Source organism: Eptesicus fuscus, chromosome 10 (genome assembly GCF_027574615.1).
Source record: "Eptesicus fuscus isolate TK198812 chromosome 10, DD_ASM_mEF_20220401, whole genome shotgun sequence".
Lineage (NCBI taxonomy): Eukaryota > Metazoa > Chordata > Mammalia > Chiroptera > Vespertilionidae > Eptesicus > Eptesicus fuscus.
This window is the reverse complement of record NC_072482.1, coordinates 58663831-58952188: the sequence shown is the minus strand read 5'-3', so window position 1 is coordinate 58952188 and position 288358 is coordinate 58663831. Positions and strand designations below refer to the sequence as shown.

Sequence of the window (288358 nt, the reverse complement as noted above, 5' to 3'; positions counted from 1 at the left end):
ATTTGTATAATTTGTTTAAAGTTTATATTTTAAAGATACCAAGGAACCTTTCACCTTTCCATTTGTGTATGCTTTGCAAAGTATGATACCAAGGAACCTTTCACCTCTCCATTTGTGTATGCTTTGCAAAGTATTATGTATCTTAGAGTAGCTAAGCATCCAGCATTTTCTCTCCCCGTAATCTATTCTAGACTCTTGTTGAGGAGAAAAAACAGTTTCCTCTAAACTCTTAGGTTTAGTACTTGGATGCCTATGAATTAAATTGACAAAAGACAGATTAGCAAGAGAAAAATCAAAATTTAATCACACATCTTAAAATTAATGTATGTATAGGAGATCTGTACAGAAAAATGTGACTCAAAGGGACAAGTTAAAATTTGGGGCTTAGATGCCATCATTTAAAAAAAAAAATTGATTTCAGAGAGGAAGGGAGAAGAAGAGAGAAATAGAAAAATCAGTGATGAGAGAGAATCATGGATCAGCCGCCTCCTACTGGTGATCGAGCTGGCAACCTGGGCATGTGCCCTGAACAGAATTGAACCCAGGACATTCAGTCTGCAGGCCGACGCTCTATCCACTGAGCAAACCGGCTCTGGCCTTAGATACCATCTTAATAGGGAAAGGGGATGGAGAGAAGGGCACTTACAGCAAAATAAATGACTTCCTGCAAATATAAATGAGCCCATAGGAGAAGAGATGGGTGATATGATAGCTTTGAGACCATGTCTGTTTAGGTGAGTGGTGGAGACTTATCCAGTTGCTCCCTGAGAGGAGATTTATGACAATTGAATTTTTGGAAGTTCTTTGAGGAGTCTGTGCTTTTAGGCAGGTAAGACATTTCAGGAACTCAAATGTCTTCTGCTCAAAATAATTTCATGCCAGTTGTGTATTCTGCACCCCTTCCCCTCACCATGATGTGTAGTAATAAATAATAAATTGTTCACAAAATTGTCACAAAAATTTCTAAATGATCTCAATTCTTCTCTTTGCCATTAAAAAAGCATTTGTATTGATTTCAGAGAGGAAGGGGGAGGCATAGATAGAAATATCAATGATGAGAATCACTGATCAGCTGCCTCCTGCTCATCCCCACACTGGGGATCGAGACCGACTGGGAACTGAACTGTGACCTCCTGGTTCAAAGGTTGATGCTCAATCACCGAGCAATACCAGCCAGGCTCTTTGCCATTTTTTAAAATTTAATAAATCTTTATTGTTCAGATTATTACAATTGTTCCTCTTTTTTCCCCCATAGCTCCCTTCCACCTGGTTCCCACCCCACCCTCTGCCCTTACCCCCCCAACCCCCCACACTGTCCTCATCCATAGGTGTACAATTTTTGTCCAGTCTCTTCCCGTACCCCCCACACCCCTTTCCCCCTGAGAAATGTCAGTCCACTCCCTTTCTATGTCCTTGGTTCTATTATATTCACCAGTTTATTCTGTTCATCAGATTTTTTTATTCACTTGATTTTTAAAAATATATTTTATTGATTTTGTACAGAGAGGAAGGAAGAGGGACAGTGAGTTAGAAACATCGATGAGAGAGAAACATCGATCAGCTGCCTCCTGCACACCTCCTACTGGGGATGCGCCCGCAACCCAGGTACATGCCCTTAACCAGAATCGATCCCGGGACCCTTCAGTCCGCAGGCCGACGGTCTATCCACTGAGCCAAACCGGTCAGGGCTATTCACTTGATTTTTAGATTCACTTGTTGATAGATATGTATTTATTGTTCATAATTTTTATCTTTACCTTTTTCTTCTTCTTCCTTTTCTTAGAGAATACCCTTCAGCATTTCATATAATACTGGTTTGATGGTGATGAACTCCTTTAGCTTTTTCTTATCTGTGAAGCTCTTTATCTGCCCTTCAATTCTGAATGATAGCTTTGCTGGGTAGAGAAATCTTGGTTGTAGGTTCTTGCTATTCATCACTTTGAATATTTCTTGCCACTCGCGTCTGGCCTGCATAGTTTCTGTTGAGAAATCAGCTGACAGTCATATGAGTGCTCCCTTGTAGGTAACTAACTGTTTTTCTCTTGCTGCTTTGAATATTCTCTCTTTGTCTTTTGCTCTTGTCATTTTAATTATGATGTGTCTTGGTGTGGTCCTCTTTGAATTCCTTTTGTTTGGGGTTCTGTGTGCTTCCTGGACTTGTAAGTCTATTTCTTTCACCAGGTGGGGGAAGTTTTCAGTCATTATTTCTTCAAATAGGTTTTCAGCATCTTGCTCTCTCTCTTCTTCTGGCAACCCCATAATTCTGATGTTGGTACGCTTGAAGTTGTCCCAGAAGCTCCTTACACTATCTTCAAGTTTTTGGATTCTTTTTTCTTTTCCGGTTGAGTGTTTTTTGCTTCTTTGTATTTCAAATCTTTGACTTGATTCCTGCGATCCTCTAGTCTGCTGTTAGATCTCTGTATAATATTTTTTATTTCGATCAGTGTATGCTTAATTTTAGTTGGTCCTTTTCATATCCTCGAGGGTCTCGCTAAATTTATCTGCCTTTTCTAGAAAATTATTGAAAAACCTTATAACCGTGGTTTTGAACTCTATATCCAGTTGTTTGCTTTCCTCCATTTCTTTAGTTTGTGATCTGTTTCTTTGTCTCCGCATTTTGGCTGCTTCCCTGAGTTGATAGAGTGGCTTTGTGTGCTAGGTGTCCTATAGGGCCCTGTGGCTCAGCCTCCCCAGTTACCTGAGGTGGATACTCTTGGTGTACCCCTTTATGGGCTGTGTGCACAGTCTTGTTGTAGTTAAGCCTTGATTGTTGTTGGTATCACTGGGAGGAATTGACCTCCAGGCCAATTGGCTGTGAGAATCAGCTGTGTCTATGCTGGGAGAACTTCTGTGCTGGAGACACCCTTATTAGACAAGACCTACAAAACTGCAAAAGCCTCTGTGCTCAGCTTGGATGGGGCGGAGTCTCAGGGCAGAGACTTCCCATCAGCCCTGCTTTAATAGGCCCCTGTGTCTCAGTGTCCCATGGTAATCACTGCAAGCACCTCTGAGAGAGAGCCGCCCTTGAGTTTCGCCCACTGCTAGACAGTCCAGTTTCTCCCCGAATGAGTCTGGGTCCCCAGAGTCTCGCTCGGAACTGGAGTTCAGTGCAGTCGGGAGCTTTTGTCTCCCTCGCGCTTGAGAAAGCCAGCCGTGCACTCAGTTGCCAGTCCTCTCCATGTGCATCTCAGTACCTCTGCCTCCTGCAGCTCCTCTGAGTCTCAGTGTGCTTTTCTCTTTCCTTCTGGTTGTAGAATTTCCACTCAGCCAGCCTTCCTGTGGTTCTGGATGGTGTCCATTTTGTCTTTTAGTTGTAGTTTTGAAATTGTTGTGCAAGGCAGCAGTTTAGGTGTTTACCTATGCCTCCATCTTGGTTTCTCCTCTCTTTGCCATTTTTAACATGTGTGTTTGGTAAAGTATATGAAAACTCTTTTTTATTGAATTTATTGGGGTGACATTGGTTAATAAAATTATATAGGTTTCAGGTGTACAATTCTGTAATACATCTTCTGTATATTGTATTGTCTGTTCACCACCTCAAGTCAAGTCTCCTTCCATCACCATTTATCCCCTCTTTTTCCTCCCTCTTCCCCACAACCCTCTTTACCCTCTGGTAATCACCATACTGTTGTCTGTGTCTATGGAGAATGCTCTTTGTTATTTATAATTCAAAATAGCATTTTGACAGTCTTTTATATATCAGTGCTGAAGGAATTATTTCTGATATGTATGGCAACAATGGGGTGAACTGTCTGGAAGAACTTTTTAAGTCCTCTAGGCTCTTTCCCCACAAACCCTGTTACTCTAGGTTGGCCATCCTTAGGACCTTTGCCTAGGGAAAAGCCAGCCCCTTCCCAAGGCACCTCCCTTCCCAAGGAGAGACATCCATGTAACTCAGAGATTTGTTTTTAAAAGTCTTTATTGTTGAAAGTATTACATATGTCCCCTCCCCGAAACCTCCTCCCCATTGACCTCTTCTAGGTAGCTGGAGCCCCAGGCCTTTACCATGATTCAGAGATTTTTGATAAATGCTCGAAGGTGAGAGCTGGCTCTCTTCCCTTGGAGGGGCATTGGGGGATGGCAAGAGATAAGAAGTTTCTAGGAAGAAAAGAATGAAAGGGAATAGTGAGAACATAAAAGACTTCAGATAAGAGGCAACCCAGAGAAGTATTTTCTGCCAATACTGTGAGAAGGAGAAGAAATAAAAGTAATCTTGCTTTAAGGAAAGGACTAAAAACAACTGAAAAAAAAAGCGCTTACCTTCTGTGGTCGAGGTTTTGTAACAGTGAAGATTACCAAAGGTAATCCATGGTATTGGTCCAGGAATGCTCAGAGCAAGGTCTTCTGTACGTGGTGACACCTGGTGGTGTCAGAGGCACCAGGGAAGCTAGCTGACCCCCCAAAGCCTCAATTGTTCTTCATGCCCTGCATAAGGGCCTGAGGCTGAGGACAAGTTTTTCAACAGGAAGAAGGAGGAAATCTTTGCCAGGGGAGTTGTGTGTACCCAGGAGGGCATCTTTTTCTAATCCCTACAAAGCTCTTCCATTCCTAAAAGACAATCCATAAAGAAAGGGCCATCCCTCCCTGCAGGCACCTTTGTGCAAATCAGAAAATGGCTACTCTGCAGGCATCCTAGTGTGGCAGACACATTGGAGGTAATGGTGCAGCAGGTGAGGGGCCGTGGCTTGGTGGGCAGGAGTGTTCCAAGCTTTGTGTGGAACTTCCAGATTCTCTCCGTGTTGTTCAGGAGAGAGGTTTAACTGGAAGCTGCCAATCTTTTCTACTTCACTGTGAACCAGTTTTAGAATCTATCCTGTGCTTTGGATGAGGACTAGGGGCAGAACCAAGAGAGGTCACTGAAGGGGAGCAGTTTTGCCCAGGGCAGCCTGAGCCTGGAGCAGGGAAGTGAGGAGAGTGTAGGGAGTAGAAATCTGGAGGCTGAAAGGCCAGGTGGGGTCTGCCCGGACTGAGCTGAGGATGCTCATGGGTCGGCTTCCAACTGGGAGGGCGAGAAGACACAGCAAATGCAGAGGTCTGACTGAGGCTGACCGTGAATCACCATTGAGAATAAACCAGACTAAGCAAGCCCTGGGAAGGAGCCAGCTGTGGGCAGATGGGGCCAGTTCCTCCGAAGCCAGCCTGTCTGTACTTCTGGTTCTGTGTTTATTTCCCTTTTACTGTCTCTAACATTTAGTAAAAGTCTTCCCAAAGTCCTGCCCTGTTTCAGCTTATCCGAGTAATAAGGAATGGAGTGTTGGGCCATGGTGGAGGCAAGGGAACAGAGGGCGAATTGAGGCTCATTGGTGCTGCTGGCTTTCCCTGCCTGCAGCTGCTCCTCTGGCCCTATTTTTATAAGGGAGATGCTATTCCAGGTCGTTCCTCAACCTCAGGAATACCTCTCTCAGGGTGCTCTGCCACCCAGTACCAACCCAGGATAAAATTTATGTGATAGAATTCCAATTGTGTTTGTTTTTTTAAAATATATTTTATTGATTTTTTACAGAGAGGAAGGGAGAGGGATAGAGAGTTAGAAACATCAATGGGAGAGAAACATCGATCAGCTTCCTCCTGCACACCCACTACTGGGGATGTGCCCGCAACCAAAGTTACATGCCCTTGACCAGAATCAAACCTGGGACCCTTCAGTTCAAAGGCCGATGCTCTATCCACTGAGCCAAACCGGTTAGGGTAAATTCCAATTGTGTTTAAAACAAGATCACCCCCCCCTGCCCCACACACACACACATACACGCGCGGACCCAGCTCTCTTTCTTAAAAATATTGGCCAGAAACACCTGAAATATTAGCAGTTATTATATATCTAGGTTATTGAGTTGTTGGATACAGCCTAGTTTTAATTTTTTTATATACTTTTCCAAAATTGAAGATGTTTCCAATTCGTTTTTCCATCAGATAAAATCCTACACTCCGCCTTTGAATTTAATTCCTAGAACTGGTTCAGAACAGAAATGTAAGGTTAGCTTCAGGACCAGTGACTGGGGACTTCCTCTAGTCCGAGGCTGATCATGTGGAAGTGTGTGTGTCCCATTTCTCTTCTTTACATAAGATACCAGATTTTCATGGCGAGGAATTTTAGCCAAGATTTCTCCAATCTGTCCCCCCGCCCCCCATCCCTTTAATCTCATTGGTTCTTTGATAAGAACTTTTTCCTGAGGTCTTATGCAGACTTAATTCAAGGCACCGATATTTATCACACTTTTTAGGCTTCTGATTAAAAATAAAATATCTTACGTAATCCCCAAGGACAGTGGTTGGCAAACCGCGGCTTGAGAGCCACATGTGGCTCTTTGGCCCCTTGAGTGTGGCTCTTCCACAAAATACCTCGTGCGGGCGCGCACGTGCAGTGCAATTGAAGGAGTACCCTAATTAAGTTAATAACAATGTACCTACCTATATAGTTTAAGTTTTAAAAATTTGGCTCTCAAAAGGAATTTCAGTCATTGTACTGTTGATATTTGGCTCTGTTGACTAATGCGTTTGCCGACCACTGCCCAAGGAAAACCAGTTCTGTCCAATCTCATTGCTAATTCATAAAGGGCCTTTGACTGTTCAAATAGACGAGTGTGAAAATTCAATGGGTATTTCCAAAATTATTTCTTAAAGGAGTTTAACACCCCATCTTTGGCAACCTTGTGAATCTGAACCAGTTAAACTTAACCTAATGGAGATAAATTTGATTTTGCATGAATTAGGACAACATTTGCAAAGCTCTTGACAAACTGTTTCATTCATATTCAGTTCCAGGATCTTTTGCTTCCCTTTTGAAATTGGGAAGAAAAGGGTTTCAAAAGGGTTTTAGGCAAATGTGTTACATGCTTTAATGTGGAGGGAACATAAGTTGTTATTATGATAACATTAATAACACTTTTCATGTATTACAATTTAGTTGACATTTAGCCCTAATTGAGAAAAATCTAAAATTAATATTTGTAAGAAACAAGACCAGAGTGGCTAATCAGGTTTGGAAGTGGGACTAATTGTAACATCATCAGATTGATGGGCTGTTGAATATCTGATGTGAAAACCATGTCATGAAATGATAAGAAAGAATCTGTACAAAAGTCCCCTTCAATTTTCCCCTTGTCTTTTATTTTGCAGTTTATTCAAAAGGCGTATTTCTTCAGCTTTAAAGCACAGATCCAAGGTTTCTACCAGCTTGCTACTTTTATTTTTCAATCGGCCCAGCTTTCATGAGAGAGATGCAAATGGAGACCCCCCCCCCCCAATATCTTTCTTTATCACCTATAAGACACTATAGTGATGCTGGGTTGGGGATTGAAGACCTGGCTGATTCCGATGTTTTGGATTTACTTTTCGAATCCACTTATGTTTAAGTTGCTGCTTATATGGGGTATGGAGGGAGAGACACAGCGGATGTGGGACAGGAACTTGGCAGAATGGGACAGGTCTGAGCAGCAACAATTAGGCCTTTCACCAAAGTGAAACCCCTTCCAGCATCCCTCCCCTGGGAGTCTGCCTGGTCAGGGCACTGGTCCTTAGGATCCCCCAGCCCCATTAAGTTTCTGGGGGTGATGCCAGACATGAAACAGTTCAATTTTTGTCTTTTGCCTGTAAGAAGCAGACAAAGGTAGATGTTCCATGGAAGGACTCCAATGATCAATCAAACTCATGAAAAAGGATGGTCAAGGCCATCAATCTGATGATGCTGATGAAATCAACCGTCCCGTGCCTCCTGCTCCAGAGTCTGTTTCAGAACAGACTGTAGAAGTGGAAAGGTTGTAACTTCCAATTCAAATTTTAGAACAATATTGAGGATTTGGTATCGAGTTACAGAGCTATCTAAAGACCCAGACTCAGTCTTTGGGTACGGGATTTGAGGCTGAAGGGAGTGAAAGCAGTCGGAAGGGATCAGAGATGAACTTAGACAAGAAGTAGGGTTCTTGGGGCAGTAGAAACATAGGAAAGTCTAACTCAGAGGATAATTCTGTGTATTTGTACATGCAAAATATACATGCTGGAAACATCCAAAGGTGATATAGCTTTTATTTGGGATAGGAGAGAAAGGCACACATTAAGTATATGGGATTTACCCCACATAAATTCTATTCCTCTCTACCCTTCTTCCCCAGCAGGTAAAAAAATTACATAGAGGGCACATTTTAACCCAGAATTTTGAAGGAGACTTAAGGAACAACAACAAAAACCAACAACACCTGTTAGCTGGGCAGCAGGATCCCTGGGAATACTGCTGTCTAGACCTTCTCTTAGCAAGAAATCTGCTGCACCGTTGAGCGTCTCTGGCCTCCTGGCAGGGGAATCCCTCCCAGCTGATCCCCACTCTCTTCCCGGCACCCCTCTCAGCCCAATGGGTTCTCACTCACCTGGAGCCAGCTTCCATGGCTGCTCAGGACCTGCCTTGTTCTGCAGGCGGGGTTTCAGCCTTGAAAGTGCTTTACTTTCTAGGATCTAGGAGAAGACAGAGGTGGAGAGTCCCAGCAAAGGTGTGGTGTCTCTGACCTCGTTGGCCGGCCTTGGCTCTCTCAACCCTGGGCTCCCTGCCCAACCCCCCAGGACCTCTTTCCACACTGCCCTTCTGGCCTCCCACTCGTACCTCAATCCCAAGGGCAGGTCAGCAAAGGGACTTTATTTGCAAATCATCTCTGCAGAAGTGGGGGGAAGAACAGGTGACATAAATGCTCAGGGGTGGCTTCGGCAGACAGCAGAAGCTCTGGTTAGATAATTGAAGACAACTGATTCTGGCCAAACCCGGTTCCCCAAAGCATTGTCATGGCACTTGTTTCTTTCATGCAGTTGAATGACTCAATGAGGACTTTATTATTATTTTTTCAATCTTCAACCAAGGATATTTTTCCATTGATTTTAGAGAGAGTGGAAGAGAGAGGGAAAGACAGAGAATAATATCGATGTGAGAGAAACACATTAACTGGTTGCCTCCCTGCACGAGCCTGACCAGGGCCCCAGTTGGGGAGGAGCCTGCAACAGAAGTATGTGCCCTTGACTGGAATAGAACCCGGGACACTTTAGCCACAGGCCGAAGCTCTATCCACTGAGCCAAACTGGCTAGGGCTCAATGAGGATTTTTAAAAATGGTTTGAAAACATTTAAAGGGAATAAGTATCTGTTACACAAAATAAAGCACATGGAAGCAGATAAGTAAGAAATCAATGTTTCCTTTCCCCTTTTCCCCTCAGCCCCTCCTTCTCCACTGCTGGCATTTAAAATGAGTCCCCTCAGGCCTTATTCTGTGTAATATGAATGAATAGCAATTGGGTCTTTGAGTGCTGAACTTTATATCCACAGACGTGGAATCCAGCAACTTCTTGGACAACCAGAATATGCCACCGTGTTGTAACTACCAAGGCCTCTAGACACTGAAGGTGAAATGTTCAGAATAGGCCTCAGAAGGCAATGGAGACCCTGCGGGCTTAGGAGAAATGCTTACCTCTCCCTTAAAGAATCTAAATTGGGGCCTTGCTCATAATAAGAATTACCACCAGAAATAACTTTTTATGACTTAGCTATAGGGTAGGGCAAGCTTCTAATTACTGAACATGTGCTCTTCTTACCGTCCTTTGAATGACCTTCCTCCCCTCTGAAGCCCCACGATTCTTTCTTACCTCATTCCGTGGCTCAAGGTGCCATATGTATTTAATTTTCCCTTTCTGTCTCCCACTCTCTCATGTATGTGGGGTTCTCACATATTTGTATATAATTAACTTTGGTTATTTTCTCTCGTTAATCTGTCTCATGTCGATTTAATAATTAGACCAGCTGGAAGAGCCTAGAAGGGTGGAGGGAAATTTCCTCCTTTGCCACAAAGGCTCAATTCTTTGCATGTTTTCCCTTTCACTTCTCTATCCTATCTACAAATGTAAAGTCCTAATGAATATATCTAAAGAGAACCTTCACTTACTCTGAAACTCAAATACAGCAGAATTCAGGGTATTCAATGCTCTCCACGCCCCCTCTGCAATCTCATCTGTATCTGTGCAGCCCACTGGAGAACTGAACTCCTAGCTAGAGTTGTTCAAGAAGGGCTCTTGGCTTCTAATTTCAGGCCGGCCTTGTGTGAAATAATTCTAATTATTAAAAAAAAAAAAAAGGCAATAATTTTTCCCATGCTCCAAATTCCCAACACTGCTTTTGAAATAACTTCCTTGAGAACTTCCTGATTTGGTTGCTTCAGGGTAGAAACAACTGTAACCTGTATTCTGTGCCTTTTGCCCATTCTGCCTGTGCCTTTCGCTGGTCACACAGCCTGCATCGAAGCTTTCCCAGAAGTGGCCCCTCTTCACTATGTAGAGATGATTCATTATTTCCTTTTTTTAAGGGTCAAATGTTCTCCAGGGACCACATATTGCTGTCTCTCAGTTCTAGCATTTTGGCTGAAAAAAGAAGTTTGTGAAGGTTGGGGTGGCTACCCAAGCTTACTGTTTCTTTCAATGGGGAAGACCCAAGAAGGTGGGAGACGGCTAGTTTCACGAGACATTTTTGAAAAGGGTTTTGAAAAGAATGGCTACCCAAAGGAGGGGCTTCATTCCAGAGTCATGATCTGAGGCTTCCTGGGCAAAGCAGTCACGGGACCCCGCCGAGAACAACCGTAGTTTCCTGAGACTCTCACCAAGAATGCGATGGGAATTGAGAAAAAACCTTGGAAAGAGGCCCCAAGGAATCTCAAGTGTTACTGCTGAAGGAAACGCCGGCTTTTCTGGCACAATCTCCATATTTTATAGATGAGAAGAAGGCACAGAGGAGCGGAGACTTGTCAAAGCCCTGTGGCTTCTCACCGAGGGCATTTTATATTAGATTTGGCTGCCCTTCGTTTATGACACCTCCAAATTCCTTTTCCTTTAAGCTTTTGCTTCAAAATTGTAAATAAAGTTGTATTTATTGCCTTTCCTACTTTACTAACTGTGTTAATTGTTTTTTATTAATAACTAGAGGCCCGGTGCACGAAATTCGTGCACTGGGGAGGGTGTCCCTCAGCCCAGCTTGCACCCTCTCTAATATGGGACCCCTCGGGGGATGTCCAACTGCAGGATTAGGCCCGATTCCACAGGAATCGGGCCTAATCCTGCAGTTGGACATCCTTCTCACAATCCGGGACTGCTGGCTCCTAACCGCTCACCTACTTGCCTGATTGCCCCCTAACTGCTTCCTTGCTGGCCTGATTGACCCCTAACTGCTCCTCTGCAGGCCTGATTGCCCCCAAATACCCTCCCCTGCTGGCCTGATCACCCCCAAGGCTTTTATTAGTATAGATATGACCCTGCACAGAAAATTTTACTAACCCTGCTTTACAATAAGGGCTTGACGATTGAATCATTAGGACCAGACACCAAGATTTCCTTTCTTTAAATAGTGGAGGGAATACTTATCTTGTATTTAAGTTGCCCGGAAATTAAAATGAGATAATGACTTAGAAAAGCATAAAAGCACCACATAAAGACAACTGTCTTTTTAATGAAGTGGCAAAATGAAAAACACTTTTTATTCTCCCCTTCCTTCCTTTACAGCTTTTATTTAATCTTTGAAATTCATAAAAATTTCACTCCAATTTTCATTTCTTTACATTCAACATTATTTTGTATTGGTTTCAGGTTTTATATTAGTTACAGAATAGTGGTTAGACAATCATATACTTTACAAAGTGTTCCCCGATATTTCTAGTACCCACCTGGCATCATACCATCATTACAACACTACTGACTATATTCCCTATTTAAGTGACAATGGGTTTACAGGTTCCTTTCAATCTTTCTTTTGTGTTTTTTTGTCCTTCCTTTTCTTTCTCACTTCTTCCCTCATTTTCTTTATATAGTATCTCAATTGGCCATCAAAGATCAGTGAAGGCACTGGGACACGCTTCATCCATTTTACAGACCAGGAAACTGAGGCCAATTCCAGTTGGCTGTGGAACTTGACTCAGGAAGCCCTCAGAGCACACAGGAAGCCCTCAGAGCCATGCTCTTTGCACTTCCTAAGGGGCAGCGGCCCAGCAAACAGAACAAACCTTCCAGTCAGGCGTCCCAGCCTCTTCCTCAAGCACCTCTTCATTGCGGATGCTCCACATTCTTTCCTCTCCCCGCATTCTTTACTGCGCCCCTTCTCCGAAGCAGGTGGAAGGCTTCCCACTCACTGCCTAGGCATGCTCTGCTATGGGGCAGGGTGTAGCGAGCTTGCTTTTGGGTGAAGGCAGGAGCAGGAGTCACTGCCTCTGAAGTGTGAAGGCCACCTGAGCTAGGCCCATTAGCACTGGGAGCTTCTCTGAATCACGTCAGTCAGTCCAGTACCCTGCAGTGCAGCACCCCTCCACTGAGGTGGCTCCACCACTCAACCCCCGCCTCAGGGGTGAGGGTCCTTGCCCCTCTGCCAGGAGTCCTTCCATGCCCCTTGATCCCTGGCTGGGCCCACCCACGTCTTGGGGGCACTGCAGAACCTCTGTCTCTCTGCAGATAAAGCAGATCCCTGCCCTAGGTCTCTGCAAAGCTATGAATCTGTGGCCAGAGGCCTGGTCTGGGAATCAGCAACCACATGCCTGCAATGTTCCCAGGGACCCTGGGAGCGGCTGGGCAAGTCCTGCCACGCCCCCCCCCCCGGGTGGCAATCGCCACCTGGATCACCCGAGGAGTGCCCGGCTGTGCCCGGCCACGCCCCCCCGGTGGCGATAGCCGCCTGGATCATGGATCACCGGGGGAGCGCCATGCTGGGCCCGGCCACGCCCCCCCCGTGGCGATCGCCGCCAGGATCACCGCGGAGCGCCCGGCTGGGCCCGGGCACGCCCCCCCGGGTGGCGATCGCTGCCTGGATCACCCGCGGAGAGCCCGGCTGTGCCCGGGCACGCCCACCCGGGTGGCGATCGCTGCCTGGATCACCGGCGGAGAGCCCGGCTCTGCCCGGGCACGCCCACCCGGGTGGCAATCGCTGCCTGGATCACCGCGGGAGCGCCCGGCTGGGCCCGGCCACGCCCCCCCGGGTGGCGATCGCCGCCTGGATCACCCGTGGAGAGCCCGGCTGTGCCCGGCCACGCCCTCCCGGGTGGCGAGGATCACCCGCGGAGCGCCCGGCTGTGCCCGGGCACGCCCCCCCGGGTGGCGATCGCTGCCTGGATCACCCGCGGAGAGCCCGGCTGTGCCCGGGCACGCCCCCCCGGGTGGCGATCGCTGCCTGGATCACCCGCGGAGAGCCCGGCTGTGCCCGGGCATGCCCTCCCGGGTGGCGATCGCTGCCTGGATCACCGCGGGAGCGCCCGGCTGTGCCCGGGCACGCCCTCCCGGGTGGCGATCGCCGCCTGGATCACCCGCGGAGCGCCCGGCTGGGCCCGGGCACGCCCCCCCGGGTGGCGATCGCTGCCTGGATCACCCGCGGAGAGCCCGGCTGTGCCCGGCCATGCCCTCCCGGGTGGCGAGGATCACCCGCGGAGCGCCCGGCTGTGCCCGGGCACGCCCACCCGTGTGGCGATCGCTGCCTGGATCACCGCGGGAGCGCCCGGCTGGGCCCGGCCACGCCCCCCGGGGTGGCGATCGCCGCCTGGATCACCCGTGGAGAGCCCGGCTGTGCCCGGCCACGCCCTCCCGGGTGGCGAGGATCACCCGCGGAGAGCCCGGCTGTGCCCGGGCATGCCCTCCCGGGTGGCGATCGCTGCCTGGATCACCGCGGGAGCGCCCTGCTGGGCCCGGCCACGCCCCCCCTGTGGCGATCGCTGCCTGGATCACCGCGGGAGCGCCCGGCTGTGCCCGGGCACGCCCCCCCCGGTGGCGATCGCTGCCTGGATCACCCGCGGAGAGCCCGGCTGTGCCCGGGCACGCCCCCCCGGGTGGCGATCGCCGACTGGATCACCCACGGAGAGCCCGGCTGTGCCCGGGCACGCCCCCCCGGGTGGCGATCGCTGCCTGGATCACCCGCGGAGAGCCCGGCTGTGCCCGGGCACGCCCCCCCGGGTGGCGATCGCCGACTGGATCACCCGCGGAGAGCCCGGCTGTGCCCGGGCACGCCCCCCCGGGTGGCGATCGCTGCCTGGATCACCGCGGGAGCGCCCGCTGGGCCCGGCCACGCCCCCCCGGGTGGCGATCGCCGCCTGGATCACCAGCGGAGCGCCCGGCTGTGCCCGGGCACGCCCCCCCGGGTGGCGATCGCTGCCTGGATCACCCGCGGAGAGCCCGGCTGTGCCCGGGCACGCCCCCCCGGGTGGCGATCGCCGCCTGGATCACCCGCGGAGCGCCCGGCTGTGCCCGGCCACGCCCCCCGGGTGGCGATTGCTGCCTGGATCACCCGCGGAGAGCCCGGCTCTGCCCGGGCACGCCCCCCCGGGTGGCGATCGCTGCCTGAATCACCCGCGGAGCGCCCGGCTGTGCCCGGGCACGCCCCCCGGGTGGCGATCGCTGCCTGGATCACCCGCGGAGAGCCCGGCTGTGCCCGGGCACGCTCTCCCGGGTGGCGATTGCTGCCTGGATCACCCGCGGAGAGCCCTGCTGGGCCTGGGCACGCCCCCCGGGTGGCGATCGCTGCCTGGATCACCCGCGGAGCGCCCGGCTGTGCCCGGGCACGCCCCCCGGGTGGCGATCGCTGCCTGGATCACCCGCGGAGAGCCCGGCTGTGCCCGGGCATGCCCTTCCGGGTGGCGATCGCCGCCTGGATCACCCGCGGAGAGCCCGGCTCTGCCCGGGCACGCCCACCCGGGTGGCGATCGCCGCCTGGATCACCGCGGGAGCGCCCGGCTGTGCCCGGCCACGCCCCCCGGGGGGCGATCGCCGCCTGGATCACCCGCGGAGAGCCCGGCTCTGCCCGGGCACGCCCACCCGGGTGGCGATCGCCGCCTGGATCACCGCGGGAGCGCCCGGCTGTGCCCGGCCACGCCCCCCGGGTGGCGATCGCCGCCTAGATCACCGCGGGAGCGCCATGCTGTGCCTGGCCACGCCCCCCCGGGTGGCGATCGCCACCTGGATCACCGCGGAGCGCCCGGCTGTGCCCGGGCACGCTCCCCCGGGTGGCGATCGCTGCCTGGATCACCGCGGAGCGCCCGGATGTGCCCGGGCACGCCCTCCCGGGTGGCGATCGCCGCCTGGATCACCGCGGGAGCGCCATGCTGTGCCCGGCCACGCCCCCCCGGGTGGCGATCGCCGCCTGGATCACCCGCGGAGCGCCCGGCTGTGCCCGGGCACGCCCTCCCTGGTGGCGATCGCCGCCTGGATCACCGCGGAGCGCCCGGCTGTTCCTGGGCACGCCCCCCGGGTTGCGATTGCTGCCTGGATCACCCGCGGAGCGCCCGGCTGTGCCCGGGCACGCCCCCCCGGGGGGCGATCGCCGCCTGGATCACCCGCGGAGCGCCCGGCTCTGCCCGGGCATGCCCTCCCGGGTGGCGATCGCCGCCTGGATCACCCGCGGAGCGCCCGGCTGTGCCCGGCCACGCCCCCCCGGGTGGCGATTGCTGCCTGGATCACCCGCGGAGAGCCCGGCTCTGCCCGGGCACGCCCCCCCGGGTGGCGATCGCTGCCTGGATCACCCGCGGAGAGCCCGGCTGTGCCCGGGCACGCCCCCCGGGTGGCGATCGCCGCCTGGATCACCCGCGGAGCGCCCGGCTGTGCCCGGGCACGCCCCCCCGGGTGGCGATCGCTGCCTGGATCACCCGCGGAGAGCCCGGCTGTGCCCGGGCACGCCCTCCCGGGTGGCGATCGCCGCCTGGATCACCCGCGGAGAGCCCGGCTGTGCCCGGGCATGCCCCCCCGGGTGGCGATCGCCGCCTGGATCACCCGCGGAGCGCCCGGCTGTGCCCGGGCACGCCCTCCCGGGTGGCGATCGCTGCCTGGATCACCCGCGGAGAGCCCGGCTGTGCCCGGGCATGCCCTTTGGGTGGCGATCGCCGCCTGGATCACCCGCGGAGCGCCCGGCTGTGCCCGGGCACGCCCCCCCGGGTGGCGATCGCCGCCTGGATCACCCGCGGAGAGCCCGGCTCTGCCCGGGCACGCCCACCCGGGTGGCGATCGCCGCCTGGATCACCGCGGGAGCGCCCGGCTGTGCCCGGCCACGCCCCCCGGGTGGCGATCGCCGCCTGGATCACCGCGGGAGCGCCATGCTGTGCCCGGCCACGCCCCCCCGGGTGGCGATCGCCGCCTGGATCACCGCGGAGCGCCCGGCTGTGCCCGGGCACGCTCCCCCGGGTGGCGATCGCTGCCTGGATCACCTGCGGAGAGCCCGGCTGTGCCCGGGCATGCCCTCCCGGGTGGCGATCGCCGCCTGGATCACCGCGGGAGCGCCATGCTGTGCCCGGCCACGCCCCCCCGGGTGGCGATCGCCGCCTGGATCACCCGCGGAGCGCCCGGCTGTGCCCGGCCACGCCCCCCCGGGTGGCGATCGCCGCCTGGATCACCGCGGAGCGCCCGGCTGTGCCTAGGCACGCCCCCCGGGTTGCGATTGCTGCCTGGATCACCCGCGGAGCGCCCGGCTGTGCCCGGGCACGCCCCCCCGGGTGGCGATCGCTGCCTGGATCACCTGCGGAGAGCCCGGCTGTGTCCGGGCACGCCCCCCCGGGTGGCGATCGCCGCCTGGATCACCCGCGGAGAGCCCGGCTGTGCCCGGGCACGCCCCCCCGGGTGGCGATCGCCGCCTGGATCACCCGCGGAGCGCCCGGCTCTGCCCGGGCATGCCCTCCCGGGTGGCGATGGCCGCCTGGATCACCCGCGGAGCGCCCGGCTGTGCCCGGCCACGTCCCCCCGGGTGGCGATCGCTGCCTGGATCACCCGCGGAGCGCCCGGCTGTGCCCGGCCACGTCCCCCCGGGTGGCGATCGCTGCCTGGATCACCGGCGGAGCGCCCGGCTGTGCCCGGCCACGTCCCCCGGGTGGCGATCGTGCGGAGGACCCCCGGAACTAAGAGAATTGGGCGCCGCCATCTTGGTCTTCTCAACAGCCGGAAAGGCCACCTGGAGTCCCGCCCCCAGCCTCTCGCAGGCCCAATCATGGGCATAGCGGAGGTGCGGTCAATTTGCATATTTCTCTATTATAAGGTAGGATTATAAGGTAGGATCCTCACCTGAAGATACGTTTTTACTGATTTTAGAGAGAGAGAGAGGGGAAGGAAGAGGGAGAGGGAGAGGGAGAGGGAGAGGGGGAGGGGAAAGGAGAGGGAGAGGGAGAGGGAGAGGGAGAGGGAGAGGGAGAGGGAGAGGGAGAGGGAGAAACATAGATGTGAGAGAGAAACATTGATTGGTTGCTTCTGTACGCACCCTGTTAGGAGATCAAACCTGAAACCTGGTGTGTGCCCCGATGGGGAATTGAACCTGAGACCTTGCGGTATATGGGACAATGCACCAACAAATTGAGCCACATTGGCCAGGGCCACTGTGTTAATTTTTGTTAAATTTATTGTTATCAGTATTACAGATGTCCCCCATTTTTCCTGCCTTTGCTCCTCTCCACCCAGTCCTCACCCCACCAAGTCCTTCTTCACACAATTGTCTGTGTTCATAGGTTATGCATATATGCATATATGTTCTTTGGTTAATTTCTTTCTGTCCCCTCCCTCCCCCTCCCTCCTGAGATCTGTCATTCTGTTCCATGCATACATGTCTCTGGACCTATTTTGTTTGTCAGTTTATTTTGTTCATTAGATTCCACATATAAATCAGATCATGTGATATTTGTCTTTCTCTGACTGGCTTATTTCGCTTAATAATCTCTAGGGTCATCCATGCTCTCTAAAAGGGAGAGAACTCCTTTATAAAAAATTATTTATTTATTTATTTATTTATTTATTTATTTATTTTTTATTTATTTATTTATTTATTTATAGCTGTGTAGTATTCCATGATATAAATGTACCACAGCTTTTTTATCCATTCATCTACTGTTGGGCACTTGGGCTGTTTCCAGATCTTGGTTACAGCTATGAACATAGGGGGTGCATATATTCTTTCTGATTGGTGTTTCAGGATTCTTAGGATATATTTCCAGAAGTGAGGTTGCTGGATCAACTGGCAGTTCTATTTTTAAGAAAACTCCACACTGTTTTCCACAGTGGCTGCACCAGTCTGCATTTCCACCAGCAGTGCACTAAGATTCCCTTTTCTCCACATCCTCGCCAGCACTTGTTGTTTGTTAATTTATTGATAGTAGCCATTATGGCAGATTTGAGGTGATACCTCATTGTGGTTTTAACTTTCACCTCTCTGATGATTAGTGATGTTGAGCATTTTTTTACATATCTATTGGCCATCTGTATGTCCTCTTTGGAGAAGTGTCTATTCAGGTCCTTTGCCCATGTTTTAATTGGATTGTTTGTCTTCCTGGTGTTGAGTTGTATGAGTTCTTTGTATATTTTAGAAATTAACTCCTTATCAGATATATTATTGATGAATATGTTCTCCCATACAGTGGGTTCCCTTTTCATTTTGTTGGTGGTTTCTTTTGCTATGCAGAAGCTTTTTAGTTTCATGTTGTCCCAATTGTTGTTTTTTCTTTGTTTCTCTTGCTAGAAGATGCATTGGTGAAAATACTGCTACGTGAGATCTCTAAAATTACACTGCCTATATTTTCTTCTAGGCTTTTTATGGTTTCGTGACTTACATTTAAGTCTTTTATCCATTTTGAGTTTATTCTTGTGTATGATGTAAATTGGTGGTGTTTACTCCATTGTATGCTCTTGCCTCCTTTGTCAAATATTAATTGACCATAATGGTGTGGGTTGATTTCTGGGGTCTCTATTCTGTTCCATTGATCGATATGCCTGTTCTTGTGCCAGTGCCAGGCTGTTTTGAGTACCAGTGGCTTTGTAGTATAACTTTATATCTGGAATTGTGACCCTTCCAGTTTTGTTCTTCTTACTCAAGATTATTGAGACTACTCGGGGTCTTTTTTGGTTCCATTTAAATTTTTGGAATAGTTGTTCTAGACCTGTGAAATATGCTGTCAGTATTTTAATAGGGATTTTGTTGAATCTGTAGATTGCTTTAGGTGGTATGGACATTATAATGATGTTAACTCTACCACTTCATGAACATGGTATATGCTTTCACTTCTTTGTATCTTCCTCTATTTCCCTTTTCAATGTCCTATAGTTTTCTGAATACAGATCTTTTATCTCCTTGGTTAAGTTTATTCCCAGGTATTTTATTTTTTTTTGTAATGGTAAATGGAATATATATATATATATATATATATATATATATACACACACACACACACACACACACACATATATATATATATATACATATATATATATATATATATATATATATATATATATATATATATATATATATGTATATATATGGTTTCTCTTTCTGAGAGTTCATTAATGGGGTATAAAAGTGCCATCAATTTCTGGATTTAATTTTGTATCCTGCTACACTCCCAAATTCATTTATTAAATCTAGCAGTTTTTTGGTGGAGTCTTTAGGGTTGTCTATGTATAATATCATGTCATCTATGAATAATGGCAGTTTTACTTACTCCTTTCCAATTTGGATACCTTTTATTTCTTCTTTTTTGATTGCTATGGCTAGGACTTCCAGTATTGTGTTAAATAAGAGCGGTGAAAATGAACATCCCTGTCTTGTTCCTGATCTTAAGGAAAACATTTTTCGTTTTTGCCCATCGAGTATGATGTTGGCTGTCAGTTTGTCATATATGACCTTTATTATGTTGAGGTATGATCCCTCTATTCCCACTTTGCTGAGAGGTTTTATAAAAAATGGGTGTTGGATTTTGTCTAATGCTTTTTCTGATATGTTCATGTGAACTTTGTCCTTCATTTTGTTTATGAGATGTATCATGTTTATTGCTTTGTGAATATTGTACCAGTCTTGCATCCCTGGAATAAATCCCACTTGGTCATGGTGTATGACCTTTTTAATGTATTGCTGGATTCAATTTGCTAATATTTTTTGAGGATTTTAGCATCTGTGTTCATCAGGGATATTGGCCTATAATTTTCTTTCTTTGTAGTGTCTTTAACTGGTTTTGGAATTAGGATAATGCTGACTTTGTAAAAAGAACTTGGAAGTCTTCCCTCCTGTTGAATTGTTTGGAAGAGTTTGAGGAGGCACTCTGTTCACTTTTGAAGTGATGTTTTCATGAAGAATCTTATTTGTAGCTGCCAAATAGTACCTGGAGCCACCTTAGGTTGCTGGTGTAAAGCCCCAGAGAGGAGGGCGTGGGGCACCCCAGAGATGCTGCTCCTTCAGAAGCGGAGCGCTAATCACCAGACACTCCGTGGAGGAAGGTGCTTCCTGTCCAGAGCCATGCCCGTGGCTGCCATGTGTGCTGCTCCTCAAGTTCTAGGCCCTCACGTGGATGCTGCTTTGGATCTGTGGCAGCTCCTATCAAAGCTTGTTTCCTATCAGTAGGGAAAAGATAGATTAATCAATAGTCTGTGTAGGACACAGAAGCTAGAAGCCATAAAAGAAAAGACTAGTAAGTTTAACTTCCAAAAAAAAAAATAAATTTAAATATCTGCAGAGCAAAGAATGGTGTACTATAAAGTAATTCAAAATAAAAATAAAAATTTAGAAAAATATTTTAGATTATATATATAGAGAGAAGGCAAAGAGCTGGTTTACTGTTTGTATTTTTTTTTAAATTTCTTTATTGTTAAGGTGTCACATATTTGTCCTCATCCCCCCATTCCCATCCCACACCCCTCTCCACGGATGCCCCAACCCCCTGTTGAACTTAACCATTGGTTAGGCTCATATGCATGCACACAAGTCCTTTGGTTGATCTCTCCCCCCTCCCCCCACCCTCCCCTACCTTCCCTCTGAGGCCCGATAGTCCGATCGATGCCTCCTTGTTTCTGGTTCTGTTCTTGTTCATCAGTCTATGTTGTTCATAATTTCCCCTAGATGAGCGAGATCATGTGTCACTAGAGATATACTTATAAGAACTGAATGTGAGATGAGCAATAATAGTTATGCTGACAGGCAAATGAATCAGTCTGTAGTGAGTTTCTTTCTGGACCAACAGTTCTTTTGAGACCCAATATCAATGTCCACCAGTTCCTTATGTGTACATGTCGGCACTGACCCCTCAGCTCTGGATGGTGGACAAATGGTGGTAATGCAGGTCCGACTCCCTCTGGTTTGGTCTCGGCCGGACCCAGGGGCACGGCTTCACCGGACCCAGGTGCGCGCAGCCTCACCCGGACCCGGGACCCAGCCTCACCCGGATCCAGGGGCACATGGCCTCACCCAGACCCGGGATCCAGCTTCACCCGGACCCAGGGGCGCGTGGCCTCACCCGGACCCGGGATCCAGCTTCACCTGGACCCAGGGGTGTGAGGCCTCACCTGGACCCAGGGGCGCGTGGCCTCACCCAGACCCAGGTGCGCGCGGCCTCACCCGGACCCGGGACCCAGCCTCACCCGGATCCAGGGGCGCATGGCCTCACCCAGACCCAGGGGCGCGCGGCCTCACCCGACTGAATGTGTTTTTAAAGTTTTACAATAAGAAAAGGACCTACAACTCAATAGAAAAATGGGCAAAGGACATTTAGAGGCAGACAAAAGAAATACAAATGATTTATAAATATAAAGGTAAATGGCCAACCACATGAATAATTAAATAAATGCTAAGTGAAACAATTTTCACCTATTGGACTGTCAAAGATCAAAGAGCTTTTACACCAAACAGCTTAGGCGAGGCTGCAGGGAAAATGAGTTTGGGAGTCGCGGAGGTTGGTGCAAACTTTTGGAGGAAAAATTGACAATATTGACCAAAATTTAAAATTCAAATACATTTTTGACCTAGCAATCTCTTTGCAAGGAATTATCCTAACAGATTTATGTACAGGGATTTTCATACAAAAAGTATATATATATATATATATATATATATATATATATATATTGCTGTACATGTGAAATGGCATTTATACAGACATAGTCATCACAACATTGTTTGTAAGCTGCACAAGATGGAAGGGACAACCAGGCATTCTTCAATAGGGCTCAGGTCGAGTAGACTGTGGTTCAGACCTGCAGTGATAGGAAGCCATTGCCAGGGTGACTTGGGAGACAGATGTACAGGCCCATGCTATGAGTGTGGCAATCACAGGGACACATACACATGGGTATGTGCTTTGACCACTTCAGGAGAAAATCAGAGGAAGGTTGTGATGTGCCTGCCTCAGGGGAGAGGACCATGGTGTCTGGGGAACAGGGTAGAAAGGGAAGACTTGCTTTTCATTATCTACTCGTTTGCACTCGGTACCTGCATATAATGATCTTAAAAATTATTGCTCATCCCAAAGAGCTTTAGTTTATATGGCTTCACTTTATTAATATTTACCATGATAACGGAAGCTAGAAATTTTGAAAACACAGACATTCCATCATCCATTAGAGCACTGATGATGTCAGAGCATCGTGCAGACTCTGGAAAACGCCACTTGTATACTAGTGAGAGATTAAGAGGGAAAAGAACAGTGATATCTTAGTATTCTTAGGAAAATAGTTCTGATGTCATGACCACCTCCCCCCCCTCCCCTCTTCCCACTCTAGGGACTCCCTGGATCACACTTTGAAAAACACTGTTACAGCCGAAACTGGTTTGGCTCAGTGGATAGAGAGTCGGACTGAAAGGTCCCAGGTTCGATTCCGGTCAAGGGCATGTACCTTGGTTGCAGGCACATCTCTAGTAGGAGGTGCGCAGGAGGCAGCTGATAGATGTTTCTCTCTCATCGATGTTTCTAACTCTCTATCTCTCTCCCTTCCTCTCTGTAAAAAAATCAATAAAATATATATTAAAAAAAAAGAAAAAAGAAAACCACTGTTACATATAATGATGTAACATAGATGGTGACAATGATGTTACTAGATGGTAACAAAATCAAGTAGACAAGGTCTCCCGACACCAGTGTCCCAATTAAATGTTATAGGTTGGTGTCATCAATAATTTTTAAGACCATTATATGCAGGTCCCTAGTACAAATGAGTAGATAATGAAAAGCAAGTCTCCCCTCCCCGTCACTGATGACAGAGAACAGCGGGCACTCTCAGTCCCCTCCTGTCACCTTCCTCCTCCCTTGGCTGAGTGCGTGCATGTGACTGTGAACAGCAGTCTAGGAATGTGGCTTCACCCAGGTGTCTTGTTCCCTGGCCTTGGGGGCAAGCATGTGACCATCTGGCCTTGCAGCCCAACCTCAGCCTCCTCCTCGGGTGATGCTGACAGGATTCATGGGAGCTGGCTTCAGAGCAGAGCTTATTTGGAAATGGGATTTGGGGCCTGAGACTTTTGAGAGGTTCTACTCAGCAGCCTGGATGGTAGCAGAGCTTAGGGAAAGCATCCTGCTCCGTTAACAGACTGTCATGAGGGCTCCTAGGCATTGGGGTTAGTTCGAGCCCAGCAAGGCCCCTTCTGCCTCTTGCCTCTTACCTTCAGCATCACAGTTTCTGCCTCCAGTTGGCAGCATTACTATAGGGGAGGAGGAGCCATCCCTAAAGGTCTGGACCAAGGCTTGGAGGAATGAGACCCTGAAGAGGTGGGATGGAAAGAAGTCTTATCCTTGACCAAATCTTACTCTGGGTACTTTGCACACATTCCCTGACTTAAACCTCACAAGCACACTGTGGGATGGCTATTATCATCTCCACTGTACAGATGAGGTCACTGAGGCTCAGAGAGGTTAGTTAGTTCACCTGCCCAGGGTCACACAGCTAGTAAGTTGTTGAGCCACACTCTATTCCAGGGGTCCTCAAACTTTTTTTTTTATTTCTTTATTGATTAAGGTGTCACATATTTGTCCTCATCCCCCCATTCCCATCCCACACCCCTCCCCACGGATACCCCCACCCCACTGTTGTCCTTAACCATTGGTTAGGCTCGTATGCATGCACACAAGTCCTTTGGTTGATCTCTCCGCCCTACCCCCACCCTTCCCTCCCTCCCTCTGAGTCCGATCGATGCCTCCTTGTTTCTGGGTCTGTTCTTGTTCATCAGTCTATGTTGTTCATCCTTTCCCCTAGATGAGTGAGATCATGTGTTACTAGAAATATAAGAACTGAATGTGAGACGAGCAGTAATAGTTATGCTGACAGGCAAATGAATCAGTCTGTAGTGAGTTTCTTTCTGGACCAACAGTTCTTTTGAGACCCAATTTCAATGTCCACCAGTTCCTTATGTGTACATGTCAGCACTGACTTTTCAGTTCTGGATAGTGGACAAATGGTGGTAATGCAGGTCCGACTCCCTCTGGTTTGGTCTTGCCCGGACCCAGGGGCGCGGCCTCACCCGGACTCAGGGGCGCGGCCTCACCCAGACCCGGGATCCAGCCTCACCCGGACCCAGGGGCGCATGGCCTCACCTGGACCCAGGGGTGCGTGGCCTCACCTGGATCCAGGGGTGCGCAGCCTCACCTGGACCCAGGGGCGTGCGGCCTCACCCGGGCCCGAGTTCCAGCAGGTCCTCAAACTTTTTAAACAGGGGACCAGTTCACTGTCCCTCAGACCTTTGGAGGACCAGACTATAGTTTAAAAAAAAACTATGAACAAATTCCTATGCACACTGCACATATCTTATTTTGAAGTAAGAAAACAAAACGGCAAAAACACCCGCATGTGGCCCGCGGGCCGTAGTTTGAGGACGCCTGCTCTATTCTGTCTGACTTGATGCCCAGGGTCTTAACCAATCAGCAATTCTGCCCAGGAGCCCTCACCTAGAAGATTCTCTTTTAAGTTTCACTTTCTTGCCCCACCCATTTTGGAAGAAAGCATCCAGAAACACCTTAAAAATGTGGTGAGGCAGGAGCTAGGACCTGCGCCTTTCTTTGAGTTCTTAATGAAGTTTTACTTGCAGGTAATTCTATACAAAATGAATCAGACCTAGTCTCACCACTCTCATTATCATCCCTGGGGAAGTAAGGAATTCAGTGCTCTAGGAGATGTGGGTCTGACATTCAGCTCAGAGACATGAATGAGAGACATGACAGTTAAATTGACTGATCCTCAGAGTCTCTGGACTATGTCTTGTCTGTAGTTTGCTGTGTGACCTCAGGAGATCACTGCCTCTCTCTGTGACCTTTAGTTCATGTATAAAAAGGTTTGGATGAAGAGTTTTTCTCCTTAAACCAACATAAAAAATTCCCCCAGTTAATTCCACACTCCATATTATTAAATTCCAAATTTAATATGAGTGATGAGATGGAGTTTGATTTTGAACAGAATTACCTACAACTAATCTTATAAAGAATTCAACATTGACTAGTGGAGTGTTGGTTATTATTATTTTTTTGTTGATGATTATTTTTCTGGGTGTCATTGTTTTTTTGACGAACTTGTGCAGGGAGTTGGCACAAGCCTTGCACTCTGTATTTGGTTTTCACAGTATGTGTATAAACAAGGCCATTTTTTAATTTTTATTTTTGCACAAATATTCCAAGGCTTTGTCAGTTTTCCCAAAAGCTTCAGCTCAATTCTTTGATATTCAAATGATCTCTTTTGAAGCACCTATCATGTCATCACCTTGGATTTTTCTCTTCATTTGTTAGCGGCTGTAGCTTTCCCAGATGTTCATTTATTAATGGCTTCACGTGTCTGATTGGAGCGGTTTGCCGATAACACTTTCATCCACTTCACAAAAACTTTTGCCATCTCTTAGCATTTTTGCATGTACACTGCGAAAACAGTCGACAAAGAGCATAACGTTTTTAGCTCAGGGGAACTGCCTCGTGTAGAAAGGGAAGTGGTGGCTGAAAAAGGCAAGAGGTATGGAAAAGGAAAGGTGGTCAGTTCCTTTGGTGAATACTTTCGTGTAATGATGACGCTCCTTTCTCTCTGCAGCCTCGAAACTGAAACTTGGGGAGTGAATGCCCACGAAGCAAGGACCATGGGAAAACACTCAGCCAAGTATTTAGACGGAGAAAAGCAAATAGGTCTCACCCAGTGTGTCAGCTCTGATTGATTGCTAGTAATTGTCGGAAACATTGTGTTAAGAAGGATCCTGAGGCTCTTTTCAGCCTTACTAGGGAAGAGTACACAACTGATCAGCGAGGTCTGATGAGGTGTGTGCATGTGAGTGTGTGTATGTGTGGGGGGGGAGAGGGGGGTATTCAAGTGGCAGTCCGTGTGCTGACATACTCCGCACTAAGTACTCAGCAATTGCCATTTTTTCTTACAATGTGGCAATGCTGGGAGGGATATAAAAATAAAAAATTATGATCATTCAGAAGTAGTTCACAGTCTGAGAAAAGATAGAACAAAAACAGCATTGGTTGATTATTTCTTCTGGTGACACCTGCTTGGCTGCGTGGGCAGCTAGGGGGTAAAAAAGGAGCCTAGTGGTTATTGGGAACCAACAGGACATTTTTGTTGTGACTATTTTTGTTCCTCTCTGCTCTCATGCAATTGTGGAATGTAAAACAAGGAAGTGGGATATGGCAGAAATGTTACCTCTTGTTGTAGCTCAGGGTCTGTAGTTAGAAAGATTTGGACTTAATTCCAGCTCCAATATTTATTGAATGATAGTGGAAAAGTAAACCTTTCTAGATAGACCTCAGTTTCCTTATCTGTAAAAATGGGAATAATAATAGTATGTGCCACATTGGATAGCGATGAGCACTGTGTGTGTGCTCACAGCAATTTCCCCCGTCCTGAAATGGGGTCAGCAAGTTTATCTCCCAGGAAAGTGTATGATGCATAATCAAGGGTAATGATGCCAAGTGTTAGGAGCTTGAGTGCCACCTAACCCATACATCAAAGTCCTGCCCCTAAGGTCACTCAGAGGTCACCCAGCCAGAGAGGGAATGTACAAAAGAAGTCAATGAGTCAGTGGGGTTGCATCTCAGGATTCTCAGCTCTCTCTTTCCTGCTTCTCTCCAGGAATGTGGTCCTTGCTCAAATAATACTCCCATTCCCACTAACTATCTTAAAAGTGAATCAGAAGATACCAGGAAATACAGCATTCTCAGCATGCCTAACCTTTGCTGAACTCTCTTAAATGCTTTTGTTTGAGGCAAAGTTGTTTCAATTCAAATCTATTCTATTTTTCAGTTTCAACCTTCTCTATTTCACTCAAGCTAAGGGTGTATTTATTCTCCAGCCTGGGAGAGAGACTCAAGCTCTCTTGGTTTCATTTGCACTGAGAAAACCCAACAACAACACAAAAAAGCAGGGAGGGTGGGGAGAGAGAGGGAGAAGATTAGTTATTTTATAGCCTGAGAGTCAATGGGATGTTTGATTTACCATTTCATTTTGAGATTTTTCTTGTTGACATGAAAAGTTAGATTTTTCAGGGGTGAAAAATGAAATGACTCAGAAGCAAAGGAGAGTGAAGATTAAACCGGTCACAATTAAAAAATATCAATAATGACTTTTGCAGTCAAAAGGGTAGTAAGATAAATGACATGAGCATTGATTACTCCCCTAACATAAACTGTCGGTGAGCACTCTTGGTAAATCTGGCATATCTGGTTCACTTGTAATTCCATCTTCAAGTGTGGGAGCATTAATTACAGGGCAGAGTAGAAGGAACTGGGGGAGGGGGAAGAGGGCATCTTCGGTGCATGAAGGCGATGATATCAGGTTTAAGCATCTTCTGGGCTCTTGAGAGACAGACCTGGCATCTACCAGTCCAGGCTCTGTCACTTTCTAGTAGGACATTGAGCCGTGACTCTCAACACCTTAATCTTCTCAACTGCAACACACAGATCACAGTGGTGCTGTTATTAGGCAGGCCAGGCTGCTAACGCCTCCACTCAATAATGAGAAATTAATTATAGCTAACACTCAGCATCCTGTAGTTCACGATCCCCATTTCATTGCCTATGGTCACCTGGTAACCAGAACAGCCAAGATTCCAGCACAGCTTTGAATGAACAAAATGCCTTTCTTGGTTCGGTTCATCTCACTGATCTTAGGGGTTGGGGCTGTAGGTACCATGAGGAGTTGCTGCTCAACCAGGCTGAAAGCAGTCATTCTCGGGTAGTCCTGGTGCAGCCTCTTTGGAAAAGTAAGCAAAAGGAAAACCACTTAGGTGGCATATACTACCCATCGCAATTTTTAGAAGGTGCCATTACCCTTTGTTAATTGGAAAAATAAATATTCTTTCCCTTTTACATTGCGTAGGCTTCTTGTGAATGATCTATATCCATACGGGCCTTGGCCTTCTATGCACATGAGCACGTAGACGGGGAGGCACCTCTTGGTCTTTGAGTCCTGGAGCTGAAGCTGGCCTGGTCCTCGGCCTCTCCATGACCACATACACTAGCTCGCTGTGGCCCGGGGGCTGTGGTTAGTTCCGCTGCCCAGTGAGTGGAAGTGAGCACTGGCTGTAACATTACTCCTAGCTTAAAGCCAGCCAGTGCTCAGCTACCCAACCCTCTCAGCTCTTTTTGCCTAACTTGCTTTGAAGCAGTGCTTTTAAAATTTTAATGTGCATAAAGCTTCCAGGGATCCTGTTCTCAGGCAGATTCTCATTCAGTAGCTCAGGGTTGGGTTCTGAGATTCTCAGATTGGATCAGGCTCCAGAGGGGCGTTAATGCAGCTGATCCTCAGACCACACTTGGATCACAATAACAACTTGCCAGCTTTTCTGGCCAGGCCAACATGGAGCAACTTGAAGCCATATAGTTTTAAAAGAGAGTTTAAAAAATAGTAAAATAATAGACTGTAACCATGCACAAAATAGTTTACTGAATAGCTTGCTCTTTAAAAATATTGCCCCCCCAGCCTCTGAGAACGCGAGCGTCAGCTGCCATGCCAAGATTTTTTTTTGCTGGATTCGCAGGTGTGTTTTATGTTCTCATGTGCTTATGTTAGCTTTTACCTGGTGCTTCATACCTGGGTTTCTCAGAGAGCAGTGCCTCTAATTTGATCTCCATGTTAACCATCGACTGCTGATGGATGGCAAATGAGGCTGACATTCTCCTGTGTGTCTCACAGTGAGCTCTGGCCTTGGCAGCTGTCTGCAGTGGTGAAGTTTGGCTCATGGAACCATGGTTTCCTGACCGGGGGCTTGGCGTCCCCTCTCCTTCACACGGGTGAAAGGCTCCATCAGCCTCGACCGCCCAGGCTCTCCTTACTGACAGCTTTCTCTTTCCCATTGTTTCTGCAAGTCAACGAGCTCTGGCTATCAGCAGGCACTCTGGCACATTAGCCCCAGTGTTTTCCATATTTTCGTTTCCTTCCCAGCAGATCTAAGCAGCTACCATGAACGTCCCTTCTGGGGGAGGTATGGGAAGTTCAGTTACTTCAGTCATTTCTTTTAATGGCACTCTCTTCCCTCCCGCCCTGCCTGCAAACAGCTGAAAACACAGCAAAAAGTTGGAAGACCCTCAGAGAGAAATCACTGGCCACACTGTTTTTCCAGGTCTTACTTTCTTACTGAGGCTCAAAGCCATAACCCAATGCTTTCCTGCCACCATTCTGATGATACCTGTTTCGTGGATTCGAGAAGCTTTGTGGGTCTCCTTAGTGCATAATGCGGGGATGAAGAACGAAGGTGTGAGGTGAACTTTCCATTTGTTGGCACAAAGCTGGGTACCATGGCAACCACTTGACCTTGGAGATGGGTCTACAAAGGGCTTTACTGTAAGTTAGCAGCATCACTGACGGACTTCTACAGGGATAAGAAAATTGAAAAAGAGTTTCCTGTCAATCACCAAGACCTGTCACTTCTTCAAAATGCTTTCTGTGTGCAGGCTCTACCCTCCATTGCACTGACAATGCCCACCCCACCGCGGTTCTGCCCTCCTCCCCATCCCCACCCCTCTGTGCCTTGCAGCCTGCAACCTCTGAGCACACATTTGCAAGAAAAACCTCCCCAACACACTGCTCCCCTGTGCTGTTCCTCCACTTAGAAACTGAAAATAGCTCTGCATTGCCTTGGAGATGGAGCACGAGTTCTTCCCATTACAAGGAGCTCCGCAGTCTGAGTTCCCGGCTGTCAGCCTCACTCCCACCACTCCACAGTGGGCTCAGGTCAGCCTCGCCATGCTCTCTGCCCCTCAGAGCTGGTCTTTGGGCCTCACTGTGCTCCCTCTGCCCAATTTTCACTCTTTGGGAGCTTGAAAATCCTTTCTCCTTGGCTCGCAGATGGCCTCCTAGCTGTGGCCTCGCATGGCTGTCCCTCTGTGCGGCACATGCCTCTCTGGTGTCTCCTGGTGTGTCCAGCTTTCCTCTTCCTTATAAGGACACCAGTCAGATGGGTTTAGGCCCCACCCCAATGCAATCACCGCCAAAGGCCCTATCTCCAAACAGAGGCATATTCTGAGGTACTAGGGGTCTGGGCTTTAACATATGAATTTGGGGGGACCCAACTCAGTCCTTAAGAGGCACTATCTTTCTCCCTCACTTGTATCCCCAGCACCTAGTCCCATGTCCGGCTCATGGAAAGCAGGACTTCAGGTTTGTTGCTGGAATGCCTGTCCCTGAATGTCCTGACCCTCATCCCTCATTATTTGAGGCCTGGTCTAGCCCTGCCCAACCTGAGAGGACTTTTCAAGCCCTGGCTGACTTTTTCCTATGACCATCTCTAGCCTATACTTTTGCACAGGCCCATGGTGCCCACTCATTCAGGGGTTCAACCTTGACCCCTTAACTAGAGTGGATGATTATAAATATTTCTCTCTTTTCCGCATCCAGCGCGGCTAGAGAGTGGTCCAGTTCCTGAGTAGGGGCGGCTGGGGATTGAAAAAAATGAAAGAAAAAGACAAGACACAGAGATAGAAGGAAAAATCTGGGGCCGGGTGGGACCATTGCCCTCTTCAGATGGAGAGACAGTGACCCAGAGCCGATGCAGCGTGTTTATTTTATACCCCCAAATACCAGGAAGTTTTCCTATTCGTTCCTGGTGCTTGGCTGGATGTACATAATAAAACCCACCCCCTGGCACCTGGGCAGAAATGAAGGTCAAGCTGATAACACTTCTGCCTTTTGGCAGAATGTGTTTCCAGGGCGTGGCTTTGCCGACCGCCCTGGATTCAGCTGACAATTTAAAGAAATGCCCATGTGCCTTCCCAGGCGCTCTCTACTGATGATGGGGCTGGGACTCCCTGGGATCGGGCACAACGAAGCTGCTCTAAATGACTCCCTTCCCCCAAACGCACGTGTGGGTGACTTCCCCTTAGGAACGATCTGGATCCACCACAATGAAAAGTTCTGCTGATGAGTTCCTCGTGGGAGCTCCAGCCGGGTCCAGGGAACCGGCACACGCAAGCCCACCGGCCCCGCAGAGCAGAAGCTGGGAGTGTGGCTGCTTTAACTAGTAAACCTCCTTTATCCAGGAGAGTATCGCGGACCACGATGGGAAACACCATCTGCTGCTCATCAGCTTTTCCCACACAACGATGGACACATTTACTACCTCGAAGCCGTTCAGATCTGTGTGGATTTTGTTTTGTTTCCAACCATTGTTTTCTTGCCAGCCCTGGGAACACGTCTTCTGAAACGTAAAGAGTTAAGGCTGGTTATGTAGTGTGTACACATTCCCCGGTAACTTAATTATTGACCCGGCTTGTAAATCATTCATAGCTTTCCAGAGGTATCCATATACTTCTGCCGGCTGGAAACGGTACCCTGGGCTATTTGTGGGATGGAGGTTGGGGTCAGAGAGAGTGTGAAAAATTAAGAATAACAACACTTCCTTTCCTCCCTGAACTTTAATTGCCCTTTTAAATAAAGCCAATGCTTTCTTCCTTTCCTGCCGGCGCAGAGAACCTCGGTGAACTGCCAAAGCAGCTTTAGTTTCACTCACCGTTCTCCCCGCCATGCCACCCCAAGGAAAGCAGGTGACTTCTATTTCACCTGGGAGTGAAGGAGCGGGGACCAGCCCTCTGGCCCAGCGTCCCTCTGAATTACAGCCAGGGCTTTGGGGAGGTAACATTTTAACAGTTAAAGTCACTCGTCTAATCCGATCCCTTCGGGACTGGGTGAGAAGCAACGGCCTTCAGCTGGCCTGCCAGTGAGGCGTTGGGGCGGATTTGTGGTTAACCGAGGCCACACACCCAGAAAGCAGCGAGAGGGGGTTTATCCCGGCGGTGTCTCGGGGGGCGGCACCTCTGTGGTGTCTCTGTGGTGTCTCGTATCAGCTAGGCCTGCTTACTCTCAAGTGAGGGGAGAGGTCCAGTCAGGTCTCTAGGCTGGCGGCAGGGCTCAGCTTCAATGCCTGTGAAAACAGACACCAAAATAATCAAAGCACTGCATTCCTGCGTCTAAATGGCAGCTAATCCCCACTCCTTTGAAGGAGCAGAAACCACAGGTGAGAGTGAAGCCCTGAGTAGAATCAGCCCCTGGTTCCTTGGTGCCTAAGTCAGGAATGAGGGCACGGGGGAGACAAATATTGGTTCCATTACACACACACACACACACACACACACACACACACAGACACACACACACACACACACACACACACACACACACACACAATTCCTAAGAAGGAATCCCGAAGATGTCCTAGTCCACCCTGCAGACGAGGGAATGGAGGCTGCGACGCGCTCACACGTTGCTTTTGGGGGACACTGATGAGGAACTGGAACTTGGTTCTCCCGTCTGCCAGTCCAGTGCTTTTTTCCCCACCAAACCAAGAGCTATTTTTCTGAAATGGGTCTTATAAGGCTTTTTTACCCAGGAGTTTAAATGAATGCAAGGTGGAAATAGGCCCATTTTATTCAACCTACAAATGAATGGCATTTTTAAGGTAAACAGTTGAATATGTAAACTGCCAAAAGATGATGTCATCATTCCCCAAAGCTAGAGACAAATCATTCTCAACCTGTTCAGTGAGCACAGCCCAGTTCCCAGTCAGCTCCAGCCAAGCATGTCCGAGGCACGTTGCCCTCCCTGGGGAAAACTACTGGGAGGGCCGGGCAGCGCCTTTGTGCTTTAGAATTGCTTCTTTGTTTCCCTTGCACGAGCAGGGGCTCATTGGTGTGGGGCGGGGAAGACTCCAGGAGAAGAGATCTGTTGGGAATGTTTAATAAGCTTTGAGTGTTTTACAAGCATCCTTGCCGGCTGCACTACAAGATGTGGCATTGTGACTATTTGTCCCCTCATAGAAGTTTCGAAGAGCCGAGATTGCAAAATCAAACTGCGCAGGCAGGCGGCCCTCAAAGCCTCGTGCCATCCAGCCACAGCCTTGCTCGACAACCTCATTGGTCACCTTTAGGAACATCTGTTAGAGCCAAGCAAATCCCCTTTCTAAATTCCATTCTTGCTTGTTACCACTTCTGGCCAGTTGCTATTGACACATTAATTTATTCATTTACTATTGATAAAAATCCTGCAAGGTGGGGTTATCATGCCAAATTTTCGGATGAGAAAACTGAGCAGATAAGAGACTTCCTCAAGTTTACATTAAGTAGTAGTATCGCTTGGGCTGTCTTCATTCCACAAGGCCTCTTTAGCAAATCACAGCATCCTAAAATTAAAAAATAAACACCCTCTTGACCTTAGTTTAGAACTCTGCTTAGATAAGTACATGACCAGAGAATGTTGCTGAGCGTCAAGAGAGTTCACACTGTGTGATTTTAGTTTAGTGTCTGCAAATTCTGTGTGTGTGTGTGTGTGTGTGTGTGTGTGTGTGTGTGTGTGTAATGGACCCAATATTTGTCTCCCCCCTACCCCCAGTCCATATGTTATAATCCAAACACCAATGTGATAGTATTAGGAGGTGGGGCTTCCTAGTAATTAGGTCAGGAGGGTGGAACCCTCACTAATGGAATTAGTGCCCTTATAAGAAGATGCATGAGAGAGCTTACTTCTTTCTCTCACCTTGTCATGTGAGGACACAGGGAGAAAGAGTGCATAAACCACCAGGAGGGTTCTCACCAGAACCCAACCATGCTGGCACCTTGACCTTGAACTTCCAGCCTCCAGAACTGTGAGAAAGAAATGCTTCTATTGTTTAAGACAAATGAATGACCTAGTCATGGTCATTTGTTATAGTACCTTGAAGAGCTTAAAACTACATGCATATCTCATCACTGCTTTCCTGCCAGGATGAAGCCTTGGTTGGCTTGAGGGTGAAGCAAGTGACTGCGGCTGCAGGGCTGTGTCCGAGCTGTGGGCTCTTGAAGCACGCTGCTTGCTAACTTGTTTTGGGGGACAGGCCAGGGGGAGATCTTGTTTGCTCCCAGAGTTTGGGTGCCTTTCCCTGGCTTAGCTGGTTCACAGAGGATGTATGAACTCTGAAGTAAGGGAAGACTTTTCCGGAAACAGATGAAAAACGCTGCCTGAATGCACAGCAGAAATGCCACTTCAGGCTCTTGGGCTCCCACAGGCCTCTCTCTCCACACCTTTGTGGCTTTGAGCAATTTGTGGAGGCTCCAACCCCAGGCCCTTCTCAGGCCTCTCTGCCAGTTTTGACGCTTTTGCCAAGCCAAGCAGAGGAGCTCAGCAGCCCTCACTCCTCAAGGCTGGCCTGCCTGGAAGTGAAAACCTGCTCCAGAGTACATGTATTATAAAATTTTATTTAAAAAATTTCTTCAAAAATTATAGACCTGGCTTCACAGATATTAGAAAACTGTTGTGGCCCTAAGAGCTGGCACAATACCTGGGGTTTATGAGGAACGAATTACACGATGTTTTCCCATACTGGAGTTAGGGTGTAACCTTTATATGAGGGAGGTCATTGTTTTACCCCCTCTGCCCCCCCACAAATTATCTAACATTAAGTCTGTATTACTCAGACCATTAAAAGATATAATTGAATACATAGCAGCATTTATAATTTGTTATTGTTACCTGTTGCATTTATTCAATCAAGTTTTACATTGCCTCATCTTAATTTTCAAAGCATGTGCTATTTAATATCGTATACTAGTATTTACTCTCTTAAAATAAATAATACATTAAAAAATCCAACAAAAGATGGTTGAAAGATATCTTTTTTTTATGAATGTGTGGCCCTGGATTCATTTCTGTCTCTGAATTGGGTTTCTGATGCTGGTCTCAGGATAAATTAAGTTATCTTGCCTATCTGTCAGGGAGGGTGCTCAATGGACTAGACATTGTTCTGTGGAATGTCTGCAGCTTTCCTCCATTTCCCAGACAACCAACAAGAATGCTGCAATGGCCTGCCCAATGTCCTCTCTTCTTTCCCCTCCTAAAAAGGAACTGGCTTATTTCTTTTTTAAATCACTGGGATAAGCTTGTATCATTATACACAATCGAGAGCTAGAAAGAAGAGAGGAAAGGGAAGGAAGACACAAGTGTGGGACTCGGTTTGGAAAAAGGCCTGGGGAGTTGTGGCGAGAGATGCATGAGAACAAATGCAATGGATGTGAGTGAAATGGGGCGGGAAGGGGCGGGCGGGGAAGAAAGATTTCATAAGTGTTGCAATAGACTTGCCATCTCTTTATGCTTTCCAAGAACCTCAAATAAAGAATGTGAGTCTTTGCAAATATCACATGATCTCACCTATAAGTGGAATCTAATGAACATAATAAGCTGATGAACAAAATAGGTCCAGAGGCATGGAGGCATGGAACAGAATGACAGATCTCATAGGGAAGCGGGGTGGGTGGAGACGGGAGGAGCTTAACCCAAGAACTTATACACATATATGCAAAAACAATGGACACAGACAATAGTGTGGTGTAGGCCTGGGGTGGGGCAGGGGCTGGGAGGAGGTGGGTAAAGCTGGGGCGGGGGGTGGGTTTGGGGGGCATCTGTAATACTGTCAGTAATAAACATTTTAAAAAATCTTGTCTTAAAAAAAAAGAGAGAATATGAGTCTTTGAAATTCCTTTGTGTGTTGGACTGTACTTCTATCACGGTCCTTTGGATGGGGCTTCCAAATGAGTCTAGACATAACTCATTCTTACTTTAATTAATCTGACGAATCTGAGAAAAAGCTGTTTCATTACCATGAGTGAGAAACGTCCTTATGTAAGTAGTGAGGATATATGGTACTTACTTCAAGTATATTGACTGGAATCGTATTTTTTATTATTTATTTATTAAAAAAATTTTTTTTAATTTAATAAATCTTTTAAAAAAATATTTATTGATTTTTTACAGAGAAGAAGAGAGAGGGATAGAGAGTTAGAAACATCGATGAGAGAGAAACATTGATCAGCTGCCTCTTGCACACCCCCTACTGGGGATGTGCCCACAACCAAGGTACATGCCCCTGACCGGAATCGAACCTGGGACCCTTGAGTCCGCAGGCCGACGCTCTATCCACTGAGCCAAACCAGTTTCGGCAAATTTAATAAATCTTTATTGTTCAGATTATTACAATTGTTTCTCCTTTTACCCCCCTTAGCTCCCCTCCACCCGGTTCCCACCCCACCCTCTGCCCTTACCTCCCCTGCGCTGTCCTCATCGATAGGTGTACAATTTTTGTCCAGTCTTTTCCCACACCCCCCCACACGCCTTTCCCCCTGAGAATTATCAGTCCACTCCCTTTCTATGCCCTTGACTCTATTATATTCACCAGTTTATTCTGTTCATCAGATTTTTAATTCACTTGATTTTTAGATTCACTTGTTGATAGATATGTATTTGTTGTTCATAATTTTTATCTTTACCTTTTTCTTCTTCTTCCTCTTCTTAAAGAATACCTTTCAGCATTTCATATAATACTGGTTTTGTTGTGGAGCGAATGCGAGTAAATGACCACTGGAGCCCAAACCAAATTAAAATTTAGGGAGCCTTTATTAGCCGGCCAGCAACTGCTCTGCCTCTCTCCACACAGGGAGACCAGAGAGCAGCAGCGACCCTTTGTGTAGGACCACTTTTAAGCACATTAACCACATCCTGTTTTTGCAGAACAAGTAACCCAAGACAAAACAATTTTTCCTAAGTAACGTCAGGATTATGCCATTGATGACCATGTTATTCACAGGGTCATTCTGTTCTTCAGAAAGCTGACAGTGTTCTGTGAAAGAGGCCTACATGCTGGAAAGGGCCCATGAGACCGTATCTCAAGGCCTGGCCTGGTGTCAGCACTGACAACTCTATCTGGGGCATAGTCCATGGTCTCTCTGGAAGCATGCTCAAAAATTCCCACTCTCTAACAGTCTGATGGTGATGAACTCCTTTAGTCTTTTCTTATCTGTGAAGTTCTTTATCTGACCTTCAATTCTGAATGATAACTTTGCTTGGTAGAGTAATCTTGGTTGTAGGTTCTTGCTATTCATCACTTTGAATATTTCTTGCCACTCCCGTCTGGCCTGCATAGTTTCTGTTGAGAAATCAGCTGACAATTGTATGGGTGCTCCTTTGTAGGTAACTAACTGTTTTTCTCTTGCTGTTTTTAATATTCTCTCTTTGTCTTTTGCTCTTGTCATTTTAATTTTGATGTGTCTTGGTGTGGTCCTCTTTGAATTCCTTTTGTTTGGGGTTCTGTGTGCTTCCTGGACTTGTAAGTCTATTTCTTTCACCAGGTGGGGGAAGTTTTCAGTCATTATTTCTTCAAATAGGTTTTCAGTATCTTCTCTCTCTCTTCTTCTGGAACCCCCATAATTCTGATGTTGGTACGCTTGAAGTTGTCCCAGAGGCTCCTTACACTATCTTCAAATTTTTGGATTCTTTTTTCTTTTTTCTTTTCCAGTTGAGTGTTTTTTGCTTCTTTGTATTTCAAATCTTTGACTTGATTCTTGCGTTCCTCTAGTCTGCTGTTGGGTCTCTGTATAATATTTTTTATTTCAGTCAGTGTATGTTTAATTTCTAGTTGGTCCTTTTTCATATCCTCAAGGGTCTCGCTAAATTTATCTGCCTTTTCTAGGAAATTCTTGAAAAACCTTATAACCGTGGTTTTGAACTCTATATCCAGTCATTTGCTTTCCTCCATTCCTTTCGTTTGTGACCTGTTTCTTTGTCTCCACATTTTTGCTGCTTCCCTGAGTTGGTAGGGTAGCTTTGTGTGCTAGGTTTCCTATATGGCCCAGTGGGTAGGCCTCCCCAGTTACCTGAGGTGGACTCTCTTGGTGCACCCCTTTGTGGGCTGTGTGCACAGTCTTGTTGTAGTTAAGTCTTGATTGTTGTTGGTATCACTGGGAGGAATTGACCTCCAGGCCAGTTGGCTGTGAGGATCAGCTGTGTCTATGCTGGGAGAACTTCTGTGCTGGAGACAGCCTTATGAGACTAGACTTGCAAAATTGCAAAAGCCTCTGTGCTCAGCTTGGATGGGGTGGAGTCTCAGGGATTAGCAGACAGCCTTGGCTTCCCATCAGCCCTGCCCTAATAGGCCCCTGTGTCTCAGTGTCCCATGGTAATCGCTGCAAGCACCTCTGAGAGAAAGCCACCCTTGAGTTTCACCCGCTGCCAGACAGTCCAGTTTCTCCCCGAATGAGTCTGGGTCCCCAGAGTCTCGCTTGGAACTGGAGTTCAGCACAGTCAGGAGCTTCCGGTTCCCTCCAGCTAGAGAAAGCCAGCAGCACACTCAGCAGTCAGTCCTCCTTGCGCGCACTTGCGTGTGTGTCTCCATACCTCTGCCTTTCGCGGCTCCCCTGAGTTTCCACCTGACAGTCCAGATCCCCCCTGTAAGAGCCTGGGTCCCCAGGGGCTCGCTCGGAACTGGGGTTCAGTGCAGTCAGAACTGGGGTTCAGTGCAGTTGGGAGCTTCTGACTCCCTCCCGCTAGGGAAAGCCAGCGGCAACCTCAGCAGTCAGTCCTCTCTGCGCGCATTCGCGCATGCACCTCCAGACCCCTGCCCTCCACGGCTGCCCCTAGTCTCCGTGTGCCTTTCTCTCTACCTGACAGTCCAGACTCCCCCTGTATGAGCCTGGGTCCACAGGGTCTCACCCAGAACTGGGGTTCAGTGCAGTCAGAACTGGGGTTCGGTGCAGTCGGGAGCTTTCTTCTCCCTCCCACCAGAGAAAGCCAGCCAGGCACTCAGCTGCCCTTCCCCTCTGCGCGCGTGTCTCCGTACCTCAGCCCTTTGCAGCTCCTCTGATTCTCTATGAGTTTTTCTCTTTCCTTCTAGTTGTAGAATTTCCACTCAGCCAGCTTTCCTGTGGTTCTGGATGATGTCTGTTCTGTCTTTTAGTTGTAGTTTTGAAATTGTTGTGAGAGGCAGCAGTTTAGATGCTTACCTATGCCACCATCTTGGTTTCTCCCATCTGGAATCATATTTTTTAAATAAGCTTCAAAATATTTCAGGTTTGCTCTATCCTCCTGTCTGGAGAATCTCATGAGGACCACACACCTGTCTTGTAGAAAGTAATCAAACAATTTTTTGGAGGGAATGGTGATTTGTGGATGTCTTTTCAAATTGTGCCTTTTTAAAAAAAATTAGAGAATTCCCACTGCCATAAACTATCTAAAAGATGTGGTGCTATTTTTATCTATAACAGAAATATCTTCACAATTTTTCCCTGTGAATTTTATTAGAGATGTTGTTTATGGTATTTATCAGGTTCAAAAATGCATCTTAGGCCAAGTTCACCATCCCAGCCTTCAGGAGTGCTCAGAGTCCAGCAGATATGCGGTGCCCCCTCACCTGCCGGGAGCTCAGAGCTGGCTTCCTTCTCATCCTGATGGAAATGGTGCACTCTTAATTTGAAGGCAACTGAGTCACATTTTATGTTGATCTGGTTTTTCTTCTTTTTCACTGCTCAGGTATTTCTGACCTCATCAAGAAGTTTGTGAAAGACAAGTTTCAAGTGATTAGTGGACTGGAGGCTTAGTTTTGCTATTTATTGTTTCCCTAGTTCTTTTTAGAACGGAACACCGAAACTTACCTGTAGTTCCCAACTTTCTCTTCTCCCCCTTTTTAATCATTTGCTAGTAACCGAGTTTTGTCTATGCAAGACCTCATGCTCCGATTCTCTGGCTTTCTCCATTACCCGAAGCATTGTTCCCTCCTATCTTCCCAGCACATCTCCTGGACTTTGAACTATAGCTGGGGTCATGCTAAAATTTTCCTGGTCCTACCAAGGTCACTTAATCCAGGAGGACTTCCTGATTACCTTGGTTTGGATGGAAGGGAGTGTGTGCTCTCCTCAGAACTTCTTAGATGCTTACTTTGTTTTGTGTATATGGCTACATTCCCCTCTAAGTTGTTGGCTCCCTAATATGGTGTCTGGATATCAATTATTTCCTTCCCACTGGGAAGCACCGTCCAGGTAATCAAAGGCAGAAGTTGACTTTGGTAGGAGATGCACTGTGAGCTTTTGCCAAGGTCATTGGAGGTGGCAGGGCACGAGGACCAAGTTAAGCCAGAGTCCATAGGAAGTCTGGGGTCCAGACCAGGGTACACATGAATGCATGTGAAATCTAAGGGGTCCTAATCTGAATCAGGGCCTCAGAACCCAGAGTTTGGAGTTTGGGAGACAAAATTAAAGTGAAAGAAGATTGGTATCAAGGCTAGGGTGGGAGGAAGAAAAATGTCTAAGCAATTTTTTGGAACCATAGGTAATTTTTATTTCCTCTTTTATACCTTTTATTTTAGCTACCTTGTGCTTGAATCTAGTTGGGGCATAGTGTGTGTGTGGCAAACATACCTGAGAGGTAAGCAATACATAATTTGTCAAATAAATGAATGAGTAAGCATTTGTAAAGATGCTTCCTGTTCCAAGAATGTCCTGGTTGAATGTCCGAGTAGAAGTGCCCAATGTTGCCTAGGCTTTGTTGTTCTGGGTAGAGAATATACATTTCCATGTGTCTCCACAGGGCATTTTAACTTCGCTCCTCTTCTACCACTCCAATCAATACACAGTTAAACTTGATATTCTGTTCAATCAACAAATTCCAAGTTCAGTCAGGTATAGTTTCTCTGAGAGGTAATCAGTACATACTTCTCTATTAGTCAGGGTCCAATCAAAGATGCAGAACCACTGTGAGTGACATACATAAGTGGTACAGGGGTCCTGCCTTTGCACTTGTATGAGTTGGGGAAGGTGGTCTATGGTCGCCGTGGGCCCTGCATCTCGTTTTGAGCCTGAAGTCACGATGGGTCAGCCAGATGGACTGCTGAGAAGGGAGCTGGGAGTGGATAAGAACAAGGACAGACAGACCCTGGAAAGAAACACTGGAACCTGTATCTCTAGCCTTGCCTCCGCATGACCTGCAGGACAAACTGCTGCTCTTTGCCATGGAGCTACACTTGCACCTGGCCCAGGACTCAAAGAAACTGATGGAAGAGATCTGGCAGGAGCTGGAGGAACTGTGATCTGGGTGTTGCCTCAGGATAACAAGCCAAGCCGGCAGGTCAGCAACAACATTCACCAATTGCCACAGCACCTGATGCCCCGTGAGTACTTTCAGGAAGTAAAAATATGGCTACTCCTTCACATCCATTTTCCAAATCTGATGCAACACATCTCTTGAGGCCAAGGCTAATCTGGAACTCTTCAGGGAAGGGCATTCTCAGAAACGTAGTTAAAATTTAACTCAGTTCTCATGGTACAAAGTCACCGCAGTCTATCCCTTGTCATCTTGGCAATCATACACCCTTCTTTTACTTATGTTTAACTTCCAAATAAAGACAATAGCAACATTGTGCTTTTGCTTAACACGATGCAATTATTCTTGTACTACCTAAAACATGCTACCCTCTTCTGCTAAGAAGTTCTAGAGTTCTGTGTCTATCTTTGGGTGGTGTTAATTCCTCTCTCATCTAAGTCAGACGTCCCCTCCCCCCACCACTATTCTGCAACTTAAATACTGAGGTATAAATGTAATTACTATGAACACACCTCGTGTTAGATGGGAGGGGAATAAGAGAGGTGATTATCTTCTTTAGACAATCAAGCAATTCTGACCAAGCTAGACTCAGTAAAACCTTTATTTTGAATGGGTGTGAATGTGCTACACTTATGACTTAGTCCCTGGGCTTAAATTGGCTACTGCATCTTTTTTCACGCTGTCAAATTTATCCTGAGAGGAGTGGGGCTTCCAGCCAAGCCTAAACTATGCTTCTGCAGTTTTGCCCAGACACATCTGATGAACATGTGAAGGCAGCATTTTACTTAGAGGAATGGAAAACTGTGATGAAGAAGCTTTGATTAGAGGCCCCTGGGGCTGAGGTTGAGCATAATGGAGAAAGGGCAGTGTGCTCAGCCCAGCTCCAGGGCTTAGCTCTGACTCCAAAGATAAGGGACCTGCAGTCAGAACCGGTAGGGGTAAGGGCTGCAGAGGTGTATGAGGGCAAATGCAATGCTGCTTTGGGACCCAACGGGCAAAGTGTGACAGAGCTGGAGAGTAGGCAGTGTCTCCATTTCTTAGAGATTATCTGGGCAACTGACACACATCACAGTCCCACTTGGCATATATAAGGGTTGTCAGCTTTGGAGGACCCCGGAGGCAGCATTGTAGGCAATAGGGCATGGGCTTGGGGACAGCGATGGCAGAGGGGCAGCACCGGGCCTTACACAGGAGGCCGATAGGAAGCCACAGCATCAAGCAGCTGGAGTGGGAAATCATGTCCGAGATTTCTCTCTGAGACACCTCCTGCAAACTGAAAAATAAGTAGAAGACTTGGGATGGGGATGATGTAGGAAGGAAGGTGGGATAGCAGAGGAGTCTCTATGATGATGGAACAGAAGATCTATTTCTTGATTGTGGTGTTGCTTATATTCATTTACACATGTGATAAAATCTACACGCGTGCACACACCGCCCCCCCCTCCCCACACAAGTGCATTTAAAGCTAGTGAAATCTGTGGATTGTACCCAATGTCAATGTCCTAGTTTTGGTCAAGATGTTAATAGTGAAAAAAACTAAAGGTACAACAGGCCCTTACTGCACCATTATTGCAATTTCCAATGAATCTGTAATTATATTATCTAATAAAGAGGGAATATGCAAATTGACCATCACACCATCACAAAGATGGAGCCCATAGCCACAAAATGGCGGCATCCAATCCCCTCAGCCCCGCAGGAGTCCCCCAGTCCTTTCAGCCCTGCTGGGGGGGTGGCAGGCGTGCAGTGTCGGGGCTGGACCCATCTCAGCCCCCCAGCTGCTCAGGGCCGGCCCGAGGTGCAGGCAAGCCTCGGATGGTAGCTGCCCAGGCGACGTCCAAAGTGCAGGCAAGCTTCAGATGGTGGCTTCCCAGCCACCCAGGGCCACCCAAGGCTCAGGTAACCAGGGCTGGCTGAGGCTTGCGCTGCCCGAAGTGGCAGCAACAGAGGTGTGATGGGGGTGTCACCTTCCCCTGATAGCTGGGTTGCCTCCCGCCCCCGAGGGCTCCCTACTGTGAGAGGGGGCAGGCTGGGCTGAGGGACCTCCCCCTCCAGTGCATGAATTTTCATGCACTGGGCCTCTAGTTCTCATATAATCAGTAAAAAAGGGTTTATTTTGATAAAATTATTTTTAAAAAGATGTTAATAAATCAAATCAAAGTATGAATAGTGAGTATCTCTAGGTGATAGAGTAAAGGTAATTTTTATTTCCTCTTTTATACCTTTTATTTTAAAATATTCTACAATAATTAGGTTGGCTTTTACCATTAGAAATAAAATAAATGTTATTAATTTAATAATATGCTAAGAAATGGTACATATTTAATATGTATCTAGCTAAATTATAGTTGGTGATTTTCTTAAGTTAGGCCTTGTGGCTATCAAACTATTTAATTAATAGGTTTATAAAAGTATCTGGGAACATTACTGAAGAGTGTAAATCTATAACCAAATGAAAGCAATAGAGAAAATTACCTATTAGAATTTATTAGTTTTTCCAAAATCCATATAGTTTTCCTTTGATGATTTTAATTTTATCTATGTGGTGCACAGTACAACTTTATTTGAAGTTTTCCTTCTATGTTTCTAGAATTTAAGGAAAATAATCTGTGTCTATTAAGTAAGATAATGCCATAATAGTATCTACTTAATTTTTATTGCAAGCTGGCTATATGCTAGGTACTTTCCTTTTTCCATTTTTCATTTAATCTCCATATCAGCCCTATGAAATAGTTGTCATAGTTATCCATCCTTTTACAGATAATGAAACTGTCCCAGTGAAGTTAAGGTCACACAACTGGGCTGTCTGACTTCAGAGTCAGATCCGGACTTCTAGCTCCACAGTCCTCCAGGAAGGCAGTGTAGATGCACTGGTATGGGAAACGGAACAGAGGTGGCATTCTGCATGAGGAGCTTCCAGCAGAGGCCTGTGCAGGGCTGGCTGGAGCTGGACTGTGGGCTGAGGCTCCCTGAGTGAGAGCAGCTCTCGGAGCAGAGCTGGGCAGACACTGCCTGCATCAGGGCCCTGGCTTTTGGTTCCCAATGAGTTCCAGCTCTTAAATGCCCGGGGCAGATTATCTACACAAAGGAAAAATGAGCTATTTAGATCCTTGGGTGGTTGTTAGAATTGCATGTGGCACAACAGAAGGTTTCCAAATCGTTCAGTCTTCTCTTTCATATGCTATCAAGCAGCTAGAGCAGTGGTTCTCAACCTTTCAACCCTTTAATACAGTTCCTCATGTTGTGGTGACCCCCAGCCATAATATTATTTTCGTTGCTACTTCATAACTGTAAATTTGCTACTGTTATGAATCGTAATGTAAATATCTGTGTTTTCTGATGGTCTTAGGCTCTACTGCAGCGGTTCTCAACCTGTGGGAACCTGTGGGTCGTGACTGCTAGCAGGGTCGCCTAAGACCGTGGTCGGCAAACTGCGGCTCGCGAGCCACATGCAGCTCTTTGGCCCCTTGAGTGTGGCTCTTCAAAAAAATACTTCAGCCTGGGCAAGTCTATTTTGAAGAAGTGGCATTAGAAGAAGTTTAAGTTTAAAAAATTTGGCTCTCAAAAGAAATTTCAATCATTGTACTGTTGATATTTGGCTCTGTTGACTAATGAGTTTGCCGACCACTGGCCTAATACCATTGGAAAACACAGATATTTACATTACGATTCATAACAGTAGCAAAATTACAGTTATGAAGTAGCAACGAAAATAGTTTTATGGTTGGGGGTCACCACAACATGAGGAACTGTATTAAAGGGTCGCGGCATTAGAAAGGTTGAGAACCACTGAGCTAAAGCCTTCATCCCAAATTACACAGGGAATCTCGCTTCCTCCCAGCATTGCAAAGATTCCCAGGGTATTGACAATCCATGGCTGCCCTCTTACTCCAGCTGACACTCAGGGGAAAATTCTTGAATGGGAAAGTTCAGCAGCCTTGTTCAGACAACGCCAGGCACGTGCACAAGAGGCAGGGCAAAGGGCAGTGGAAACGCAGAGTTCTTCCAACTCCACTTGGAGTCTGGCAAAGTCCTGGTGCCCTGCTGACCCCTCCCCTGATGCTGGCAGTAAGCCCCTATCCTCCCAGGACAGGGTGCTGGCTGGGTCCAGCTGGGTCCTGTCCTTCTGCTCTGCAGGAGACTGTGCTCCTGGGAGTTGGTTATCTGTGTCCAGCAAGTATTTTGCAGCGTGCCCGGCACAGAGGGCCTGCCTGTGTTCCAGAGTGGGAGAAAAGGGCCGCCGGGGCACCTCTGGACCAGGAGAACACAGAACAGCCTTATCTCAAACACATGGTCATCTGCGTCCTGGGAGGAATGGGGTACCAGGTGTGGAGGTCCCAGGTGGGAATGGACCCTGGAAACCTGGCTGGGAACAGAAACGGAACTGCCCTGTTGGGCAGGGGACGTGGGCAGGAGAGGGAAGAGAGCTCCTTTTTATGGGGGATCTGGGCACTCCAGGAGGCCCGTGGAAGAAGGGAAGATGCTGCAGAGAGGATAAAGCCCCCCTTCCTCCACGGGACCAGACACAGCACCCTCAGGTCCTACCTGACTCAGAGAAGGGAGGAGGGAGAAGAAAAAAGGAAGAAGAGGGGGAAGGATCCCTTTGACCACCTGCTCTGGGCCGGTCACCATGCTGAGCTTTAAGAAAATGTATGAAACATGGCATAGCCCCTCACACACAGAAGTTCCTTGGTCACTAAGTCATTTATCATTACAGTGGACATCATGGCCTCGTCCACAAGACAATGCCATAGGTAGGCATTATTATCATCTCTGTTTTATAAGAAACTTGAGGTTCAGAAAAGAAGTGATTGGTATAGGTGGAGTCAAAACTTAAACACAGCTGTTGGACTCCAAACCCTGTGGTGGGAAAGGTGCCTGGTAGGTTCAGAGCTGGTGTGGGTAGAGGGCCAGCACAGCACGGAGGAGGAGGGGGATTGGAGAAGAGCGGTGGAGGGAAAGGAACCCCCTCCCTCAAAAAGAACCCCAGGGCTGGGCTGCCTCATGAAGTGCCCATTCAAGGGGCAGGGGACCAAGGCAGGCCAGAGGCAGGGCTCTTCCTCCACTCTCAGCCACCCCACAGGCTTAGTGCTGGGAGCCAGGCCTGGGGCAGCTCCACCCGAGAGGGCATCAGCGGGAGCATCGGGCACCACAAGAGAGAAGCAGCCTTGGCACCTGGTGGGGCCCTGCCTGGTGTGGACCAAGGCAGGCACAGCCTCAGCCATCTGTAAGCCAATCCTGGATGTTGCAGGGGGTGAGGGGGCACTTGGCTCTCAGGAATGACACTAGCCGGTGCTAAGCCAGAGACCACATGTATATTTATTTGTCATGTTGACCAGTATTATGGGGGATCACATTCTCTGACTTTTATGTCTTTACACAAAGGAACTTCAAAATAAAAGTTGATTCATCTTTCTAGGCCAAAGAGATACAAAACTGTCAAAACTCTCGGGTCAAGTGGCATCATGACCACATGCCTCTGTTGAAACTCCTCTTTGCAAGGCAAGTGAGATGCTTTATTTTTTTCCAGCAGTGGAAATACAAATGATTCACTCTGGCAACCTTGGCTGTCGAACTGATAACTAATTTGTTTGCTGATAAATGATTACCCAGCAGCTGGAGTGGGGACCCAGAAACCAAATTGCAAAACTAACATATTAAGCTCCTCCTGTGTGCAGACTATTGTGCTAAGTGGTTGGGGTGCTACAAAGGATGTGGGGTACAGACCCTGTGCCATAGATTGTATAGGTTAATGCAAAAAAGAATCTAGGAAGAGCAACATGAACCCTTTAACTGTGACAGTCAAGATCTCTGCTGCTCACACTGGCCCTGGTGCGACTGGAATAGGGTCAGCGACACGGACGAAGACTTCTTGCAGGCTCAAGCCATGGTTTGGAAAAGAGAACCCAGAGTCTGCGGGTAGAAAGGAGGAGAGCAGGCCAATACTGAAACTACTCTCATGGCATTTTTAATGTTGCGCTTGTTCTTATTGGTTGATTTAGAGCAGTTATGGTGCAAGAGGGCTGAGGGTATTTAAGAAATGAAACAGGATCTTGCAGCATTAGGTCAGAAGTTTTGCTCAAGTAGAGGTCAAAGCTGGCTTTTGGAAATGCTTGGAAAATGGTTAGTTTTAGTCCCAGGACCTGATGTTTTCATGGTTGGATATTCCACTTGAATGTTTGCTTTCTCTGCTCATACAAATAGTAGATCTCCCAGACAAATAGCTCAGTGATCCCAGGACCTCACTTCTCTGATTGGAGAGGATCTTATACTGCCGCTGTGGGCAAGTGGAACCACTGCAGGATTTGAGGCAGAGCAGTTAGGTAATCATGTTTGTATTTTAGATGATAACTCTATCCACGGGCTATAGGAGAACAGTTAAAACTCTTTTAGTATTATGGTGGGTATTACTATTGAAATATTATATAGTCTTTCTCTTCCTAATACCTATTTCTTAACCCTCTCACCCACTTCTCATCTCCTTGCTACTTTGAGCAAGGTTAGTCTGTGCTCATTACCCCAGCCAAGGATGCTCAACAGAGAACAGGGATACAGAAGGTCCATTTTGCTGGCTTTTGATTTTTTTTTTAAGTCTAAGCTGTGGAGGTGAAGGAAGGACCCGGACATATACTAGAGATTTGGGAGTGCATGATGTTCCATTTGAAGGTCCCTGTCCCTAGTTCCTGGGACTATGGAGGAGGAAGTGGCTCAGAGAGAAAGTAAGAACGTACAGTCATGAAGGGATTCCTGAAAGCGGGATTGTGTCTATGGGAATGGAACCCAATGACAGAACTAACAAAACAAACAAAAATCAAAAATCAAGTTCATACATACAGAGAAGAGATTGGTGGTTGCCAGAGGTAGGTAATGAGGGTGGACAAAATGGGTGAAAATGGTCTAAAGGCACAAACTTGAAGTTATAAATCAATCATGGGCCTGTAATGTACAGCACAGTGACTATAGTTAATAACACTGTATTATATACTTGAAAGTTGCTAAGAGAGTAGATCTTAAAAGTTCTTTTCACACACAAAAAAAACCCTGTAACCATGTGTGGTTGCAGATATTAACTAGCTTTATTGTGGTGATCATGTCACAATCATTACGTTGTACCCATAAAACTAATATAATGTTGTTTGTCAATTATAGTTCTATTAAAAAAGAGAGAAGAGAGAAAAAAAAGACTAGAGGCCCTTAAACACACACACACACACACACACACACACACACACACACACACACATCCTTAATGCCCTAGACAAAGATATAACCCTGAATTAATTGAGATAAACTTTTGACTGCTCTGGTGAAATGAAGGCTAATTTAGAAGGTAAGTTGTTCTATAGAAAAGTAAATAAAAATGTACCTATCTGTAGACTAAGATTTGTACCTGCTTCTGTCTGTTGCTAAATGATAAAGATTTTCTCCCAGCTAACTTACCTGGGGTTCTAATGGACTGCCTAGGGGATTTTGGATAGAAAGCTGGGATTTTTAATGTCACAGGTTTTAGTTCTGATCCTGCTTTTTGGGCTTACTGTTGCATTCCCATAACTCCCGAGAATGTTGAAACACAATTATTAGAATTTCCCAAGTTTATGTGAAGAGCAACCACAGCAAAGAGTTGGAAAGTCAGCTTGTGGTGGATTGTGGCCAGGGCTGCCCAAGGAAAGCCCCTAAGTAGATGTAAATACAAAACTCTCAGGTCCCGTAGCATAAGTGCAGAAAAAGTTGCTTAACATGTACCACTGGCACAGAAAAGAAAGAAAGAGAGATTGTGTAAATCCTGTGCAGAAAGTACTTTTGAACCCCAAATCTAGATATAGGCTTGTGAGATGTGGCTTGTTGAGTAGAAAAATTATTTCCTGACACAGTGATGTAAACGGCTTCGGGGGCTGATCTGGCCCTTCCAGTGGGGACAGGATAAAAGCCAGGAGCCCCTTTGCTCTGGGCCCTGGGCCAGGTTGGTTGTTCACCCCAAGGGGCTGCTGTCCCTAATGCCTTCTTAGGCGTGTCCCGTTGAGGAACAAAAGGGTCGGGGACCCTGAAAGGCTGGCTGTTATGCTGTATTTGCGACCACTTATTTATTTATTTTTTTAAATTTCTTTATTGATTAAGGTGTCACATATTTGTCCTCATCCCCCCATTCCCATCCCACACCCCTCCCCACAGATGCCCCAACCCCCCGTTGAACTTAACCGTTGGATAGGCTCATATGCATGCACACAAGTCCTTTGGTTGATCTCTCCCCCCTCCCCCCACCCTCCCCTATCCTCCCTCTGAGGCCCGATAGTCCGATCGATGCCTCCTTGTTTCTGGCGACCACTTATTTATAAATATTCCAGCATGAATAACGTGATTTTGTGTGTCAATGAGTTCATCTGCTCTAACTTTTTTGGGGTGGGTTAATTACTAGATAAAACCAACAAGTCAGTTCTAGTCTCTGTCAAAAATGTAGTTTGCTTTATTTGTATCAAAAGTGTTAGAAGTAATTCTTGATTTAGTAGAACCTGATTTCTTGATCAGTGTGTGGTTAGGAGTAATATAATAGGACGAATTGCCTTGTATGAATAAGGGATAAAAATCAGCAAGCCCGACCATTATGGCATCACTGGAGGGCTGGTGTGTCTCCCCAGATAAGACCTCTCTCCCTCCTCCCCTCTTCCTACCATCTAACCATAGGAATCCAGTATTTGGGTTTGTTTCAAAAACACTGCTTCCTTTTTGAAGACTGGACAAGAGTACAAATGGAGACCCACATACCATGTGTCTAAATATTTTAAAACTGAAAATCTAGCCTAGAAACTATACTATAGAACAGCAATTTTCAACCTTTTTTATCTCATGGCACAAATAAATTAATTACTAAAATTCTGCGGCACACCAAAATATATCATATTTTTTGCCAATCTGACAAAAAAATAGGCATAATTTTGATTTATTCACACCAGACAACTATTGTTGTGTTGGCTGTTGTCATTTTTTTTATTTGACAATCTAAGGGAAAAGAGGTCAGTGCCCCTGACCAAATAGTCAGGTATTGCATCTTTTAAAAATTATTGTGGCACACCAGTGTGCCATGGTACACTAGTTGAAAATCTCTGCTATAGAATATATTCTAACCTCTTGCCTTGAAAAATATGTCTTCAGAAAGACCCATAATGCCATGCCTCAATATAGAATTCTTGGACCCCTCAGAGTTTCACCTGCTTCCCCCAAACCCCTCTCCTCTGCCCACCGCTCAGCTCTACCAAACTCATTAAAGCTTGAGTGTCCAGCTCTCCATGAACCCGGTGCCCTAGCCACTCCTCAGGCCTCGGGGTGAGCACAGCCACGGCCAGTCCATCCTCAGGACTCAGATCCGAGGAGAGGCCTATGCAGATTCTGGAGATGGGTTCAGGACCTTGGGCAGGGAATTCTGGGGTCTCGGTACCAAACGGTGGCCTAGAAAGTGAGGTGTGGGCTTTGAATGGATGAGTTCCTCATCAACCTGTGGAGAGAGGGTGCATGAGGACACCCAGAGGCAACAAAACTGTTAAGGACAGGGCCCAGGACAACAAAACTTCTTGCCTGGGTGTTTGTGCTGTTTTTTGTTTTTGTGTGTGTGTGTTTGTTTGCGGTAGGTGGGGTGGGGGTGGGGGGGAGGAGGGTTGAAGGCAGGAGAGAGAGAGAAATATCTTCTGAACCATAAATAAATATTTCTTTAGATTAATTTTGTCTGCTATCTGAAAAAGGTCCCTCAATTTGATGAAATTTGGTGTGAGCTAAGACTTGCTTTTATGTCAATAGCTCCACTTGGCAGCGAGTTTGTGGGCCCCATTTGTGTCTAATTGTAGGAGGCTACTGATATATTCTATGGGGGATCATAATTTCCAGATGTAGAACCAACCATGGTTCGAGAGTTCCTTTCTCACCTACTCATGCCTGTGCTGGAACTAGCGTGTGCTAAATTAGTTGGGTCCGATAAGAGCTTCTTTTCTCCCCCTAAATGTGAAAATGGAGTCTTCAAGGGGGTGGTATAAATTCATAAACCTAAGGCCCCCCTCTTCCAGCCTCCCAGGGACCTTCAGCAAAGACCCCCGTCCCGCTGGTCTTCGAACCTCAGGGGGCAGAGTGAATGATAGACTTGTCCAGCTTCAGTTAGGAGACTAGGAGATAAGGGCAGGTGAAGGTCAGCTCGGGTAATTCTAGGGTTTTTGGAAAACTGCAACTAGACCGGACAGCCGCCAGGTTCTCTGGGGAGGCAGCAGTGCAAGGGCGCTGGGAGCTGGGAGCAGGGCTGGGTCTAGGGGGCACCTGGATTCTACACGCAACTCCACCCAGAACTTACCAGTGAATTTGTACAAGTCTCTTTCTCTTTTTAAACCCCAGTTTCCCTGTCTATGAAATGATGCGTGTGAATTAAATGCTCTAAAGTCCCTTCTAGTGCCAAGCTTCTTAGGTCGCGTTGCTCTCATTGGTTGAAGGGAGCCACGTCCATTTGCTCTGAGCCGCAGGGACCAGAGAGACCTTCCACCCACCTCTGTCACAGGCCTGGACTGCCCCGCTCAGCCAGGCTGCACTGCGGCCGGCTTCAACGGAACAGAACGATTTCCTGTCCCGTCATTAGTTTAATTGAGCATTCATTCACGGTGTGTCTGCCTGTCAGTTGGTACTCAGTGAATCGTGTGGTTTATAGAGGTATAGATATAATTTGAATCTGGAACTCCTTTCCTCTGGCCTCAATAGCCCAGATGGTCTGTACACCTGTCTTTAGCCCCTCTCCTCATGCCCCCCCCCCCTTTCAGGAAAAGTGATTCCTGGGTAAAAGAAAATACATAGAGGGGGAAATTGCTAGAGCAAGCTCTTCCAGGCTTTAATGTCCTATCAGGCACCCAGTTTGTTCCCTGCTTTTATTTATTTTAAAATATATTTTATTGATTTTTTTACAGAGAGGAAGGGAGAGGGATAGAGAATTAGAAACATCGATGAGAGAGAAACATCGATCAGCCGCCTCCTGCACACCCGATACTGGGTATGTGCCTGCAACCAAGGTACATGCCCTATGATTGGAATTGAACCTGGGACCCTTGAGTCCGAAGGCCAACACTCTATCCACTGAGCCAAACCAGTTAGGGCTGTTCCTTGCTTTTAAACGTTGTTTCAGATCTTAGATACTCAGCCACTATGCCCATAACATAAGCAAGTTAAGCCTGAGCAGCAACCTCTGAAAAGGTCTCGGGCTGCCTTCTGCTCCTTGAGCATGGTGTCACAAGGCTCAGCGTTTGTGCGGGAGACTGCGTGTCTTAATTGCTGGAAGAAAGATACGTTCCCTCAGCCTGTTGACGACCTGTCTCAACCTGGCAGTAATGACCTTGAAGGGAGTTACAGGGGATGAGGAAGAGGTTGTGTTGCCAAGAGGTTGAGCCTAAGCAGCTGTTCAATGGCGGAGACAAGCCTTCGCTTCCCAGTACACCCCGCCTCCTTCTTCTTCATCATCTTATTTTTTTAGTGTCTGCTGCCAGTTCTCCTGCCCAACCCTCAGGCCCCAGATCCTTCTCCTCCCTGGGACCCCAGTGAGTATTTTAGGGAGCTGTTTGCAGAGAAACTGCAGGAGGACGATGCCCAAGGGCCTCTCTCCTGGACACAGGAAGTGAGCAGTCAAAGGAATTGGGGGGGATGACTGTTTTAGTCAATAGTGGCAGCCTCCTTTGGACAGAATTATGAAGAAGGTCAAGTGTACTTCAGTCCCTGGCTTCCCTTCCTGAAACATCTTTCTTATTCTCTGCTCCACCCATCCCCCCAAACCCAACTGTTTCCTATGGAAATCTCTTCCCAGGAAAATCTCCCCCATTATTTCTTTATTCTGCTGCAAGTCAGTGCTTAACCTTCCTCAGCGATTTTGTATTTTAAGCCTCACCACTAATTATGGAGCGAGTGAAAAACTCCGTCCTCTGTAAGAGGAATGTCAGGCATACGCCAGCCCACGGGGAGCACTCAGAAATGGAGGGTGTCCTCGTGACGTTCAGATCACACCGAGCATTGAGCCTCCTGTGGCGTAAAAGGTCACTTCAAAGTCAGCTGATAGGTAAAAATTTTTTCTGGTCTCAGGATTTTTTTTTTTTTTTTTTCTGCAAATGTATTCCTTTTTTTTTTTTTTTTTTTTAATTTCTTTATTGATTAAGGTGTCACATATTTGTCCTCATCCCCCCATTCCCATCCCACCCCTCTCCCCACGCATGCCCCAATCCCCTGTTGAACTTAACCGTTGGATAGGCTTATATGCATGCATACAGGTCCTTTGGTTGAACTCTCCCCCTCCCCCCACCCTCCCCCTACCCTCTTCTATCCTCCCTCTGAGGCCCGATAGTCCGATCGATGCCTCCTTGCTTCTGGTTCTGTTCTTGTTCCTCAGTCTATGTTGTTCATCATTTCCTCTAGATGAACGAGATCATATGTCACTAGATATATACTAATAAGAACTGAATGTGAGACGAGCAATAATATTTATGCTGACAGGCAAATAAATCAATCTGTAGCGAGCTTCCCCCTGGACCAACAGTTCTTTTGAGACCCAATTTCGATGTCCAGTAGTTCCTTATGTGTACATGTCAGCACTGACCCCTCAGCTCTGGATGGTGGACAAATGGTGGTAACGGAGGTCCGACTCCCTCTGGTTTGGTCTCGGCCGAACCCAGGGGCACGGCGTCACCCGGACTAAGGGGCACGTGGCCTCACCCATACCCAAGGGGCACGTGGACTCACCCGAGCCTGGGACCCAGCCTCACCCGGATGGATCCAGGGGCGCACGGCCTCACCCGGACCCAGGATCTGGCTTCACCCGTACCCAGGGACGCTTGGCCTCTCCCAGACCCAGGGGCACGTGGCCTCACCCGGGCTTAGTTGCACAAGGCCTCACCTGGATCCAGGGACACATGGTCTCTCCCGGACCCAGGGATGCTTGGCCTCTCCCAGACCCAGGGCCACTTGGGCTCACCCGGGCCTAGGTGCACGAGGCCTCATCCGGATCCAGGGACGCATGGTCTCACCCGGACCCAGGGACGCTTGGCCTCTCCCAGACCCAGGGGCACGTGGCCTCACCCGGGCCTAGGTTCACGAGGCCTCACCCGGATCCAGGGACACATGGTCTCACCCAGACCCAGGAACGTTTGGCCACTCCCAGACCCAGGGCCACTTGGGCTCACCCGGGCCTAGGTGCACGAGGCTTCATCCGGATCCAGGGACACATGGTCTCACCCGGACCCAGGGACGCTTGGCCTCTCCCAGACCCAGGGCCACTTGGGCTCACCCGGGCCTAGGTGCACGAGGCCTCATCCGGATCCAGGGACGCATGGTCTCACCCGGACCCAGGGACGCTTGGCCACTCCCAGACCCAGGGCCACTTGGGCTCACCCGGGCCTAGGTGCACGAGGCCTCACCCGGATCCTGGGACACATGGTCTCACCCGGACCCAGGGATGCTTGGCCTCTCCCAGACCCAGGGCCACTTGGGCTCACCCGGGCCTAGGTGCACGAGGCCTCACCCGGATCCAGGGACACACGGTCTCACCCAGACCCAGGAACGTTTGGACACTCCCAGACCCAGGGCCACTTGGGCTCACCCGGGTCTAGGTGCACGAGGCCTCACCCAGATCCAGGGACACTTGGTCTCACCCGGACCCAGGGACGCTTAGCCTCTCCCAGACCCAGGGGCACGTGGCCTCACCCGGGCCTAGGTGCACGAGGCCTCATCCGGATCCAGGGACACATGGTCTCACCCGGACCCAGGGACGCTTGGCCTCTCCCAGACCCAGGGCCACTTGGGCTCACCCGGGCCTAGGTGCACGAGGCCTCATCCGGATCCAGGGACGCATGGTCTCACCCGGACCCAGGGATGCTTGGCCTCTCCCAGACCCAGGGCCACTTGGGCTCACCCGGGCCTAGGTGCACGAGGCCTCACCCGGATCCAGGGACGCATGGTCTCACCCGGACCCAGGGACGCTTGGCCACTCCCAGACCCAGGGCCACTTGGGCTCACCCGGGCCTAGGTGCACGAGGCCTCACCCGGATCCTGGGACACATGGTCTCACCCGGACCCAGGGATGCTTGGCCTCTCCCAGACCCAGGGCCACTTGGGCTCACCCGGGCCTAGGTGCACGAGGCCTCACCCGGATCCAGGGACACACGGTCTCACCCAGACCCAGGAACGTTTGGCCACTCCCAGACCCAGGGCCACTTGGGCTCACCCGGGTCTAGGTGCACGAGGCCTCACCCAGATCCAGGGACACATGGTCTCACCCGGACCCAGGGACGCTTAGCCTCTCCCAGACCCAGGGGCACGTGGCCTCACCCGGGCCTAGGTGCACGAGGCCTCATCCGGATCCAGGGACACATGGTCTCACCCGGACCCAGGGACGCTTGGCCTCTCCCAGACCCAGGGCCACTTGGGCTCACCCGGGCCTAGGTGCACGAGGCCTCATCCGGATCCAGGGACGCATGGTCTCACCCGGACCCAGGGACGCTTGGCCTCTCCCCGACCCAGGGCCACTTGGGCTCACCCGGGCCTAGGTGCACGAGGCCTCACCCGGATCCTGGGACACATGGTCTCACCCGGACCCAGGGAAGCTTGGCCTCTCCCAGACCCAGGGCCACTTGGGCTCACCCGGGCCTAGGTGCACGAGGCCTCACCCGGATCCAGGGACGCATGGTCTCACCCGGACCCAGGGACGCTTGGCCTCTCCCCGACCCAGGGCCACTTGGGCTCACCCGGGCCTAGGTGCACGAGGCCTCACCCGGATCCAGGGACACACGGTCTCACCCGGACCCAGGAACGTTTGGCCACTCCCAGACCCAGGGCCACTTGGGCTCACCCCGGCCTAGGTGCACGAGGCCTCACCCAGATCCAGGGACACATGGTCTCACCCGGACCCAGGGACGCTTGGCCTTTCCCAGACCCAGGGCCACTTGGGCTCACCCGGGCCTAGGTGCACGAGGCCTCATCCGGATCCAGGGACGCATGGTCTCACCCGGACCCAGGGGCGCTTGGCCTCCCCCAGACCCAGGGCCACTTGGGCTCACCCGGGCCTAGGTGCACGAGGCCTCACCCGGATCCAGGGACACATGGTCTCACCTGGACCCAGGGACGCTTGGCCTCTCCCAGACCCAGGGCCACTTGGGCTCACCCGGGCCTAGGTGCACGAGGCCTCACCCGGATCCAGGGACACATGGTCTCACCCGGACCCAGGGACGCTTGGCCTCTCCCCGACCCAGGGCCACTTGGGCTCACCCGGGCCTAGGTGCACGAGGCCTCACCCGGATCCAGGGACACATGGTCTCACCCGGACTCAGGGATGCTTGGCCTCTCCCAGACCCAGGGCCACTTGGGCTCACCCGGGCCTAGGTGCACGAGGCCTCACCCGGATCCTGGGACACATGGTCTCACCCGGACCCAGGGACGCTTGGCCTCTCCCAGACCCAGGGCCACTTGGGCTCACCCGGGCCTAGGTGCACGAGGCCTCATCCGGATCCAGGGACGCATGGTCTCGCCCGGACCCAGGGACGCTTGGCCTCTCCCAGTCCCAGGGGTACGTGGCCTCACCCGGGCCTAGGTGCACGAGGCCTCACCCGGATCCAGGGATACATGGTCTCACCCGGACCCAGGGACGCTTGGCCTCTCCCAGACCCAGGGCCACTTGGGCTCACCCGGGCCTAGGTGCACGCGGCCTCACCCGGATCCAGGGACACATGGTCTCGCCTGGACCCAGGGGTGTGTGGGCTCTCCCAGACCCAGGGGTGCTTGGCCTCGCCCGGGCACGGGATCCAGCGTCATCCGGGTCCAGGGGCACTTGGCCTCACCCGGACCCGGAGTCCGGCCTCACCTGGACCCAGGGGCATGTGGCCTCACCTAGACCCAGGGACTTGAGGCCTCACTTATACCCAGAGGCGTGTGACCACACCCGAGCCCAGAGGCGCGCAACCCTGCCCGCACCCGGGTCTCAGCGGGGCCCCGTCTTCCCGATCCCAATTCCTGCCGGTCAATCCCCCCTCAGCAATTCCCCTGGCCATCCTTCCAGAGCTCCAGTATGGCTGCTGCAGAACTCGTCGGGCGGCGGCTCGGCGAAGCTCCGGTGCACCCGGTGCATGGCGGTGGGCCAGTCTGGCGTCGCTGCGTCGGCCCTTGGGTCTGCATCGGTGGCCGGTCGCCGAGCATGCGCACCTGGCCGCTTCCGGGGCGTTGAGATTCTTGACGGACTCAGAGGTCAGCAAGCGCGGAGTCTCCCACCCCATGTCTCATAGGGGTTCGTCTGTCCGTGCTTGGCTGCCAGTGGAGCCGTCCCCTCAGCCGGAGACCGCCGGGGGAACTGCGCCGAGCCCGTTCCAGGCCGCTGTTGTATCGCCTGAGCCATAGTTCTTTTGTGTCGCCTGAGCCGTAGTTCTTAAAGTGTGGTCTTTGGGTCACCGGCATCAGCATCATCCCACATACCCCTCTTTTATTCTAGTTGTAGAGCATCTACTCAGCCAGCCCTATGGTGGTCTTGGATGGTGTCTGCTCTGCTCTCTTGTCGTAGTCTCAAAGTTGTTGTGGTAGGCAACAATCAGGCTTCCGCCCTATGCCTCCATCTTGGTCCTCCTTTTTATAGTTAAGTCTTGATTGTTGTTGGTGTCACTGGGGGGGCTCTCTTTGTCTATAAAGGAAGAGTTGCTGTGCAGGAGACACGTTTATGGGCCGGGTCTTGGTGCAGCAAAGCTTTGGCACTCACTGAATATTCCCGTTGAATGTGTCCCTTATGCACGTGGTTGAAAACTGGTGTCATCTCCCACAGATCACTAGATGCCCTCGTTTCTGGGTCTCCAATGGGGTGTAGATCAGCTACTGCCTTAGGCACTCAGCAAGGATTACAGCAAAAACTGTAGTTTCTTCCTCCTGTCTGAGTGGCCCTGGAGCAGTCCGACTAGAACAGCAGATCATCTGGTCCGCTGCCAGAGGGCAGGCCACCCACATGCATAAGCCGTTGCTTGGGGCGCAGGTGTGCCTGCGAGACTTTCGGGGCAGGTCTTCAAAACGTGCGGGGCGGGTCCCAGGGCGGGGCGGGGTCTCAGGGCGCCCACAGGCCATGGTGCGGCGAGCCGAGATGGCTGTGAGTCTGGTCCTTCTGCCTTCCACGTATCTAAGTCCCCTCGTTCCGCACTCCAGCGCAGCAAACACTGATTGCTGGGCGCACCTCCGCAAGAGTCCCGCCTCTCCCCGCAGGCATCTGGGTCTCCCGGGGTTCGCCAGAAGATGGGTTTCAGGGTGATGGAGAGCCAATCTCCCCTAGGTTTGGAACAAAAGCCCCTCTCCCCCGCCACCAGCCAGACCCACGCACCTCCACACCTCATCCCCTCCGATTTCGCTGGGTGCGAGGCAACAGAACAGCCCCTAACCTCCGCCGCCATCTTTTTCAAACTTCTCAATCCGTACCTCTTAATCCCTTCATTTCAGTCAACTCTACTGAAGTCTAGCGCCGCCGGGAGGTGCACGGAAAGGGCGCCCGGGCCTCCGTCCAGTGCGCGGTGCGCGCGTCCCGCGGAACCAGGCGCGAGGGCCGCGCGGCTGGGACGGGCGCTGGGCGGCCGCCGAGCTCCAGGCACCGCCATCGCCGCGTTCCGGACGTCGCTGCCACGGCGTCCCCCCAATTTATACTTCTTAATCCCTTGAATTCAGTCAACTCTACTGAAGTCTAGCGCCGCCGGGAGGTGCACGTAGAGGGCGCCCGGGCCTCCGTCCGGTGTGCGGGGCGCACGGCCCGCGGCACCAGGCGCGCGGGGGCTGCGCGGCGGGGACGGGTGCTGGGAGGCCGCCAGGCTCCGGGCGCCGCCGCTGCGGCGGCGTCCCCAGCGTCCCGGGCCGGGCGGCCTGCGGGGGGCGGCGGAGTTGCGAAAGTGAGTGAGTTTCCCAGGGTTTCGCCCGGAATGGGGTTCAGTGCAATCGGAGCCGGTGCTCAGCGCACTCCGGAGCCTTTATCTCCTTCCTGCCAGTGAACTCCGGCCAGGTCATCAGCCGCCCCCTCCTCTCCGGTTCCATCCTCCCCGCAGGCGCGTGTGCTCGTGTCTCCGCCCGTTTCTCCATACCTCAGGCTTTTACGGCTTCCCCGACTGTCCCCGTGGCCTTCTCCTTCCCCCCAGCTGTGGGTATTTCAGTCCGCCAGCTCTCCTGTGGTTCTGGACGATGTCCGTTCTGACCTCTAGTTGTATTTTTGAAATTGTTGTGCCCGGCTGCAGGTTAGGTGTTTAACCTATGCCGCCATCTTGGTTTTTTCTTTTTTTTTTTTTTTTTTTTTTTTTTTTTTATTTTATTTATTTTATTTTTTTTAATTTTTTTATATTTTATTGATTTTTTACAGACAGGAAGAGAGAGGGATAGAGAGTTAGAAACATCTATGAGAGAGAAACATCGATCAGCTGCCTCTTGCACACCCCCGACTGGGGATGTGCCCGCAACCAAGGTACATGCCCTTGACCGGAATCGAACCTGGGACCTTTCAGTCCGCAGGCCGACACTCTATCCACTGAGCCAGACCGGTTTTGGCCCAAGGCCATTTTAAAGTTGTTCATCATATCTTCACCTTCATTAGACACATAATTTTTATTGATGAAATTCTTTTTTTCTTTATTGATTAAGATATTATATATGTGTCCTTATCCTCCCATTGCCCCCCCTATTCCCCCCACTCATGCCCTCACCCCCCTGGTGTCTGTGTTCATTGGTTAGGCTTATATGCATGAATACAAGTCATTTGGTTGATCTTTCCCCCTTATCCCCACCCTCCCTTACCTTCACTCTGAGGTTTGACAGTCTGATCGATGCTTCTCTGTTTCTGGATCTGTTTTTGTTCATCAGTTTATATTGTTCATTAGATGTAATTCTTTTTTTTTTTTTCTTTTTTTTTTTCCCCCCCAATTTTTTTTATTAAGGTATTATATGTGTACATATTTTACCATTGCCACCCCCCACCCCACTCCCATATATGCCCTCACCCCCCAGAGTTTTGCATCCATTGGTTATGCTTATATGCATGCATACAAGTCCTTTGATTGATCTCTTATCTCCCCCACCTCTCCCTAACTTTCCCCCTGTAATTTGACAGTCTGTTTGGTCTCAGGATTTTTGAAAACTTTTCCACACTGTACTCTGGGATGCTAACTTAAGGGGAATAAATCCTCCATGGATTATTTTAAACATCATAAATGAAGGAAATAAATCCATACTCTACCATCACAATTTAACTGAGCTAGGCCATCTAACACTAAATGTGGACTATTTTTAATGGGTCATTTTGTATAACATTACCTACTAAGTAATTGATGTAATGGATAAAATTTAGCTGAAAGGGACTTTCAAAGTTCTCTATTGCTGGCTACTGGAGTGGTTCATGGATCAGTAGCATTGGCATCAAAATCTTAATAAGATCTCCCAGGTAGTTTGTAGGCACAATAAAGTTTGAGAAGCAAAGCTGGCCACCTACCACAATTACCTGATACCCTCTGAAATCTACAGATACCTGGGATCCACCCCCAAAGTCTGTTTCAACATGTTTGGAGTAGACCCCAGTGAACTCTGTATTAAATCTCCCCAGGAACAGCCAAGTTTGGGAACCATCAATCTGGTCCATCTTCTGTTCTTATGAGGAAAATGAGGCCCAATTTATGCAAATTACCAGCAGATTAATATAAAGATCCCCTGAGCCCTAATCAGGCAGCTGAGTTGGCTAGACCATGGTTCTGATACACCAAGATTAAGGGCTTGATCCCTGATCAGGGCACATACTAGAAGCAACCAATGAATGCATAAATAAGTGGAAAACAAATTCATGTTTCTCTCTCCCTTCCTCTCTATAAAAATTAATATAAATAAAATAAAATCCAGACCCCCCTATCAGGCCAATGTAGCCCAGGCCAAAAAAAATCACATTATCACACAAGATTGAAAAGACCGGATGCTTGTGGAATTTGTTCCAAGAAATAGAAGGGATTTTGCTTGACACAACACTGAAGCTTGGCAGCGATACAAAGGAATTAGAAGACTCGAGACTGGCTCTCAAGAAGCTTCTAATTCAATGGGACGAAGAAGATGGTGGCCAATCAAAGCAGCTCCATAACAACCAATCAGATCACATGAAGCTGACCGATTGGGGACAGCCTGACTGTTTGTACCAACCAGACTGTGTAAATTTGGATTCTCCAGTTGCATAAAACTGAACCAATCAGGGTATCCCCTTTGTTTCTGTGGAGTGCACTTTAGGTTCCACTAAAGGCTGTGTTTCCCTGCTTGGCAAACTCTTTACCGAGTAAAGTTTCTCCTTTCACTACAACTCAGATTGGGGACTCCTGTTGGCATTAGATTGGTGGCAGTGAACTATAATTGACACTTTGGATAATGTGCGTCTTCAAAGTGATGAACAAAGGTAAAGTCAGTCTGAACAAAACAAAGCACAATCTTCTCTGAATTTTTACAGAAGTTAAATTCCTAGAAAAATCAGTGTATAACTGCAAGCAGTACTTTGTGTCTATATGTAAATAGGTTCCAGGCTCAGAGAGTTAAAAAGTTTTTTACCTACTGGACTGCCTGGCAGCTCTTTAGAAAGTCATGAGACTTATGATGCAAGTCTTCCTTATGTGGAGCTGTGCTGTCCACGGCAGGCAGCCCAGTAGCGTCCCTGCCCACTGCCAGCAGGGCTCCCGCCCAGCACCCATCATTGTGACAACCCCCCAAATCCCCTCTACATTTCCAAAACATCTGTGGGAGCAACATGACTCCCAGTGAGAGTCACTGGTAGAAAAGGTACGTGTGGGTAGAGCACCGCTTCTCCAACTTCAGTGCGTACAGGAATCCCCTGTTGATTTTGCTCAAATGCAGATTCAGAGGGGCTGGGGTGGGGCCCGGAACTCTGCATTTTACCATGGTCCCACGTGATGCCCAGACCAAGGCTGGAAAGATCAGAGGAGGAAGAAATGACCTTGGGTTTAGGCAGCAAAGATTTCACAGAAAAGAAGGAACACAAACAGGACCTTGAAGATTAAATGGACGTGGAGCCGATGACATCCGTGAGGCCCAGGCAGCGGGGGGCGGGGGATGGACACTGGAGAGGTAACAGCAGCAAACAGTGCCCAACGGGAGTAAACAGCCTTGACCCAACAGCGGCAGAACCACTGCCAGGCAGGGTAATAATTACCACTCCCCGTAGGGGTTCGGTCTGCTAGACCCCGGTGAAGTTCATTTCTTTCAATAAATCCAGCAGCTTCCCCTTTGATAAATATTGTCAAGGCTGGAACATGTGGTGCTAACAAAATATGGTTTTAATTTGGGGCCCACGGCACTCCTGGTTAAATACTGTGTGTGTGTACATAAAAGCAGACGCACAGCGAGCCAAGTTAATATGCCTGGGCTGACAATGGCTAAGCCCAGGAGGATTCAGTTATACAGATTTTGCTGCTCTGAAAGGCAACCTAATCACCATCATCAATTTTAATGCGTCAAGACTTCTTGTGAACAGGGAGGCTTTTACAGATCAGCCGTTTGCGCGTTTGCATCCAGCGCCGAAGCAGCACACATTTGTTTTCCTGATACGTCAGGCCTGCTTTATTGTCGCATGTTGTCTGACATTCAGAAAATAACACGCTGTTTTAATCAACAGCTCAGCACTGCATTAAAACTTGATGGTCCGTAGCTTCGTGGCAAAGGGAGATGGAGGCGGAGGGGAGAACAGAGCGGGGAGAGGAAATGACAATCATAGTTTAGCAACAGACCGAGGCTTGTTCTGGTGGGATTTATTCCTGGGAGCACAGAAACTCTCAGTGTTTTTCTCAATCTCTGTGTGTCAGTCTTGGAACAACCGAGTGAAAGAAGGAAACTGGCTAAACGAGTTTCTGACTGGTCTGGGAGGTGGACACGGCTGGTAACTGGAACTCCGGCACATCGTGAATAAAGAAGAAGTCGGGCTGCCTCCAGAGTGTAGGTCACAGGAACTGCGAGGCAATTGCCCAGCGCACCAGAGATTCCTGCACCTGGCCAGTAATCTTATCGGGGAAACAAACAAAGCTGAGAATGAGGTCAGTGGCAGGTGTCCTCAGGGAGGTGGGATGCAGCATGAAGAAGCGAGGTGTGTGGTGGGAGGGCAGAAAGGAAGAAGACTGTACCAGAATAGCTCTACCTCTCCAAAGACCAGCTCATTAGGAAGGTGAAACTGAAGGAAGTGAGCTGGATGGTTTCAGAAAACAAAGAATGGACTGATTTCCTCATCCGACTAGTTTATCTCAAAGGGAATATGGGTATGAAAAGAGCTGACAGGAATTCTTCTTTCCAGAGGCATCTGCCATGTTCCATTTTTTAATGTGTCAAAAAATATATTTCTCTTTTTATTATTTTATGTAATTGTAGGGCCAGGAAAAGCCTAAAACGCCGTGAGCAGCAACTTCCCAGCCAAGTCACTAGTTAGCGAGGGAACTTCTAAGGGAATCCTTAACTGGTGAATATCCATACTGACTTTAACTTTTTTGTATGGCAAAAGAAAGGCATGCTTATCGTAGAAAAATGGAAGGTACTGAAAAGTAGGGACTTTTTTTGAAAAAAAAATCATGAGGAGTCCTCTAAATTACTGAGGGAAGTCTTTCCTGGGGTTATCTTAAAAACAATCAGATTCAAGTTAGAAGGTGCTTAGGAGCAACCAATGAGGCTGGAGTGAATTGGGAGACTCGCAAGGTATTTTCCAGTGGTCTCTGGGGTCCTCTATATTTTATTTGGTTTCCTGGAGGGGGAGAGAAAAATCAGTCTTCTCTCCTCCCCATTTTCCCTCAAATGCTGCTAGATAGTTTGGAGCCACGGGAGAAGCTGGTCCAAGCCAAGCGATCATTCGGAAGCCTTGCTGTGTTTGGCACAGCCTTCTTTTTCCCTTGGATTGCTTCCTCACTAATGGAACAGATTGAGAGGGCTGGGCAATTTATCTGGAAAAAGAAGTCATACCTCTAATGGTATGGAGATTGTGTCCCATTGGAAAGGGCGGGGAGAGGAGGGTTTGTTCCCAAGCATTCACCACGGTGATGAAACGCTATAGCGACACGAGGTCACTGGGCATTAACCCACACCAAATTTAGCAAGTGGAACAAGCCTCTAATTGGAGGCCTGGATTCCACATGAAAAACCATTCTCCACCTGATACCTTTTAAAGATACCGCTGCGGTATCTAAATTTCATGGATTTCGCTCATTGCAGGTCCCCAAGCACCTAACCATGAAGCAACGATACAGCACAGCACCTGCTTCCAGCAGCCCTGAGCAGCGGGGCTAAGTGGAGTCAGACAGAGGCAGTGTTTCTCTTTCAGGCTCCCTGCCTCCCTAGTTTGTAACCTTCTCACTCCCTCCAGGTACCTTGGTCTCCGTCTCCTCCAATAACCACCATAGTGGGCTTCTGTTGTTTCTGTCCCAGTGTGTGTCTGCTCTTCCAGGGAATAAGAACCCAGATATGTATCACTCAGTGAGGGTCTGGTGAAACTGACACCCCTCTGACTGTGGGGTGAAGTAGGTGAGCCACCCACAGGCCACTCATTTCATCCTATTTCATGGCCATATGATTGGTCCAGAGATGAGCACACCACCCAGGCAGAACCTATGAGAAGCAGGGAGATTTCTGTGGGTCCTCCTGAAAAATAGGCTCTAACTTTCTTCTCTGGATTGGACACCTGACAAGGTGCAGGCTGAAGCTGCTACCATCCTCTTGCAGCCACAGGAAGCTGGGCTTAATTCTACCAATGCAATAGGCAGGTCCAAAAGCCAAGGGGGGGGGGGGAGCAAAAAAGTATGTTCTGGTGATACTATATGAGCCCTAAATCCAGCTATGCCTAGAGGCAGCCCTACCATGGAATTTTGACCTAGGCTGGTCACTAAATTCTCCTCTTGCTTAAGCCAAAATTGTGACAAGTTTTCTGACATTTGTTGTCAGAATATGGAAACACCCAGCAACCTCTTGTTTGGTCTCATTAACCCACATCAAAAGCTGCTTTCAAGAAAAGGTCATCCATTCCAAATTATGAATGGCGGCTAACGCTTCAAAGTATGACTCCTTAGGAGAATTTTTCAGTTTTCAGCATTTGTTCAGCAAATATTGAGCCCTGTCTGGTGCAAAGAGACATGGGAGAGTGTGCTAGGAGGAAAGGCTAACCAAACTTTTCTACCAAACTCAATATTTTTAGTGTCTAATTTTGGCCATTCCGATCAGTTCCAACTTCTGATAATGGCAGAGTAAATTGTATTTGATTAACCTTCCCAGCAAAGACAATTATAGATTCTGAACCCTAACCAAAAATAATAATAACAAAACCCAGTTTAAGGTCCTGGAGAGCAACCAATAGTTCGGTTTTGCAGACAAACACTGTAGAAGATATGACCCTTGGAAAAAGGGAATCATCCTGGGTGAGACCCCCATTGATCAGGCGTTTCCTCTCAGCACTGTTCCCTTCCCCTGGATAGAAACAGAGCTCAAACAGAAAGTGGCAGTCCTATTGAGCTAAGGAGTCAGAAGCTGGAGTGTGGGGTTTCCACAGTAACTGTAAATTGGGGAGGAGAACATCCCAGAGAGGAAGGACCCTCAGAGGGGAAGCTCCCTAATCTATATACAAACTTCCCTCACGTCCTCAGCTGACAACTGATCTGCGCATGTGCAGGCGGAGAGACACGGGGAGAGTCAAGGAGCCCAGAGGAAAGCAACAGCTGGAGGGCTGAATGAGCTGCTGCCTTGTGTTGGGAGATGGCGTTTAGAGTTCAATTCCTACCTAGTTAGAGCGGCATGGCAAACACTTAAGACTTCCCACTGAGACCACAAAAGGACACACCTTACGAGTGTCATTTCCCAGGATTAATAGCTGTGCCCTAGGAATAAAGGCAAACCAATTTAGACCTGCCCTGACAAACCCTAAAACCAAGTTGTACTATTCAATATCGTAACCGCTAGGCACATGTGGTCTTTGAAATTCAATTAAAATTATATAAAATTAAAAATGTAGTATCCGCCCTAGCTGGTTTGGCTTAGTGGATAGAGCATTGGCCTGTGGACCGAAGGGTCCCAGGTTCGATTCTGGTCAAGGGCACGTACCTTGGTTGCAGGCTCCTCCTGGCCTGGTCAGGACTTGTTGAGGAGGCAACCCATAGATGTGTTTCTCTCACACTGACTGATGTTTCTCTCTGTCTTTCCTCTCTCTCTTCCACTCTCTCTAAAAGTCAATGGAAAAATATCTTCTGGTGAGGATTTGGAAAAAAATAGTATCCAAGCCACATTTCAAATGCTTATGGTGGTAAATTGCTAATGTATTGGGCTTTACAGAACATTTCTATCATCATAGAAGCACTATTGTATTGCATAGCTCCATAGGATCAAGATGATATGCAAATAATTTAACTTGCTTACTAGAACAAATCTAAATTTTCTTCTGAAGAAGATAGCAGAATCCAAAATCTCTTTAATTGATTATCCATAAAGTTCAATATATAATTTTAAAAATTGCTAAATGTGCAAATAAGCTGGAAAATGCCACCTATTGTGAAGACAAACAATAGTTAATAAATACAGACCCACATGCGACTCAGATGTTAGAATTAACACAAACTTAATAACTATGATAAATATGTTGAAAAATCTATAAGAAAATATGCATATAGTAGGTGAGGAGATGGGAAATTTCAAGAGAGATATGAAAACTTTAAAAAAGAACCAAATGGAAATCATTGAACCACCACAACATCTGAAATTGAAGACTCATTGGTTAGGAATTGACAGCACAATGAGCACAACATGTGAAATTATCAGTGAACTTAAAGACAATGAATGTTATCTAAACAGGGAAGGGGGAAAGATTAAAATAAAAAGAACAGGGCCTCAATAATCTGTCAGATAGTATCAAGTAACCTAACATACATGTAAAGAGTGCCAGAATGAGAGGGGAGAGGGAATGAAATAGAAAAAGTATTTGAGAAATGGTGGCTAGAAATTTTTCAAATGTGGTCAAAACCATTAATCTCAGCAAACCCCAAATAGCATAATTTCAGCCATTTAGATGTCTTGGACCCCAAACCCAGCCTCACCCACTTACCGACAAGATACAGGGGATCTTCCAAAGGTACAATAGGGACTGAGTAAAGGATACAAATATTCAGAATCAGTGATGGTCTTGAAAAAATTCCAGAGGTTTCTCAGAATTTTGTTGACTCCAGAAAACAACCCTCGGGCACACTTTTCCTACGTAGTGGACATTCTTTTCAGGCCAACCCTGCAATGGGTTCTTCACACATTTTGAAAGTATTAGGTGAGATTTGACTTCAGATTTAATTCAATTTGAAAGAAATGTTATGTTTAGATGGAGAATAACCATGATTTCTGAGAGCTAGAGAAAAATGGGGTGAAGATTAGGGGAAGAAACAAAGGAAAGTTAATTCAAAGCACTAAAAATTCCCCTACCAGGAATCAGGTTGGGTGAGTGGAATGAAGAAAATATTGCAGGAATTAGTCCCAGTGACTCATATTCCCGATGGGCCTTCCTTGGTTATATGAATGAGGCACATGTGAGTACCTACAGCAGCTAGCATATTTTTCTTGCCAAACACACACACACACACACACACACACACACCTCTGAACCAAATGGACTTAAAGATAAGGAAATTTGTTATCTTAAAAATTGAAATCCCAGAGATAGGGTGGCCTCCAATGTTGGTTGATTCAGCAGTTTAATGTCAACAAGGACCCGTATTCTCACCTTCCCTGCTCTGCTCTTCTCCACAAAGGTTTCATCTTAAGGTGGGATTTCCTTGGGTTTTAAAAGACTGCCAGGGTGTGGGCTACACGTGTAGACTTGTTGACATATAGAAGGAGAAAGAAAAAGCAAGAAGACTCCTCTAACAAGGACTATGGCCTTCACTTAGTTCAATTCTGCCAACTCAAGTTGTACCTATAAGGAAAAAGGCACTTATCTCAGACGTCAGCAATAAGATTTTAGAACAGATATGTGGAGGTTAACTTTAAACCTGAGCTTCTACCAGCTTCTTAAAAAAGACCTCTGATAGCAGGGAGGTGCTGGAATTACATTATCTCGATAATTTATAACTAAATCTCCCACAGTAACAGTAAATTACATTTTTGTTTATTTTATGTTACTAAAGCACAAACTGGCAAGCCCATGCAGTTGCTGTTGAAAATCTGAGTACCTGTGCTATGGGACTTACTCTAGCATCAGATGTTTCTCTACCCCTTCAAGGTGGGTCTGATAGGCATCAGTTTCTGCGTTTGAGACAGTGTGCACGCATTTTAGGTGATAAGTGATAACAAGTGTGGGGTCGATAATGGAGTCAATCCACTCACAGCACCACCAGAAAAATATTGAGGGCTCTAACAACAATAAAATTTAAAACAACAAGAACAAAACAAAATGGAAGAGAACATTGAATTGAAAATTATGGGAAGAGTTTTGATAAAAAAATATCCAAACGGCAATAACTTATCTGGCTACTCTCAGTCATCCTGTTGCACAGTGAATCCGGTTTGCTAAGTGTGTTTTTCACACGTAACTGCATTTGTGTCCTCGGTTGGCCTATCCACCATGGTGCAGGGTATGCTTCTGGGGAAGGAGAAAAACTGTGACAAACACTTGTGATCTACTCGTCAAGATGAGGTCACAGCTTGCATTCTAAGATTTAGTGATCAATTACAATGAAATGAGAAAGGCTTTTTCCTTTAGCCAAAGGGAAAATTGGTAAGTTCAGTCTCACTGTTTACAGACTGACTTTTGTTTTACCTAATAATACCTGCCGAGTTTGTTTAGCTGTCCAAGGTGCAACTAACAAGTCCTGAGAGTTAGGTGCCACATCATTTCTCTTATTAATAAGGGGCATTGGTTACACTGCCATCCACCTGGCTACCCCAAAACCCCACTTATTGCCCTGAGAATGGATAAAGGCAGAGGGTGGATACCCAAGCAGAAGTAAAGTGGGGACAGAACAGCACAGAGAAATCACTGGAGTGCAATTGCAAGTACAAGGCCTAAGGACATGGTGAGAGGCAGATACAGAAAACCATCCAGAGAACACTGGCCTAAAGCAATTTTTGGTGGGTAGTTTCTTTACAAACCATGATGATTAGTGAACTAGGAAAGAAGGGGACTAAAGTAAAAATCATTCCAGACTCAGCAAACAGCAGCTGGAACCCAAAAACCCAAGGACAGTCCTGAGTGTGGAAAAAATATTGCTGGTTGGGCATTGTTCCCTAGAGCCAGACCACACACTGAGGGTCACCATTGAAATGAAGGACAATTAGAGCTGGCATGTGTGTATGTCTTTGAAAAGCAAGCATAAAGCTTTCTGGACACAGACACTTACTTTGAAATATTTCTAATGGCAACTCTTTTTCACAAGCTATGAGCCAAACACACTCAAGTTGAAGCTTCTCCTCTTCATCCCTGGTCACTTCGCTGCCTGTGCTCACAGCAGGATTCTTGGTACCTCAGACCCACGGAGAACTCTGTCTCCTTGCCTGAGTTTAAACCCATCTCTACTGCTTCTTTGTAGCTCTTCTAAGTATTCCTCTATACCCTTCCCACCCAAGATAAGGAGATGGGGATGGCCTGCTCCTTGTGCCCTGATGTAGTATCCAGACATTCCTGGAAAAATGGTTGCTCCGTTAAGGTTCTGATAGTGTTGCCATCTACTGGTATCCCAGCCACTCCTTCTCATTCCCCAAGGACTTTTTCTTCTAGCTCACAATGTTCCCTTTCACCTTAACCCCACCATCCTTCTAGGAGATTCATGAATTACCTAGTCAATACTCTGGCCTCTCAGATTTCTTAATCTACTCCACCACCTCCAGCATCCACTTCTCTGTCACACCCTGGACCTTGTCATCTGTCAAATTTCTCACTCTGATTACAACTCTCTTTCTCATTCTATGTAGTCTAGTCTGCTAACTGACCCACCCTGTACCTCACCTCACTGAGGCCCTTAGTTCCTGGGCCTCTCTGTTTTCTTATCTATCAACCCACTCTGCCTTTGTTTGCCTTGGAAGCCACTGTAGATTCCATAGTCCATTATATTAATGACCATCTTGCCAATATCCTATACTTACTGGCCTATTTTGTCCTTTTATTACACTAGCCTTGGGGGTTTCGGAGAAAGCAATTCTGGAAGAACTCAACAATATACCTTCTTCACATCTCCTCCTAGGCAGCAAAGCATGACAGGAGAAAAAAATCCCCCAATTTAGCAGTCTTCCCCGTCATCATCTCCACTGACTCTTAAACCATCTCCACCCGTGGGGAATCCCACTGTCCTCTTGTCCACTCACACTTCAGTCTCTGAACCAAGTATTTCAAGCATTTTTCTCAAGGCCTTGAGTCTCCATCTCATCCCTCACTTATAGCAGATATCTTTGTTCCTGCTTCACGAAGGAAATAGAGGCCCTCGGGTGGGAATAACCTCACTTCCTGTCACCTGCATCTATAAACCTACTTGCATCTGTGCCCATCCTTTGTTCTTTCCTTCTGACAAAATGGAAGTGATGTCCCTCTTCCCAGGTAGGTCAATTCTCTTCCTCATGTCATGGATTCCAACCTTCTCAGAGAGGTATGTTACCAATTAGCCCCCATTCTATCTTTGATCTGTTCCCCTCTTTTCATCATCATCTAAACATGCTCTAGTCACTCACATCTGTAAAATCCCATTTCTGGATCCCAAATTTTCTTCATGATTCTACTTTTTCCCTCTGCTCTCCTCACACCCAAACTGGTTGGAAGAGTTGTGCATAGTCACTGTTTGCCCTTATTCCATACCTGTTTACTCGTCAGCTTCCTCCAACTGGTTTTCTCCCCACTTATCGACTAAAATTATTTTAATCAAAGTATCTCGTGACCTCTATGCTCCTAAGTCTCATGGACACTCCTCAATCTTCATGTTATATTACCTCTCAGTGGACTTTAACAAAATTGACCCTTCCTTCTTTTTGAAAGAAACCATATTTTCTTGGTATCCAAGTTCCCACATTCTCTGTGGTTTTTTCTCTTTTTCTTTCTTTCTTCCTTTCTTTCTTCCTTCCTTCCTTCCTTCCTTCCTTTCTTTCTTTCTTTCTTTCTTTCTTTCTTTCTTTCTTTCTTTCTTTCTTTCTTCCTTTCTTTCTTTCTTTCTTCCTTCCTTCCTTCCTTCCTTCCTTCCTTCCTTCCTTCCTTCCTTCCTTCCTTCCTTCCTTTTCTCTCTCTCTCTCTCTCTCTCTCTCTCTCTCTCTCTTTCTTTCTTTCTTTCTTTCTTTCTTTCTTTCTTTCTTTCTTTCTTTCTTTCTCCTCTGTGGCTGTATTTCTCTGTCCCTTTGCCAGATTTTTCTTTTCTACTTGACCTTGAAATGTTGGAACTTCATGGTTCAGCCTTAGATCCTTTTCTTTTCTCATTCTACACTCTCTGCTTAAGTCAACTCATCCACTTTCATGGCCTCATTTCTATGCTGAGAGCTCTCAAGTGTGTACAACTGCCCAGACATTTCTCCAATCTCAAGAGCCACTCAAATACCTGCTTTGCATCTCTGCTTAGACATCACAAACACATTTGTTTAGAATTAAACTCATGGTCTTTCCCACCATACTGGAGATCTTGCATTTTCCTCTCCAGATCCACTCTCTACCCAGGAGGCTGACTTGGTTGACTAAAGCCACTGGTTCACTTGCCTCTGGCTTCCACTTGGGTTTGGCCACTGGGAAACCCTGAAAAGAGATTGGAAATAGGGGAGAAATAGAGTTCAAGGTGTTTATTCCCTTAGTTCCCTCTCTGTGAGGTTGCCAGGGGCTGTCAGAGTCCCTTGACTGAAGGTCAGTACTTCTCTTAATGGGGCCTTCTCCATATGACCCTCCTCCTCAAGTCTAGGGCAATAATACTCAGCTGCTACTAGTCCTTGGTTATTGCCTTCTCTCTTCTGATTTCCCTATACCCATCTACACTAACGTAAATAGTTCCCTTTTAAAATTATCCTAATTTGAGCATACAACTGTTTCTTACTGGTACTCTGAATACTACAGTAATTGATACTGAAGTTGCATCAGGAACTAGATCTTCATAATGGGATTCTGAGATTGGGTTGATCATGTTTGAGGAGTTGAAGGGATAACTTTGTAGGTAATGGTAAAGTTCAAAGGATAGCATTGAGTTGGGTGCAAACTGTTATCTTGTTTTAATTTGAAACTACTTCTCTAGGAATTAAAATTTAAGTATTTTTTCTCCCACAAAATTTTTGATTCTTTGTATTTCTTATTCTGGGCCTAATCACCATGTTCTTTGCACAAAATAAACACTTGAATGGTTGGCCTTTTGCTGATTTTTAGGCATTTGTAGACATTAACCCTTTATCTGTTGGTCTTAACATTTCAACATAGAACTTTTATTTTTCAAAATATATTTTTATTGATTTCAGAGAGGAAGGGAGAGGGGGAGGGAGAGAGAGACAGAAAAATCAATGATAGAGAGACTCATTGATTGGCTGCGTCCTACAAGCCCCCTTCTAGAGATCAAGCCCACAACCCAGGCATGTGCCCTTGACTGGAATCAAACCTGGAACCCTTCAGTCCACAGGCCAATGCTCTATCCACTGAGCCAAACTGGCTAGGGCTCAACATAGAACTTTTAGATTTCTGTGTAATAGATCTGTCACATTTTCCTTTAAGCCTTCTTATCTTGTTTGGGGAGAGCTATCCTACCTTCTATCCTGATTTTATTCCTATTTTATTAGAGTTATGCTGCACATACTAGGTTGTAAGTTGCTTCAAGTCCTGTTTGAAAAAGATAAGGGATATATAGATCCTATAAATAAATAAAAGTGCTGTATGAGACATGAGGAATAATTTTTTTTTATTTATAACAGTCATGTTCCCTGACAAATGTAATTCTTGCTGTGCCATATACATTTTAGAGTGGTGCCGGAAAGAATAATTATACCATAACTTTAAAGGATCATAAACACCTTAGGGAAAGGTGCTGTTTAAATACGTTGTTAATAATGTGTTTGCACATTTTCCAAACTGCTCAAATTACATTCACGTGGATCAGCAGCATGACTTATCCCGGCCTCCTCTGAGAAGGACAGAGAATGAGAAGAGGTCAGAATATTATTCTGTAAGAGGTTGTTTAGGCAAAGAAGTCATTTATCTTGCCATGGACAGAATGAAGAGCTCACCAGCCAGCCATTGTAATTGATCAGAATTATGTTGTCTTGTTGTGGAGTGCAAAATGAAAGCAGGTATTTGGTCAAAGATTAGCGCAAATATCAGAGTATTTAGTCAAATCCAAAATTTAAGTTGATTTAGCACCACCAACAAAAATGAAATCATTCAGAAGAACCAAAAATGAAACAAAGACATGAAAATGGATTTGAAATGTGAAAATTTATTCCACATGTTGTGGGTTGATGTTTCCTTGGAAGGAGTGATCAACAATTTTTGATCCTTACAGAAACAACATATTAAAGTAATTTAACTAATTTAGACATGGTTGCCACTACCACAAAGAAAATAAATTATAGTGGCCTCTAGACTTATAGCTAAAATGCCAATTCACCAAAAATGGAAGGATGTTGAAGGTACTCACATTATGTAATCAGTACAGTATGTCAGTCCTAGTGGCCTGGTTAACCAAATGAATGTGCATTTAGTGAAATTTGATATAATTTTTTCCTAGAACTACCCCACTCAATTACAGCAAAATAGGTTTTATTGATCACAGGCTGCAGAACTTGGAGATTGAGCATGGTTTGGGGGACAAAGATGCTTTTATTATATTCTTTGGTCTTCTGGCAGATGAGGGGAGATGTGTCAGCAAAGCTAATGTGGTTCCTTCCTTTATTTATGAATCTGCTTAAGGTTAAGTGATCATGGAACTTGAACAAACTTCAGCACTCATTTAGTCAACTCTCTTCGTTTTACAAAAGAGGAAAGAGAAGAATAAAAGTTATGACTTGTCTGAGGCCAAATGGCGAATTAATGACAAAGCTTGGCATATGCACCTGGACCAGCATTCTTTTCATTGTAGGAAAATACATGCTCCAAAAGTCCAAGCTGGGTGGGACCTCTGGCCTATTTCAGGTAACTCGGACAGTTTCATAATCTTTCCTAAATATAAAGCTATATTGAGTTAATTCCATTGAACAATTGGAGGGATAAAGAAGGGATCCAGAAACTGGGTCTTTGAATCTGAGGTCAGGGCTTTAGTCTTTTCTTTTTTCTTTAAAGAATAGTTTATTGATTTTTGAGAGAGAGAAACATCATTGTGAGAGCACAACATCGATTGATCAGCTGCTGCCTTCTGCATGTCTGCCACCAGGGATCGAACCTGCAATCCTGGTATGTGCCTTGAGTGGGAATAGAACCGGCAACCTTTTGGTGCACAGGACAATGCCCAACCAACTGAGCCACACCAGCCAGGGCTCTCTTTTGAAGTTTGATTCTTTGCTTCAGATGAAGATCAAGACGTGGCCATTTGTATGGAGTAGCCAGGTCAACTGCCCGTGCTCCCTCTTGCTTGCTCTCTTTTTTTACTGGTGGCTTTGTAACTTGAAAAATGAACAATGGGCTGAATATTGGGGAAACTCTGAGCTGGGGGTACGAGCATCACCAAAGAGGGGGAAAGAGGTGCCTAAATGCTAATTGAACATCACTTATTTAAAATTTTCTTTACGTATTTGGGAATCTGTGATCCCCCCCACCCCCCTCAGGTCTCAGATAGTTTCTTAGCCCCTGAGAAGCTCACAGGCTTAGGCACTATGCCTATAGCATCTGCAGGATAAAGGAGCTGAAAAGGAGTGACTCCCTGTGCTGTGACCTGCCCTCAGTTTCTATAGCCCTTCCCCCTCACAACTCCCCCCCCCCCGCCCCCCCCGCCTACCCCCCCCCCCCCCCCAGGATTCTCTCAGTCAGCTTTGACTGAACTGCAAGGATCCTGGGGTGATTCAGACTTGCTGAAAAGGACAAACTAGGAAACTTTGAGTAACACGATCTCTTCTTATTCAAGTCCATTGGAAAACAGGTTAGCAAATCTGCTGGGCTTTATTGTCATGTCAGATTCCCTTTCCTTGCTCACCCTACAGGCTCAGGCCAGTTTTCTCTCATTCCCCCTATTTTTATTAACATCATACTGTGAGTATCATTCTGTTGAAGGCAGGGCTGTAGTGAACATGTGGCATTTCTTTGGCTACTCAATATGCATTCCACCTTCCAAATGACATCTGCTTTCTCCTCCCGTGTATGCAGTCTTAGTGGGGTATAAAGCCAGGGGTCTGCTCCGCACCGTGGAAGCTCTTGAAGAGACCAGATTCTACCTCTTCCAGCCTTGAGACTTGACCTGTGGTCTAAGCTCAACCAATCTGATAAGCTCCCCTGGAACTTTGAATAGTGAACAAGTGACTCAAGGACCCCAGGAACTGTTGTCAAGGAATGACACTGAAGAGACTGAATTGCCTGTTCTTGACCCTCTGTTCCTGCCCAGTTCTAGGCCTGGCCCTTTACTCTCCTATCAATTCTGCGAGTACCCAGATATCTTCCAATAATACATAGTCACCTGATTACATTAATTTGAGCTGGTCTCTGTGGCTTGCAACCAAGAACCCTTCTATAGGACCATTTCAGGGGTCCATAGTGTTGTCTTCCAGTCCACCTCATCCAAAGAGTTCTAGAATGTGCCTAAATTAGCTCTTTGCTCCACTGGTGACACAACCCCCAAGGTTGCTTTTCTTTTCGCTGGTATTGATAGAAAACTTGCATCTAGCTTTTTAGCCCTTACAATTTCTTGTTATTAGAATAAACACGCAAACAAAACTCATCAGAACTCCACTTCCACAGCTATTAGAAATGCGAGGCCTTTGTTCTCTTGCTCAGAACCCACCTCCCAGGCAAATTTATTGCACGTGCTTCTCTACCACAATAGCTAAAATGAAAAAGACTAACAATGCCCAGTGTTCCCAAGGATGTCGAACAACTGCAACTCAAACACGTTTGTTGGTGGGAATACAAAATGGTACAATCACTTTGGAAATCTGTTCAACATTTCTAATATAGTTAAATATATGCCTACTCTTTAACCTAAGAATCCCACTTCTAGGTATGTATCCAAGAAAAATTAGTGCATATGTTCACAAAACAACTTGTACAAGAATGTTCTCAGCATCTTTATTCCTAATAACCGGAAACAACCCCAGTTCCATCAATAGAAAAATGGATAAAGAAATTGCAGTGTATTCATACAAAGGAATACTAAACACTAATAGAAAAGAACAAATGACTCATACGTGCGACAGCATATGTGGATCTCAAAAAAATTATATTGAGCCAAAGAAGATAGGAATCCACATGACTCCAGTTATAGGAAGCTTGAGAACAGGCAGAGCTAATTAATAGAAGTCAGAACAATAATGATCTCTGTGGGAATACTGATCAGGAAGTAGCACAGGGAGCCCTTTGGCATTTGTAAGTATATTCAATGTAGGTGGTAGTTATATGGGTATAAAAATTCATTAAATTGTGCACTTAAGATCTGTACCCTTTATTGTGTATACTTCAGTGAAAAAGATTAAAAAAAAAAAGAAAATTATTATATGGACCCAGCAGTTCTATAATTTAAACATGTTTTGTTAATTTTGCACCTAGTCAAATTAGATTTATAACAATTCCATATGTGATGTTGAGAAGGGTTTGGAAACCTTTGTACTTTTCCCCTCCATTCTTTGTTTATATCAAGGCATTAGGGAACTAATGTATTTTCCCTTCCAGGAGCATTTTAATGTACAAAGAAAAACCTTGGGGAGAAAGTAATGATTAACACAAAGGAATGATTGGCTTAATGGTGGGCTTTCAGGCATCAGTAGAGGAGGTATTTCAGGTCAAGGGACGGTCAAGAGAAGCTCCCAGAGTAATCCACACTGAATGGATAAAAATGAACAATAGCTCCTAACAGACCTTCTGCTGATCCACTGGTGTGGCCAACAGCCTCTGGTGTTCCGCTCCTGTGATGGAAAAATCAGCCTACTTGTTTCCAACAGACAAGAGGAAGGGTTTGTCTCCTGGGGCCAGTCTTTTCCTCCAGAGCTGGAGGGAGGGGGCTTTCCTGGGCAGCTTTCCTTCCACACTGAGAATGAGACAAAAAGCAAGGGAAAGGGAGGCAGGGATAGGGGACGCTGAAGTGGAAGATGAAAGTGGAAAAGCACAGGAGAAAGTGAATATGGGGCAGCACCCGTGGGGAACAGACAGAAGACACAGCAGGGGCAAGGAGAGGGAGGAGACCTCTGAGTAAGGCCACCATGCACTCAGCACCTGCAGCCTGTGACTCCCCTTGTCCCTCATGGAGCAGCTGGGCGGGGCGAATGACCTCCTGGCTCTTGCTCTCAGTCTCCAAACTCTCCACTCCCTTTCACAGTAGTATGCCCACAACAGCACAGTAGCTTTCTTATGACCTCATCTGCTCCCATTATTCCCCATTTGAAAATTGTTTAATAGCTCAACATTATCTCCTTAAAACAGCCAAGCTCCTTAGTGTGGCCCACAGAGCCTTTCATGACTGGTCCCTGCCTGCTCCTCCAGACCCTTCTATTTTGTGAATAGTGAGTGAATACGTTCCATGAAGTTTAGTTATAACCCTATTCGTGGAATTCAACTGTCTAGTTCCTCTTTGCAAACCCTAGGAGGATATCAATTGTATTTACACACCCCAGCTCCAGGAAAACACTGTGGTGAATACCTGTCCATGCAACAAGGGCCCTGGCAGGACTTGATTCTTCCAGCCAGGACTTCCTGCACACTTACCTGTTGTCTGGGAGCAGGGGGCTGGGATTACCTAATTAAAATTTGAATAAAGAGAAGACTCCATTAGCCTATGATCTTATCAAGGCTCTGGTTCTGACAGAGGAAGTCTCTCTTCTGCCCAAATCCTGGCCACCCTTCAAGACCCATCATAAACTCCACCCCTAGTATGGCCCCCTCAGGAATGAAGCTTCCTGGTATTTTGGCTGCAGCTCTGGTTTATAGTGAGAAGGAAGAATTAGGAACCAGAAGCTGACACGTGTTGGGATGGTAACATGAAGAGGTGTTAGTGGCCCAAGGTACAACCTTCAGGGCCTCACAGCAAACAGGCCTGGTTCCTGCAAGCAGCAGTTGGTGAACTCAAGGGTCCAGCCTTCTGCGGGGGCATCGAAGCACAGTTCTCAGAGGGGGAAATAGCTGACATTAAGTGAGAAGCTTTGTCTGTGTGGCTCTAGGTGACCGGTTTATTTAGAGCATGACCCCAGCTAGGGTTGTGGAGCTAGGACTTAGGTGCCCGAGGGGAGAAGTAGGCAAGAACAAAGCAGGACGCCAAGGCCCCAGCCTGGATTAGGAATGTGAATCAGATCCCAATCATGCAGACCAAGTCAAGCCCCAGGGAGAGCTCAGGGAAGGTGGAAATTCTGCGGGTCTCCGGTGTTAAAGGCCCAGTGCATGCTGCATCGATGAACTATCAACAAACTATTGATTCAGCCTGACCAGCTGCTAGTCTCCCCAGCTAGAGCTCAAAACAAGGTCTGGCTGAGGTTGAAGTAGAAGAGTACTCTGAGCTGCCGCTGCTTGGGCCTGAGCAGGGCAGGGGCTACGCTTACTCTGGGAACCTGCCCTGCCCCCCTCCCGCCTCACTGTGGTATTTGCTGGCACCTCTCCTCACATTGTCTATATTGTCCTACTGTAAACAACCTTTGCAGCAAGTAGCAGAGGGCCTGGCACACTCAGTAAATGAGAATTAGGTGGGATCAAGTTGCCTTCAGCTCTTTGGCAGTGTGGGCCTTAGTGTGTGCTATGCTCTCTAAACCAGCCCTTCCCCATATTTCTTACATCACAGATCAGGACCCCTCTTCCTCCAAGCCTAGTAAAAGGTAGAAACAGTCACCCCCCAATCTTGCTGGGAATTCGTTGGAAGTCAAAGGGAAATGGAGGACAATGCATGCACCCTACACCCACCTTCCTCTGCCATCTCAGGGTTCAGCTCTCAGCAAAAGTGATCCATTCTTTCTTCCTTTCTGCCCCCAATATCAGTGGGAAAACGTGCTCTGGTTGCTATGGAGACCAGTCACTGACTTCAGAGGGCCTGTTTATTAAAGATGAAAGTAATGTATGCCTGGCTGATCTGAGCAGCTGTCAGAGAGAGATTCGGCTGTTAGTAAAGGAAGTCACTAATTTCGAGGCATGATCACTCACTTAAAAGTGAGACGGCCCCCCTTGTCTTCTGAGTGAAGCTGGGCAGTGCGGGTAAGGTCTGCCCCAGCCAGCATTTCTTGTTCAGGTCATTTTAGCATGGTAACTCTACTTCTTTTCCCCCTTATTTCCTCCTGAAAATATATATCTTTTCAGTGGTGTGACAGATTAATTCAGCTTTGGGGGCAGGTCCGGGAAACCCAAACCCTTATGACGTTGCTTCCTTTGGAAAATGTACTCTGGATTTCAAGCCACCTACTTACGAATGAGGTTATCTGTTTATTCATTCAACAGTCCCCACCAGGTGTGTGAGAGGGAAGGAGGTGGTGTTGAGAGCCACGGAGAGCAGAACTGATGTATTTTGTGTGTGCTTTGACAGGTGGGAGAGAAACAGGCACCTCCTGGAGGCAGCAATAAATTATGAGAGGTGGAATCGCCTCTCTCTCAGCCAAATGAGCTGTGTGAGCTACACAAAACGAGTCCTTTTGTTTTTTCTTTTTGTTCTTTTCATTCATTCAATAGTAAATTCTGAGAGAAAATTTGAATTCTGAGATTCATTATTTGATTCACTAAATATATAAAACCGGCTAAGCAACTGGGTTAATCACTGGTGGCTGGTAAAGGCTGTGCTCTAAGATGAACAAACCAACCAGGGAAGCATGTGGTCCAGGGAGGAGGCTGCTGGTAGCTGGCCCTCAGGTCCAGAAAGAGAGACCTTGCCCTTGCTGTCTCGTCACAGTCCAGCCACGTCTCTCAGCCTTTCTGACCTCAACTTCCTCGTCTGAAAATGAAGCAACGAGCCAGCTGTTCCTTCTCAGTTCTAAGTATTCTTTTGTTCTTGGTAGAGAGTATACATGTATGTTTCCGTAAACAGAAAGGACTCCTAACCTTGGATAGCTAAGCAAGGGTTAACCAGGTCTAGGTCATTGTTAACCAAATACAACCTATGCCTCTGGTCAAAGATGTCTCCGGGTAAGGCAGGCACTTACAGTCCCTTTGCATCAATGTCCAGGCATTTACATGATGGTCTGGGACAGAGTTAACACCCCATTTATTCTGAGCCAAGTGCTGTTTGGGAACGAAGAGGACGTGTGCAGCTCAGGAATGGACATGGACATAGTCATTGCCTTCAGGACACGGCTCATCCAGAACCTAGATCAGCCTGAGGCTCCAGACAAGAAGCTTCTGGACAGGCAGGCCACTAGCCATCGCCTGAAGCTGTTTATTTCTCACACTCTCCAGACAGAGGGCAAGCAGAACTGCTGTCTAGTGTCATTGTAATGTCTGAAATTTGTCCTGAAACCATTTTTTTCCCCCAAAGGACATGCACAGGTCTTATGTCTCATATTTTATTAAAGGAAATTTGAGTCCCATTCATGGGATGCCAAGGTTGGTCATAGCAACACTTTTAAAAAACATATATATTAAAAAAAATTGATGCCAAATGTACAAAGCAATAGGTTAAAAGAAATAATATATATTCATTCATCCACTCACCTATTTATTTAACAACTAGAGGCCTGGGGCATGTAATTCTTGCACGGGTAGGGTCCCTAGGCCTGGCTGGCGATCAGGGCTGATCGTGGCCTTCCGACTGCTGACCAGGGCCTCCCTTCCACAGCTGCCAGCTGCCAGCTGCTGGCTGGGGCCTGCCTTCCCCGGCTGCCAGCTGGGGTCTTCCTTCATTCTGTGCTGCCCCCTGGTGGTCAGCACATGTCATGGCAAGTGATCAAACTCCTGGTCTCCTGGTCAAACTCCTGAGGGGACAATTTGCATGTGCCCCTGGATGCAGCATCCAGCCTCATGGAGGGGCTGACAGGCCCAGATACTCCAACAGTGGCAGGTCCAGCCTTGCTGCTCGGCTCCCACAGCCCCTGGCCAGGCTGACGGGCCCGGACACTCCAGCAGTGCCATTTTTGTTGGGTTAATTTGCATACTTGCTTCTGATTGGCTGGTGGGTATAGCAGAGTGATGGTCAATTTGCATGTTTCTCTTTTGTTAGTGTAGATGACTTATTATAGGCATGTATTACAGACCTGTTCTAAGTATAAACCTGCCCTCAAGGGGGATAGATTTATTTTTCTTAAAACCAGTTTTATTGAGGTATAATTTCCATGCAATAACTCACCCATTTTAAGTGTAAAGTTTGATGTGTAGACAAATGCATAGGTTCATATAACCCCCACTGCAATTAATATGTAGAATACTTCCATCACCCCAAAATAGTTTGCTTGACTGCTCTGTCATCAATCCCCTGCCCCCAACCCCTGATCTGCTTTCTGTCACTATAGTTTTGCCTTTCTAGAACGTCATATAAGGAACATACCTTTTAGTAGAGAATACAGCTAAGAAGATAACAAGGCATTTGCACTCCTAAGTGAGGTAAGAGCTTTAAAATGGGACACACAGACTGTACTATTGGAGGACATAGTGATGTCAAGAAAGGACTTCCGCAATCTGAAAGACTAAGAGCAGTTAATCAGGTGAGGAGGAGAGAGAGTCAGAAGTGTTCCAAGCTGTGGGGATAGGATACAACAGCCAAGAGGAGAGAGAGTGCCAGGCGGGTTTTCCTAGGACCTAAAAGTTTCCATAGCTCAAGTATGGAGAATGAAGGGGAAGGAGTGGCAAGTCAAGAATCTGAAGAGACAAACTTGTTCAAGAATCAAACTTGTTGATGAGCCTTTTTTGGCCATTATCTGTAGAGGGGGAGCCATTGAAGGATCTTAAGGGGATCAGATCTGCATGTTAGAAGGGTCACTCGCCCTGGGGGGGGGGGAGGCATGGAGGGCCAGGCAGGACACAGAGCCCTGACCAAGGGGTTGGTGCTGTGACCCAGGTGACAGGTGCTAGCACATTGGGCGAGGTCAGTGGCAGATGGTGGGAATGAAGAGATGTGGACAAATATGGGAGAGATTTAGGAGGCAGATGTAACAAGACTGAGTAACTTGTTGGAAGTGGAGAGAGGGGGAGAGAAAGGCATCAGGAAGATTCCTTGGTCTCTAGGTTGGATCCCCTCAAGGAAGATGGTGGCATTCACTGAGGTGGATAGTACTCTTGGTGATCAGAGTTGGAGGAGTGGGCAGAGGTGACATTGGGTCCTGCTCTGGCCCCAGCTAGTGTGGGGGCATCTAGGAGATGACACCTGCAGTTGGCTGTGTGAATCTAGAATCCAGTAAGAGATCCACAGTGAACTTACTCCTCTTCTCCACTCTGTAAACTCGCTCTGGGTCTTCCATAGCATTGACCTACAGTAGACCAAAGCATTTATCCTGTCAAGTGGAAGGTTTTTTCATATGAATAGGATTTGCTTCTTGTGTATTTTGGTCTAGGGAGATTTATTTCCCTGTTACACACCTTTGAGAAATTGGGAAAGTATTATGAACTTTCAGCGACATTTTCTCCCCTCCCCTTTCAGTACAACTGTCTATCAAAGCTTATGTATCTCCGTATCTCCGAGATGAGAAGACAAAACTGGAGTGAAGCAAGGCTAATCCTGTCTGAGCTTTCTAATCTTACATGGCCCGGGGGCCTGGATGCTATATGTGCAGTGATGCTGATAGATTGCATTTGGTTGCATGAAGAAAATGAAGCCCACAGACATGTTTCAATAAACAGAGACTACAAGGAAACCCTCTGCGTTTCAACCTTCATTTCTCTTTCAAACAGGAAGATAAATAAGGAAACTCAATTCATCTTTGTTGTTTTGGAGAAACCTAATCCTAGGTGCTGCTATTGGGGCAATGAGGGGCTGGGAGGCTGGCCCAGCACTATTTTGGTGTGGGGCAGAGCCATGTGGAGGAAAATTATATTGTCACTCTTTGAGGCCAAGGGAAGCCACCATCTTTTAAGAAATGAATAGAAATTCCAAGGGAAAGAAAATGAATATGGAATTTTGTAAGCAATTTCATTACTTTCACAAAATTCACAATCTAAGATGTAAAAGCCTTTTGTAGTTCAGTAGAGGCTGGGTGTGAGTGGACAGTGGGTTAGTAGTACACAGGTCAGACTTGTCCTGGATCCCTTTCCTCATCACAGAGGAAGTGAATCACAGACCCTCTATTCCCAAAGGCAGATACTGTTTTCTTTCATCTCAGTAAGAACCCGGGCAACTGTGATTCCATCAGGCACATGTCATTGGTCAGCTTATCAAAGTCTCCAGTGGGACTACTCTTAAATGATCTGTGTTTTAAAAGTGCCTCTCCCCTATCCCTCCATAACTAAGAGGATGGAAAAGGGCCATTCACTTATATCAACACCGTGAATCGAGAGCAGTCACCCTGCGTGCCTGAGAACTCTGGCAGTTTGTGCATTTGACTCTTTTTCTCCGCTCTTCTTTAAGCTGACAGTCATAGCCAGGTCTCATGTTCATCAGCTGTTTGGGCTATTTTAAAATATTTTTGCTTTTATTATAACATAAGTCACATTCTACTTGCTTCTGTTGCTGCATTTTCCGAAGGGGTTATGTCAAAGGAAATTTAACACCCACTTTTCTCATTATTTGCTCATCAGTTTGCTCAGTCATCGAAAGACCAATGCTATTTGATACTTCAGGGGATTATTTTCCCCATTAGGTGATGTGTCCAGGGAAGGGGAGCTGGCCTCAGCGTCAGGTGACTGAGTTTTGTTCCCATTTCTACCGTTGACTCAATAAATGCCCTTGGGCAAGTCACTGAGCCTCTCGTGCTGCGGTCTCTGGGGATGAAATCTGCCAACTACATCATGTAGATTTGAACCTTAGTGGCCTCCGGGATAAAAATAGGAGGGGGGCAGGTGTCCATGTGGCTCCAAAGTGATGGGAGGAGAATGACCACGGAACCTCAAAAATGTCCTTGAGCTGCAGACTCTGTAACAGGGTCCAGTCCGGTGCCCTCAGGCATGTGTCCAGTCCTCTGTGGGGTCAATTCTAGCACTTGAATTTTTCCAGAAAAAGAGAAGGAACTGCTTAACTTTCCCGTCTTGTATATTCTGCCTGCTCCATGTCCCCACACCTCTGTGCCCCTCCTGCCATGCCACTCACCACTGATTGCTATTTCTTGTTTGATCACTTGTCTCCTGGACTAAAAGCTTCTTGAGAGAGAGGATCATGGCTGCCTCATGCCACGTTGTACCCTCAGTATCGAGCACATGTCTGGGAAATAGAAGTTATGTGAGAAATATCTGTTGAATGGACAAATGGATGAGTGCTGCTTAGACTCAATAGAATATCCCATTTCTGCATCCCTAAGGTTGCCTTTTCCTGGCCAAGATATGGTGGGATCTGAATGATCTGCTCTCCCTGCAACCCCACTGTGGTATAAGAATGAAAGCAGGTCTCAGACCAAGTGCTGTGACACATTTATTAGTGAGAAGACCCCAAACCGTGCAAGCAGCTGGTTCTCTAAGCTCAGCAAAGTCCCAGCCCTCTGACCCTTTAGGTGCTCTATCCACACTTTATATGGAAGCTTCTCTTGGGAATGACAGGACAATATTCCAAATACCAGGTTTTAGTTAATATCAGGCCACCAGAATTGTCTAAATGTATGGCTAACCACAGGATAAGTTCTGAATGGTGCCTCTGATGCCATTCTGGAAAGGGGATCAGTGAAGGGCTGCCTAGCCCTAGAATCTTATACTCAGCTTACGTAAGGGCAGAGAGGGTCTCTAATGTTCTAATCATTCTACTTGTCTTGAATATCATTAGGTTTGACAGTAAAAGCCCATTTTAAACATTCTTTCTTTCTTTTTTTTAAATATATTTTTATTGATTTCAGAGAGGAAGGGAGAGAGAGAGAGAGAGAAACATCAACGATGAAAGAGAATCATTGATCGGCTGCCTCCTGCACGCCCCCTACTGGGGACCGAGCCCGCAACCCTGGGCATGTGCCCCTGACCAGAATCTAACCCAGGACCCTTCAGTCCGCAGGCCGACACTCTATCCACTGAGCCAAACTGGCTTAAGTATTCTTTACGTTAATTAACACATTGCTAATTTTGCCAACAGAAACCATTTCTGTCATTCACTGTGCTAATTAGCCACGCTTCTGTTATTGACTCAGGTAAAGATAGTTAAAGCACTTGGGGCAACCACTTGAGTAAATTTTTTTTTATTTTTTATGGTGAACTAAGGGAAGCCACAGAAGCAGCTCAGACTTTTAAAAGCCCATAGTGGCCCTCCTCTCTGGAAATCTACAGAGCTTTCCTCCTCACATGTTCTTAGCAACCCTCAGGGGGATCTGGTCTACTAGCCGGCTTCCTCAGGTGGACCTCAGCTATGGGTTGTAACTGGGAGTAACTTACCTTCTGTGTTCCCTTACCACCTGCTTAGCCATGTAGGTAATTTTGAGCCTGAGGGGAAGGTATCAGATGAGCCCCAGAACTTCTTGTTTCTATAGACCAAGGAAGGTTTTTTTTATCTTCCTCCCTTTGTTTCTGATAAATACTTATATCAAGGTCAGTTGAAAAGTCATCTGTGATGGCTTCCCTGATTCCTCACAAACTCATCTCTGCTCCCACCTTCTCTAGCCTCCCAGGTCTGGACATGCGTACCCTGCACGGCTGACCTACTCCGTGCTGGTCAGGAGTCTAAGCCATGTTGCAGGTGGAGGGCTCAAGTTGTTGGTGCCACTACTGATCCTTTGTGTTACTGTGGCTGACATGTATCCCTGGAGTTGTATCAATGTTCTCCCCTACACGCACCTACACCCTATGCACGTTCTGTGAGAGTGAGCCTCTGTCTTGGGCGTCTGCTCAGCACTCCAGTTCCCCACTGGAATTAGTGTTCTGCTCTGAACTTCAGACAACGTGGAGATCCTGCCTAGCTCTTGTTGCCACTCCCTGGAGGACTAGAGCCACCCCTGGTACGGTGTATCCCACCACCTGGAACCATGCCATCCTGCCAGGCTGGCTGCCATGAACCCCTTTGGATACAGCACATAGCCAACAGCTCTGGATATTGCCCACGTGGCTACCCCTGGGACAATGAGTCCTGCTGACAAGAGGTTCCCAGCACTAATCCTACCCGGTTACGGGTTCTTTTCTTTCCCACCATCTGTGCTTCCAGACTTGCCCAGGGAATTTGGCTCTTAGTCTTATCACAGCATAGGGTTAATTTTATGTTTCACTCATGGTAAACAAATTATTCACATTATCTGTCATTTCCAGTAACCCTGCTGGGGAAAACCGAAGGAGCAGCTTTAAATGGTTATGCTTCACCCTGTCCACCTCCCCCAGCCCACCCCCCAGAGCTGATTGGTTCAGAGTAGGCATCTAACCAACAGGCAACTAATCAGTGGGCTATTCAACGATTCATTTTATAACCTGGCACACACACATAAAAGCTGGGAAAATCCCAGTTTCTTTCTTGGAAATTAAGACAGAGAAATGTCAGGAAAAATAAGATTTAGTAGGATGTTTAGAAGCAAGAAAATAAGAGTTGAGGCCACTTATGGGTCATAAGAAGCCCAAATTACAAAATATTGAAACTATGAGCAATAGTTTGAGAAGTGATGGAGGTGAGAAGTGCTTCAAGTCATGGGAAAGGAACCCCAACACCTGCCACAGCCTGGAATCTCCCCCAACTAGAGTGTCTCTCCAGACCCAGTGCCCTGAGCCTGCCCCTTCAATGCCTGCCTCTGGCTGCCTGTGGAAGACCCCTCCGTTAATACTCATTGAGTTTTAAAAAAAAATCCCCCTCCTGAGCCAGCCTGCCTGAATCTGCTCCTTCTCACCAAGAAAACACTCCCATTTTACCAGCTCCTCTCTCTGTGCAGGGAGGGTGGCATGTATCTTTGCAGCTTTTTGCCCCTAATACAATCTTGGTAAGTAATGGATTCTGGGTAAATGAATGAATGAATTTTTAAAGCCCAAATGAACAGACAAATTCACACTTACTATCTTACGTTGTGATGTCTTCAATTTGGTTCTCTCAAAGCTGAACAAAGAATGGCCACATTTCCCCCTACCCCAAACCTTTCCTATTCCATGAAATTAGACACACATTGCCAATTTAAAAAAATATAAATCCTTAATCAGATTCAAAAACTCCCTCAAGAAGTAATTCTCCTACTCCTATTCTCAATCCAGCTTGTTGAACTGATCAACACAGATACACACACACACACACACACACACACACATACACACACACACACACACAGAGGAGTTCATCATTTTGATTTTTGGACAGTCCTCAATTGTTTTTAGTACCTAAGCTTGTGGTTCCAATTGTCCGATTCTTCTTTAAAAAGTACTAGCACTAGTCTGAGATCATCTTCCTGCTTAAAAATGATCGATTCACTCTTTTGTAATTTTGAAAAAAAGTTAATTCGATACAAAAAAGCAGTAACCCTTCCTTCCAAAGATATGTAAAAATTAGTTTGGCTATGAAGAGAACTTTTGAACTTGGAGCTGTTGAAGATTATTTACCGAAAAAGGAATGTGTATCAATCCCTTAATACCATGGTCCCCACTCTGGTGGCTGTCGGTCTGCCTTTGCCCACCATTCTGAGAGCAGTGGTAGATTTCATTGCACAGGACCGTGAGGAGAGGGGGGGAGGGGGAAGGTTTGTGATAGACCAGCGGCCAGCAAATGTTTACTGTAAAGGGCCAGATGGTAAATATTTTCGGTTTGTGGGCCTTGCAGTCTCTGGCACCACTACTCAGATCTGCTGCTGAGCCATAGACAATACCTGAGTCAGCGAGAACAGCTGTGGTCCACCCAGGCTTTATAACATGGCCACTAACATTTGAATGTTTTAAATAATTTTCACGTGTCACAAAATATTCTTCTTTGGATTTATTTTTGGCCATTAAACATATAAGAGCTATCCTTATCTTGTGAGCTGTGCCCAAACAGGATGAAAATGTGGATGCAGGTTTGAGTCCCTGCTTCCTGCCCCACCTGAGTGCGGGGGGTCGGGGTATAGAACAGATGCCTTGGATAAATGCGAGGGCCTTGTGGTGCAAAAGACTTGGGACTCCTTCCCAGGGTGAGTCCTGCGGAGATGTGAGCCTCCTGGAGAAGCTTCGTGTCCCCTGGTGCAGGAGCATCAGAGCCATGGTGGCCCAGGGGGAGGCTGCGCCAGCTCTGGGACAGGCACCCGGAGTGCTGTGAGCCGAGCAGTCAGAGCCCCAGAGCCCACGTCCAAGTGAGTGAGGGGAGGCTGACCAGCAGCCAGGATAGTAACGGAAGACTGGGCTGGGGAGAGAGACTTGCCCAGACCCACAACCAGAGGCCAGGGGAGGAGCGGCTCCCCAGGGCCGTGGCAGAGGGTGATGCCCACAGTCATAGTGGGACGAGGCTCCTCAGAGGAGAAGCAACCTGCCCCCCTCTCCTCCAGGTTCCCTAGAGCAGGTGAGGCCGCTGGAGGAGCCAGGGACTGCACGCAGAGCAGGCTCTGTGCAAAGCCAGGCCTGAAACAGAGCTAAGAGGGAGTGTATCTTCTTGGAGGTAGCATCTGCCTTTCCTTAGAGAATATTTTTACCCGCCCACGGAGCGATATTTAAAAGCCACACCCATCTCTTACCACAGGACAAGGCGGGCTCCGCAGACCAGCTGTAGGATGGTTGACCACCCAACACGCTGCACATGGTCCCTGAGACAGGGTGTCACCTGGCAGTGGCAGGAAGCTCAGCCAGCCCTGGGGTGCTGGATGCTTCCTGTGGGGCAGTGACATCATCCGGCAATAGGAGGCCAAACCAAAGAGTTCCCGGTTCTATAATTCAGCATCCCAGACCTACCAGAGCTCTTGTGAGTACCGCCGTGGTCTCAGGGGGTTACTCCTCAAGATACTGTCTAAATTCAGAGCCAGAATGAGCCCTGGAAATGACACAGTCGTCCACATGTCTGCCATTAATTCATTTTGATGAAAAGCAAAGCTTTTGGTTTCTTTATGTCTCAATTTTCTCACCAGTCTTATTGTTGTGTCATATTTGTTTAATTTTCCCAGCCCTTTCTTATCAGACTTTGTCCTACTGCTGAAAGCTGGTCTGCAGAGAGTGAAAGTTGTACAGTAGATAAGAAATGTATATAACCATCATAGTTAGATATCTCTGGGGTTAAAAAAAAAGAAAAGAAAAGAAAGCAAGTATTTGTTTCCACAAAATTTAACTTATCCATCCCAGATAACGGTGCTTTAAAACTCAGACTCCACTGCATGAATAGTCCGTTTCTGGATTTTTCCTTCTCCCTGGGCCACCTTGTCCCTGGATGCCATCCCAGGTCCTGGCAGAGGGGGACAGGGCATGCAGCACCCAGACATTGGTGAGAGAGAGTTTCTGGCTCAACATTGTCCTCTGCCCTCCACTGGCATCTACTCAGCTGGAACTTGTCCCCATAGTCATGGGTTGGCATCTCCTATTCGTGTCCGCAGTCTTACCAGGGTCTCCACTCAGCAGGCCCACATATCTGCATTCTCTTGGTCCCAGTCTCAGGTTCCCTGCGCTCTGCGAGCCTGCGGTGCTTGGCTGCCTGGGCACACTTGGCTGCTTTCTCTTCCCCTTGCTGAGGGGTAGGGGCCCCTGAGTCACTCCTTCGGCCCCTTGCTCAGTCATGGCTGTTGCCATGCTAGATGCTTGTAGAACCTCAGGCCCATTCCCCGGGGAATGAGGATAGCACCCCCTGATTCTGGTTCCTTGTTGACCAACATGGGATTTTTATTGCTCCACCTCCCCAGACTCCGGTAAGAAGGCCATTGGTGAGGACAGAATTTGGAGGCCTCTCAAAGATACTTATGAATATCTATTTTACTCTCTGCTCACAATTCTTTCTCCTCAGGTGTACCAGGTCTTGGATTGCATGATAAATTATAAAGATGTTAAGTATCCCAAAATTAATTTATATATGTAATGCAATCTCAATCAAAATTCTAGTTGTAATTTTTAAAGAAATGATATACTTATTCTAAGATGTATAGGGAAAAATCATTCCCACAGATAACTAAATCAATCTTGGAATGAAAGAATAAAGAGGGGGGAAATTGTCTCTCAGATGCTGAGACACCAACACAGTTGTCTTGAATGTGGCAGTGGAGTGGAATCAAGAGCTTGCAGGCAGCCCTGTGTTTACCTGTGAACTTCATCTAACATGGAATTGGCACCACAGATTAATAGGGTAAAGATGGGTTGTCTAGGAGATGGTGGAAAACAGGGAAGAAAGGTTGAAGAAAAAGTTGGATCCCTATCAAACCCCACATACAAAGGAGATTTCCGACAGAGTAGAGACCTAAATACAAAATGTAAAACTATAAAGTTAACAGAAGAAGAGCATTGTAACCTGCGATGGTTCAAAATTTCTTAAACCAGACTTCAGAAGTGCAAACCACAAGGTAAAAATGGTAGATCTGATTACATCAAAATTAAGGGTTTCTGTTAGCAAGTGACACCACAGTTGAATTGAATATAAGTGACAGATAACAGATTGGGAGAAAAGATTTTCCATCTCTAAAATTTACAATGACAAAGGATCAACATCTAGAATATACAAGGAACTTATATTCAATAAGAAAAGTTAGTATACCGAAAGAAAAATGGGCTGAATATATAGACAACTTACAAAAGAGGAAACCCAAAAGGTTTGCAAGGATATGAAAGAGACTGCTTGTTAGTAATCAGAGAAATGCAAATTTAAGCAGTGAGAGATCACCTTACATTCTAAGGGCATGATAAGCTGTAAGGCTTATAGCTATTAGCCTGGCAAATTAGAAAGCTAGACAATGCCAAGTGCTGGCAGGGGTGTGGGCATAGAGATTCCTGCTGCTGCTGGTGGGAACACACGTTGGAGAATTATCTGGCACTAGTTAATGACATTAAGTATAGGGATATCTTATGACCCAGCAATTCCACTCATGGCATGGGTCCTTTAGAAATTCTCACACAGCTCCTTTAAAGGGGCACGTAGAAGCAGGGGTTGATCAAGGATTTGTGGGGCTTGAAATATATGTAATTTGGAGAACTCTATTTAAGAGAAAGAATACAAATCTATCTATCTATCTATCTATCTATCTATCTATCTATCTATCTATCTATCTATCTAAACCCTAATATGCAAATAGACCGAACAGCAGAACAATTGAACAACCAAACAACTGGTCGCTATGACGTGCGCTGACCACCAGGGAGCATGTGCTGAACACGGTGGGCGTTGGCAGCAGGCGGCAGAGTGCAGAACATGGCAGGCATCGGCCCCGGCAGGATGGTGGAGGAGGTGAGTGGGGGCGCCAGACCAAGGAAGGGCACCAATCGCTATCATCGGAGCAAGCCTCTGGTGGTTACTGAAAATTCACTGGCTGCTCACACCTGCAGCCGGGGCCCGGCACCAGCCCTGATCTCTCAACACCATCAGCAGGTGCAAGTGGCAGCTGCTGGCCCTGATTGCCCCTGAGGGTTTCTCCACCTCCCCCTGCTCCTGAGTGTCGATTGGGGTAGCAGCCGCCACTTGCACCCACTGACAGAACCAGCCCCGCTTGCACCTGCTGCTGGTGCCGGCCCCAATTGCTCCACGCAATGGCGGGAGGGGCCGGGTCGGGGTGTGGAGGGTGGTCCGAGACCCGCCCCTGTTCCCACGGCAGCCTTGAGGCCCACAGTTCCTTTCAAGGTGCATGAATTCATGCACTGGGCCCCTAGTTGTAATATAATATTAGGTACGAAGCTTTGGAAAGGCCTGTGCAGGCAAGGAGCTTTATCAGCCCCTCTGTGAATTTGTCTCTGTATATGAGGAGGTTCACTACAATGTTGTATATAGTAAAGTGGGGAGTTGAAAGTTTCTAAGCCAACTTGGTCATCACACCTATTGGGTTCCTTGGAGTAAATAATGAATGATAATATTTCAGCATTCTCTTTCATAGTAAGACATCCACCTAAACTTTTTTCAAAAATGTGATATTCCAATAATGGGGACCCAGACCCCCAAATTGGTTTAAATAATCTATTAATAAGGTTTTCAAATAGACCCACAGAGATACAGTGAAGTAGTCCCCATGCCTCTGGCATGGCAGGAATATTCAGGTGTGCCAGAAGAGAGAGTATTTTGTAATAATTTCCAGATTTTTGATTTTTAGAAATGCCTTTCTACTAAGGAGAGTGCTTGAGGCTCCATGAGATTCCCTGGGTTGTTCCAGGGTTTGTTCTACTCTGTGGGCTGAAGGTGTGAGATATGGCCCTGGACAGCAGGCTGGGTTCATCTGCCCCAGACAGCTTTCCTTGGAAGGGCAGTGGAAGCTGTAAATGCCAAGCTCTCCTGTGAAGCAAGGTACCCAGAGAATAGAAAGAAGCTAGATGAGTATGGGCTTCTCCTAAGTGATGCTACTGTGAAGCCTCTGGGCGGTGATCAGGCCATGAGGGTGGAGCCCTCATGAATGGAATTAGTGCCCTTATAAAAGAGGCCTAAGAAAACTCCCTTCCTCGTCTGCCATGTGAGGATACGAGAAGACAGCATCTGCAACCCAGAAGAGGGCTCTCCCCAGAACCTGACCATGCTGCAGCCTGATCTTGGACTTCCAGCCTCTGTGAGCAATACTTTTCTGCTGTTTACAGGCCTACCTTGTTTTACTGTGCTTTGCATTATTGCACTTCATGGTGTTGTGTTTTTTACAAATCGAAGGCAAGACTCTCCACCAGCAGAAGATTACAGTGCTACTTCCTTTATTGTGGAACCAAATGCACACTACCTCTGAGGCATGCCAGCATAAGCCACCCAGTCTACGGGCTTTGTTATAGCAACACTAATGGACTAAGACACCACCATAGAAAGAAGCATCCACGAAGGTGCTTACAATGGATCTAGTGGCCGTCCATGCCCTGGGGCTACTAGGGTTTGTGAGAGAGCATGTAACAGAGCTCCAAGGAGGATCTCCTGGCCACTCTGGAAGGGGTCCAGGACAGAGGCCCAGTTATATGGAGGAATGGAGTGTTTGGCTGGTGCCCAGGACAGCCTGCCCAGCCTCACTGAAAGGCCATTATGACGTGCTGTGAATCTATGCTGTGTGTATGTGTGTGTTCAGCATCCTGGGTTCACCTCAGGCTCAGTGCACGAGGCCAAAGACAACTCAGCAAATTCCAGCTGCCACCTGCTGGTCAGGAGCTCAGCCTCTAACAAAGGAACAGCTGAGCAGAGCTGGCCTGAGTCATCAGACTCTGAAAAAGAAATTAATTCTGGGTTTGGAGTTGAGGGCATAAACTGGTGACATTGCACCTGGGATTTGCCGATCAGGTATGGAGAAGAGGAAACCGCATGAGCCAGAGTGGAGAAGAGACTTCTTGTGTCCCCTCTGGGGAGCTCCTGACTTGAAATGGTGGAAGGAGCAATTTGAAGTCAGGTTAGCAAGGGCCTTGAATGGGGGCCATGGAGATGACAATGAGAAGCAATACAAGACTTTTTTAAGAGAGTAAAGAGGGAATTGAATATGTTCTTTAAAAATATATATTTTTATTGATTTCAGAGAGGAAGGGAGGGGGAGAGAGATAGAAACATCAATGATGAGAGAGAATCATGGATCAGCTGCCTCGAGCCCACAACCTGGGCATGTGCCTTTGACCAGAATCGAACCCAGGACCCTTCAGTCCACAGGCTGACGCTCTATCCACTGAGCCAAGCCGGCTAGGGCAGGAACTAAATGTTTTATAGATAAAATTCAGGAGGTGGGAAGAGAGAGAATGGGGGAGGGGAAAAGTTTATTGGAAGCAGCAAGATCTGTTATGAAGGTACCTGCAGAAGTCCCTGGAAGAGAAAACAAAGACCTGAGCTAGGGTTACAAGGATGAGAGGCCCAGATCCCCACTAAACCTAGTATGGAAAAGATGAGAAGACAGATAAGTATAATGGTAAGACAGAGCCATGGGTCTAGGGCAAGGCATAGTCATGCTGCTCACCAAGCATGGTGGTCAGGAGATGGTACATGAGCTGTATTCTGCAGGATGACTCAGAGTGAGCCAAGCAGAACCCCTTCCAGGCAGTAAGAACAACTTGTGCCAAAGTGCAGAGGCTCAAGAGAGCATGGGGTCTTTGGGGAACTGCAAGGGATTGGTTGTGTGTGGCTGGCTGATGTATGGGGTGTGAGTAGGGAATTTCAGTGGGGCTGACTCACAAAGGGCTTGTACCCCCATGTTGAATGATCCCAGAGGGCAAGTAGGAGCCACTGAAAGTCACAGTTGAAATATGGGTATGGAACTGACGACCAGGTTGGGGCAAAAGATAGATTGGTGGGTCATTGGAAGCATGGGGAAGGACCAAACTTTTCTCTACCCCCTCTTCTGGCTGGTCTAATAATCAAGTAGACATGAGACAGATAAGCAAGAGAAAATAACCACATTTACTACAAACATATCTATGGGAACCCTGTATACATGAGAGAGTCAGAGACCCCACATACAGGAGAGGTTCAGAGATGGAAAGGGGGACTGAAATGTATAGGACGTCCTGAGCTAGGGATGAGGTAATGCACCTGCAGGGCTTCAAAGGGTCATTGCAGAAGAACAGATGTTTAGTAAATAGTTTTCCTTGCCATGTAGGTGGGACAAAAAGTTTATTGCTGATAATCTCTTATTATGGGCAAGACCTCTAATTCAAGTTCTTCTAGATGGTTTCAGGGAGGGGCAGAAGTTTCTCTTGAGCCTAAAGCTAAAATTGCTTTCGTTCAGAGTAATCTGCATACCACAGAGGCACATCTTTTTTTTTTTTTTTTTTTTTTTTTTTTAATGAATCTTTATTGTTCAGATTACAATTGTTTCTCCTTTTTCCCCACATATCTCCCCACCACCCAGTTCCTACCCCCCCTCTTTCATTACCTCCCCCCCCCGCTGTCCTTATCCATAGGTGTATGATTTTTGTCCAGTCTCTTCCCATACTCCCCACACATACACCCCTTTCCCCCTGAGAATTATCAATCCACTCCCATTCTATGCCTGATTCTATTAAGTTCATCAGTTTATTCTGTTCCTCAGATTTTTAATTCACTTGACTTTTAGATTCACTTGTTGATAGATATGTATTTGTTGTTCATAATTTTTATCTTTCTTCTTCTTTTTCCTCTTTTTAAAGAATACCTTTCAGCATTTCATATAATGCTGGTTTGGTGGTGATGAACTCCTTTAGCTTTTTCTTATCTGTGAAGCTCTTTATCTGCCCTTCAATTCTGAATGATAACTTTGCTGGGTAGAGTAGTCTTGGTTGTAGGTTCCTGCTATTCATCGCTTTGAATATTTCTTGCCACTCCCGTCTGGCCTGCATGGTTTCTGTTGAGAAATTAGCTGATAATCGTATGGGAGCTCCCTTGTAGGTAACTAACTGTTTTTCTCTTGCTGCTTGTAAGATTCTCTCTTTGTCTTTTGCTCTTGGCATTTTAATTATGATGTGTCTCGGTGTGGTCCTCTTTGGATTCCTTTTGTTTGGGGTTCTGTGTGCTTCCTGGACTTGTAAGTCTATTTCTTTCATCAGGTGGGGGAAGTTTTCGTTCATTATTTCTTCAAATAGGTTTTCAGCATCTTGCTCTCTCTCTTCTTCTGGTACCCCCATAATTCTGATGTTGGTTCGCTTGAAGTTGTCCCAGAGGCTTCTTACACTATCTTCAACTTTCTGAATTCTCTTCTCTTCATGCTTCTCTGGAAGAGTGTCCTTGGCCTCTTTGTATTCCAAATCTTTGAGTTGATTCTTGCAATCCTCTAGTCTGCTTTTGGGTCTCTGTATAATATTTTTTATCTCAGTCAGTGTATGTTTAATTTCTAGTTGGTCCTCATTGAATTTATTGGCCTTTTCAGGAAGAGCGTCCTTGGCCTCTTTGTATTCCAAATCTTTGAGTTGATTCTTGCAATCCTCTAGTCTGCTTTTGGGTCTCTGTATAATATTTTTTATCTCAGTCAGTGTATGTTTAATTTCTAGTTGGTCCTCATTGAATTTATTGGCCTTTTCAGGAAGAGCGTCCTTGGCCTCTTTGTATTCCAAATCTTTGAGTTGATTCTTGCAATCCTCTAGTCTGCTTTTGGGTCTCTGTATAATATTTTTTATCTCAGTCAGTGTATGTTTAATTTCTAGTTGGTCCTCATTGAATTTATCGGCCTTTTCCATGAAATTCTTGAAAAACCTTATAACCGTGGTTTTGAACTCTATGTCCAGCCGCTTGTTCTCCTCCATTTCTTTGGTTTGTGATCTGTTTCCTTGCCTTCTCATATTCTCTGCTTCCCTAAGTTGGTAGGGTAGTTTTGTGTACTAGGTGTCCTATTGGTTCAATGGGTCAGCCTCCCAGTTACTTGAGGTGGACACTCTTGGTGTACCCTTATGTACTGTGTGTCCCCCAGCAGGAGCTACAGCAAGGGCTAGTTTTCTCCTCCTTTGCTTGGGCGGTTTTGGAGCAGTCTGACTGGAGCTGCAGTTGGTTAAGCTGCTCCAGAACAGGCCATTTATATGCAAAAGCCGCTGTGTGGAGCCGGGGGCGGGTTTGTAGAATGTGCGGGGCGGGGCCTCAGGGCTGGGCGGGGTCTCAGGGCGTCACTAGGCTGGGGCGTGGCCAACGGCAATGGCTGCCGTCAGCCCTCTCTGCCTTTCCAAGTTTCCAAGTCCCTGCGCCCCGCGCTCCAGCGCAGTAAACAATGATTGCTGGGCGCACCACCGCAAAAAAGTCACTCTCACTTTCCGACCCGATGGCCGAGAGTCCAGCTTCTCCCCGTAGGTGCCTGGGTCCCCCGAGTGTCCCCAGAAACTGGATTTCAGAGTGATCGGGAGCTTGTCTCCCTGCGGGTTGAAGAAAAGCCGGGCACCCAGCCGCCCGCCGCCGGCCCGATTCGTGCGCCTCCGTACCTCAGCTTTTCAGCGATTGTGCTTCTTTCTCTTCTTAGTTGTAAATCTTCCACTCAGCCAGCTTTCCCGTGGTTCTGGGTGGTAGACGTTTTTGTCTTTTAGTTGTGTTTTTGAAATTGTTGTGTGAGGCAGCAGATTAGTTGTTTAACTATGCCGCCATCTTGGTTCCAGACCCAGAGGCACATCTTGACATGACTTGTTCTGGACCCCCACATAAGCAAATTCTGGTTTAGAATAGTTGGGGGGTGGGGCGGGGAAAGGGGAGAAAAACTCCCAGACTTCTCTCTGGGCTCTGTTTTATAAATTCTATTTTACGTTTGGGCAATTTATTGGTACTTTTCCCCCAATCTAGATAATTACTAAATGTAAGGATTTTGCCCGTCTGCTCTGTGCAGCAAATTGCTTGAGTAGAACAACCTTTAAACTTTTTCTTCCCTGACAGCCCCCACCGCCAGAGGATCTCAGGATGTGCTGAATTTGACCATGAGGTAAGTCCCAGGTGGGCTACTGAGCCAAGGCCAAGGAGGGAGGTGACTCCTGCCCTCAGAGCAGATCTGGGAGGAGGCACAGGGCTGCACTCCTCCAACTAGGGCCTCGGCTCTCTCTGGGCTATTCAGAGGGCAAAGGTTCCGGAAGGGGGCAAATTGTAGGAAAGCAGGAAAGTGAGAGAAATGGGAAGAATGCAGCTTATTTCCTGCTGGTTCTGCAGTGATGGTTGAAAAACTATTTTTCTAGCCCACAGGAAACCCAAACTCACTGAAAGGGAAAAAACCTTGGCATTGCTTTAGCAGATTTTAGGTAAACTCTACATTCCACCAGAACATTCTAGAATGCATGTGCTAGTTTTTCCATGTTGCAGGTTGTACTCTCTCTGGCAGGCCTGCCTCACTGGGCCCCAGCCTTGCCAAAAGGAGAAATAAAATTAAAATAGGATTTGAATTTAAAAACACACACACACACACACACACATTAAAATTGCTGGCTCAATTCAGATGGGCTTTTCTTAAAGTACTAGAGGCCCGGTGCATGAAATTCGTGCACTGGGGCAGTGTCCCTCAGCCCAGTCTGCACCCTCTCCAATCTGGGACATCCCTCTCACAATCCAGGACTGCTGGCTCCTAACCACTTGCCTGCCTGGCTGCCTGATTGCCCCTAACCACTCTGTCTGCCAGCCTGATCACCCCCCCTAACCACTCCCCTGTTGGCCTGATTGACACCTAACTGCTCCCCTGACAGCCTGATCACCCCCAACTGCCCTCCCCTGCAGGCCAGGTCACCCCCAACTGCCTCCCCTGCTGGCCATCTTGTGATGACATGGGGATGGCCATCTTGAGGCAGCCATCTTGTGATGATGTGGGGGAAGCCATCTTGTGACAACATGGGGGTGGCCATCTTGTGATGACATGGGGCGGCCATCTTGTGATAATATGGGGATGGCCATCTTGTGATGTGAGGGCGTGAGGGTCAATTTGCATATTACCTCTTTATTATATAGGATTATTATATAGGATTGCTCTTACTCACTGCTCTGTTGCTGAGGTGACTGTCTCTTAGCCTTTGGGTTGGGTTAGAATGCTCTTTGGTCTTCAAGGCTCTCCATAAGCTGTCTTTTCAATTTTGTCTCCCACTCCTGTGGATTTCTGTCATATATTCTAGCCCAGCCTGTTATCTTACTGACCCCCCTGGGCACCAGACACTGTGCTTGTTTCTATTTTTGCCTTTTATTAGGATGCATTTTTTTGCAACCTAAAAGAATGCAAAATAGAATGCATTTCTACTCTTGCATTCAATTTTGCATTCTCGCTATACAGATTTCCCCAACTGTCTCCCTTCTTCTCCACCTGGCCAAACATGTCAACATGCAGACTTGGGCCCAGCCCTTCTGTACCTGACCATTACTGGTGACCTTCACATATCTATGCCCCTCTTTTCCCTGGCAAACAGGACCTCAGACCAGTTCAAGGGTCTGGCTCTCTTCCACTCAATTTAGTGTTTCCTTCAATTATGAATGTAGGCAACAAGCTTTAGTAATATCATCAGAACCTGTGACTTGGCCCTAATGGCTATCATGGAGATTTCCATAGCACATTTTGGTTGTTGCTGGTATCTTGAATAAGGTGGCATTATGATTTTTATGGTCTTTAACACCTCTGTTTTTGTGGGTACCTTGCTTTATAAAAATTATATTTTTCTACAGCATCAGATAAACATTTTATTCAACTCCAAATTTATGTTTTCTTTGGACTTTAAAAAATAAAAACATTTTTAGGGCCCCTGAAAATATGTCGGCCCTTAGGTCTAATCTCAAATATCATTAATACTCTCACTACTTCAAAATTTTGGTACTTATTAGACCCACTGCTGGATCTTATTATTTAATGCATTAACTAATTTTTTAAATATTTTGACCCTTTTATTTCAATATAACTAACATATTGATACATAGTCATATATATTTGATTTTTCTGCATTTAAAAATATTATTCTGAGAGGGATTCACAGGTTTAACCAGAGGCCATGGCACAAAATTGGTAAAAAAAAAAACAAAAAAATTTAATTAATTAATGATTGCAATTGCCCTGGCTGGTTTGCCTCAGTGGACAGAGCATCAGCCTGCAAACTGAGCATCCCAGGTTTGATTCCAATCAAGGGCACATGCCTGGGCATGGGCTTGGTCCCCAGTGGGGGGCTTGCAGGAGCCAGCTGATCAATGATTCCCTCTCATCATTGATATTTTTATCTCCCTCTCCCTTCCTCTCTGAAATCAATAAAAATGTATTTTTAAAAAATGATGGTAATAGCATTCCCCATGAGTCAAAGTGGTTTTGCTTTTTTTTTCCCATCAGGACTCATATTGTAGTGCCAATCATTTTAGAAAATAGTTCTAGTCTATTTGGGATTTTAAGGTATTTTTCTTCCTGTGAATGATGCTTTGGATCTCCTCCTCCTGAAAATTCTTGAGAGCAAACAATTGGTATCCATTTCCTTGTATCCAATAGTACTGGCACAGCCCTAGTCACTCAGTAGATGCCCAATAAATGCCTGCAGACTTGACTTTGCCTCTGAGCTGACTCAGAGAAGTAGCGTGGAAGGTATGGTTGTCTTTTGTGACATCAATCAGCAAAATCCACAAAAGTTCTAGTTCTCCTTAATCCAATTTGCAAACTCAAAGGCCTTATGAATTTCCCTAGACCAAAACAAGTTACAATTGAACAAAAACATAGAAGCAGGATGTGCAGAAAAAAATAAGAAATATCACTTGAGGGAAGCAAGGAGAAAGAAGCCTTCCTTAGAGCTAAAACCAATGTCCACTTTTCATACAGCCCTGGATGGAATTCAGTCCCCCCCTCCCCCCAGGCCAAGTCCAGAGTCCTGTCCTACATATTTTCAAATGTCACCCTCCAGCCCTAGAAACCCTGGAAGAGGCTAAACACAAAATAGGCTGAAGAAGAAGCTCTCTCTGCCTGTCCTTTATCCACCAGCAAGGTCCCAGAAATGGTGACATACACCACCCACTTACACACTCTATCCTCACATTTAATCCTCACCAACCCTGTGAAGTGGGTATTATATTCCCTGTTCCGCAGATGGGGAAACAGGGCCAGAGAGATTGAGAGTAAGGTACAGACCTCCTGAAATACACCCCTACTTTCTTCAGTGTGCATCTCCTAAGAGGTTCATACTCCATACATTCCTATATAACAATAGTACAATCAGTACAATGTTAGCTCAGAAAGGTTAGCATTGATGAAATGTTATTATTTAATATAGAGTTCAAGTTCAAATTTCCCCTATCATCTTAATAATATCCTTTGTACTTGGTTTTTTCCTGAGCCAAGATCATCAACAATTATACATGGCATTTAATTGCTATATCTCTTGTCATTAATCTAGAACTATTATTATTATTATATTTCATAACAATGACATTTTTAAAGAGTGCAGGCTAGTCGTTTTGTAGAATATCTTTATTTGTTCTCCCTATTTGGATTTGCCTCATCATTTCTTCCAGATTTGATGGCAGTTAAACAATTTTCGACAGGAATATGGATAATTCACTCTTGATTAACATAGAAGGCTAGTCATATATGTGTTCTGGGTCCTTTAAAGTGTGAGGGGCACCACAGAATTCATGCTCTTGGGGGTATCTTGTTAATAAGAGAGTTCCCCCAATACATGCTAGTGTTGAGGATCCTGTGATTTTTGTGTTTCTTGTCCCAATTGGTGAAAGCTTCTTGTGCCAAGACAGGCCTATATTTCTCCAGACCCTTAACAATCCTGCTTCAGACAGACAGTGCCTGAACCTGGGGTCCAGGGCCCGAGCTAGAGCTGCTGCCAGGGGACTGTCATGGGTGGGAGCGACCAGGGGATGACAAGTGACAGATCCATGTGAGATTGCCATAACCTCCTGTGTAAACTTTGCAGGGGTTTGGCAGAGGCTGAGCTGACAACCTCAAGGGCTCTCTGCCTCTGCCTCTTTCTGCTGGTAGCTCCCAGCCCAGCCCTGAAAAGGCTGCAGAGGGGAGGAAGCTGGCCAGGCACATAGCAGCAGGCCGTGTAGGTGCAGATAAAGGATCTGAGAGTCAGGACTCTGAAAGTAGGGACCCCAACGAACCTGCAGGTGGGAAAGAGCTTTAGTGATGATTGACTGGCGGCTTTTCAGATCGATGCTGTAAAGTAGTACAAACAATGGCAGGAAAATCAGTTGTTTAAACTTTATTATTTTGCTTGCCAACATTCCAGAACTTTAGGCAAAATCGTAAAAGAGCTGTTTTTATTCTTTGATGCCTTTAAGTTTCCTGCTTCTGGTCCCTGACAGTTGTCCTCTGTCAGATTTCAAGGCCTCAAAATTACTCCTGTCAGAACTTGGTTTTAGTTTCTTTGTTCATGCTAAAGTGTGATGAACTAACAACACTTTAAAGTATTATTTAATATGAATAAATTGACACTTTCCCAGGCTCTACAACCAGTGGAAGAGATGTAGCTTAACTTTTTTTACATCTGCCAGATGGGGAAATATCTAGTTTGTGTGTGAATCCCCCTAAAAATTAATTTATTTGTTCAATAAATATTTCTGGTGCCTGTTATTCCAAAGCGTTAGAGAAATATAGAAATGGATATAAAAGTACACGCACAAAAATTCACACACATGATGAAAATGTGGCATGGAAACTTAAGTAAGTGTTTTGCCTGAGATGACCAAATTTACTTCTGTCAATCAATTCATAAATCACTCAAGTATTTATTGATTATTTTAAGACATACCTTTCACTATTCAAAGAACCCTGGGAAATATTAGAGAACTGTAACTCAGTCTGTGACCTGAATTTACAATCTAATTTGGGTTGCAAGTTTCCCAGAGTACAGACCAAAGACCTAACATGCCCGCAAGCCCCACATGTGCCCCAATTCCAACCCTTATGGCCCACCCCGTCGATCTCCCTAATTACTCAGCTCCAGCCACACTGGCAGCCTCTCTGTTCTTTGATTATGCTGAGCACATGCCTACCTCAGGGTCTTTGCCCTTGTTGTTCCCTCTGCTAGAACACACCTCATCCCAATCAACACATGGCCGACTCCCTCTTAAATGCCTGGTCTCTGCTTAAAGGTCCCTCTTACCAGTGAGGCCTTCCTTTACCACTGGGCATAAAACAGCACCCTATGCCCATTACCCCACTTCATTTCCCTCCAGAGTATTTATCACAGATTGTAACATATGGTATTTATTTTCTTATTTATTTATTATTTCTTGCCCCCCCCCCTAAAACGTGAGTTCCATTAGATTAAGGATTTTGTCTTTTTTATTCACTATTATGTCCTCTAGATACAGCCTAGAACAGTGCTTCGCATGTAGGAGATGCTCAATAAATAATTGCTAAAGGAACAAGTGCTGTACCTCAAAGAGACCTTACAGGTCATCTGGTCTGGTCTCAATTCCGAGAAGGAAGCAGACTGCCACACATTCGGTGGTGGTAGAGCTGGGACAAGAACCCAGGTCTCTCTTCTGTCCCATTGTTCTTCCTACTCCACTACTTTCTACTAATGCATAGAAACTCAGGACTGATAACTGATGAGTAAAATAGTAGGGACTGGTACTGAACATGTCCTTGAATGTTTTGCCAAATAAAACGATGCTGCTCTTTTGATCTAGTCACTTGTCCAAAGCAACAGTCAACAGTGAATAGAAGGGGGTGAGCATGAGTTATTATGACTGATAAAGGGGCAGGTTACTGATCAAGTGAGTCATTGTCCTGCCCCAGGGAACAATGGTCTCAGTTGTCTGCCAAGGTAAATGAGTCTGTAAAAACTGGGTTTGCTCCTTTGATGAACAGGTGAGGGAAGTGTTTGCTCAATGGCCCCTTTCACTTTGTTCTCTACCTGAGTGATGGCTCCAAGATCTGCTGTTAATAAGCTCAGTGTCTCCTTGCAAAGTTCAGAAAGGGAATTCCTCCTATACGAAGTGGCTTGGGCTCCTTTTGCAGAGAGGTTGCATGTGGAGAAGAACCCCCTCTCCTCCCATTCTTTCCCCTGCCCCACCTCTCACCATCCTTTTTAGCAAACTCTGCGTTGCTATGACAATTTAAGCTAAAACAACATCCTGGGTCTCCAGGTTATAGCTTTCCCCACCTTGTTTTTATGTGCTTCCCCCTTTCTGGACTGTATTCACATGTATTTTCTGTAATGGCTGGACATGGAGCTGAGATACAAACTAAAAAAAAATAAGGCATTATTTTATTTGCATATTTCCATAATTTCTCCAGCAATATGATGGATGGGAGTGGTAGAGGAATTTCAGATGTCAAAGTTGCAGGCAGGATATGTCAGAAAGTTGTCTCTTTGCTAATTTAAAATAATTTATTGTAAACACTATGATGCACATATATGTAAGTTAACTCTAATCTTCACTCTAGGGGTCATAGATAGCATGTGAAGGAAACTAATCAGAAAGCCACCGTATAGAAGTGGTTATGTAAGCAGTGCAAACATCGTTATAGAAATCTATTCCAGAGGGTGTGCCAATGATCATAAGTGATTTAAGAAAGACTTTTATATTGTCTACACAGTCTTCAAGCTATGAGTTTGGATAGAAGACTGTACTAGGTCCTACTATCCTTGCATGGGATAGTATATGTTTCTAGCCAGCCCACGAACCTTACACGTTGGGGCGGTGCCGCAGGTCCAGAAATCCATCTGACTCTGCCTCCTCCCACTGCATGGGAGGCTCTGCTGCCTGATCCTGCCAGAAGCCCAACTGAGCTGCTGTCAGAACATTGGGGTGACTGCCTTCTTCTCAAGTAAGGTGCTTGTTAGCATCTGAATGTAGGGACTTAACCAAGATTTTAAAGGAAGAGTTCGATGATAGCTTTTGTGCGTGCTCGCTAATGAAGTTTCCTTTGTGTGGCAGAAATTGGCCTAAGACTAGCTTCATCATAACAAATTGCCTGGGGGTGAGGTGGTGCAGGAAAGGGATATAGAGGCTCCACCCTCCTCTAACCATAGGTGTTTGCCACAAGAACCAATCATTAGTGAATGGTCAAACTGACTTAGGTCAGTTTGCAACCCACATCTTCAGCCATGTTTTACAATTGTTCTTCTTCTTTTTTTAAAATCTTTATTGTTGTAAGTATTACATATGCGCCCCCCTCCCACTTTCTTCTCCTATTGACCCCTTCCAGCCTGCCCTGCCATGCCTTCACCACCCTATTGTCTGTGTCCATGGATTATGCATATTTGCATACAAGTTCTTGGATTGCTCTCTTCCCACCCACCCACCCTCCCCCACCTTCCCTCTGAAGTTCGATAGTCTGTTCCATGCTTCTATGTCTCTGGATTTATTTACAATTGTTGTTGATGGAGATAAAACATAAATAGGTTCTAGTTCCTCATAGAAAGTGGTAAGAGATCAGATGTTTCTTCAAACTTGTCTATTGTTCTATTTAAGGATTCTGACATTCCAGACTTCTTATTGCCTTTTATTTTCCTCATCTGGGAACATGGTGGACACAAAATGGTGGGACTTGGGTTCTTCAAGGTAATAACTGCTATCGAATAAAGAATTCTCTCAACGGTAAGTGAAAGTCAGGCCTGGGGAGTCCAGGACAAAGAATCAAAATATTGTTTTCTATTGTGATTTTTGGCATAGAGGCCTTTGGTATTTGAGGCCAGGATGGTGCTACAGAGGAAGATGAGATGAATCTTAAACCACCACATCATCACAGAAAATGTTCCTCCTGGCCAAGGTGCCCCCTGAATAGAGTGGCTGAGGCACCCGCCTACACAGATGGTTTGGGCTACTGAAGGGTGATGACCTTTCAGGAGAGGTCAGGCTTCTAAGGGACTGAGGAAGGTGGTTTCCATGCAGGCTGACTGGTATATTTGTACTGATCCAGATGGCTTTCAAACGGAGAGATATCATCTTTGCCCTCCCCAGAAACATACACGAAGAGTCCAGTGGGGGGTTATGCCCTAGCAATGATCTTGCCTGGTCTGGTAAGTGCAGGGAGGAAGAGGTAGCTACAGGCAGGCTTTGTTTTTGTCTTTTTCAGTTTGAAACATTTGGGGGCAGATGAGTTTACATAAAGCAAACATAATTACATGTTAACTTCAAAGATGGAAAATACCAGATATGTCAAATTCCATAATCTGCTAGGAAGGAAATAGTTCATGTTGATATAATTTTATTTCTGATCTACCTACCATTGTTTAGAATTAAAATAAATGGTGGTGGTTGACTTAATAATTCAATGCTATTATTGGAAAACAAATTTTTAAATGGCAATATACTACAAAATAGAACATGCCGTGCTCCAATTACATATTTTACAAGTCACTGCTGATTACGGATAGTGGGTGGCTACTTGGTAGAGAATTTCAGTCTTTTTGTCTTGTTTAATTTTTAGTCTTAAATTCTTATCCTTATTATTCATTGATTATTCATCATCACTGTTTCTCTACCTTCCTGTTTTCGTGCATTGACTCAACCTAATTTGTGTCTACATTTCTGGCTAGAGGCAACATTATTTCACAAAAACTTTCTGGTTCATTTTATTTTAGGTGCTAGAGAAGACACTAAAAAGTAGAAATCAAAGGAATCTTAGTAATCATTCAATTCAATTTACTCACTTTAAAGATGAAGAAACTGGTGTCGGGAACAATGATACAGCTTATCCAAGGTTGCATAGCTGGTTAGTGGCAAAAAAAAAAAAAAGAATTTAGAGCCCAAATCTCATGACTCCTGGGCCAGGGCTCCTTCCCCTGCACCATGCTGCTTCCAACTTCCCTGTCCATCCCATGTTTTAAAATTCTGATTCTTCCCCTTTGAGTAAATATAGACCTTTTGAATATTTTTGTGTCAAGATAGAATTTTCCTCATACCTTGTGGGATCTTTGAGAAGAATTAAAAGGAGATATTTTTGTTTGACCACCTAATAAAAGTCAGGGGAGGAAGATAGCCAACATAAGCAAGATCTGTTTGTCTTACAGATCTGCAGTTTGAAGAATCCGAAATATACAACGGTTTTAAGATCAGGTACAGGCTCCCAGGTTGGAATCCAGGATAGTTAGGTAGGATCTTGAGGACACGGTAGAGACTAATAACAGACTAAGGGGATGCTATACATGATGTCAAGGAAGAGTGACTAGAGAGAGAGAAGGGAATAGACTACCCATCCAAGAAGGACCCTACAGGGACCGACAGAAGACTTGGCACTGTCCTTCAGACTCCATGTGGTTGGGTGATTGGCTAATAGTAGGAATGCCTTTTTTGGTAATAGGCTCTAAAGGTACAGTTATGGCCTAATAAACAAGTTACATTGAAAACTTGGGCACATTGGCAAGTTAGGGTTTTAATATTCCGCTATTTGGAATCCTGTCCCACCCCAGCTAATCTGAGCATTTCTAAAACAGTTCTTATGATTGATATGTGAAGCTGTCCCACGGGGCATCTGCTTAAGAAGGATTCCGAGAACTGTACAGGATACATAACTGGAGTGATGCTTGGGGTCCTTCATTCCTTTTTTTTTTCCTTCAATTCACCCCTACCATATGAGCATAATGTAGTATAAAGACTGTAGACTTTGCATTAGACAGACCCAAATTCTAATCTCAACTCATTGCTTCCTAATTGAGGACAAAATTTCCTTAACTAACCAAGTCTCAACTTTCTCATTTCTAAAAATACAATAATAATATAGACTTAGAATTGTTGTGAGAATGAACTAATATACGTAATACACTTGGGATGGTGCTTGGCCATAACTGTCAATAAATAGTGACCTTTTTTCCTCTGGCACTACTGAAGAGAGGATGGAGGGAGACGATATCTGAGGAAAAAGGACAGAAGTTTCTTTATCCTTGAACGATGCAGGATAAAGGAGGGCTGGGAGTTGGTAGGGATGGCTGGTAGGAATAATAAGTTTGCCAAGAAAAAGGATGGATGGAAAGAAGCAAAGACGAATAGGGGGAGAAGGAATGAAGTAGAGAAGATAGGCAAGACCCTAAGAAAGAAGAGCAAGACATGGCCATGAGCAGTGATGGAAGTTTCCAGAGCCCATCTCTACTGAAAGGGTGGTCCTTGGACCAGCAGCATTGGCCTCACCTGGGAGCTTGTTAGAAATGCAGTCTCCAGCCCCCTCCCTGGACCTTCTGAATCAGAATCGATATTTTCCAAGATCCCCAGGTGATTCCTATGTCCACTAAATCTGTTGCTGCCATTCTCATCTTCTGGGGGTTGAGAAGATTTAAATCAACTGGAAGGCACTGGGGCTTTGTGATATCTCTGAAATTATTAGGAAGATTTCCCAACTAAATGAGTGGGCTCCATGTCATGTCACTCGCCTGGGCACTCTGGTCTGGACAGAGATCCTCCAAGCTGGAGCCCGGCTGGAGGCTCTGAGGGATTCTTAGAATTTCTTGCCTGGATCTAAAGTAGCAGGTGTGGAGGAAGTGGAAAGTGGTGTGGTTAACCTTTCTCTGAGGAAGCAGGAAGAGAGCTAGGATTGTCCTTTAGGCCTATCTGGTAACCTGGGAGGCACTCTTTCTGATAGGCATCCAGCCATCTGCCCCTGTAGCTCCTAGTGACTTCCTTGATTCTGAACAATGACCGCACTATTGTGTATGTCCTGCATTCAGGATCCTAATGACAGGTGTGTGGGAAAGAACCCTGGACTAGTAGCCTCGGGAAGGCCTCTTCACCTCCTTGTTCCCTGTTTCCTGTTCCCTCATATGTACTAAAGGCTTAAAATTATGATGTTAGGTGCCCAGCACTTTCCAGTGCAGTGGGGATGTGGGGACAACGACTATTGCCTTCTGGTGACTCTTCCTACCAGACTGTACTCCTAAGTCAGCAGCCAGGCAGGTGATGAAAATAAGAGAAGTGTCAGGATATAAAGAAAGTGTTGGGTCTGGGGTCAATGGCAGAACACTTGCCCCATCCAAACAGGGCCAGTCTCCACTCAGTCCTGCCAGTTGTCAGGGCCCAGGGCGACCAGACTTTTATGTTAATGTTCTGATTTTTAAATGCTGATAGTAAACTCATTGAAAAAAACACCCCTGCTGCTCAGACAAAACACTTCTGAGACTGACTACAACCCACAGGCTGCCAGTGTGTAATCTCCTTCCTAAGTCGTTTAAAAGAGAAAAATAAAAATTTTCATCCAACTGGAAATAGGCAAATGAGACAAAGACTCTTGATTTACTGCTTGCCCCAGTGTGGCAGGTCCTGGTGATGCCAGCTCAGGAGGACAAAGATGCCTATTTACTCTTCCAGATGGGCGCAGTTTGAAATGAAATATGGTTGTCATACTCTATAGCTGGCCACTAAATACAATAATACAAAACAGTCAACAAGTCATGTGTTATGTAATGAAAAGAGCCTGTCGTAATTAGTTGATTAATTATTGTCAGCCTCTTGTCGCGTGCTGATACATGAGTAATGTAGGTTCCCAGTATTGATTGCATTCAAGCCAGGATTCCTTTGAGGCTGTCACCTGAAGGACACTGTGGCCACAGAGGTCCACCTCAAGTTACTGCCTTTTGCAAAGTGATAATGGGGTGTACAGCCAGGTGTAATTTAAGCACATCTTTCTACAGGCAATGGGTGGTTATGGCTGCATTGCTGTAGCTGTATTGCTTTCAGCTTTAATGGGAATCTTTATTGAAACAGAAACCTAATGCCATTTAGGTTAATAATATGCCCACTCAATCTTCCTTTCCAGAACCACCCTGATCTTTAAACTTTCTCGGAGCCTGGCAGTGATTCCTCATTGCAGGTGGATATCTCATCAGATAAAGCCGGGTTAGGAAAGACTTTCGTTTTTACTCTGAGTCACTTTGATTGCTTTTTTTCACAGTGCAAGGCAGAGCCTCTCTTATGTCTGCGTGCAATCGTGCTAAAATCATGGTGTGTGACCACCGTAGTTGGCATTTGTCTCCCAGATGGGCCAACCTGAAACTCAGGAATGATAGGAGCTTGTATTCACATGTTGAACGAGGATGATGGCTATTCATTCTAACTCTGCTCTTTTCATCTGGGCTCCCTCCCTGGTGTGATTAATGGCTATGGAAGTAACTCATGGAGGCCAAAAGGGGGCTCTGGAGACAATTTTCATCTTTCTCACTTCCAAACTTAAAATGTTTTCCTCTCTAGAGCCGAACAGCTGTTAACTCCTATGAGTGGTTGGGTACGAGTAGAGGCCTTGGGCTCTGGTGGCTCCCAACAGAGAGAATTGTGAGGTTCTTTCTCCCAGTGGCCTGGGCAAGTGCCTAGGGAATAATGTCAAAGGCCAGGAGTGAAGAATGGAAGGCAAACGATCTTGGGGAGTTTCTGTAATTCAGCATGGGGGCTGAGATTTTTTTCACCTTCTGCCATCTGTGGGACTCCCACCATTTGGGACTCATAAGCCACAACACCCTGGAACCTAAAGAGCCCACACAGAAAAATACCCTAGAGTTTCAAAGGGCCCCACAGCCAGAAAGAGGGTAATCAGAAAAAGCAGAACACATTCCTAACAAAATGAAGCTGTGAGAGGAGTGCCTGAGTGGGGGACGGGTGGTGATAGGAGCTTAAATGAAAAAATAGTAACTGTTGGTGGGTGGAAAGAGATGGGGAAATAAGCAAGATTCCTAAGGTCCAAGGCAGGGAGGAGAGAGGAAAGTAAAATTATGTTAAAGCTCTCGTTTTATTGGAGTGAGGGGCAGTCAGGAGGCAGCTAAAGCAGCTCTGTGGGGAAACAATGCCTATTAGTGAGACTAACAGTATCTTGTTTTCAGGGAAACATACAGATGAAAAGTCTACATAAGAAGCATTAGGCTCTCACGTCACCTCTCTTACACAGGATGAGTGGCCATTCACTGCCTCCTGGCAGAAAGCTCTCTGAGAGGTTGAACCAGAGGGATTCTGGACTCAAGGACACCAGGCTCACGGAGGCAAGGACACCACATTGAAAATGTGGAGGAAGATTAGTTATCGAAAGGTGGGACTCAGGCCTTGCTCTTCTTTTGTGCCTCACCTCCCGGAATTCTAGCAGCCATGCCTATTTCTCCCAGGAAGGGAATGAGAAGTTTCCTCTGTGAGGACCTGACTAGCTCAGGGGAGAAGACCTAAAGATACTGACAGGTAGAAACCCCCAATGAAACAGACAGTGCTACAGGGAAATCCACCAATAAACAGATGCCATCCACTCAATTCCTGAACTACTCTGTAGTGTATCACTCTTAAATATGAGCAGACAACCAAGGATCACCAGACATGTGAGATAGTCTGACATAAAATGCAGAGACAAAAAAAAAAAGGAGAAAGAAGAAATTTGGGGAACAAAAGAGAAAAAGTAGGGCAGCAAAAGAAAACTTTAAAATCCCTCAATGTCTCCAGAAAGAAAAGAGAAGATATTGAATTCAAGAAAAAAACAAACAAACAATTAGAAAGGAACATTTAGAGAACAATTCAAAGAGATCCTAGAGATTAAAACTAGGATAGCATAAAGGAACATTGCAAGAGAAGAGTTGACACAAGTATTGCCAAATTTAGCAAATAAAAATACAGGACTCCCAGTCTACTTTCAATTTTAGATAAACAACAAATTATTTTTTAGTATGAGTATGTCACATGCAATTCTTGTCTGAAATTAACATTTACCTGTATTTAATTTCATAACCCAGTTGGAAGACAAAGTAGATGAAATCGTCAAGAATTAGAGAGAGAGAGAGAGAGAGAGAAGAGAGAGAGAGAGAGAGAGAGAACAAAATTGAGGAAGTCCAATATTTGAATGATAAGGAGTTCCAGAAAGAGAGAATAGAGAAAACAGAGGAGATAATTTATCAAGGAGATTTCCCAGAACTAAATTAGAAGTCTGCCTTAGAGCTAAGCACAAAGGATAAAAAAAATCCCCAACGATGCACATCATTATAAATTGCATAGTACTGGGGATAAAACAGTGAGAGACAAAGCCATGTACAGAGGATCAGGAATGGTAAGGACAAAATTGTCTATAGAAAACAGCAAGGTCTTCTGAATTCTCAGAGAAATTTTATTTCCAGATTAGAATTCTACCCCCAGCTAAAAAGACCACCAAATCTGAAGGCAGAACAAAAAAAATTTTCCAGACCTTCAAGATCTCAACAATTTTAACTTCCATGTACCCTGTCTCAGAAAGCTATTGAGGATGCGCCCCATCAAAATGTGAGAATTAACCAAGAAAGAAGATAAGGACCCCAGAAGGGATAGGCAGGAAATCCCTGAGATGATCTTAGGGAGATCTTAGGATAACAACTGTGCAGCAGGACTAGAGAGTTATCAGGAGCAGGACAGAAGCTCCAGATGGGCTATTTGAAAAAGAGGAATTTTATAGAATATCTGATGTTTGAAAATATTGAAATGAGATTTTAATTCTGTCAAAGAGTTTGGCTATGACTTAGTGATTGGTACATAGGAAAATTAAGAAAGTGAGAAAATTATTAACATGAGAGAAAAAAAGTTGTACAAGAGGGAAATTTAATCATAGCTCATTTCATGACTTAGTTGGGAATATTTTCACATAGTCATAATAATGTAAACTGAATATTAATCAACCAATATTATGGCATGGGGAAGAGAGTGTCTGTATGTATGAGTACGCCTCTGTGTATGGGGGTGGGTGGGTTGGTGTGTATGTTGCAGAGTTTGTGTGGGTGAGAAAGCTAAATTCCAAGCAATAGTTGGAAGTCTCTACGTGATAATAAAAAACTGAAATATCAGGAAATAGCTACATAAACATGCCATTTAGAAACAGATATATAAGTTGTAAGTGGCAATCTTCTGAGTATGAACTGAAGGGTAGGTAGGAGCAAGCCAAGGACTACTATTTTGTATTATAAGTTTTATGGAACTATTTGACTCCAAGAATTTACTTTGATGAAAATAAAATTAAAAAATTTTTAATGTAGCAAATTTTATTTTACAAGGAATCTAGCGATATATCCAACAAATGACATCTTTGACTATGCAGGATTTATTCTAGAAAAAGTGAATTAATATCAGGAAATCTATGAACATAATCTATTATATGAACAAACTGAATTTTTAAAATGATTATATCAATAAAAATATTGTTTATAAAATTTAGCAGACATTTCCAATAAAATTTCTAAGTAAATTGGATACTGAAAAAGGATGACTTAAAAAAACTATAAAATAGGTTTGACTAGAAAAAAATAAGAATAAATGTTATCCTAAATGGCAAATGGAGAATGTAGGAGGCTGTTCTTGAGATAAAACATAGCAGCTCCCACATTGTAAAGAGAGTTGTTTTCTGCCCTAGCCGGTTTGGCTCAGTGGATAGAGTGTTGGCCTGCAGACTGAAGGGTCCCAGGTTCGATTATGGTCAAGGGCACGTACCTCAGTTTCGAGCTCCTCTCTGGCCAGGCCCATGTAGGAGGCAACCAATTGATGTGTTCTCTCACATTGGTGCTTTTCTGTGTCTTTTCCTCCCTCTTCCACTCTCTCTGAAAATCAGTGGAAAATATATCCTCGGGTGAGAGAGACTTGTTTTCTGTGAGATTAAGAAATTTAAGCAATATCTTTCCTGTAGTCTCCAAAATGTGAAGGACCACCTGCATTAGAAGCACTTGCTGTAGGGTTCCAGGGATCTACATTTTTAAACAAAAGCCCTAGGTAATTCTGTTTTGGATTAACTTTGAGAACCATTACTTAGGACCGTGGTCGGCAAACTGTGGCTCCCGAGCCACATGTGGCTCTTTGGCCTCTTGAGTGTGGCTCTTTCACAAAATACCACAGCCTGGGCGAGTCTACTTTGAAGAAGTGGCATTAGAAGAAGTTTAAGTTTAAAAAATTTGGCTCTCAAAAGAAATTTCAGTCGTTGTACTGTTGATATTTGGCTCTGTTGACTAATGAGTATGCCGACCACTGACTTAGGACAACAGAGGTTATCAGAGGGTTCAAACTGAGAAGCAACAAAATCAGATTTTCAAAGACCTCTTCCTTCCTCCTCTTCCCATCACCCTCCAGGGGCCCATCCATCTCCACGCCATGACAATGGAGGACCACTAGGGTTGTTACTCTTAGGTTAACCACACCATTTCCTACAGAAAAGTTGGGTCATGCCGCCATTCAACGCTGGAAAAGTTACTGGAAATGGCTTTGGTTCCTGGAGCATCACGCTTCATCTGCTTCTCCGTAAACAGCAAGATAATATCTTCCTTGGGAGAGGAGCTCGAAACTGAGGTACGTGCCCTTGACCATAATCGAACCTGGGACCCTTCAGTCTGCAGGCCAACACTCTATCCACTGAGCCAAAGTGGCTAGGGCAGAAAACAAGTCTCTTTACAATGTGGGAGCTGCTATGTTTTATCTCAAGAACAGCCTCCTACATTCTCCATTTGCCATTTAGGATAACATTTATTCTTCTTTTTTTCTAGTCAAACCTATTTTATAGTTTTTATAAGACAGGGAAAGACATTAATGCTCTATCTTGTCTGAAAATCTGAGGCTGGTTTATCTTGAGCTTGAAAAATTTTTTTTTTTAAATTTCATAATAACAAAGCTTAAAATAGTTCTCAGAGATAGTCCATGCCATTTTTACAAGTGCTGGAGGAAGTCACCAGGGCAGAGGAAGTGCTCAGGGTGGGTGAGAAAGCTAAATTCTCCCCAGCTGAAACTGCGCTCATTCAGAATTCAGTGACACTGCTGTAGGGAGATGGATGGGCTATCCCTAGAGATCTGGGGAGAGCCCTAGGGCATCTCAGGAAACATAAATAGCAGCAAGGATCACAGACTGTCTTTCTGATAAGGCAGTTTCACGGAGATCAAAGGAAATGACGTGACTAGGACGTGATGTGAAGCCTTTCCCGGCCCTGGGAGACTTTCTGAAACTGGAGGCACTGGCTCTGACTTTGGCACGCATCAGAATCAGCGGGAGGGCTTGTTAGACAGCGATTGCTCAGCCCCATCCCAGACTTTCTGATTCAGCAGATCTGGGTGCAGCTTGAGATTTGGCATTTCTAACAAGCTCCCGGGTGCTGTTGCTCTGGGGACCACACTTCCAGAACTGTTGCCCTGTCTTAGGTGATGAAAATCCGCTCAGCAACTCCACCCCCGCCCCCCGAGCCAGGGCAATGGCCTTATGACCCTACTGAAGGAGAGAAGCTAAGGGTGCTGATGGGATGTGTACTGAGAGGTCTGCAGGGCTGCAATAAAACATTCCTCTCGAGCCAAAAACTAGACTTGGGCCTAGTTGGCCAGATAACTACGCACCTGTTTACATCAATCAAGCCATAAACATCTGATAGTGACTATCATAATTACAGCTACCTTTTATTAAGGGCTATCTGTATGCCAGGCGCCTCATAAACATTCAATCTTCACAGTAGCTCTACAACTTTCTCCACACTGACCTTGCCAGGCATATCCTAGCCTCGGGCCTTGGCACGGCCTGGTCCCTGGGCCTGGAACATGCTTGCCCCGCACAGCTCTCTCCTACGCTCAGCCCATCTTGTCAGAGAGGCCTTCCCTGGCCACCCCCTCTAGAATCTCAACCCCCACTCCTGCCCCAAGCTGTCTTCCCACGTTTGGGGCTTTGTTTTCTCTCCTGAGCACTTATCACTAACATTCTATATGTTTTGTTTACTGTCTGTTTCTCTCATTAGCAGGTAAGCACAAAGCAGGGATTGTGTCACTGTTTCCCTAGAGCCTAGAACTGTCTGGGATGTAGTGATAGTGGGTGCTTACTGGTAAAATGAACAAATGGAACTTCCAGAGATCCAAGCCGCACTTTGCAGGGACTTGCAGAATTTGGTAATGTGATGCTTAGAGCCCATCAATTAAAAAGCATTCATGCCCTGGCTGGGTAACTCAGTTGGTTAGTGTCGTCCTTATATGCCCAGGTTGTGGGTTCCATCCTTGGTCAAGGCACATATAAGAACAAATGCATAATTAAGTGGAACAACAAATCGATGTTTCTCTCTCTTTCTCCCTATCTCTAAAATAAAATTTTAAAAGTGAAAATAAAAACCATACCTGGCATTATTTTATTGGAGCTGTTTAAATGTGAGGGAAGAAAATAAGTAGAAATTAAAATAGAAAGGATGGGAACTGGGTGGGGGAGGATCAGGCTGGGCTGAGAAGAAGCCCAGCAGTGGCCCCACTCTTCTCAGCCCCAGGGGAGTTGTCCCTCAGGCCTCCTGCCGAGGGTGGCTCTGAGTGGGTGGGGGTGTCCCCTGGGCTCCACCTGGGGCCGAGGATAGCTCCTGCTCTCAGCCAGCGTGGAAACCCCTGCTCAGCCCCGCTGCTGGCAAGCAGGGTTGGATTCTGAAATAACAATGAAGGGTTCACTGAAGAGTAGCATTCAAAGAGCCAAACCAGCGGATACTGGAGGAAACCAGCACTAGGTTTTCAGCCAGAAGTAGAAGCTGGCACAGCAGCATGGCCAGCAAGGAAGATGGAGAGTTCAAGATCAGCGAGCCAGCGACCAGACAGATAGGCTCCTGATGCAAAAGGAAGAATCTAGACCTGTGATTGAACTGCGTAAACAGACTCAGATTGGGAACACTGTCTGATAGAGGCCATGCCACGCGGAAAATATTAAACATTTCCTCTCCTCGCACCTGTTTCTAACGGACAGTCTGCAGTGTTGACTGTTTTGCGACAATACATAAATTCAGTTCCTTAATGAGCTTCTGGGAGAGTCCACATGCTCTGGCCAGTGTGGCTTGTCTCAGATTTGAACGTAGGAAAAAACACACCAAGTGCTGAACGGTTGAGTTCACAGTGCACACAAGCAGGTGCTTGGGTCACGCTTCACAGAACAGCAGAAAGAGGAAAAAGAATAAATTTTAAAGCCAGTGAACAGACTTCACCTACTGTGATCAACTGACCCACAGTTAGGTTCAATTCAATGTAATAAACAGTAATTGTAGAAATCAACTGTGAGTGGGAAAGCCTTCTTTCAATAAAAGCTGAAGAGTGAGAGTGATGGTAGGGTCCCCAATATTAAAAGTGCTCAAACTGTAGAGCAGGAAATTTAGCAAAGCTGACTTCCGGTCTCCATCAGGATAACGATGAGAACCTACTATGGATTGCTATCGTACAGGTTGTCCGTGTGACTGCAATCCCAGTGCTGAGATGCCAACGCTGAGTGGAGCCCAAGGGAGTCGCTATCAGGCTAGGATAGTGCAGCTGCTTTTAGAGGTTGTTTTTATAAAGAGCCAAGGTCACATATGTGTGGGATACATCAGATTAAACAGAGTTAAACTGGTCTCTTTACTGTATTCTTTTTTTTAAATATATTTTTATTGATTTCAGAGAGAAAGGGAGAGGGAGGGAGATAGAAACATTAATGATGAGAGAGAATTATTAATCAGCTGCCTCCTGCATGCTCCCCACTGGAGATGGAGCCTGAAACCCGGGCATGTGCCTTTGACCAGAGTCAAACCCGGGACCCTTCAGTCCATAGGCTCTATCCCCTGAGCCAAACCAGCCAGGGCTGTATTCTTTTATATATACATATATTTATTTTAGAGAGGAAGGGAGAGGGAGTAAGAAATAGAAACATCAGTGATGAGAGAGAATCATTGATTGGCTGCAGGCCCCACACTGAGGATCGAGCCTGCAACCTGGGCATGTGCTCTGACTGGGAATTGAATTGTGACCTTCTGGTTCATAGGTCGATGTTCAACCACTGAGCCATGCCGACTGATTAACTTTACTGTATTCTTTTATAGGCTTACTAGAGGCCCGGTGCACAAAAATTCATGCATGGGTAGGGTCTCTAGGCCTGGCTGGCAATCAGGGCCAAACTGTGGGGTAATCGGCAGGGTGAGCGGGGTCCTGCTTGCACCCACCTTGGATGGCCTGGCACCGCCTACTCTCCGGCCCGCCCCCCCCCCCCCCCACCAGTCACCTCCCTCTGCAGGGTGACCGGTGGGGGCAATCAGGGGCCCTGCTCACACCTGCCTTGCCTGGCCTGGTGCCACCCACTCACTGGCCCTGCCCCCCTGCCACCACCACCGGCACCGCCGGTCAGGTCCGGTGGGCTGGGGGCAGCTCTACATTGAGTGTCTGCCTCCTGGTGGTCAGTACACATCATAGCAACCAGTCGTTCCCCCGGTTGTTCTGCCGTTCGGTCGATTTGCATATTAGGGTTTTATATAGATAGATGTGCACTGGGAATCTATGAGAGGACAACAGCATAGAGTGTTTTTCAAATATTTGACCATAAGAACCTTTTTTCAAAGAACCCATATTAGAAAAAACTGTTCTCAGACCGTTTATCTCTCTGCACCTGTGTTGGGAAGAAGGCTATGGGCTGAGTGTTTATAAGCAGATTCTGTTAGATTGAGAGGGGCAGATTTGATCATCACTGTTTTAGTGAATTCTTGAACTGGATATTAAGTTTTCTCAAGCCTCTAAACCTGACTATGCCAAACAGTGACCTGGAAAGTGGCTTCCCTCCAGACAGGAGAACTCGAGGTGGGCCTTTCCTGACGCCCTCTCATACTGCACAGCTGCAAACCACGCCTGCCATCAGAGACAGGGTTTCGTGTGTGTGTGTGTGTGTGTGTGTGTGTGTGTGTGTGTGTGTTTTAAGTGCTGTTTGCAACTTACCAAATTGATTTTATTAATCTCTAAAGGGTTGCAATTTGCAGTTTGAAAAATACTAAATCCTATTAAACTTTAGCATATTTAAAATTTTATACCATTTCCCCTAAAGAATTCCATGCTCATTATCTTACATCGTAAGAGGGTCTGGAGAGGCCCTAGGGCCAGGGTTTTCCTTCGGGAAAGATAGTACCTAACACCTTTTTCATCCAATGCAAGATCTTGATGAGGCCCCTGCTTTTGGAAAACAACAGGGAGAACTGTGATTTTTCCAAGAGTTCCTTTCTGTTTTAAATGTGATTCCATAGTCTAATCTTATCCATAAACAACACACAGCTAGTGTTTGGTTTAGCTGAGGTCACAGGTGAGCTCCCAGAGAACCGGGATGACGTGCACCTGGGCACGAGGCTCCCAGGCAGTCGCAGGACAGGGAGCTTACCCTGAAGGAAGATGCTCTTTCTTCCCTTCCTCTCACAATTAGCGTCTTAATTTTACTCTTTGACACCGAGGAGCAGACCGAACTCACCGGACTGAACTCAGGACCCTAAACAGTCTCCTGGTGCCTTGGGAAAGGTGAGAAACTTTAGGAATTTAAAAAGATTCTCTTGATACCTTTCTGCTATGTTGGAAAGGCCTGAGCCTCAAGGCCCTGGTCGGGACCCCAGGGCGCGGCTCTCCAGGCCAGCCTGGGCGTCCGTCCCCACACTGTGGTACACTAAGTGCGCCTCCAACAAGTTTTTAAAAGAAACTAACAATTGGATGTGATATTTTGCAAAGCCCTGTGGTTTTTAAAGCTTTAATTTTGAGGGTCTAGGGAATATTTGTGCTTAGTTTCTTTCTTCACTCCTTTCTTCTCCTCTTGGGTTGCTTGATTTCCTTCTGAGCGTTTTGGTGGTAAAGTTCACCGTTATTGTCCTCTGGAGTAATATTTGATGTATAAAATACAATCTTGTTGTTTGGAAAATTAAAAGAAGAATAGGCACGCCGACATTGGGGTCTGGGGAGCCCCGGGAGAGAAATAAGGTGGTGGTGGGGCCGGGAGGGACCGTGGTCCAGACACAATGGCAAATGATTCACTGTAATTTCAAGACTGGGAAAAAGTGGATTTTACCATGCTAAGTCAATTTAACCGTTCGAATGGTTACTGCTCCCCTGGTGTTTATAAAAAGATATGAAATGAAAGGCGACAGACTCACATGGATTTAAAGAGTTTTCAGAAACCATTATATCCACAAAGTCTGTTTGGTTTTGCCCCATGTTATGAATCCCAACTTAACCATTTAAGTGCCTGCAGCAGTGAGACAGCAGAGCATGGTGGTCAAGAAGGACTCTGGCCCTAGCTGGTTTGGCTCCGTGGAAAGAGCGTCAGCCTGTGGACCGAAGGGGTCCCGGGTTTGATTCTGGTCAAGAGCATGTACCTCAGCTGCAGGCTCCTCCCCTGCCCAGGCCCTGGTTGGGGCGTTTGCAGGAGGAACCAATCGATGTGTTTCTCTCACATTGATGTTTCTTTATGTCTTTTCCTCTCTTTTTCACTCTCTCTAAAAATCAATGGAAAAACATCCTCGGATGAGGATTAAAAAGAGGTGGGGGGTTGGGGGACTATGTCACGGACTTCCTCTGTGACCTTGGGCCAGTCACTGCACCTCACTGAGTCTGTTTCCTTCTGTTTAAATGGAGATCATTTACAATTGCACTTAACCACTTAGGGTTGTCATCAGAATTTAATGAAGTAATGTGCGGGCGGCACTTCTAAAAAAGTCTGTCTTATGCTGAATGCTTAATGAATTTTGTTATGAAATGCTACATGAATAGTGTTCCTGCAAGCTTGTCATTGGCAGAGCCCCATGAATACCATGCAGGAGAAGTCCTGTAGGCCTCTTGCCCCATCTGCCCAGAATAGCAGATTTCATCGAGGAGCGACTGGCCCTGCAGGGAACATGCTCAATGTCTGGAGACATTTTTGGTTGTCACAGAAGTGTGTGTGTGTGTGTGTGTGTGTGTGTGTGTGTGTTGTTGGGGGGGGGGGGGAGCAGGATGCAGAGCTACTGGCATCTAGTGGGTTGAGGCCAGAGACACTACTTAACATCCTACATGCACAGGACAACTCATACAACAAAGGATTATTTGGCCCCAAATGCCAATTGTGTCAAGGTTTGGAAAAAAAAAAAAAAAAAAAGACATAGCACAGCTCTTTTAACATCGTAGGTCCAGGGGTTATTAGTTGCTATTCTTTCACGGTGAAGAAGAAGAAGAAGAAGAAGAAGAAGAAGAAGGAGGAGGAGGAGGAGGAGGAGGAGGAGGAGGAGGAGGAGGAGGAGGAGGAGGAGAAGGAGGAGGAGGAGGAGGAGAAGAATTGTATGAATTGTATGCTTGGCTGGTATTGTTTAGTGGTTGAGAGTCAACCCAGGAGGTCACTGTTCTCAAATCCCTGGTCAGGGTACATGTCTGGGTTGTGGGATTGATTCCCGGTAGGGGGTGTGCAGGAGGCAGCTGATCTATATGTTCCTCCTCTCATCGATGTTTCTAGCTCTCTATCCCTTTCCCTTCCTTGCTCTAAAAATCAGTAAAAAAACAAACAAAAACAAAAAAAAACCCATTAAAAATAGTTGTAAATAAAGTCTCAAGAGAATAAAACTCTCAGTTGCCATTGGCAAAGAGTGTGGGGGCAGGATTAGACGATGCAGATTTTAGCCTGGTGGTTAATGCTGGAGACAGAGCCCTGCTATTGGTCCATGACTGCCCAGGCTTTCCGTGTTGAGCTGAACTGGTGGGAGCCCAGAAGCCCACAGGGAGCGTTAGGCCAGTGAGAGCCTGGTCTCACTTTGAAGAATTCCGTTTGGTGGCCAGAGAAAATTTTGATGTTAACCAGGCTCCTGAGATTAAAACACAGACATGCTAAATCTTAGGGGAGTATCTTGACTGATAATTCCTTAGGCCTATTTCAAAGTAAATATAAATCTGGGTGCAGATCCTTGTTTCGATTCAAACAAATATACTAAACAGTGTGTGACCCTCCCAGATGTGCACAAATCAGACCCACAGACTTTTCTAGATTGTTGTTAACAATAGCCCTAAAGGGGAAACTGTATCTTTATGTCTTGACTACATCCTACCTTCAATTTGTGATCAAACATAAGACAAAGCAGAGACATGGGCTGAGCAATGAGTGAGCATTTGCCCACTGTTATGAATGCTAACTTATCAATTTTATTGTCCAAAGCGATGAGACATGCCACTGAGTGTCAGGGTACGACCATCTTCACTAGGCATCGCAACAGAAGCAGTGGGCGTGGGCTGGTCTGTGTAAATGGGATGTAAACCTCTGTACTTCAGAGTCGCTCCTTGCGCTTGTCTATCAGAGAGAAGACCAGACAGCACGTCAGTCCACAGTCTGGCATTTGCCTGAGTTGCATAAGGGCCAATCCTATGGCTAGTGAAAGGGAGGGTGAAGGATGGCATGTCTGACCAAAAAAGCAGAGTCAAAAATCCTGTGAAATGGCACATGACCTTCCCATGTTACACTTGGAAGGTCAGTACACCAGTTGAATTGCCATTCTGGCTTATTCTTTATGAAATACTCTTGAAATTTAAAAAAAAATTAATGGCTATTTAGAGAGAGGAAGGGAGAGGAAGGGAGGGAGGGAGAGAGAGAGAGAGAGAGAGAGAGAGAGAGAGAGAGAGAGAGAGAGAGAGAGATCAGTGTGAGGGAGAAACATTCCGAACCTGCAGCCTAGGTATGTGCCATGATTGGGAATCAAACCCGCCACCTTAGGTGTATGGGACGACACGCCAACCAACTGAGCCACAACAGCCAGGGTTGAAAATTTTTCTCACATTTAAATTTCTATTGGAGTTTAACCAAATGTATAACGTCCTTACTGGCAATTTCAAGCTGAAAACATTTCAAAAGGGTACAAAAATTGAATAAGCCTCTTGGTTTGGAGAAGGGCTGATGGCCGTGTAAGGGGCACACTGAACTTGCCACTTGAGTAGAACACGGGTGTGAACTTACAAAACAATGTTCCAGACTCGCCACAGAAAGTGAGTCAAGATTACCTTGCTGTCCGGTCGGAATGCTATGCCATTGTTAGGAGGGCCAAAAAGTTCGATTAGTTGGTCGACTTTGTAGCAAGGAGGAAAGCTTGAGAGATCTTCAAAACACTGATAGACGTGGGCTCACTAAAATATTTCAAAGCTAGAGTGCTCCTCAGAGCACCGGAACTATTGGTCATAGAAGGAAACATCTGCAAGCAAATGAATGCCTTGAGGATAAGCATTGTAACTTGGAGAGCTGCCTAACTGACCATGATATAACAAGGACCTCTACAAAACACCTGCCTCTGCAGAGGCTCCCATGGAACCTGGAGACCTGGGTGTTGGAAAGAAGTCTCCTTGTCACCTGGGCGAGTGGAAAAGGCAGCATGGAATAAGGCACAGTGGTAAAACAGCACTGGACCAAGTGCCCAGAGACCAGGTCAGCTTTTTATTTCCTGCCCTTGTGATCGCAGATGTTCTTCAACCCCCTAGAGTGCAGCCCCATCAGTAAAATGAAGATGGATGCTGGCACCTGCTGTGTACCCTGCTGGGCTGTGAACATCTGAGGAAGCTTCACAAGTTGTTGGCTAAACAGCCTGTGTCTTACTGTCTTGTCAAAAGGTAATGAGAGTTAGAATCAAATTGTCTGCTATTAAGGAAATATGTTTATAACCAGATTACTTCCTGAGATCTTCATGTTTCCTGGCGTGGTCTTTCATTTCTCTTCTAATATAAAATTTGTCAGGAAACCCATGTTTCACTGAGTAGAAAATTGCATAGCCAGTAAACATATTTTAAAATGTCGTCTTTTATGGCCTTCTCCTTTGGTCATCTAGATGTGGTGTTTTGGAAGGGGTCTTAGCCAGAGATCTTTTTATTGCAGGGGACAGAAACCCAGCCAAGTTAGTTCAAATAACAAAAAGCAAACACAAAATAAAAAAGCCAGCAGGCTATCTCACATGCACCCCAGTTGAAGTAGAGCCACCCCTTCATGCAACTGGGTTTGGAAGCCTCCCAAATCAGAGTGGTGCTTTTTCCGTTTTCCAGTGGCTTTGTGGCTTAACTTTCTCCTATACATACCACAAACCCACATGCCACAAAACTGGCCCAGTTGATACCCCCACATCTATATGACTTTATTGGTTCAAACCATGAGCTGCAGTTTCTGTGTCTGTTAGTTTAAGCTCTCCTTCTACCTTCTTCTAGCCTGGAGTGTAGCTGCAATGCTATTCTCTCCACATCAGCTTCCTTTTTAGCATTTAAAGCCCAGGGTATGTGTCACCAAAGCTATAGAATGACAAGCAAATCTGGAACTGTACTTTTTGCAGAACCACCTTTGGGCAAGTTACTTAACCACTTTGGGCCTCGGTTTCCTCATTTGAAAAATGGGGATAATATTAGTTATTCTCAACCATAGTGCTTGTTCCATGATGCTCAACATTAGCCATTATCATTATTACTTTTAAGGAGAGGTTAATTTATGAAACCCAAAAGCAGGCATAGGACTGCACGATCCAAGCACTGTATCCAAGTCCTAAAATAAGATGTAGTAAACACTGAGTTTGTCAGATGCGTTTCCAGAGAAGCTGACTTGAAGGAAGTGACTGGAATGACTTGGTGAAGAGAGATGTTTTGGTTTTCCATGAGTATATAACAAACCATCCCAGAACTTAGTGGTTTAAAACAACAAATCATTTACCTACTTATAATTCTGCCATTTGGGCAGGGCTTGGCAGCAACGGCCCATCTCTGGTCCACCTGGCATCTACTGGCTGGACCACCCAAGATGGCCTCCTAGCTTACCTGCCTGGCGCGTCAGCTGGGTCTGACCAGGCTCCATCCTCCTTCCATGTGGCCTCTCCAGGTGGGCTTCCCATCATCATCATGGCCTCAAAGTGGTCAGACTTCTTACAATGTGCCATTTCCCCAAAATGCAAAGGCAGAAGCTTCCAGACCTTCTTAGTACCTGGGCTCACAGGTTCCAGAACATCATTTCTACCACATTTTATTGAAGAAGTCACAGGCCAGCCCAGCTTCAAAGGGAGGGGACTGCATAGGGCAAGACTATCAGGAGGCGGGGTTCACTGAGGCCACAGGGGAAAGAGACTGTGACAAATGGTAACACAGAAGCTTAGGTGCAGGAGACAGTAAATACAAAACACAAAGCAAACAAAAAACCCAGATAGGCCATGATGAACATGAGAAGGACAGAAGAGAACGGCCTGGTTGTTGTTTTGAAAGGTAGTAATGGAATCTGAGGACTTATTGGGAATCTCAGTTGTATTATGTCACCTATTCAATGGTTCAAACTAGGAAGTAACAGATAATCTCCTCCTCCTCCCCCCCCCCCCCCCCCCCCCCACACACACACACCTCCAAGTGTCCCTGGAAGCTGTCATCTTTGGGGAATTTGAATAATTTCTTTCTTCCAACACCAGATCAAATCTACTTCACTCTGGTCAAGGTTCTAAATCGGCATGCATGCCCCCAGAGCCCACAGTGACAAAGACTCGGGGTGGGGCCTCTAATAAGACATTCATTCCCATGGCTACTCTTTTGTCACTCACCATTAGTATTTTTCCTCTCAATTTCCCCCTTTATTTCTCTATTTTCTAAAGCAGTAAAACCCTTAATCGTTTGTGAGCTGATTATTTTCCATGTGGGTAGATCTGGAAATTTTCCCAAAGAACCAGCTTTTGGTTTGGCCAGTCCTGGGAGTTGTCTGGGAATCTGCTTTCTGCCCCCATGGTTGGGGGTGTGGTGGGGTTGATAGGAGAGCCTGAGTTAGCTCGGGCGGCTTTGCTGTCACTCGGTGTGGTTGTTTACCTGGGGCATGAAATTTATACACCGATGCCTTTCTCTCCTCCCCCTGAGACGGAGGCTCAGGCCTTCCTTCTGCAGTGACCTCTCTTCCCTACAGGCTGTGGGCCCTGTGAGGCATCCCCACCACAGGGAGGTGAGTGTGGGGCAAGGCTTCTTCCATCCATGGAGGCTGCCTCTTCCTCAGCCCCGTCTCCCCATCTGCCGTTGTCTCTGCCTCCTCACTCTGCTCCTGCCACTTAGCTCTTTGGAGATTAGCCCCCCTCTCCCCCTTTCTTCATTCTGATCTCCAAATTTCTCTATGGTGCCTTCAAAATGTGAGATTTTTTTAAAAAGCGCACACAACTTGCCCAGCAGGCATGGCTCAGTGGTTGAGCATCAGTCTATGAACCAAGAGGTCATGGGTTGATTCCCAGTCAGGGCACATGCCCAGGTTGCAGGCTTGATCCCCAGTAGGGGGTGTGCAGGAGGCAGCCGATCGGTGACTCTCTCATCATTGATGTTTCTATCACTCTCTCCCTCTCACTTCACTTCCTCTCTAAAATCAATAAAAATATTTAAACAAAAGTGCACACAACTTTATTTTAAAGCATAATGGGGGTTGCTCAGGGTTCATGAACGAGACAATGCACTTAACTAGAATGTTAAGTTACTCTTGTCTAAACCCCCAGTGTCTGGTACAGAAGTCGACGCAGAGCAGGAAGTCCAGCACTAGGCATTGGATGATGCGTGAATAGCACCCTGCAAAAAATGACACCCTGCTTGGGATTTTATATTTTGTTTCCTACGTTTGTCCCTTTGGACTTTCCTCCCATCACAGACTGTAGCCAGGGAAAACAAGAGATGAGTTTCTTAGAAACAGCTTCTGTCAACACAGTCTCCTTCCTGCCCGCTCCTCTGCCAAAGTGGTGAGGCTGTAAACAGCTTTCATCAGAAAACAGGCACTTGGAAAATAGAAAACCAATTAGGGAGCCGCAAAGTGACTCAGGAGAGCATCCTCTGAGATCTAGGAGGGAGCACACAGGCATATTGGACAAGAACATTTAAGATGTAACCTTTTGGAAGACAGCGTCGACTGTAAATTTTAATGATTCTGAGTTTAATCATTCAGCAGTTGCTGAGCTTCTTTAGGTATAAATTCTTGTGCGTTGTAGAATTGCTGGACTGAGGGGGTTTATCAAGGGAATGTCTACATAGTTTCAGGGAAATGTTTGATGTGATGTTCTTTTTCCCTGTATATTAATGTGCTTGGGCCGCCATAACAAAAACATCACAGACTGAGTGGCTTCAGCAACAGAAATGTATTTTCTTAGTTCTGGGCTGGAAGTCGGAGCTCAAGAAGCCGGCAGGGTGGGTTTTTCTGTGGCCTCTCTCCTTGGCTTTGCATATGGCACCTTCTTGCTGTGACCTCAGATGGCTGTCCCCCCATAGGCGTGCCCCTGGTATCGCTGCTCCTTCTCCTCCTCCTCCTCCTCCTTCTCCTTCTTCTTCTTCTTCTTTAATCAGGACACCAATTATACTGAATTATGTCCCATCCATATGATCTTATTTAACCTTAACTACCTCTTTGAAGGCCCTATCATCAAACACAGTCACATTCTGAGGTACTAGGAACTGTGACTTCAACATGTGAATTTTGGGGGGACAGTTCAGTCTATAACACCTTGTTTGCTGTGGAGGTGAAAGTAGCAGACTATGTCACTCCAAAATATACCACTTTGGCTTAAGCATTATTTTGAGTTAAAGGTATTGAAAAACAGCCTATGCAAGAAAGGCATGCTGACCTCTCCTTTTCTTCCTAAAAGCAGGAGACAAAACTCCTGTGTGAAAGATGCCCTGCCTAAACCAGGACTAAAAGAATATTCTCATCACCAAAAGTGGGGAGTTGAGGCTGAGAGAAATCTGTACAAACAGACCTTGTTGATATAACCTCATCTTCCTTTAGTCTCCCCATGCATTTTTAGATACATTTCCATAATAACTACCTTTTGTTCAACCTACTCTATAAGCACTTAGACCCAACTGCTTTTTGTGCCTTTATTTTTCTGTGAAGGCTCCTATGTACATGTAAAAAAATAAATAAAATGTATATGTTTTTCTCCTGTTAATCTGTCTTATATCAACCTGATACTCATGCCCAATTGGAGACTATAAGATCATAGAGGAAAAGTTTTGCTTCTGCCACAGAAGCTTGCTAGATGCTTTTGAATGAAAAACAACATTCTTTCTCCCCGTTCCCCATTCTTTCAGCCAGTTCCAAGGGCTGTGGAAACATAAAAGGGCTATAAACAGGGAGGGGGGTTGTACAGGGAGCGCCACGTGGGAACATGTGAATATGGAGGCCAGGCCAGGGGTCCTGGCCCCGTCTCTCCTTTGCCTCTGGTGTCCTTGAGAGCATGACTCTTTCCTCGCTGTGTTTGTCAGAGCAAAAGAAATTAGATTTCAGAGTCCTGTGATGGGAGGTGCAAGAAAACTATTATTTAATTATGAACCATCATTTCAGAAGTCCCACAGGAGGTTACATTACAATATTTTCCTTTAAGCAGAGGACAAGGACTTGGCCTCTAGCTACAGTTTCTCTGCAAGTCTCAGGATGCATCACATTTCTAATCTTTTGCCTTGAGGAGTGTCTTGTGTAGCACTGGAAGCCAAAGCCATGAACAAAGGAGAGGTAAAGCATAAGTTGTCGTGGGTTGCTGCCAGCTCACTAGGTCAGGACTTGCTGGGTTACTGTGCCCCGGCCCCCTTACCCAGCGGCTCCCTCCCAGGATGGCCGCCTGCAGAAAGGCTGCCCTCATTGACATGCAGAAACCAGACAACAGGCCTTGCTTTTCAAAGAAGAGAGATCACGCTGGGGCCCCAGGAATTAAAATTCAGATGATTTTAAAAGGACAGGATATAATGCTATTTTTGTCAAAGTTTTTTTTCTCTATATATTGTACATATATTTTTTCAATATACACAAGATTATACAATAGCCTAGAAAAATATACATCACAGAAACAAATCACCCCTGGTTTCTCTGGGTGGTGGCATTTTTTTCTTTTTTTTTTTAATTCACCTGTGTTTTTTCTAATTTTTCTACAAAGAGATTGATTTTCTTGAGTAATAATAGAAATTTGTTTTTTCAAGGATGGGAGCATTTTCAGCTTATTGTAGTCTCTCGTTTACTCCACTAGCACTTGACAGGATAGAAATATTACCTTAATTTAATGAGTTGGCTCATTAGTGCCATAGATTAGAAATGTAATGAACTCTCTATGTCTCAGATGGGAGTGGCTGGAAGGAATGACTTCGGCATAGCTCTGGGAGATGGATTTCTGGTATTGCTATGGCTATAGGAAATCTATATTTCACGTGCAGGTTATAGCTACACTTTCTCTTTTCTTAAAAGGGAGAACTTTTCTGCTGCTTTAAAAACTGATCAAATCTTACCAAACCAATATACTTTATTTGAAATGCAATTGTGTTTACTTTCTTTCTTTATGAGAATGGGAAATGGCAATAGGAAGAAATTATGTGGTATTGTTTTTGCCTTTACTTTTAGGTCAAGAACTACTAAACTAATTTAGTTTTGGAATCATTTTAATCTATAATAAACACTAGAATGACTGAGTCTTACATTTTCTTTCCAGGTCACTTAAATACCTTTCTCAAATAATAGCAAATGGAATTGACACAATTATTCAATTATGAATATACAAATTTATTAAGATTTACTTATTAAGGTATTTCTCTTATATTTTTAAGAATTTTTTCATGGAAAAGGATACATCCAAAAATGTTGGGGGCAGTATGTTTATTATTTTCTACCAAAGACTTAAACTTTTATAAAAGATAGTTATATATATAATTGAAATAAGGAGAAGCTCAAAGTTTAAAAAAATCTTAAAGAAATTTACAACCTGCTCTTTAAAATTTCATTTTAACCTATATTTTACACATTTGCTTCCTCAAGAACTTACCCAGCTTATCTTGCAAAGGTATGCAAAATTTATTCTTGTTGCCACAGTGTTTGATTCTTTTACTTAATTTGATTTTTTTTTCCTACATAGAAATGTATCATTTTCCCAAAGTCCACTGGAAAAGTAACACCAATAAAGCTGTGTTTTTAAACTCATTTTCTAGTCCAGAGCAATTTCTAATTAGACTCTACAAAAACAATTTTCATTCCATGTAAATTTAAAAAAATGGGTTTATGAATGTGTCAAGAATTCCATACAAAATGCTACACTTTTAAATGAGAAGCAAAATAAAAGACCAAAATACACTAATATGCCCCAAAGCTCCTGTTGGCGCTGGGAGCTCTCAGAGAACGGCGGGAAGAGACAGAGCCTCCATTCTGTCCTCTTAGACTCAGTACCTTAAAACCCTCTTTCTTGCTGGCTTCCTGGGCTCCTATTTTAAGATTCAGAGTAAATGCAGTAAGTTCTACATGGTGTCGCCTCAGTGTAAACAAACTTCATTACCAGAACAACTGATGAGAAGTGGCAATAATGCCTAGAAAAGCGCGGTAAGTTTACATAACGTATGTGGAACGGCAGGGAGTACAAACTGTCCTTCACAAAAGTTCTGGTCCACCCCTGTGAAGATTAAAAAGTATTTATACATTTCAACCGATCATGTGTAGATCATATTGTCTGCAGCTTTTATTCTTTTTTGTTCTGAGAGACCCCAAGTCCATTTCCAGGTGACTCCACATACATTCTGTTTCACTCTTTGATTCACACGTTATTGCTAACAATAAACCTTTGTCTACACCAGCATTTGGAACAGGAATTGAAATATTTTCAAAAAATATAAATTCAAATGCCACCAAGTTCTGGTTAAATGTGCCAATTCAACAATTACTTTACTGTCATTCCTGCTAAAAATAACTCTTAAATGACAGTAAAGGATCTAAAGGCATAAAACACCAAAATGAAGAGAACAGAAGAAAAAAATGAGGTAGCATCAAAAAACTAGAAGATGCCCTGACCCGTTTGGCTCAGTGGATAGAGCGTCGGCCTGCGGACGGAAGGGTCCCGGGTTCGATTCTGGTCAAGGGCATGTACCTTGGTTGCAGGGACATCCCCAGTAGGGGGTGTGCAGGAGGCGGCTGATGGATGTTTCTCTCTCATCAATGTTTCTAACTCTCTATCCCTCTCCCTTCCTCTCTGTAAAAAAATCAATAAAAAAAAAAACACAAAAAAACTAGAAGCTGCACAACATGATTTAGGGCAGTTTCTCAACCCCAGTATTATTGATATTTTGAGCCAAATAGTTTTTTGGGAGGGATTCGTTGCCTCTTTCTCAACAAGGAGTGTTAATGGTGATTTAAAATTCTTTGACACCTTTCCAATTGCTTTCACATGTTCAGTTTTCACAGTAATCCTCCAGTATCTATAGAGCAGATATTATTTTCCCCATTTGATGGATGAGAAAATTAAGGCTCATATAGACTGTGTTTTACCAATGAGACCTGTCTATAAATACTGTACAGTAAATTTAATGATGAATAGATTTACTTTATGTGTCAAGTGGTTATCTTGACTTTTAAACCAACTGCTGATAAAAAGGAATTGTTGAATGTTAAATTGTATTACAGGGCAGATTTATAAATGTTAGGCTTTGGGTTTTATGATAAATTATTTGATTTATTTCAAATATAATTCATATATACTGTGCAAAACTGAATGGCACAAAAATGTCATCAGTGGGAACAGTTTCTTCTCACCCCTGCCCAGAGCTACTAGTTCATCTCTCCAGAGGAAACCAGTTTCTTGTGTCCCCCTTCCAGAAGGGCTCTACACACGCCAGCCTATCCATAGAGTCTACACAAATGCCAGCTAACCACGTACTTCTGCAATCCATACAAGAACATAATAGAGCTACAAACTTTCTTTTCCAATCGCTAAATAGTATTAAATTGAATGATTATACCACATGTATTTAATCATTCAAGGGCATTTAGGTTGTTTCCAATCTTTAATTGGAAAATCTTTTATTTATCTGCTATCATAAAGAATGCTGAACATAGGTTTCTTTTATGTTTACATCTTTGCTACACTTGGAATTCATTGTGGAGTAAGGAGTGAAGTAGGAATGGAAATTTTTTTTTCTAGGTGGCTACCAACTCCTAACATAATTTATTGAATAATTCGTCTTTACCATTGATTTTAAATACCTCTATTTTTTTAATAGGTATTGTAGTAAGTTTCTGGAATTTCTATTTTGTTTTCTTTATGTCTATTCTGTGTTGAATGTCTATTCAAACATTTTAATTATCATAACCTTGTATCTTATAGAGTTGTTCACCTTATTATTCTTTTTCAGAATTTTCCCTGCCTGTATTGCTTATTTTTTCATATAACCTATGGAAAATAGTTCCAGATTATCTATTTTCCCCCAAATTTCAAGTGATGATTGAGGCCTTGGAATATGTTACTAATGAGCCAAATTTTAAATTTTATAGACTTTTTACTAAAATTTAAATAGCTATGTATGACTACTTTATTGGACAGGGAAGTTATAAAACATTCTTATTTGTAAGTAAAAAGATTATTGATTTTGAAACATTAATTTTTGTGCCCAGCCACCTTAATCTTTTGTTTCTTAGAATGGTTTTTCAGTTGATTCTCTTGGGTTTTCCAAGTATGCAAATATATAACCTAAAAGTGATAATTTTATCTCTTTCCTTCCAATTAATTTAACTTCTATTTATTTTTGTCTTTTAGTTTTATGGAAACAGTGGTACATTGACAATTTCATGATATTAATTAATTCAGTCAACAAACATTAATTGTCTTCCAAATACTAGATCTTGGAGGATATAAAATAATTAAGACATATTCGTTGCCTTCAAGAATTTGTAGAATGTGGATAGGACTATCTCACAGAGAAGTATCATACAATATAATAAAACCCATGATAAAAATATGCAAGAGTTTTGAGGGTGGTAATGGCATAAAAGCACATTAAGTGGTGTGTGTGTGTGTGTGTGTGTGTGTGTGTGTGTGTCTGTGTCTGCAGGCAGGGGTGGAAAGGAGATGCCTGGGCCAAGTCTTAAAAAATGAGTTAAAATTAATCCATTGAAAGGTGGAAAAGGACTAAGAAGATAGTAACATCTATAAAGTAAATATTTTAGTGTTTTGTTTTGTTTTTTACTTTTATTTATTTAATTATTTATGTTTTAATTTAAATTCTTTATTGTGTAAAGTATTACATTAGTCTCCTTGTTCCCCCATTGACCTCTCCCCGGCTGCTTCCACCCCCTCAGCACATACCCTCACGCCCCCTCCCCACCCCTACTGTCTGTGACCATTGGTTATGCTCATATGCATATATACAAGTCCTTTGGTTGATCTCTTACCCTCTCACCCCCCGCCTTCCCTCATAGGTTGGATAGTCTATTCAATGCTTCTATGTCTCTGGTTCTATTTTTGTTCATCAGTTATATTGTTCATTATATTCCATAAACGAGTGAGATCATGTGATATTTATCTTTCTCTGACTGGCTTATTTCGCTTAGCATAATGCTCTCCAGTTCCATCCATGCTGTTGCAAATGGTAAGAATTCCTTCTTTTTTTACAGCAGCGTAGTATTCCACTGTGTAGATGTACCACAGTTTTCTAATCCACTCATCTGCTGATGGGCATTTAGGCTGTTTTCAAATCTGAGCTATTGTAAATTGTGCTGCTATGAACATAGGGGTGCATATAACCTTTCTTATTGGTGTTTCTGCTTTCTTGGGATATAGTCCTAGAAGTGGGATCACTGGGTCAAGTGGAAGTTCCATTTTTAGTTTTTTGAGGAAACACCATACTGTTTTCCACAATGGCTGCAACAGTCTGCATTCCCACCAGCAGTGCAAGAGGGTTCCTTTTTCTCCTCATCCTCTCCAGCACTTGTTGATTTGTTAATGATAGCCATTCTGACAGGTGTGAGATGGTACCTCATTGTTGTTTTGATTTGCATCTCTTGGATGATTAGTGACTTTGAGCACGTTTTCATATGTCTCTTGGCCTTCTGTATGTCCTCTTTCAAAAAGTATCTCTTTAGGCCCTTTGCCCATTTTATTATTGGATTGTTTATCTTCCTTTTGTTAAATTGTATGAGTTCCCTATAAATTTTGGAGATTAAACCCTTATAGGAGATAACATTAGCAAATATGTTCTCCCATGCAGTGGGCTTTCTTGTTGTTTTGTTGATGGTTTCTTTTGCTGTGCAGAAGCTTTTTATTTTGATGTAGTTCCATTTGTTTATTTTCTCCTTAGTTTCCATTGTCCTAGGAGCTGTATCAGTAAAGATATTGCTACAACATATGTCTGATATTTTGCTGTCTATGGATTAATCTAAGATTTTTATAGTTTCCTGTCTTACATTTAAGTCCTTTATCCATTTTGAGTTTATTTTTGTGTATGGTGTAAGTTGGTGGTCTAGTTTCATTTTTTTTGCATGTATCTGTCCAATTTTCCCAACACCATTTATTGAAGAGACTGTCTTGACTCCATTGTATGCTCTTGCCTCCTTTGTCAAATATTAATTGAGCATAGTGACTTGGGTCAATTTCTGGGTTCTCTGTTCTATTCCATTGGTCTATATGTGTTCTTGTGCCAGTAGACCAGGCAATTTTGAGAACAGTGGCTTTGTAATACAGCTTGATATCTGGTATTGTGATCCCTCCAACTTTGTTCTTCTTTCTCAAGATTGCTGTAGCTATTCGGGGTCTTTTTTTAATTCCAGATGTATTTTTGGAGAGTTTGTTCTAGGTCTTTGAAATATGCCACTGGTATTTTAATGGGGAGTGCATTGAATCTATAGATTGCTTTGGGTAGTATGGACATTTTAATGATGTTGATTCTACCAATCCATGAGCACGGTTTATTCCTCCATTTGTTTATGTCTTCCTCTATCTCTTTTTTCAATGTCCTATAATTTTCTGAGTACAGGTCCTTTACCTCCTCAGTTAAGTTTATTCCTAGGTATCTTAATTTTTTTTGTTGCAATGGTAAATGGGATTTTTTTTTTAGTTTCTCTTTCTATGAGTTCATTATTGGTGTATAAAAAAGCCATAGATTTCAGGGTGTTAATTTTTCATAGGCATTTGATCAAATATTTATACAACATATTGATCAGGCAAATTTTGAAACTACATTTATGTTTGTGAAGTATGAATATTTTAATAAAAAATGCATGATAAAAATGAAACTGTTATTTTCAACAGCTGTTTAAGTTGCCTGCCTATAATGGTGGCAGTACAATTTAGCTGATAAGCTAGTTTCAAAATCAATTCCAATTCCAAAATTAATTTTATAGTAGTCCCAGCTTCTTTGCTAGTAATTATTTCATACTGGCAATTCATTCAGCCTCAAAATGTAGAATCTTTTCCCAGTGGAAGTGCTTTATACCAGGAGGTTTCATGTTCCACACAGAGCCAAAGGGACACATTTCCTCCGAAGCTCTTGGCCAGATTGATTCTTCTAGAAATGCTAAAATTATAACTAATCATCATTAAGCAGAAATAAATAATCTGTATTGAAACTCTTGGATACATAATGCTATTCCTTTCTCTTTATTTTATCTGGGTTATGATTATAAAAGCTCCAGTATTGTAAAAGCTCTAGGTCAAGACAGCATCTTGCCAAATGATCAACTTATCAAGTCATATATAGATGTACTTTCTTTATATTAATAACTCATAGCTTATGCCAATTTACATTTTGCTGAGGCCTCGGTGTTCAGTGTGTTCAGAGAATGGGCACAACATGAATGTCAAGAGTTTTGTAAATGCTCACTAAATAGAAACATAAGAAGGCCATGGAATAGATTGAAAATGTTAAATATGTATCAATTTTGTTGAATGAATTTCACATTTCTTTACAGCAGTCTTTCTGGGCTGTGTTGAAGGTTTTGCATTGTATTGAAAACTAGTATTTTTTTTTCTCTGTAAGTTATTACCTATTCAGTGTAGCTACATATATGTTTCTTTTACTTTCTATGGAATTGCTCATTTTCCAGGGCTTTTGCTTTTTGAACACTGGAGTACTTCTGGAACACTCAGCTTTTATTTACAAACTAGAGGCCCGATGCACAAAGATTCATGCAAGAATGGGCCTTCCTTCCCCTGGCTGCTGGCACCGCCTTCGCTCTGGCCCGGAGCCACCTTTCCACCTTCCCACGCTGCCCAGAGGCCCAGAGCGGCTGGGGTGGTGTGGAACGCCTGCATCGTTGCCATGGTGATGAAGCAAGCGTCCCGGCCGCTCGGCGGCCTGCGTATGCAAATTAACCCGCCATCTTTGTTGGGTTAATTTGCATACTCACTCCTGATTGGCTGGTGGGCATTGCGAAGGTACGGTCAATTAGCATGTTACTCTTTTATTAGTGTAGATGGTGGGCTTACACTAAAATGTAATTGTAGTTGTTATGCATATGAGACGAGTGAATGAAGATATAAAGGTGAAGTCACTTCAGGCCCAATTTCTTCATGCTCTACCTCAAACCATCCCTTTATCTCCCATTCAAGAAAGCAAACCAGTGAATTAAAAGGACAGTGACTGGTAGATTGGCTAGGATAGGCTGCTATACTTCATTAACTTTCTACTGAAATTTTCAATGGTTTAAAACAACAAAAGTTTTTTAAAGTTTTATTTCTGCTCATGCTACTCATCCAATCGGTTGACAAAAGAGTTCTGTTAACCTTAGTCACTTAGGGACCAGGCTGATGGAGCAGCCAGCTGGAAAGTGCCTACCCAGCAAACTCTGGCCCAGACATGATAGTCCACTCCTAATTCATTGGCTGGAATTAGGCACAGGATTGTACCTAACCATAAGAGGGTCTGAAAGGGTAGAGAGCTGGAAATATTTGACAAACAACACTAATGGTTACCACGATTGTATTGAAAATGTGTTGAAAGAGCAGTTTTGACAAGAGCAGAGATGACCCAAGCAGAAATGGAAACATTATGAACAGTGCTGGATCACAGTATTGGCTATTCTGTGATTGTTCACATGTCTCCCTAAAACTGCTTTCCAATCCAATCCAATCCAATCCAATCCAATCAGCATTTAATAAATGCCTTAGAGTGCGAGATACCTGGTTAACAAAGGTGGGCAGATGCAAAATTGTAGGTATCATTATTTCCTTTGAATTCTACACTCAGGCTACTTTGGGGACCGCGTTAAGAAAAATAAACAAAGTTTTGACAATGAGCCCAAATCAGACCTAGCTCTACATAAGTGTTTGACTATAATAATGGTGTGGACAGATACAGAGTTAATTAGTTTTCTTTTAAAAAGGCCTCTTCTTCATACCACTTACTAAAATATATTACAGATATATTGACATATGACACCAAAGGCAAAAGCCACAAAAGCAAAAGTAGCTAAATTAGACTTCACCAACATAAAAAATGTTACTAAAAAAAACATCAAGAAAGTGAAAAGGCAACTCATAGAATGGGAGAAACCATTTGGAAATCACATACCTCATAAGGGACTTGTATCCAAAATATACTTTTAAAACCCCTTCAACTCAACAATAAAAAGTCAACCCAATTTAAAAATGAGCAAAAGATTTTATAGACATTTCTCCAAAAATATATCTATATATATAAAAGCCTAAGTGACTGTCCAACTGTCTGACTGGTAGCTATGATGTGCAATGACCACCAGTGGGCAGACGCTCAACACAGGAACTGCTGAGCTGTGGTGACTTGGCAGCTGCGGTTCTTGGGTGATGCACCCAGAACCAGGGAAGAGGGAGCCCAATTCCGGGGTGCATCACCTGAGAACCGCCCTCTCACAATCTGGGTGGATGTCAGAGAGCCAGTTTCAGCCTGATCACCACAGGACAGGCCAAGGGACCCCATAGGTGCACGAATCCGTGCACCAGGCCTCTAATATCCTATATAATAAAAGGCTAATATGCAAATCGACTGAATGGCAGAATGACCAGTTGCTATGACACGCACTGACCACCAGGGGGCAGACACTCAGTGCAGGAGCTGCCCCCTGGTGGTCAGTGCACTCCCACAGCACGAGTGCCGCTCAGCCAGAAGCCAGGCTCATGGCTGGCGAGCGCAGTGGTGCTGGTGGGAGCCTCTCCCACCTCCACGGCAGCACTAAGGATGTCCAACTGACAGCTTAGGCCCACTCCCCAGGCCTAAGCCGGCAGTCGGACATCCCCTGAGGGCTCCTGGACTGAGAGTGGGTGCAGGCCAGGCTGAGGGACCTCCCCTACCCCGAGTGCACAAATTTTGTGCACTGGGCCTCTAGTGTATATATAATTGTCCAGTAAGTACATGAAAAGATATTATTAGTTAATAGAGAAATGCAAATCAAGACCACAATGAGATACCACTTCAGACTCACTAGAGTGGCTATAATAAAAAAGATAGACAAGAACAAGTGTTGGCAAGGACGTGGAGAAATTGAAACCCTCATACATTGCTGATAGGAATATAAAATGGTTCAGCTACTGTGGAAAACAGTTTGGCATTTCCTCAAAAATTTAAACACAGAGGTTCCACATGAGCCATCTATTTCACACCATTCAAGCAAAATAAAAACACATTCACACAAACACTTGTACAAGTATATTCAAAGCATTATTCATTCCAAAAATGGAAACAATGCACATCTATCAACTGATGAATCACATAGACAAAATATGATATATCTACATATTAGAATATTATTCAGCCATAAAAAGCAATGAGATATTGACATATACTTTTTCAATAGGGATGAACCTTGAAAACATTATGCTAAGTGAAGAAGCCAGACACAAAAAGTCACGTACTGTATGATTCCATTTATATGAAATGTCCAGAAAAGACAAGTCTGTAGAGATGAAAAGTAAAGTCTGGAGGAAAATGGAATAGGAAGTCACTGCTAATGGATGTGGGGTTTCTTTGTAGGATAATAAAAAAGTTCTGAAATCTAGTGGTGATGGTTGTTGCACAACTGTGTGAAGTATGACACAAATTTTGTAAATAACATGTTATGGTGAAATAACAAGTGATTTTTCTTTTCGTGTGTGTATATGTGCTTCTCTGTTGTTTCCCCCCACCCCTACCCTGAAAACATGCATTACCTTTATAACTTGAAAAAGAAAACCTATTAAAATTAGTTCAAATCAAATTCAAAAGCTTGCATTTCTATAATCTTTTGAGTGATCCAATGCAGATTATCTATACTAATAAAAGCATAATATGCAAATCGACCGAACGACTGAACAGCAGAATGACCATCTGGATGGCCATGCTATGACACGCACTGGTGCCAGGCCAGCCAAGGCAGGTGCGATGCGATTGGTCTGGGGGCCCCGCAATCGCCCCACAATCGCCCCACAGAGGGAGGCCCAGGCCACCCGGCTGGCAGTGCTGTGGCAGGTGGGCGGGGCCTCCCGCTGCAGAGCAATCGATCTGGGGGCCCTGTGATTGATTGTCCCACAGAGGGAGGCCCAGGCCACCAGCCAGCGATGCTGTGGCGGGTGTGTGGGGCCAGCCAGCAATCGTCCCACAGAGGGAAGCCCAGGCCAGACAAGCGATCGCATCCCACGCCTGTCACCTGCAGAGAGAGGTGACTGGTGGCAGAGGAGAGGGGGACAGCGCCACACAGATGGCAAGCAGTGGCAGCAGCGTGGGCGGGGCCAGCTGCTGGCAGCCAGGGGAAGGAAAGCCCCGATAGGCCCTGATCACTGGCCAGGCCTAGGGACCCTATCTGAGGGGTCCTGGATTGTGAGAGGGCACAGGCTGGGCTAAGGGACATCCCCCCACCCTGTGCACAAATTTTGTGTACCGGAACTCTAGTATTCACATGAAATTCTGGAATAAGCAAAACTAAATTGTGTTGGGGAGAAAAATCAGAAGAATGGATGCCTCTGGAGGGGTGGGAGCAGGGATTGACTAGGAACGGGCATGAGGAAATTTTCTGGGGTGGCAGAAATCATAGTAATGGTCTATATGTTGACAGGAGTTTGGTTACACAGCTGTATGCATTTATCAAAACTCAGGGAATGTACACTTAAGATTTGTGCATTTCATTGTATATATTTTACATTAAAATGCATAAACAAATATTGAACTCAAGTTAGTGATAAGTATGCTTAAACATTCAAGTGGAATAATGGATGAATAGAGATAATAGAGGGTTAGGAATGTAATATAGTAAATGGTAGAATATTGATGGTTGGATATACAGGTGTGCACTGATTTATATTTTAAAATTTTCATAACAAAACATGGGCAAAGCGAGGAGAAAGGGGGATATCTGTAATAGTGCCAACAATAAAAGAACAAAACAAAACAAAAAACACGCACAAAAACCCATGGGTGAAGAAGGAACCCAATATGAAAACTTCATTACCTGTTCTTCCGACCTCCAAACTCCATCTTACCTACTTGCCTCTTTTCCTGCTACCTGTTAGGTGTTTCAGTTTGATTGTGGAATTCATCTCCAGCCCTTACAAATCATTCTTGCTTTCCTTGTTTTTGTTAAGGGTAACATCATTCTTCTAGTGTGAACATTTCTCACGATAAAAGTCACATTTCTTTTCTTTCTTTCTCCCATGCCTTCTAATCCAACAAAGCTCTAAATTCTCCTAATTTTCACTTTATAATATCTTACTTCTTTTCCCTTTAGCACCACCTTCATTCTGCACCAATAACCTGCATCCTAGTGGTCATTTCAATGGAGAAATAGATTGGTCTAGCTAAGAAAATAATTTCCACATAATTTTATGCTCTGTATCTTTTTACATGCTCGCTATAGAATGGTTCCTGATAGAATATATATTACAATTTACTTGGTTATCGTAAGTCTTACAACTCTAATTCTAGCCTTGGTTCCTTTCAGCTTGCCTATTAATAACTTGCAGTCAGTTTTGGATGATTTAGATGCATTCACCCCTATCACAGACAACAGATAAGAACTCTATATTATGATTGGCCTCTATAGACAACTGGTCCCGGTGAATGAACTCTGCTAAAATTGTCCATTATCATCTTGGCAGATACCTGACACCAATTCTATCATATTATTCTGCAGGTCCATTTTGCAACTAATTTATCTTGAAAGATTCAACAAGGAGTAAAATTGCTTATCATAGATGCCCCATGAGCATTTCATTAACTCCTCCTCACACCCCGCTCACCATGGCTACACTAGCTGGCCATTGGGAACATCAACCTTAAAATTTTCCCATGTTAAAATTGCAGCTAAGACGTAGTAACTTGGGGCCTAAATTATCTATGTATCTATATGCTGAAGTAGAATTAAGTTGTATGATGAACTTGTCTATCAAAAAGCATTTCCCCACAGGAACATGTAGCCATATTTTGGGAGGCTTCATCCTTATTTGGTTGGCAGAGTACAGGGGCCTTTTGTTTTGCTTTTTTTTTTTTTTTTACAGGGGCCTTTTGAAGACCTCCAGGTCTTTGAACCCTGTGTTAGCCAGTTCTTTATCAAGGAAATTGCTCTAAAAATATGCAATCCAGGGGTTAAGGGATTGAGCTAAAAAGAGAGAACTCAAGGACATGGACAACAGTGTGGTGATTGTGGGGGGGTGGGGGTGAGGGGAGTGTGGAGGTAGAAGAGTGCATAGAGGGAATAAATGGTGATGGAAAAAATAAAATTGAAAAAAAAAAATGCAATCCATTAGTTTTTCCAGGTATGTTAAACTTTATCCTCAGAGGAAGCCAGGTCATCAGGGAGCTATATAACTGGTCTCTAGCGTAAGTTTCCAATAAATTGCCATTTGAGTAAATGCCATTATTTACCATGAATCTATAAAAAAATGACTTCAATTCATGATTGTATACATTTATTTACAGCTACAAATTATTCAGTTCTTATTCTGTCAGGCATCATGCTAGGTGCTATCAGTGTATCATTTAAATTTAATCATCCCAACCATCCCTTGGAGTAAATAGCATCTCCATTTTATAGGTCAGGATACTGAAGCTCAGACAGGATACATGGTCCAGAAATGGCAGTATTAGGATTCAAATTCAGGTTTATCTGATTTTTAAATCTGGTGGCCTTACCCACTAGGAAAGCTACTGGGAATTTCCCCATTATATCACACTATATAGCCTAAGCAGGCGTCCTCAAACTACGGCCCCGTGGGCCACATGCGGGTGTTTTTGCCGTTTTGTTTTTTTACTTCAAAATAAGATATGTGCAGTGTGCATAGGAATTTGTTCATAGTTTTTTTTAAACTATAGTCCGGCCCTCCAACGGTCTGAGGGACAGTGAACTGGCCCCCTGTTTAAAAAGTTTGAGGACCCCTGGCCCTAAAGCTTCTGTATAAATACCTTGACAAGCATTTATTTTTAATCTTATTCTGGTTTTATCCTCTCCATGTTTATTAACACTTCACTGTTGTGTTTTTTTCCAACTATTTACTTTTATACCATTATAATGATATATTTTTAATAAACTGCTTAAGATCCTTTTGGATTTATTTTCCATTGAGGTATACTAAAGAAAAAGAAATTAAAAAGCCCATCTGAAATCCTGTAATTATTACTTTTATTTAATGTTGGCTGGATTTTTCTTGTGTTTCTTTGCCTTTATTAAATTTTCAGGTTTATGTGTACACACTGGTTAAGTTACGAAATAACTGAGGAAAGCTTTGTATTTTCCACTGTTCTCTGGTGCTTGTAAACACAATGAGTAAATTTTATCCTAGGCTTGCACAGTCAACACACATTTAGCCTTGGTATACACAATCAGATGTTTGAGGAAAGGGAATTTGAAACAGAATGAAAAGTTTATAATGAAAGCTATTGTGAATATTCCATTAGTTCACTCCCGCTTTGAGTGAACAGGGTATGACACAATTTACAAAATCCCCAAGTCTACTTATTGGTGCCTTGTAACCAGATCTTTTACTGCCCTTAAGATTCTGTTAAAATCCTAAAGGCATTTGTCTACAGGTGATTTCCTCATGAATCAGTTGTTATTTTTAGCTCTTCTTCTGTACCAGGCTGTCTTTTCTAGATGGCCCAAGGTCCTCTTGTGTTTCCGATGAGCTGATGTCAACTAGCCAAGGAGAATATTCTGCTTCCCTGGTTTCAAGTGGTTTTCTTGGTAACGCCGAGTGTGGGCCAACACGGAACACTGGTTTTCCCACTACTTGCTCCCTTGGCTCCGTGTGGTGATACGGTGCCTAGTTTAGCGAGTTCATCCCAGTTTTTCACACTAGCCACGCTTTTGCTGCCAAATCTAACTTGCGCTTTGTTTTGCTGCCGCTTATCAAAGAACTCATCTCACACTGTCCCACCTTCGCCTTTGAGAAGTGCTCTGCTCTGGCAGCCCTGCCACTAACAGTTTTAGAGTTTAATTAGCCGAGATACAGAAACCGTTTCTCACTTAAATTCCCAGATGGCAATTTGGCAAAATGAGATCTGCTAGAGTTAGGGTAAAGGTGGAGGAGAAGAACAAATTAGGTATCATTTCATGCTAGTTGGGTATTGTTACGTGAGGGCGGTCAATGTTTCACTTCCCCATTTTTAGATTCAAATTGTTAGTGCAGCTAAAGTAGGAACAAGAGCTATAGAAATAAGAGAAATTAATAAAAAGCCTTAGAAAAATTTTTATTTCAAATTATGCACACATAAAAAAAGACTAGAGAAAAGATTTATTTATTTGCTTGATTTTTACATCTTACTAGCTCCTTCAAATAAGGTGGTTTTCTCTTGTTATAAAGTGACTAGAGACCTGGTGCATGAAATTCATGCACTCGGGGAGGTCCCTCAGCCCAACCTGCGCCCTCTCACAGGGGAGTGGGCCTAAGCTGGCAGTCAGACATCCTTAGCGCTGCTGTGGAGGCAGGAGAAGCTCCCAGCGGTGAGCTTGGCATCTGTGGGGGCACACTGACCACCAGGGTGCAGGTCCTGCATTGAGCATCTGCCCCCTGGTGGTCAGTGCATGTCATAGTGACTGGTTGTCTGTCGTTCAGTTGATTTGCATATTAGCCTTTTATTATATAAGATACTAGAGACCCAGTGCATGAAATTCATGCACTCGGGGGAGGGGTGTGGTTGCTGGCCTGCAACCTTTCACAGTCCGGGAACCCTTGGGGGATATCAGCCTAAGCTGGCAGTCAGACATCCTTAGCACTGCTGTGGAGGTGGGAGAGGCTCCCACCACTGCTGCTGCGCTAGCCAGCCATGAGCCCAGCTTAGGGCTTCTGGCTGAGTGGTGCTCCCCCTGTGGAAGTGCACTGACCACCAGGGGGCAGCTCCTGCATTAAGCATCTGCCCCCTTGTGGTCAGTGCATGTCATAGCAACCAGTCGTTCAGCCGTTCGGACAATTTGCATATTAGCCTTTTATTATATGGGATAATTCTCTCTCATGAATTTCTTCCTCTTTCAGGGATTCAGTCAAAATTAATAAGGACCCGCACAGGAAGTTTTTATATGAAGTTTACTGATTATTTGGGAGTGGGAGGATCCTAGTGAGGAGAGAAAACTATTGAAAACTAACAGGTAGGTTTAATTCCTATCATGCAACATTCCAGTGGTTTCACTTCTTATATTTTTCCCTCATGTACTTCATATTTACAATGGATTTTTTAAATCCTTACCCAAGGAAATGTTACTTGATTTTAAAGAAAGAGGGAGGGAGGCAAGGAGGGAAAGAGGAAGAGAGAGAAGAAAGGAGAGGGAGGGAGGGAGAGAGAAACAGTGATATGAAACATTCATCGGTTGCCTCCCATATGTGCCCTGACTAGGGATTGAACCCGCAACCTTTTTTTTTTTTCTGTGTACTGGATGAGGCTTCAACCAACTGAGCCACGTGTTGGGAGCTAAACAATATTTTTAAAGTGAATTTATTAAATAATAATTCAGCTTCCTACTTATACTTATCGACAATATGTAAGTGCCAAATGAGAATGCCAGATCAACATGCGATGATGATGTTCTGACAAAGACAAAGAAGTCAGTGGTAAAACTTTAGAGAGAGTAGTATGATTTTCATCGGATTTTTAAAAAAATGTTGAATACAGGTAGCCATTAAAAGTTTCTTTTGGCTCAAGGTGCCCACATCAAGAGAACTTGTAAAGATAGTCAATAGGGTAAGGAAATCATAAGGAATGGAGAATCTGGGGTAAGGAAGGCCCTGGTCCTCCTCACCAAATTATCTACAAGTGTCTTATATAGGATATTACTTGTGTACAGTAGTCTCCCCTTATCTGTGGCTTTGCTTTCTGTCATTTCAGTTATTGATGTTCCGAAATATTAAGTGGAAAATTCTAGAAATAAACAATTCATACATTTAAAATTGTGTGGGTTCTGAGTAGCATGATGAAATCTTGATCTGTCAAATCCAACCAGCTGGGGACAGAAGTCATCCCTTTGTCCAGCTGTATACACCACTTGATCATTAATTAGTTAGTAGCCCTCTTGGTTATCAGGTTGATCATTATGATATCACAGTGCTTGTGTTTGGGTAACCCTTATTTTACTTAATAATGCCATATTCCTATAACTTATTATACTAGTGTCCCAGTGCACGGATTCGTGCACATTGAAAGGAAAATAATTAGAAGAAATATTTTAATAATCACTATTCCCCTTTTCTCTATAATAGAAGTATCAACCAAATTCATGATCAACAATGACAGATCAAAACACATGCATGCAATTGGCACCAGTGAGAGCTTTATATGCATTGTGCATGTGTGAATCAACTTAGCCTTTTAAATATGTAGAATAAACTTGCTTAATTAGATCTGCTTTCTGATTTAGCTAAACTTTTTCCAACCCAGTGAAGCACCCCAACTTCTCTTTCAGGTAATTGTCAGCAACACAGCAGTAAATATCAACATGATGCAAATTATTATTATAGATCACGCAGGGAGAAAAAGGGGTAAAATATTGAACTATAGCAGTGTTTGACTATATTCTGTGCAGTGAGGAAACCTGAAGTCATTTTTAAGTTCCACCATTTCTTACTTCTTTTCAGCCGGGTCAAGTTTCTAAACTTTCTAAATCTCCGTTGTCTTGCTAATGAAAACAAAATAGGATTCTACTGAGTCTCCTATCTACTTACTTCAGGACTTCTATGAGGATCAAATGAGATGAGGCACAGGAAAATGCTTCACAAACATTTGGTTGAACTGTAAAATGTTTGCACCTGGCTATAAAGCAAGTTGGGTTTTTGGGCTGAAGAAACTGCAAGGAGGCTAGTTGCTAGGGAGAGGAAGCTGGGTGTTGCTACGTGACGTCATTACCTGGCACCCACAGTGACTGTTTCCGGGCTGAGCTGGGCTGTGGGTCGCTTTTTGCGCCATGGGGTCTTGGCAGCATTGGCTGTGATTTGATGGGGTGTCGCTCTGGGGTGGTGTTGGGGCCTGTGTCCCACTTGGGGGAAGCCAAGTGTTGGTTTGTGGTGCCATTTATTTTTAAATGGCCAGTGCATGTCATGGCAGCTCCTGGTGGTCAGTGTGCATCATAGATACCGGTCAAAGCGTCTGCCCCCTGGTGATCATTGCGCGTCACAGCTACCGGTCGGAGGGAAGGATGGACACTTAGCGTTTTATATATAATTGTTCTATTTTATTTTCAGTTATTGTACTTAATTTATAAACTTTATCATAGGTATGTATGTATAGGAAAAAAAAAAGTATATGTAAGTTTCAGGCATAGATGGGGGTCTTGGAAGATATTCCCCCCAGGAAAGGGGAGACTACTGTATATTGAAACTTTCTCACTAAAACCAGGTTTCACAACCTACCAAAGTTTTAAGTCCAATATGGTCTGTAAAGTTACAACTGATGTTTCTGGGACATTAATGAGTTCATTTGTGATCAGTTAATAGGAGAAAGAGCTCAGTGTAACATGGAGTTGTTCTGGTTTTTTGGCATGGGGCTCTGGAATAGCAGAAGTAAAATTTTACCCTTTAACATGAAAGAAAGTTCTCATTCGGTGCAGGTCTATTTTTAGAGAAGCCCCAGGTGCCTACAGGGGGAAGCATACTCCCAGTCTTGCATGACTCTGGGCCCCAGCAGGTTGCACTTCCTTCTGTGATCAGAGCTCCTCTTACATCTGCTTTGCTCAGCAAAGGCAAATATTCCCATTTTATTGGTTTTTGTGCATTTTGCAACATCTTCTGAGGCAGCCTCCATTGCATGTTGACTGGCCTGTCTGCCTGGTTGTCCAGATGATCTCTGGGGGCCTCAAATATTGTTTTTGTTAATAGTTTGGTTACAAAGATGCATAAGTTTTGAGAGGTTTATTATTAAACTTATTTTTACTGCAAACTTTTTATTTTTTTAATTAAAATGTAGTTAATATACAATGTTATATTAGTTTCGGTGTACAACGAAGTTATTCAACATTAATACACCTAATAAAGTAAATAAGCTGTTATTTTTAATGGACATTTTTTCAAAATGCATCATTTTTCAGGAACATGTGTCTTGTGTTACAGTAGAAATCCTGTACTCTGCACTTAGCAGATGCTTAATAAATGCTGGCAGATTATATATAATTAACTATATCACAAGAATTTTAGACAATGGTTCCAAGGAATGATTATGCTGACAATGAACCAAACTGCAAGAGCTTAGCAAGATCATCTGACTTTTCTAGAATATAAAATCTTTAAGTCATTGTAGTTTGCATGATATACTTGTCACTACTGTTTTAGAGAAACAGAAGCTAAGTCATTTTCAAAGACTGATGAATAATCACCCATTATTTCTTGAAGTTGAATAACAGGAAACTGTACTTGTTTTTCAAACCATTTGGCAACTGTAAGAAGCTGCTGATCACAAAACGCACGTCCAATAAACTGTAGTCCTATTGGCAACCCTTGGTTGGAGAGGGCCATAGGGACACTCACTGCTGGCAACCCTGAGTACAAGAAAGAAACCCATTAGTTGATTAATTCTCCATCCTAAGAAGCAGAGACCCTTCCACTTTCCAGTGCTAGTAGGACCATGATAAGGCTTAAAAAATAACAGAAAGTATGATATACATGCTTTTGTACTTTTCTTCATTCACTTAATGATAAATGTTGAAAATCACTGTTATTGGAACATCTCCATTCCTTCTTATAGCTGCATCTATTCCATTATGTGGGTTTACCATAATTTATTCAACCATTCTTCTACAGTTGGGCATGTAAGTTGTTTTCTGTGCTTAGCTATTTCACGCTATAGCCTAGTGAATTACTGTGTACATGTTTTCTGGTATTCTTGAAAGTTTCTCAACAAAGAGGATTGCTTCACCAAACGATAAATAAATATGTAATTAGATAATGCCAAATTCCCCTCCAAAAAAGCTGTACTATTCTGAACTCCCATTAGCAAGATGAGGGATTTTTTCCTGCAGCGTTGCTTATCCTATATAATAAAAGAGTAATATGCAAATTGACCGTCACACCAAGACACAAGATGGCTGCCACAAGATGGCCTGCAGGGGAGGTAGTGGGAGGTTAGGGGTGACCAGGCCAGCAGAGGGCAGTTGGGGAGGACCAGGCCAGCAGGGGAGGGCAGTTGGGGAGGACCAGGCCAGCATGGGAGGGCAGTTGGGGGGGACAAGGCCTGCAGGGAAGGGCAGTTGGGGGAAACCAGGGCAGCAGGGGAGGACAGTTGGGAGCCAGCAGTCCTGGATTGTGAGAGGGATGACCGATCCGCCACTGGGATTTGGCCTAAACGGGCAGTCGGACATCCCTCAAGGGGTCCCAGATTGGAGAGGGTGCAGGCTGGGCTGAGGGACACACACCCCCCCACCCCGTGCACAAATTTCATGCACTGGGCTTCTAGTAGACTATATTGTTGAGCTTGTAAATTTTCCCAATTTGTTAGATGAGAAATAGTAGCTCAGGGTAGTTTTTCCAGGTTTGGGGCAGAGAAAGTATAAAATCTTGGGACATCCTGTTATATCATAAAAAAAGGAAGTTTTCAAAAATTACTGGGGACAGGTCTAAAGGATACATGCAATTTGAAGGGGATCCTGTTGACTAAATCTGGGGCAATATGAGCAGCAAAAACAATAATGATAGTAATTGCTTATATTACATTGAATTAAAACAAAAGAAGAAAGTTGCTCTTTAGAGAAGACTGCTAACTAATATACAGAGATGGAATGCTATAATTAGAAAGGTCAGCATTTTGTAATTCTCTAGGTTTTAACTCAGGCAGGCAGCATGAATAGATGCTAAAATTGAGTTCAAGTTTATTGGGGATTAGGATATTCACATGGTCTCAAAGTATCACTTCACCAAATGCTTACAAGCGATAAAAGGAAAAATGTAACTCTACAAGGAAAACATCTGCAGTTACTTCCTTAACTAAGGGTTCAACTTAGTTTCCAAAAGCAGAACAAACTAATGTTAACTGTTTCCTGACATCAAGAATATGTAGTATTTCTATCAAAAATGTTGAACTCATTCCAATCTCAAGGAAGCAATCTGACAATTCAGATTATGGAGGGGACATCCTTCAGGACAAGTGAACTAGATTCTTCAAAAGACAATGTCACTTAGAAGAAAAATGTTAAAAGGTAGGGGATTTCTTATCAGAAGTAAGCAGGCCAGAAGAAAATAGCACAACATTTTTTAAGTGCTAAAGAAAAGAACTGTCAAAACAGAATCCTGTATATATCAAAAATAATCTTTAAAAATGAAAAGGAAAAAAGTGAAGAGAATTAGTTGCCATCAGACCTACCCTAAAAAAATGGCTAACGGAATTTCTCTAAACAGAAAGGATGTGATAAAACAAAAAAATCTTGACAGATCAGGGAGAAATAAACACAGTAAGCAAAAGTACAGGCAAGTACAGTAGACTTTCCATCTCCTCTTGAGTGTTCTATGCTATGTTTGATAATTGCTATAAAAATTATAATGCAGCCTGATGTGGTTCTAAAAAACAGAGAGCTGAGGGATTTAAAAAAGATACCATAAATGAATTATATATCAGGAAAAAACAACTTATAAAAGACATTTTTGGTACAATTGATAATTCAACTTTATTAATTTAGAAAATTTAATTATTTAAATTTAAAATGCAACACTTAAATATGGACTACATTTGGCAAGTTATTGTACAGTATTTATGTTAGTTTTCTTAGGTAAGATAATGGAATTGTGGTTATACAGGAGAATGTCTTTATTCTTAGAAGACTCATGATAAAGATGAAGTGTCATGATGTTGAATCTTAGAAAAGTGTGTGTGTGTGTGTGTGTCTGTGGAGAAAGAGGAAAAGACAGAGAGAGAGGAAAAGAGAGGAAGGAGAAAGTAAACGAGGCAAAATGTTAACAAGGGTGAACCCAGGCAAAGGTCATAGCGGTATTCATTATGCGACTTTTCAACTTTTTTATAGGTCTGAAAAATTTTTTAAAGTTTAAAAATATGCTGCTAAGTGAACTGATTCTGAACATGTGTATGTGTGGTGAATCTGAGGATGTGTGTACCTATGCCCACGCACCACACACACACACACACACACACACACACACACACACACACACACACTTTTCTAAGCATTCCAGAAGGACAAGCAATTGCCTTTAGGGAACGATCTAGCTAGAACCTAAGTGAAGACCAGGCTGCCTATTTAAAAATGTAAAGAAAATCTGAACATTCTTGAGGAACCCTCACCTGCCATATTTACAGCCTGTGTAAAAACATCACCCTGGGCACTTCGCGTTCTGTTGTCTTCTTTGATGAACTCCACGTACGGCACTGCCTCACTCAAGGTGGTGGGAGTTAGCAAGACATCCACTCCAGAGTTAAACACATTCACAAAATCATTAGCAATGAGTCTTCTCACTTTCTGTGCTTTGATGAAGTAATTCTCATAGTTTCTGTGGAAAAAAACAGATGATATTTTAAGGGCTTTTTGTTATTTCTTTGAACAATTCTCATACGTGAGGCTTGTTAAAGAATTCACTGGATCTTGGCCTTTATGAGTTCGACTCCTACAACACATAAAAATGAATTTTGTTCAACTGTGATGTCATTAGAAAATTTGGTAGGTCTATAGTTTATAATCAATCAGAATTCACTACTAGATGCAATTCTGCATATATAATCATAAAACATTAATACTTCCAGGGAACCATTAAACCAGAACATTCATTTTCAGGTGAGGAAAATCAAGTATAATTATTAAATGATTTTGCAGAGGTTACAGAGATTGGCAGTGGTACAGGAAAGTCTAGAACTGGGTTCCTGGAGGCTCAGCTTAATCCTCTTTCTATTATAATGTCTTAATTCATCTATAGTATAATGATAACTAATTATTAGAAGGACACTGAAGTTGTGCAAAATTCTAACATGCCATCAGAATTAGACATTAGAAAAAGGCTCTGCAAACAAAAACTGGGGAAAGTATGCTATGCTTGCAATTTTGTATTTTGTGGATAGGCACAGCCCAGATGGAAATGTGCAATTCAAGGAGAGATGCTTACTTTACTGAAAAGATTAAGGAATTAGCCAGACATAGGAGTTAGTGTAAGTCAATCATGCAGAGAAAGGGAAAAAGAAAATGCTCTTCAAATCCTCCTGAAACTAATGAAGGCTGGCAAAAGTACTAACTGTTCTAACTTCAGTTTCCTCACCTGTAAATATGGATATCACAACTCCAGTCTTACTGCAAACCAAATACAATGAGATAAAAACGTAAAAATCTTTTTACCCTCAAAGAATGCTCTAGAACTATCAGATGTCCTAACTATCATTTGACCACAGGGTTTATAGAGAAGAATGCAGCCCTAACCGGTTTGGCTCAGTGGATAGAGCTTCGGCCTGCAGACTAAAAGGTCCCAGGTTCGATTCTGTTCAAGGGCATGTACCTTGGTTGCGGGCACATCCCCAGTGGGGGGGGGGGGGGGTGGTGAGGAGGCAGCTGATTGATGTTTCTCTCTCATCGATGTTTCTAACTCTCTATCCCTCTCCCTTCCTCTCTGTAAAAAATCAATAAAATATATTAAAAAAAAAAAAGAGAGAAAAACGCAGACATCACCTGTAACTTATACAACAATAACAGTTGATGGCTTAAATAATGTATTAACAGCATTCCCAAACCTGAATTTTATAAAAGAACACATACTTCTGTTCTCTATGAAATTTCTTTCTCCGTTAAATATGGTTCAAAAGCAGAACTTCTGCTCCCATCAATGATGCTTCCATCAATGATGCCATATTAAACCACCAGAAAACAAGACAAAAGGAAACTACCATTTTCAGACCTTAGACAACAGGCATTCAGAAGAGGGAGCTCTGAGAGAAGAGAAACAAGTATGTGAAAAGCTCTTTGATTTCCCTAGAGCAGTGGTTGGCAAACCGCGGCTCGCAAGCCACATGTGGCTCTTTGGCCCCTTGAGTGTGGCTCGGCATTAGAACCACTTCTTCAAAATAGACTCGCCCAGGCCAAAAACCGACTTCTACACATGGGCCACGAAGTTTCAATCGCACTGTATGTGCATGCCCGCACGTGGTATTTTGTGGAAGAGCCACACTCAAGGGGCCAAAGAGCTGCGTGTGGCTTGCGGTTTGCCGACCACTGCCCTAGAGTAATGCCTGGAGACAGTTTTCAGGCCTGAGCCCAGAGAGGCGGAACCTAAAAGGAGCTTAGGAGTGGGGAAACGGGGCTCTCTGTCAAAGAGGAAGATGGAAAGTTTGGAGGCAGACAGCCACAATTTGCCAGAGCAGAGTATTGGATAGGAATAAGTAGCACTCAGAGCTCAAGGGATCGCTTGAGTGTGGTGAGAACATTTAAGATCTACTACCTTAGCAACTTTCAAGTATATAATACAGTACTGTTACCTATGGTAAATATGATGGACTTTAGATCCCCAGAACTTACTCATCTTATCACTGGAAGTTTGCACCCTTTGGCCAACATCTCCCCATTGATGAGAGAAACATCAATCAGCTGCCTCCTCACCTCCCCCAGCCCCAACCCCTGGCAACCACAATTCTACTCTGTTTCTATGAGTTTGGCTTTTTCATATCTATCTATCTAAAAGATTCAACATGTTAGTGAGATCATATCGTATTTGTCTTTTTCTTATTTCATTTAGAATAATGCCTTCACAAGATGGTCAATAAACTAATATTGAAGACAATCTAGGTAGGAATCATAGTAATTTAGAATTCTTTCTTGGAGCAAACAGGTGCATAGTGGAAGGAAAAGGTAAGTTGATTCACTAAATTTTTCTCGAGGGACATCAAAGTAACTTCCTACTTAAGGCTCTAACAGCCATAAGCCAATGTGGCAATAATAGTCAGGGGACATTTAATGAGTCCAAAATCCCTCAGGGCTTCCTACTTAGTTTTACTAATCATTTAATTAAAACTTCCCATTTTTGTTTGTTTCTGAATAACAGGAACCTAAAGTACCATAAATAAGCCTTTAATTGATTTCTAATTAAAATCATAAAGATTTTGCTTCTTTAGCAAATATTTCAACTTATAAGACCTGCTACTACTTTACTGTTGAGTTTTTAAGAATGGGGAAAATTTCTAAACTAATTATCTTACTCTTTTAATAAGAAAAAGTTTCCTGAGAGAATTCTTCCTCTCACCACATCATTAAAGCCTTCTCGTCTGGTTGCAGCATACATGGCTTCAGTAGACACATTAATGTCACACCTGTGACCTGAAAACCAAAACGAGATAGACATTACTTAAGAAGGAAGTTTTGGCTGAAAAACAGACCTAAATTTACATTTGTGACCAATACAAAAATTGCAGATTGCCCTTCATGGTTTCCCTTCTTTATCTGCCTTGTGAGTGACTGGCCAGTCAGCAATCAAGGAAACAGAAGAAAATAACCAAGAGGGAGACACTATTTGTTCACTTCCTCATTTGTTCATTCATTGAAATGTTTACTGAGCATCTACCACGTACTAAGCATTACATTAGGTAAACTGAAAATACAAAGATGAGATACTATCTCTTCAAGGTATTCAGTCCAGAAAAGTGAATTGAACACACAGAGATATTAATGATAAATAGTGTAAGTACAATGCTAAAATGATAAAGGATTCACTGATTTACTTTTCTAACTCATCAACACGATCGTGGGCAATATACATATATTGCCACTAATAAGTGAACCTTTCAAATGTTGAGACAATTACCTTAAAAATCCAAAACACAACCATCTTACCATACTCCAGCCCATCAAATCTTGCCATATTCGATGCCACTTCTGATGTACATAATACATGGTAGCAGACGATTGAGTAACTGGTGTGGGGCAGGGACACTTCAATTACTTTGGCCCCCTCAGACTCAAAGAGCTTAGCGGCTTTGGACCAAAGAGATTGTACTTCACTTGATAATTCTGGTACAAGATATTCCTTATTGGAAAAAGGTAAAAAACAGAAATTAGAACGTCTATATTGATGATTTATAAAAATTTGTACTCCAGGACCTTTGGCAATACATTAGAAAATTTGATTAAATTGCTAGTAGGTAGCCAGAAAGACTGAACTAATTTAAGAGTGTTCATGGCATGATAAGCACAGTACTAGATATGAGTGAGCTCTTTAACAACAGTAAAGACTGGAGATTTGGTTGGAGACCTTATAATTGTTAAATGTTTACTATATATCAGGTACCCTGTTAGATGCTTTTCAAAGATTTTCTACTTTAATGCTTTTAATAATCCCATGATGTAGGTATTATTTTTCAATTTATTAATAAAATATATAGAGACTTGAAAAGTTAAATAACTTTACTAATATTCCATAGCAGGTAAGTAGAGGGTCTAGGATTCTAAACTACGTCTGTTTCTACAACCTGTGCTTTCTCTAAGCCTTTAAAAGAAGGCACAGTTATGACCTTAATTGAAGATTGTAAAGAAAGTAGAATTTCCCTACAGTAATGGTCAACTGGGGGCAAGTTTACCTTCTTCCTGTCAACTGGGGACATTGGTAGCATCTGCAACATTCTTGGTTGTGGGACTGTGGTATGGTAGGGACGGTACCTCTAGGAGTAGAGGCAGTGATGCTGCTAAACATCTTACAATGCATAGGACAGTCTCAACAACAAAAAATTATCCAAAAAATTACTGTTGCCCTGGCTGGGTGGCTCAGTTACTTGGAGTGTTGTCCTATACACCAAAAAGGTGGGGAGTTTGATTCCCAGTCCGGCACATACCCGGGTTGTGGGTTAAATCCTGGGCTGGGGCATGTATGGGAGGCAACTGATTGATGTTTCTCTCTCACATTGATGTTTCTTTTTCTTTCTCTCTGCCTCCCTTCCTTTCTCTCTAAAATCAATAAACATATCCTCAGTTGAGGATTAAAAGAAAATTACTGCTAAGCTTAAAGGTCAGTAATTCAATATATTTACTTTCATGTATGAATTACTTAATTGCTACCATAATAAATATGGTAGTAATACTAATAATAGTAATGTCAGTAACATTTATTGATCCTTTACTATGCATAGTATATCTTGGACTATGCCCTTTACATCAGGGATTAATAAATTAGGCCCATCAGTCAGATGTGACTTGATAGCTATTTTTGAAAATAAAGTTTTATTAGAACACAGCCACACTCCTTTCTTTACATACAGTCTATGGCTGCTTTCACACTACTACAGTGGCAGAGTTAAGTAGTTATGACAAACTGCATGGCCCACAAAGCCTAAAATATTTACTAATTGATACTTTATAGAAAAATCTTATAGACCCTTGCTTAACACATTGCAGACGGATCACGAGAATTCTCGCTTCATATTACACAGTGTTTTACAAAGTATCATACTTTAAAAAGATATTAGCTTGTAAGAACATGTAATAAATAACTTCAAAATGAAATGGGTATTTAATTTTAAAGCGTGCCTTTAACGTTTATGTAAAACGTTTTTTGTACTTGTTCAATAGAAACTTACCTGGCCACTGGGTAAAGCTAGCAATAAAACTAATGGTCCGCAATGTGTTAACATGAGTATCTAATTCTTTTTATTGAGGTGGAATAGTTTATAACATAATGTTACATTAGTTTCAGGTGTACAGTATGATTTGATATTTGTATGTATTAAGAAATTGCCGAAACCGGTTTGGCTCAGTGGATAGAGCGTCGGCCTGCGGACTCAAGGGTCCTGGGTTCAATTCCGGTCAGGGGCATGTACCTTGGTTGCGGGCACATTCCCAGTAGGGGTGTGCAGGAGGCAGCTGATCGATGTTTCTCTCTCATCGATGTTTCTAACTCTAACCCTCTCTCTTCCTCTCTGTAAAAAATCAATAAACTATATTTTAAAAAAAAGAAATGATCACCACAATAGGCCTAGTTAACATCTGTCACCATACATAGTTTTTTTTTCTTGTGATTAGAACTTTAAAGATATACTCTCTTAGCAACTTCCAAATATGCAATATAGTATTATTAACTACTAGAGGCCCGATGCACGAAATTAATGCAAGAGTGGGCCTTCTTTCCCCTGGCTGCTGGCACTGGCTTCCCTCTACCACCCGGGACCTGGGCTTCCTTCTGGCTGCCAGCAGGCACCTGGGACCTGGGCTTCCCTCTGGCCACTGGCAGGCACCTGGGACCCGGGCTTCCCTCACAGCCCCAGCTTCGTCCGGTCTAATTAGCATATTATGCTTTTATTATTATAGTCACCATGCTCTGTATTACATCCTATGATGATTATCTAATTCAAACCTCACCATTCTCTGAAATCAATACTGTTATTATCCCCATTTTACAGATAAGGAAATTGAGCTTAGAGAAAATTGAGCTGGTTAGGTTACACATCTATAATAATAAAAGGGTAATATGCTAATTGGACCGGACGTTTTCCAGACATCATTCCAGACTTCCTTCCTGATGAAGCTGGGGCCAGAGGGAAGCCAGCCTGGGTCCCGGGTGCCTGTGGGTGGCCCGAAGGAAGCCAGCCCGGGTCCCAGGTGTGTGCAGGTAGCTGGAGAAGGGAAGCAAGCTGGTGTCCTGGGTGCCTGTGGGCCGCCAGAGGAGGGAAGCAGTCCAGGTCCCAGGTGCCTGCTGGCGGCCTGAGGGGGAAAGCCTGGGTCCCGGGTGCCAGAGGGAAGCCAGTGCCGGCAGCCGGGGGAAAGAAGGCCTACTCTTGTACGAATTTTCGTGCATTGGGCCTCTAGTAGCTAATTAAAGTGGAAGAGCAAGGATTCAAACCTAACCAATCTGTTTCCTAAATCTGTGCTTTGTATGTGACATGACAGTATTTCTGTAAAGTAATGAAAGGGAAGAATTACCTTGGGAATTCCTATACATAGTTTGCTTACATCTGTCAAACTGGGAAGTATAAATGATTTAACAGGATCTTGTACTGTGGTTGAATCTTTGCAGTCATGCCCAGCCAGTACACCTGTAAAGAAAAATACTTGGGAGTGACAGACATCATTGTTTTACAGTGAAATTGTAACATTTTCAAACTACATGGAATCATATAAATACCCAACACAGTTGCTGCATCATCCACACATCTGGTTAAGATTCCTGGCACATCCATTGAATTCACCAGGGGAATGAGACCGTGACGGGAAACTAAGCCATAGCTTGGTTTTAAACCAACAACTCCACAGTGGGCAGCTGGATTTCTGGTTGATCCTCCCGTATCTGATCCTAAAGCCCTGGAATTTAAATGGAATACTCTTTAGAAGAATGACATATCTCTAATTACATTTGGAATCTACCTTTTAAAATGTATATTTTAAAACTGTATTTCCCGCTGATTATATAAAAGTAAAACATGCTTTTCTTAGAGAATTATTAAAGTATAGAAAAGGGTAAGAGGTAAAATATCCCACCATCCTGAGGCAAACACTGTTAATATTTGGCATATTCAAGTCTTTTTAAAAATGCATTTCTCTTTCATACTTCAGGTTATTCTGTAATCATAAGTTTCTATCTCTTTTTTGCTAATCATGAACCTTTTATTAGATCATTAAAATTACTGAAAATTTAAAATACGTATAATACTCTATCATCTCAGTTGGCAATTTCCAATATTTTAAAGTACATTCTCTTATCAATCTACATACAAATCTTATACCTTCCTTTAATGGCGACTTTACAGTATGCTTTCAACAACTGAATATACCCTTCCCAGAAATTCAGATACAGCCCTTCTACTACCCCATTTAGAATCATGGGTAGAAATGTATTTTAATTTATTTAAACATTATGTTATTGCCAACTAGAATAACAATTGCATAATAAGTTACTTTGTAATAAACACCTTTAAACATAAACATTTGCCCATTATGTCTGATTATTTTTTAAGTTAGCTTCTAAGAAATAGAGTTAATGGGCCAAAGAGTCTGCCTGTTATTATAAGTTCTTAATATACACAGTCAAATTACTCATTAGAAAGGTTATACCAATTTATATTCTCAATTGCAGTGAATCAAATTGTGTTTAATGTTCCATTGTTCCACTGAGTACTAACAGTTCTTAAAATATGGTTAAAGTGATAACCAAAAAGCTTTGTAAATGTGTATTTTAAAATAATTTTTCACATTTATTTGTATTACCCAACTATGAAGTATCTGTTCATTGTTTTGCCCAGTTACCCATAGAGTATATGCTTTTCTTATTAAACAACAAAAACTCCCACAAAAACTAACTTCGAGGACAAAATACTAGGTAAAATAAGCCATCACAAAAACTGCATAATTTCACTTATATGAGATACTTAGAGTAGTCAAATTCATAGAGACAGAAAGGACAAGAGTGGTTGCCAGAGGCTGGGGGACAGGCAAATGGTGAGCTGTTGTATAATGGATACGAAGTTTCAGTTTTGCAAATGAAAAAAGTTCTGGAGATTGGTTGCACAACAATGTGAATGTATTTAACACTACTGAACTGCACATTTAAAAATGGTTATTAAAGTGGTAAATTTTATGTTATGTATATTTTACAATTAAAAATTAAAAACATTTAAAAAAACTGTTTCAGAAAAAGTTTTTCTAATTAGAAAAGTGTACATGGCTAATGGAAAAATTAAAATGTCCTACTGTATGATGTATATAAAGTAAAATTTCTCTTATAATTACTACCCTGATAAAAATTTAGTTATCAATTTTAATATACATTCATCCAGACACTTCCATGCAACTTGCATATATAAATATATATATATATATATATATAATTATTACTTTTAATAAAACTAAGGTCATACTATACATACTATACATGTCTTTCCATGTCACCAGTGCTCTAGCTCATTCTTTTTCATGGTGCATAGTATTCCAAGAATTTTCTTATTTTTAAAACTACTATAGAAAGAATGAATCAAAAGGTGGGGGGGATAAAGCAGAACACTTGACAGTTTGGGACCCATTCAATCTGGAGTTAGTTTGCGTCTGTGCTTCTCTTGACTACACCCAGAATGAAGCTTTGGACTAAACAAGGCTCCTACCAGTCACATGGCCCTTGTATTCTACAGAAAATGCAAATTAAACTGCCTTTCTTACCAAGTCCATTTGAGTCACGAAATCAGACTGTTGCTTTCACAATTTCTAAAACGATACATTTTCTTATTAGGATTCACTGACAGCTATGTAAAGTAAAACTTGCATTTCCATAGGAATTATGTGTCAAAATGCCATCTTCTCAAAGCTCATTCAGAAAGATGAACAGTGAATGGGGTGATGAGGATAGGAAAGAGCACCTAATCTGGCAGGCCTAACTTAGCAGAACTCTCATTAATATTAATGCAGTGCTATAAAATTTCACAGAGATAAAATGAAATGGTTTTACTTGTTAACAAGATTCCAGGGAAACTAAAAAATAAAAAATAAAAATCTGTAGAATCTACTAAATCCTCATAGCTCTAAAAATATAAATAATTTATAGCTTGCAATGTCCCTGAAAGAGCTTAGTTTCAGTGAATAATTAAGGAAAGAGAACTATAATAACAGCAATATTTATTTACTCTTCCTTAGATGGTTAGGAAATGCTTTACAAATGGGACTTAAGAGATAAAGCATGATTGATGCTTCCTAAATACAAAGTATGACAGTTGAACAAATCAGCTCCCTACAAACTTGAAAAACCTTTACTTACTAATATATATTTTTAGTTGCTGATTGATAAAAACACTATTTTAAATATTCTATTGATATATATTAGGAGCATTTTTTTCTTTCCTTTTTGGAGGGTCAAAAGTCAGAATTAGGCGAAGGATAAACCATAGCTAATAATTTAACTCAGTAGCACTCAGCTAAAGCCATGGTAGGTTAGTACCTAAATATTTGTACAATCAGTAACCAGACACCCAAATAAATTATTAAAAAAATGAAATTCAATGAAGTCCATTTATGCTAACTGGTTTATTCTGCAAGATCCATAAAATCATGTTTTTAAGAGAACCAGATATTATATAGGAAGACTTTAAATGTTATATTATTATTATTATTACTAGAGACCTGATGCACAAAGATTCGTGCAAGAATGGGCCTTCCTTCCCCTGGCTGCCAGCACCGCCTTCGCTCTGGCACGGAGCTGCCTTTCTGCTTTCACCCCGGCCCAGAGCCGCCTTTCCACCTTCCCATGCTGTCCAGAGGCCCAGAGCTGCTGGGGCGGTGTGGAACGCCTGAGTCATCGCCATGGCGACGACGCAAGCGTCCCGTCGTCCCTCCCGCCCCCCACTGCTTGGCGCCTGCGTATGCAAATTAACCCACAATCTTTGTTGGGTTAATTTGCATACTCACTCCTGACTGGCTGGTGGGTGTCACGAAGGTACAGTCAATTTGCATCTTTCTATTTTATTGGTGTAGATTCTTTTTAAATCCTCATCTGAGGGGTAAGGATATTTTTTCCATTGATTTTAAAGAGAGTGGAAGGAAGAGGGAAGAGGGTGAGAAAGAGGAGAGAGAGAAACATCGATGTGGCAGAGACACATCGATTGCTTCCTACATGCTCTCAACTGGTGGTGGGGATCAAACCTGAAACCCAGGTACATTCCCTTGACCAGGAATTGAATCTGAGACCATCTGGTACACATACTGACGCTCTAACCACTGACCAGTGCCGGCCACGGCTAAATGTTATCTTAAAGTTAAATGTATAACTACACATAAGTGTACTGTATAGTTAAGTATTAATAAGATGTAATTTTGATATACCACTGGACACAAATAGCTCACTAAAAAGAAATAAAAATACTGAGGTATTGCCCAATTGGTATGGATCAATGATTGATGGTCAACCTATGAACCAGGAGGTCACAGTTTGATTCCTGGTCAGGACACATGCCCAGGCTGAGGGCTCGATCCCCAGTAGGGGGCGCAGGAGACAGCTGATTAATGATTCTCAACATTGATGTTTCTATCTTTCTTCCTCTCCCTTCCTCTCTGAAATCAATAATATACATATGTGTGTGTGTGTGTGTGTGTGTGTGTATAAGAAATACCGAAGTATGAACTTGTCTATGGTTGGATTTTGCCTATAGTTTATGACTATTTGTCCCAGGTTGGGTTTTAAAGTACAAATAGGAAAAACATCTTACGCAAAGCATGTGAACGCTGATACAGCAGCTGCACTCCCTCCGGAGCTTCCTCCAGTTATAAGCCAATTTGTATCCTCATTCTCACCATGGGGTTTCTGCTTCCTCTTTTCTCGGTACTGTTTTGAGTAACTCCAAGGGTTTTTAACTGGTCCGAATACACCATCTGTGCTACCAGATCTGAGATGAAGAGAAGCAAGATATCTAATAAAACTTTCATTTTATGTGACAATTTCATCTTCTGATTATTATTTGCTTCTGACACTGTATAATCCACTGTAGTAAACTGAATTGAAAAAGACAGGAAGCCTGCTTAGATGTAACTTTCTTCAATTAGATAGTTGAAGAGTGGAGGATGGAAAGAGCATTTGTGATAGAAAGTAGAGAAAACTAGTCTACTAAGAAATAAAGATTTATATCCCAGTTGATCATCTAATTCAGTTTAAGATGATTTCCCGTGTAAATTAAGGTCTTCCGGTTGTAGTATCACAAACATTCAAACAGTTAACACAAAGTCTTTTAAAGGAATCCCTCTTTTAATCAAAAGTTTTAAGAAAAGCATTATAAGTAGAATAGTAATAACTTATTTTTTAAATTCTGAAATAATTTCAATCATAATTATAAAAATAAAAATAGCATGAAAAGCACTTTACACCCTTTACCCAGATTCACCTACTGTTAACATCTGACCTTATTTATTTTATCATTTGTATGCTCTGTGTATGTGTGTCCATACACTTTTTTTTTCTGAACCATTTAAGGGTAAATTATATTGCCATGGCTCTTTAGTCCTAAATACTTTAATATGTACTCGGTATGTTATTTCCTAAGATTAGGGTATTCTCTTATATAGTCACTAGAGGCCCAATGCACGAAATTCGTGCAAGGGGCTCAGCCCTCGCAGCCCTGGCTTCGTCTGGAAGGTCGTCCGGAGGGTCGTTCTGCTGTTTGGTCTAATTAGCATATTAGCCTTTATTATATAGGATAGTACAGTTATCAATATCAGTAAATTTAACATTAATATGCTTTTATCTAATTTAATGAATATAATCCAATTTTGCCAGCTGATGCAATAATGTCATTTATAGCATTTTACCCCCTTCCAGTACAGGAGCAGATCTAGAGGCAGGTACTACAGTTAGTTATCATTGTCTCTTAAGCCTCTTTTTTTTTACTTTTTTAATCATTCACTAGCCAATGAACATTGAGTTATTTCCAGTTTTTGGCAATTTGAAAAAAATCACAATAAATATTGTACTGAAAGGCCATTGATAGTGCTTTTGTGTAAACATAAGTCTTCACCTCTTGACCGAGATTGTTGGGCCATATGGTAAGTGTGTTTAACTTTATAAGACACTGCCAAACTATTTTCTAAAATGGTGACACCGCCCTAACTGGTTTGGCTCAGTGGACAGAGTGTCGGCCTGCGGACTGAAGGGTCCCAGCTTTGATTCCGGTCAAGGACATGTACCTTGGTTGCAGGCACATCCCCAGTAGGGGGTGTGCAAGAGGCAGCTGATAGATGTTTCCCTCTCATCGATGTTTCTAACTCTCTATCCCTCTCCCTTCCTCCCTGTAAAAAATCAATAAAATCTATTTAAAAAAATAAATTAATAAATAAAATGGTGACATCATTTTGAATTCCCTACCAGCAATGTATGAGAAATCCAATAGTTCTTTATCCTTGTCAGCACTTGATATTCTCATTTTTTAAGCCATTCTAATAGGTATAAGTATCTCATTGTGTTTTTTATTTGCATTTCCTTAACGTGATGCATTTTTATGTGTTGATTTGCCAACTGTGTATCTTCTTTAATGAAATGTCTGCTTACATCTTTACCCATTAAAAGAAAAACTGAGTTGTTTTCTTAGCGAGTTGGGAAAGGGTCTATATATACTGGATGCATGCTCTTTCTCAGACAACAATACAAGTATTTTCTTTCAGTCTATAGTTTTGTTTTGTTTTTTCATTTTTAAACAGTATATTTCAAAGTACAGAAGTTACTCATTTTAATGAAGTCCAAACCATCAATTTTTTATTTAACAAATTGTACTTTATGTGTCTTAAGAAATTTTTGTTTAACTCAAAGTAATAAAAATTTTCTCCTACATTTTCTTCTATAAGTTTTAGGTTTTATGTTCTTTAACTTATTTTAATCTAGAACATTTTCACAGCCTTCCTATGCTTTTTAGATATTGATACTTAATAGAATGTTTCTAATTTCAGATTTGTCTGTTTCCTTATTATTACTTTAGGATAGAAAAATTGCACAGATGATGGTGTGTTCCTCTTAGGGAATCACATCCGGAGGTACATGATGTTCACTTCACCCTCAATGATATTCATTTTGATCAGCTATTCAAGGCAATGTCCTAATAACCTATGTTTGAGTTTATTCCCATGGATTAATCTATTCAATATGTATTTACTAAATGCCAAAACAATTAAAAGACAAGCCAGAGATTGGAGAAAATATTTGCAAATCACCTGTATAATAATGGGTTTGAATCCAGACTGTATGAAAGAACTCTTACAACTCAATAAGATAAACAAACCCAATAAAAAAAGAAAAAAAAAAAGGGTGGGAGGCAAAAGATTTAAATATATTCTTCAACAAAGAAGATATATGGGTGGCAAACCACATAATGTTTAACATTATTAGTCATCAGGGAAATACAAACTACAACTGAGATATTACTATATATGTATTAGACAGTAGAGCATAATCTCACAGAGGAAATGAGAAACTGGCATTAGAATCCTCAAAAAAAATCACCTCAATACTTTTAGGGAACTACATAATGAAATTAAAGACAGATGGAAGAAATACAAGAGAAGAAAATTTCAATTTTACTTACCCCATAGCAAACTCATCTAAGTTTGTTTTTCCCATTAGTAGAGCTCCCTGATCCAACAGCTTCTGAACTACTGTGGCATTATAAGGTGGTACATAACCTGAAAAAAATTCAGTAATTTTTATTACAGGAAAAAAACCAACAACAGTGGACATATAAAACATATTAAAGAAACAAGATTTTAAACTGCAATTAAGCAATTTGTATTGACATGTGTTAATTATTCTTAATTTGACTAGTAGGTTGTACTTTCTTCCAAAAGTTAATTTTTTCTATTGTTAAATGCTATGTTTTCCAAAGACAGTTTATATTCACTATTTTTATAACATAAAAACACTGACTTTAACAGTACTACAAAATATTGAATAACAAAGGTGTACCTAATTCATTTGACACTAATCACAAATCATATTTTTTATCATTGTACTTGACTTTTTCTTCTCAGATAATGCTATTTCACAGTGATTTTTGTCCATTTCCAGTCAGAAATAGTTTTTTATTGTTAATTAAAATTCTCTCCGTGTAGTGTATATTCAAAAACAATTAACAACAGTCTACCTATCAGAGGAACCTAGGCACATACCTCAGAATATTACTTTTAGTATATAGTACTCTGAATAACCTTTTTCCATTTCCTGTTCTTTCTATGATCCAAGCATCTTGATAAACGTGATTCCTTTTTGACTTACTAAACTGTAAAGAATAAAACTAAACATTATAATACTCAAATAAATATCTATAATAATAAAAGCGTAAAATGCTAATTAGACCGGACAGCCAAACGACCTTCCTGACATCCTTCTGGATGAAGCTGTGGCAGCGGGGGCTGAGGCAGAGGCAGTTAAGGGTGATCAGGCCGGGAGGCGAGCAGTTAAGAGGTGATCAGGCAGGCAGGCAGAAGGGTTAGGGGCGATGAGGCAGGCAGGCAGGCCAGCGGTTAAGAGCCAGCTATCCCACAGAGATCAGGCCTAAACCGACAGTCCGACATCCCTCAAGGGGTCCCAGATTGCAAGAGGGTGCAGGCCGGGCTGAGGAACCCTTCCCTCCCCCGCCCCCTCCCGCCCCCACGCACGAATTTCGTGCACTGGGCCTCTAATAGTGATATAAGAGGTACAGGAATCAAGAAATAAAAAATAACGGGAGTAGTGGCTAACGAATCCTCACACCATCCTTAAGATGATGGGTAATGACAGCCACTTCATACTCTTCCCATGTTATCACGGAGTGGGAGTTAAAGGTTGCTTAGTGTGTTTGTGGTGATCAGTTACTGAGTCTTCCTAAATAGGATTGCTAAAACTTCCTAAATTACATTCATCCACTAAGCGGGCCTACCTCTAAAGAATAGTTTTGCATTCTGAAAGAGCAAATAGAAAAAATGTAATACTCCATCCTAAGTATCTTCTTTGCAGATATAATTAGTGTGAGAATATCTTGGGGCTTTACTATCTTTTCTTTAATTTAAACTGAAAAATTCTTATTTTTAATAAATGCTGTGATCAGTTAAACTTTACCTTTCAACATGTTTGATGCACATGTTGTCTCAATGCCAGTTGTGCTAAAGTTGTCCTTTACTGCAACAGGAATTCCATCTAAATCCCCAAGTGAGTGACCTGTGTTAAAAAGCCAAAAGAACAGAAGTATCTAATTCAAGATATAATGACACATTAATACTAGTTAATAACTATTAGTTCTTGGTAAAGATACTTCTTCAGAAATTAAATTCAGGTTAGCAATTATTGCAGTTGGACAGTAAAAAGCATCACATATCCAATTGCCTCATTTTTTATTATACCGCATGGCAAGTTCTTTAAATAAGGGAATGCTTTATGCTAAAAGATTCACTTGCCAAATGGAGACTGCTACATCCAATTAAAACTCTTTCTCTAAGGATATAACAACTGAGTATAATTCAAAGTAATTTACCTTTCTTATATCTTTCCTCTGATTCTTCAGCTTGCTTTAAGGCCACTTCTTCTGATACAGTAATGTAAGCATTTAGAAACTTGGTCTTCTTGATCAGGGAGAGACATTTTTGACAGAGCTCAGTTGGAGTAATTTGGCCTTGTTTCAGTGCAACAGAAACCTATAATATATACAGTTCAAAAACCCTTTGGTGAGTCTGCAGAAGTTCCAAATATTACAGTGATGCAGGCAGGTAGAGTGGTTATAAGTATAAATTTTGAAGTAAGGCTTGGATTCCAAACCAAGAGAACCTATTAACTCTACACTTAGTGTAGTGAACCAGGGTAACACCCTGACCAGCTTGAAGATGGTTTGGAGGACACCACATTCATAGGCCTAGCTAAGTAACTGTTTCTAAGCCAGGCTTGAACAAACAAGAGCGATGGTTTAGGTCAGTGGTCGGCAAACTCGTTAGTCAACAGAGCCAAATATCAACAGTACTACGATTGAAATTTCTTTTGAGAGCCAAATTTTTAAAACTTAAACTATATAGGTAGGTACATTGCTATTAACTTAATTAGGGTACTCCTTCAATCGCACTGTATGTGCGCGCCTGCACGTGGTATTTTGTGGAAGAGCCACACTCAAGGGGCAAAAGAGTCGCATGTGGCTCGTGAGCCACGGTTTGCCAACCACTGGTTTAGGTAAACCATCCTGCCCAGGAGAAGTAGAGGTCCAGCATGGGTGAAGCATGGGTTAGGATAGATTGTGTAAAGAGAGTAGCTTATCCGCAACACAGCAGTCCATAGAGAATAAAATAGACAAGTCAATACAGGACTTTATGGCTCTAAATAAATTATCTTTATTAAATAGATCTTTGGAGAATTCAAGCAAAATCCACTAGTCATTAAGAGAAATGCTTAGAAAATATGGATTCAAAAGCAAACAGATTTTCCTGAAATCTGGTCCTCACTGCATCAGGAAGACTGGTAAAGAAAGCATTAAAATAAACTGTACTACAAGTTACCAGAATCTGCATATTGATAGTAAGTGAAGCCTCAGGTGAAGTGATAATTATTTAATACTTCCTATAGAAGTAATAGCTACATACTTACAAGGTAAAATAAGTAACAAGAAGTTGAAGACAATACCAAATCTTTGGAGATAATATGAAAAGACAGATGGGAGCTCAGAGATAAGGGGGGTGGGGCGTGGGGAAGAATATTTATTGAGTATTTACCAAGAGCCAGGCATTGTTGTTTGCTTTATGTGCATTATTACTGAATTTAATCCTTAAAACAACTACAGAAGTGAAGTATTATTAACATCATTTAGAGATGAAGAAACTGAAGGTCAGAGAGGTTAAGTGATTTGTCCAAAGACACACAAATAGTAAAGGGTAGAAGTAATTTTTTAATATATGTTCCTTCATCATTTCTCTCTGCACTAGTGGAAGCTTAGTTTGTCCTCTAAGTTGAATGTATTTCCACGTGTCCTAAGTACATCAAGCAATAGGAGTTTGCATTTGGAGGAAAATCTGCAAATGATCTGCTCTTAGCTGTTGAATAAGTCATCAAAGCAGTATTCTTAAGGCTGAGGGTTTTAAACGAGAAAAGCTGTGGGACAGGCCTTTGAGAGGACCTAATGCTGATGGACAAGAGGAGGAAAGAACTGCCATGGAGAGTCTGGGGAGTGACTCAGGGATGGGGAGGGGAGGGGAGCTGGGCTTGACTTAAAGGAGGTAACCTGGTAACAAGAAGAGATATTTCTATTCAACTGTTTGTATGCAATGTGAACTTACAAGAAAGGAGCCAAAGAGAAATGATAGCCGTGTAAATATGGAGTGAGAAGAAAGAATAAAGTGTTAGGCTGGGTAGAAGAGAGTCAGAACTAGCAAACACCCAAAGCTAGAGAGACAGATAGGTATATAGGCAGGCCTATCCTATGGCAAAGTTGTAATAGGAAAATTATGTCTGCCACTTTCTCTCCTTCTTTGCCTCAAGTCCTCTAATGCCCACTATCCTCAAACTGCTTTCTGACTTGTCAACTGGTATAAGAATAAGAGGTAATAAGGAGTTACAGTTGTGAGAAATCAGATTGCCCAGGAGCATGTACTTTAAATAGTGCTGATGTTCGTTAGGACCATTTTTAGGAAATCCAGATTTGAGAAAATCAGTAAGGGAATTGGAGAAGAGAAATGAAAACAAAGATGCTAATGAATTAGAATGGATTGAGCATAAGGAATATGAGATATAAATAGTACAGTTCTCCTGGGACAAAACTAAAGCTGTCATATTTGAATATAGGATGAAATCAAATATAAAACTTTTTGTAAAAAAACAAATTCTCGCCCGGCCAGTGTGGCTCAGTGGTTGAGAATCAACCCATGCACCAAGAGGCCTCTGGTTTGATTCCTGGTCAGGGCGTATGTCCGGGTTGTGGGCTCAATCCCCAGTAGGGGGCGTGTAGGAGGCAGCCAATCAATGTTGATGTTTCTCTCTCCTGAATGTTTTTATCTTTGTCTCCCTTCCTCTTGCTCAAAGATCAATAAAAACATATTAAAACAAAACAACATCAAAAACAAATTCTCTCTCCCTGGCACTTCTTTCCTCTAATGGAAACTAGGCTTTTCCGAGGCCATTGCTTCTCCTGCAGCTTTCTCAAGGGGTGGCTATTTTAGCTCCTATCTGCCATGTACCAGAGTCCAGAGGAGGAGAAAAGAATATGTGGGCAGGCTTCCTCCTAGGTCTTTAATGCCTTTCTCTTCCCTCTTCTTTCAAAACCCAGCTCAAAAGAAGAACAGGCCTTGGAGAGGATTATATTACCCTTTAGGTCTCCCTACACCAAGTCTCCCTACTACTCCTTTTCATTCATTGAAGATTTGAGCAGTTAGCTCACCGTAATCTTCTTTACTACGGCTCCTGTTCCTATTTCTGTTGAAGTCAAACTTCAAGTTATGTACACTGACACCCGGCCTCTCAGTTCTTGACTTCACTTTACACAAACTTTCCTCCATCTTACCCCAGTGACCAACTCACATGGTCATAGCCCAGACTACATACATCATACCAATCTCTCTCTATATAAAAGGCCAAGTGTCTGTCCGTCCAACTGGTAGCTATGATGCACACTGACCACCAGGGGGCAGACGCTCAACACAGGAGCTGCCAAGACGCGCAATGACGATTTAAAAATAAACGGGCACCACTGACCTGGCGCCAACAAACCAACACTCAGTTTCCCCCAAGTGGGACACAGGCCGCGCCACCACCCCAGAGCGACACCCCACCAAATCGCAGCCAACACTGCCAAGACTCCATGGCGCAAAATGTGGCCCACAGTCCAGCCCTGCCGGGCCTGGAAACAGTCGCTGTGGGTGCGGGGGAGGGGGTGGTGGTGGGGGTGGTAATGATGTCATATAGCAACGCCTGGCTTCCTCTCCCTAGCAACTAGCCTCCTTGCAGTTTCTTCAGCCCAGGAACCCAATTTGCTTTATAGTCAGGTGCAAAATTTTACAATTTAATCAAATGTTTGTGAAGCGTTTTCACATGCCTCATCTCATTTGATCCTCACAGAAGTTCTGGAGTACAGAGATAGAAGACTCGGTAGAATCCTATTTTCTTTTCATTAGCCAGAAAATGGAGATTTAGAAAGTTTAGAAACTTGACCCAACTGAAAAGAAGAAATGGTGGAACTTGAAAATGACTTCAGGTTTTCTCACTGTACAGAATATAGTCAAACACTGCTACTGTTAAATACTTTACCCTTTTTTCCCACTGTGTGATCCATAATAATAATCTGCTTCGTGTTGATATTTACTGCTGTGTTGCTGACAATTACCTGAAAGAGAAGTTGGGGTGCTTCACTGGGCTGGAAAAAGTTTAGCTAAATCAGAAAGCGGGTCTAATTAAGCAAGTTTATTCTATATCTATAAAAGGCTAAGTTGACTCGCGCATGCCCAATACATATAAAGCTCTCACTGGCGCCAATCGCATGTGTCTGTTTCCATCTGTCATTATCAATTGTGAATTTGGTTGACACTTCTATTGTAGAGAAAGGGTGAATAGCAACATTAAATATTTCTTCTAATTTATTTCCTTTCAATGTGCACGAATCCGTGCACCAGGACATTAGTATCTATATAAGTATCAATTCTAATTATCCCACATCTCCTGTCCCTTAAGCTCATTTACTCTACTACCTACAAGGTTAGCAAGAAAATGGGGACCTCAGTTCTAAAACCCCAAGGAAACAGATTCTGCCAACAACAAATGAGGACCCTACAACTTAAGATGAAACCACAGCCCTGGCTGACACTTTGATTTCAGCCTTGTGAGACTCTAAGCAGAGACCCCCGTAACTCCCCTCCTGTACTCCTATTGGATGCACGAAATTTGTACAAGAGTAGGCCTTCCTTCCCCCGGCTGCTGGCACTGGCTTCCCTCTGGCACCCAGGACCCGGGCTTCCCTCGAAGCCCTGGCTTCTTCGGGAAGGTTGTCCGGAAGGACATCCGGTCTAATTAGCATATTACACTTTTATTATTATAAAGAATTAAACTTTAGAATATTAGTCTGGTGTCTGGCTCCTAGAAACAATGGGGGATCATGCCACATAAAAGGAAGGTAAAAGTAAGACTCCTCTCCCTTCCTGAATTTTACCTGGGTATAATTTACTAATAGTTTTACTTCCTATTTGGCACTGTAGTTCTTTTTTTGTGCTTCCTCCCAGGGCTCTTCTGTTGCCCTAAGCCTCCACTTAGGTCCCCCAAATTGCCTCAAAACTCCATAGTTTCGAGCCCTTCCCTTAATTTCCTCTTCAGCAAATTTTCCCTTTCTTCAATTGATTATCTCAACTAGGGTGTGATGGAAAGAAATTTGACTGAACTATTATATTTTACAACAATGGATGAATAAATCATTAAGCCTTTCCAGGCATCTTAACATATTTAAAATAGAATGTGTACTAAATTCATCTCTAATTGGTAGAACTTGGGGCAATGATTCAATGATGTGGAGAGAATACAGAGTGGACAAAAGATGTATTTTGGGTGGGGAAAATCACCACCAAATAATGTTTTGCATACAATATCAATAAATAATTGTTAAAGGAGTAAGTGAAAGCAAGCATGCCAAGGCAACCATCCTCCTGTCTACCCCTGGGTCAGTTCCGCTAAATTTTTTTTATCCCCTTGACGTAAAAGTTGTTTCGCATGATGCTTCCCTCAACAACACGAGGAAAGGGTTGGCACATAAAAGGTGGAGCTGAATGGGAAAAGAACAGAAAAAGAAAAGGCCATGTTTTTTCAGTTATATTTCATTTTAAAACAAATTTTCTTTTTAAAGAACAAATAGGATTCTGCACTGTAAAGTCCAGATGCAATTAAAATAGTAAAACAGTAATTATTTGGGGGAAGACCTATTTATTATTTAAAGCCTGCGGACTTAAAAGAAGTTCTCATGATTTAGTTTTCTAAAAGGCTGCCAGGTGGGAAGAAAAGACATTCCTGGTGAAGACAGAAGGCATGGTAGGCCCTCAACCTCTACGTATCAGCAGAATCACCTGGAGCCTTTGTTAAACCATATACTCTGGGCCTTACCACACAGATCTGCCTCGGTGGAGAACAGCTGAGTTTTAACAAGGGCGAGAGGTAAGTCTTATAGCAGAGGGCCTGCAGACAGTTATAAAGGCTGAGAGAGCTAGAGCAGGAAGCAGAGACCTGAATTAAAACCCTAACAGTAGGGATAAAGCAAGAAAACAGATTGCAGGCATAATTTCAAGACAGAATTAAGAGGGGTTAGTGACTTATTGGATATTACAGATGAAGAGGAATCTAAAGGCAACGAGGATAAAGTTGTCCCATTAATAAGAGACTATTAAGAATTCAGAAATCAGTTTTTTTTTGTTTTTTGTTTTTTTCTAAAGATGGAGGTTGAGAGGTAAGAGGGGGTCCTGTTACAAGGAAGTCGACTTTGGTTAAATTGGGTTTGAGGTGCTTACGGGGACATTTGTTAGAGATGTCCAGAAGACACTCACAAATACAGCCTAGAGTTACTAAAGGACGTCCAGGAAACAGGGACAAGGATAAAGGAATCATTGGTATTTTAGTGGTAGTTAAAGCCTAGAGAATGATATATCAAGGGAGGGGGAGAAAGAGGGGGGATTATTAGTTTGGCTTTTGCAAGGGACAGAGTTGCTGGGCTCCTTAGAACTGCATCAAATGAGTGGTCGGGGGCAGCAGAGACACTGAGGGGGACCAGCGCAACACCCCTCTTCTGGCAGCGCCCCAGCCTCGGCAAACGTCTAGTTGAGAAGCCGGAGTTCACTTCCACCCCACAGATCCGCGGTAGAGAAGCTCCCCTGCTAAGGTCCTAACTCCAGAACCCGTATGGAGAGTGCAGCCGAAGGACCCACAGGTACGAATCCCCAACCTAGTTCCAGGGAAGGAGGCGGCGTGGCCAGGCCCGGGGACTCCATGCCCACGGACTCCACGAATCTGGCCGACCTCCCTGGGCCCTCAGCAGCCAATTCCACTCACTTCTCGGAGGGTCCGGCCCAGCATAGTCTTCGTGTCCAGCCTGCCGCCACAGGGGCCAGGTGACAGGGAGCAAAAACGAAGGTCAACAACTGCTACGGGTAGTACATGGGCGCAGCCATCTTTGCTCGTCACTGCACCTTTCAACACCGAGTACTCCCATTGGTCGGATTGCAGCCCGAGGAAACGATCTTTGCACGCGATTGGTTGGCGCCGCAAGGCACGTCCCGCGGCGGCGGCGGAGAACGGGTGGAAAGGAGGCTCCGGGCTGGGGTCGCGGTGGGAATTTGGAAGCGTCTGTTTCTCTGTGGCTTCGGGTTCGCAAGCGCAGTCCGTCGGTCCCGCCGAGTGCTCCCGAGACGGGGCAGAGTTCTAAGGGTTTTGATTTTGGTCTGTTTTTAAGGGGAGGGGGTTGGGCGGGGAAGAGAATGGACAGAAGACTGGCTGGAACGTTAATTGGAGCATTGCATATGCGAAGAGCCATCTAATTCCATATTCTTCTTCCTTCATTTGCTCCATTAGGCTCACTTCATTTTTTGAATCCTCCGTTTTGAAATCGGACAGTGTGTTTGGCCTAGTTCAGGGGGTGACTGGTTAATCCAGTCTCAGTGCATTTTAATCAGGGCACGCACCTCAACCACAGGTTCACGATGGAATTTCTGAAGACTTGTGTGCTTAGAAGAAAGGCATGTGCCACGGTTTGCTTCTGGGGAAGCCACGTTATGCGAAAGCTTTCCGTCAGAAAGATTAGTACTACCTCTCCGAGGAGCACGGTCATGCCCGCTTGGGTGATAGATAAATATGGGAAGAATGAAGTGCTTCGATTTACTCAGAACATGATGATGCCTATCATACACTATCCAAATGAAGTCATTATCAAAGTGCACGCTGCAAGTGTAAATCCTATAGATGTTAATATGAGAAGTAAGTTTGAAAGACATCCCTCGTTATTACATTTCTTATTTTTCTTAAGAGAATTTCATCAGGGTTCAGTAATTTTAAAAGATCAATTGTTATTTTACTACACTTCTTTGGTTGACACAAAGGAATTGTTTAGGTTTTTGACAGTATGTCAGCAGATAGTTCCAAAATGTTTGAAATTGCAGTGCCCCTGGTATACTTTAATCTTTTACAAAATGTAAGTTCGAATTGCTTCCAGGCTTCCTTAACATGTAAATTGGGACTTGAGAGTTGTGTCCACAGCTAACTTTCTGGTATCCTCTCCTGGGAGTTTTGTGATATTCTGAGGTCTATCACAGGTTTTAGAGGTATGGTTATGTTTTCACATCAGTTCAGAATTTGCATTTTTGTAATACTTCTTTGCTCTCTCACTGTTCACAGCTTTCTTTATTTCTTCAGAAATTCCATCCTTGCCAGTACTTGCCTCCAAGTTTTGCCTCAGCAGTTAAAGTACACTTTTCTGTTATCCTAAGTGGGAACAATATTACTGTATCTTAATTTCTTCTGGGATATGCTGACAAAGATTGAAGAGCACTATTGATTCCTTAAATATATACTATGCTGAAAAAATTAATTACTATTTGTGAATTACTTTAACTTTGGAGAGTAATGACAAAAATATTGCTTATGGGAACTTATTCATGTCTTCTGAAAAGTAAAAAAAAAAACACCAACAAACACATCTGGGATGATTGATTGGTCAGTTAACCTCAGTGTTCTAAACAAGCTTCCATATGAGTTATAATTTTATCACGTGTCTGTTTTGAAGGCCTATATGTAGACCTACAGTTCTACTCATCAGATTGCCTCAATAACAATTGTGCAGGGTGGGCCAAAGTAGGTTTACAGTTGTATGTGAAATACAGTTTATTCTTGTATTATTTATTAATTATTGTGTTATTTTCTATATGAACAACTTAAACCTACTTTTGCCCCATCCTGTATGTGAACTATGCGTGATGAATTAAATTTCTTTCATATATGTATATATTTAATAACAAAATTAAGATTAATTTAAGGTGAATCATTTTGTGGAATTTAGAGAGAAATATGAAAGAAGTTGAGACTTTGACTTCTTTAATTTCTTCCTTTTTGTTTCTAGGAGTTGTGATAGAGTAGAATAGCAATTCTCAAATTTTGTGTTCTTAAGATCTCTTTACATGCATAATAATGATTTGGCTTTTGTTTATGTGAGTTATAGCTATGAATATATCTCCCTTGTTAGACATTAGAATAAGATAATTGGATCTTCATATGTATTTCTGTATTCAGTCTGTCACAATGTATCCATGATTTTAGGTCAGGACTTACTGTATTTTTGTTGTTCACTTTGACATAATAATTGCTACCACTACGTGAACATATTGTTTTATTCCATTTACACTGGATGTGAAGATAATTTAATTTTTATAGGATATGTCTTTAAGTGGTTGTTTTACATCCAATGATAAGTGTTTACACCCAATGATCAATGAGTATAAATTGTGAAGGTAGATTGTATACTCTGTTAGCTACTACCTGTTTCAGTACAGTACTTCACATATGTGGTTGTCATGCAGTCATTATTTTTATGGCATTTTACATTTTCACTCTAATTTAAGATCACAAACTAAAATTAGCAGTATTTTATCCAATTGCATATTTACATTTGTCTTCTTTTAGAACTGCTAACTTTCGTTTCTTTGAATGCACATGCATAATTTGTATTGTGTACATTTCAATTTCAGTAGGATGGCTGGATCTGGACTTTCTTTGCTGCTATTTAATAATAAAATATTGTAACATTTTACTTTTATATAGTATTCTTAAGACATCTTAGTTTATGATTTGAATGGGCAATATTATTTGCAAGTTTCTCTCTTTATTTCCTGCTCATGGATTCTTTTTTGAGAATGTGCAATTGCTGTTGCAGAAAGTATCTGAAATGGTAGCTTGGGGAAATAAGTAATAACTAGAAGCTTGTAAGCTATAGGAAGCAGTTTTCCTTGACAAGAAAGCAAAGACATGCTATTTTCTTTTGAAAGATGAAAGTAGGCTGTTTTCCTGGAGATGGCCATTATTGTTGGACATAAAATCATAACTTGTATAAATGGCTAAATAAATTTATTTCATTTAATAATATTTTATTCCCATCCCCCACCCCTGTGGTAACCATCAACTGTTCTCCATATCTCTGGGTCCGTTCCTGTTTTGTTTATTCATTTGTTTTTTTAGATTCCACATCTAAGTGAAATCATATAGTATTTATTTGCCTTTCTCTGTCTGAATTATTTCACTTAGCCTAATACCCTCAATCCATCCATGTTGTTTCAGATGGCAAGATTTCATTCTTTTTTCCTGCTGGATAATATTTCATTGTGTATATATATCTCACATCTTCATTATCTGTTCATCTGTTGATGGACAGCTAGGTTGCTTCCGTATCTTGGCCATTACTAGGAATGCTGCAGTGAACATAGAATAATTTTGAAATAAAAAATACAGCCAAAAATATCATACCAACAGTTTGGTTTCTTTAGGTGGAATTAAAGCTTTGAAACTGATGACAGATTTATGATTTCCCAAATTATTCTAACTCTGACCCAGTCAAACTGGCCACCTCTAACAATGGGATGAAGCTCCTAAGGGCCCTCATTTGTCATCAAGCAGGTTCTCAGTTACTAACTACCAGCTACATTTTGGATTTGGGACTAGTTTAGCTAATACTTGTGAGCCGGGGCTAATTCACTTAATACATTGGCCTATCACGGTGACCAAGAAAACTAACTGTGCCCTGCAGGTCTGTACCTCAGAGAGGACTGAAGCCTTTTTTGCAGCTCTGAAACAGCAGCTAATATTTGATATGGCTAAATGCCTACTTCTGTTGCTCAAACCACATAGGAATTTCAGTAAATAATTGTTTAAATGTGTTTTAATGGTGGAAATGGAATGTAAGATAGGAAAAGTAAAACATAATCTTTGTATTACATGTGAAGATTTTTTTTTTCTTTCTTTTCCTGATAGAGTGCACACCTACCTAGCTAGATGACAAATGTGTAATACTGGCATGATGGCTTAGATTTTCTGGGACTATTCCAACTTTCAAACACTTTCTCCCATATGTCTTTAATTAGGAAAACAGCTCTGCAAGCTACCCACCTGTTAGCATCTCTCCAAATTATCTCCTACATTCCCTCCTACTTTATAGGTTAATTGTCATTGTAAGGCCAGCCCTCCACTTGGGTTCTAGATTCTACCTCTCAGCTACTCTGGGGCATTGTTTCAGCAATTCTCTCCTGCAGCTTGAATCTTTTCTTTTCTACTGGGTCATTCCCATTAGCATACAGACTGCTGCTTCTCCCCTCTTAAAGGGGGGGGGGGGGGGGAGAAGAGACACACTAAAAAATCTCTCTCCATCTCAGTTGCACCTCTCACTGTCTCCTACTTCCCATTCTCTGTATCTCCATACCACAACAACTGCTCCAATCAAGGTCACCTAATGGGTGCTTCCCCTGAGAGTGTGTCGGGGGAAAGGAGACCTATAGACTGGTTTAGTGGTTCTGGAATTTAAATTGTGGTACATGACACTAGAAAGGTAAGCGGCGTGCTTATCTTGGAGAACTTCGCGACATGTTCTCAAAAAGATGTCAAGTAGAGAGACAATTACAGATACTTTTGTGTCTTGGAAATATATATGTGTACATATGTATCTATATATAATTTATTATTTTTTTAAAAAATTGGTTTCAGAGAGGAAGGGGGTAGGGGGGAGAGAGAGAAACATCAATGATGAGGGAGAATCATTAATTGGCTGCCTCCTGCACATCCCCTACTGGGGATCGAGCCCGTAACCCAGACGTGCCCTGACTGCAAATTGAACCATGATCTCCTGGTTCATAGGTTGATGCTCAACCTCCGAGCCACACCAGCTAGGCCATTTTATATATTAGGATTATTATAGATAGAGTAGCCAACTTATTTGAACCAAAAATATGATCAGAATGTTTTCAGCTCTACTTAGCTGATATTTATGTAAATGTTCTTAAAAATAAGTGGATATGTATAATAAAGCAATTAACTTGATTTAACGTATTAGAACAGGTGCAGATGAGTGGTTCTTTTTCACCGGAGAACCAATCTATGGACTTAATCCATAGATGTTCTGCAAACACTTTTTGGGAGGTGGGGGCCATTACTTATAGACCAATGTCAGTGTCAAATATAACTATGCCTTATTTATTGGTTTATTAACTCAAACAGCTTTAGTGTTTCTCTTCTTCACCAGACTGGGCTCCAAACAACTTTGTTGTTTAAAAAGTTTATGAATGAATAAATTAAAGAAACTATCTTCAAAGAACAAACTAAAACTATAAGACAAAATACTGAAAGTACTGAAGCAGTTTCAAATTGGATTTTAAACATTTTGAGCAATGGTAGCTTTAGTTTAACAAGTGATTATAATTTTCCAAGTAATTTTCTTTGAAAGGAACAGCACTCATTGTTTTGTTTCTTTTTTATTGAATTTATTGGGGTGACTTTGGTTAATAAAATTATCAAGGTTTCAGGTGTTCAGTTCTATAAAATATCATCTGTATATTGTATTGTGTTCACCACCCCAAGTCAAGTCTCCTTTGATCACCATTTATCCCCCCTTTATCCATTTCTGCCTCACACCCTCTTTCGGCATTCATTGTTTTTATGATTTCTTGTGTGGTGGCAAAACAAAATTATAAATTTTATTAATTTATAATCTATATCCAGAGTATCTACAATTGTACCTGGCCTATACCCCGTAGTAGTTTTTAAAACCATCCCATTCTTTTGGAAGAAACAGATAAAACTGTATTTTATAGGTGGTTATGGAGCTGCAGCTTTAAATATGAAACGTGACCCTTTACATATTAAAATCAAAGGAGAAGAATTCCCCCTGACTCTGGGTCGGGATGTCTCTGGTGTGGTGATGGAATGTGGACTTGATGTGAGTTATTTCAAGCCTGGAGATGAGGTGAGTTATAGAATACTGCTATTCCTTTCCTAAATATGCAAATTTCATTCTGCTTCTTTTGGAAGTGTATTCCATATCAGTGACCTTTCCTCTTCTTTCCAACAAATATACTGAGCTTTGGCTGGAACCCTTATTTTCTTGTCTCTGTTAGCCTTGGTTCTGGCAGAATAGCTTGACTACGCTCAAGTGTTCTAACTCTAGTGCTTAAGAATTGCAGGACTTTCTGTATGATTGGGACTCTTTTTCTTTTTATTGAAAGAATCTTTAAGTGACAATTTTCTACCTTATGGACTAGATGGTTTTTAAATAGCTGAAGTTTGGTATAATCACCTGTCACTTTGAATTTTTACACCAAGAAATTAAAGTGAGTTCATAATAATAGCTAACACTGATCTTGTTGCTTTTCATAAAATAATTCTTTACTCTCTATGAAGTAAGTACAGTCAGGCCCACTTTACAGATGGGGAAACCAAGCTATACAGCTACACAGAAGTTCCACAGCTGGTGAGAGGTAGAGCCAGGATTCATGCCCCAGAGACTGTGCTCTTAGTGGTATTCTAAAGTATGTAGTCAGCAAATACAGCGGGATTTACTGGCATCTGCTTCCAGTGTGGCTTGACATCAAGTGCAGAATCATACTAAATAATACTTTTATATCGTGTAAAAATAACTCCTTTGGTTGTTGTATTGCTGACTTGTGCTTTTTTCATTGGGTGGAGTATGTATTGGGGACTACCCTCTTGCTTAGCTTTGGTTAAAAAAGATTTGCTTCTAATGAAGTTGTGTGTGTGTTTCAGGTCTGGGCTGCAGTTCCTCCCTGGAAACAAGGCACTCTCTCAGAGTTTGTTGTAGTCAGTGGGAATGAGGTAATTCACCAATTCTGTGCTGAAATGCCATTAGAAAGTATAAACAAAGACTGACAAATATCTCTGAAATAATTGTGGGGTTTTTTTCAGATCAGGTTCATGTTTAATGGGTAGGTTTAAAAGAGCTAAAATAGAGAATAGGAATTTTTGAAAGATTAGAGAAGTATTTGATGTCATTTAATAACACTGCCTGCCAAAGTGGTATCTTTGTCTTGTGGAGCAGGGATTTGGAGTGAGATCTAGAAACCCTGCTGTGTTTCTTGGTTTTACCCAGTGTAAGTAGTGGAAACCAAATATACCAAATGGAGTGTACCGATTAATTATAAACAGAAGCATGGAAGTATCAAACTGTTTCAAGTAACCTTAAAAACAGGAGTCTAATCAAATACAGTCAGGAAGTCTGACAATTTGGACAGAGAGAAAGGGGTTAACATTGCGGAAATTGGCTACAGAAGGGAGGGAAGGAGGGATATTACTAAGATTAGAAAAAGTCTAGAAAGATTACCTTCCAGTAAATGGGAGTAAAGGAAACAACTGATCTAAAAAAAAAAAAAATGAAAATTACAATGTGTTTATAAGGGCTCAAGGTTTATTTGGATTTATTTCTGTGTATAGTCAGGACTAGTGGGATTATTGAATTAAGCAGCTATATCTGATAATGTAGCCTATAAAACATTACTGAGCTTCTGACCCCAGGAGGGCGGTTGAGTCATTTGGAGAATATTCCTTAGGGATAATCTTAAAGTAGGGTATGTAATAAATACTGAACCTGGCAGAATATTATAGACTTATCTATGAGAATGGTTGGATTCCTGTGAAGATAAATGTATTTAATTGCATTCATAGGTTTGTAAGTCATTGCTTATTTTTTACTGTTATCTTCAAATCTAGGTCTCTCATAAGCCCAAATCACTCACTCACACTCAAGCTGCCTCTTTGCCATATGTGGCTCTCACAGCCTGGTCTGCCATAAACAAGGTTGGCGGCCTGAATGAAAAAAATTGCACAGGAAAACGGTAAGTATCAATGGTGGCATCTAAACCTTCTCCCTTTCCTTTTGTAAGGTTTTTGCCATAGATTATCAGGAGCATTAAAACTAGGATCACTTACATGAGCAGAGTTGTGCTGACATTTAAAACAATTTCCAAAGAACTCTGTGTCATTTTGCACTTTCTTAACTTTATTCTATTGATTCTTAGTCCAATCAAATGCAAATTTTAAAATTGAAATGTATAGATGGACTTTAGGACTCTGAACCTTCCAAAATAATGCAAAATTTTATGTGACTCTCAGGGAAGAAGGTCTGTGGCTTTTACCAGATTCCTAAAAGGGTTAAGAATCACTTTATATAATTTCTAAAGAAAGGTGCGGGTATATTTTTCCTACCTCTAGTAGGAGTTGCTCTCTCATACTTGTGAACGTCTATGAAAAGCAGATAGAAAGAGAATGCAAAACACTGCTGAATAATCTTCAGGTCTCTTAGTCTCAATGCTTGGTATTCTTTAGGTTAATTCTGGTGCTTCAAGGCCTTGAATGTAATGCTTGTTTAAGTTAGCAACAATAGTGAGTAGAAATATCTTCGATGAACTTGAGTTCAGATTCAGATTCTGCTGCTTCTACCTGGGTGGCCCACTTGGTCACTTCTCCGTGAGTTTGTTTTTAATGAGATAATACAACTAAAACTAGTGGCACAGGTTGTGACACATGGGAGGCACTCAATAAATAGTGGCTACTATTATTAGCAATGAGATTATATTCTTTGAATTTTAGAAAGTTGGTATCATAGGGAAAACTAGGTACTAAGAACCGTTTAGTGGTTGTGATGAGGGAGAGAGCTATAGGTCAAATTTTAATAAATTACAATAACTTAGTTTTTGATTGCTAAGGGTTGTGCAGATAAAATAACTGAAGTCTGTGCCATTTCATACTCCTGTTGTTGTGAAACATTGCACTTTACATTTAATGTGTTGAGTTACAGAGCATTGGATTTAATGAAAGCTGTATTCCTGAAAGCAGTATGAAGGCTATTCATCTAATGAGGTGCTACCCTTTATCGTAGAATTCAAAGCAAATATTTATTCTAAAGGTCAACCATGTTTATTTTTTAAGCTTTGAGGCTTATCTTTCTTGAAGTTGCCATTTTGGCTCAACACTTTGTTTAAATTAAATTAGTTTGACCACATAGATTTTTCTAATGACTTGTCGTAGTTAATAACCTTGCAAAAATCTTATTCAAGATTTTTAGACCTTTGTTATTATTGTAGGCTCTGCATTGACCCTGATGCTTTATTGTTTTGTTTTTCCTTAAAAGCATTATACTTTCTATGCTCACATGACTATGTGGTTAAAGATCTGTCATTCCCTTCACCATTTCAGGGCTCTCCAGGCATATTTTTATTTAGTACCCTGAGGAAAACAATTTAGAAACAGATCTAGCTCTCTCTTCTCAGATACACAGATGTATGCCCCCATTTTATTGTTGGGTTTTTGGGTAATTCCATGTTATCTTTTATTTGAACAATAATGGTTTGGAACTGGGGAAGTAGAGCCTTGGGTTCTGTTCTCAGCTGCTAACTAATCAGGCAACAACATGCATGCTATCTATGGTCTCTTCGCACTTTCCTCCGAGGTACTGAATGTAGGACAGTGTAGGTTGTTAGGAGAGCTGTGAGAAGTGGCAAGTTTTATCCCCTATAAGGTGATTTTATATTATATTGCGTTGGGTCTGTTCACTGATTTAGTCACATATTAACCAAACTGGAGTGTATCCATTGTGAAGAGCCTCACTAGCTCACATCATAGACCTCTGTCACATTCCTAAGTGCATGGTGACGCAGGATGCCTTTATTCCAAATGGCAGTGAGAGGTTGGCCCTGGTGCTCTAAGAAATTTTAGTTTATGGAAATTACTACATGTGGGTGGTAATAATGGCCTACCTCTCCAACTTCTTATTTGTGAGAAGCACATGAGAGAGTTAATTAAGGACCTTAAAATACCGTGAAAAATACTTCTACATGAAGAAATTACTACCAGAGTGGAATTTTACTGTACATAAACCCAGAGGTTGCAGTGTCCAAAGTGGCTTCTCTAAGCAGTAATTCTTTTTCTGTTAGCTGCCAGCATTAAGACACACTTTAGTCTGCACAAAGCAGGTCAGTGTTTGTTATTAAGGACTTAAAGTCTGTTTTTATTTTCATTATTATTTTTTATTGAATTTATTAGGGTGACATCCTATATAATAATAGACAAATATGCAAATTGACCATACCTCCGACACATCCACAAGCCACGCCCACAAGCCACGCCCACCATCCAATCAGAGCGAGCATGCAAATTAACCCAAACCAAGATGGCTACAGCCACAGAGAGCAAGGTTTCCTAGGTAACAGAGGAAGCCAAGCTTTCTGCCAGCCTTTGCAGGCCTAAGCCTCCACTCAAGCTACAAAGTTTCAATTATAGAAGGTAAACAAATTCAAACAAATGGCGGCAGAATGGAGCTTGAGAGAGCAGGCCAGGGTTGCCGGTGGCAACAGGGGAAGCAAAGCTTTCCACACACCCTGGCCGGGCCCACCCACTTAAGGCAACAAAGTTTCAATTATAACCCTAACACAAATGGCTTCGGGCCTCGGAGGGAGCCCCAGGCTTGGCTCAGCTCCAGGCTACAAAGTTTCAATTGTAGAAGGAAAATAAATTCCAGATACCAGGGCCTCTGCTTTCGTTGCCAGGGGGCGTGGCCGGCCTGCAAACCACCACAGGCCCCTCGCTCAGGCCACCCCACGCCCCAAGGGTACCCCACCCTGATCAGGGACACCCTTCAGGGCAAACCAGCTGGCCCCCACCCCTGTACCAGGCCTCTATCTTATCTAATAAAAGAGTACTATGCAGATTGATCATCACTGCAACACACAATATAGCTGCCCCCATGTGGTCAAAGATCCTGCCCCCATGTGGACACAGGATGGCCACCACAAGATGGCCAGCAGGAGAGGGCAGTTGGGAGGCACCTGGCCTGCAAGGGAGGGCAGTTGAGAGGGACCAAGCCTGCAAGGGAGGGCAGTTGGAGGTGATCAACCCAGCAGGAGAGGGCAGTTAGGGGTGACCAGGCCGGCAGAGGAGGGAAGTTGAGGGCAAACAGGCTGGCAGCAGAGTGGTTAGGGGGTGATCAGGCTTGCAGGCAGAAGCAGTTAGGGGCAATCAGGAAGGCAGGCAAGCAAGCAGTTGGGAGCCAGCAGTCCTGGATTGTGAGAGGCAGGCAGAAGCGGTTAGGGGCAATCAGGAAGGCAGGCAGGCAAGCAGTTGGGAGCCAGCAGTCCTGGATTGTGAGAGGGATGTCCGACTGCCCGTTTAGGCCCGATCCCTGGGATCGGGCCTAAACGGGCAGTCGGACATCCCTTGAGGGGTCCCAGATTGGAGAGGGTACAGGCTGGGCTGAGAGGGTACAGGCTGGGGTACAACCTCCCTCCGTGCACGAATTTCGTGCACTGGGCCTCTAGTTGGTTAATAAAATTATATAGGTTTCAGGGGTACAATTCTGTAATACATTATCTGTATATTTTATTGTGTGTAAAGTCTGTTTTTCTAACCAGTTAATTAAAAAACAAAACCTAGCAATGATAAAAACACCCATCAGCACCTTGGGAGTAATGACAAACAGCCTTTTGAAATTAAGACAACGCTTTCTAAGAGTTTGATGGTGTTTACCTTTTCCTTTTAGTTATATAATTTTTGCAAAAACAGCATCAGTGAACCAAGGGGATAACTTAATATTAATGTCATGTAAAATGCCATTTTTGCCCACACTTTGGTATCACTAGAAAATGTCAGGTGAAATGATTTCCTTCTTACCCTGTCCATCATAGTTTCTTCATGATTTATTCAGTAGGAACACATAGATAATTTAGGGATCTTAAAATGAATACAAATTTTTTTTAAAGTGCTAACACTAGATATATTTTTTAAAATATATTTTTGATTTCAGAGAGGAAGGGAGAGAGAGAGAGAAACATCAATGATGAGAGAGAATCGTTGACTTGCTGCCTCTTGCACGTCCCCTACTGGGGATTGAGCCCACAATCCGGGCCTGTGCCCCTGACCGGAATCGAACCTGGAACCCTTCAGTCCGCAGGTTGATGCTCTATCTACTGAGCCAAACCGGCTTGGGCAACACTAGATAATTTTTAAAGCAGTCTGATTATATTTATTAGTAGTGTCATGGTCCTCCTTGAATATTTCATACTCTGCCTGAAATTCATCTCTTATTGGGAAAGTTGTACTTTACTCTGTTAGAAGTATTAGAAAGTGTTAGAAATTGAACCATTCCTCCTCCACAAAATAAGTTTCACTTTTAAATTTTATGTACCTTAAACTCAATGCAGTGAATTTAGGAATGCTTTTCATTGTTTCCTTTTGACATCAGGCTTCATGACAGTCATATTTCGTCAAGTAAGGTTAAATCAGGTATCTGATTAATTCTGTTTATAGAATTAGACACGCTCAAACTTAAAAACACTGGATTTACCCCTCTTCCCCAATATGCTTATATCGGTAATTATAATAGCTTTCTTCTTTCAGATGCCTTCACCTGCCTGTTATTCACCCCACCACCCACCTGTTTCTCCCCTCTCTATTTGCACCACCCCTGTGGTCTTTGGGTTTTCATTTGCACTTGACTAGGTTGTATAGTTTGAGGGGTAATGGGGAGGAGAAAGAAATTCTTGCATTTTACTTGCTGAAAGAAATTGTGGGATTTGTAAGAGGAGGAGAGGGAGAGTGGAGGCTCTGGTCTGGCCAGTGTGATGCAAATGAATCCGGCCTCTACCCCTGGACTGCTCTTCTAGGAGCTGCAGGAGGACTCGGCTAAATGAATTAGTAGAAAACTTTTTCCTGGAAATTTGTGTTTTGCAGATTAGTTTTCTAGGTGGCAGGCTAGCGATCTTGTGAAGTATAGAAGTCATTTACTTTTCAGTGCACCGTAATTAGCTTCCAGCCTTGCCATTCAGCTGTAACTGTTCTCATGGGGTCATAGCTGACTAAATCGCCAACACAATGATACTTTTCAGTTCTTTCTTCATACACACACACACACACACACACACACACACACACACACACACACGCGCAGTAGTTTGCTGCCGCTTGCCTCAGCTGGCCTCCCCACCCACTGTTGCTCGTAGCTCTCCACCGCACTGTAGTTCGCTGCCCTCCTGTAGCTCTCCCTCGCTGGTAGCTCGCTGCCCCGCCCTCCTGCTGATTGGTCGTTACCATCACGGTGTAATGGTCATTTGCATATTACCTCTTTATTATATAGGATATATTTTATTGATTTCGAGAGGAAGGGAGAGGGAGAGAGAGATGGAAACATCAATGATGAGAGAGAATCATTGATCGGCTGCCTCCTGCATGCCCCCTACTGGGGATCTAGCCCACAACCTGGGCATGTACCCTTGACCAGAATTGAACTTGGGACCCTTCAGTCCGCTGACGTTCTAACCACTGAACCAAACCGGCTAGGGCCTTTTCAGTTCTTATAATTTGAACTCTGAAGTATCTGGCACCATTGACCACTTCCTTAATACTCACTTTTCCCATGGTTTAGGGACACCAGGCTCCTATAATTTTCCTCTCACCTTTTTGACCAGTTCTTGTCATTTTTAAAGCCTACCCTCCCCCTTTCTTCCTGTTACTCTTTTCCTTGTGTCCCACTCCATCATTCCTATCTCCCAGGATTATCTCATCTACTCCCAGTTCTATATATTTTGGTAACTTGCAGATTTATGTTTATAACCCCAACTTCTCTACCAGTGTCCCCTTTGTATCTAAAACTCAACTTGAGCAAAACAAGACTAACTTATCACCCTGACTTCCTGTAGATTCCTAATGTCAGTTAACTGTGATTTACCTTGAACCAAAATCTGGTAATCATTTACAAACCCTGCTCCTTTCCATTCCACTGTACAACTCTTTATGTTCATGTCATGTAAAGTTTAAGATTGTCAAATTTGGAAAAACGTCTTTAAAATTTCTTTAATATATGAGCTACAGATTTGAGGCATTTGAAGTTTTGTCCTGCAGTGAATAAACCTAACATACGTTTGCATTTTAACTGACAACCCTCATTAACTAATTGGTTGTTGATGTCTTCCCTATAGTGGTGTCAAGTAGCAAAAGTAATACAATTTAGTAACCAGTTTGATGTTCTTTATTCAAGGGAAGGCAGTCCATGCATTGGGGGAAGTCAGTGCCTCACAAGCAGTGCGGCACTCTTCCCCAGGGATTCTGGACAAGAGCATGTTTTATAGAAGTTAGAAAAGGCAACATGGAAACAGGGAGTGATTGGTGAGGAGGTCAGTGATTGGTGAGGCTAAGGGGTCCTACTTTCTAGGATAGGGTAAGCTAGTGAAAGCTGAATTGGAGGATCGTGATTGCTTTTATGTTTCCTTGGCAGCGATGCATTTCTCATAAATGCAAGCTGACTTAGGTTTAGATTTGTGATGTCTTTTAATTGTAAGGACTTTCTACAGACTAACTTATGGTTCTGTACATCTCAAACCTTGTTTGACCATGTCCTTTTTCATCGCTCTCATAATCTAGTGCTAGGTACAATGGTCCTCAATCATATCATAATAAAATTTCATAATGCCTTATTGTGTTGTCATTTTTTACAGGGTCCTCAGCCAGAAACCTCAAAGGGTAGAGGAAAAAGATATTTTCCCTCTCCTACATAGCCAATGAAGCTTAAGCTTTGGGCCCTGAGAGGAGCCCCAGCAATATATTTGTGTGGACATATTAGCGGGAAGTAGGAATATTCCTAGAAGCCATTATGCAGAGAAAGAGACTTTCCTCTACCCTTCTAGGTTCTTTTGGCTGATCTGCTAATCAAATTGACATGAGACAGATTAGCAAGAGAAAATAATCAAGTTTAATTTTATATATATATATATATATATATATATATATATATATATATACACACACATACATACACACACACACACACACACATGTATCTATATGTATGGGAACCCCATATACATGAGAGAGTCCAAGACTCCACATACATGAGAGGTTCAGAGACAGTTAAAATGAGCTATAAATGGCATTCTGAGCTAGGGATGAGGTAAGTCACCTTGGGGCTTCAGAGGGGAGGAAGGTCATTCAGATATTCAGTAATTAGAAGTTTACCCTGCTTTAGAGATAGGTCATAAACAGTTATTTCTGGCGATAATGGTTATTATGGGCAAGATCCCTAATTTAAGTTCTTAAGGGGGAGATAAAAATTTTTCTTAAGCCTAAAGGGTCTTGATTGCTTTCCGCACAAAATAATCCACATACCAAAATAGCACACCTTGGGGAGCCTGTTCGGTACCCTTTCCGCATCCTGATATTAAGATAGCCTATAACAACTCTATTCAGAAATTACAATGAACACATCAGTATTTCCCATTAAACCCAAAGCAAATGTGTTTTTAAATCAACTTTCCTTCAGCCCAGTCTAGTGTCATCTGAGAAGAGGGGAAGTATAATATACTGTAGGAGTGAAGAGATAGAACTTTCAACTGATTGTGATTAGTAGGGGAGGAAAAATCATTTTCACTCTGCCCTCCTGAGTTTTCTGCTGAGAGCCCTGGAACAAAAGATTGACAAGAGGAAAACCAATAGAAGTTTATGAGCATGTATACCTTAAGCTTAAACTATTCAATATGCTAAGGTGCCATATTTTGAGGTTGCATGTCCTGAACCCCGTCAGCTCGATGGTAAATTCTTCTCTGGCCACATCACTTCTCTCTCTCATCCACCCTATTGTTGCATCCTAAATGATCCTGCCCTCTTCTCTCTTCCTCCATCCTGTACCAGATTGAAGGAACCAGTTCCCACTGCCTATCCTATTTGGGGAGATGTGTTCCCAGTACCCCGGGTTGAAATTCTAAATACATTTCCCACAGAATCATTGTTATACTTTGCATGAGGTTCTTGTTCCATTATGGGTTAACTAAACCTTTTTAAACTGCTACCCTGGGCACCTTGCCAAGATGTATAAATAGCTTTGTTTTCATGGGAAAATGTGTTTAAAGTTCCAAACAACTAATTCACACATGAACTCTTCTATAACTTGGGGAATGTGTCTACATGAATTACTGAGGCATAAAAGGAGGACACAAGTCCAGGCTGTTTTGGTCATGTTTGGTTGATTTGTTTTGTAGCTATATTCCACTTATTCAGATTGGTTTTCTCACTCATTTCAGGGAATCAACTTGGCATATTATGATATACTTTGCTATCTTTCACTCGTCCCCCCTGCTCCGTACCCTGCCCAGATTAAAAAAGAGTGTCTGAAAAATGAAATGATACATTTTCAGCATCATCCTTTTTTATTTTAATCCTCACCTGAAGATATTTTTCTACTGATTTTTGGAGAGATTGGTAAGGAGAGGGAGAGACAGAGAGAGAGAAATGTCTGTGAGAGAGACACATGGATTGGTTGCCTTTGCGCACGTCCCAACCAGGGCTGGGGATCCAGCCTGCAACCAAGGTACATGCCCTTGGCCAGAATCAAACCCGGGACCCTTCAGTCCACAGGCCGACGCTCTTTTCAACGGAGCCAAACCAGCTAGAGCATCATCCTTATTTTTGAAAGACCAGTTGTTTCTACTGATGGAAGATTTAGCCATATTTAAATCATCTTTGTTTCTGAGCCATTAGGACTTAATAAAGGGCACTCTGCTCTTATGATGTGGCTCTTTCCTCCCACAAGGGTGTGGTCTGAGGGGAATGTGCAGGTCATTTGCTTCTGTGTTAGAAAGGCAGGGAAACTAAACATAAGCTTAAATTAGATTGAAGAAGCCAATTCTTTCTTTTTCCTTGCCTCCTATAGTATACCTTCATGATAATTATTTCACAGGTGATGAATCTGAGGCCTAGATAGTCAGTCAGTGGGAGTGTTGGGACTGGACCCCAGGTTTCTAGGTGCCAGCCATGGCATTCAGAGATTTCTGGGGCTAATCCAGAATATAGAAGTTTGAAAGATGATTCCCTACTTCTAGATCTCTCGATATTTTGTAGTACATTTCATATATTTTTTATTTGTAAGGCAATTAGGGTGTTGATACCCTTGCCTCATATAATACTGAAAAACGTGATTGCAGAGGACATAGGTGCCAAAATGCTAAGTAAAAAGTGACTCAGTCAGAAAAAAAAAAGCCAATATTGCGTTAGCATCTTAATATATTTTAGGAAGAATTCAGAAGTTGGGCAGAAATGACATAAAATTAGATTTTAGGGTTTAAGAATATGTAAGCAGTTAAATAATTATTCATACTTTGCCCATATTTTATAAATCTGCCACAGTGTAATTCCCACTGACTTCAAAAGAAGATCTATATGTGGACTTAGGAAGTGTGAGAGAAATGTGATAGAAAATCTTGGCAATTTTGAATTATAGTGCTTTTTGCAAATAGAGTATTTCCTGGCACTTGCTCTGTATAAACCACTAAGCAATACAGCACACCTTTCTGTACTATAACAGGCTTCTACTTAATAAGGTTTGAGTATATATTATAACCATTGTAGCTACTGGGTAGAAAGTATTCCAAGTATAGCACAGAAGTGAAGGGCAGCTGGGGGTAGGCACAGCAGTGCTTTCCCTTTGTAGTGAAAGTGCTTTGAAGAGTACAACAAGAATAGTTAGTTTAGCCACAGGACTTTACACGGTAGAGAATCAACTGACTTAGTGCTGGCTTGAAAATGTATTTTGCCTACTGTCCCTTTGTGGGACTTTCTTTGTTTGAAGCAAAGTACGGGCCCTGGTTGAACCTGCACAGAACATGGAGTTTGCAGGACCAGAGTTTTCAGTATTATGTGTCCCCAGGGCTTCTTTACAAGCTGACTAATGGTATGTAGACCTCAGTGGGCGTGCTCCTTTCCTGTTTTGCACTAAGGTGCCATCAAGTGGCAATATCCAGAACTGAAGCTGCTATTGCAGCTCTCCCTCTTCTGCCAAGCACTGCTGAGAAACACATTTTTGCATTTTAATTTGGAGGAATGATATTGCTTTGGATCAAGAATTATAGGGAAGCAATGAACTGACAATAATGAGGTCAGAGACGTGTGTGGCAGTTGGATCCTTAAGCAACCATTATATTTGGCATCCTCTTAAATCCAGCATTCTCAGAGAATTAAAAATTATTTAAAGCCCGTTTCTTTACTGGAATAAACTTTAATGCAGTCTTTCAAATAGCCAGGTGATTTATTCATTTGGGCAATAGCAATTGTTGCCTTAATTGTAGAATATAATGCTAATTTAGATTTTTTTTTCCCTGTACACTGTGGTATGTGTTCACCACCCAAAGTCAAGTCTCTTGTCTATCACCATTTATCCCCTCTATACCCTCTTCCACCTCCCTCTACCCTCTCTACCCTGCAATCACCACAATGTTGTCCATGAGTTTTTTCTCTCTTTTTTCTTTTTTACTTAGTAACCACCCCCACCCCCACTGTGTCTGCTGCATCTAGGGTGGTATGCCCAGTGCTTGGGCATAATGTGAGATCTCTGTCCTCAAAACCTTGCAGAATAGCTTGGGAAACAAGTGAATGACTGAAAATGAACAATGTGCCAAATCCCAAATGCAGTGGCATGGGTATCAGGTTTGGGGCTATCTCAGGAGTATTGTGCAGGAAAACTGGCACTTGAGCCTTCAGAGGAAGGAGAGACCTTAGCAGATAGTGAAGGCATTTGAGAGCCTGAGGAATGAACTCATGTACATGGACTTGAGGTAAGAAGTGAGGGACCCAGGGTGGCTGAGAGTTCTGTTCAGGAAATAGTGAGAGGGGTCAGAATTCAGCAGTTACACAATGTGTCATGACAAATAGAAGCACAGCTACTCCCACCACTTAATCTTCAAAAAATGTTTTTCTATAGGCACTCTTAAAGAGAATTCTCGTAAAGAATTTTCTCAACAGCATCTCCTTAGCTAAAGTATTAAAAGTCAAACTGTCACTATAATGTCCCTCAGCCTATATTGGTAGCATAACATCGAAGTGCAGTTCAGTACAAACGATTGTCTGGGGACCTGAAACTGCAGTCTAACGAAGGTAATGCACTGACTGGTGCTCTGGCTTAAGTCAAGAATAAAATTTAGTAAGAGTATGTAAAGCAGTGATTCTTAAATAGTGGGTCCATTTCTTTGGGAAATTGATAATAGGTCTGGGTTCCTCTCCTCCCCAATGCACATATGCATAATCATACCAAATTTTGTTCATTATTTTAGTCTATTCACAGTTTCAGGGGGTTCACACCCTTACCCCTCCCACTCTCACTCATCCATAATCTTCCTGATATACATCCTTGGTCTAGAGTTGCAGGTGGGCTACAGTAATCAAACATGGTAAAAACTGGAGCACAAGAATGTTTGTGCTGAGAGGACGGATTCATCTGTTTTAACAGGAAGCCAAATTGAGGCTGAGATTTCCATTTATGAAAGTCGATGAGCTTGACGGGACATGTGTGAACAAAAGATGTTTATTCCACTTTGGCTGGAATGTGGTCAGGAATGTGATTTTTCTTAGAGAGCAACTGAGTCTACTCTAACACACTAAAAAGGGTCCCAGAGCTCTCTCTCTTACAGAGAAAGTCATGGTGATTTTAACTTAGAAAAATTGTAAGTCAGATGTTACCAAGAGCCATCTGAGCTTCTTTAAAAAAGACAAATTATTGGTAGTTTTGGTATTCTTGGTAAAGAGTTTATAGAATGTCTAACTTGAAGTACTTATAGCTTACTGGTGAATTTAAAATAAAAATCCTTGTGTAATAGAATCTTGGGAAGCTGAATGACTTTATTTGCTTTTGGGATTGTTTATCTTTAAGCCAGTTGCATGGTGAAAACATCTTGTTTATTTACCCAGTTTTATTGGCTTAATGTTCTTATTAATTGTAGTTTCTTTTGCATTGCAGTGTTTTAATCTTGGGTGCTTCAGGTGGAGTTGGTACTTTTGCTATACAGGTAAACAATTTTTTTTTCTTTTAATTTTGAAAAGAATTTATATGTGCTGCTCTAAGGTTTTTTGTTGTAATAGAATTAATACATTAACAAGAGAAATAATAAGACTGATTGATGATGATGGAGGTGATGATAGTTTAAGACTTATTTTGAGCCAACTATAGTATGCTAGCACTTTACAAACATTAACTATTTAAGCCTGCTAGGTTTTTTTTGTTGGTTTTAGATAACACCTATATATATAAAAGCTTAAGTGAACATCACAACCAAACGGACAACCGAACAGGCTGCATGGGGTGACCAGGCCGGCAGGGGGTTAGTGAGGGGCGACCAAATGACCGAACAGCAGGCTGCATGGGGCGACCAAGCCTGCAAGGGGGGCATTTGGGGGCGACCAGGCTGGCAGAGGGGTGCATTGAGGGGTGACCAGGCCAGCGGGGGGTGGGGGGGAGTTGGGGGCGACTAGGCCGGCCAGGGGGAAGTTGGTGGTGACCAGGTGAGCAGGGGGGTTGTTGGGGGCGATCAGGCAGGCAGGCAGGTGAGCAGTTAGGAGCCAGTGGTCCCGGATTGTGAGAGGGATGTCCGACTGCCAGTTTAGGCCCGATCCCCAGGGCCTAAACTGGCAGTCAGACATCCCCCTAGGGTTCCTGGATTGGAGAGGGTGCAGGCTGGGCTGAGGGGACTCCACGCCCCCGCTTCCCTGTGCACAAATTTCATGCACCAGGCCTCTAGTTGGTTAATAACACTATTTAAGTTTTAGGTGTACAACATTATAATTCAGTATATACTATGTACACTGTAGAGTGCTCACCGCCACTAAAAGTTTAGATTCCATCAATCACCATATATTTGGCCCCTTTTAACCATTTGACCTCCCCTCACCTCTTCCCCTCTGGTAACCACTATTGTGTTGTCCCTATTTTTGTTTCTTTTGATTGTTGAATTATATGAGTTCTTTATATATTTTGGATATTACCTTCTTTTTTTTAAAATATATTTTATTGATTTTTTAAAGAGAGGAAGAGAGAGGGATAGAGAGTTAGAAACATCGATGAGAAACATCGATCAGCTGCCTCCTGCACACCTCCTACTGGGGATGTGCCCACAACCAAGGTACATGCCCTTGACTATAATCGAACCTGGGACCCTTCAGTCCGCAGGCCGACGCTCTATCCACTGAGCCAAACCGGTTTCGGCTGGATATTACCTTCTTATTAGATATATCATTTGCAAATATTTTTCTATTCAGTTGCTTGCCTTTTTATTGTTGATAATTTCCATTGCTGTGCAGAAGCTTTGTATTTTTTATATAGTCCCATTTGTTTATTTTTGTTTCCCTTGCTATTCAAGTCAAATCCACAAAATCATCACTAAGACCAATGTCCAGAGGCTTAATGTCTATGATTTCTTCTATGTATTTTATGGTTTCAGATCTTTCAAGTCTTTACTCCATTTTGAGTTAATTTTTGTGTATGATATAAGATAGTGGTCTAATTTATTCTTTTGAATGTGGCTGTCCAGTTTTCCCAACACCATTTATTGAAGGGACTTTTCTTCTCTATTGTATATTCTCGGCTCCTTTGTTGTAAATTAGTTGTCTATATATGTGTGGGTTTATTTTTAGACTCTCAATTCTGTTCCATTGGACTGTGTTTGTTTTTCTGCCAGTACCATGCTGTTGTTTTTTTTATTATTATTACTGTAGCTTTGTTGTATAGTTTGAAATTGGGTAGTATGATACCTCTAGCTTTGTTCTTTTTTCTCAGTATTGCTTTGGTTACTAGGGGTCTTTTGTGGTTCCATACAAATTTTAAGGTTTTTTGCTCTATTTCTGTGAAAAATGCCATTGGAATTTTTATAAGGATTGCATTGAATCCATAGATTACTTGAGGTAATATGGACGGACATTTTAACAATATTGATCCTAATGCATGAGCACGAAATCTCTCTCCATTTCTTTGTGTCTCCTTCAGTTTCTTTTAAAAATGTAAGATGACTTTTTATCTTGTTAATAGAAAGATTATTATTTCATGAATTTCTAAATTCACATAAATTATTTTTTTCTTTAAAGCCTGAGGGAAAGGTAGGTTCAGTAAATTCACTGTAATTTCACCTTGTCCTTCTAAGAAGGAAATTTTCTAATGTAGAAGGAAGTGTTAATCTTTCCAGTGGTTTAATATATTAGTTACTTTGTGAATGTCTTGTATAAGAAATGTTGGAAAGCTTTGTAGTCTTGAATTTGAATAGGAAGGATCAATATGAACTCGACATATTTTGTGTACTGGTGTATGCAAAGCTGTCTTGTGAAATATCTTTGCTCCTTAAAAGAAAGCAGGGCTTTTGGAGAAATGGCAGATTCCAGATCTGGAATATGAGCTTGGAATATATTAAATGAGCTTGGAATATATTAAATAGTGAGGAAAATATTAACTTGAAGGAACTCCCAAAGATGTGACACTGAGTTTCAGTAATAATGGTAATTATTATGGATCAAAACCCTTCAAATATATTTAATTCCATGAATTCATGATGATATATTTTTTAAAAGTGCTCAGTTTTGGAAGAGGACCACCTTATTTAAAAACTGAAAAAGGTAAACAATTATGTGTCTTGCCTTTACTGTATGAACTTTATCTGAGTAAACAAAGCATGTTTCTTCATAAAAGTATTCCAACTACTAAATTAAAAAAAAAAAGAATATTATTTTGCAACCACCAGTAGACAGCTGCTAAGATAATAAGAAGAGCAACAACCAGACATGATGTGCCTGCTCTCATTTTGCCAGACACTGTCCATAGTCTTGCTAGAGGGTTGAAACAGAAGACACAGAGCACAGAGCAGCATGGAACTGAGCCCCGAGTGTGCAGTTAGAAATTCCTCACTGGGAAACTGCAGGTCCGGTCAATGGCCTGGATTTTTTCACAGATAAATTATTACAAAGTGAAGGGTTAGAAGAGGAACCTATAGTTTAAAAAGAGACTTAGAAGACATTGAATTTTAAAAATACACAAGGCTAAACTATAGTGTCTAGAGAATGCTTATCTGGGTGCTAAAACAATATTTTTAAATGCATGGAGGTGATTACTATAAACATCAGGATAATGATGACTTCCAGGGAGGGAGAGACTTGTGTTGGGGTGGGGCACATAGAAAAGCTTTTGGAATGGCTGCTGTTTTCTGTTTCTGCATTGTGTCTGCCATGTATGCATTTTTTTTATACTTGTGCTTTATTTTACATAAAAATTTTTTAAAGGTAAAGCTGTTTTTAAAATCTATTAGTGGTGTTTAAAGATACTAGATAGTTCTAAGTGGGAGAAGAAAAACTAGAAATTTGGAAAAAATTCATTGAACTGTTTCAACATGTGATAAACTCTTCCTGAGGATTTAATACTGTTTAAAGAAACCATTAAATGTAGTGCTTAAAACATAATTTCCTTTTTTTCCCCACAGTCTCTTTTTTTATATAGGTACTGGATATTTATCTTGGATTATATTCTTCACATAATTGAATATAGATTGGGACTTGCTGTTGAAAACAACATGTTATTGTACTCAAGTGTCTCTGTTTGCAGCCTATAAACATCATACATTTTACATGATGTCACTCCTAAATGTTTTAACCTTTTGCACTCGGATGTTGAGTGTGACTTGACACGGTTAGCATCAGTAGCAGCTCGAGAAAAAAACAAGCAAGTGCAAAGGGTTAATTCCCCTCATATTTCCAGGGCATATAAACCCTTGGTCAATATTGCTTTTAAAAGTGAGAGATTAGGTAAGATTATAAATGGTTTTTAAATCCTTTATTCTTTTTTTTTTTTTTAAGATTTGTATTGATTTTTCTAGAGAGAAAGGAAGGGAGAGAGAGAGAAAGAGAGAGACATTGATGTGAGTGTGAAACATCAATTGGCTGCTTCCTGCACGCCCTCTACCAGGGATTGAGCCCACAAACCAGGCATGTGCTCTGATGGGGAATTGAACTGGCAACCTTTCTGTCCTTGGGATGAGGCTTAATCAATTGAGTCATACCAACCAGGACATTCCTTATTATTTTAAAAATATCAGGCATCCACACTATATCTGTGGGAACTATATATTTAGGTCTTTTTACTCCCAAGGTAATCATGTTTAAAAATAAAGTGGTTTTATTTTCTTCACTTCTTTTAAAAAGCATCTAATCATTTATTACCTAGTACTGAGAGCTACTTGCTTTTTTTTTTTTTTAATATATTTTTATTGATTTCAGAGAGGAAGGGAGAGGAAGAGAGAGATTGAAACATCAATGATGAGAGAGAATCATTGATTGGCTGCCTCCTGCACACCCCCTACTGGGGATCAAGCCCAACCCAAGCATGTGCCCTTGACCAGAATTGAACCTGGAACCCTTCGCTCCATAGGTTGATTCTCTATCAACTGAGCCAAACCAGCTAGGGCGAGCTAATTGCTTTGATACAGCTGCCTTACTCAAGATTGTATTAAAGATACAGATGAAGAAATGTTGCATTTTTATGTTCTGAATATATTTAAAATTGTCATTTTCTGAGAACATGTTTTTATTTATTTACTAAGGGCCCAGTGCATGAATTCGTGCACCTTGAAAGGAACTGTGGGCCGCGAGGCAGCGGTGGGCACAGGGGCGGGTCTCGGCCCATCCTCCACGCCCCCACCGGGCCCCACCAGCCGCAGTCCCTGGTCCTGTCTGCTGGCAGCCCCGTTCCCACCACCACCACTCCCACACGCTGATGGTGCCAGCCCTATTAGCACCCGCTGATGGCGTGGAGCGATTGGGGCCGGCACCAGCAGCAGGTGCAAGTGACGGCTGCTGTCCCCATCGCCCCTCAGGAGCAAGGGGAGGTGGATAAGCCATCTGGGTGATCAGGGTTGGCATCCACCGCTCACACTCGCTGCTGACCCTGAGCGATCGGGACTGGCACTGGGCACCGGCAACAGGTGCGAGCAGGGCTGTCGCCAGCAGCAGGTGAGTGGTGGCTGCCGGTCCCGATTGCCCCTCAGGAGCAGGGGGAAGTAGAGAAGTGCTAAGGGGTGATTGGGGCTGGCAGCCACCGCTCGCACCCACTGACAGTGCCGAGTGTTCGGGTCAGTGCTAGGCACCAGCAGTGAGTGTGAGCACCGAGCAGGACCGCCGTGCTCAGGAGCAAAGAATTTTCAGTAACCACCAGAGCGACTAGTGCCCCACCTTGGTCTGGTGCCCCCCCCACCCCCACCCCCAGCTCACCTGCTCCACCATCTCACCGCGGCTGACACCACCGTGTTCCGTGCAGGCCCCCTGGTGGTCAGTGCACGTCATAGTGATTGGTTGTTCCGCTGTTTGGTCTGTTTGCATATTAGGGTTTTATATATATACTAGAGGCCCAGTGCATGATTGAATCATGCACGTGTAGGTTCCCCTACACGCTTTCGCTTTCGATCGCTGGGGAGCTGGGTGCCTGTCCGTGGTGCACCAGGCCTTTCAGAAGCCTCTAGCTCGGTGGAGGCTTCTGAAAGGCCTGGTGCCGGAGCAGACAGGCACCCAGCTCCCCCGCTTTTGATGGACCGTGGCGGGACGTGAGCTCGCTGCCCCAGAGGCCCCTTCTGTTCTGCAGCACAGCCATGGCGCAGACGCTGGTCCAATCGGCTACCCCAGCCACCCCGAGTCCTGCCCCCTGTGCCTCCCGCTGGCCCAATCGTGGGCGTAGCGGAGTGATGGTAATTTACATATTACCATTTTATTAGGTAAGATATTTGCCATTTACTTTTGTCAACCTTAAAAGTACTAAATTTGAGGCTATAGACTCCTGTCTTTTCTGATACTGGTGAAGCATTGAGCCCTTCTCTGATTGGATTGGTTATAACTTCATGACAACAGGCGACTGGCTGTCTCATCCAGGGAAATGAGATCTACTTCTTGGAATTTTCTGAGTGAACAAAAGTTGAATCATTTGTACTAGTTTCTGACAGATGGTTTCCTGTAGTGCTCATTAAGACGAAGCACTTAGAGTTCTCTAGAGATCAGGCTGATATATGTGCACGTGGTGCCAGCTATTTTTAAAAATGCAGTTTTCTGCTTTCTCTCTCCCTTCCCCCCCCTTTTATTTGGCAGGTAATGAAAGCATGGGATGCTCATGTGACAGCAGTTTGCTCTCAGGATGCCAGTGGACTTGTAAAGAAACTTGGGGCAGATGATGTAATTGATTACAAATCTGGAAATGTGGAGGAACAATTGAAATCTTTAAAACCGTATGTATTAGAACAATGTTCACAGTTGATAATGAAAGCTTGAGATGGTTTGGTGATCATGTTGGAATCTTAGAGAAGAATCTATGAAAATATTCAGTGTCATTAGAAATCATTTAGGTTGGTTTCTGTTTTAATTCCAGATGTTAATATAGCACAGTAACACAATGAGATAGGTATTGAGGAAGATATTTTGCTTACATGGTCTTTTCAGTTAACTTTCATTACTGGCTTGTAACAGGTCTGAAGGCAAAATTGGAAGTGTGTTCCTTTTGATGGCATCTGTCACCACAGGAAGAACGTAGAGCAGTGCATGAAAATTTATGCTTAGCACTAAACACATTTTTGGCTTAATAAGGGCTTCACAGAAACAAAGGCAGCATAAATGTTGATGATGGGAGCACTGTGAATGTTCTCGGTGCCTCTGAATGCCAGGCTGTGGTTTGGCCTAATGTACAAACGGGAGCAGATTCAGGCGTTCTCCCAGGCCCTGTTCATCTTGACTGTGGGTGCTTACTAATCTGGTCTTCATCTGGCCAAGATATGCTGAGAGCATAACCTAGAAGTGTTTGGAAATCTACTTTACTGCTTTTTTTTCTTTACTGAGAATCAAACTGGCCATCTTTCAGTGTCCAGCCAACTGAGCCACATGGGCCAGGGCTTACTGCTTCTTTTTCAAAGGTGTTTCCTTTTTCGATTACTTTTCAGAAGCCAGTTATTCTTGCCCACTTTGTGTAGAAATATATTTTCATGGCTTTAAAAAAAAAAAAGGAGAAAAAAGGGATTCCCTGTCTGACTGCCTAGCCTTTCTCAGCCAGCACCCCAGCTCCCAACAGCAGTATGGCAGTGCACCCAGGAACTGACTGCTTATTGCTTCAACTGTTTATGGAGCCTCCACTCTTGCCAAACAGTATTCTAAGCACAGGATGAGATACATTAGTGAACAAGACAAATTTCCCTTTCATGGCACTTATATTCTAGTCAGGGAGGCTTCATTGGCAAGTGCTCTCAAGAACACCAATCAGGGAAAGGGGAAAACAAATGATTGGCGAGGAGTCTGTTTGATATTCTGTGTTTTAAAAATGCCTCTGAAGCATTGGAACAGAGGCATCTGAGGGCAAGCCAGGAGAGTGGGATTTTTTAAAAACCTGTTCCCTGCTGTATCCCTCCACTTGGAACAGTATAGTAGCATGTAGTGGGGTGCTCAATAAGCAAAAACACACACAAAGTAAACCAACAACCAAAATATTTGTTTACTGAGTTATTGAGGGAAACTTAGGAGCAGAGCAGTTGTTCCAGATGGAGGCAACAGCAAATATAAAGCCCCCGTGGCGGAACTCACTTGGCATGTTTGAGGGGTGACACGGTCCCTGGCAGAGATCTTGTCCACTACTTCCACCCTGTGTGTCAGAACCTAGGCTCTCTGGGCCTTTGAGATCTGGCTTCTAGGTAGTGGTAGTTTCCACTGATCTCATACCTTCTGCTGCCTCTAGGAACAGCAGTATGAGACTGAGGCCAAGGCCAACCCATTGCCCTCTATCTACCTTACCTTTTAACATGTCTGGAGTATGTCACAGAGAACAGGGAACCTGACAAATGAAAGGCTGTAGCACACTCAGACCAGCACCCACAGCTGTGCTACAGTTTGCTCCTCCACATTGCTCACGAGTGGTCTTATTCCTTTGCTTACTCCTTTCCAGTAGGGGGATCTCATCAGCTTACAAATGTAGACCATTACTTTTTTTTTTGACAGCTTTAGTTAAAATTTATCTTTATAACTTACTAGTAGCCCGGTGCATGAAATTAGTGCGGCGGGGGGTGGGGTGGGGTGGTTTTCCTCAACCCGGCCTGCACCCTCTCCAATCTGGGACCCCTCGAAGGATGTCCTAATGATGGTTTACAAGGATCAGGCCTAAACCAGCAATCAGACATCCCTCTCACAATCCAGGACTGCTGGCTCCAGCTGCTCACCTGCCTGCCTGATTGCCCCTAACCACTCTGCCTGCCGGCCTGCTCTCTCCCAACTGCCCCCTGCCACCGGCCTGCTCACCCCCAAATGCCCCCCCTGCCAGCCTGATCACCCCAAACTGCCCCGCCCCCCCGTGCCAGCCTGCTCACCCCCAACTGCCCCCCTGCTGACCTGCTCACTCCAAACTGCCCCCTCTGCTGTCCTGATCACCTCCAACTGACCCCCACTGACTGCTCACCCCCAACTAGCCCCCCTGCTGGTCTGCTTACCCCCTGCCATCCCATCCTGGCCTGATCACCCCCCAGCGACCCAAGGTCCCAGCCCCTCCTTTTTTTTTTTTTCAGCACCTCCTTGAGTGGAGGCCGGGGCCGGCTGGAAGCAAGTATCTAGTATTTATTTATCTTCTATAATTGAAACTTTGTAGCCTTGAGCAGAGGCCAGGGCGGGCCAGGGTGGGTGGGAAGCTTGGCTTCCTCTATTGCTGGGGGCAACCCAAGCCTCCTGCTTGCTCCAGCTCCATGGCTGCTGCCATTTTTGTTGGATTTATTTATCTTCTATAATTGAAACTTTGTAGCCTTGAGTGGAGGCCAGGGCAGGTGGGAAGCTTGGCCAGTAGCCTCTTCTCACCACCTTCCAGGGTTGTGACAACTAAAAATACCTCTAGACATTGCCTAATAGGTCCCCTGGGAGCTAAAATCACCCTCTATTAACAACCGCTTGTTTAAATCATTCTTAAAGTATTAGAAAATTTGATTTTATGACACAAAAAAATCAGTCACGTTTGACTTATCTAGGAGAAAAGCCAGAGATTCAGTAAGTGGCTATTCTCTTTACTCCTTTGTCAAAGCAGCCACCCCTTGGCTGGATAGCACAGCACAGTTTAGTTTGTGACTGTCTCTGAAAGAAACCCTATGGCTAATGGTGATGGGACTGAAGGGGAATTGGAGCCCTGGGTAAAGACTGACAAGGATATTTTGATTTGCTTCTTCTTCCCCAGGTTTGATTTTATCCTTGATAATGTTGGTGGATCCACTGAAACATGGGCTCTAAATTTACTCAAGAAATGGTCAGGAGCCACATACGTGACTTTGGTTACTCCTTTTCTCCTGAACATGGACCGGTTGGGCATAGCAGATGGCATGTTGCAGACGGGCGTCACCATGGGCTCTAAGACACTAAAGGTAAGGATTCAGGTCCTGGTTGGTGAGAACAAGCAAGTGCCTCTTGCTCCTGGAAACTGATTTCCACCCAGCCAGTTTCTTTCATCTTGGAGACAAGCATGGGCTTTGGAGTCGCACCCTCACTGTGTTCAAATTTCAGCCTCCTTAGTAGCTGTGTGACCCCTTACAAATCAATGTCACTAGACCTTGATGTCTTCACCTGTAACACGGGGCTAGTAGGATATATGCCTTACCTCATGTTGTAAGGGTTAAATGCGATAGTCCATGTGAAGGACTTGGCACAACGAAAAGCTCCTGTTAAATGTTAGCCTTTATTGTTACCATCTGATATACCTTCTGCTTTTTTCTTGCCTATACCTGATGCTCTCTATCTTCACCAGTCTTAACACATAAGGTCTCTTGTATGGGAAGGTGAAAATTTTAGTAAGTGTGCAGCTGGCTGTTTTTATGTTCATAGGATTGGGATATGCCAGTGATTTCCAGTTGGGGCTTTCAGATCTTTAGAAGTCCATGGGCAATTTTTGAATTTCAAAAACCTGAAAGAAATTGTAGTCTTACTTCAGTGAGACTACAAAGACTCATAGAACCATCAGGCCTTTCCTGGATTTGTATTGATTGTCCCACCACTGCACATCCCATATGGATCAGAAACTCTAGCTATTGATGGCGTTCTGGAAGTTTCTGATGCTTGATTAGTCATCCTGACTGTTAACAGGGCCACTGTTACCAGGGCTTAACCTTTTGCACTCAGATGTCGAGTGTGACTCTTCACGGTTAGCATTGGTAGCAGCTCGAGAAAAAAGCAAGCGAGTGCAAAGGGTTTAGGAGCTGTGTCCCCACCTGAACACACCCAGTGTGTGGTGGGCCTAGAGATGTGCAGCCTTGGTTACAGGACCGGTGGCTTGAGTGTTTGTTCTTACTTAACGTGATAGCCTGTTGTCCTCACAGTGACGACTGAGCCTTACGTAATTCCACCTTATACACTGTTGGTAATCATAGGTCATTGGTTTAAAATCTGAATTAGTGATAAGGTGGAATAAGTGATACAAAAAAGGAAGATAAATTCTATTTCATTAATTAGAAAAATACTTTAGGCCCAGGAAAAAGGCAGTAGAAGGTTCCTTTACAGTAAAAGGTTGTGGGTCACTGTGTCGAGCCCTCCATCACTGACCCATATTTGTGAGATGACTGGCTTGATAATTATCTTAACTTTTTTTTATTCTAGAAATTAATTTGGGACCTTTCTGGGAGTGAACTTTAGGACTTCGGTCTCTCGGATTTTGTGTACTAACTACACATAGAAGTGGTAGCAAAGAGCTGTGATAAAAGAGACCAGCTCAATTCTTAGGAACCATGTGTGGGTGATAGACGTGAACACCCAGCACAGTGCTCCGGGGTCTTCATTTTCACTGGGTCCAGGCGCAGCCAAAAAGTGTCCACAGGGTGCTCTGTGAGAGAGAGGGAACGTACTATGATTTGTCTCTTCTTTCCCTTTTCACAAAGCCCAGGCTTTCCAAGAGCTTTAAAATATAAGTTTAAGTTTTCTAAACGGTTTTACAGTTTGTATTCCAGTGAGTCCCCTTACAATTTAACCTTCAGAGCTGGCTTCTGAGAGTAAAACGGGCATAGCTCTCTTCATTTTCCCTTTCTCTCTGCTTGAAAGATGATAGTGGTAATCTCATGTGAAAACCTTTTAAGTAGTTTCTGATGTCTTTCTGAGAATGTGCAGTTAAAGCCTCATTGTAGTGCTCTGGGCTCTCCTGCCTGCTCTGGTTTACGCACTCCTGTAATGGCCTGGAAAAAAAAGTAAAAATTCTGCTGTTGCAGACCAGAAGTTTCACTTTACAGGGCAACCCACTGTAAAGAGTTATAGACATGGCAGTGGTGACTATTGCTATTCCTTCTTTAAAACCCTAGACAATTACCAGAATGTTTTCATTGTAGTCTGTAAGGCTAGACCTTAGCAGGAAGTACATGAGCTGGTCTGTGAGTGCAATTAACTGGGCCCCCTATAAGCTTGGGATAATCTCAGTGCTTCCAACTGTATTTTTTTGCCTTTCTTTTTTTTTAAGTTAGTTACCTAGACCAGTGTTTCCTGACCTCTTTCATGCTCTGACACACATAGAATATGAAAGTATTTGAAGAGCATATTGAGGCTCCGCTGGGTCAAGAACAAACTAGAGACTCTGCAGCCCAAGCTCTGCCCTGCTACCCCAAGGGCTGACGGGGGTCCATGTCCCATTACACCTATTCTAGGGTAAACTTGGTTCTGTTTGCATCTGTGGTCTTGGGATAATTATTAATGGTGACTTCTTTAACTCTCACAGTTGTTCCAGGTTAGACAATAAACTGTAGGGTCACCTGACCAAACCGGTAAGCCATTCCTGACACACCTGCTGTGAAGCTCTGCCTGGACAACAGCTTGGTTTTATCTTCTTTCTAGTCTTAACTCTCATTTGACATTGCCCCAGTCTTTCCTCAGTAAGCTTTACTTTAGAACTAGGTGAAACATTTATTGTATACTTTTTATGTATTGGGCATTTTACATGCATTCTCATTTAACCCTTCCAACAACCCTGTGTGCTAGGTGGTGGCATCACCATTCTGCAGGCCAGGAAACAGGCCGAAAGAAGTAGCTTGACCTAAATAGCACAGCTATTAAGTGCTTGAGCTCGAGTAGCAGGGAGTTCCATTATACTTGCCAGCTCCATGCCTTGGTAGCAGCAGATTCAAGCTGAGGCAACGTGAGGGCGGGCTCAGGGAAGAGGAGTCAGCCATCCCAGCAGTTGTGGGCACATGCAGGGAGGGAGGCACATGGTCCTGGCGGCCTCATAGCTCACATCTGATCAAGTGTAGTTGGGCAGGTCAATGGGGTATCATGGAGACCCTCAGCTCACTTGTTGTTTTCATCATGGCCTAATGATAATAAATAATAACAATTCAAAGTAGGTATGGCAGTAGAGTGATCATGAACCCTCTTGGTGTAAGATTTTTGTTTATCTTCACCAGGAGATGTTTTGTCCCATTATAAATTAGGTGGCTGTGGACTTGCTGTAACTATAGGGGAAGACCCAGCCATGATATGTAAAAAAAAAACCTAACTTTGTTTTGCCTTTAAAACTATCTTATTACTCTCAGAGCCAGAAAAAAACCCACTGTGATTGGATTTCTTATCTAAAATTATATTTTGATGCCTTACTACCCCCGAAGAATTCTTGAATTAGGTAAAAAGCTCTTTTCTGGTGCCTCTTGGCCTTAACTCAAACCTTAGTAGAGAAGGCCTAGAGGTATCAGCCATAGTTTCTCATAGAGAAGAAATTGAGTGTGTTAGACCATCTAGACTGTCATTTTAAGGAGAGCTTTCCTGTGCTTACTTGTCAGTTGCATGTTGGTGAAGAAGCCTGAGATCACAGGGATTTTTTTTTTGTTCATTCATTTATTTACTAAACATTCACGGAGCATTCACTATCTGTCATTCACTGTGCCAAAGTGCTGGGCATGCAGCTCATTGTGGCAGCATGAAATGGGAAGTCAGTTTGTCTGTCCTAGTCCTCCAGAAAATACTTCTCACTAAATTTGCATTTAGTCAGAATTTATCCTTTTCTGTATTTGACATGTCTTTTTTTTCCTTTTCATTTTAGCATTTCTGGCAAGGAGTCCATTACCGCTGGGCCTTTTTCATGGCCAGTGGTCTATATCTGGATGACATTGCAAAGCTCGTGGATGAGGGAAAGGTATGTGCAGCCTGTTGTATTGCTAGAGTGTTCCTTATAATCTGGGCAACTTGCCCACCAAGCCCAGTCCTTGGGAACTCGGCAGAGGTGGGCTCGACCAGCATGTGTGCTGCCTCACGTGGCCAAATTTAAGTGCCGTGTTTTTGGTTTTACCTCCTTGGGAATCATAGACGTAGACTGCTATACCTGAAAAGAGCTCACACTGTCTAGTCTAATCCTTTTGGTTTATAGATGAAGAGGCAGGCCCAGAGAGGTTATATGATTCTCCTGAGGACCATTGGTTAGTGGTTAGCAGAGCTGGGGTCTGTAGCTGGGCTGCTACTCTTTTGCTGATGGTCTTGAAAAGAAGGCACCATGAAGGTGCACGGAGATGGGGCACACTTGTGAGTTTACGATAGAACTGCTTCTGGAGGTAAGCAGATTTCCAGACGGGCAAGGAGACCAAGCATTGGAATTTAAACCCCAACAGAACTGGACTGAAAGTCAGGTACCGGGGTCTCCTGTTCCCTGGCTGGTGTAAGAAAATCGAGGGCCAGTAAATGGTATACCTGAGAGGGTCGATGGGCAAGACATGGGTGAGGATGGATGGAGACTCTGTGGGGATAACTGGTTGGTTTTCCGACCACTCGTGGCTATCCTGCAGTGGGCATTGTGGGGAAGGACTGCTGCTTATAGTCTGGTCATATCTTTTGGGGTATCAAAAGGCCTTTCAGGGCTGTTGAGGGTTGAAAGTCTCCTCAGCTACTGCCGTTTGAGTTCATACACAATCTTAATCACCCTGATATTCCATCTTTGAAAGATAACCCAGAAGGAAAACTCATATTTTGGTGCTGATATTTATGACTTTATTGAGAGATTATATGGAATTATAGGATGGAGAACCTTATATACTCTAGAGGATTGCATGAGGGCATAGATAAAATCATTCCCATTTTACAGATGAGAAAACTGGCTCAAAGAGATAATGGGACTTGCTCATTTGCAGAGGTGGGACCAGAATTCATACTTCCTGACTCCCAGTCCTGTGCTTTTCCTTCTCCACCTTCAGCTGCATTCTCAGTGCCTAAGTATGATCTGGGACTTCCCTTGTCATTTTACAGTGGGCAGGGAAAGTGATTGGAGCAGGGCCAGCATTACCACCGCGTGATCCATGCTAAGCCACTTGCAAAGACCCTTTGCGATGGACTTGCTTCTGCTGGCACCTGCCCCTTGCTGGCCCATTTTATTGTTCTATTTCAGTTGTGAAATGGACAGTTCCTAGAAACGTCTGACTTCTTTTTGTACATGTACTGTTTTGTTTTTTAAATTCTGTTACAGCCAAGGAACTACATACAGTATGTGATAGTAAAGACCTACTACTCTTCCCTAAATTTTTTGGTTCCAAATTTGCATGCCTTTTCTCAGACTTCTGAATCTGGCTGTGTAGATGGAGGGCTCAGCCTTATTATCACTGTGTGAGTGCTCCTTTGCAGGGGTCTTCCCACATCCCTTGGATGCTTATTTTATTTTTAGAAAGACGAGAATAAACTATTGTAAGATAATTTGGCCCATGATTCTGCATAGTGCTCATGTGGTTGGAGCCCCGTTATTAGAGAGGTCCCTGTCCTACAGCGGCCACCACACAACTCTGCTTGTCCTGATAGCTGCTTCAGGCTGTCCTTTAGCTTACCACTACCGCTTTGTATTCAAAACACTGTCTCTTTCTCTCTACCTGGAAAATACTATTTACGAAACAAAGAAAAGAGGTGACTTGTGTATATGTATCTATTAAACTTGGCAGATAACTGGTAGAATGGCTAATAAAGGAAATGATAGAAATATAGATGCCCTTGAAGTATCCTTGAACGAGGAGCAGTGAGGAAATATTCTTCTGACCTTCTCTGCACCGGGGTTACTTGGGCTTGGGTGTAATTCTGACAGTGAAGGGCTCTGGAACCATGGAAGTTGATATGTGACATTGGATGCCCTGGTGAGGTCGGCTGTCTTATCGTTCATCCTTTTTCTTTGTGGGCGCAACAGGTCACTGACTGCCTACACTTGGAAATCAGAAAGGATTACCTATCTGGTCTACTTACATATTGTGTGGTTAGTAAAGATTGACATTCTTTAGGTTTTGGCTGAGTGCTTAATGACTCTAATTCGAGGCATCTGATAGAGGGTCTATAGTTGTTGGACACTGTGAAACCATGAACCAAAAGAACCTACTCTTTTAAAATCTACTTAAAGTTTTTAAATAGATATACATTTGCAAGGTTTAAATTTAAAAGCTAGGAAAAGTAATTTCAAGAAATCTTCCTTTGACTCCTGTCCCTCAGTGACTGAGATTCCCCCTGTCAGATGCAACTAGTGTTACCAGTTTTTTGGGTATTCCAAATATGTTCTCTGTATCAGTAGGCTGATACAGAGAATGATTTAATGATTTACAATCAACACATTGAGTATAATGGGCAGCTGAAATTGTGCCTTGTGCCATTTTCTGCTAAGCACAATAAGCTTTTTTTATTTTTTTATACTATTTAGCCATCATTTTTGGTTGGGAGTGGGAGGGCCATAGCAAATATTAGATTTGGGCCAAACATGTGTCATTGATTAACATACTCAAAGATTAAAAACATGAAAACCTAGCACATATCTAGCTTACTGTCCTCCCCTCCTCCACTCCCCATCCTGCCACTGTGTCACGTTTAGAGAGACTGAGGCTCTAAGAGACTAAATGACATGTTCAAGGTCACAGAGCTAGGCAGGGCCCAGGTCTCATGAACTCTGGGACAGTTCCTGCTACCATCCTTTGCTGCCTTTAAGATTGGGACAATAATAGTTAAAAACTAAATTTCTCTCCCTGGCCAGTAGGACACGGTTGGATATTGTCAGTTGGTGAGGATTGGGCCAAAAGGTTGTCGGCTCTGTCCTCAGTAGGGGGCATGCAAGAGGCAGCCTATCGATGTTTCACTCTCACATTGATGTTTCTCTCCTCTCTTCCTCTCTGTTCCTCTTACTCTAGAAAAATCAATTAAAAATCGTAAAAAAATAAAAATAAATTTCTCACAGAACCTTCATTGTTTTTTGCTTGCTTAATCATCCAAATATTAGATAGGTGAAGTTTGAGTTCTATCTACAAAATCCTCTTCTTGAATCTGTCAGTATCTCTCAGGACTGAGAGGAGGTGATGAGGCAATTTTAAGATCGCAATCTGCCACTGATAAAAATGACTGTGCTTTCAGGGAAAATATTTATATATATTTGCCTTCATATGCCTGTGTTAGTTTCTTATTGGTGCTGTAACAAATTACCATAAGTGTTGTGGCTTAAAATAACACTTATCTTATAGTTGTGGAGGTCAGAAGTCCAAAATGGGTCAGCAGATCTGTGTTCCTTTGGAGGCAGGTGGTGGGGAGGGCCTGTTTCTTTGCCTTCTCCAGCTTCTAGAGGCTGCCGATATTCCTTGGCTCATGGCCTTGTGTCACTTTGACCTCTGCTTCCATTATCATCTCTTTCCTTCTGACTAATCCTCTGCTCCCCCTTGTGATTATGTTGGATCTACCCAGCTAATTCCCCCACCTCAAGATCCTGACCACAATCTCATCTGCAGAGACCCTTTTGCAAATTAAGTTATCATATTCGCAGGTTTTGTTACTCTGGCTGCCACAAGCATAAAATATATCAAAAGATTTTTAAAAAATTAAAATATTGGCTGCCCTTGAGGAGGGGAACTAGGTGGCTGAGGATCGAGTATGGGAGGGAAATTTTTCTTTTTTTTCTTTTTTTAAATATATTTTATTGATTTTTTACAGAGAGGAAGGAGAGGGATAGAGAGTTAGAAACATCGATTAGAGAGAAACATCGATCAGCTGCCTCTTGCACACCCCCTACTGGGGATGTGCCCGCAACCAAGGTACATGCCCTTGACCGGAATCGAACCTGGGACCCTTGAGTCCGCAGGCCGACGCTCTATCCACTGAGCCAAACCGGCTTCGGCAAGGGAAATTTTTCTTTGTACCCTTTCATCTTTTTTAGTATGTTTCTTTGCACACGTTCTTCATGTGATAATTAAAGACCTTTGATGTCATATACTTAATGTCCACAGGTCTATTGAAGATCCTAGGTGACCAGCCAAGCTTCTTGATTGAGTGATTATGTAGATACTTCTGTTTATGTCTTTATTTGACATAAAGCATCAGAATAGTTCCTGTGTACTAATTCGAAATGAATTCAGAACATTTACTGAGGGCCCACTGGAACTCTGCTTCACCCAGTAGGGTGTGAAGGTATTTTGGCAATGCTGAGTTACCTCTGAGCAGTGCTATACACTGGCTCCCTGTAGGGATGGAGAAGTTCTCTGTCTGCACTGTGCAGTCTGGTAGCCACTAGCCACATGTGGCTGTTGACCACTTGAAAGGTGGCTAGTTCAACTGAGGGACTGTTTCATTTTATTGACTTTTGATTAGCTTAAATTCAAATAGCCACATGTGGCTAGAGATTACCATATAGTACAGTTTTAGAGAAAAAAATGTACCAAATTCCGAGTCAGGCAATTTCCCAGACCCCTGTTGAGATGACCAGGCCCTAGTTTAGGCAGTTAATTACATTGCAAAACTGTAGGCTCCTTATTGGCAACGGGATTTTTTCCTCCACAGAAAGAATGCAGTGACCAGGGATTGAATCCTAGGAACACTAGAAGAGGGCTGTCTTGCCAGATATGGCAAGTGCCTCATGGATCTGAAGCCTTGACGCCACAGATGTTTTCGGATGCTGCTGAGATTATTTCTGTGAGGAAATATAGGCAGAGTTTCCCTCACACCTGGCAGGAAGGAGTGCCTTTTTTTCATGGGGACCCAGGGACAAGTCCTGGATGCTTTCCAAAATGGGCACAGTTACTCCCTTTGAGAGTATCCCCATCCCACCCCATCTCACCGCCTATCTTCTAGCTTAATGTTTTCTATCTAGGGCAGGAAGTTCCAGAAATAGCAAATCCAAACAAAGTCTGCCTCTTTCTTTTGTCTTCTTTATGTCTCCTTAGTTTAAGTCCCCTCATTCCCCTTTACCCCGACCCTGGAAATATTGAACCTATCTTGGAGATCAGGGCCATACCTGTTCAAGAGGCTGGAACTGTGGTTCTGTCACCCTGCCCTGGGTCCCTGGTGTCTGGCCACAGAAGTGTGGACTTGGACTCATGCCAGGACCCTTAGGTCATCTTGGTGGTTTCTGTCACTCGTCTGTCTCTCCTCATACACCCCGCCCTCTGAGATCTGCGGTTTCCATGTGCTATGGAGGCTGAGGCAGGGTCTGGAGGACAGCTGGGCAGACTGCCCCGAGCTTCCCTCCCCACAGGCACTCACACATGCTGTCCTGAATGTGTCTCCTCTGCTGACTGCTCTGACCTTGCACTTAACCACTTGCAGTTCGGTTTCCCAACCTCTCAAATAGGCTCGCTTAGTATTGGGGTGCCTTTTAAGCTCTCCTGTTCTGCAGAGCTCACTGGGAAAATGGGAATTGAGGGAAAACCTTCTGCTGTGCCTGTTTGGATGATGTCCTTGCACCACCAGCTTTCCTGTGCTTTGTGGTGAGCGAGCTTTTCTTGCCTCTTTCCCTCAAGGGGCAGACAGGGTTTTGCTCCGAGGCTGGTAAGCATCAGTATGCCTCGGAGGAACAAGGGAGGCTGAGGTTCCCACTGTCCCTAACTCCTCATAGGAGGGATGTCAGGCAACAAGTGCCAGCCTCTGGGGCCTGGCTTTCTACAGCCTGTGTTTAATGAAGGTAAGGCACCATCAGGAGACCCCGAGTTTGGGGCCAAGACTGGAATGAGTGCTGCTGCCATGGCATCTGCCTCCCGGTCAGCTGTGAGCCCCGTCCGCAGTGGAGGTGTGGTGATGAGCCCACTCGCTTTATAACAGGGCTCCCTGTGCTGGGTGGACTATAGCAGTGTCATCACATAACCGTCTCCACCTCACTGCGTGTCACCTTTCTTTCCCCTCTGGGTTTTTACCCTGATCCCTTTGTCCATAACAAACGAGCATTGTTGGTCTGAAGCAAAGCTGTCCACAGACACTGCCTCATTATCTAAGTTAATCTCCGTCGCATATTCGGCCAACATTGGCATTTGCCTGCCTGTTAATCAAGAGCCTCTTTTTTTTGTCACTTATGGGAAGAGCTGAATGACTCATTATGCCACAGTCAGCCTTCTGGGGTTATCCGCTACAATAGGCCTGACCAGCCCGATTAAAGTGTGCAGTGGCTGCAGGCGGCCTGTGTCATCAGTTCCAGACCCGGTCTCCCATCAGAGTCTAAAGTGACCAGAGCAGGATGACCCGAGGCAGCTCGTGCTGGAGCGGAGCAGTGAATTCAGGCTCCTCTGTGGCCTCTGGGCCAAGCTGCTGCCTTGTTCTGTGACTGGTGTCCAATGCTCTATGAGGAGTCTGTGTCACTGCCTCCTTTCTTTCTTAATTTGTCACAGGTGCCTGTTTTGTGTTCCGGCTTTGGATTAGTGCCTAGCACTTAGAAGGCACACAGTCGGTCTTTGTGGAATGAATAAATATGTGTATGATATGAGTCAGGGACCCTAAGAATAGGGCAAAAGGCTGCTAGTGTGCAGAAATTCACCTGGGAAGCTTATTTCAAATGAATTGTCTCCACCTCATCCCTAGAGATTCTGATTTAGGAGGCCAAGGACTCTGCATTTTAAGCATGCATTCAGGTGATTCCTTTTCAGGTAATCAGCATCCAGAAAACAATGTCCCAGGAGCTTTAGAGAGATTGGAGGGTTAGGAGGTTTCTTGTGGGACATGCAAGACACAACATTAGTGCATTCCATTCTTTTTAGCAGAGAAGGCAAATAGGTTTCATCTGACAAGCCGGCTCAGATCTGTTCATAGTGGCTGCAATGTTGAGTTCTGAAAGTCATGCTCAGCTTGCTGGGAGGACCATGATTACTGATCAGGGATGTCCTCCATGGTGCTGATGGGAGGGGTGGCATTGGACACAGGGTTTAGGGACCACTTCTGCAGCTGGCATGGTCCCATAGCACAAGGCAGGCCAGCCAAAATACAGGTAAGTGGTTATAATCCTTGGCTACCTTTCCCCACCTTAATATTTTAGAAGGAGCTGTAGAAAGCAGCTGACATTATATGAAAGGCTCAGTGAGCAGTTGTGAGAGCACAGACTCTGGTAGTAGATCGAATTCTGCCTTACCACTTGGCAGTTATGTGATGGGCAACTTACTTAACTCTGTGCCTTAATTTCTTCATCTGTAAAGTGGTAATAGTACCTACCTTGTAAGGTGGCTATAGGGATTAAATGAGGTAAACTATATAGAGCACTTAGAAGGGCACCTGTCGCAGGGAGGACACTTATCAGCTGTTACTTTTATCATGAGCTTATTGTGATTTGTGCATACAGAAGAACTTCCAACTCTTTGGAGAAGGGAACGTTTGAGTCTGAGGTGCTCTTCTGGTGGCTGAGCTAGGAAATTCACACAAGAGAAAGGTGCATCTGAACACTACATAACTCTTCTTCCTTTTGTAAAAGGAAAAGTATCAGAAAACATATACGTTGGCTTATGCCTTCAGACAGCTTACCCCGTGGAGGTACAGGAGGTGGTCCACTGTGTCAGTTACTGACTTTGCTTGAAGCTTTGAAAATGAAGAGCTCAGAATGGGGAGAGGGTGCTACCTGGGACCTAGTTTCTGAAGGAGGTGTTTGGTAGTACCATTGAACCGTATGGTAAAAATAACATTCAGGCATTTGTGAAGGGCTGAGGCTGACCAACATCTTCGCTATTCAGCCAAGTCTCCCAGGGCAGTTTCAGCCCTTGGCGAATTCTCCTCAGGCCCAGATTGCCCACATACAACTCTTATTTCCCAGTTATCTGACTGGTTTTCACCTAAGTGATATTAAAAAAAAAAAATTTGTTTTATTAACCGTGTCTTATTTTTCTGTATTCATTTTAAAAATATTTATATTTCAACTATAGGTGATATACGTTACTAAAGGCCCAGTGCACAAAATTCGTGCATGGGGGTGTGTGTCCCTCAGCCCAGCCTGCACCCTCTCCAGTCTGGGACCCCTCGAGGGATGTCCGACTGCCCATTTAGGCCCGATCCCAGTAGAATTGGGCCTAAACGGGCAGTTGGACATCCCTCTCACAATCCAGGACTGCTGGCTCCCAACTGCTCACCTGCCTGCCTTCCTGATTGCCCCTAACCACTTCTGCCTGCCAGCCTGATCACCCCCTAACCACCTCTGCCAGCCTGATTGCCCCTAACTGCCCTCCCCTGCAGGCCTGGTCACCCCTAACTGCCCTCCCCTGCAGGCCTGGTCACCCCTAACTGCCCTCCCCTGCAGGCCTGGTCACCCCAAACTGCCTTCTCCTGCAGGCCTGGGTCCCCCCCAACTGCCCTCCCCTGCTGGCCATCATGTGGTGGCCATCTTGTGTCCACATCGGGGCAGCCATCTTGTGTGTTGGAGTGATGGTCAATTTGCATATCACTCTTTTATTAGATAGGATAGAGGCCTGGTGCATGGGTGGGGGTTGGCTGGTTTGCCCTGAAGGGTGTCCCAGATCAGGGTGGGGGTTCCCTTGGGGCATGGGGCGGCCTGGGAGAGGGGCCTGTGGTGGTTTGCAGGCCGGCCACACCCCCCGGCGACCCAAGCAGAGGCCCTGGGATCTGGGATTTATTTATCTTCTATAATTGAAACTTTGTAGCCTTGAGCAGAGGCCAGGGCACGCGGGAAGCTTGGCTTCCTCCATTGCCGGGGAAACCCAAGCCTCCTGCTCTCTCTCTGGCCGCAGCCATCTTTGTTGGGTTAATTTGCATACTCGCTCCTGATTGGCTGGTGGGTGTGGCTGGTGGGCATAGCGGAGGTATCGTCAATTTGCATGTTTCTCTTTTATTAGTGTAGATATTCATTTCAGATGTACAACATAGCAGTTAGACATTTATATAACTTATAAAGTCATCACCCTGATATTTCCAATACCCATGTAACACCATACATAGTTACTCCAATATTATTGACTAAACTAGAGGCCTGGTGCACGAAATTGGTGCACTTGGGAGGGAGGGTCCCTCAGCCAGCATTGGGAGAGGGCTCAGGTAAGGTGGAAGGGCCCCAATCAGTGCATGATCAGGGCTGGGGAGGGACGCGGGAGGTTGGCCAGCCAGGGAGGGACCATGAGAGGGCTCCAGGGCGTGTCTGGCCCTTCTCGCTCAGTCCTGATTGGTTGGACCCTAGCAGAAAGCTAACCTAGGAGCATGTGCCTCCTGGTGGTCAGTGCATGTCATAGTGAGCAGTTGAGCAGCCTTAGCATATCATTAGCATATTATGCTTTGATTGGTTGAACAGACAACCAGATAACCGGATACTTAGCATATTAGGCTTTTATTATATAGGATTCCCTGCGCTGTACTTTATATCCTGTAACTTTTTTTTATAACTGGCATTTTAATCCCTTCCCCTTTTCACCTAGCCTCTCAACCCCCCTCCCCAGCCTCTCAACTCCAGCTTGTGACCATCAGTTTTGTTCTCTATATCTGTGAGTTTGTTTCTGTTTTGTTTGTTCATTTCTTTTTTGATTCCATACATAAGCAAATTGTATGGTATTTGTCTTTCTCTGTCTGATTTATTTCACAGTATAATACTACCCTGTAGGTCCATCCATGTTGTCACAAATGGCAAGATTTCATTCTTCTTTACAGTTGAGTAATATTCCATTGTATATATGTACTGCATCTTCTTTAGGCAGTTGTCTATTGATGGACACTTAGGTTGCTTCCACCTCTAATAATGCTGCAGTGAATACTTGTTGTTTGTTGATTTATTGATAATAGGCACAGGTGTGAGGTGATATATAATTGTGGTTTTAATTTGTATTTCCTTGATTATTACTGACATCGAGCATCTTTTTATGTCTATTGGCCACCATATGTCCTCTTTGGAGAAATGTCTATTTGGTCCTCTGCCTATTTTTTAATCAGATTGTTTGTTTTGGGGCATTGAGTTGTATGAGTTCCTTGTATACTTGAATATTAGCCCTTTTCAGATGTATCATTGGTGAGTATCTTCTCACATTCAGTAAGTTGTCTTTTTATTTTGTTGGTTTCCTTCGCCCGGTTTGCCACTCTGTTGACTAATGAGTTTGCCGACCACTGACCTAGACTCTCGATTCCAATAATTACAGGCTGTTGTTGTTCCTTTGTGATTAAGCCCCTACCACAGTGGTTGGCAAACTCATTAGTCAACAGAGCGGCAAACCGCGGCTCGCGAGCCGCAGTTTGCCGACCACTGCCCTAGGAGATATAGCCAAAAAAATGTTGCTTTGAGCAGTGTCAAACAGTTTACTGCCTATGTTTTTTTTTCTAGGAGTTTCATGGTTTTAGGTCTTACTTTAATCCAGTTTTAGTTTATTCTTGTATATGGTGTGAGAAAGTGGACTAGTTTCATTTTTTATGTGTCTGCCCAGTTTTTCCAACACCATTTATTGAAAAGACTGTCTTTACCCCACTGTATAGTCTTGCCTACTTTGTCATAGATATAAGTGATATTTATTAAGCTCCTGTCACATGCCTAGCATTGTTCTGGGTGTTGTGGAGGATACAAAAGAGGTGGCCTATACCACAGATACTCTCAGCTCTGGTCGAGTAAATATGCCAAACAGTTAACAAATTAAAACAAAAAAAATCTGTCCTCATTCAGTGCACTGCCTGTGAGGGGCCACAGGGATACCTACAGCAAGAACCTTGGGGTACCTACCCTCTTTGGTATTTCCCAACTGGGTAGGTGAGACATGTACTCAGCTGTAACAAGCAGTCCATAAAGAGGGCCTCATGGGTCCTGTAGCAGTTGAGAGAACACTGCAAACTGGGAGGTCAGGAAGGGAAGGGCGGGGCCTGGGTGGGAAGGGTGGTAGAACACAGAGAGGCACAAACTCACCATGTCAGACAATGACAAGCAGACCATTTTGGTGAAGTGTGGAGTCTGTGTGAGGGCTGAGATTTGGATGGTGGTGGCCTTTGAATGCAGTTTTGGGGGCTGTTGAAGGGTTCTGAGTAGGAGAGTGACATGACCAGCCGAGCAGAAGTTAGGTGGAGTGATGATGCAGCTGGGCTACCTCACAGAGAGGAGGAGCAGATGGGAACAGGGGCAGCAGTCACAGGCCTGGCCTGGCAGAGAGCTCCTACCCAGAGGCACAGACAGACCGAACAGAGGCTGGGTCTGCCTTAGTGAAGAAACTGATTACAGACGTTACCTGCCTTGATGGATGTCGCTGTTCTTACCTACCAGTCAACCTCTTCTTGTGTTTTACAGATTCAGCCAGTTATTGAAAAAACCTTTCCTTTTTCTAAAGTTCCAGAAGCCTTTCTGAAGGTGGAAAGAGGACATGCACGAGGAAAGACTGTAATTAATGTTATTTAAATAAATAGTGTTTGGTGATTACTGGCTCTCTTATTTGGTGAGTGCTGGTGGGCCCAAACTTTTTTCTAGCCATCCCTTTCCAGATTAGACTATAAATTCCATGTTATAAGTTTAAAAAACAAAAAGAAGACTTTTTGCTAGTAATTTCCTATCTTCTAAACTGAGCAGAGATTGATATAAAATCTGTGGGTGAGCCACACCACCACCCATCCCTCTGCCCTGCCCAGAGTGCTTTCTGATATAATCCGTTCCTGTTTGCTGAGAGGTCTGTCCTCTGCCCAGCACAACGGATGCACATGTAAGACACACTATGAAAATAGCCACACTTGGACTTGTCTATAAGTCAGTGAAAATTGCACGTTGTTTTTTTCAAGCTGTTCTTTCACACCAGATTTGCAAATTATCGTGGCACCTTCTGTCCTAGTCGCTAAAACTGATTTTACTGTTTTATGTTAGTGAGATGGATGGTGGCAGCATGAAGAGCTTACTTAAAGCTGGCTCCCTCTTTGGTTCAGCAGTGAGCACGTTTTCCTTTGATTTTTATTCCTCTGCTCTGCTGAGTTCTGAACCTCTTGGGGTCACATATAAACATCTGGTTGTGATTCGGTTGTTTACTCTTAGAAACTGAAAGTGATGCTGAAGTTCCTAACTTTTAAAAACCCTTACATTTTGCATAAGAGCTAGACCTCCTTCAACCAGTGAAACATGCTTCTCTGAGGACCTTTCCACCATTCCACTGGGGTCCACAGTTCTCCAGTTTCTGACTTTAAATGCCTGCATTTAGGTATTTCACCCATAAGCCCAGTGTGGCTATTGAATCTCTAGTCTGCCCTTCATTCATTGCAGGTGAGTGTCGATTTCCTGTTGTACTCGTCATTACTGCACCCTAGACACTCGCGTTTAGCTTTTGATATACACTGAGTGGCCAGATTATTATGATCTCTGAACGCATAATAATCTGGCCACTCAGTGTACTTCTCTTGAGTACCTCATTTATTTGATATCAAAGATACTATAAATCGTGCACCTGATCGGTTTTCCCCTTTGCACTGGCTGATAGAAAGCTCAGGGCAAATAGGTGGTTGATCTCCAGCAAAAGTCTAGAATACTTTTGGTACCCATTTGAGATACAAATACACTGAGTAGCCAGATTATTATGCGTTCAGAGATCATCATAATCTGGCCACTCAGTGTAGACCTGTTTGAGTAACTTTCTCCTTACTTTATTCCTATTAGACTCATTTACTGGTGTGTTGGATGAGGGCTTTTCTCTGGAATTGCTGATCTCACCACTACAGACTTACCTCAAAAGAAAAAAATGTTTTCAGTTGTAAATACGCCACTTTGACTTCCACCTGAACAGTCAGCTCTTTAACTCTGAGGACCCCGAGGGGGTGGTGCGAGGCAAACTCAAGGCAGGACCTCACTCCCCCTCATGTCCACTCAAAAAAGTGTAGTGCACCCTTTCACCAGTGTCTGGAAAGAGGGGAGTCAGCTGACTTCCCTGCCGTATTCCAGCCCCCCCTGAAACTTGCCTTGTCCTAATCAGGCATTTGTTTCTAATCTGCCAGCTGACTCTCTTTGAAGTGTTAATGAGGGCTACTAACTGATTTCATCAACACAGTTAACCAGAAACAAGTTTATTCAAGCGATAAATTCAACAGAGACTACTGTAGGATCTTACCCCACCACACTGTAATGGATGCACGAAGGCCAAAACTCAGAGCCACACACCTCAGAACCAGACAGACATGCTGGCTGCTGTTGGACATGTACAAACATTACTTTAAAACCAAAGATACTACTCTGATGACCATAATTGCTTACCATAGACTCCAGAGAGGATCAACACTTCAGAATGGGAAACAGATGAAAAGGAAACCAGGTTTGTTCTTCTGTGACAAGAGCACCAGCATTCAGTGCCGAGGACAACGAAATGGGGACAGAACGAAGAAGAGGGAGTTCAAGGACTGTTTTAGCCGTTTTGTTCAAGATGAGTATGCACAGTTCGAACAGCACCACCTGGCAGTGTATCATCAGTTAAACATTTTGAACTTTCATTGACGTGCTTGCTGAACTTCAGGGTTTTCAGAGTTCTAAGATTTGACAAACAAGCATCACCGAAGGCCTCTTGTCCTTTCCTTTTGGAAGAGAATTGCTGCTCATCCTCCTGAGCCTTCCACACCCAAAATAAGTGACCACGGGGCTGCAGTACCCCGAGACCTGAACTGTCCTTGGAGCATGGCCGTTCAACATCACAGGTAAGGTAGCCCCGTGCAGGCCTCCTGCCAGTGCAGCTGGATGGGAGGGCAGGGAATTAGGCTGAATTACCCGAGTTTAGCAAAGGATTGCATAACATTGCTTCAGAACTAGTTATAGATGAGTGGGGATGGGCTAATAAATTAGGTCATGGTATACTGTTCCAGCAGCATCTGTAAGAAAAGCTTTAAACAACATTCGTGTGAAAATCTAGGGCAGCCCATGGTGAATTAAAATAATCCAAATCCTGCTAATAAATGTAAGCAGACATGGACATGAAATTTTTTTAAGTTTTCTAGTTTTTAATATTAATGAAAGTGTTTTATCTGTACTCATTCAGTTCCTTAACATATGTCTGAATATAATATATAATTTCCCACTTGGCTATACAGCATAATTAATGATTTCAGAAAACAGAAGGTCAAAGACCCATACTAGAGGCTAATAACATTTCTTCTAAGGTCTAAACAGTTTCTACCTTACAGACTTAAGCTTTTACCCTTCCCTTTAAAGTGTAAGGCACCTGTAGGTCCACCAAGTCGGTGAATTTGTTCCTATTCTCTCCCGTCACTGTCTTTGGAAATCATGTAAAATGGACAGTCTTAACGGCTTGAGATAAGATTTTTTAAAAACACCCCAACGCTGCTAATGAGGCAACCTGTTTAAGCAGCTGCTGAAAGGAACTGACAGGCAAGAAGTGAAAGAAGAACAAATTATTGGTTTAAAACTATTAGTCTTTTGAAGAGATGAGACAGTTGTCCGGGTCCTGGCACTGTGGTTCAAGAGTGAATTTGGAGTTGCTGAGGCGCACATCCGCTTTCCTCTTGGTTCCTGTCAGCAGTCCTTTTCCTTTTAAACAAGGTAGCTGGAAGACCTCCAGAAATAGTCCTCCTGCGTTCTTTGTCCAGGATCATAGGACCATGGCTTCCCACACTTGTGTTAACTTCTCTTTGCTGGCGGTGTTGAGGATAATGTGGTTTTGATCATACTGTGCACCCCCTGAAAAAAAGGAGAACATGAGGAAATGTGCCCACCGTGACGGGGCTGCAGCAGACAGTTTACCTCAGCACAGAGTTACGAGTAGAAGTAACCAGGTGCAAAGCCATGTGCCGCATGAAACAATGCAAAAGCAGAGCCCGGCCAAGTGCCCAGTCTGACAGGCTCAGTAACTGGGGGTAAATGTGTTCAAGTCCCATAAGGGCACCAGCAGCTCCACACAGGATCTCCCACTTCCTGGGCTCCTTTTCCTACGCAAGTCTCAAAACCTACTCCACAGTCATTAAGGTGCCTGATATTGGGGCACAGGGAGGAATATAGAGAAGGGAAAAGGGGCAGAGACTGAAATATATTCCGTGGTGGGGTCAAGGATTCGAGGTACGAGAGGAAAAGCAGGCAGGCCTGATATAGTGGGATGTATATACACTGATAGAGTTTTGTCTTCCGGAACAGGTTTTGCATGAATAATGAAAAATGGCTGTATTCGGTAAAGGGGAGGTCTGAATGACACCAGAGGTATGGGCAGCACTCCCACTACTGAGCTCACAGGCTTTGGTGTATAAAATTCACGCATTTCAGATGCTGAGATCCATTGTACGAGTATGGTCTCCATAAACTCCTTTCACCAGAATGTTTTTAAGAATATTTTCCAAGGGGGACTACTAGATATTTCAGATACTTGAGTGTTAAAGACTGCCTCATGGTCTTCTCATCTGATTTTCCCCCCAGTGTGGAATAAACATGCTGTCAGATACCCTATAGTTTTCTAGCATAAGTCTCTGCACCACGGCCATGTCACCGAGGACTCCATCAGAATAAAAATCTTCATCTGGCTGCAGGGTTAGTGTGACTGGCAATGAAATAATCCTGCAGCCTCATGCTAAGAAATAAATGTCCTTATTCTCTTTCAAACCACTTACAAAATATCCAAAAGGTCTGATAACTTACATCATAGAGCTAGGTAGCTGGGGAAGGAAATCATCTTATCTTGTGTTCCTCTTGTAGAGTTTGGTTTATCATCACTGACAGTAAAGCAAGCATGTCAAACTCAAAGGCTAACATGGGCCAAATAAACGAGTCATGCTTGGTCTAGAGCAGTGGTCGGCAAACTGTGCTCAAAAGCCGCAATTTGCCGCTCTGTTGACTAATGAGTTTGCTGACCACCGCGTAAGGCATTAATTACCCTTACCCAGAAGTTTTGACTTCAGGTTAAAGACATTAGTACATTATTAAAATGTTTTTTAAGTGTTTTTCCCTAAGGCAGTGGTCGGCAAACTCATTAGTCAACAGAGCCGCAGTTTGCCTACCACTGGTCTAGAGCTCCACACCTGGGTGTAGCATAGAATGCAAGGGCTATGCTACATTGGGCCTTCTACGTGAACTTCTGCAGTAAATCCCACTGTGCCCATTGGGACACACAGTGTGCCCCACTGAGATTTCTGGAAGTGCCCTCTCAAGGTCCCAATGTCCTCTTTCCCTTCCTCGAGATTATAGTATTTTAACTTATTTTCTGTGTACATTACAGCGTAATTCTAATTAGAATCATGAAGATTATAAAGTTCCTGAGAAATAAACTGATGCATTCTTCTTCCTTTGGGAGAATTAAAATCAGCCCAGACATCTGATGTTTTTAAAGTGAGCATGAATCAGCGCCCACTATTGTCATGTTTGTGGTCTGGAACAATACATGACTGTTTACCCAGATAACTCGCTCCCCAGATACCAGGAGACAGGTCTAATAAACTTTATGGCAACATCACTAGGTAACAAATGGTTCCACAGTTATAGCTAATGAAAATTATAGTTTCCTATAAAGTGCACCAAAGAGATGTATTTGTATTTCTTTAGCAGTCCGTGGGATGTGGCCCTACTTGCTCATGTCCACAAGATGGCACCATTCTCCCACATTCTGAGACAAATTCCACTTAACAAGCCCTCAAGTGACTAATGCAGCTACCATACTAGACAGACTGAGCATTCACAAGCATACAGACAGTATCCCTACTCAAGAGGCACTTGGTTAATTTCAATGCATTTTAGGAAGGGACTCCTGAACTTAAAGTCCTAAGGAGGAACCTCCTAGAGTCCCATAGTTCTTGTTAGAGTAAAACTAGAAGCCAGGTGTCCTCACTCCTGGGTCAGCTGTTAATGTAGCAAGTGGGGAAAAGTCCTGTATGCCTAGCACTTCTAGAAGGTAAGCTCTCTGATGCCAAGATAGCATCCTTTTTCCCACTTTGAGCCTTCCACCTGGTGAGTACCCAGTAAATACAGGTTGAAAGAACAAAAGAAGAAATGCTCCAAGAAGCTGATCACATTTGTAAGAAACATGAATCCATGTGAACAAAAAAAATCCGCGTTTCCAACTTAGTCGCTTTTCCTTGGCTTCTTTGGAGGTTTTAAAACTATCTTGTATAGACAGAGAAGTTCCAGTTGAACAGGTTGATGAAAATAAGAATCGAGGGTCTGGTTCTGTGATTCTTAACCAGTTAGAACATCCAGTTGACCATTTGTAGAATGTCCACAAATGACAAATTTTGTATCCAATGTAATGTGAAGGAGGTGTATTTATATTACCATTCATTCTCTGAATGTTACATCTGCTTTCGTATCTTGCACTTAATGTGATGTTCAGCTCCCATCCAGCCTGTTATATATTGCTTAGCTTGTGCTTCCTAAGGATACTCTGCCTTTGCCCCTGAGCACCCTTCCAGCTTCTCAGGTTCCTTGTGAATTCTAATCCTGTTATTAGGTGGGCTGGCCTCTCACCCATCTGGAGGCCACACACAGGTGACGCCCACCTCTGCTCCTCACAGTCCCCCAAGTCCCTGATGAAAATGCTGCTTCTCCATCATCCAGAAAAACTATTTTAAAACTAAGTTGCAGCTGCTCCTTTATCCCTATATCAATTTTTAATGACAGCTTGGCTGAGAGCCCTGATTAAAGTAAAACTGAGCCACTTCCTAGCAAATTTTTAAAATGATGTGATATAGTAAGGCTACATTATAACCATTTCACTAAATTTATAAACATAATCATGTTGGCTTTCCTGGTAGGAAATAGAAAGTCTCCATTAATAATTTAAAGCAAAATTACCCCACTGGACATGAATAAAACAGACTTCTTCATTTGCTTGTCAGTAGTAACAAAAAGTCATTGAATTCCCATATCTATGTTAGAAGTCAGTTTTGGTTTGTTTTATGTTTTTAAATTATTAGTGGTTCCACCAGTAAGGAGAACTTGTTAGAAATGCAGATTTTCGTGCCCCACCCCAGACCTACTGTATCAAACTGTGAGGGTAGGACCTAGCCATCTGTGTTTTAATAAGTCCTCTAGATGATTCTGATGCAGATAAGGTTTGGGAAACACTGTCCTAAATATATTTGTTCTCAAGCACCATCAATTTGCTCTGGATTTTCGTTGAACAAATGTTCAGTTGAAATCCTCTTGGCTGTGTTCATTCCTTTTAGATCTTAGATCTTTTCAATGAAAGATTACATGTATAGACATGAGAATCATCAACTCTACTGAGACCACAGCCTTTTAACTTGTGATTTCAGTCTCACACTGTTAAAATAAAAGGCTTGAAGACAGCCCATGTCCAGATTCTACCTCAACACTTACTGCCAAATGGATTAACCCCTCTAAGCCTCCATTTTGGGGGCTGTAAAGTGGGATGGGAAGGAGGTGATAACATAGGTTGCTGTGAAGATCACATGATAATGCAAAGTGGCTGACATAGTGAAAGATCTCTTACTATTTATACTAGTGCTCACCATTTTCAAAAGAAAAGAATAGATTTTTAGTTAACTAAAAAAAGGCACAACCAAGACGATAAAGGGAACGAGCCTTACCTTTGATATCTAAAACTAAATTTGGCTTCAGCTTGCTGTAGATCCTACCGTCAGACTTCATGCTCCAGAACTGACTCTCTGCGCTCTGGTCCAGGGCCAGGCCCAGCTTGGAGCCGGAAGTGACGAGGCTCCCCACAATCGTCAGGCAGCAGTCTTCTGCTATCTGCTTGGGACAGAGATACGGGTCTTAGAGAGGAACACACGTTCAAGTGTCACTGTGATCAGTTCCCTGTTTAAGCTGATTTTTAAAGCCACCCTAGATCCTGGCTTCATTCACCCTTATTCCCTTTAGTTCAGGTGACACGAGTGACAGAGGATTCTCTGTTCTTCTCCATTTTAAGGGACTTCTCCCCTTTGGGAGACTATCTTACTAGTGAGAGAAGCCTGAGAACATCAAAGCTGCCCCTCATGATGGTTTTCCCTCCCAGAAATGACTGTCCTCCAAGGCTGGTCATGCCACCAAACCTACCCCCACAGAACCACCTATGCGCAGCCAGACCCTTCTAGAATGTGGCTGCACCTCTAATTTTGAAGGCTATTGTAGCACTAATGTGGCTAAAAGGGCATTTTGTCATTTTAAACCTTGAAATCCCATTTATTTCTCTTGTCTTTTCTTCATGAGAAATGTCAAATTTTTCTAAAAAGGCATGCTATCCAACCATAAAAAGAGAAGAAAATACCAATACAATAAAGGGTATTTTCATGTAGGAATTTTATGGGTCCTTCTCTGAAGTGAATCTACTCTCAATATATAAACAGTGTATGGTAGACACATGTTCACATTACATTAACACACATCGCTGACGAAAATGCTCATGGAGAGAACTGGAAAGTACTGTTGTACATGAGATAAAAGGACTGTGATGATCTAGGCTACTTTACTTCTCAATGACCTACTCAATTCAAAGTCATTAAATAACATCACTAAAATATCTGTTAGAAATAACTGATGAAAGGCTCCATTTTCTTGAATCGTTTAAAATAATTCAAAGACAGAAATTAGCTTTTTGTGCTTCTCTATTACAGCTCTTGCTATTCCTTCTGTGCAAGTCTAAACAGCCCTTATGCTTACTGGAAGGATGCCTGTCCCTCAGGCCCCACAGACCTAATTAACACGCCTTTCACAGGCTGTGTGCCTTCTGCTGACTCATGGGGCACCACAGTTAGAAAAAAATCGAGAGCAAACAGCCAAGCCCATAAAATCAGGAAGTTACAAAGAATATCTGCAACAGAAGCATGAGCTCCTCTTATAAACTCTTACTCATTGCAGCCTGTAATCGTGTGTTATGGAGGAGTCATAGGAGGGAGGTGGGGCATTTTCCATTTTCAAGGTGTGCCAATGTGGAAATGGTACACAAGCTGGTACTTCTTCACCCTTAATTCTAGTCTGAGATCCTCCAAAAAGGAAGCAGACCAAGAGTAACTTGTTGATAATGCTGGGGCTTACAGTTAGTTTCTATACCTAATAGAAATTCCTATATAATTTTCTATCCTATATAATAAAACCCTAATATGCAAATCAACTGAACGGCAGAACGACCGGTCACTATGATGCACACTGACCACCAGGGGGCAGACACTCAATGCAGGAGCTGCCCCCTGGTGGTCAGCGCACTCCCACAGGGGGAGCGCCACTCAGCCAGAAGCTGGGCTTATGGCTGGTGAGCACAGCGGCGGCAGTGGGAACCTCTCCCATCTACGTGGCAGCGCTAAGGACCCCTCGGGGGATGTCCGCCTGGCAGGAGAGGGGGGGACATCCCCCAAGGGGTCCTGGACTGTGAGAGGACGCAGGCCAGGCTGAGGGACTTCCCCCAGTGCACGAATGTTACTATATAAAAATCAAGTATAGATATCAGTACTCTATCTTGGATCACAGTTAGATTTACTCCCATTTTATGTTCATAGACTGGTTCTATAAGAGCTAAGAAATATTTTCATGGAAAACCTAATTTATTTCTGAAGGTGGTCCAGGAAATCATGAAATAGCATTAACTTGAACGATGCCATCACAGACCTTTGTCTTATCCTAAAGCTCACCCTGCATTTGATTAATCCTTCTTGATAAATCCAGATCTGATCGTCAGCACCGACGTCCTCCGTGACCTGTATTCTGAGAAGCTTCAGGTCCTCTAAGTTCCCGTTGGTTGACATGAATAACCCTGTTGCCTTGTTTCGAAGTCTGAAATAAATACGTTTCTAGAAGACAAAACCCCAGCAATGATCAGAAGTAAGTTGTACTATTAGAAGTTCTGAACAAGCATCAACAGCAGGGGCCGAATCCAAGGTGAGGTTGGATTAGGGACAATTTCTATACCCAAGAGCCCCAGAGGCCTTAGGATTTTCTCCCTGAGAAGATTTTGGTGAAATGTCAAAGAAGTGCCTGGGGCAGGGAGCCTGCCTGTGGAGACCCAGCACTGGGAGTTTGGGACACACCACGATTTGCTGTCAGGCATGAGAGCATTTCTGAAAGCAGTCAGAAACAGCCCAAATTCAGAAGTTCATGGGAGTGGCAAATTTCAAACTGAAACTAAAATGTTAAATTACATTTACAAAAAAAAAAATCAGAAGAGTCTATTCACACTTGGAGAAGAAAATACCTGATTAAAAGGCCGTAGAGAACCTATTTGGCGACAGCCACTGAATTCATACCAATTAGGTACTTCCGCTGGTGACAGGAGGAATTGCCGACCCCTGTAATTGCCATATTCATAAGTAACCCATCTGGAAAAATACATAACCACAAGTAAGTGGCAATATCCATTTGACAATGAGCCCCAATTATATTTTAGGACATTTCAATTTTTAGACTGAGCTTTATACTTAAAATATGCATTGGCGGAAGAGGGGGCGGGGACTACCTTATTTTCTAAAACACTTCAAGCACCCTTTTCTCAAGAAATAGCACATTCTTGGTACATATTTATGCTAAAAAGAACCATTCTTAAAGAGAAATGGGTAAGTCTTTTCCTCCACCTGAGCAATGAAATAGAGATTATAGTCTTGGTGGGACAGCCCAGTATTCCTGTGAATTTTTTATAAAACATTTCCAGTTGTAATTATGGATCTTTTATTTAAATAGTTAATATTTGTAAAGTTCTTCTTGTGTGGCCTATGGTAAATACTAAAGGGTTACTTAACTAAAAGTGCATAACTCAAATTTTTGTTTAAAATGAGAGGAATCTTCCTCAGTCCAGAAAACTGCTAAAGATACTCTGGTTTCCTGGGGATGCTGGTGCCCACACCTGAAGACATGTGGACTCCTGCACGCCATGGCATGTGAGGGACCCAGCAGCCTTCCTCGGGCCCATGTGTTACCAAGGAAGAGTGTCCTCGACTTTTAATCCTGGAACTCTAAAGCACCCAAAGAATTGTTTTTTAAACAGCTATAGTCCCCTCCAACACTTGATGCATACAAGTAGACTATACCTATTTTTGTGAAACAAAAATACTTTCTTAAAAACATTTATTACATTGATAGTTCTTACTCATTTTTACATCTTACTTAATTTCACAATTATTCAAAGTTGAGAAAAATCTTCCCATATTGACCTTTAAGCATGCACAGCATCTGCTAGTCACTCCTAGTTAAAGGAAAACCCCAGCCCTTACTCCAAAATCAAAGGACTTGGTCTTTTAAAGGGAAAAGAAAAATGAGCTCTCTCGTACTTGCTAAAAAGTGCTCAGTAAACTTAGAGCACTGTTTTGCAAAGTATTCCCCTAGAAACTTTGAGGTGTTGAAGACCAAGTCCTTACCTGAAGTAAACTAAAAGCCTGGAGGAATTGATGGGAGAGTCTTCACACATGGCTCTTCCCAGTGTGAAAAATCCACTATGAAGGTGCATAATCATTAACCCTTACAGAAAATAGGGGGGTTTATGTCACTTTGTTTAGGGTAATGTAGGAGAAAAAGAAATATGATCAAACTTAATCTTTAAAATCATCTCTTACTGAATGAACAAGTAGGTAACTCACATGCCACCGATCACCTGAACTGAGCGTATCTGCGTGTTGAATCCCAGGGATCGGAGATTGACTGCTTCTGCATTAAGCTCAATCTTTTTTCCTTTGAAGTCTTCTCTTTCGAAAAGAATAATTGTTGGCTCAGAAAATTCCTGTTTAGGAACAAAAATAATGTTACTCATCTTTAATAGTAACTTGAACTTATTTGAAAATCATCTTGTTACAAGGGACAGATCACGAGATCTTGGCCTGTCATAAGCTCCCTTTCCCAGGAAGTTGGGGTGTTTATACACTCCAGAGCTAAAGAGAGGAAGGAAGTGGGGACAGGAAGTTTTCCTACTGCATAGAAAGGCAGGTAAATGTAAATAGTGCTATAAAGGGTGGGGGATATCCCAGGCACAAAGGAATGGGAATATGAGTATGGAATATCAACACAGCTAATGAATTTATTTTCAATCCTGCCATTTTGTATTAGGATAAGGAGGGGCTAGGACTGGAAAGCTATGGATGTAAATGGCGAGGGTCAGAGGCCTACTGCAGTCTTTGGGGTCTAGTGGAATTGCTAGTCAGGAACCTCCTTGTATGCATTTTCAACTGTCTTTTTTTGTTGTTTTAATTGTCAACAGACAACGATTGTGTGCACGCATGCTCCCAAACTTTCCTGTAGGAATATTGTTAGTAGGAGGGAAAACTACCGGATGGAAGCTCTATGTTCAAACTCATTTTCAAATTATAGACCCTTATGACCCTAGACCAGTGGTTCCGATGGTGTTAGGCGACCCTGCTAGCAGTTCTCAACCTGTGGGTCGCGACCCACAGGTTGAGAACAGCTGCTGAAGAGCCCAAGACCATCGGAAAACACAGATATTTACATTATTATTCATTAACAGTAGCAAAATTACAGTTATGAAGTAGCAACGAAAATAATTTTATGGTTGGGGGTCACCACAACATGAGGAACTGTATTAAAGGGTAGCGGCATTAGAAAGGTTGAGAACCACTGCCCTAGACTAAGCTCTAATGATGATAATCCTAAAATCATAAATGATCATCAGAAATTCCCTACCTGCTTCAAGTTTTGTGGCAAGGATGTGGGACTTGCTTCATTTATGTGAATGTGCCCTGACACGTAGATTCTGTTGACCAGTAAATAGCACATTAATGTTCAGAGGTGGTTTGTATGGCATCTGTGAGCTAATGAATGGTACCACATCATCCCATGTTCCATTGCTACTATTTTCACATCTCGAGAAAGGTCAACGCTTTAGTTATTTGAACAGGCAGGAAAGGATGAGATAAAACCAACTCCTGCCTAAAATCAACTACCTATGTTTAAAGCTTCTTATGAGAGATCAGCTACCAAAAACTAAAATATTTCCAAAACTACACACTCAGACTAACATCTGAACGTTATCTTGCAGTTTCCCATTGAATATTGCTTTAACTACATTAAAATGAAAGATTTCTGTTCAAAGGGGGCACTATAATCTGGATTAGGACACACATGATAAATCGGGAGGAGTCATTCGATTGCAAATCTCAAAGACAGCAATAAATTTTAAAACTATAAGGAATTTTTGCAAATCAATAACAACAAGATATATAGGAAACTATAAAATAAAAAGCTGAGCAAAGGACCTAATAGGCAATTCACTGAACAGAAAACCCAAATGATTAAGTATATGATACCAACTTTTCTAATAGTAAAATGCAAATTAACAATGAGAGAAGACTTCCTACCCAATTCCTTCCAAAGTTAGAAAGTCAGAATACTCAGTAATGGCAAACAATGTGGAAAACAAACCCACACACACTGCCAGCAAGAGTCTGAAGTGGTAGAACTGGACTTAGTGAAGCTGCATATTCATGCACACAATCCCAGCAAATGCACTCTTTAATATACATGCCCAAGAGAGCCCCACAGGTCCATGGGGAGGCACAGATGAGAATTAAGTAAAACACTGTGATGGGATACTTGCATCAGTTAGAATCAATAAATGAGATGTACATACAGCATAATGGACAGCTCTTTAAAATTTTTAATGTAAGTATTGTTATGTTTATAATGCAGTGAGAACTATAGCGTAATACTGTATATAAATCAAAAGCCTGTATATAGCCCTGGCTGGTGTGGCTCAGTTGGTTGAGCATGGTCCCATGCACCTAGAGGTAGCCGGTTCAATTACTGGTCAGGGCACATGCCCACAGGGGGTGTGCAGGAGGCAGCCAATCAATATTTCTCTCATTGATGTTTCTCTTTTCTGCTCTCTTCCTCTCCCTTCCTCTCTCTAAAATCAATAGAAACATTAAGAAGCCTATATACAGATTTTCTGAAAACATATGTTTTATAAGAATATCCACATTGTATCTCTCACACATTCCATGGGTGTCTGTAAAAGCGATAGGGATCAGGTATAAAATGGGAAAAAACAGGAGAGGGGCCTTGAACTAACTTACGATGGTTGTGTGCCATGACTGAGTCAATACTTCACCTGAAGTCTAAGAAAACAGCAAACAAAAACAATTTATATGTTAAACATCTAAAAAGAGATTAAAAAGTTACAGGATAGAAAGTTCTACTGCAACTGTTTTTTCTGTCTCCAACTTTATGCCTGGAGTAGGTCCAACTGCTGGTTTCTGCTCTGGCCATCAGCTATGTGAACCATACATCTCCGTAACGAGATATTCCCACGGACATACTTACAACATCTATAAAACGAAGAGACTTCACACTTGCTCCAGGCAGGCATCCCATTGCAGAGAGACACGGGTAGTGGCCTTCTTCCAGCACATACTGGTTACCAGAGAAATTTTCTCCATCATACGCAACCCAGCTATATAGGAAAAACCACACACACACCCCTAATTGGATTATTCTTATTCAAGAAATCTGATTTTAGAGGTAGCCAGCTATAAAATAAATAATGCTTGTGGCTAACAGTGTTCTTCAAAAATATCTAGACATATTTTCTGCATTCAATCTTGTGACAAATATTTATAAGTCAGTTGTTAGCTTTGCATTTGGGAAATAAAATCTCTCTCTCCATGAAATAATTCATGTTTTTCTTCCCCACCTGCCAGCATTCCTTTCTCCTCTCATGGATGCCACATTCTCCCAGCCAGTGAGGTGTTGTCAAGCCCTGGAGTCCTCTCAATAATCCTTCAACCTTCACAGCTAGTCAGTTGCCTGGATCTGCTGATTTCCTCCCAAAATTTCTCTCACATTCCTTTTTCCTCATTTCCCACACCTCAGCACTGGGCCAGGAGTCAAAATACCATTGTGACTTACACAAGTCACTTAGCCTCTCTGGGCCTCAGCATTATTGATAAAATGGTGATATACCACCTTGTCTAGAAGAGTGGGGTTTTTGTTTTGTTTTTTAATCCAACAAATGCTTATCAAGGACTAATTGTGTGTCAGATACTTTTCCATTGCTGGGGATAGAACAGAGGCCAAAACAAAGTCCTTGCTGTCTTGAAGTTTACATTCCAGTGAGCTGAGAAAGGTGATAAAGGAACAAAAAAACTGTATGTCTGAAGGTAATAAAAGAAGTAGGTAGGTGATAAAGAGCAACCAGGACAGATCGAGGGATGTGCTGATTGAAAGTGAAGTTTTACTGTAAATCTGCATTTGAATGCAAAGTCTGTGCTCTTTCCACTCTTATGACAGTGCTGTTTAGAACATAAAGAACTATGTAAGTAAAGGCACTATTACTATTATCATTAGAATTCCTCATCACCCTGCACAGGTTGCCCTGACCTTGAGCTCTCCCCGCTCTAAAGCTTTCGAACCACTGTTTTCAGCATGGCACTTGGAGCTCATTGCCTTTCCCATCGTGTTTCCCATGGCATTTATCTAAACTCATATGCTCAGGGGGCACCTTCCCGGCCTAATCCTACCCTCCAGACTTGGTTCTCCTCCCCAATGCAAAGCCCTCCCAGCTAGAGAGGGTGTGTGCTCCCTGGTCAGCATACACACCAACTCCACTGCAGCCATGCACTCGCCTATCATACAGAATGCCTACCCTACTCCTATCCACCTGAAAATACCTACCTTGGGAAGTGCCTTAGAGATTATTCAGAGTCCCTTTATGGATGATGGGATAGGCCTAGAAAGTAGAGGACCTGGTCCAAACCCCATGAAATGGTGATCTTTAACTTCCCCAACCCACACTGATCTCCAGGTCCTCTGTGTCCAGCACTCATGTGCTGCAAAGTATACTTTAGTACTTCCAGGGTCTTGTACTATTGGGCGGTTTCATCTCGTACCAAGCATCTAAAGGTGTCACTAAATACTGCTGGCTTGTGAATTCTATATTCCCCGGTGATGAGGCTCTGCCAGTCCACTGTTTTGCTTACCTGCCTCCTAAAACTCTGCAAGACTTGGTAGAAAATGAATCATCAATTTGACTTGTTGTTTCTTCAAAGCATCGACTGTGACCTTGAAACTGTGGTTCCGAAAACAAGTGAATCTTGGAAAAAGTAAATGGAAATACATAAAATCATTTTGCAGACACATTAACTCAATCAGCCTTTGAAATGATGACCCAACCACGACCTGTTAGCTTGTTACAGTAAACTGACATGAATTTTATAAATCCTTTAATTTTCTACTTCTGCATTAATATCATTAGAAATACTTTGGCTGTACCACTCACGACTGTTTAAATCAGAGACATCAAAGGACAATCCAACAATAGAGGCAGCTTTCTATAGCGCACCCTGTCCTTACAAGCCGGGAGGCATTTTAAAGCTTTATTGTGGCTAAAAGTAATTGTTCATCAGTTCTAACATTAACAAGAAACTGTATTTTGGAAACACTATAGTTTTCCTCCCTCTCAATGGAAAATACTTGCTGACTTATTAGAATCTTGTGTATGCCAGTAAAGGAGGCTACAGTGGTGTTTGTGCCTCTGTAATTAAGGCTGTCTGAACACTTCCATTAAAAAGCCCAAATAACAAGTGTAATGGCTTCAGTGAGAGACCATATTAAAGAGACCATATAAATGTTTGTCTAATGCAGACACAGCAAATATGAAAACTCGTACTGTTTATCACAATAACTATATGTATTGTTTGAAATATTTTAGTATATTCATGTAAACGCTTATTCAATATAATTATATAAAAATTTAGGGGGGCTGAGGTAGGGTGGAGGGGGTCAATGGGGGAAAAAAGGGGACATCTGTCATACTTTCAACAATAAAGATAAATTAAAAAATAAATGAAATTTAACATTACATAAGGAGACCATTTTATAAGTATATAGATATGCGTCAATGCTATCAAGCATTAAAAATTAAATCTAATTTAAAAATAGTTATACTTTCAGGCACAAAAATTGTTAAAACTAACAAAATGTTCCAAATGTCTGAAGTTTTACATGTATGTTCAACTTTTCTTTTCTTTTTTTTTTTACTTTTTGGGTTTCCTAATTTTATTTTATTTTTTTATTTTTTCCAATTTTTTTATTAAGGTATTATATGTGTACATATCTTACCATTGCCACCCCCCACCCCACTCCCATATATGCCCTCACCCCCCAGAGTATTGCATCCATTGGTTATGCTTATATGCATGCATACAAGTCCTTTGATTGATCTCTTATCTCCCCCACCTCTCCCTAACCTTCCCCCTGTAATTTGACAGACTGTTTGATGCTTTACTCTCTCTGTATCTATCTTTTTGTTCAAGTTTGTGTTCAACTTTTCAATGGATGGCCCCGAATTACAAAGATAGAATACTTTTTTAAGTTACCTGATTTCGTCTCCTTGGCCCACTGAAAGAATCCTAAAGTGTTTTAAAGGGAAGAGAGAAGGAAATAAGTAGAACAGACATCTTAAAATGCATTTTTATTCCAGATTAGCAATTACTGTTAAAAATAATATTGGCATTGCTTCTATTGTGTTAAGTATACATGAACCAGAAGCACATATTAAGGAAATGCAAATTTCAGTTGAGTGTTCTCATACAAAAATATAACTTCTTACCAGACATATGGGTTGAACAGAAGAGATCTTACAATTTTTTCCTCCCCAGTCCTCAAAACTGGTATAAAAGCCTTTATCCAGTATATACTGTTCTCCTGTGAAGTCGGGATTTTCATAGGCTACCCATCTAAAGAGACAAAAACACTGGTTAGTCCTAGTTCATAGTTTACATATATAATAAAACTATCACACACCTCTGAGTAACTGTGTCATACAGAAACTTTCATTTGTTTCACCAATCAGCAACCTTAATAATTTTCCTGATTCTCCATTAATCTTTTAAGAGCAAATAGATTTGTCTGGATTAGAAATCAAAGTGGCAAGTGAATGAGTATCTTTGTGTGACCCTTTTGGGTGTTCTCAAACTTATCCAAGCCTCTGCCTTGAGAAAGTGCCAATGAGGATATGTCTATATTTCTAATTTTATCCTAAGGAAACAAGACTTGCAAGAAGTGGCTGCCAAAGTTCTTTTAGTAGGCAAATATGACTTCTTTTTGTTCTCAACATTAAATTTTCTTTCCAGAAGTATACTGGGTGGGGGGAAAATAGGTCTACAGGTGTCAGTATATGAAACAGAGTTTATTCTTGTACTATTATTTATTAATTACTAGAGGCCCGATGCACGAAATTCGTGCAAGAGTAGGCCTTACTTCCCCTGGCCGCCCGTAGGCACCCGGGACCCAGGCTTCCCTCACAGCCCTGGCTTCATCCAGAAGGTCATCTGGAAGGATGTCCAGTCTAATTAGCATATTATGCTTTTATTATTATAGATTGTATTATTTTTCATACAAACAACTGTAAGCCCACTGGTATTACAGGAAGCTATGTCTCTACACTACAAACCACACTGGGGGAAAGTTGACAGAAGAAATAAACACAAAAAGCCAACTAAGTAACAAAAATTTTGTTTTAAACCAGATTTCCAGCATGACACAACTATGTAATAAGCAAAATTGATCAAATGCTCAGAAATATTAAAGACAAACGCCTTTGGAATGTTTTCCTTTATCTTTTAAGTCATCTACACTCAGAGAGGGAAATCAACAAAACCACTTCTTGGCTGCTATTTCCTACCCAAAGATAAAAGCCTTTGAGAGGAAGAAAGTTTCTCAATTCTGTTACATTCAAATATATGCCCCTCATTTAATTCATTGCCCTCTTGATCCTCTCACAGCTTAAAGGATTAATACCTACATGCCTGTATGCATACTAAGAACTTTCCAGAATGCTTTCACATCTAATTCATTTATTAAAAGTGAATTCACTTATTCATTCAACAAACATTAGCCTCTTACCATATGCCAGGAACTAGATTGGCACGAGGTTTGCAAACATGAAAGACAAAATCCTTGCCCTCCAAAGCTAACAGATGAATAACAAGCATCTCATGGAATTATTTGTTGGTGTTTGTTCTGAATGGGAAGTGACTTGTCCAAGGTGACACCATCACCTAGTGGCCAGGCATGATCGAACCCATGATTGAGTCTCCTGAGGCTCACCAGTTCTCTCCGCTTCCTGACCCGAACTGCCACATACCCTATAAAGTTTCCTTTCAGGCCACACACTTCGTACTTAAAACAGATTCCGAATGTGCTATGTAAAGGGCCCAACTTAAAGAGCAAGACTCTCAAAAAAGTTCTTTTCTGACTCTGAGTTCCATACTAGGAAATAAAGAACCAAACTAAAATGCTTATTTACCAATAAGAAGAAAGTCATTAGGACAACTTTTCTTTGAAACCATTAAATGTGAGTAGGTTCGTCTTCTATCCTCAGATCTTGGCACAGCTCCACCTTCCCGCCCCACGAGCCCCAACTCCAGTGCTAGGGCCTCTAAAGTCGTCCCTGAGTTCAAACTGGAAATTAATTCCTCTGGTGTGGATGCTCAAAGCACTTAATCCCCATGTCTTTTGTAGCAATAATTATGTTTTATATAAATACTGTAACTTCTTTGAGGACATAATATAATGCTGTGCACATAATAGACCTCAATAAATATTTGTCAAACGACCAATGAAATATGAGGAAGCAGCTGGCCCTTCCCACAGCCACACAATTTGAAAGGAAGTGGTGTGGGTACGCATGCCTCCCTTCAATACCAAACCTCAACTGCTACACCCAGAACAAGAGCCTACGCCAGGAAATGCTACTAGAAATGACTAAAAATAGAAACACATGAAAGCAACATTTCATAAAGAAAAGTGATTTCAAATAAACAAGGGCTGGGTTAAAAAAAAAAAAAAAAAAAGACTGGCAGAGGTACAGAAATTCTTATCTGCGCCAACGGCAGAATCGACACAAATGCCCCAGGGGAATTCTGCCCAGCCTGGCCGGGCTTCCGCTTCCAGGCTGCATGACTGGGCTCTGACTAACTGAACCAATACACCTGCTGAGTATCTAAATGTACAACTGCCACCTGGACCTGGCCACTGTCTTTCCCTTCTAAATACTTAACTTCAAAGGCAGTCTTTAAATATTGCCACCGCAGTGTTTCAGGTGACGTCTGCCATCCCATCCCTTTTATCTACGGCAGATTCTAAAATGTTGGGGCTCCACAACAGGACCCAGGAGAACGTATTTCCTGTTAAGAACAGAAGCCCCTGGTGCCATTCTGCCGAGATAGAGCCACAAGCAACAGCCTACACAAGAACATGACTCACAGGGACAGCACACCACACTGAGACACAGCTCAGCCAGGGCTCTGCGGAAGGCCCCATGAAGTGCGATGGAGTTGAGGTTAGAATGATTCAAATGGCCTTTTACTGCTCCTGACATAAAAAACGGGACAGCAAGCACTTTCAGCAGAACCAGTGTCAAATGATGTCATATAACCATTTCAGAATACTCTCACTCATAACGAATTATAACTGACATCAGCCTGGTCCATAAGAATAATGGCAGACTTCCTTTTAACAGACACCTTCCTCCCCCTGTCCCCATCCAGTATCTGTGCCCATTCTTTCTGATGTTCGGGAACTGCTCACACCAATCATATATAAGTGGTTCCTAGGGGACTGAAACTACATCTCAGCTCCAACGATGGGCACTTAGCACAGCCACAGCCATCTCCCTGGCTCCAGTGACAGACTGAGGCAGGTTCACGGGACTCAAGCCCACAGAAGCAAAGTCACACCTGGAACTTTTGTGGGAAAGAGAAGCTCTTTTCACTGGAGGTAGTGAGATGACAGAAGAACAAAAGCTAGAGGGTGCTGCCATGGGCCACAGAGGGACGGGCCTGCCTAAGGCAAAGCCAACAGAGAAGATTCCAAGAGAGACAGAGAGAGACCTGATGAGGGTGTCTGAGCCCCTGCCTCCAGCCATGACCGAAGCAAACCTTCAGCAGGACCTTTCAGTTATGTAGGCCGGCGAGTTCCATTCCCATCACTTACACCAACCCAGGTTGGCTTGCAGTCACTTGCATCCCAAAGTGTCTTGACTAATCATCTTTCAATAAAAACTTAGTTTGGCATTATTAAAGCATTCAATTGCTAACTCCAGGGACATTGAAACAATTAGTTTTATGTCAAAATAATAGTGGAGAAATACAATGGGGTAGGTGTGGGACCACAGGAAAATGGAATGGGACTCTGTCCCAACCTCAGGTCTCTCATGTTAAATCACTGTTATTATTTGATTCCCATCATAAGAAATTCATGAGATTTCTCCATGCAGAATGACAAGGGAAGAGGATCTGTGGATTTCTATCATAAACTCCAAAGCCTACTCCAATATTCTATTACACGTGAAAAAATGAAATGAGAAAGATTTTAAAAAGCAATTATGAAAATATAGTGGCAGTAGGTATTAAAGGACTGATTTAATATTTACTTTAATTCTCTGTGTCAGAGAAGGTATAAATTTAACACAAACCAAGGTGAAACCCATGTTTAAAATCCAGGTTAGGCTATTTCACTTACACTCCACTCAGTACATTAATAGACTGTGTCTTCACTCCATATCCGGTCTCCATTAAATTAGCAACAATTCCCAATACATCAATACTGGAACCTTTGGATCCAAAGTTTTTTTCACTGTACATTATCATGTGAGCATTTGAAAAATCCTATTGAGAAAAAGAAATCAAAATTCAAAGGTTAGCCATTTGGTGTATTATCCTAAAACACCAAGTATTAGCCATTAACTTTTCTTTGACTTACACCTAATATAGGTCGTAAAGACTGAAGTTCTCCATCGTAACCTCCCCAATCTTTCCAGTCCTTGTATTCTCCTTCTTCAAGCAAGTACTGATGACCTGTAAATCCAGACTTTTCATAAGCAACCCAACTGCAAGAGAAAAAAAAAAAATGAAGTAGAAATTCTTAGGAGTGTTAAAATGTTTCCATTGTATATATCAGTTTCATTGACAAATACAAATAATTTTAAAGCTACAAATGGCCCTAGCCGGTTTGGCTCTGTGTTTAGAGCATCAGCCCATGGACTGAAGGTCCTGGGTTGATTCTGGTCAAGGGCACGTATCTGGTTTGCAGGTTCGATCCCTGGCCCTGGTCGGGGCGGGTCCAGGAGGCAACCAATCAATGTGTTTCTCTCATATGGATGTTTCTCTCTCTGTGTCCCTCCCTCTCCCTTCCATCCTCTAAAAACAAATGGAAAAAATCCTTGCACGAGGATTAACAAAAAAAATTAAATAAATAAAGCTCCAGATGGGCTCAGTCATGATTATGGGAATTCTTCTCTAAAATTTAAGCGACTAACAGAATGGTCCTAAGAAAACAATCTAAGAAACATACATCAATGTTCTGTAAAGGAGGAGGTAGGTGTGTGTGTGTGTGTGTGTGTGTGTGTGTGTGTGTGTGTTTAACAAGAACTGACTCAAAAAGACATCAGCAAATAAAACTGGATAAACTTGCTTCAAATAGCAATTAAAATATTATGTTTTGGGCTATTTACAAGACCACATGCAGTGTACTTCCAAAGGAAATATATAAGATCTAGAAAGTACAAAATATGATCATAAAAAATGAAAAGCAAATCAACAGTTCCATAGTTTGGAACATGACATTAATAAACAAGATTGCAGATCTGGTCAATCTGGATGGGCCAATATACCAGCCTTGCTCAGCAGACTGACCCCAAACAGCCCCTCAAACTGCTGCTATCCAATCCAGGTCACAACTGGCTGAGGAGAACACGTTTGAAATTCTCTCTACCATACCACCTGGAATGTTTTTGGGGGCGAGGGCGTGCGTGTTTATTACTTGATTAAAGAGGAAAAGGAAATCCTCACGGTCGTGCCTCTCTACTTACATGCCCCTGAGAACTTTCATGGACCCCACCGACGTCAACGGCAAACTGGCCTCTCCATCGGTTTCTTCTGCTTCGCCGCCTTCCATGATAAAATTATACATTTCTGCTTCCAGTTCCATCCGTTTTCCCTCAAAGAAAGGCTTTTCATAAATAACTACCTGTGACAGAAATGAGGTACACCAGTCACTTGTAAGACGTTAACGATCTCAACAGCTCAATGTTAAATCAGTCATTTAACAACACGAAGTCCTGGAACACAAATTAAAATGTCTCCTATTTTAAAAAATTAATTAAATAACAGTATCTTACAATTTTAAAAATCAGAATTTTTTTCCAGTCGGGGTATAGCCCAAAGCTAAGGTTCAAAGACAGCTTATAAATAATTGGGTCTTGTGTCAATGTCTACAGCTGATATTCAGAATTTCGCTTAGGGCAAACTAAAGAACCAGAAGGTTCTAAGTTGTTTTTAAAATGAAACAAACTAGCCCTGGCCGGTGTGGCTCAGTTGGTTGGGTGTTGTCCTGTGCACCGAAAGGTTGCCAGTTTGATTCCTGGTCAGGGCACATGCCTGGCTTGTGGGCTGGATCCCTGATGGGAGGTGTGTGTGTGTGTGTGTGTGTGTGTGTGTGTGTGTGTGTGTGTGTACAGGAGGCAGTTGATCAATGTTTCGCTCTCTCCCTTCCTCTCTCTCCCTCTGAAAATCAATAAATATTACAAAAAGGAAACAAACTAGAGATCAAACTATGTCATAGGTGTGGGAAGCAGGAAGAGCCCTTTGGAGTTGGGAGAACTTGTCTTGAAAGCTTTTACCTAACTTACTGGCAAGCAGTCACAGGCCCTACAATTAGTAAATACAACTACAAAATATAAGTGTGATACGACAATGAACCTTTGAGCCATGGAGGCACGTGCTGTTAGCGACAGCTAGAGCCATCAGCAGCACCTCCCCGCCTGAAGGATGGCACGTGGAAGTTGGGATAACTTCCTTGGGCTGCAATTATGTTTCATGCAGGTTGAACTGTAAAATCACACAAGTGTTCTCTTCATAGAGACAAAGTGGAAATAAAATTTAAAATATATGCAGTTTTACCTTTGGATCTACAGGGAATTCAACTTTACGACCACCCTGAAAAGAAAATAACACAGTGAGTGAGGAAAATGGCTTTTCAGTGATACATTATCTCTTTATATTACACATGTCAGTTTACACCATCAAACCTCGCAGTGAGGGAACATTCCAGTTTGTTTAAACTTATGTTGAGACAGCTCTAAAATTCCCAAGAACTCAGATGAAGACATGAGGAAGCTGGTCTGGGGCAGAGGCTCACAGACTGGCCTGTAAGCTGCATCTACATGCCAGCTGTGTTTTCTGACTCAGTAACTTGTAGTTGTTTTCTTAACTCAGTAAATTTCTTTAAAAAAAAATGCAGCCCAGCCAGTGTGGTTCAGTGGTTGAGCATCATCTACCTATGAACCAGGAGGTTCTATTCCCTATCAGGGCATGTGCCCAGGTTGCAGGCTCGATCCCCAGGGGCGGGGGGGGGGGGGGGGGGGGGGAGGCGGGGGGCACGGGTGTGCAGGAGGCAGCCGATCAGTGATTCTCTATCATCACTGATGTTTCTCTCTCTCCCTTTCTCTCTCTGAAATCAATTTTTTTAACAATGCGTATTTCTCACTTCTCTTAAGAAACAGTCCTAAGATTTGACATCTCTGGACCCAAATTCTCACAGGCAGCAAACTTCACCTCCCGAAATTACTAACCCTAGGCTGTGCTCATCCTCTAGCTGGGACTCAGGCTCCGGTCTGCCTCTCTCCACCCTCCCTCCGTCCACTCCCAGCCAGCCTCACTCCTGTCTATTTGCTGCCCTGCTCCCAGAGGCATTTGATTTTGCAATCCCTGGCTTACAAAACTGTTGAAGTTCATACAAGCTCACAATATGATCTGGAGGACTCTTGAAATAATTAAACTGTTAGGGCCTGTGAGGTTGTTATACTTTCATAATTAAAAACTTGTTAAATTCTTTAAAATTCACTAAAAATAAACCATAGAAGAGGGATTATACAGGAATATTAAACAGGGTAAAGTTAAAATCAGCAGTGGGAAAGTCAGGATATTTTTCACCAATACATATTTAATAGCTTTAAATAAATAAAAAGCACAGCCTATGATGCTCAAATGTACCAAATGACCTGTAATTATAAAGGAATGTGCTTGATTTTGTCAACAAAATACAGCTTATACAACCAAGCACCCTTTTCAAAAGTAATCCAATTCGAATGCCATCAACTTCACAGTTTTATAAAATACCAGTAAAAACTGCCTTGTAAATTAGGGGCAATTCTCTGATACATTCACACAACTAACAAAAGTCTGTTCTTTGAGAGTGGATTTAGTTTTAGAAAAAAAGCCCCAAATCATTTACAATAAAACCAGCAAACACACAAGGTTTATAACCACAAGCTCTGGCAGGAGGGGTGAGATTAAGATAAAAAAGTTGTCTTCCTGAAGTTCTCATTCATTTCAAACCGACTCGGAAGACAACCGCAAAGTGGAATTTCAAAACCACGTCTGTAAGGAGAGCCCCCCTGGTGCCCGGCAGGTTCAGGGAGTACCCACCACACCGTGGCACGCACTGCTCAGCCCGGGACAAGAGTCCAGCACAGGAACCAGACAACAGGGCACAACACGGGGGGCGGGTGGGGGAGGCAGAGCAAGCACAGGCCCTCTCTATGGCACATACTTGGGAAGACAACATTCATTTAGACATCCAGCACCAGTGCCCCCAAAGCTGCCGCCCAGCCCCGCCTCCTATCGCTCTAGCTCGCCCAGCCCCGCCCCAGCTCCTGCGGGCCTTCTCTGACATCCCCATCTAAAAGCAGCCATCTAGGACGCAGCTCGACTTATCCTCCAAGTATCCCCTTCCCGGTCACATCACCAACAAGTTGGCGTTTATCTGTCCTGCCTCCTGTTTTTCCAGAAAGGTTCAATTGTGTCCATTTTCTTTACTTCCTAAGCCTGCCCTGTGCCGAAGCCCCGTGCACACACCGGGGGCTCGGCGGGGCTGAGAGTGCCTGAGGGCAGAGGACCAGGGCGGCTCCACATTTTTTCACCTAAAGCATCTAGCAAGTGATCCTGCTGCAGGCAGTTAGACAGACAGGAGCAGAGCAGGGACCATGGGCCAGCACAGAAGGTCACCAGGGTGGAAAGCCCGGGGTGCCTAGCAAAGGACAATCAATGGCAGGGTGGGACCTCACCCCCAGGGTGACCTTTCCTCCCCTAGCATGAGGTTTTAACCCCCTGACCTTTCCTCCCTAGAGATAGCATCTATGTCTCAGTTGTATTTCAGCTCCAGGCCCAGATAAACAACAAAACCAGCCGCGGCTGACGTCAGGACCAGCTGCATTGAAAAATGACGCCCTGCTCTGGTGCAGGCCAATCAATCAGCGGAGACCACAGCCCTGAATGGATACACCTGGAAGGCTACGGAATATTCCATTAAGATCTTTCCCTAGGACCTTCCCTAAAATCTTCACCCTCCAAACTCTTGGGATGGAGGCCCTAGTGCACGCTTCTTCAGGAGCACACCTGTGCCTTCCCGTCCCTTTCCACTTTCCCTCCCTCCCACGCCCTCCCAGGCACAGCGCCATCAGCTTCCTCACGCCCAAGCTCCAAGGGTCCTTCCTTCACCTCCATAACTTGTTTCCTGAGCCCATTTCTTCTAGGAATTACTTCTTCTACCTCTGCGACGACCAAATAAATGTTCTCTTACAATTTGGGAACCAGCGCCTCACCCTCCTCAAGTACCGAGGTTGCTGAACCCAATTTTGATGTGACCCACCGGTCAGACAACTGGTGCCATTCCCGCCACCTACAACAATCCTTTCTGTTATTTCTATTTTGTTAGTCTGCTTCACTGCTTCAAAGTCACATCCTGTGAATTAATGGTGTCAGGCTGGCAAAGAACCACCCACTCCAAGCACAGTTACATTTCACTCTCACCATTTTCAGAGGCCGCATGGATCCAATGTAGGCCACTTCTGTATTCCAGAAGGACAAGTCAGGGTATTCCCCAGGCTCCAGGACAAATGGGACACCCAGAAATCCTGGTTCTTCATAAATCAGCCATCTAAGGAGCGCCGAGGAAAGAAAGAAACAGACAATGCGTCATCTATTTCAGTACACAGAGCCCCCTGACGAGCAAAGGACCAAAGCAGACGTGGGTGCATCTGCATGATGTACGGTGATGCTCAGAGCAACATTAGACTTGAGGAATAAACAGTTATACATGCCTCTTCTTAAGAATCTTTGCTTGTTTCCTTGGCTGGTTTTGTCCATTTAATTTATATTATGAATTGATTTAAAGTGTAACCATTTCTATTACTTCCAAGTGTTAAAAGTACATTTGATCCCTAAGCAACGTGGTCAGACCATGTTCCTCAAGAGTTGGCTGCAGTTCTCTTGTTGCTTGGCGTGTATTTACAGAGGGAGGCCCTGACTAGGAACCCTCAAGCTGTGTCTTAAAAGGCAACATCTCATTTGTAACCAAATAATGGCATGTTCCACTTACTGGTCAGTCACAGCGTCCAAGACTAATAACAGCTAACATCCACCTCGAGCTCGTAAGGAATGCCACCCAGACCTTCATCTAATCCTCAACAATGCTATGAGGAAGGAGCCCTACTGTCCCCATTTTACAGAGGAGGTGAAGGACATTGCCCAGGGCCACACAGCTGCAAATACCAAGCGCAGGGCTGATCCCCACTGACCCAGACCCAGGTTCCTAATCATTTTCTTATGGCAGTTTTTTCAGTCCAAGGCGTGGGTGTAACTGACTCTCCACAATGACTCAGGATCCCCACTAGGAGCATGACAATGCACAGTGCTGGCCTGCAGGGGGGCGGGGGGGGAGGCGGAGCTTTCTGAGTTCTTGGATTTTTATGGCTTTTCAATACCACACCCTTTTATTAGGCTTGTCAGCTGTCACTTCTCCTTCGTCAGGGAACCAGCCACCTCACCCTCCCCTAATGGGCTAGAAACCAGGAAACCAGAAACTCATGCCTGGTAGGACTGTCCCTAAAGACGGTGCAAAGTCTTACCAACTTCCTGGTCCCCTGGAGGGTTCTGGGAAGGTGAGGCAGCTGGAGAAGTGAGTTCTATATAAGACAGGTGCTATATGCCCTTTTCATAAACAAATATGGAATTCTTGGTGATCACTTCTCTCCAGCTCTTTGTCAGCCTTGCCAGCATCCCAGGGGGGGCACTCCACCATGTTCCCAGAAAACCACACCAAAAAGGGGGTGGCTGCCCGTGAAGTCTCTTACCAGCACATGCATCTGGTTCTCCCTTTGCTTTTCTCATGTCCCCAATTTTGGCCCAAGGGCACTTTTTTTTTTTTTTTTGGTGATAGTTATTGTTAAAAATTCCCCTGGATAAATCAGTAACTTCTTTAGACTCACTAATTATACAGAGATTTACAATCAAAATCCTACTGAAGACTAGCCAACACGCGCGCGCGCACACACACACACACACACACACACTCACGGAGAGGCTGTGTGTGGTGTGTATGTGGGGATCAAAACGAATCTAGTGTTAGAAGCCAGGATAATCGTTACAGCGAGAGCAAAGGACTACGAGGCGTCGGTGTGTAGAAGGGCTCCTGAGATACTAGTTTTGTTCTATTTCCTGATCTGGTTACACTTGGAAAATTCCCTCAGCTTATACACTGATGATTTGTCATGCACCTTTTGGTACAAATGTTATATATACATCAATTAAAAATTTAAGGAAAAAGAGAGGTTTATCTTTTAAACACCACTGCCATGCCCCTCCACCACAGAAAACAGAAGCTAGGAGAGTGAGGTCCTTTAACCCTCCTTAACGTTTGACCGTTGCATTACATGTTTTTAGAACTCAGTGCTCTCACACACTTCATGCCCTAAGTGAACAATGGCAGTTCACCATAAATTGTGCTGTTAGGCTAACAAGCCAAGGGCCTCTGAGTCTGACTCCTCCCAAGTGAACGGGCTAAATTGTTCATAAACACAATGAAGGGCTCCAACAAGTAACTCGGAGACTTTGAAATGATGCTGACCCAGTTCTTTAAGTCTGTCCTTTCACAGTCTGAGTTCTGAGGGGATTTACTCATCTGATGCTAACCACTTCACTTTCCTGGAAACATGCGACTTAGTCACCTGACATTTATAGAAGCAAGCCATCTGGGGTGAAGGGGGATTGGTTAAACTCTGAACACAAACTGACACCCTGAAAAGGCTGCTGCTCTGAGCGGCTTCCCGGTGAGTGAGTCCTAGGGGCCTGGGGAACTCGGGCAGACATTTCTGGATGCTGATGGACTTTGGAATCTGAAATCTCATTTACAGAGTGTGATTCACTTTTCCTTAATTCTATTCCAACAAGATAGTGATTCATTTTTCGTAAATTCTATGCCAACAAGTTACATTACTCATGAGGCCGTCAGGAGAGGGGGAAACTATCTTCAGGCAGTTAGCTCGGTTTCTTTTATTGTCCCGTGTACTTAGGTAATGAGCTTTTGCCTAAATTAGGAGTAAAAGGTGCAACTGTAAAGTACAGGCTTCTTTAAAAAAAAAAACACAACAACTAACAAATATATGCATACAAATATTGTTGAAGTAACAACAATGCCCGTCTACTCCGTTATTTTTAAATAAACTTGTGTCATTACTCTTTTGGAAATACCCTTCACATCACATTAAAAAACTGGTCTTTTCTTGTTCACTTGCACTTAAATAAAAAACAGTATTTCCAGCTGGATGCCAAGTCTTATTCTCCACACATGGCTACACATGAGTGTTGGCTATTTACAGAAACCAAATGGATATTCAAAAGATTACATGCGAATGTGCCCACTTTCAGGTTATTCAAAAGAGGGTGAGCTATGACTCTCAAAGGGGAAAATGTGCCTTTACAATGGAGAGGTGAGGGAGGCACCATTTTTACCAAGTAATTCAGCTTGGCATGGTTAATGGCAAGCTAGTTAGCACGTGCCACCTTTGTGCTCAACACAAGTACGTGGCGATACTTTTCCTAAACGTTCAACCTGGATGTGATCATACCTCTAGACCTAACCCCTGATATACAGAAAATTCAGGCAACAGAAGAACAAGTTAATTGGTATCACGAGGAAATATAGATCAATCTAGAATGCAGTATAGTCTCTAAGAGAACTAACCTAAATGCTTCAAAAGTCAGTGGCAGGGAAGCCCTGGCTGGCGTTGCTAAGTGGTTAGAGCACCAACCCTCACACCGAAAGGTCATGGGTTCGATTCCTGATCAAGGGCACATGCCTGGGTTGTAGGATCAATCCCTGGCCTGGTAGGTCATGAAGCATGTAGGAGGCAACCAATCAAGGTGTTTCTCTCTCCCCATCCCTCCCACTCTTTCTAAAAATAAATGGAAAAAATATGCTCAGGTGAGAATTAACAAAACAAAAGAAAAGCCAGTGGCATGGGAAACAAAGATGGAGGTACTTAAGAGATTAAAGGGGACTTAAAGAGACAGACAACCAAGTATATTTAGATGAACTTTGATTGGATCTTGATTATTTTTAAAAAATCCATAAAAGACATTTCTGAGACAATTGGAAAAATTTGGTTATAAGCTATAGATTAGACATTATCATGGATGTGTTGCTAATTTTCTTAGATGTGATCCTGATAGTTAGGCAGGAGAATGTCCTTGTAAAGAGATGCAGGGTGAAGTACAGTGACTATTATATAGTAACTAGAGACCCAGTGCACGAAATTTGTACACGGTGGGGGGGGGGAAAGGTCACTCAGCCCAGCCTGCACCCTCTCCAATCCGGGTTTAGGTCCGATCCCACAGGGATCGGACCTAAACCGGCAGTCGGACATCCCTCTCACAATCCAGCACCACTGGCTCCTAACCACTCACCTGCCTGCCTGCCTGATCACCCCTAACCACCTCTGCCTTGGCCCCCGCCACCGTGGCTTTGTCTAAAAGGACATCTGGAAGATTTCTGGAAGATGTCCAGTCTAATTAGCATATTACCCTTTTATTAGTATAGATAAAAAAAAATAAAATACAGATATACTCATTGACATGGATAATCTTAGAAACAATGTAGAGAGAAAGGAACAAGCCACGGGGAACTTTGATAACATTTTAATGAAGCTCAAAAGCAAGCACAACTAAAATATTGTAGGGATAGAGACTATAGGGCTATGCTAAAAAACAAGGGTATAAGAAAAAAAATTCCAGAGACCTTATGTGTGTGGAGAGGGGCCAGGAGGATGGGGCAGGGTAGGCTGTGCAGGGTGCTGCACAGTTTCAGTAATGGTGAGGGAGGGCCTACGCTGGGTGGTGGGCACACAAAGGATTGTTTTATTACTAGGCTTCATAATTCACATACATACATACATTCTTCTATATGATCAATTATTTCATGATAAAACTGACCAAAAATATTTGGCTATTAAAAATGTCCCTTGATTTCAGAACACCTGCATTCCCGTAACACTGAGTAAGTGACGGAGCCTGTCTTCCTTAGCTAAACAATGGTGTTAGAACAAATGGTCTTTATGCTTCCTCTGAAGTCTACCCTCACCTCTGGGGTGATGGCTGCTGGCATTAGTGAGCTACTAAAACGAAGGTTTAAAAACAGATTACACTCAACAGAATAGGAAAGGAAAATGTATCTAGAGATCACTCATTCTCCCAAATAAAAATATGACAAGTAATACCCTTGTTTTGTGTATGTGTATCCAGAATAAACAGGCCTGGAATAAGTCTCCTACAGAAATTTGTAAAAGTCCCTCACACAGCAAAGATCTTTCCTATACCAGTTCAGGGGACTGGAGCACCAACAGAAGCAAAATGAGCTCAGCTACCTATTACCAGCGAATTCTCCGAGCCCCTCAGGACTGGCCTTGCAGATCTGTAAAACGCTAATGACCTGGTCCCACTGCTGACCAATCAAGTTCAATGTGCCCAAACTTTGAACTGACACCCAAGACAGCTTTCTATTCTCCTGGAGGCAACAGAAATGAACAGCCAGAGAAGAGCTGTCCGCGCCACGCAAGCCCATCGCACCCTGAAAGCTGTGACAGGCTCTAACTACCACCCACGAGACAAGTCAACTTATTCTAAAGTGCAGCTCATTAGGCTTCCCCATAGCCCAAGCCTGAGTCAGCAAACCTCCCGACATAAGGTTAATATGTTATGGCAGATGCCTATTTCATTCCTCTCTAAGGAAAGTGATATTCTCGACTTTCTTACTTTAGGTCTCATTGATGTGAAAAAATTAAAGACACCAGGAGATGAAGACTTTTTATCTTTTTTTTTCTTTTGTTTAGATTCCTCCTTCTCCTCCCAATCACTAAATATAGAAGCGGCCAAGGCTTCTTGATGGCTTCTCTGTTCTTCACACTCACTCCCTCTGAGGTCTCAACCTCAGCGCAAAGTGTGCATGCCTTCACGCTGATGACTCTAAATTTACATCTCCAGCCTCCCTCCAGGGCTCCAGCCTCAGGTACCCCGCCTCCTGCCTGGCCTCCACCCTCAATGAACAGCTGGCACATCCAACCTCACATCTCCAACACTGACCTCCTGCACTGCCCCTCCTAGCCCGCTCCTCCAAGTCTTCTCCAATCTTTATTGATATTTGATTGCTGGGCCATTACTGATGTATAGAACAAACAATAACACTGGGTTAGTTCAGGAGAGGCTCTTTCAAACATTAACAAAAGGAACAAATTTAATGAACTAAAAAAGGTGACCCCCTTGAATAAATGATGTGACTTATGCTCCTGTTTCAAGATTACAACAAATGCTGGGGTCCCAAACCCTGGATGTTTCTCAGCCCTTCACGCCTCACAGACAATCTGTCGGCAGATGTTGGCAGTTCCACCTTCAACATGTATCCAGAATCTGATCATTTCTCACCAGCACTGCTGCGCCATCCAAGCCACCAAAACCTCTTGCCCATATAACTGCAACTGCCTCCTAACTTGTTTCTTTGCTTCCGCCCTCGCCTCATTACAGTTTGTTTTCTATAGAGCAGTTAGTGACCTTTCTAAAACACAGGTTAGATCAAGCTCCATCAATGATGACCCACGTCACTTCAAGTAATCTAAAATCCGTCCCACCGCCTAAAAGGCCTGACATGACATGAGGCCTCTCTCCCATGGGTGTCCTGGCTCACGTTAGTCTGCCACATGTGCCTCCCCAGCTGTTCCCTAATCAGGCCCAGCAGGGCTTTGCAAAGGCTGAGCTTCCTGCCCAGGCCGCTCCCCTGCCCCTCCTCCCTCCACTATCCCCAGGGCTGACTCCCTGGCTTCCTCCAGGTGTCTGCTTGGCTCGTTAGACCTTTCCTGACCACTCTATCTAAAGCAGCATTGCCACTGTCCCTCTCTATAACTTACGTTCCTGTAGTATTTACCATCTGACACATCACACATGCATTGTCTTATGCAGGCCCCATTAATAAAAACTTTTGCACATTCTCTGAATACATGAATATTTATAAATTACGTATTACTATTGAATCTACCATAAATTTATTAGAAAACATACACAAAAGTGAAATCTTAAAAGGAGATTTTCCATAAAATACAAAGAAACTTTAGTGTTTGGGGCTGGGTTTTTTGCTGCGTCTCAATGGCTGTGTTTCACGTGCCCTAGGCTGTGCACTCCGCTTTAGAGGCCCTGTCCTTCAGTCTTGCAGCCTGCACTTTCTATCCTCGTTTCTCCCCCGTTTGAGATATTCTCATTTCCTTCAAAATACTCTTGCCGTTTCCTGTGATTTGTGAAATCAACATCCTAGGGGCTTTGGACAGCATTGTGTGAAACGTGAAAGGAAGTGCCACGTGTGTTGGCCTCTGTCCCGGCTGAAACATCGGGGCACAGGCTTTAAATGACCAGGAAGGTGAAATCTCCTACTCAGCTTTGAATGAATCAGGTTCCTCTGGGATAAGGAAATCCCGACATTGAAAATGCATTTCCCCCCTCACTTTTCCCCTAAGAAATCATTGTAAGAGCTGTACAAAAAAAATCAGAATTTTATGTGCCTTATTAAAAAAACAACCCTTTTAGTCAGTAATTAATTACTTAGCAACACAACAAATTAGAGACAGAATATTTTAAGTCTTCTTTCCAGTACGACACTCACCAAAAAGGCTTCATTGAAATTGTACTTAAAATAAAGCACTTACGTGCCCCAATGCACTTTCATGGAACAAGTCTTCTGCATCACGCCAAACCCCTGCATTTCTTCAGTGTCATCGAAGTAGGAATTCACGACGCCTAGCCCTTCTCGCTCAGTAAATAAGTCAATGTGACTAACTCTGTAATCCTGGAAAATAAAAAATACATGGACACATATAATAATTACACCCATGTATGTAACTGTACAGTAAGCACATTTCCCCCAAAGAATTAAAATAAGCTTTAAATAAACACATACCTTTCACAGAGCACCTGCCGTTTTTATCCCTTTCCTGTTTTCACCCATGACTTAATAATAGGTGGTCTTTGCTTTTATCATATATCCGAGTTTTAAATTCAAGCAAAGATCATCAGAAATATATTTAATTAGAGTTTTGGGCATATTTATTTCTCTCATCCTCACTGGAAAACTGCTGGTTTTCCTTGGTGACAGGAGTTTTCGTTTAGTTTGGTTTGTTTTTGTTTTGTTAATCCACACCAGAGGATATTTTTTCCATTTATTTTTAAAGAGAGTGGAAGGGAGGGGGAGAAACAGGGAGGGAGAAACATGGATATGAGAGAGACACATCGATCAGTTGCCTCCCACATGCCCCCGTCAAGGCCAGGGATTGAGCATGCAACCGAGGTATGTGCCCTTGATCAGAATTGAACCTGCCATTGAGGGCATATATGGGAGTGGGGTGGGGGGTGGCAATGGTAAGATATGTACACATATAATACCTTAATAAAAAAATTGAAGAAAAAAAAAAAAGAATTGAACCTGCCACCCTTCAGTTCGAGGGTCAAAGTTCTAGCCACCGAGCCAAACCGGCGAGGGCAGGAGTTTTCGTTTCCTTGCTACGATGTGACCACCCAGCTCCAGAGAATCAGGTCTATAGAGTGGTTGTGCCAGGAGTCTTCCTGTTCTGTGCCCTCCCACCCCCCACTGGAAACGCTCCTTGACTGACCAAACTCCTATGGTGCCGGGCTGGTCTGGGTACTGCAAAGGCACAGTTATGGTGACTCATAAATCTCTGCACTTTGATCGCTGTTCCATGCCCTGCATGTCCACAGCCCATCAAACACTCTTCAAAAGGCCTCTCCTGGCTGAGGGCCTAAGTGCTAACCAAATCTCTCTTAATACTTGATTGCTTAGCTAGGTGAACCGATGTACAAAAGAAACAATAACACTTGGGTTAGTTCAGGGGAGGCTCTTTCAAACATTAACAGAAGAAACAAATTTAATGACTGAAAAGGTGATTCCCTTGAATATTTGCTGTGACTTATGTGTGTGTTTCAAAAAACCATAAACAAACTTTAATAATAATAATAATAATTTATGATGTATCAGGAGCCATAAAAATGTTCCTACCCTTTAACATGACGCCCTTCGTAAATATTTACCCCAAGGAAATAAAGCAGAAATGTATAAATTACTATGTGCACAAAAATGTTCATGCAGCGTTATTTAAAATAGTAAAAAACTAGAAACAATCTGAAGCTCCACAGAGCCTAGAAAGAAAAAATAAGTGATGGTACATCACTTCAATGGAAACCCCAAAGGATGTAGACATGAAAAGCATTAACTTCATCAAGTCTGCTATAATCAGGCAATTTCCCTTCCCCCACCTTCTTGAATGCACCTGAATCTCTGCCCCTCCCCCACCGCCACCCCACCCCCCTACCCAGATTCTGATACCTCCTTCAGCTGCAAATCAGTGAGAGATGTTACCAATGGGAGTGTGATCATCAGATAAATTGTATGGAAAGAGAAAAAGGACTGGGAACCAAAGTGTTAAGTGAAAAAAAGGAAAAGAGCATTGTTCCTATATTATGATAGCAACCACATTAGAATATCAGCCAAGAAAACTTCATGATGGTGGGATTTGGATGATTATTTTAAAACATTACTCTATTACCAATATTATTTCAGCAATAAATAAAAACTGCAAGTAAATTATTCCACTATGCCATTTTTAATTGGGGCTCCTCATGTCTTTCTTAAGCTTTATCATATTATGCATTGGCCTTGACGGGGGCATGTGGGAGGCAACTTTCTTACTCCTTCTTAGTCGTTCTCATTTTAGAACATTCATTTACTCCCTACTGCACCCCAACACCCATCTCTATTACAAACATAGTTTTAATTTTCCATTTGGAAAGTACCATTAATTACATTTTCAAAAGGTAAAAAGCGTAAAGAATCATCAAATCTCAACAGCCACGAGAAAGACGCTGCTACAAAAAGGAACCAAGGAAATTTTACCCAATCCATAAAGTAGCCTCAAAGACTTATTTTTTTAAACCCACATAAAACCTCAGAGCCGAACTATCAACTGAATTATTTATTTTTCCCAAATATAAACTTTTATAAGCCACTCAAAGTAATCAGAACTCACACAGCAACCAAAAAACTAAATAAAAGAAAAATCTGTTCATTCAGAACTTATCGAAACCAGGTTATTATATAAAATACATTTGGAAAAGGGATGGGGAGGCCAGGTATAAAAAATTAACCTTCAAGGTTTATTATGAAAAAGGTGGCCCTAACCAGTTTGGCTCTGTGGATAGAGCGTCGGACTGGGGACTCAAGGGTCCCAGGTTCGATTCTGGTCAAGGGCATGTACCTTGGTTGCGGGCACATCCCCAGTAGGGAGTGTGCAGGAGGCGGCTGATCGATGTTTCTCTCTCATCGATATTTCTAACTCTCTATCCCTCTCCCTTCCTCTCTGTAAAAAATCAATAAAATATATTTTTTTAAAAAGAAAAAGAAAAAGGTAGCTAACCAATGTTTCTTTTCTAATTCATTTTTTAAATCATTATTTGACATTGTTTTATTTCTTCTTTCCATTTTACAAAATTTCTTGGAGTGAAACTGGTTAACAAAATTATACAGGTTTCAGGTGCACAATTCTACAACACATCATCTGTGCTCTGTGTTATACCACCCTAAGTCTCCCGCCCATCACCATTTATCCACCCTTTACCCTCCTTCACCCCTCCCCAGCCTCCCCCTTCCCAACAGCTGTCAGTCTGCTCTCTATCTATGAGTCTGTCTCTACTATGCTTGTTAGCTCATTTTGTTCATTATAGTCTACATATGAGAGAAATCATGATACTTACCTTTCACTTTATGCTAACTGAAATAAGCCAGTCTTTTCTAATTCATTTAAAATGTACAAATACTGCCCTGACTGGCTTGGCTCAATGGATAGAGCGTCGGCCTGCGGACTGAAGGGTCCCGGGTTTGATTCCGGCCAAGGGCACATGCCTGGGTTGCAGGCTTGATCCCCAGTAGGGGAGAAGCAGGAGATAGCCAATCAATGATTCTCTCTCATCATTGATGTTTCTATCTCTCTCTCCCTCTCCCTTCCTCTCTAAAAATCAATAAAAATATATATATATATAAATAAAATGTACAAATACTTATTAAAAGTATATCCATAAATACCAAATATTTTTCCCAACCACTTATTCCATAAAATGAACTGTTCTCTCAAAGACTCATCCCTGGCATTCAATAAGTATTTGCTGAATGAATAGATGGATTCTGGTTTTCCCATAACCTACCTGGACCACATGTCTGATTGAACCAATCACCACAGGTTTAGGAGACTCTTCCTCCTCTTTTCTTTCCAAAATATCATCTATACCCCAGAGACCAGCAAGTTCCAATTCTCCTTCTTCTAAGGGGATGGAGTGTCCTTCAAAATTTGGTTTCTCATACAAAATCCAACTAAGAATAAAACACAGCAAAACTATTAGCCAGTCCTGGTGAGAGAGGTTTAGGTTACTCAAATATATTCTGGGGGAAAGCCACCCTATACAAAACACGTTATGGCCCGTTCTCTAACAGTGATTGCAGCTGGCCCGTTCAGGTGTGGAATGGACCCTCAGGCTGCTGACTGTGATGATCAACCCCACTGTGTACGAGCGGCTGTGCAGGTGCTGACCATACGAAGCGGAATTCGCCTCAGCAGGGTTTAGTGCCTGCCGAGATCTCCCTCTCGATATGCTGCTTATGAGGTGTATTGGATCCTGCGCTGAAGTCTGAAGCTGGCCACTGGATGGGTCTCTCGTGCAGGCCAATGTCAGGCACTGTCTGTGCCTGGCCCTGGGCAGCCTGTTTGGAGCAGTCTCCGGATGGCTTCTTCTGTAAATCCTTGGTTAAAGACTCCTCTTCAGCTAGCCTTCCGTTGGTTATTCAGGATGATTCTCCTTTAATTTAGTTGTAATTCCAGTGTGGTCCTAGTAGGAGGTGAGTGTAGCTTCCACCTACTCTGCCACCACCCTGAAATCCCTTCTCACTATGAAAATGTATTAACTCTCCCTTACACAAAAATTCACTAAAATTTAGCTTCTGATAATTCAAGAATTATATCAGAACCTTAGAGAACATTCCACTATCAATATTAATGTCCTAGAGACACTAATGTTCTATAGAATTGCCAGTTAGTGGAGACTTAAAAAATGGATATACTGATACAAAGAACTACACGTGCTAATAAAAAGCATTTTTAAATTATCCTTTGCAACAATATCCAAACACTGAAGAAATACTTCACTTCAATACAGGTGTGGTTTACAATTGTTCGTATGAAAAAAATAATAAAGTAATAATACAAACATAAACTGTATTTTACTCACAACTGTAGACCTACTTTTGCCCACCTGTATTATGCTTTAAGAAGAGGGAAGCCAACAAAAATTGCAAAAAACAAACACACCCAGAACTCTTATTAAAAACAAAATTGTTATACAAAAATTTAATGTTATTTTCAGTCTTTAAATTTAAAAACAAAAGCTAGTTATATTTTCTAATGAATATGTTGAATATATAGAAAAATATCTAAAACTTTATAGGAAAGATGCTGCATATTTAATCAAATGGAGACCAAAAGAAAAGCTTACTAATTTTTTTAAACCACAAATGTTGAGAGCCCTATCTCTTTATTTCAAACAAATTTACAGATAGGTACCAAAGATAAGTGTGCATGCCTCATAAGTAATTTTTTTTAAATGTGTTTCTTAATTCAACTTCCTTTGTATTCCTTTCTAGAAGCAATTAAACTGGTAAAAGAATGTTTTCACCAGCTTCTTTACTACCTGTTATCAAAAAGTTGGAAAATAACTTTTAACTTAGTCCTTCACTGAACTATTATATAAAATGTTAGCAAAATGTATTTCCTTATGGAATTTAAAAAATCCTACCAACATAACTAGTATAATTCTTATCAACCTCACTGAAAGTTCATAAGCCAAATGTATATCATGGACTCCAATGTTCATTAGTCCAAACCAATGTTATGTACATGGGGTACATGGGAAAGAAACTTAAATGCTACACTTTTCTGATTTTTCTAGCAAAAATATGTTTCATTCCTGTAATCAGAAACATGATTAAAAACCATATTTCTTTGTTATGAATTCCGTTCAATATTCACCGGGACTAGTACTGTCTGCCCTTTCCATTGCTAAAGGCATAATTTTGAATAAGGACTGAGGGCCGAAAAGGTAATTAAAAATGTAAAATGTAAGCCCTATAGTCAGGAAGTCAAAGAGCCAGTCTTACCAGCCTCTAACAACTTTCACAAGCACCACGGGCGAGAGGCTCCACGAGCTGCAGTCCTCAGTGTCACTGAAGACTTCAATGCACTCCTCGGAGACCTCCGGCTCCCTGTAGATCACCACCTACGAGAGAGTGGGAGTGGTCACACTTCTTCCTGTATTTACCAGACAAAAATAAAAGCTAGACTAGAAACAAAAAATAATCTTACCTTTCCAGGTCGTGGATTGATTTTAGTTTGGACACTTCCTCTAAGCGTCTGTAATCAGATGAACAAAAACACAACAAATAACTAAACCTTGCATACCAGTCCTCATTTCTCCTCCCATAATCCTTTGAGTATGATCATATTCACCTCACAATTTGCCAATTTTGAAACAAATCTCCCTTGATCTAAGTTATATTAAAAGTCTCTTTGAGTCTATACTATTAAGAGCTTCCCATGCCCAAGTAAAGTTGCCGTTTCGATTTCTCTTCACTTAAATGCCGAGGCTATTTTCACCAATCTAGAAAACTTAGGCCTCAAGAGTCAGACCTATGTTTTACATGAATTTACAGAATAAGAACTCAGCAGAGTATAATTCAAAATATCTTGGTATAATCTCAGACAAAGAAAGAGAGATTATAATATATTAATCATTTATCTAGAATGAGCTGAATCAATTTTATGAGCTGTTCATATACACCTTATCTGAATCTATACAGTCTTTTCATAGTAATATCTACCATCACATAACAACTACTAGTCTAAATAAAAACATGTTGATGAAGCCCTGTCCGGTGGTGAAGCCCAGTCGATTGGAGTGTCGTCCTGTACACCAAAAGGTGGCGGGTGCCATTCCCAGTCAGGGTACATACCCAGGTTGCAGGTTTGATCCCAGGTAGGGGCATGTATGGGAGGCATCTAATCAGTGTTTCTCATATCAATGTTTCTCTCTCTCTCTCCCCCCTTCTCTCTCTGAAATCAATTAAACAACAACAACAACAATGTGCTTATGGATTATTTCACAATGTACCTTGTAAATACAAAGACCAGTAAAACCAGAAATGCATAACACAATAAAAATAATAATTATACATGTAAAAAAAAGATAAAACATGGACTACTTTCAATGCTGACCAGGATGCCTACTCTAAGGACTGCCTTTGATCTGATCACTCTTGCATCATGCCAGAGTAGAATATGCCCAAGAGACCAGAGGAAGGTCTCAGGAAAGCATTATTAGGAGTCAAAGTGGCATTTACTTATTTATATATACACATTAGAAATAGATAAGCTGAAGAAAAAGCCTAAAAATTAAAACAAAATTCAGGTAACACATAGAAGATAGAATAGTTATATATAATCAATAAAGCCCAAAACCTAAAGAAAAACAAAGGGGGTACATAGCACTTTGTTTCTCCTCTTTACCCCATTTTGGCTATGTTTTTCAAGAGATTCCAAGGGAAACTGTATATTCTGTTGTCAGACTCACCAGACTATTGTCAAATAAGAGAAGTGATCCAAGAATAATGAAAAAGAGAGAATAAGGCTGTAATGAACAGGAAGTAGACCAGTGGAAATTTTGTGATTCAGAGAAATACTTAAACATTTTATAATTCCTCTGAGTTATAAATTAAGTGTTCATATACAGTAGTGGTTCCCAAAGAGTGGTCCAGAGATTCCTGGAGGGCTCCCAAAGTACTTTCAGGGAGTCCATAAGATCAAAACTATTTTCATAGGAAGAAGAGGCTATTTACTTTTTTCACTCTCTTCACCTCATAGGATACAATGGCATTTCCCTGAGTGTCCATGACATCATTGCCATGATGGCTAATGAAATGTACACCTGCGTGTTCTTGTACTCTTTTACTTTTGTTAGTGTTAATGTCTAACATAATAAATTCTGAGAAGTAAAACCTATGTGAACAAACGCTCTTTGGAGTCCTCAATAATTTTTAAATATAAAAGCATCCTAAGACCCAAAGTTTGGAAACTTTTGAAAAGAGGGATCTGTACCTTGCCGGAAACCCAACTCTATCTATCTATCTATCTATCATCTATCTATCTATCTATCTATCTATCTCTATCTATCTATCTAATATCTTTTTATTGATTTTGAAGAAGAAGGGAGAGGGAGAGAGAGATAGAAACATCAATGATGTGAGAGAATCTTTGATTGGCTGCCTCCTGCACCCCCCACACAGGGGATCGAGCCCACAACCTGGGCATGTGACCTGACCAGGAATCAAACCGTGACCTCCTGGTTCATAGGTTGAGGCTCAACCACTAAGCCACACTGGCAGGACCCAACTATATTTTTTTAGAGCTTCCAGAATTACATTCTAAGAGAGGCTTACAGTAAAAGCCAATACAACAAACTGAAACATGTGACAGTGCCCCAGACACATGAGGGAGGGTGCCAGGTATTTTCCTGCTTGGATAAACTGTTTCAGATGATGGTCTACACTTGACAGATGGCCTGGCTCATAGGGTGGGCAACAGGAATAGAGAGGTGCATTCATGTTTCTGGGCTAACAGTGCTGACCTCTAAACCTTATATTCTGTTTTCCTCTTTCATTGTCTTCCCTCAACTTGAGTATCAAGCTTGGTAACAGAAAGGCAAAATTCACATCAAAAACTGGGTTAAGAAAACGTCAGCAGTCAGACAGAAGAAGATGGAGAAATCATAATTGTTGCTCAAAATCGTATTTTGCTGCCCTCTCTACAATATTCAAGGAAAGAGCCAATGTAGCCCCACATTTTTTACTCCTCAAAGCCTTTGTGGGGGAAAACACTCCCCTGATGGAAACGAATTCCAAATAAAGAGAAAATACTTTCTCAAATGCGTAGCAGACATCTTTATTGCTACTTATGGGAAGAAAGAGTGAACCTCACAGCACAAGAGAAGGGATTAGGAATAAGGGTGGCTGCTTCACAAATCTTCAAAATTCTAACTATAGTACTGAGCATTTTTAGGCAAAACTAGGTAAGAAAAAAACATCTTGTCTGTCTCTGGATTCTCAGGGTATTTTATCTATACCTTTCCTAATACAGCATATAAATTCACAGGTATCTTAAAATATCAGTAACTTATTTTCCCTGTTAGACTACGAATACCTTGAGAACAGAATCTTAGTATCTTTTTCTTGTATCCTAACAGTCCCTTGTACATAGGTTTCCAAATACACGCTCAAGAACTTAAAAAATGATTGTGTACAAGCATAACCATTTCTAAAAAGAGTAACATGACTTGCTCATTGTCCCTCTCTCCTCTCACTTTATAAGTACCCCAAATAAATGATCATATGTTGCTACTTACTGTTGGATCTGATAACAGCATTCCAGAAAAAGAAATGTTTGGGTCAAACCGACTGGATTTGAAAAGACCCATGAAGTCTGTGTCACTGCTCCCATAGCTCGGCAAGTTCGATGTAAGAGCACTTTCAACGTGATTAGCCTTTTCCACATCATCACTGTTCTTCGGTTTTGAAAATTCAGAAAATTTCGTTTCTGGCAAGTGTAGGTTGCTTCGTGAATCCAGATCTTTTTTGCTTTCCTCTTTTTGCAGGTATTTTTCCATGTAGCTTGGACTTTTCAAGCCTGAATGAGATGTATTTGACGAGTCAAAATTGAAGACCTTTAAGAAGTTGTTGGGCGGAAGATTTGACTGTTCTTTTTCTGAGGAGCTGGGTGGGGCACCCTCAGCCACAGGCTGTAACACAGGAGACCGAGAAAGAGAAGTGTTCTGAGAAGAGCTGAAAGTTGTGGTCATAGCATTGACTGACGTTACAGAGGGAGAAAAGATTTTGTCTTGTGGTAAAGAAGACAACATGCTTGAGAAAAGGGCACTTTTTTCTAGCCTAGATCTCTTAACTCCACCATTTGTGACCTCCCTGTTCTCCTTGTCGTTCATTTCTGGATTCGCCAGAGGTCCATCTTTCCCGTTAGTGTGAGCGTGCAAGGACTTGAAGAGGATACTCTGTTCGGTGGACATACGTTTGGACCTCGGGGTGGACTTTGGGTCTACATTCGGCATCAGCTGTAAAGCCGGTGACATTTCTGGCTGGCTTCCCTTTTTCTTTCCCAAACCAAAGGTAAACACGTTGGGATCAAGCACCTTTTCTAAATGGTCCTCATGAATGGGAGGCATGACAAAGTGAGGGGTAGGAGAGTTTGGCACCCTGGCTTTCTTTTTCTTCTGAGGCACACAAACAGTGCTGTCCATCTTTTTGATAATTTCAGTGAATTTTTCCATATCAGAAGAAGAGTCAAGTACACTATCATCACTACCACCAGAGACATTCAAACGACTGGCAGGGCTGTCCTGGCCATTCACAACATTTTGATCCGGCCTCTGAGGAGTGTCTAAATGATTTCTGCCACCAGGGGAGTGAGCGGGGCTGGATTCAGCCACCAGGAGTGCTCTGTCGCCCTGACTTTGAGCCTGGATAGGCAGAGTTTTCTCTGATTCTGGCGGCATGACTTGTGGGCCAGATTTTGCTGCATGTTCCTCTTTGCAATGAATGTGTTTGGGTGATGTGCTCTTATTGCCCAGTACTTCCTCTTTCTGGGGAGCACAACTTGCAACGGAAACCACTTCAAGTTCATTATTGTGACAACTTGGCAACTGCACTTCTCTCACTTCAGAGCTATCGGAGATGATCTGGGAGCTGACATCCTGGGTGCTCTCCACGGGAAGGACGAAGGACCTGACCTGGACCAGGACCTTGGATGGACTCTCAGTTCCCACAACTTCCGGGCTGTGCTCTGGGGACAAAGGAAAGCTTACTTCTCCTCCTTCTCCACCTCCTCCTCCTTCTTCTCTTCTTCCTCCAAGTTTGGAGGGGGGCATGTTCTTATGATCCAGAAGAGACTCAGGCAAGATACATCCACTGTGGTTTTCTGATACTTTTAGATCAGTGCATGGAACACTGCTCACGGGAGCTTCAGCACACGCGTCTTTGGGCATATCCACAGGAATGGGTGCAGGCAGTGAAGGAGGCCGATTAGATGACTCAGCTGGGGGCTGTGAGTCAGAAAATGGATCTTGTGGTTTTGGTGTGGCTGTTGGTGAGTCTCTGGTATCAAGAATGGAGGGAATGTCTTGTGCAGTCTCCGTCCTGTTTTCAAGTACAAGTCTTTTGCTGTCAGCAGCCTTTGAGTCGCCCTCTCCTAAGAGTTTGTGGTCCTTGACAGGAATCAGAGCAGTAGCCACTGGGTCAGAAGGGCAGTCAGCATCTCCTTGATCACCAGGCTTAAGCTGAGGACCAAGAGCTTGATCCTCAGTGGGCTCTCCTTCCATTCCTCCTCCTCCGGGACTCCCGGTCGCTGGGAGAATGTCCTCTTCAGGGAGAATACCTTTGGTTTCTGCAGAGGTTTCCTTCACCAGAACACCATTGTGGGGACTACCTGGCATTACTTTCTTTTCAAGTTGCTCCATTTCCTTGGTTTTTTTGGCGAAATTCAGCTTCGCCCTCCCGACAAATGTTTTATTAGAGGCAAGGGTATTCCTGGTGCCTCGAATGTCAGCGTGTCTTGGGCTACTGTTCGCCCGTTTGTTTTCAAATAAGGAGATTTTGGTGGCAGTGTTTCCTTTATGAACTGGCTGGCTAAGTGGATTGTGCTCATTTCCCAAACTCTCAAGATTCTTAGGAGATTTAAGATTTAGTTCCACATGTTTAGGCTTGGCAGGGCTGCAAGAAAAAAAAGCAATATGATACAGTTACTGACCTAGTTTTAAGAAGTGAACATACCAATTTATTATAAAACTATAAAAAGTCAACATTTTTCTGGTATGTAACTTTTTTAAAAAAATGAAAGCTTTTAAACAATCCTAAATATGCTATCCATTATTTTTAATCAATATTTTGCTTCAGTGTGAGGGGTAAGGAAATTATATAACTAAGAAAGTCTAGAGGTGGAAGTTAGCAAGTTTATCAAGTACCTCATCCTATATAATAAAGAGCTAATATACTAATTAAACAGAACAGCAGAACGACCATCCGGATGACCTTCTGGACGAAGCTGGGGCTGCGAGGGCCGAGGTAGCCAGGGCTGTGAGGGCTGAGCCCCTTGCATGAATTTCATGCATCGGGCCTCTAGTATGTATATACAGTGCTTGACACTAGAGTTATGATGTCTTAGGGCCTCAAGAACATTAGAACAAATTTAAATGTTTAATGCACTCTCCTATTTTAAATACGTAAATGATTTCTCTAAACATCAACTGTGTAATTTTTATTTCTTCATAATTTATATTATCCTAAAAAACGAAGTTATAAAAAATATGTATCTATTATTTACCACTTTTAATATTTTATTTCCACTATCCTTCCCCCATACAATTTTTATCTGATTATATAAGTATGCACACTACAGAAAATTTGGAAAATATAAAATATCACTCATAATCCTACCATTCAGATATCTGTTAATATTTTAGAATATGTTCAGTCTTTTTATATGTAGTTAAATAGTCTTAATAGAATTAAGATTATTCAATTCATAGAGTTTGGTATCTTGTTTTTAAAAATAAGATTACTTAACTTTATATTTAACATTTTTAACATTTCATGTTACCAAAATGTTTGTTTGAAAACTTTTATTAGCATCTGCATAAGAGCCCATCATATAGATGTACCATAACGTACCTATCAATTGTTCAATTGTTGGTTTTGTCACCATTTTTTTTAAATATATTTTATTGATTTTTTTTACAGAGAGGAAGAGAGAGGGATAGAGAGTTAGAAACATCGATGAGAGAGAAACATCGATCAGCTGCCTCCTGCACACCCCCTACTGGGGATGTGCCCGCAACCAAGGTACATGCCCCTGACCGGAATCGAACCTGGGACCCCCTGAGTCCGCAGGCCGACGCTCTATCCACTGAGCCAAACCGGTTTCGGCTGTCACCATTTTTTGAGCAAAGTTGGTCTCCCCCCTCAGTCTCCTCTCTTGAGTGTAACTACCTGCCTAATGGAAATCATAAATCTTTGAATGTGCACACTTTTTTCTTTCTGAGAAACAAAACGTTTCCTGTTTGACATTAGCTGGCTCTGGTCCTGGCTCTTACACTAATTATCTATGTGTACTTGGTCAAGTCACTTTCACTCTCCAAACTCTACCTTCTCTATCTGTAAACAAAGACTAGATAGTTTAGAACAGAGTCGGGTCCCTCATCCCCCCACCCCTACAAGGAGTTCTCTTCAAAGGCTCCAGGTGGGGCCAGTAGAGACTGAGGGATGGGGCTGTTGGCCAGCCACTGTCCTTTCGATCAGAATCACTCTACTTATCTGTTTTATGTATCACTTTTATATAAGCTCTCCTAGAAGAATGGACTCCAAAGCTAAAAAACAAACAAAACCAAAAAAGTCTAAACTAGTGGTCTAGTGGTTTATAAATTGGAAGAGATAATAATCACCAACATTCGCTGATTGCCAAGCCCTGGAGAAACACTCTCTACGGCTTGCCTAATGGACAATGTTATCCTTTCTCTTTTAAGATGAGGAAGTTGAAGCTTAGAGAAGGCAAGTAATTTGCCTGAGGTCACACAGCTAGTAAGTGGCAGTGCCATGATTTGAAGCCAGTTGTTCTGGTTTCAGCTGCCATGCTCTCTGGGGAAGCAGAACCCCTCTACTGTTCTGCTTCCCCAGAAAGGGTCGGACAAGACTCGACTCAATGACCTCCTGAGGATTCAAGGAGTCAATGACGGATATCTATAAGACAAAGTGATCACACTTTATGAGGTCACCACGATAAGAACACAAAGTGGAGAAGCACTGAAATCTCCCACTGTCTCCCACATGGACTCACTGCTCTTCAAGAAGGTTGGGCCTGAGGAGCCATTTGAAGGAACGGAAAGTATGACTTTGGGTGAGACACCTTATCCTTGTGGGTAAAATGAGAAGACTTGAGAAGTCTTTCCCAAATGCAGCATTAAGAATTTATGTTTTCATTTTTTAAAATGTTATTTAAATACTAAATTTGATATATTCTCATTAATTTCTCCCAGGCTGCTTTCCCCCAAATCTCCATTAGATATTTAGGCTTCCACACTGTGGGCCCGTATCTTAAATTTAAAAGCAAATTAACTTATCAGCACTTCCTTAAAGATAAAATTCTAAAACCAGTACCATGATTAGAAATAGAAAGTTTCCAATAGAAAGCTATCATGAGGGATGTTCACATACCAGGGAATATGCATTTAAAAATTCTCACTAATCATCTCTAAGAACAGTCAAACATCAAAGTGTATCTTATGAATGTAAATGGAAAATGCTACAAGTTAGCCAACAAGCTACCTTAAGGACAGGAAACATCTGCACATTAAAGATTTACACCAAGATCAAAATACATTTTTACAACCAAACTTTCTGTGTTATTAACTTCTGCTACCAAGAGTCACTACAATTAACCTAGCTCAAAGTGATTATAAGACTCCTATAATTCATGTCGTAATGCCTTCATTACAATGTGAGAGGAGAAAATAATGGAGTCTAAAAAGCTATGGCTATAATACAAGAGAAAAATTCTTGTTTTAAATACACCATTTTAAGAATCTCGACATTCCATACTTGGTAGAGAACGAAAGACAGTTTTTCTCACAACTTCAAGAAATATACTGCTTATTTATTTGTTTGTTTATTTATTTATAATCCTAACCTGAGGATATTTTCCCACTGATTTTTAGAGAGAGTGGAGGGAAGGGGGAGAGACACAGAGGGAGAAACATCAATGTGAGAGAGACACATCAATTGGTTGCCTCCCACATAAGCCCCAACTAGGGAAGGGGATCGAGCCTACAACCAAGGTACATGCCCTTAACTGGAATTGAACCCAGGACTCTTCAATCTGCTGGCCAGTGCTCTATCCACTGAGCCAAATCAACTAGGGCCATAGTCATTATTTTGGAAGGAATATAGTTTTAACTCTAAAACTTCAGATTCAAATTATTGTTGTTTTTTTAAATAATCTGAATTGCCTGGTCAGTGCTGCTCAGTGGTTGTGTGTAAACCTATGAACCAGGAGGTCACAGTTCGATTCCATCACAGTTTGATTCTGGTCAGGGCACATGCCCAGGTTGCTGGCTCAGTCCCCAGTAGGGGGCATGCATGAGGCAGCTGATCAATGATTCTCTTTTATGTGTCTATCTCTCCCTCTCCCTTCTTCTTTGAAATAATATATATGTATATGTATAGATGTGTGTGTGTGTGTGTGTGTGTGTATACATATACACTGAGTGGCCAGATTATTATGATCCCTGAACACATAATAATCTGGCCACTCAGTGTGTGTGTGAGTGTGTGTGTGTGTGTGTGTGTGTGTGTGTGTGTATGTGGCCCAGTGCATGAATTCGTGCATGGGTGGGGTCTGGCCGGCCTGGCCAGGGGGAGAGGACATGGGCGGTTGGCCAGCCTGCCTGCTGGTCGAACTCCTGGTGGAGGGGACAATTTGCATACTAGCCTTTTATTATATAGGATATACACTGAGTGTCCAGATTATTATGCGTTCAGAGATCATAATAATCTGGCCACTCAGTGTATATCCTATATCATAAAGAGCTAATATGCTAATTAGACCAAACAGCAGAACAACCATCCGGATAACCTTCTGAATGACCTTCCAGACGAAGCCGGAGCTGTGAGGGCTGGCCGAGGCTTCAAGGGGCTGTGAGGGCCGGCTGAGGCAGCCGGGGCTGTGAGGGCCGAGCCCCTTGCACGAATTTCGTGCATCAGGCCTCTAGTGCATATATAAAATAAAATAATCTGAGTTAACATATTTTCTTGAAAGACAATCAAGGGGAAGTTAAAGGGTTTGAAAACCCCATCAGTCACAGAGAAAAGAACTAGGAATCATTATTAATTTTCCATTTCAATAGTTTGCCAATTCACCAAGTTGAGGCCTTGTGGAAAACAAAATTAAATAAATAGTGTCTGGCAAAGGAAAAATTTTAGGTAGAAAGTAATTAGTACTGAGAAAAAGACACTTGGTTTAGTTCCATTTCAGACAACAGCACATGAAGAGTTTCATTGTAAGATCCGCTTCCCCAGGTTTGTTTACCCTGCTCCTGAGCAGTGTAACATTTCTGGTTCTTCCACTGGCGTATTCCTATTGGCAGACAGGGGAAGCTGAAGCGTCCTCACCAGGTACAGTGCAACTTCTCTCTGAGGCTCACACTAGGAGGTCTGAATGTTGGCACACTGGCCTTCTACAAATAATGGGCATCATTCACTCAGGTTATTTCTCCACCGCTGCTGTTACAGAATAAATAGCTGACTATATCAAAGGTCTCCAAGTTCGAAGCTGGTGAGGTGGCTCAACTTATTCATTAAGCAGACTTTCCTCTCAAGTGTTTACCAAACAGATCTCCTACTTTAACGCTTACTTATCCAAGAAGTCAAATAGAATGGTCTATTTAGTTTTAAGAATGACAATGTTGTGAAAATACCTCTTTTAACACGTGTGTGAATGCAGGAAAAAATGTATGCAGTTTAGATAACCACTCATTATTCACATGTGCTGACTGGGAGATAGAGGAGAGTGTGGGAAGGGGAGGATCTTAAGAGTTTTATATTACCCTCCCTATCCCGTCCATTCAGACCATTTACATTACCATCAAGGCACAAGTCCTCCCAAAACACACACACACACACACACACACACACACACGCACACACCCAACACCAACAGTGACTTTCTTCTTTCTTTTGAACATCCCCAACTTTTACAGATGGTAACACCCATTGGCAGTTTAATCAGAAATCACTTCATATTGTTATTTGATTTGTCAGCATCTTGTGTTCCAGACTGGGCCATAAATTTTTCAAGGGCAAAATACTGACTCATAGTTGTCGGTTTTCCCCCCATAGCTCATAGCACAATACCATGCACAGAAGGTACTCAATAAATATTAGCAAAATCAGTCAACTTAACAGCAAATAGTCGGTTGTTGAGCCTGATTCTTCTAATGTGTCTTTTCATTTAGCAAACTGTCCCAGTAAGACCACTGACCTTTCTTAAAAGTTTCTATGACTACTCTTAACCTCACTCATGTCAAAGCTACTGGGGAATACTGAGCATATTAGTGTTTGCTCCATGTTTTGAAAATTCACTGCATATGTGTTTTAAGAATGTTCTACCCACGAATACCAGTGTACTTTTTGAATAAAGAATAAAATTCGCTTATGTCAAGCCACACAGTCTTCTATCACTTATGAGATACCTCAAGAGATACCTCGTTTTTACATTCATTTAATTAAAACTGGAATTAACAGCTGACCACACTCCCGAATGTGTCATCTTAAACCTTAACTATGTTAAATAGCGCTTCGCTATCTTAAGTTCAACACAAGAGAACATTCAGCGCACAGATGTTCTTCCACAAACGCAGATCGGCCGCCAGCACGTGCCTCTCCGCCCGGCCCAAGTCCCCAGCCCATTCCGCAGTTACTTACAGGGTCACTTTGGTGGTCACCGTCGACCTGCCCGCCCCGAAATGGTTCCTGGGCTTCACGCCCTCGGCGTCAGGACCTCCGGACGATCTGCCCAGCTCTTTGCTCCGACTTCCTTCTCCCCGGCCGTCAAAGTGGCTGGGGAGCGGCCCCCTCTTGTGCTCCGGCTTGATCTCCGGCAGCAGCGAGCTGCTCCGGACGGTGAGCTCGCGGGGGATGACTCGGGACGCCTCCTCCCCGTTCTCCCCCGCGGCAGCCTTGGCAGCGGGGCTGGAGTCGGGCGCGGGCGCCCGCCTGGGCGGGGACTCCTTGGCGGGAGCCCGCGGGCCTCCGGCGGACGGGATGGTCCCAGCTTCGGGGACGCGGATCTTTCCCCTCCTTTTGGTGGGGGACGTGGCCGGCGGAGGCTGCTTGCCCCGTTCCGGCTCCCCTCGGGGCTGCCCTTTGGAGCCAGGGCTAGACCTGGACTCCGAACTTGCCGCGGAGGCAACGCCCCCGTCCGGGGCCGCCCGGGGAGATTTCACTTTCTTTTCCGCGGAGACGCTCTCGGCGGCCGCGTTTGGCGCCACCTCGTAGTCGAACACCGCGTCGTCCCTGGACGCGCCGTCCGGCAGCGCCGTGTCTGGGCTCGGAGAGTCGGTGGATTTCTGCGACTTCCTCCGCCTCCCTGGTCTGCGGCCACTCGCCCGCTTATCCATGTCGTCCTGATCGTCCCAGTCGTCCGCCCCCGGAGTAATGACGACCGGCTCGTCCACCGGCGCCCCCTCGGTCTTGCTCAAGTAGATGTCCAAAGTTAACACTTTAGCGGGATGGGCGCGCTCGCCCCGCCGGCACACCTGTCCTCCGGGCCCGGCGTGGCCGTGTGCCTGTGCGGGGCCGGCCCTGTTCTCCGCACCTTCGGCGGGAGGCTCACCTGGCGGAGCAGACGCGCCCTCCGGGGACTGGCTGCGCGCGTCCGGGCGCTCCGGGGAGCCTCCTTCGGCACCCACGCGGGAGTCTCTGTCGGCGGCCTCGCCCGGTCCCCTCGCGGCCCGCTCCGCGGGGGGCGACCCTGGAACTGCCCCCGCACCCTGGGCCGCCTCCTGTGTGCCAGCAGCGCCGGGCAAGGCGTCCTCCCCCGGACCGCGGGCCGGCGTCTCTGCGTTCTCCCGCCTGGGGGAATTCTCTAGTGAGGAATGCAGCTGCTTGGCAGCGGCCGTGGCATCTGGGAAGGGCTCTCCCTCTGAGTGCACAGGTTCTAATTGAGGTGATTCATTTCCAGGGCACAGCGGCCCAGCCGCCGCTGCACGGCTGCTCGGGACAGGTGACAGGTGGGCGTCCGGGGCGGCTACCTGGACACAGGGCTCAGAGCGCTCGCCCTCGGGCTCCTGGGGCTGCTCCTGGGGGAAGCCCTCCCCGCACCCGTCGGCTGGCTTTGGTGGGCTGCCGGGGGTCGTCCTCTTCTCATCCTCTCGCTCAGGGAGCTGGGCAGAGGTTGCGTCTTTGGGAGAGGCTGATTTGGCACTGGAGCTGGCGGGACTCTCTAACCCGTTCCTGGTGTTCCTTCTCCTTCCTGCTGCGAACAGATTGCCAAGTTTCCCCAAAACTGGCTTCCTTTTGTTCTCTTCTGGTGGTTGTGCTCTGGACTGAAATATAAAACAGAATAGCAGAGAGAAAATATGAAAATCTGTTTTCCCCCTTTTTAGTAGTAAGTACATTACAGAACTACAAGCCAAAATGATCATAAACCAGACTTTCTAACTGAAAATGAGAGATGAGTTTTATTACATTCATCCCAATAAAAACTGATTTTACTTTTCAAATTTTTTAAAAAAGACATTTTTTATTTATTTCAGAGAGGAAGGGAAAGGGAGAGAGAGAGAAACATCAATGATGAGAGAGAATCATTGATTGGCTGCCTCTTGCACACCCCCCACTAGGGATGGAGCCCACAACCCTGGCATGTGCCCTGGACTGGAATCGAACCGGGACCCTTCAGCCCGAGGATCTATCCACTAAGCCAAACCGACTAAAGTTTAAATTTTTCTTGAATGCCATATATGTTTGGTGCTACTTAGAATCTACTTTAACTATTCTTGTGTTTCACAGGAAAATTCTGAAGGTCCAAAAAACATTCCCAGGTCTCTCTAGCTTTTGCTTTTACCTCCTTCCTCAATAAAGATGCAATTTCAAAACAGCCATGCGCGCGCGGACACACACACACACACACACACACACACACACACGGATTCGAACACCTGAGCCCGCCCTTGTCCAAACCAGCAGTTCAAGGTGGGCGGGCCTGCGTTCTTCCAATGGGAGTAACGCGGGCATTCAAACGCCACTGATCCTCCACGCAACAGATCCAAAGACCTCGGAGGTCACCCGAGATGCTTTTCCCCGCGGGAGGTTCCCAGGGGTGTCGATACGGAGAGTACACGGGGGAAGGAGGGCAAAGGTGGAGGGCGACCGCCTTCCCATCCCCTCCGCTCAGCGCGGGGCCTGGGAGGCGCGCGTGGACTGAAACGCGCGGCGCTCTGCCCATGCAGACCCCAGCCGGGGCTGGTTCCTCACCACCCCAGTGGGCACCCGGCGCGCAAAGGGGTGAGCCCCAGAACCCGACCCACCCATAGGAGGGGGCCCACGCCGCCAGAGACGATCCGCACGGGTCCGGGAAGAGGAAAAACCTGCTCCTCTTATATAGTCTAGCAAAATGGTCAGCACCTGGCGCCGCGCCGGAAGCCAGGGAAGCGCTCAGACCAGATCAATAAAAGCTAACCAACCAATGGGCGCCGCGGGGAGCCAGGGTTTGCCCAGCTCTGGGAGCGGGTAGGTGAAGGGCCTGGGGAGAGGGCAGGAAGGGGAGGGAGAATGGGAGCAAGAGCAGCAAGCCCAGCCCTCGGTATTCGGGTAGTGACCGCCCTGAACCAAGGCTGCACATGTGGCTCCAGTAACTAACCAGATTTTGATTAATAATTCAATTCTTCAATTGTTATATCTATTATATAGGAAGGATTCACCGTGTAAAAATACATGTAAAAAAAACTAACCAGATTTTGATTAATAATTCAATTCTTCAATTGTTATATCTATTATATAGGAAGGATTCACCGTGTAAAAATTCACCGAGTAAATTACCTCTTCTACTTTAAACCCAGGAGCTAACTCGAGCCCCTTTCCTGGAAGGTGAACATTCAGGGACAGTTTTTACAATATTGACTGTTTACAGGGAGATTCCCGAATCACTCTTTCAAGCAAGCTCCTTTTCATTTGACTTATATGCAGCCAGCGGGGTTTGGAAATGGTGGGAAATAAAGACTGTAAGATAAAACATGGAATCAACACGGTCAGCAGCATTCATTGACCGGTCTTGGCACTGCAACCTCATGAAATTCCGCGACAGCCTAGTGAGATGCTGTTAGTCCACAGTAGAAATAAGGAAAGTGAGGCTTGGTCAGGGAAGAGACTTCAAGTGTGTGCTAGAGGTGTGGGAGGGGGGAGCAATATAGTCAGTATTCAAATCCACCCCTGCTCATTCCACTCCACCACAGGGACCCTTTCAGAGGATGGGGAGGTGCAGTGGGCACCTCTGAGAAAGACTGCAGGTATAGATTGCAGGCCACACACACCCAGAATCGGCTCCTGAGGAAGTGCTCATGAATCAGATTTAGTGACAAACCCCCTTCTTCAGGTTTGAGAAGCATCTGGTGGGAGCTTTGGAACTAGACAACTGCTGCATGACAATATGGGCCAATGTAGCAGCCACTGGAACTTTCCTGACTGAGAAGGTATGTTTCTAAAAATCTAACCATGCCCGGGTGGTGTGCTCAGTGGTTGAGCGTCCACCTATGAACCAGGAGATCACGGTTGGATTCCAGGTCAGGGCACATGTCTGGGTTGCTGGCTCCATCCCCAGTAGGGGGTGTGCAGAAGGCAGTGGATCAATGATTCTCTCTCATCGTTGATGTTTCTATCTCTTTCTCTCTCTCTTCCTATCTGAAATCAAGAAAAAAATATTAAAAAAAAAACTAACCAGATTTTGATTAATAATTCAATTCTTCAATTGTTATATCTATTATATAGGAAGGATTCACCGTGTAAAAATACATTAACATATTTCAACTTCCTAAGGAATATATTTGGATTCTACTTAAGTCAACGGTATTACATGATTTTTAATTGCTGTAATTTATGCCTACTGAGCCCTCCTTAGTCATTAAACACTTGCTAAGTGATTTATATAGATTCTCATCTAATCCTTCTAACAGCCCTTAAGGTAGGCAGTCTTTTTATGCTCATTGCCAAGGTTACTTATCCTTACTCAAGGTCCCACAACCAGTTGTCTTTCTAACTCCGGAGATGGAGTTCTTTGTCCATGCTGCCTGACAGGCTTCAAACATATCCTGAAGAAGTAGCAAGGAAAAGTTTGAGTCTACCAGTATTGGCTCAGTTCTAGCCCATGTCAAAAGAAAACGCCTAAGTGTATGTATTATTCTGTCCTGCTAATGATTTTGCAATCCATTTTCCCATGCAATTGAAAGACGCCTGATCAGCAGTCCTCTCTGCTCAATACAGGCTCTTCCCCACCCCCATCCCCATCCCTCCACCCCCACCAACTTTGGCTATAGCTGCTTTTTTTAAAAAAATATATTTTATTGATTTTTTTACAGAGAGGAAGAGAGAGGGATAGAGAGTTAGAAACATCGATGAGAGAGAAACATCCATCAGCTGCCTCTTGCACACCCCCTACTGGGGATGTGCCGCAACCAAGGTACATGCCCTTGACTGGAATCGAACCTGGGACCCTTGAGTCCGCAGGCCGACGCTCTATCCACTGAGCCAAACCAGTTTCGGCATATAGCTGCTTTTTATAAAACCAGTTGCTCTTCAGAATTCAGCTCATCAACTACTTGATTCCTCTCTTTATCACCTGCCAATCTATTCTGTCTATTGAACTTGCTAGAACTGCAGAATTTGTTTTGTTTATATATGACTGTTCACAATAACTTCATTCATAAGAGTCAAAACTGGAAACAACGTATATGTCCATCAACTGGTAAATGGGTAAATTATGGTACATCCATACAACAGAATACTACTCAGCAATAAAAAGGATGGAACTTCTGAAACATGTAATGACATGGATAAATATAAAAAGCATTAAACTAAATAAAAGAAGCCAGACTCAAAGGTGGCATACTATGTTGGGAAGCACATGATACTTGCTTGGAAAGTTTGTAAGGAGGGCATTCTGAGAAAAGGGAAGTGTGTGGAAGGCCGCCTGCCCTGTAAATCAGAATTCCGACTTAGGGGAGACTTAGGGGAGTGTCGAAGGCGGTGCCCCTAATTATTCCTTGACCTTTCCAAACAAGTCTGTGCAGGTGTAGACCCCCGGGTGTTAACTGGAATCCTTATGCTTAATCCCTGGATGCGCTTGCCTAGAAGACAATGTAAACACATGTGTCCTCCCAAGATTACTCACCCTACTGATTGTACCTAAAGATAAAAATTCCAATAAAAGCCTAACGAGGCAGGCAATGGAGGCTGCTTGGACCCTTGAGCCAGGCAAGCCCCTTAGCCCTCTCCCCAACAGGGAGACTGTGTCGGAGTAACTGTTCACCCGTTGTTCAGGGGCTGCTGGTAAGCCCTGGCAATACTGTATGGTTCCATTTATTTGATGTTCTAGACAAAGCAAAACTAATCTATAATCATGGAAAGTAAATCAGTGCTTGCCTGAGGGCAAGGTGGTGGGTACCGGTGTGACTGGAAAGTATCACAGGAACTTTGGGGAGTGATGGCAAGGTTCTAACTTGATTGTGGTGATGGTTACACATGTGCACATATCTTTGCAAACTCATCAATCTGTATACTTTAAATGGGTACAATTTATATATGTAAATTATATTTTAATAAACTTGATTTGAAAATAAAACTTTTCCCTGGCAAATAAAGAGCAAAAACACAATCCACCAAATGTGCACCCCTGGCTCAGGTGCATATTTCATAGTTCTTAGTCAATGACTCGAGTCATTTCAAAGGCTAGGCCCTCATTCACAAGGTAGTTCAATCTGCCCCCAAAGGGCTGGGTCCCTGTTACCCTTCAGCATCAAATCTCTATACAGGATGCTCTGAGCAGTGTTCAGAATATCCCATTCCTTTGGGGTAAAGTCCACAGTAATATCTTTGAGGAACACCCTTCTTTCCACCCATGGATTATTTCTTTCCAGTGTTCAATGAAGAAGAATGAGAGAATGAAAAACCCAGATGGCCTGGGAGTTGTCCAGAGAGTGGCAATAGGCCCCTCCTTAAGTTGGAGCCTTTGCACTTGGAGTCCTTAAACCCAGCATAGGAGATCATGGACCCAACACCATCTCCCTGAACCTTGACGATAATCTGTTAGGAAAGGGAGTGTTTTCCAAGGAGGCCCTGAGGGCCCATCAATCTTCTTTTGGCTCCCCTGGGTTCTCCTCTGGGGATGGGCAGGGTCCTGAGGGTTCTCAGACTATAGCAGAGCCAGGCAATGCCAAGACTTCCTCTGTAGTTAGCTTTTTACCATGTGTGTACTTTCTCCCCACGTTCCTTAAGGAAGCCTGCCCACTTCACTCTGCAGAACCTCCTTGCTACTCATGTCCTGCTAGGATGAGTGCAGTCCACCATAGCACTATTTTGAGAATGGTCCATGGGTTGTATGCTGAGATCTATTTTAATGTGCTGAGATCTACTTTGGTGTTCTTATTGGCTCCTATCAAACGTGGCTCATTAGGGGGCATGTGTAAGTGTCTATGACAAGATCATATTCCTGGCAGGGAGCAGAGGCCCAGGCATCACTGGCTGCAGTGCTGTTCTGTGATTCTCAAACGTCTTGATGTAGCTGCACCTGTTATCAATAGTTGCCACGTGTATTATTATATATCATTTCAGAGATCTCTGCTATCTCATCCATCACTGGGGAGCAAAAAATCAGGAAATAAAAGATAAATTGTTAATACGCTACCAAATTGTTAATATCCCAAGATGTCTGGACATACAGGCAAACTAGTGTGCTTACTGCATTTCACCCCCCTCAGCCCCCACTCCTGGATTCATTTTTGGAAGTTGAAGAAAAATATGTTGAGCATATTATTTGAAAATATAACTAACATATTGTTTAAAAATAAGTCTTTCATATATTTCCCACCTTTTCACTGCCCAGGGAAATATAAGCCCCTTAAGAGAAGGAAATTATGTCCTGTCTGCATTCCCAACACCTAGCACAGGGACTTAGAGCTAGACATAAATTATTTGTTGTTACTGAAGAATTAGTAACATCCATCCTCTCTTCCAAAATGGAATTACCAACACTCTTGGAGATAACTATAAACATGGTTAGGTCTCAACAAAACAAAAAATAAAATAGAAATTTTTTCTGCATAAGACAGTGTGCTCAAGAATTTAGAGCTCTGTTTTGCTGAGTGAAGATTCTGCCTGGTGATGCAGCTGCTGGCACACAAACTTCGAATTCTTCAGGTTTATTGTTGGCTCCCAACCTGACTCTGACTTGAGAAAGTAGATCAAGATCTTTCTACATGTACTCACCTGTACATTCTGCTAAAATGTGGTCATTGACGTAACTCTTTTTTTTTAAAAAAAAATTGTGATTCCTTAAGAGCTCACTTTGTTGATTTCTAAAAGATCTTAGCTCCTTAACTTCAGTTCAGCCATGATGAAGAATGAATGAGTCCAATGGACATTATTTCAAATAATATAATTGGCATGTTACCTTGTTAATACTCACAGCATATGTGTATGTGTGCTTGCATTGGTGAGGAAATTTTTTTCTACATAGATTTTTTTTTAAATGGCTTTAGCTGTATGACTTCTAAAAAATAGAAATTACTTCACCCTTCAACTTTTAAAAGTAAAAGCAAGGGTTAGAAAATTCTGTTCAATAAGAAGAAGAAATACTTTCGACTAAAGAATGAAGATAGAGTGAAGGGATAGGGGAGGAGAGAAAAAAGAGAAAGAGTCAAAGCTGGATAGAAAAAGCTGATGTATAATTAGGTGGCGAGAAAGAAACAAAAAGCAAGGAAGACTTTCATGAGGAGACATCATTGTTTCCTTACAACTTCCAGGATATTCATGCTGAAGACTTTTAGAATTAAAATTAAAATCACAGAGAGGAGGAGGGCCAAGATGGTGGCATGGATAAACATGGCTGTGGCTCCTCAAACAACCACATCAAAATTACAACTAAACTACAGAACAACCATCATTCAAAACCACCTGAAATCTGGCTGAATGGAAATCCTACAACCAGAGAAGTAAAGAAGAAGCCACATTGAAACTGGTAGGAGGGGCAGAGGTGCTGAATGAGCTGGCCTGGCACTCATGTTGGCTTTTTTTTTTTTTTAACCAGGAGAGATATCTTGGCTGCAAAGGTCCCTGTGAGGAGTAAGGGGTCCCAGCCCCATACCCGACCCCACAACCCAGGGTTTCAGTGCAAGGAAGAGAAGCCTCTGTAACTTTGGGCTGTAAAACCCAGTGAGGATTGTGTCTCAGGGTCACTGAGGGTTGTTGGACTCCCAGGCATTCCTCTTGAAGGACCAGTTCATGGACTTACTTAAACTCGCTCACTCTGAGCTCCAGCATCAGGGCAGCAGCTTGAAAAGATCCAGGGACATGTGGGGAGGAACTAAATTGTCTGGCATTAGGGCAAGAATGGGGGTCAGCTTTCTCCCAGACAAAAGTGCTGATAGAGGTCATTGGTCCTTTACTGAGACCTCCCTGCCACAAGGCCAACAAGCAGTTGCCATATCTGAGTCTTCATCAACCTGGCCCACACTGTTCGCCCTGCCCTGAGACCCTGCCCCACCCAGTTTTCAGCCCCACCCAAGTTATTTGAAGTGGCTTTTCCATATGAATGGCCTGTCCTGACTCAGGCTTCAGACTTGCCTAAAATCTCTCAAACAAGCAGCAGCTGGCCTCAGTGTGCTTGCTAAATGGTCCCAGGCCTGGCACTGGTGGCAGCCTACCTTGGATCACAGCTTGGCCTCTCCTGGCTACTATTAAGCCCAACACAAGTAGCAGGGTCTTCAGATCGCTCTGTAGCTCGTGCCAAGTGGCCCCAGTCAGGGTACAGGCAGTGGCTGACTTTGCACCTCCTGGGAGGCCCCAGAGCCAGTGCACCCAGTGGTCAGCTTCACACCATGCCAGACTACAACCTACAACATCCATGAGCATCACGCTCAAGGGGTGGACTCAGTGAGCACCAAAGCCCCACTGAAGCAAGTCCTGCTCCATAGGGGCATCTTCAGCTCAGCAGTTCTTTTGTTGTAATCGTAGCAAATTGGCCTTCAAGGAACTTGGGTGATAACTTCAAGGAACTTAGTGAAAGCATCAACAACACAAAAAAGGACCAGTTAGAAATGAAGGTGCACAAATGGAAATGAAGAATAATTTACAGGGATTCAACAGGAGGGTAGAGGACACTGAGAATCAAATAAGTGGTTTGGAATACAAGGAAGCAAAAAATACCAATCAGAAGAGCAAAAAGAATCCAAAAATATGAAGTTAGTGTAAGGAGCCTCTGGGACAACTTCAAGCATACCATTATTTGCATCATGGGGGTGCCAGAAGGAGATGAGAGAGACATTGAAAACCTATTTGAAGAAATAATGACAAAAAATAAAAATAAAAAAAGAAAGAAAACTTCCCCTATCTGGTGAAAGAAATAGACTTACAAGTTCAGGAAGTACAGAGAGTCTCAAAGAAGGAGGAACCCAATGAGACTAACACCAAGACACATAATAATTAAAATGCCAAGGGTTGAAGGCAAAGAGAGAATCTTAAAAGCCGCAAGAGAAAAGCAGTTAGTTACCTATAGAGAAAGCCCATATGACTGTCAGCTGATTTCTCAACAGAAACTTTGCAGGCCATAAGGGAGTGGCCAGAAATATTCAAAATGATGAAAAGTAAGGACCTACAACCAAGATTACTCTACCAAGCAAAGCTATCATTTAGAATTGAAGGTCAGACAAAGAGCTTTACAGACAAGAAAAAATTAAAGGAATCCATCACCATCAAACCAGTATTATGTGAAATGTTGAAGGGTCTTCTTGAAGGAGAAGGAGGAGGAGGAGGAGGAAGTGGAGGAGGAGGAGGAGGAGGGATTTAAAAATATGAACAATAAACTGGCAATAAATACATATCTATCAACAATTGAATCTAAAAATCAAAATAAATGAACAAGGCATCTAATGAACAAAATAAACTCTTGAATAAAATAGAACCAGAGGCATGGAAATATGGAACAGACTGATGAATCTCAGAAGGGATTTGGGGGGGGGGGGGGAGAAATTAACCAAATAACTTATATGCATAAATGCATTACCCATGGACACAGACAATAAATAGGGTAGTCTAGGCCTGGAGTGGGTGGGATATGAGTAGAGGGGGGCAATGGGGGAAAAAGAGGGGACATATGTAATTCTCTCAACCATAAATAATCAATAAATAAATAAACAAATAAATAAATTTAAAATCACATTTTCCCATAAGTATACAGTAGAATATCATCTCATTCTCAGAACCCCCAGATGGATAAAGTTAAATCTAACAGAGGATCTAGTCTGGCTGGGTGGCTCAGTTGATGGGAGCATGGTCCCTTATACCAAAAAGGTTGCAGATTCAACCAACTGGTGTAGATCAGTGGTTGAGCATCGACCCATGAACCAGGAGGTCATGGTTCAATTCTTGGTCAGGACACATGCCCAGGTTGTGGGCTTGGTCCCCAGTAGGAGGTGTTCAGGAGACAGCCAATTGATGATTCTCTTTTGTTATTGCTAGATCTCTCTCTCTCCCTCTCCTTCCTCTCTCTGAAATCAATAAAAACATATTAAAAAAAAATATATATTGTAGGTTCAGTTCCTGGTCAGGACACACACCTAGGTTGTGGGTTCAATTCCTCAGTTGGGGCACATATAGAAGGCAACTGATCATGCTCTCTCTCTCTCTCTCTCTCTCTCTCTCTCTCTCTCTCCCTCCTCCCTCCCTCCCTCCCTTCCTTCCTTGCTCTCTCTCTCTAAATAAATAAAAAGTAAAATGTATCCTCAGGTGAGGGTTAAAAAAAAATTAACAGAGGATACTGCATCAGGGACCCATCTGGATCCTCTGTTAAATTTGGGTCTGTAGTATCAGGGACCCAAAAGACATTTATAACTATCTACACTCCTTCCCATCTTTCCATTTTGTGTTTTTGTTTTTGTGTGTTTTTTTTGTATACCTTGTGCTAATATAGATGGCCCACTCTAAATATATACAACACACACAAACAATGCAAAAGAAGAAATGTTTATTAACCTGACCCTATTAAACATGGAAACATTTTAACTTTCTAAATGAATATTTTCCTCTTATGTGTTACACAGTTCCCTCTCCTAGAGTATACTAAATATAATTTAACTGCTTCTTAATGATTCTGGAGATAGAACTATGGACCTCTGTTACTCCATTTGTGCTGTAATAGTGATTTCTTCCAGGACTGCTACAGTGAGTGCAGACTGAGGCTTGCACAAGCTAAAACACTATTTAGTAGTGAGAGCCCTATGCAAAGAAATATGGAATTACTACATTCAAACATTTTTGATCTGCGGTACAATGTCACATGGTGGAACCAATTACACCCTACATTAGAGCTCCATTGTCACTGCTCCCCAGTTGCCCCTGTGCTGTGTCTAATATTGCTCAGCATCCCAACGCCCTCCCCACCCCCCCAATCTCTGACGCTCACTATTGCTTTCCTTTGTGTGTGTGTTTTTTATTCTTTTTTAATCTCTTCTCTGTCCTTTCAACTTCCGGTGGCACATACTTCCCTACTTACAACCTCAATATGTTTGTTTGTTTTTCTAATGCTTCCACGTCAGGCTGAACAACAATCATATTCCGTCACATAAAATCACAGGATACCACTGGGTCAAAGAACAGTGACAGACTGGGGTTTTTAACTTTCAGGCTTAACAGTGTCCTGAAAGCAAGGCATTATGGAATATGAAAACCAACATTTATAAAATAACTACATGTTCATTATTCCAAAAGTATCTTCCACCCTTACAGAGGATTTAATGAAAAAGAAAAGGGTTTCCTTTAAAAAATAGATTCCCAGTTCCAGGTAAATCTGTCTTTCAGATAGAAACTGAGCGAAATCTGATTGTTTAAAGCCACCAACATTTGGTCAATCAGAAAGGAAGATAAGATCATAGAATGTTTGAATTGTAGGATTATTTACTCATTCATTCCACTAATAACTATGGAGAGTCTGCTTTGTGCCAGAATTTTCTCCTCACCTTAAAGAGGCAAACTGTGGCCCAAATTATTTTCCTAAGATAAAAGTCAGGCTTTTTCAAAGTTAGCTCAGTCTCTAAAAGTTGGCTCTCATTTGAAATTACACCATTAGAAAAACAAGATTTTACTTATTAGAATATCATTTATGTGCCACTACCATGAACACACTGACTGCGCAGAGTATATTACACCCATGTGGGCGATCACTCCCAGGCCTTGCCATACAATAATAGATGTGACAGAGTACAGCAGAGGCGCTCTCACTTACTGTGGAGTGCAGTCTTTAGAAGCCGTTAACTCTGAAAGCAGTTTGTGCCGGATATTTCTGTTTCCTCACCCTTTTTCTGTGACCCAAGTTTTTGACCATGATGGACTAGAGCAGTGGTCAGCAAACTCATTAGTCAACAGAGCCAAATATCAACTGTACAATGATTGAAATTTCTTTTGAGAGCCAAATTTTTAAAACTTAAACTTCTAACGCGACTTCTTCAAAATAGACTCGCCCAGGCTGTAGTATTTTGTGGAAGAGCTACACTCAAGGGGCCAAAGAGCTGCATGTGGCTCGAGAGCCGCAGTTTGCCGACCACAGGGCTAGAGAAACTGACTCCCTTACCCTTAGGCTTTGGTTTGGTTTAGCCAGTGGAAGGCACTGGCAGAACTGAAGGGAGACGAGTGGGGTTGAAGTGGGTTTTCCCCTCCTCTCTCTGTCCTTAGGCTCTGAGTTGGGTGTAGCTGGTTTACTATGGTGTCTGCCAGGCAGCCCTCCTCTGCAGCTACACTTCTCTCTCCAGGTTCCAGTAATTGCTTCTTCCGCTTGCCTCGTCAGACCTAGGATGGAGAGGGTGCTGGCCAGGGAGTTGCTTCCCTGTCCTTTGCTTGCGGCAGAACCAGGTTTTTGGTGCGTGAAGCATAAATAATTTTGAGAGCTCTCTTTACGAACAAGAACACAAAATACTGGGTGACAGACTTAGGGGCAGAGCCTTGGAAGAGGCCATGTGAGCGAAGAACCCTGAAGCTTAAGCTTCTTCCACCTCTCGTTTTCCTTAAAACCTGCCCACACTTGTCAACAACCCTCATTACCTTCCTCAGAAACCCCGGTTACGTGTGCTGATTTCTGTGCTGGAAACTAATATTGACTGTCTATCTAATTAAGGGTAACAAGGACTGCAGAATGTTTCCCTATATGTAAATTGAACAGTTTCTCAAACATATTATTTTTCTCACAAAGGTATTAATGATATTAAAGATATTAATTGAATTAATGTGCTTTATAGTAGAGATGCATAATCATAATTTGGTGAATACTTTCTTATATGTAACTAAGAGGAGATACAGGAATTTGAAATTTATAGCAAACTATTTCTTATTGCAAAGGACCTGAATAGACACTTTTCCAAAGAGCACAAATGGCCAATAGACACATGAAAAGATGCTCAAAGTCACTAATCATCTGAGAAATACAAATTAAAACTACAATGAGACATAACCTCACACCTGTCAGAATGGCTATCATCAATAAATCCACAAAAGACAAGTGCCACCGTGGAAAATAGTATGGAATTGCCTAAAAAAAAAAAAAAAAAAAAAAAATGGAACTGCCTTGTGACCCAGTAATTTCACTTCTGAAGAAACCCAAAACACTGATTCAAAAGAATATACACACCCCTATGTTCACCGCAGCATTATTTACAATAGCCAAGATTTGGAAGCAGCCCAAGGCCTATCAGTAGATGAGTGGATTAAAAATATGAGTTACACAGTGGAATTTAACTTGGCCATAAAAAAGAAGAAAATCTTACCTTTTGTGATAGCAAGAAGGGCCTAGAGGGCATTATGCTCAGTGAAATAAGCTAGTCAGAGAAAGACAAATACTATATGAATTCACTTATATGTGGAATCTAATGAACAAAATAAACAAAATAGAAACAAACTCGGATACGGAAAACAGACTGACAACTGTCAGAAGGGAAATAGATGAAGGGATTAAGCAAAAAACCGTACAAACTCATGGACACAAACAATAGTATGGTGATTATCAGAGGGGAAGGGGAGGGAGGAGATAGAAAAGGGAAAAAGGGGGATACATGGTAATGGAAGGAGACTAGACTTTCCATAGTGAGTGCTCAATGCAATGTGCAGAATTGTACACTTGAAACCTATATAATTTTATTGACCAATGTAACACCAATACATTCCATTAAAAATGTTTGGCAGGCCCTAGCTGGTTTTGCTCAGTGGATAGAGCATTGGCCCACGGACTGAAGAGCCCCGGGTTCGATTCTGGTCAAGGTCAAGTTTGTACCTTGGTTGCAGGTTCCCTGGCCCTCGTCCAGGTGCGTGCAAGAGGCAACCAATCAATGTGTCTTTCTCACATGGATGTTTTTCTCTGTCTCTACCTCTCCCTTCCACTCTCTCTAAAAAAAAATCAATGGAGTCTCATCCAGTTTGGCTCAGTGGATAGAGTGTTGGCCTGTGGATCAAAGGGTCCCGGTTTCAATTCCGGCCAAGGGCACGTACCTTCGTTGCAGGCTCCTCCCTGGCCTGTCCCTGGTCAGGGCACGTGCAGGAGGCAACCAATCGATGTGTTTCTCTCACATCGATGTTTCTGTCTTTCCCTCTCTTTAAAGTCAATGGAAAAATATCCTCAGGTGAGAATTAACGCCCCCCCCCCCCCCCCGCAAATGTATGGCAGAAAATAGTGAATTTATTTCAAGAAAATGGAACAATCGTTATCTTTCCAATTAATATATACTTCCCAGAAACATCTCAGTTCTCTGTAATTTCTATTGGAAATTACTGACCTCCTCACAATTTCCAAAGAAGCAGAATGCATGCTTTACCTAGGAGAGCACAGGAACACTACTAAATGGGGACCAAAACACTTATCCTCTCAAAAATTCCTCCAGCGTCATAGGGTATTGAGAAATTCATATAAAATAATACATGTAGACATGCTTCGAAAATCACAAAGCGCCCTCAGACAGTGATTGTTGGCATAATTAACAGCCTGATGTTTTGCTGATGTTTCATAGCTCAAGTTTAAGTTATAGAAGCTAAGTAAATAACTAATTAGATTAATTTATGATTCTCAGTTGGTGAGGTGAAGATGAAAATAGCCATATTAGATGCCGTTTGTAAAGGAGTTCTATCAGCAGAACTTGGCATATCATTGCTTATGATCACACCTTTAATGTGTCATGACTAGAATAAAGAAAACAAGCAAAAGTCTACCTTTTAAAAAATCTTTTCCCCCAGATCATAACATATAGCGTATATGCAAATGGGTAGAGAGAGCCCCTTTGGATCACCCTATGTGAAATAGCACTTCATTTTCTATAACCTTATCCTCGTTTATCTTCATAGCACTTATCATTTCCTGCACTATACTTCATATTTTTTTTTAAATATATATATTTTATTGATTTTTTACAGAGAGGAAGGGAGAGGGATAGAAAGCTAGAAACATCGATGAGAGAGAAACACCGATCAGCTGCCTCCTGCACAACCCCCACTGGAGATGTGCCCGCAACCAAGGTACATGCCCTTGACCGGAATCGAACCCGGGACCTTTCAGTCCGCAAGCCGACGCTCTATCCACTGAGCCAAACCGGTTTCGGCTATACTTCATATTTATTGGTATACTTTTTTGTGTCTTTTCTTACAGAATGTTAGCTGCATGATGACAAGAATGTAGTCCTTAACCCTTTCCCAATTCATGGTACCAATTCAACCGTATTTTCCAGAAATCCCTCATTCTCTCACCCATGAACAGTCAGAGCCAGACAACAGTGCGCAGGAGAACGGCCAATGGCCTGGAGGCAATAAAGGACTTCTGAAGTCCGCAGTGAACAGTTCTCAGACCGGAATAAAGGCCTGCCTCTCGCCTTCTCAAGTGATTCCCTCCAAATCCAGTTTCTGAGTTACTCATCCTCTGGATTGTTTTGAGGCTTAAGTTGAGACAGGCCAGTAAGCCAGGACAAGCAAAATAGGACACCGAGACTGATAGTTAAACAAGCAGTTTGCAGCCACCGCGTAAATCCCATCTTCCCTAAACTAAGGACACTTAAGAGTAAATGGGACATTTATAATACCTTTTTAAAAATACTTTTAACAATAAAGATACATTTTTTAAAGAAAATAAATAAATAAATGGTTTGCACTTCTCCCCAACCAGAAAGTAAATAGCTTATATCATCCTACCAAAGGAGACAGATAGCAGAAATAAAATTAGTGCCATTTGCCAACCACACCCAAGGACAGATGAAGGTAAGAGAATAAATCTCATTTTGGTGCATCAGCATAAAGCTGATGAATATTCTACTGATCCTCCCCTAAGACCTCCCCTAAACGCCCAGCCTTTAAAACCCCTCAAAATTGAAGGTCCCAGAGTGCACTTTCCCTCCCAGGAGCACGCCTGTGCCTCTCTCCCCGACCCCCCTTCTTTCCCCATAGGCACCCATCTCCTAAACTCTACATCTCTTAAATTCTAGGCACCCCAGAGGCTTGCAATCAGAGCAGCAATGGGCAGCGGCGGTTCATCTCCAGGAAACCCCTTGGACCTGTCCCCACGGCTCCCTTCTCTCTGACTTCTTAGTGCGCCAAAGCAGACCACCCAGGCTCATTTCCCCAGCCCTTTCTTGTTTCACTGTCCCCAGCTTTTATATATATATTGATTGGTTTCAGAAAGGAAGGGAGAGAGAGAGATAGAAACATCAGTGATGAGAGAGAATCATTGATCGGCTGCCTCCTGCACGCCCCGTACTGGGGATCGAGCCTGAAACCCGGGCATGTGCCGTTGACTGGAATCGAACCCGGGATCCTTCAGTCCGCAGGCCGATGCTCTATCCACTGAGCCAAACCAGATAGGGCACCGTCCCAAGCTTGAAAAAATGTCCTCCAAAATTCACCTGGACTCGTGTTGTGAAATTTTTCCTGCATGAAGCCAAGAACCCACATACTAGTGGCCGGCTCTGGGCAGACCTGCGGAGAGCCAGGTCCCCTTTCCAGTAACAAAATGAGATGTTTGTCCAACACCTAGCAAAGTATCTCAGGAAGAGACCGGGAATGGAAAAGGAGAGCTTAAAGGAAAATAAAAGAAATACATATTCATACTGGAAAGTCAGAATATATAAACCAATATAATGAAGAAAATATAAATTACCCTTTATGTATCCACCCCCAAACACCAATATTACTGTTTTTTTTTCTTTTTGCCTCTTTTTGGCAGATTATATAACATCATTTTGTATATGCTGTTTGGTATATTGTTCTTTTGCTGAAGTCATGTCGATAAATACATATCTATAATAGTATTTTTAATGGTTACACTGAGTTCCATTATGTCAATATAGCACAATGCCTACAGGTGTTCATTTATGTTATTTTCTTTTTTTTTTCTAATATATGTTTATTGATTTTAGAGTGGAAGGGAGAGGGAGAGAGATAGAAACATCAATGATGAGAGACAGTCATTTATTGGCTGCCTCCTGAACGCCCCACACTGGGGATTGAGCCCACAACCTGGGCATGTGCCCTTGACTGGAACTGAACCTGGGACCCTTCAGTCTGCAGGCCGATGCTCTATCCACTGAGCCAAACCAGCTACAGCTCATTTATGTTATTTTCAATGCATTGCAGACTGCGGAGAAGATATTTGTAGCTTATCTCTACACATATTCCTAACTATTTGCATAGGATACATTGCTAATTAGTAATCAAGAAATGAAAAGAAAAACCATTGCCCAGCTGGGGTGGCTCAGTAGTTGAGCATCAACCCATGAACCAAGAGGTCACAGGTTGTGGAGTCCATCCCCAGTGGTGGGTGTGCGAAAGTCAGTTAATCGATGCTTCTCTCTCATGGATTTCTATTTTTCTATCTCTCTCTCTCCCTCTCTCTAAAATCAATAAAAAAATGGGGGGGGGGGGGAGAAAAGGAAAACCATAATGAGATATCTTTACACACCCACCATATTGGAAAATAGTTAAAAAGACCAATAACAGAGAGGATGTGAAGCAATAGGAACTGTAATCAGAATGTAAATTGGCACCACTACTTTAGAAAACACTTGGCATTATATAACATGCATATTCTATGAGCAAGCAATTCCTCTCAGTGTAGTCTGTAGAGCAGCAGTTCTCAAAAGTTCAGTTTCAGGACCCCTTTACATTCCTAAAAATTAAGGACCTCAAGAGCCTTGGTTTAGGTAGGCTATATCGACCAATACTTACCAGGTTAGACATTAAAACTGAGCAATTTTTAAAGTTCAGTACTACTCAGGACACATTCTATTAACCATCAGAATGTCATGTTGCCTCTGGCTCTCCACTGCACACTTGTGAGAGCATGAGCAGGAAAGGCTAATAGCATCTCAGCATTATTATGAAAATAGTTTTGACATATGGACACCTCTGAAAGATCTCAGGAAGCCCCAAGGGTTCCCTGGCCTCACTTTGAGAACTGCTGCCCTCCGGAAGCTCATAAACATCATTTCAGTACATATGCACAAGAATGTTCATAGCGGTGCTGCTTGTAATGGCCCCCAACAAGAAACAGACCCAGATTCCATCAACAGTAAAATGAGTAAGTTAACTGTAGTGCATTTATAAAATAGAACACAGATATAGAAATGAATGAACTTCAGTTGCACACAATTGATAGATGAATTTTATGAACATAATGTTGATCAAAAGAATGCACACAAAAATGAAAACATAAATATATAATTCCATTTATATGAAATTCAAAGACAGGAAAACTAGTTTGCATTGTCTTGGTATATATGCTTAGTGGTTCTCCCTGGTGGGGTCTAGCCTCTCTTTAAATTTTTTGTATTTTATCCATCGTGGGTTTTTTCCCATTAACTTTTCTTTTTAAAAACATTTCAATAAAATATTAATTATCTTGATTACTGAGGTTTTTGGCACCCCCTTAATCTTTGCTCCTAAGGTGAGTGCCCACTCCTCTCACCCTAGTACTGGTCCTGGTGATGAGGGAGGGGTGGGAGGAGTGACCAGAAAGAGACCTCAAGAGACACTATTTTTTGACCTGCATCTAGTTATACCGGTGCTTGCTTTATAAATATTCATTACATCTTATATTTATATTTTATACACTTTTCTGATGCATGCTGCATTTTACAATAAAGCATTTCTTTGTTTTTTAATGGCATCAAACATGTTTTATATATTTATTGGCATTTTAAAAAACTTTGGGTATTTTATTTATAAACCAAGACTTGGCCTTTTATTTTTACTCTTCTGTGATTTATTTCAGCTAGCAATTCTTTTTTTCTTTAAATATATTTTTACTGATTTTAGAAAGGAAGGGAGAGAGAGAGAGAGATAGAAACATCAATGATGAGAGAGGATCACTGATTAGCTGCCTCCTGCATGCCCCCTACAGGGAATCGACCCACAACCCACGCATGTGCCCTGACTGGGAATCGAACCGCGACCTCCTGGTTCATAGGCTGACACTCAACCACCGAGCCACACTGACTGGGCTCAGCTAACAATTCTTAAGAAGCAACTATGAGCCAGGGACCTCGTAACAGTCCTGAAAGGTGGTAACTGTCATACTTATCTCACATTTGATAAAACTGCCGGGTAAAAAATAACTTAAGTGATTGCCTAAGGTCATGCACAGCTGGTGGGACCAGAAGATGCACATTCCTCTCCTATTTCCTGCTCCGGTCCTTTTGGTGGGGCGGCGGAGGAGGAGAGGTACAAGGATGGGAAAAGGACAGTGGAAACCAAGGAGTAGGGCTGGGAGGAGCAGCTCCAAAGGAGCCCAGAGAACAGCACTGGAACTATCAAACTGGGGAGAAATTCACCTGCAGCTCATGGGGCCTATCCATTATGGGTTTTCATTCAGTGTCTAATATCTTTCTCCATTCCCTGCGTCTTCTGGCCCTCTCACTCCCCTGCTTCCTGCCCTCAGGAAAATCCACTTGATTTCCCCCTATGGAATTTAATCCAATTCTTCACTCCTCCTAGATTGTCCTGGGGGAATTGGGAGTCTGTGAGAAAGTTGCTGCTCCCTCAGATTTGCAAAGTAAAACATTGCATCACCCTCTCACCACTCTGTTCCTGGCAGACAGCGTGAGCCGGATGCCTCCTCTCTGCCTCAGCTTGCAGGTTTGGATTGCGTTTTGCAAACACTAGTCCTGTACAGGCTTGAGGCGGACAAGCCTGTGCATCCAGGTTGAGCGCTGCCCTAGTTCTGTTTTGCCTGGAGACACAGGCAGCAGGTTCCTGCCCACTTCAACATTTGAATGAAAATGAAAATGTCCGTCTCACTGGCCACTATTAGCACCTGCAGTGCCTTCCATGCACCTTTATTTCATATTGCAGGGAAATTAAGGGAGAAACAACCTTCAAAATTATCAGCCTGGCTAATATACCTCCTCCTGCAGCTCTACCCCCACTGCTCCGGCTTGCTTACCAATGGACGTAGGCTACAGCTCAATTAGTCTGTGTAGTACATTTCTTAGATATTTATGATTAAGTATTAAAAAATGATTGACCAAAATGTCATTAAATTCACTTATTAAACTTAAAATGCTTTTTGGAGGTTCATAGTCAAGATGCTCTTAAACCTAGGTGTTTACTTTTTTAAAATTTGCCAAATCATTTTATTTTTATTTTATTTATTAATTTTTTGTTTTGTTTTGTTTTTGTTAATCTTCACCCAAGGATATTTTCCCATTGATTTTTAGAGAGAGTGGAAGGGATGGGGAGAGCCAGAGAGAGAGAAACATCAATGTAAGAGAGACAAATCAATTGGTTGCCTCCCACATGAGCCCCGGCTAGGGCTGGGGATCAGATCGAGCCTACAACTGAGGTAGGTGGCCTTAACTGGAATCGAACCCAGAACTCTTCAGTCCACGGGCCGACGCTCTATCCACTGAGCCAAACCGGCTAGGGTGCCAAATCATTTTAAAAAGGCATTTCTTATAAAAACACAAGGTATTAAATCTGTGAAGATTAGGAGCTCATCTCTTAATGTAAAGACTGTTTGACAGAGTAATTATGAAGCCATTGTGACTAAAATATCAAGGAAAGAAAATGGTGGCAGTAATGTCCAACACATATTTGGGGCTTTATATTTATGCCTCTATGATCAAACTACTGAGCAACATTTAATAGGCCTTACATAAACCTATTTTTCTTAAAAGTTTACAAGATTGCTTTTTTCTCATAACTTATTTTAAGCCATAGCACTTCTTGAATGATGGGGTTGTAAGAAGCTGAGGCCCATAAATTTCTGTGTCCTAATAAAACCTCGTTTGGGGAAAGTATGTGCAATACATAATAACTTGTTATGGGGACAACGCCCACTGGAGAACACATTTGAAAGACAACCTACATTTTAAAATAATGTGTAACAGAGTTCTACGTTCTCTTACCATGAAGACAAGTAAAGGTCATTCCTTACTCGAAATACAATGCTTCCCAAGGAGTGTATTCCAAGGGGCTGGA

At 43.6% G+C, this 288358-nt stretch overlaps 3 protein-coding genes across 4 annotated transcripts; 1 reads left to right on the top strand and 2 right to left on the bottom strand.

Annotated features, from left to right (window-relative positions):
* Nucleotides 1-145556: 145556 nt before the first annotated feature.
* On the bottom strand, nucleotides 145557-171873 carry QRSL1 (glutaminyl-tRNA amidotransferase subunit QRSL1). Of its 2 annotated transcripts, XM_008155493.3 has the most exons (11): nucleotides 171739-171873; nucleotides 165224-165383; nucleotides 164812-164910; nucleotides 163304-163400; nucleotides 160448-160624; nucleotides 156388-156563; nucleotides 156186-156298; nucleotides 153111-153303; nucleotides 152480-152597; nucleotides 149594-149799; nucleotides 145557-146843 (listed from the first exon to the last, which is right to left on the bottom strand). In XM_008155493.3, the coding sequence occupies exons 1-11, from the start codon at nucleotides 171760-171762 to the stop codon at nucleotides 146626-146628; spliced, it is 1581 nt and encodes a 526-aa protein (XP_008153715.2). In that variant the 5' UTR covers nucleotides 171763-171873; the 3' UTR covers nucleotides 145557-146625. The 2 variants fall into 2 exon arrangements, with proteins under 2 accessions (XP_008153715.2, XP_027995208.2); XM_028139407.2 differs by lacking the exon at nucleotides 160448-160624 and having other exon boundaries at nucleotides 171739-171826.
* A 106-nt stretch (nucleotides 171874-171979) lies between these two features.
* Nucleotides 171980-216079, top strand: RTN4IP1 (reticulon 4 interacting protein 1). The gene is made up of 9 exons (XM_008155385.3): nucleotides 171980-172659; nucleotides 177528-177679; nucleotides 178477-178545; nucleotides 179437-179561; nucleotides 191492-191540; nucleotides 197635-197771; nucleotides 200735-200918; nucleotides 204560-204652; nucleotides 215954-216079. The coding sequence occupies exons 1-9, from the start codon at nucleotides 172386-172388 to the stop codon at nucleotides 216059-216061; spliced, it is 1191 nt and encodes a 396-aa protein (XP_008153607.1). The 5' UTR covers nucleotides 171980-172385; the 3' UTR covers nucleotides 216062-216079.
* A 1606-nt stretch (nucleotides 216080-217685) lies between these two features.
* On the bottom strand, nucleotides 217686-267688 carry LOC103298500 (beta/gamma crystallin domain-containing protein 1-like). Its single transcript, XM_054721724.1, has 20 exons — nucleotides 266585-267688; nucleotides 258451-260824; nucleotides 255360-255407; nucleotides 255155-255273; nucleotides 253153-253318; nucleotides 249591-249730; nucleotides 242380-242506; nucleotides 239470-239505; nucleotides 238380-238537; nucleotides 237272-237398; nucleotides 237032-237177; nucleotides 233118-233244; nucleotides 232885-232917; nucleotides 231487-231599; nucleotides 229832-229961; nucleotides 227140-227279; nucleotides 225765-225888; nucleotides 225205-225363; nucleotides 223168-223330; nucleotides 217686-219319 (listed from the first exon to the last, which is right to left on the bottom strand). Exons 1-20 carry the CDS (start codon nucleotides 267277-267279, stop codon nucleotides 219231-219233), a joined length of 5214 nt encoding a protein of 1737 aa, XP_054577699.1. The 5' UTR covers nucleotides 267280-267688; the 3' UTR covers nucleotides 217686-219230.
* Between the last annotated feature and the right edge of the window lie 20670 nt (nucleotides 267689-288358).

Excerpts from the sequence above, each read along its gene's own strand:
- RTN4IP1 (XM_008155385.3), top strand. The coding sequence starts at position 172,386 with ATGGAATTTCTGAAGACTTGTGTGCTTAGAAGAAAGGCATGTGCCACG. Across the intron at positions 172,660-177,527 it reads TATAGATGTTAATATGAGAA|GTGGTTATGGAGCTGCAGCT; the intron begins GTAAGTTTGAAA and ends TGTATTTTATAG. Across the intron at positions 191,541-197,634 it reads TTGGTACTTTTGCTATACAG|GTAATGAAAGCATGGGATGC; the intron begins GTAAACAATTTT and ends TTTATTTGGCAG.
- LOC103298500 (XM_054721724.1), bottom strand. The coding sequence starts at position 267,279 with ATGGATAAGCGGGCGAGTGGCCGCAGACCAGGGAGGCGGAGGAAGTCG. Across the intron at positions 237,178-237,271 it reads CTTTACGACCTATATTAGGT|GATTTTTCAAATGCTCACAT; the intron begins GTAAGTCAAAGA and ends TTTTCTCAATAG. Across the intron at positions 225,889-227,139 it reads GTTCAGGTGATCGGTGGCAT|ATGGGTTACTTATGAATATG; the intron begins GTGAGTTACCTA and ends GTATTTTTCCAG.
- QRSL1 (XM_008155493.3), bottom strand. The coding sequence starts at position 171,762 with ATGCTGGGCCGGACCCTCCGAGAA. Across the intron at positions 156,299-156,387 it reads TGATGCAGCAACTGTGTTGG|GTGTACTGGCTGGGCATGAC; the intron begins GTATTTATATGA and ends TTTTCTTTACAG. Across the intron at positions 153,304-156,185 it reads TATGTATAGGAATTCCCAAG|GAATATCTTGTACCAGAATT; the intron begins GTAATTCTTCCC and ends TTTTCCAATAAG.